Genomic DNA, 265,889 nt, shown 5'->3' with positions numbered 1-265,889 from the left:
TCGAAATTTTAAGGCAACCAGGTAACTGCTTTTTTAAGTTAAACCAACAATTCTGTGTAGGTGTGTTAAAAAAAAAAAAAAAAAAAAAAAAGAATATAATGTTAATTACTAGATCAAGGCTTTTTTTTTTTTGGTACCAATAGACAAACATTGAGAAAACATAAAATGCTACATTATGCCCCTTTAAATGTTGTTTGGTCCCTAACCTCAACATTTCTGTGCAAATTCAAGTCTTTGTGCATGAGACAAAAGGTGCTGGCCTTCAGACTAGTTCTTAATGTACAGACCAGGCCAGTGTAGCTTGATGGCTTTAAAGGGTTTTGGACACTTTAGCTGTCAGGAAATCAGTTGAACACCAGGCTGGCCATGTTTGAAGACCAGAAAACCACCCCTAGGCTGGTTTAAACTATTCTACACAGCAGCAAGCTATGGCAGAATGGTGTATTATGCCTCCTTTAAAATATATATTATTTCAAAGAGGGATGTCAAAAGCAGCAGATCAGAGAGATCCTCTTGAAAGGAACCCCTGGTCCTTGCTTCTCAGTGCCATCACAGCACTTTCCAGCAGTGACCATTTCCATTAGCAAGACAATGATGGTGAGATCTAACTCTCTTTCTCTCTCTTGAACTCTCTATGTATCCACTTAACACTCAAAAAGTGTGGGGAATAGAACTTGTGAAGGAGAAAATCAGGATCAAATCATCATGTGACACACATACACTCTTTTTTTAAGCTTTAAGTCCCTGGCCTGCTCAGGATTGCAACTGGTGTTTTGCATTCATGAAGCATAAGCAGCTACTGGAAAACGCCAAGGACTCCTGAAATTTCGAAGCAAAATCTTTTTTAAGAGAAGCAGCACAATTTATTTACCCTTTTGTGTGAGTGTGTAGATAAGTGTATGTCTTTCATAAAAGTTCTATCAAAAAAATAGTTTTTGTTATGTAAAATATGACCAATCCATGGAGGTCTATAATACAACTAGCATTCCCATCCATTCATCTCAATAGCAGTTGCCCTTCTAGCGCAGGACCCTGTGAGATTTGAAATCTGCCATCTTTGCTCAAAATGGGATAATGCAGCTGTGTTTTTATTTTTAATTGTGAATGACAGTGTACAGTATCAGTTTACTTGTTTTTTCCCCTGTTTTGATATTGTAGTTAGATGTCTCCAGATGGACATGCATTATTCAACAGGACTGCAATATGAACAGTGGACCAGCAGGTGGCTGCAGGAGGCGTGTGTGTATGTGGACCGCAGTCCCACGCAGCACATGCTTCTTTGAGCAGTTGCTCCATATGGGCAGATTCAAGATCAGTTTATCTCCTCAGGCCAGTAATGCACTTGGTGGAGGACAGAGCTGAGGGACTTTTCTGAGACCAGAAATCACTTGTGTCATGGGTATGAGTGTGTTTATATGTTGATGTAATAGAGATGTGCAGAATTTCTGTGAATGTGGAGGAGAGTTGGAAACTGAGAACCATTTTTTAAATTACCAGAGCTGAATATCAACCTAAGGCGTCAATTTGCAATAGTCTTTTCTTTCCTATTATGACATATCCGAGTGAAACAGCTTCTCAAACAAGAAAAAGTGTAGGGTGGAAGTTGATTTTGTACATTGGGAAATCCTTCCATCCAATATGAAAAGAATATCATAAAATAGGCTGCAACACTACTAAATGGACAGCGTGATCATAGTCCAATTCCCCCATTACTGACTCTTATGAGCTGTTTTCTGGTTACTTTTTGTGCATGAAACAGATACAAGCGCAGCAAGTGATTACACAATGAGTCTGGTTGTTTTCGCGAATCAGAAACATATAGAACAACCAACGTAGTCTGAATTACTCTTATGACCTGGCTCTCTTTAGTGAATCAAATAGAAACCAATGCAACAACTGCAGTCCGATTACGTGACAAATGATGTTTTTAATTAACAAAGTTCGGGAGGAGCACGTTCAAATGATCTACCCAGTTAGTACAATTGAAGGCCTATATATACAGTGTGTACGGAAAGTATTCAGACCCCCTTTAATTTTTCACTCTTTGTTATATTGCAGCCATTTGCTAAAATCATTTAATTCATTTTTTCCTCATTAATGTACACACAGCACCCCATATTGACAGAAAAACATTTTTGCAGATTTATTAAAAAAGAAAAACTGAAATATCACATGGTCCTAAGTATTCAGACCCTTTGCTCAGTATTTAGTATAGAAGCACCCTTTTGATCTAATACAGCCATGAGTCTTTTTGGGAAAGATGCAACAAGTTTTTCACACCTGGATTTGGGGATCCTCTGCCAATCCTCCTTGCAGATCCTCTCCAGTTCTGTCAGGTTGGATGGTAAACGTTGGTGGACAGCCATTTTTAGGTCTCTCCAGAGATGCTCAATTGGGTTTAAGTCAGGGCTCTGGCTGAGCCATTCAAGAACAGTCACAGAGTTGTTGTGAAGCCACTCCTTCGTTATTTTAGCTGTCTGCTTAGGGTCATTGTCTTGTTGGAAGGTAAACCTTCGGCCCAGTCTGAGGTCCTGAGCACTCTGGAGAAGGTTTACGTCCAGGATATCCCTGTACTTGGCTGCATTAATATTTCCCTCGATTGCAACCAGTCGTCCTGTCCGTGCAGCTGAAAAACACCCCCACAGCATGATGCTGCACCACCATGCTTCACTGTTGGGACTGTATTGGACAGGTGATGAGCAGTGCCTGGTTTTCTCCACACATACCGCTTAGAATTAAGGCCAAAAAGTTCTATCTTGGTCTCATCAGACCAGAGAATCTTATTTCTCACCATCTTGGCAAACTCCATGCGGGCTTTCATGTGTCTTCCACTGAGGAGAGGCTTCCGTCGGGCCACTCTGCCATAAAGCCCCGACTGGTGGAGGGCTGCAGTGATGGTTGACTTTCTACAACTTTCTCCCATCTCCCGACTGCATCTCTGGAGCTCAGCCACAGTGATCTTTGGGTTCTTCCTTACCTCTTTCACCAAAGCTCTTCTCCCCCGATAGCTCAGTTTGGCCAGACGGCCAGCTCTAGGAAGGGTTCTGGTCATCCCAAACATCTTCCATTTAAGGATTATGGAGGCCACTGTGCTCTTAGGGACCTTAAGTGCAGCAGAAATTTTTTGTAACCATGTCCAGATCTGTGCCTTGCCACAATTGTGTCTCTGAGCTCTTCAGGCAGTTCATTTGACCTCATGATTCTCATTTGCTCTGACATGCACTGTGAGCTGTAATGTCGTATATAGACGGTTGTGTGGCTTTCCTAATCAAGTCCAATCAGTATAATCAAACACAGCTGGACTCAAATGAAGGTGTAGAACCATCTCAAGGATGATCAGAAGAAATGGAAAGCACCCGAGTTAAATATATGAGTGTCACAGCAAAGGGTCTGAATACTTAGGACCATGTGATATTTCAGTTTTTCTTTTTTAATAAATCTGCAAAAATGTCAACAATTCTGTGTTTTTCTGTCAATATGGGGTGCTGTGTGCACATTAATGAGGAAAAATGAACTTAAAATGATTTTAGCAAATGGCTGCAATATAACAAAGAGTGAAAAATTTAAGGGGGTCTGAATACTTTCCGTACCCACTGTATAGCCTTTCGTTCCTCGAAAGTCTTTTCTGCATCCCTCCGCCACCCCTACTTTTTTTTTTAAAGAGTTGTTTTGTTGTTTGAATGATGAACTCACTCAATGAAAACAACAACTAAGGCTCTCTGTGTCCTGGATTGCAATCCAAGTTATGACAGTTGTTGCAATTGCTCATGTATCTTTGCAGCCAATTTTTGCTTGCATCAGAGAGAGCTGTTCAGCTGTCAAATCACAGTGCAGTGTCCTATTATCTGCCTGTAAATTCACAATAACCCACTGTTTCTAACCTCTCAATGTTTCTTGTTTCCTGCATGGGGTCCATTCACTGCATCTCAAAGGAGTACTACGGTAATATTTCCTCAACTTATTTCTGTGTATTTCAGCATGTCATTGTGTATCTGGAGCTCAAATGACTATGTTCTTCTTTGCAGCTGCAGAAGAGGCGTTGGCTGTAGGATATTAGAGCTGCAGAATTCCACGGAGAAATATCCAAACGTTCCGTGATCTCCTATTGTGATGGTTGGCTCAACTCGAGAGAGACGCCTTTCTTTTTTGCCAGATAAACATTCTCCACCATCACCATAAATTAATGAAGGTGCCATTACTAATGAAGACATTGAGTCTGTTTGGTCTGTGAACACTCTAAAGTCTGACATACTCTACATTGTTTTTGTTGCAGTCTGCACAATTGGGTGGAGACGGCTTCCAGCGTCCCTTTTTGGAGCTGAAAAATACGATACTTTCAAAATGAAGGGATGACTGCGATGGAAAAAGCAACAGAGGCTGCGGCACTGCAGGCTCACAGACTCACAGACCTTCAGACACAGCTTTCATCATTAAAGACCCATCAGAGCCCGTGAACGGCCCTTACCTCTGGATAAAACCCAAATAATAATCAATCAAAAGGCTGACCGGCCAAGACACACAAACACAAAGCCCCTGTTTTCCCACAGAGAGCAGAGAACTCATGCCTTGAAGGTATACAGCATGAAACCTCTATGAAAATGGCAAGTTTGTTTTACTTATTGCTCACGGGCCCTTTTTTTTTGACAGAAAGATATTTTAATTATATTGACTCTGTCTACCTTTCATCAACATTTCAGCCCTTTTTAGTCCAACTGTTGTGCACAGCAACACTTTTAATGAAAAGTTAATGAAAAGGTGACAGAATGTGAGACTGCTTGTGGCCAGATGGATGATATTAAGTCGTGAGGTGGGGGAGATGGAGGTCAATTACCCAATCCATTAAGACCTCCACCTGTTAGCTTCCACAAATAGACATCTAGACAACAAAAAGGCCACAGCTTAAGCTCTGTGCAATGAGGTAGGCGTATAGCATTTGATTTTGATTCACTCTACCCTTAACCAGGGCTGGAGAATTTACAATAAGTGAGCACACTGCACACTGTACAATATCCCACAATGCAGTGCACTAGACTTGACCTTCTAGTGTGATGTGAAATGTGAGTAATATTGGCCAGCATCCTTTCAAAACATTTTCTCTTATGCTGACCTGGGTTGCATTTATTTGATCACAAATACAACATTTTTACAATTTAAAATAGTTTTTTTTATTTTTAAATATCACGTGATCCTTCAAAAATAATTCTAATATGCTGATTTGGTTTGTTTAAGAAACATTTCCTGTTATCAGTGTTGAAAACAGTTGTGATGCTTAATATTTTTGTTTAAACCATGATGTTTTTCAGGATTCTTTGATAAATAGAAAGTTTAAAACAGCATTTATATGAAATAGATTTTCTTTTAAAGCTGCAGTCTGTAAGTTTTGCCTCTTTGTCGCCATCTCTGTTTGAAACCTGCAATTTCAGTTATTTGCAGCATCTGTAGTGCATTGACACAGCCCCTCAGCAAGGATGAATCTAATGTTTGCTGTCAGTCACCACACCGGTGTGGATACTGTACTTCAGAATCTAAGTCTTGGAAGTATGACCAAAATAAGAATTTTCACCAGAAAATGTCATCTGAACAAGTTAGTAACAGAAGATTTAAATTTCTGTAGCCACGCCATAGTACGAAGTCTTTTGCTTTTGACTATGGTTGAATCTCCAGTTGTCACTGATGATTGTCATTTGGACCTTTCTGGATTACAATCCACCATCAAAAGTATAAGTTTAATTATTGCAGCTGCTGTGAGAAAAGGCTATTAAAGAGTTAGTTCACCCAAAAATGAAAATTCTGTCATTTATTACTCACCCTCATGCCGTTCCACACCCTCATTAATCTTCGGAACACAAATTAAGATATTTTAGTTCAAATCCGATGGCTCCGTGAGGCCTTCATAGGGAGCAATCAATGTCACTTCCTCTGTCAAGATCCATAAAGGTACTAAAAACACATCTAAATCAGTTCATGTGAGTAAACCGACGAGAATATTTTTGATGCGCCAAAAAACTAAATAACGACTTATTTAGTGATGACCGATTTCAAAACACTGCTTCAGGAAGCATCGAAGCGTTATGAATCAGTGTATCGAATCATGAATCGGATCGCGGTTCAAACCCGCCAAACGGCTGAAGTCACGTGACTTCAGCGCTCCGAACTGCAGATTCAACACACAGATTCACTGTGATCCGATGCTTCCTGAAGCAGTGTTTTGAAATCGGCCATCACTAAATAAATCGTTATTTTGTGTTTTTGGCGCACCAAAAATATTCTTGTCGCTTTATAATATTAATATTAAACGGCTGTATGCACATAAACTGATTTAGATGTATTTTTAGTACCTGGATCTTGACAGAGGAAGTGACATTACTCCCTATGAAGGCCTCACGGAGCCATCGGATTTGAACTAAAATATCTTAATTTGTGTTCTGAAGATTAATGAAGGTCTTACAGGTGTGGAATGGCATGAGGGTGAGTAATAAATGACAGAATTTTCATTTTTGGGTGAACTAACCCTTTAATGATCTGCCACCTGCAATATCCTCACATGCCATATAGCCTACTAGCTGGGACTCCTTCTTCATGTAAACAGACGTGACGTAATGACGCAAAGACGAATGGCTGCATGCTCAAATTTCCCGCAGCAACCCACCATTATCATCTGGATTAGAAAACATTATTACAAGTTTACCATTGTGAATCGGGCTAAGATAAGGAGATAGTTTTGAACACTGGCTGGTTATGTACTTGCTCAAAAGTTGATTTTGGACAATTTTTAACCAAAAAAGTTACAGACTGTAGCTTTAACATTATAAATTTCTTTTTTTTTGCTGAATAAAAGTATTAATTTCTTTTCTTTTTTTAATCTTACTGACCCCAAACTTTTGGAAAAAAAAAAAAAAACTGCATTTTGCGAACAGGGGAGTGCAGTACTTTTGTGGGCGAACACAAAAAACACTGAAATTAAAGGGATACTCCACCGTTTTTTCATATTAAACTATGTTATTCCCTTAACTAAGACGAGTTGATACATACCTCTCTCGTCTCAGTGCGTGCACTAAATCCCTCTGTCTCGTGGCAAAACTTTGTTAGCACTTAGCTTAGCCCAGTTCATTCAATAGGTGCCAAGCAGAGAAGCTACCAAACACCTCCACGTTTTCCCTATTTAAATACAGTTACTCGAGTAGTGTAACTCGACCTAGGACGGTGACACAAAACAAAACGTTGCGCTTTTCTAAGCGTGTAAAATGGATAACTATATTGTATGGCGGAATACCATAGCAAGTGCTCGGGAGCACTTTGACTTGGCGCAGTAATATCTTCACTCATGAAAAGTCCTCTCACCGGCCCCTGCTCCCTCTCCTGTAAAAGTCACGTTGGTTATATTACTGCGCCAAGTCAAAGTTGCTATGGTATTCCGCCATACAATATAGTTATCATTTTACACGCTTAGAAAAGTGCAATGTTTTGTTTTGTGTCACCGTCCTAGGTCGAGTTACACTACTCGAGTAACTGTATTTAAATAGGGAAAACGTGGAGGTGTTTGGTAGCTTCTCTGCTTGGCACCTATTGAATGAACTGGGCTAAGCTAAGTGCTAACAAAGTTTTGGCACGAGACAGAGGGATTTAGTGCACGCACTGAGACGAGAGAGGTATGTATCAACTCGTCTTAGTTAAGGGAATAACATAGTTTAATATGAAAAAACAGTGGAGTATCCCTTTAACCCCGCCCCCTCTAATTTTTTTTATTTTTTATAACTATATCACTTTAGGCTGGGGCTCCATTGAGATATATAATTTCACAATTCTTTGAATGCCAAAACATAATTTGCTACAAGCCCTGCTACAATCACAAACGTCAATTGTCTTTTAAATTGTGGTGTTAATGTGACAGCAGCATTGTCACTAGCATACCACAATTTACAATGCTGTGCTTGTGGACTAGAAAAGTTACATCACATGACTTCCTGCTTAACTGTGCAGCACACGTTTATTTGGTTACCGGTAATGTGCAGTTCATTATAGAAGGAGGAACAAATATTCTATATAAGTATAAAATGCATGTATATCCTTTGCCTCAATAATGGCAGGATATAAAAGCAAGCCAAATGCATCCAGATGTTGATCATGGCTTCATCTTGGGATCCTCTTGTCTTTCTGCAGCTCTTGCAGTCTGGGGAGGAATTCCTGGCAAGACAAGACAGAAATCGAAACCTGCAGCTCAAAGAATCGAAGGTATGTCAGGAATTATAAATGGACTGTTAGGGGCTTGTGTGCATTGCAACAGTATTTAATATTCGATTTTCATGTTAATTTAGTACAATTAATTTAAAAAACTGATATTTGGACGAAATGTAATTTTAATATACTGTTTTTGACTTGACAACGTGCCTTAAACATGAAAAATAATAAAATATGTTCCACAGAAGAAAGTCTTACAGATTTGGAACAAAATGGTGGTGCATAAATGATGAACTATATTCTTTTTACTGACAGTTATTCAAAATAGTTTTTATATTTTATAATTATAATTATGTTCATTGATATGAAATAATCACTCACTACTAAAGCTACATTTTGTAATATCTATTCAATGCTTTATCATCTGCCACTATAATGTAATGTCTTTGAATCATCTTCATTTTCATAAATGCAATTAACGCATCATCTAATTAGATTAAATATGCACACAAACAACTCAATGTTTTGTGCTTTCTTGTGTAAAATGTGCAAATATAAAAAATATGTTTTTCTTTGTCTCTCTGATTGATGACCTCCAACCTCTTAAAGTATATACTCCGGAAATTATTGCAAGAAAAATATCAGGCTTCAAATATACATTTCTTTTTCATAAAGCCGATATACTGCATTGTTGTAGTGTAATCAAAATGAAAAATATGTTTACCTGGAACCTTTAAATTCTAACTTGTTTTGTGTTCACACAGTTGTGAGAGCATGTAAAGCTGTTTTTATTAGCTGAAAATACAGAGGAAGATAATCCCTCCAGACATACACAGCTCCCACTCGCACTATATCTGGCAGAAGCAGGCGCAGTGAACAGATAGTCCTCCCATCTAATGAAGGCAAGAGAGAAAAACAGACACCTTGAGTGTCCAGATGGGAGTCTAACATCTTTTTCATCAAGACATTCATTCAGTTAATTGTTAACCATCGAAAATGTCTCCACAACAGTCTGATTACCTCACACAGATGCTGGATATTTCTGGGGGGTTTAATAAGATCAAATCAAATTGCCCTTCTATGACTTTGAATAAAAGACTATTTCAGGTCATGGGTTGTTTAAAATGTTTTTAATGCGAGCATTTAGTGAAGTGCTTGAGCTAAATGCATCTTGTGGATGCTGTTGAAATGAGATCAAGTACTTCTGCTCTGAACTCCTGGGAAGTCCTGGGAAGACATTTTAGGGGGTAAATTTGCCCTCTTTCTGTACAAAATATCATATAAAACTGTCTATGCAGTTGCCAGAATTTCACAGTCAGAATTACAGTTTATATATGTATCATAAAACAACTTTCTTGAACTATAAATATCTATGTTTTAATGTTTTTCAAAATGTCATCTTTTGTGTTTTGCAGAAGAAAGAATACAGGTTTGGAACGACATGAGGGTGAGTAAATGATGACAGAATTTTTATTTTTGGGCGATTCACTTTAATGAACGCCTCATATATTAAAAATGACGGCACGTCCTACACATGATTTGTTCTATATTTAAACACCATTTGTCTTCTTGCATCAAATGGCACATTTTTATGTGGAGATTTTGAGCTCTTTGGCCCAAAGACAAAACATCAGTGCCACATTAATGGAGTCGACCATTAGCCTCCTAGTGGCAGGCCTGATAACATAGGAAATGATTGCAACAATATTAAGGTAAAAAATTAACCAGGGCTTGGGGCAAAAATGACACTGAGAGTGTTAAAATCCCCAAAAACAGATATGGGAGCAAAAATTCTCCCATGGTTTGATATATTTCTTGTAATGGGTTAAGCAACCATAGTGTCCATTTAAATGTATTGATTCAATTGAAGTGTTTGACACACTACCATTCAAAAGTCAGTAAGAGTTTTATTAAAGGAATTAATATGGTATACTTCTATTCAGCTTAAAGTGTTAGTTCACCCAAAAATGAATATTCTGTCTTTAATTAATCACCCTCATGTCGTTCCACACCCGTAAGACCTTCGTTCATCTTCAGAACACAAGATATTTTTGATAAAATCCATTGGCTCGTGAGGCCTCCACTGAGAGCAAGTTAACTTAGACTTTCAAACGCCCAGAAAAGGTACTAAAAACATATTTAAAGGGTTAGTTCACCCATAAATGAAAATTCTGTCATTTATTACTTACCCTCATGCCATTCCACACCAGTAAGACCTTCATTTATCTTCGGAACACAAATTAAGATATTTTAGTTGAAATCTGATGGCTCCGTGAGGCCTCCATAGGGAGCAATGGACATTTCCTCTCTTAAGATCTGTAAAGGTACTAAAAACATATTTAAACTGGTTCATGTGAGTACAGTGGTTCAATATTAATATTATAAAGCGATGAGAATATTTTTGGAGCGCCAAAAAACAAAACAAAATAACGACTTATTTAGTGATGGCCAATTTCAAAACAGTGCTTCATGAAGCTTCAGAGCACAGTGGAATCGGAGTGTCGAATCTGCTGTTCAGAGCGCCAAAGTCACGTGATTTCAGCCGTTGGCAGGGTGAGGGTGAGTAATGAATGACAGAATTTTCATTTTAAATTACTGAAATCATTTGATACATACAAACAAAAGATTTGTAAAGCTTTGAAGCTTCATGAAGCAGTGTTTTGAAATCGCCCTTCACTATTATATTGTTGAATAAAGTCGTTATTCTGGCGCACAAAAACTTTTCTCATCACTTCATAACATTAAGGTTGAACCACTGTAGTCACATGAACTGTTTTAAACACATTTTAGTACCTTTCTGGGCATTTGAAAGTCTTGCTCTCAATGGAGGCCTCACAAGCCATCAGATCAAAAATATGTGTTCCGAAGATGAACGAAGGTCTGGTCCGGTGTGGAACGACATGAGGGTGAGTAATTAATGACAGAATTTTTATTTTTGGCTGAACTAACCCTTTAAATTGATCAAAAGTGACAGTAAAGAAATGTATAATGTTACAAAAGATTTCTACTTTAAATAAATGCTGCTCTTTTCAACTAAAAAATAGATTTCTTTCAAAAACATTAATAAATCTTACTGACCACAACCCTAACCTAATCGGCAAGTCTATTTCTGACATTGGTTAATATGCAGGATGACATCATTGCAGAGTATCACCACAAATAAACCACAATAATGTTCTGGATTCATTGTCATACAAGCACAACGGATTTGGGAAACCTTTGATTACTTGCACTGTTTTGGCACACAATGAAATATTTCATGTCTATAACTCCGATTGGAGCTTTCTGAAGCTCTTCCAAATCCTTGATTTCATTTCCATTCTTTTCTCAGAAGCTCAATATATTGAAATAAACAAGAACCCATTTTTTTGCCATCCAAAATTATGCAAAAATCGCCCAAGCACAAAACTCCAGTGGAGCATCAACATTAAGAGCAACAGCCTCAAGCTATGTTCACTCCCTCTGCTGCCCATATGGCCATAGATCTGCTTGTTCATTTCTTAGCAAACTATCTTCCCTTCTGTGTTTTAGATGAATACTGATCCTGAGCTTTTCCTGAGGCCTTGTATGGCTTTGTATGTGATTTTGGACTCATACCTATTTTTAACTAGTCTTTATGTATTAGTTTCAGTGTGTTGCCTCATTTAAAGGTAACTTGAAGAAAATGGGGTGGCTTCTGAAAGTAGAGATTGTAATATTAAAATGTCACACCATAGTGTGTTGACTGCATTGTTATGAGAGACTTTTTGTTTATGTCTGTTATGATGCCAATAATACAGTAGATATGTTATGAGGAAGGAGACACTGACCTCTGGATTTGACTTTTTACTGACATTTTGAAACTATTTGGAATTCTCCTGTTATGTTTTTTGTTATTTAGCAGGCATTTCCTTCTATCGGAATGATTATTTAGTTTGTGCAATATGGTCAAAATAGCTTTTATTTGAACTCTTCATAGCAATAAATAAATATGATATTTAACGGTCTGAACCATACCTTCTAAGCTACTGAAAAGCCTATATTTCTTTTCACTCACAGTGTAGACTGAAAGAATCCATGCATGAGATATGGAGCAGCTGGAAAGAGAATTACGCAGAGTGGCCTATAGATGAAGAGTCACAGCAGATAATGCATTACTTTAAGAATCACAAGCAGCTGTTGCCAAATATAGAAACACATGAGAAAAGATAAGATGATCATATACAGTGGGTGTTTTCTCACTGCATGTTCATCAGGTTTCATAATTAAAATATGAAAACCATAGCCAGAAGCCTCCTTGGACTGTTTTTATTTTTTCATACTGTACTTGAATGTTGTGATGCTTAAATTTGATTTTTTTTTTTTTTCTGTATTGTGAATGAATCTGAAGTTCAAACTTGAGCAGCTGGGATTTGCCTGTTGTTTGGTAGTGATGGCAGGTTTTCCTGACACTGAATCTGTGTTTTTCAATCTTTTATAACAGTAGGGATAAGTGATTTTGTGGAAAGCCACAATGACAGTGTTTTCCCAAGAAATCACAGTGTACAGAGACAGCAAGATCAAAGTTTTGAATTAGAAAGTCAATGGGAGTGGTAGCTGTCGCCATCTAACTGACAACAAAATCGCATGGTACTCTTTGACCCCTCACGCACAGCAGAAGTTTCCTTTTTGGAGAACTGAATGTTTTTGGCTTTTATTAATTACTTTTAGGAAACTTGTATACAACCCGAATTCTGGAAAATAATTCTTTTTTAAAATTTGAATAAAATGAAAACTAAATGACTTTCAAATCACATGAGCCAATATTTTATTCACAATAGAATATAGAAAACATAAATATTTAAACTGAGAAATACAATTTTATGCACAAAATGAGCTCATTTCAAATTTGATTCCTGCTATAGGTCTCAAAATAGTTGGGATGGGGGTATGTTCACCATGGTGTAGCATCTCCTCTTCTTTTCAAAATAGTTTGAAGACGTCTGGGCATCAAGGTTATGAGTTTCTGGAGTTTTGGTCCCATTCTTGCCAGATATAGGTTTCCAGCTGCTGCAGAGTTTGTGGTTGTCTTTGACACATTTTGCATTTAATGTTGCTCTTCTAAAACCTTTATATACCTTTCAGCATTCATTGTGCCTTCTAAAACATGCAAGCTGCCCATACTGTATGCACTTATGCACCCCCATGCCATCAGAGATGCTGGCTTTTGAACTGAACACCGATAACATGCTGGAAGGTCGCTCTCCTCTTTAGTCCGGAGGACACGGCGTCCGTGATTTCGAACAAGAATGTAAAATTTGGACTCCTGTGTACATAGAACACTTTTCCACTTTGAAACAGTCCATTTTAAATGAGCCGTGGTCTACAGGACACAACGGTGCTTCTGGTTCACATATGACTTCCTTTTTGCATGATAGAGCTTTAGTTGGCATCTGCAGATGGCACGGCGGATTTTGTTTACTGACAGTGGTTTCTGGAAGTATTCCTGGGCCCATTTAGTAATGTCATTGACACAATCATACCAATAAGTGATGCAGTGTCGTCTGAGGACCCGAAGACCATGGGCATCCAATAAAGGTCTTCAGCCTTGTCCCTTACGCACAGAGATTTCTCCAGTTTCTCTGAATCTTTTGACGATGTTATGCACTGTAGATGGTGAGATTTGCAAAGCCTTTGCAATTTGATGTTGAGGAACATTGTTTTTAAAGTATTCCACAATCTTTTTACGCACTCTTTCACAGCTCTGCCCATCTTAACTTCTGAGAGACTCTGCCTGTCTAAGACATCCTTTTTATAGCTAATCTTGTTACAGACCTGATATCAATTAACTTAACTTAATTGTCCTCCCAGCTAAATCTTTTCAGAATTTCTTGCTTTTTCAGCCATTTGTTGCCCCCGTGCCAACTTTTTTGAGACCTGTAGCAGGCATCAAATTTGAAATTAGCTCATTTTGTGCATAAAATTGTAAAATTTTAAACTTTTATTTGATCTATGTTCTATGTTCTCGTGTGAGTAGAAAGTCTTTTAGTTTTCATTTTATTCAAATTTAAAAAAGTCCCAACTTTTCCAGAATTCAGGTTGTACATAGTTCAATCATGAAACACTTCAAAGCAGTTGAGTACTTTGGCCAATCGATATGTTTGTTCTATGTAACCTTTTTTTTTACCATCTAAAACTGATGTCATGAGAAATCGAGCAGGGAGTGCAGGGAAGTGAGTCCTTAAATAGGGAGTGCTGATGATCATGTCCAGGTGTAGGTAATCAGTGATGATGGGGAGATGACGAGGAAGTGAGTGCAGGTGTGGAAACAAGGAGGATCATGGGATATGGAGTCCAGGACAGAAGGGAACTGTGACAGTACCTCCCCCTCCCGATGGAACAACCGTGGAGTAGGGTGGGAACCCTGGAGACCTACATGTGGGTGAGGGAGGTGCAGGCAGGTACAGAGGCCTCCAGGGCAGATCTAGGACCTAATGGCGGGTCCGGAGCCTCGGGCGGGGTCAGGAGCCTTTGAAGGCCATGGCGGGTCAGGAGCCTTGGAAGGCCATGGCGAGTCAGGAGCCTTGGAAGGCCACGGCGGGTCAGGAGCCGTGGAAGGCCACGGCGGGTCTGGAGCCTTGGATGGCCATGGTGGGTCTGGAGCCTTGGACGGCCTTGGTGGTTCAGGAACCCCACCCATAAGTCCCCCAACCACGGGTATACCACCCCCCCCTCCCCCGCCCCCCACAAAAAAACAAACAAACATGTAAATCTTCAACCATATTTGAAAAACCCCTTAAAACTGTTTCCCACACTTTTATAGCCCTAACAAATAATTAGATCAAACTTGCCCTCAGGTCCAAAGCATGCTGGGTAACCAGCAGTGCCTCAATGCAATTAGGTTTTGGATCAGAAAAAAAGCACTACTGACAACACTTTGATTCATGGACAACAGACATTCCAACATGTCATCCGACATCATTGCCTCCCTGTTCTGGAGCAAAAGAGAAGCTGAATTCAAGTCTTATATGATTTATACATGCCACCTGGATCAGACCCCACATTTCGACATGCACATATCCAAAACAAAACAATTCACATGCTGAAAGCCCACAGGTAGAACATGAATATTTCATGAAATCAGGAGTTGATTAAGTAGGGGCCACAACATTCCTACTCAATGAACTATTCCTCACATGCACAAGTGGAATCTCTCCACACGCATTTGTTTGTGAACGAAAGACGTGACATTTGCCTCAGGCCTTCAGCCTGATGATCCTTCTGTGGCTTGCTAGTGTTAAAAACTACGCTTATTGTAATTATGAGTCTTAAACCACCTCCAACTGTCATTGCAACATAGCAAAAGAACGTGTTTAATAGCTGCTTACATGTAACGGAAGCTACAGGACTGCGGTGATAAGGTAACTTTATCAGGAGGAAATTAATGAGCTGCCATCTAGCCTAAAAGCAATGAACGAACATCAAGATTTGCTAAATCATTTAAGAATCTGCTCATATGGATACCATAGCTCAATGTAGCTACTTTTTGTCACTTAATTATTCAACCTCATTTGTCTTCGGTGAGTGAGCTGAGAGAAAAACACATATGCGCTGATGTTAAAAAACAAAGGTGAAGTAGTTTCTTTGTCAGATAAAATAAGAAACTCTTGCTTGTTGAAAAATTTCGCCCCAAACTAGCTGAAGGCAACAGTGTTTGCATTTTATATTTCAAGCACACTCCTGTCATTTGAGGTCAATGTTAGTGGGAATGTACTTATGAAGACGTCAAGACCCTGAAACACATTTTGTACCCTTGTGTAGTCACTGCTGTTATGGAGGAAACATCAGAAGCTTTTTGAAACATCTCTCCTGACATTTTGACCCTCAGCTTGTAATGCCATTAACTAAGTAGAGCAGGACGTGTAGTTTAATGAAGTTCCAGTGGTGAGTTGGACATGCTAGTTAACCAATTTTACCCCAGATAATTATGCACAGATGAGGTTCTAGACATGAAATGAAAATTCAGGTTCTTAATACACATTCCTGGAGTTGTATTTGTCTTTTTTCATCAAAATATACTGACTTTGTCTGCCTCCAACAATTTGTGGCTGATATCAAGGGCACAGGGTTTGGCTACTTGGTAGATGCTGTAATGGCATCTTCTGTGATCACTGACTACCAAATTTGGCAGTGTATTCTGATCTGAATAAGTACATTTCAAATATTTCATTAATATTTAATGTAAGTTTTCACATTTCTTTTTCTACTTTCAAGGACTTCTTCCAGCTGAGCCAGTGAGATGGGAATTCTTACAGATGTCTTTCTTCAGGAATTTTAGACCTACTCAAAAGCCATAAAGCCTTTATTTTTCAACACCTTCACTCTAGCCAAAAGTGAAATGTCTACAGACTGTTCAAGATCTAATCATTGGCCAGTGGCTAAAATTAAGTCCCACCCTACTGTTACAGTAGCTGGTTGTAAGCATACACACGACGAAGGAGATCAAGGAAAACAGCCTTTTAATAAATCTGCAGGCAAGGAAATCCACAAGCAGGAAACACAACCACACATAGTACGAACAATACCGGACAACACTGAACTGAAAACACAGGGCTTAAATACACAGACAAACTAGGTGGTGATGGAACACAGCTGGTGGTGATGATTGAAGGTGATCAGTAACTATGGAAACAAACTAGTGGTGGGAAATAGTACAGCACAAGTCCAAAACAGAGTGCACATGTAACACCTACATTTTTTTTTTTTCTGTTGAATATGCTATTTCATGTAGTACATAACATAACGGAATATATACAGTATATATATATATATATTTATATATAGTGTCAAGATGGTAACACTTTACAATAAGGTTCATTAGTTAAACATTAGTTAACGTATAAACTAACATGAACTAACCATGAGCAATACATTTGTTACTGTATTTACTAATCTTCATTAATGTTAATGAAAATACAGTTGTTCATTGTTTGTTCATATTAGTTCACAGTGCATTAACTGTTAACAAGATTTTAATAATGTATTAGTAAATGTTGAAATTAACATTAACAAAGATGAATAAATGCTGTATAAGTGCAGTTCATTATTAGTTCATGTTAACTAATGTACTGTAGTTAACTAATGTTAACTAATGAACCTTATTGTAAAATGTTACCGTCATGTCTTTACCATCATTTTCAATCAATGTAATCCTTATTACATAGATAGATCAAATATGGACAAACACAACTGTTGGGTTTAAATATTATATTAAAAATTTAAACCAGCGGTTGGGTTTGTCCATATTTGACCCAAATATGGATGGATGGATGGACTGACAGACAGACAGACCCTAAAATGCTCGGTTGTTTCAACCCATGCTTGGGTATGCACAAACCCATTTTATAAAAAGTTTAAACTAGCGGTTGGGTTTGTCCATATTTGACCCAAATATGGGATGGATGAATGGATGGACAGGCCAAGGCCACCTTATTGCTATGTAAATCAAATGTCAGACTGATTTTTCCTGTGCTTTCTGTTTTTTGAAAGACATCCAAGGCTTATTAGCTCATTTAATCAAATCATCATAATTGGCAAATAGGAGCCAGAAGATCAGAGGTCTGGCTGGAATCCGCTCAACCCCAAGAACATACTGTACGTTCAACTCTGCAGCCCAGTGTAGGCACAACAGATGAGTGTTCTAAATTTTTACTTCTTTCTTTAGGTCTCTTTCTCCCTCTTTCATCATGTTTTGTCAAGCTGTGCTGCCCACCCAGGTCTCTTCCACTAGTGTGTTGACAGATGCCTAGCAGGAACAAGAAACTGGCTTCAAACAATCTCAGAAGTAGGATAATAATGTACTTCTTGTTAGGCATGTATGAAGCTATTCAGTTATGCGGTATTGTTCAAATCACTCAACACACCAAATCAGACTACATTTCTATGTTTTAAATTATTGTGACATGTTTTGGTTTTGGCTTATTTGTTCAGAAAATGTTTAGTCTAAAACTTTTTGCCTCAAAAACATTTTTAGCCATTATTAGACGTTATCAATCTTACATTTATTGAGAATTACATACACACAAATCATGGAAGCGTCATGCAAGAAATTCTCTATTTTCCCCAAGTTAAATGTAAATGAGATACACATTATTCACCTGGGTTGCAATATATTGAATTTGGGTTTAAACAATTCATGAAATGGGAAAACTTTCCAAACTTTCCACGCTCACTAATGTGTGTGGTTTCACAGGATGTCAGAGCCTACGGAATATCTTCCACAGTTATAATCGGTGAAGCATGTGCATTAACAGAGTGGAAAAAATGTTATGCTTGTTTGAGCGGTTCCTGTCAATGTGTGTGCTTCAAACACAGGATATGTTTTTCTGTTATTTTTACCCATCCCCCCGTTGCTGTACATTGGGTTGCTTTTGTCAGGGCTATGGTTACCTGTCACATTGCTAAGAGAAGCACACCAAAACACAGTGCTCGGTACAGGAGTATGGCGCTGATGAAGATTCCAGAACCTCCTGCTACACCCACTTCCTTTCTCTCTCCCTTTCTATTTCTCTCTGGGCTTTCTCAAATTTTCCCACAATTTACAAGCCCTTTAACACCACTGCATCATAAAGATAACCCGCTTATTGGTAGGCCACACCAACATGTTCATCACTGCACTGGGTGGTCCCCTATATTATGGGACCTTTGGGTGACACTGTGTTTTTCCTGCAGGTTATCATTACAATAAGATAAAGTGCTGAATGAGAGATCATAATTTTAAGGGAGGTAATATAAAACTGAACATTTATCATAAGTGCACAATATTTCATCTCTCTGCATTGAGAACAGGGATTATAATCAAAGAATTAATCAAGGTCACCTTTATCCATTGGTTGTCTCCCTTATAATGTAGCCTACATATTAGGCTATATTAGATATAAAGTAGGATCCAAAAGTCTATATTAAAAATCTGGGATTAAACGTAGATATAAATTGAAAGTATTATTATTATTATTATTATTATTATTAGATGAGTTTCCATCATCATTTTGACCCACATAATAAACAAATGATTCAGTACGAGTCATTTGTTCAGGAGTCAGGCTGGTGTTTTTTATTCAATAAAAATAATCGACTTAAAAGAGTAATTTGTTTGTGAATCGGACTACACTAGTTACATAAGTTTTTGATTCACTATAAGGAACGGCCCAATAGTATCAGTTTTCATCATCTTTTTGACCAACATAATGAACAAATGACTCAGTACGAGTCATTTGTTCAGGAGTCAGACTGGTCGCGCTGTGATTTTGCTTCAATAAAAAAGATCGACTCAAAAGAGTCATTTGTTTTGTGAATCGAACTACACTAGTCACATACGTTTTTGATTCACTATAATGAACCGCCAAATAGCTATTTGTTCGCGAATCGAACCACATGTATGTTTTTAATTGAGTAAAAAGAACCGGCTCGTAAAAGTAATTTGTTCTTATCGTACTCCAGTGGCGTTTGTTTTCGCGTTCAGCCCGCGAAGACAACTCAACAGAAAAAAATATTATTTGCATTATTTTTCAGTAGCCTACACGGATATTTATTTTTCCACATTTAAAATAGACAGACAAACTCTTTAAAACAGAGGTAAAATTTGATTTGAGTTCTTTTATTTTGGCGCTAATGATTCAGCAGCGTGAAAAATGTACAGAAAATATGGGATAGGCCAAGTCTTTTTAGACTGTGTATCTTTGAAAGTTATACCAAAACATGATTTTTTTTAAACGTATCACAACTGTCATAGCAGAGACTGTGACCTTATTTGTAACCTTTATTGTAAACATACAAAAAAATGATTTTTATCACAGTGGCTGCAGAATTGATTTGAGAATACTATTTTATTCATTCTCTTCTCTTCCAGAGTTTTATGATCTGAAGAATAATTGCATAAATGGATTAATCCAGGCTCAGTGGTAGAGGTTTACAGCAGCCCTAATAGCAGTCCCAGATGCTCTCCTCCATGCTGAACAATTGGCTTTTATGCACACATAATACACAGGGGAACGGCCCACCAATTTCTGAGCAGCTGTAAACGGTGCTGAAAGGTATTTTATTTTTAAAATCAACCTAAAAGTCAAGGAAACAGCATGATTCACATTCATCTCATATGGACCAACTTCTAGTGCCATGTGACTCAGATTTACAGAAGCTTTTCATTTTCCAGGGGAACAAGTATGGTATGTATTGTATTTATATAAATTGGAACCCCCTCAGGGTCATGCTGTCTTTTCTTCCTTTTATCTCATCAAATCTTTGGCTGATAAATCTCTTCTTGAGATCAAACCAACACATCTCACTAGTACTCTTGTAAGAAAGTCAGTTCCACTGTATATCTTTTTTCTTTCTTTTAACCATTATATATATAAAAAAAAAAACTTAAACCAATTCTGAGTTCAGAATTATGTGACAACAAAAACTTTTTGATAAATGTCATTGCACTGAATGCCCCAATTAACTGGCTCACATTGGCTTTGTAGATGTTCATTAGTGCTTTGGATTCTTGCACATTTGCTTCAAGAATTAATCCTGCGTTAATGCGCATTTAACGGTGGACCTTTTTTGCTCCAGTTGAGCAAATCAAAACAGAGCATCTAAATGCATTTGAAAGCGTGTTAATTTCACTGTCTCATCCGCCTGCTAGAGGAGTGTAGTCTTGGAAAGAGAAGTATCAATTACAAGGATCAGAGTAAAACTCATTTATCTTTGCAGCAGACAGCCTGCACTGCTCTCCTAAAGCCTGGTCATTAGAGGGGCCTCATTTGAGCCCTGGGTCAGAATCCTGATCAGGTCAATGCCTGAGCAACATCATTTAGACCCATTAAAAGACAAAAACTCCACCACTGAAATTCCTACCAAGTGACAAATTTATGATACCCTGCAGATAAGAGACGTGGCTGTTTGAGTAAAACATTGAAGAAAATGCTTTGCTTGGCTTCGAACAGTGGAAATAATTGTTTTAAAAAGTGTTTTCCAGACTTCCTATGTCTTCCTATGTCCCCCAACCCCATCACTTGTTTTAAAAAATGTTTCCCACACTCTAAAAAATGCTGGGTTAAAAACAACCCAAGTCGGGTTGAAAATGGACAAACCCAGCAATCGGGTTGTTTTAACCCAGCAGTAGGGTTAAATGTTTGCCCAACCTGCTGGGTAGTTTTATTTAATTCAACTATTGTTTAAAAATGACTGTATTGCTTAATTAAAATTAACCCAAAGTATGTTGGAAATGAACATTTATTAATGTTCAATGAATAATTATTAAACAATAAACATTTATTAAATTGCTTATTAATAAATTTATATTGATAAACTATTAAACTATAAAATGTATATTAATAAAATATTAAAGCTTATTAATAAACATTCACCTTTCGTCTTTTATTGTTGCCTCTAATTGCATCTGGTTTTTAATTTCCCAACTACTTTGGGTTCATTTTAAGCTAGCCATATAGCAATTTTTAAACAATATTTGGTTCAAATCAAACTACCCAGCAGGTTGGGCAAACATTTAACCCAACCGCTGGGTTTGTCCATTTTCAACCCAACTTGGGTTGTTTTTAACCCAGCATTTTTTAGAGTGCAGACTTCCTATGTTCCCCTTCAGACCTGTTTTTTTTTTTTTTTTTTTTTTTTGTGCAAAATGTAAAACAAGTCTTATGTTAAATTCCAACAGTTTATGCAAGATTAGTTTTAGGAATTACAGTCGGGGTGTACGCCTCCAATATGCATATGCTAGCCCATGATCAATGCATTACACAAGGGCAGAACATCTGGATGTGCACAGCTGAATCATCAGACTAGGTAAGCAAGCAAGGAAAACAGTGAAAAATGGCAGATGGAGCAATAATAACTGACATGATCCATGATATCATGATTTTTTTAGTGATATTTGTAAATTGTCTTTCTGAATGTTTTGTTAGCATGTTGCTAATGTACTGTTAAATGTGGTTAAAGTTACCATCGTTTCTTACTGTATTCACGGAGACAAGAGCCATGCTATTTTCATTATTAAGCACTTACAGTCTGTATAATTCATAAACACAACTTCATTCTTTATAAATCTCACCAACAGTGTAGCATTAGCCATTAGCCACAGATCACAGCCTCAAATTCATTCAGAATCAAATGTAAACAATATAACAGTATACAATACTCACATAATCCGACGCATGCATGCAGCATGCATGACGAACACTTTGTAAAGATCCATTTTGAGGGTTATATTAGCTGTGTGAACTTTGTTTATGCACTGTTTAAGGCAAGCGCGAACTCCGGGGGCGGAGAGCGTGCAATTTAAAGGGACCGCAACCCTGAATCGGCGCATTTCTAATTATGCCCCAAAATAGGCAGTTAAAAAAATGAATTAAAAAAAAATCTATGGCGTATTTTGAGCTGAAACTTCAGACACATTTAGGGGACACCTTAGACTTATATTAGTTCTTGTAAAAAACATTCGATGGCACCTTTAAAATACATGAAATGTATTCAGGAAATCAGTGTTTTTTGTTAACAGGCTTTTCCATATAGAAAAATAATAGTTGCTTTGTTAAATGAATTGATTGAAATTGTTTTTGAACTAGTCAGGACATTAAGCTTGTAGGATGTCAGATGTATTTACTGTACCGCATTGTGTGTTGGCCCGTAAACACTTGAGATTGGAAATTTGGAGTCGTGTGTGCTGATTCCTTAAAACAGTTTTTTCTTCCTGCCTGAATTTTATGATTTCTTTGTTGAGACTCTAGAGAAACACATCTAGATCACAAAGTTCTCCTGAGGAATTTTTAATCAATGTGAATCGTTTTGATGATATCATGCAATCTGACAGATCTCATATGAGTGCACACGATAATACTTCTAAAGCCAACTGAGTGACCTGATGAGGAGACAACTAATGGGAGTGTTGAATAAATCATTGGAGGTTGCCAAGTTTGTGCTGTGGTTTCTTCTCAACTATTTCATTATTGCATTACTGTTCAGTTGCAAAAAGATCATCTCAACTTTGCTGTCAGTGTGAATGCACCACTGATCAAACACAGAATAGAGGATGTGCATGGTGAGGGAATAATGCATGGCAACATACATGTGTTAAGCAGTGTTAGGGTAACGTTACAAGTAATGTTATGTAATCAGATTACTTTTTTAAAGTAGTAAAGTAATGCATTACTTTTAAATTTACAACAAAATATTTAGTTACTTTTTAAAAATAATGCAAGTTAATTTGTTTTCCCAATTATTGACTGACACCTCTCCTGTCCTCCATTTTGAGAGAATAAAACCTCAGAATATTACGCAAACCATACGAATAAGCAAAAGTTACTTTAGTTTATTGCTGAAGTAAAAGTGTTGAACTTTCTTTTCCTGCGTCTTATTCTTCTGCAATCCAGAATAGCAGGAGAGCTGAAAGGTTTGTTTGAGCTGCGCCCTCTACTGTACAGATGTGAATTTGCTTCTGCCTATGGATTATTCATTTCAGTTTTGGTGTGAAAGGGCCAGTGCTGCCAATTGCTTTCAGCTGAAAGTAGCTAAAATTGGTCGCTAAATGATGTCATACTGGCGAATCCACTGATCTGTGTAAGCAATAAGGTATGAGAGGCTGTGCTGTATTGTGAATAAGTCACGGCTGAAGGGTGTTGTTAGGCATGACGTGAAACTTTTATAAATGGTTACCACACAATACAAATATTAAAGCCAAAAATATGCATCAATGCAACTTTCATGAAGTAAAGTTTCACTAAAAGCCTTCCTTCCGCCGGAAAAAATAGTCCCTGACCTTGAACAGCAACAGAGGTTACATTATTACACCATTAGATGGCAGCAAAGACTGTCTTTATGAGTGTGTCTATCAGTAGCGAAGACTTTTACATTGAAAAGAATGAATTGTTGTGAACATGGAACAAGACGCAACTGACAAATGCTTTGACTAGCGCTGTCAGTCATGGGAAAACCCCTTAATCGTTAAAAAGAACAAGATAATACATCGGACATTTAAACAGATTTTTCATTACGAGCATAGGGCTGACCTGAAGGTAATAAACTCGCTCAACCGATCTCTTTCTCACAATACTCGTCTACAGTAAGCTTCAATGAACAATTTCAATTCAGAACAGTTTACGTTGCTAAGAGTGGTTGCTAAGGGTGTTGTGTAGTGATACACAGAACCGTTGGGTGAAGCGGTCATAGTGTTTTATCATGAATAAAACACAGCTATTGACCAATCAGAATCAAGGACAGGAATTAACCGTTTTATAAATTAAAATAAATATAGATCAGTGGGCAAGTCACGGAATCTAGATAAGGTTTGTTCAAGAAGTTGCTAAATTTGTCGCTAGGCTCGTTAAATCTTGCTGCAAAAATTTGGCAAAATTGCATCTTTTTGAAAAAAATTAAAAAACAATCAAGCAAGCCCAACCTAGGTGAGAAGTAAGGCAAAAGTAACTTAACACTCCATAAAAAAGTAACTAATTGCATTATGTAACACAATAGTGTAATGCATTACTTTTAAAAGTAACTTTCCCCAACACTGGTTTTAAATGCTTTTTTAATGTAAATGAATCAAATTATCAGGCGGAAGACACAAACATGAGTGACGATGTAGGCACAAAGTCTTTGTTTGAACAAGGATGCCCCCTGCTCCTGAGAGGTACATGTAAGGTCCTTTAAAACAGCGTCGTAGACATAAGACAAGCTTGTCATGGTGTCGATTTCAAAAAGCCCAAAGCAGGCTTGGCTTTGAAGGGGGAAAACCTAAGTGCAAAGGCAACAATTTAACAAGTTAAACAAAACCAACTATGTAATGAAGAACTCTCCTGAGTTTGGTTTGTTTGTGGTGTAAGGAATTTCACACAAGTGTTTGGGAAACCCAGCTGAGAGTTACAGACATGCATAGAGCTGAATGTGTGTCTTTTATCTAAGATTAACTTTAGAGCTGCAGCCTGTATTTACTGTATTTAAGAATAATACTAAGATTTCCGGTCCCTACTCTTTACTTGGACATAGAATAAATATTTTTTTAAAATTACATAAGGTATAATGTTAAACTTTTCCAAATTTTTAATTATTTATTAATGTAAGTATGTAGGAATTTATTTGTGTTTACATTATTTATTTATTTATTTACTTGCTTAACCTTTTTGCATTTTGGGAGTCCATCATGTAAGGTACAGTTATATTCTATAAATACTATCATCTGATTAACCATGCGAACAGCAGGAATGTTTTTATGTAAGGTTGTACTGTATGAATGGGCTGCTTCAGAAAGTAGGCACCGTATGGAGGTCTCCAACTTTGTCCCTCCCATTTACAATTCTCAACGCACTCTAAGCTGCACTGTGTAGGCTTGAAAAGGCAAGTTAGTTGGCTGTAACTTCTAACCTATGGACGCACGCAAGAGCATGACTCCAGCAAGGTAAAACTTTTTTTTAAAACGCTTTTTATTTAGTAACGTCAGCAAAAGAGTGCTCCTCACGTGTATGATAAAAAAAATCGATGCTCTGAAAAATAACCAAAAACAAGTTTTATGTTCCAATAGCCGGTTTGTGAAGACTATCGACAACATTGGCAGCACATTGCTTTTACTGATTTTTTTAAATATTGTTTGTACCTTTTTTTTGCACATGAAAAGTTGAACTGAAATAGTTATTTTGCTTGAGCGCGCGCTTTAAGTGTCTGCATTTGTTACTGACAGCTCTTACCATATTTTACCATGGTAATCACAGATTACCAGAATATCAAATAGGTATTATTACTAAATAAAATAGGCTAATAATAGTTTAATATGGAATCTTCTTCATGTATATTTGAAAACATTCAGAATATTCCTGTCATTTCATTTATTTTCTTTTGATGAAAGTGTTGCGTCTAATTAACGTTACCGCATTTTTATTTGGGTTTTGGCCGAAACTGTGGTTACCATTGTAATTGTATAAGGAGGCACATGCACTCGTCTTTGTAGTTATTTTTTCAATTTAATTCGATTTACCTCATTTTTATATGCTTAAATTGATGCTTTAATGCTTAAAGTGCACGTATATCTAATAATTTAAATGAATAATTTTCGTTTTATTTCTTTTGACTGTTAAAGGGATAGCTCACGCAAAAATAACATTTCTGTCATCATGTATTTACCATCATGTTGTTCCAAACCTGAATGTTTCTGAATGTTTCTCCTGTAGAGCACAGAAGTTTTGAAGATTACAAGATACACTATAAAGATACCCACACGACTAATTCCTAATTTGTGTCAAAAACAGACCCCCCTTTTTTTTTTAAATCCAATGAGCTGTTAACCATAGCATTGCACTGACTCAGTGAGTTGACCTTGAGAACTGGATCAATCTGATTCTTGAACAAATCAAGTATAACAAATATACTTACATAAAGCTACCATATTCCTTTCACAACACTTAATATAGCCTGCTGTAGCGTACAGACCAATTTTATTGTTCTTTATGGTGAATTTGCATCATTTTAAAGTCTCATTCATTGACATTATAAAGAGTTTACCTTTTGTGTTCCGCATAAGAAAGAAAGTCAAACATTTTAAAACAACATCAGGCAGAGTAAATAAGGAAAGCATTAATTTTTGGATGAACTCTCTCTTTAACTCATACAGGTTGTATAATTAGACAGACCAGTTGTTTTAAATCAGATGGTAGACTAGACTTTGCAAATGGCATGTTGGCATGTTGGCATATAGCAGAGACAAATGTTTTGCCCAGACTTTAAGATATTAAGGTTAATCGTGTTTTTTGGAAACAATTAAAGCAGTTCCTTTCATCTGCCATGAAATCTAAACGTTCAGGGCCTCGGGACTCCAATGGTTTTCCAAAGTAAACAGAATGTGTTTCTCAGCTGCTGAAGAGAAAGCAATTCAAATGGCTTACAATGCTAGAAACAAGTCTTGTACTGCTGAAGTCTGCTGTAGTCATCGCTACTACAGAAAAACACAGCTTTGCTGAATTATTTTAAATCCCCTCTATGTTTAACCCACAAAACACCTCATCAACTACAAAAATGGCTTTGTGTCTGCACTGAATGCCTCAAATTGAGTCCTTTCAGTTGGCTTTGCCATTTGCAAATGAGAGTTCAGTATGACTACCTTCATTTTAGACCTGCATTAACTGAAGCAAATCACAGTTGTCCCATAAATGTCAAACAAATCAGAAAAAGCAATCAAAAATAATAGAGAAATTGTATGGTGTGGTGCAGCTTTTAAGATCCCATCAAATGGAAAATTATAAAATCTAATGTCGCTGAATACACCATTCGTGTGGCGGCCCTATAATGGTAATGAGCTTGAATGCTGGTGCTTCATGATTAAGGGGAAACTTGCTCATGAGATCAGGCTTGGACAACCCTGTGATTTTAAAATGTGGGATGGTCTTAGAAGGGTGAGCTCAACTGTGAAGCCAGATGTTGGCTTTTACACACTGACTTTAGGCTGTCTGGAAGAACTCCACAGGAAATTTTCAGAGTGCTTTCTAACTTGCATCTCTTTCTCTCTTTGTTCAAGGTTTCTCTGACTGCTTGCAGTTCACAAGAGGAGAGCTGAGTGTTAGGGCTCTGGAGAGGTTGGAGTGTACTGGAGACATTTATCAGCTGTTGACACATCAGGTACCAAGTCAAAATGGCCCGTGGCCTCTTGAACTTGGTGTTTTTGCTGAGTATAAGCGGCTGCCTTTGTCAAAGGGATTGCACTGGTGTGGATTGCCCTGAATTGCACAACTGCATCGAAGAAGTCTTGGACACCGGAGCCTGTTGCGCTACCTGCGTGCGAACGGGCTGCATGTGCGAGGGGTACCAGTATTACGACTGCATCAGCGCTGGCTTCAGAAATGGCAAGGTTCCAGAAGGCGAGTCGTACTTTGTGGACTTTGGGAGTACTGAATGCTCCTGTCCGCAAGGAGGTGGACGGATCAGCTGCCATTTTATTCCATGCCCTGAGATTCCGGCTAACTGCATAGAATTGTCGGAACCGGCGGACGGGTGCATTCAGTGCGAGCGAGTTGGATGCGTTCACTCGGAGCAGAAGTACGAGGCTGGACACACATTCCAGATTGACCCTTGCCAAGTATGCCACTGCCCAAATGGAGGCGGGAACCTAATGTGCTATCCAATTCCAAACTGTGACCCAAGGCGTGCTTCAAAACCCATGCTAACCACACCAACTGAGGAAAGTACACCAGAGAGACGCTACCGAGACCCTATAGAAAACATTTTTAACCGTCAAGGCTCTAGAAGTCCCTTGAACAAACAATTTCCCTTGCACAGTGATAGCAATCGTCCTTTTAAGCTGCGTATGAGAAATGTAGATGAGAAGGAAGAGGATGAAGAAGACTATGATTATCCACCCACTGATTCCTTAGCTCCATCTCTGCATGATTTTGCAGCTCCTACGGAGTCATCCATCATCTCGGTATCTCGTTCAGATAATTTTACCCCCCGCCAGGGTGTGCACAGGGGAGCCAAACAAGAGCTGAGAGAGATGTTTGGTATTCATAAGTTGACAACAGACAGGCCGCAGTTTCCTTTCTATAAGGACAGAACGGACAAAACGAGAGTCAGCGTTCATCACGACAAACCAAAAAATGAGCTATTCAGCCCTCTGAAATATAAAACAGACCGAGAGCATTTCATCCTTCCTGTGGAAACTACAAACAGAGTGGGATTCTCCACACACAAAGATACCACAGAGATCCAGAGCTTTAGTCTTTATAAAGACAACACCAATCAAGAGGGCCTAACAGATGATGAACAGCTCGAATTTCCTGCAGAAACTACTGATGGGGATACATACACCTCACAGGAAGACACCACATACAGCAAGACTGTTACTGACTCTCCAGTGACTATTGAGCAAACTATATCCCCGCTTTGGGAAACCACAACTTCATTGCAAGCAGCTTGGGACGGTGTATCAGATAGTCAAATTCATTCACTTCTCCCCAATACTGTGGAAACAGACAGCTCCAAACAAGATGAAGCCATCACAAGAGAGTCTAGTAAGGAAAAAGCAGCTGTATTGAATGAAACTACTAGCCTTGATGGTATTCAAGCAGCCTTTGGTAATCAGAATGAACATATCCTGAGCAGTCCAGATCCTGTAAAGCAAAGTGTGACCATCCCTACTGAAACAATACCAGAACATGGAAAATCAGAAGCAGAACGTGAAGAAGAACACAAAAGCCTTTCAGTGGACCACAGAAAACCTTCTATAAACCACAATCAACATCGTGTTGAACACATAAAACCCCTTGAGCACCCAAACCCTAGAGCAGAACATGTGCAAACCTTGGGAGAGCCCAACACAGAGCTTGAGAGGAAACATCAGTGGCAGTTGTTCTCTCCAGTTAAGTTCAGTCCAACCACCCCACCTTCAAACAAACAGTTCCACAGTGTGTATAACTCCAGAGAAGAGGAGGAAGAGGAAGACAACAACCTGAGAACTCATTCTAGGGTGGAGGAGGGTGAGTTAACAAGTAATAGCTTGTCATTTATTCGGTGTTTCAAGTGCTGAACTGTTTTGCTGAAGAGTTTTAGTGCATAATTAATGCTAATGTGATTTATAATTGACATTCACCTGGTACCATAAACTCTCGTTTTGAGTGCTTGGCAACTTGCCATAGACAACCACAGCTGTGTAAAGATGATGGTAATACATTGCCGGGGAATACACCGGGCTTTGTACCCCGTGGTACGACAAGACAAAACAAACGGGCCTCTCTTGAGATGTCTACGGTGACTTGTTTTCACAGATTACATGGCAGGTTACCAATTAAAGTATTTTTGGTATCACACAGCGCTTAGAAAAACTGTTTGCTGTCATGTTTGATTTCGACATGTAAATGGTAAGGACTCTCACTAGTCCTAGGAATAGTGAGCTGGAGCATAAATATTCAACTCAGGGGGGCCGTCTGGATCGCGAAGCCAAACACTGCACCCGCTGGGAACATCCTCCTCGCTCAGTCATCATATTCACTCACACACCACCTAACACCCTTGTGTCGTTTAGCACGCTCCAAGCTTCAATTAGCAAAAAACATTACTAGCTATAAACACACCATTGACTGGAAAATGGCTTGTGACTTTGAACCAAAAGGTGTTTATAGGTTTTGTCTGCATAATTCATCTTGACTTGTACAGGAATTGAAATATTTAATTGGGCCTTTGAATGAGGGACCAACGTAACTCAATACGTTCCCAGTGCCTACTTAATATCGCGTGACAAAATCACTGAATCAAGTTCAGATGGCAAGGCTAGACTATAATAGGTAAAAATTTTTTACTTTTATTAAAAGACTATATTGTACTATGGACTGTAAATCCCATAGAGTGTATGGGTGTATATGGATGACAAAACCTGACAAGAATGTCCAGGTCATATTTCACTGCAAAATTAAAAGGAAGAAATAGCCTAAAGTATATATATATATATATATATATATTAGTATTTAATTGTAAAGTATACATATTTTAATATTTAGTGACTTTAAATTATCATTTGGTGGTATTATAATAATGAGAACATGAACAGAATCGCCATTTAAATAAACTTAACATCTCGAAGCATTACAGTAATTTAGCTGAAAATGGGCTGAATTGTCATGAAAACAATGTCAGAATGCAAACAATCTTAATAATGGGCTTTATTTTCTTTAAGTAAAATAATTTATTTGAATTGATTTTGCTGTGAAATGTGACCTAGACATGTTTTTATGAGATTCACCCATATAGAGGTTTCAGTTTTGTTCCAGAGGTTTTGGATAATGGATCGTTCTGTTGCCAAATGTAAAACTCTTTGTTTGCATAACACTGATAGATGTAACCTTTTAAATAGCGTAGAATAACTCAATCCGTTATCATTTCTCATTGTTTAGTTACTGTTTGGCTGCCAAGATTAGACTGTTTCGTCTTGTATAGCTTTCATTGTTTAGGCACGGTCAGTATACAGCTTGTCTCTGTAAGATTAGTGAACGTCTATTTTTGTTGTGACCAAGACAAGACAAGATGCCCTAAAACAGTGCTGGTAAAGCTTACCCTCTCAGTCAAGTGGATTCCCTGATAATAGTAAAGAGTTAAATCTTAGGCTAGAAGGGTCAACCCAGATCATTGTGACAGAATACTTCAACCAAAAGGCAACATTGCACAATTAGTTAGATAAGGAGACGAATTAGTTATCTTGCAGGATTCCAGTTGGCCATTGCTCAAAATAAGCAGCTCTCACCGGATAGAAACACTTGGAGCTCTCAACAGTTTCCCTCTCTGCATTGCATGAGTATGATAATCAGGGAAAGTGGAGGCATACTGCACTGATAATATGTTTGGCAGAAAAGCGGTTTATCGTTTTGCACATACCGGCATTACCAACATGTGCATTGAATTTAAAGTCAAAGGTAGCAGCCTAGACTGTTTGTGTTGCAAGATGCATCTCACCCACCGATCATGAATGTCTGCAATGGAGATAAGCGTCGTGCTATGGGAAACTTGTTATTTGGAACCAAATGAGACATGTTTTTTTTTTTACCAAAAAAAGATGGAAAAATGATTTAGTCTCATTAAGCCTAGGCAAAATCCAGGGTACAGCTATATAGGAGTTTTTAAAGGACGAGTGAGTTAAACATGCATTTGAGGGCTCATGGACTATCTACCGTGAAGTTTTATTGATCGGTTTCTTCTTGAACCAAGGCAGTTATTAAAGGAGAGTATTTGATGTAATTCCTAGAATATGTGAACTGTTTTTATTTCGAAAGTCGGAGCGTCTGTGTTTTCTTGGTCTAAGATTGAGCTCTATTACACGCATAAAATGTGCATTGCATGAAATAGAATATTAGCAATCAAAATCATCAAAAGATGGATTTTTGGAGGAAATCAGAAATATGTGTCGAAATCAACCTACACTGCTCTCCTATTTGCTTGGTATGAAAAGGTGCTAGAGTGCTAATATGTCTGTATGTGCATGTGGTGTCTTGCTTTAGTGGGAATTTTAGCACTTTGTTGATATTCTCTTTTACGTCTGAATGTTTACTGCCAGCAGTAATGCAGTGATTTGTGATCCTGTCTTCCCCTCATTCAAATGCATCTAGGCTCTGTTCGCATTTAAGAATTAAAGAGACTCCGAGCCATACAGAGATAATGATAAAGACGGGGCTCTGGAGATTTATTTTTTACCCTTAAGGCTGACACTTACTGCAGGAAGTCGGGTCTACATTTAAGTTTGTACTGAGATTTGTTAGTTCCTGTAACACACTCTCATAAGGAAATGTCACTTTAGTGGCTTTTATCCTGCTCCACCAAAATATCACTCTTGATTTGCATTTGAAACATCACTATGGTACCATATTCAGTTTGTTTATGCTTTTTAGATTGTTACCCAAGGCTAAACATAATTTTCAATAGGATTTCAATGAGAATAGCATCTTGAATTCAAATTAAACACAAGGAACATATTTTCAGATGTTCACATATTTTCTCAAAATCCTATCTTTGAGTCTCAAGCCCTAAGTATAGTTCACTTTTTACGCATACGCGAGCGTTTGCATACAGTGCGCGTGACACGAATTTCGTCCTCAGAAGACTATGCGCGTACTGTAACCGCACATACTTTGTATGTGCAGGTCGCACATGCGCATTTAATTTTTTTTGCAGTAATTAGTTTATCCACAAGGCGGCAACCGTACCCTGGTGGCGTCAATTCACAAGGTAGTCAAAGAATGCATGAAACTACATTGAAGAAAGTATACCTAGGGCTTGACCTCTAACTTACCATCAGTTTATGCCCGAAGAAATCTGGTTTATGATTTGCTGAGTTCCATACTGATTTGGTCTTTTGAAGTGTCTAATAAAGTCAAGATGAATTTCTTTGCAAGAGATTTATAAATATAATTCACATGCACAATCTGCTAAAGTGGTGTGATGCCTCATATGGCAACACAATGTAACTCATCACCACTAATAATGTATTACTTTAGAATTCAAATTCCTGTTATTGGCTTTTAACAAATCAGGCCAGTTAATCTAAAAAGATGGATACTTCATTTTAATCATGTTGGCTGCTTTTTCCAAGAGCTGATGCCAGAAAGGTTTTGTGGAGAAACAGAGTATATGAGACGTCAATAGATTTGTTGATTTCTGAGATGAATGGCCTCTGTGTCCAAACCATATGGAATAGAACAAACATATCATTGTGGCTAATGTATGCTCTCAGCATACTTGAAAATATGAGTTTGTGCTAGGATAAATGGCAGTGATCCTCATAACCAGTGGATATGGTGTTAAAATGCATATTCATTTAATTCACATTCATTTATCACCCTCAAAGTCTGTATTCTGCCCAGTGAAAACCGCTTATGATTGGCTATACACTTATCCATGAATAAGATATCTATCTGTTTTGGGGTTTTTTTCTGTCCATAAAACTTGCAGATTCAGAATATATGAATTCACATTCGTGTTTTGCGGCAAAGTTTTTGAGTACAAGAATGCTCGGTAACACTTTACAATATGGTTCATTAGTTAACATTAGTAAACTACATTAGTTAACATGAACTAATAATGAACTGCACTTATACAGAATTTATTAATCTTTGTTAATGTTCATTTCAACATTTACTAATACATTATTAAAAGCTTGTTAACATTAGGTAATGCTCTGTGTACTAACATGAACAAAGAATGAACAACTGTATTCTCATTAACTAACACTAACGAAGATTAGTAAATACAGTAACAAATGTATTGCTCATTGTTAGTTCATGTTAGTTAATCCATTAACTAATGTTTAACAAATGAACCATATTTTAAAGTGTTACCGAATGCTCTCAAAGCAAAATAAGCAAATTACAATTTATTCATGATTTCTGAAGGATTGTGTGACAATGAAGGCTTGTATTGATGCTGATAAAAGCTTTGCCATAGCAGGAATAAATTGTAATTGTAAAATTTTAAATTGTAATAATATTGCACAGTATTGTAACACTATTACTGTTTTTACTGTATTTTTGACCATGGCTGCAATAAACGCAACCTTGGTGAGCATAAAAGACTTCTTTTGAAAACCTTGAAAAAAATCGACCCCAAACTTTTGCTTTCCACTGGGAAAGCATATCTTCCTTATATTTGAACATCTGCAATAGGTAACAATGCTCCTACCATGTTGCTGCTGAATACTGAGTAGGCCTTAATATTTAATTTATATGTTGATACGGGTGGTCATATGCTAATGTGACATCATGACAGTGATACATCATGAATGACCTATGGTTGCAGCTTAGTTTCCATGGAAAAACCATAGAAACTCATGATTTTATCATGCTTACAGCACAACTAGCTGAATGATTTGTGTCAGTGCTATACATCAAAGAAGCACACAAGGTCATATACTGGCAGTGTTGTCTGTCCAACGGGCTCTGATGGAGGAGAGCTTGGAGATTAAATGTCCAACAGAGACTCCAACAGCATCATTTGAAAGCCAAAAATCACACAAAAGAAATCACAAAGCGAGTCAGTGGATGTCAATCACAGGTTTAGTGCGATAACATTTCTCATTTGTGATAAATATTACAGGAGTGTCAGAGTCTGTTGTGGAGTAGGTTCCCCTCTACAGGTTTTTTGGTCTGTATACGAAAGATTGAACTGAATGCAAGCTTGCTTCTTGCTGGGGTGTTTTTGTTCATGTTGGGCAGGACTGGGAACAGATTGTCATGCCTGTTTCAGCTGAAAAATACAATTTGATCAAGGATGTGTTACGTCCCCTGACAGAGTCTGTGTTTTTGACTGTATCAGTACATGAGAAAGGGTTGCGTTGGGACATATGGATTTGAATGTGCACTTCCTCTGTTGTATGGATCTGTTTTATGTATTCACATGTAGTCTTCTGGGAGAATATACTGTTAAAAACATTAAAAAAAAAAAAGACATCATGACAGGTGAAGTTGGCTTTCCTTTGTTGAAAAGGGTTCATCTCTGTTTTTCAAAGCCAGTTGTTGTATTACGACACATGGTCAATATCAGGTGGTATTAGTGGGGAGGGGCATTCTCATTTTAGAGAGCATTTATTTGGAAAAAAAAACATTTGTGCACAAATAATATTTTGGGTTATTTTGCCAGAAGATAAAGACTGTAAATTTCAATTGCGTATACCATTCAAAGGTTTGGAGTCGGTAAGATTTCTCACCGTTTTTAAAAGAAGACTTTAATGCTCACCAAGGCTGCATATATTTTATACAGTAAAAACAGTAATGTTGTGAAATACTATTACAATTAATTCATTCCTGTGATGACAGCATTACTCCAGTCTTCAGTGTCACATGATCCTTCAGAAATCATTCTAATATGCTGATTTGGTACTGATGAAACATTTCTTATGATCAATGTTGAAAACACTTAATATTTTTGTGGAAACCGTGATGCACTTTTTTCAGGAATCTTTGATGAATAGAGTTCTAAAGAACGCATCTATTTGAAAAAGAACTCTTTTGTAACTTTATAAATGTCTTGACTGTTGCTTTTGATCAATTTCATGCATCCTTATTGAATAAAAGTATTAATTTAGTTTTAATAAAACTTGCTTTTGAATGGTTGTGTATATCTGCTAAACGTTAATTTTGTCAAGTACACAAATGCATATAGGCTCAATGCTACCAGACATTAACTAAACGCCACAAAACTCAATTTTAAACCATTGGAAAACTGTCTGGCATGCAGGAATCAGCCAATGACATTACAGCACATAGATTTTATCTCTCCAGAAAATTACAAGCTGCGTATTCTTTGTAATTGGCATGGATTTTCTATATCAGAATGGCATGAAATGAAGAAAACCGAACATTCAGGCCCTTTTGAGTTAGGAGAAATATGAGATGCCCTATTAAACTCTGTCCTTATGCCTAGCGTGACAGGATGATTTGAAGTCACCGTGAGAATACATCATTTCACAGAACGGTTGAAAAGGTCCAGTTATTGCCTCTCGGAGTCAGGCGAATGGGTGCTGCTCTCAGCAGAAGTGATTTCTCAATTCCTATAGGCCCATAGTGCTTCAGAAAACACTGCAATTACCGAGGACCTTCTCGTTTGAAGTCCACGTTCATGCACCAGCATAAGAAAACTGACCAATCGTTTTCTTATGCTTATTTAGCCTTTTCTATAGAAAATATAAGTAGGCCCGTGTGTTTGGGCTTTTGCCAGTGTGTCTTACTGTTTTACTGTCCTTGAGAAATTGCCCTTTATTCTCACTGCACCTCTGGTTCTTTTTGTTCCCCCTGAAATATGTGAGTTGGAGCTGTAATTCTCTATTCTGTGCTGACAGACAGTGTAGAAAAGCTGCCATGACTCTTCTGAAAGAAAAAATATTCAACAAAGTCTCTGAAGCAGGGCATTTAAAATACGAACCCCATATGAGATTTTAGGGGGGAGGGGGGGAGTGAATAATGCCATATTTTTCTGATGCCAATTTCACGCACATTCACACCAAAGTTTGACTTGTTGGTCAGTGCCGCCCTCACTTTACTGAGGTTTTTTTTAGCTTATCTGGGAATGCAGTTGAACAACCAGGAATGCTTGGGGCTTTCCTCCTTTTGTTTGTTTCTATTTTTTAAATTAGACCAGCATTATTTATTCCATTTCACTTTATGCCTGTATTGTTTGTAAAAAAAACAGGGCATCATGCGTATACAATGTAAAAATGAATTTTTCTTTATTTTGCAAATAAAGATTCAATGGAGCACATTTTACAAGAAAATACTATTTAAATTTTTCTTTGGTTCTTTGTAATGTTTTGTGTAATTTAGGGCTGGTTAGCCATTTTCAACTTAAAACAGAAAACATACACGACAACAGCATTTTGGGGGCATTCAAAAAATGCTAACTTTTGAAAACGATACCTTTATCGTTTTCGTGTACAAACTACAAAAACGCGAATTTGTGAAAATTGCATCGTGCACATGCGTATTATGGGCCTTATTTTAACAATCTAAGCACTTAGGGAGTGTCCGAATCCACTTTTGCTAGTTTAACAACGGGAAAAAATGGTTGGCGCACATGGCGCATGGTCTAAAATGGTTGTCCCTTTTAGGGCTGGGCGATATATTGCATGCGATTGTCACGCGCATTTCGTCAGTAAAGCCGGTTCCCTGATTACCGCTAAATCGCCATCACCTGCTTTCAAATGGAGCGGCATTTAATAGACAGAGCCGTAGATCACTGACAAGCCACACGATATCGCGTTCATATCGCAGATGAATCGCCTTCGATAATAAACGCGATATTGTGTAGCTTATCAGTAAACTACGGCTCTGTCTATTAAATGCCGCTCCATTTGAAAGCAGGTGATGGCGATTTAACGGCAATCAGGGAACCGGCTTTACTGACGAAATGCGCGTGACAATCGCATGCGATATATCGCCCAGCCCTAGTCCCTAATCATAATGAGCAATTGGTATGTTTTGGGCGTAACGTACAATCAGTGTCTCATCTCCCATTCCCTTTTAAAAGCCAGTTGCGCTCGCACCACGGCGGATTCGCTATTTACATTGCGGAATTTGCAAGTGGAAAAACTTAACGCTTCTCTAGTGAGGAAACAGATCTGCTCGTGCGCGAGCAGATCATCTAGGGGACAAACCAGATTCCACTAAAGCATTTTTATCTTTATGCACACAATAATAATCTTTTACATTGTAATCCTTTTATTTTTAATATTTGGCATGTTTGTGTGCTGTTGTGCGTTTGTGTACAAGCGTTGTGCTCTCGCCTATAGGTGCATGTTACTAACACACTCTTTAAATAACAAAAAAATAATAATAATTGCGCAATTGACTTTAGACTGGCAGTCTATTTCAGTTGCCTCAAAATAGCAACACGCCAATAACGTGCCTGAACACACCTCTTTTTCAGAACAGCACGCCAACTACTGGCCTGGCATGCATAATACAGCATTTTTAGCTTTTAACAAAATTTTTTGGTCATTTTAATGACATTGTTGTCTGTACTCAAAAAAAAACTTTTTTATGGAAAAACTTTTCTATTTTTAGTACACTGTGTAAACATAACCTTAGTAGCAATTTCTGAGTGGAAAGTTTCAACACCAATTTTTTTAGTGTATTAGTGAGTGAAAGGTCTGTTTTGGAAAATCACTCATCAAGTGCTTTAAATGCCATAAGAAATCAACGTAGGGAGTTGATTGTAATTTGAAGAGCAATTAAGATAAGGATCTCTCTCAACAATGTGGAACAATGCCGCTCTTAGCAAGGACTTATCTTCCACAATCAATAATCTAACAAAGGGTTTGTTTATTATATAAGAGTTCAGACAAAAGAGGTTGAGTATAAGCATGTTAGAAGTTGCTCACACAAGTCTGTCAGTCTGGCTGACCTTGATCTTTAGATCTCCTCTTACTTAGCTAGAAGTGCAGCTGCTGACTCAATAAGAAACAACATCTTGTTATTTATAATGTGCGTCACTAGTTCTTTAGCTAGTCTGCCCTATAAAATCAGAACACTCAAAAAGGGGGTTTCTAAAGTGATGCCATAGAACAGTGGATCCCAAACTATGTGTTCAGTATGCAATTTAAGGGGGCAAATATAGTCCCTTACTGGAAAAGGTGTGAATTCAGTGGGCAAGTGGAAGAGTGGTTCATAGTTCTGATATTATTTAGCCTGGTGATTTGTCCAGATCCAATCATTTTATTGGATGTTGCATTTGTGGCAGGTGCAGCACTGTGGCAGACAGTAATCATTCTCAGGAAATGAAGAGATTATTGGTTAAAGATTCTGATTATGACAGTAATGTAAATCCATCTGCTGAGTCATACCGATGGTGTTGATGACTGCTGTTATTATATGTGTATGTGCTTACTTTTTTATTTATACTTTGAATAATATAAATTATATCATATTTTATTTATTTTATTAAATAAATACATACTTTAATATATTGTATTATACATTATACATTGAAGAGGGACTTTGACCAATAAGACTTGGACAAGCAAAGCTCATAACACTATCAGCAGTTCAGTATTAGGGTTTTATATCTTGAATTTTGTTCATTCTTTAAATCGTTGAGTTTATTACTGGGCAGTGTGCAAAAAAAAAAAAAAAAAAAAAAACCTTTGTGTGATGTTAGCAATGATATCGGTTAGCAGAAAAGGAAATTACTTGACCTGGAATGCAAGTGCTGGAATGCAGGACTCCAGACTAATTCCTCTTTGTGCTACTTCATATTAACAGAAACGCACAATTCACTGACACATGCCGGCTACGCCTCAGCCTCTTTCCTGGATGTTCCTTTGTACGCAAAAGTGTGTTGACGTGTTCCTGAGAGTGATAGATTACCAGACGTGAACAACTTGACTGAGTACGGAAAACCGGATGGGGATGCAGGTCACTGCAAGAGATTAGACTCGTTAAACAAAGAGACTTTATGTTGAAAACAAAGCCTGGGAGTTCATTGTCCTGGGAAATGCATTATGCATCTAAAGGCTTTTTGTACAGTTATCAAAGGATGTCTTGAGTATTATGTCATTTACAAAAGAATGACAGGAGGAGAAGATGCTGAATGCAATAATGCTGATTGCTGTTTAACATAAGTTTACACATAGGAGTTAACATGAACAAAGGGCTGTCTAATGATGCTCATGTAATAAGTTAATGAAAATAATGAAGCCTACTTAAATGCTTTTGAATGCATAAAAAGTACTTGATTTAATTGATGAATTAGGTCGAATTATTTTAGTGGTAACGCTTACAGTCAGGGCTCATTTGTTTAGTTTACATGAACTAACTTTGAACAATATCTTTTTACATCTATTAACAATTGTTCATTGTTTGTCCATGTTAGTTAACAGTGCATATACACCGATCAGGCATAACATTATGACCACTGACAGGTGAAGTGAATAACACTGATTATCTCTTCATTACGGCACCGGTTAGTGGGTGGGATATATTAGGCAGCAAGTGAACATTTTGTCTTCAAGGTGGATGCGTTTGAAGCAGGAAAAATGGGCAAGCGTAAGGATTTGAGCAAGACTGACAAGGGCCAAATTGTGATGGCTAGACGACTGAGTCAGAGCATCTCCAAAACCGCAGCTCTTCCCAGTCTGCAGTGGTCAGTATCTATCAAAAGTGGTCCAAGGAAGGAAAAGTGGTCAAGACAATGGATTACTTTGTTTAATTTTTGAACTCAAGTTTATAAGTTCTTAAACTTCAAGTAATCCATTGTCTTGACTATTTGTGAGTTGAAACAAAGGTTATCTTCAAGTTGAGTTAACTTATGTTTAGTTGAGTTGACTCACAATTTGTAAGGCAACAGGTGAACTTTCATTTCTAAGTTTAACCAGCTGAAATATTACATATAATATTTAATAATTTAATATTATATAAGATGTTTTGAACAAATGTTTTCTGTTTAATTTTGCTTAGAGAGGAATTTAGATTGGGGATATTGCTTTTCATAGGCTAGAGTAATGAGAATAACAAGGAATTCATACTATTAAGAGTCAGAGAATGGTTTAAGATAAAGAATGGAGCGTCATTTGTCATTTCGAGTGTGCCAATTATTATAATGATGGAAGAGAAAGGGATGTTCGGAAGATATCATGGTATTGGTTTTACATTATGCCCATGTCTAATTTCCATGGCAAGCCATATTTTTTTTCTTCAACCTATTTGTGCATTGCTTTTTCCATTAGTTGATTTTGAAAAACAAAAAATGGAGACCACTCAACAGGGGTAATGTGAGAATAAGTCTACTAATTTAGAAGAAATCAATTTTCATTCATGAGCAGAGAGTGGCTCGGCATGCACGCTTAAAATTGAAAAGCTTCAGGCACTTGTTCAAAGCGCTGACTTCATAGATATTGTTTATTAAAAAACAACTTCAAGTATGCTGCACATTTAGAAGTACATGGGAAAATGTACATTTGGGACCCTGTGCTGAAATGCAGCCAGCAATGTCTAACGCCCTTCAAAGAGATGTACTTTGCGAGTTACTGGCCCTTTCAGTGTTTGGAAGTGTATTTGTCACAGTTAAAACTGACGTTGCAACAATGCTCAGATTTTAAATTGTGTCAGCTGTGAAGTGACATTTTGTCGTAGTCTAAGACTATGCAGTGAGGTTTTTAAATAATTTTAATAGCCATCATTCTTAGGAAGTCTAAGGAAGTCCTGCAGAATTTATATGCATCTCCTATCCCCCATTGGTTTGTTTATTAAATATATAATAGCAAATATATTTCACTTATTTTATCCCATTTAACCCTTATAGGGTCTTTGGGGTCTGCACAGACCCCAAACGACGTTTGCTCAAATAAAAAAAAAAAATGTCTCTTTGTCCAAATGACATGAAACTTTGTAAAGAAAAAAAAGTGATATCTTGTTTTTATGTTAGTGTAAAAAAAAGGGTCACACTCAGGGTCTTCGGGGTTTTGTTGACCCCAGGCAACAAAATAATTGTATTTTAAAAAACAAATGTAATTTAACTCTGTTTATTAATGTTTTTACTTCATATTTGTGCAGTTTTTGGAGGATTTGACATATCTTTTAAATTTATATAAATAAATATATATATTTTTATTATATATACAAAAACAGCTTATTATGTAAAATTCACTTTATAAAAGAACCACATTTCTAACTTTCATTCATGGGGATAACATGGATAATTTGACATGGTTTATTGTAAGATTTTTGCCCGTCTTTTGGAAAATGCAGTTTTAAAGGAAAAAAAAAAATCACTTTTACCAGTAGACGGCTGCAGGGCTCCACTATTTGCTATGTGCTATTTGAATGACTGAAAGACATCTTTTCACAAGTATTTTTCAGTTGGATTTATATCTAAATATTATGAAATCACAATTATGACAATAAAAGACAATAAAAATTACTTTTTGTCAAAGTTTAGCATTTTTTGTACTGAAAAAAATACGTTTTTCAAAAATGTTGATTTTGAGGATGAATTTTGTCCATGTAACAATATTGAAAAACTGATTTTTTTTCATTACAAAAAATACTAAACTTTGACAAAAAGCCTTTATTGTTATAATTGTGATTTCAGAATATTTAGATATGAATCCAACTGAAGAATACTTGTGAAAAGATGTCATTCAATCAGTCAAACAGCAAATAGTGGAGCTCTGCAGCCATCTACTGGTAAAAAAATGATAGTTTAGCATTTTCCAAAAGATGGGCAAAAATCTTACACTAAACCATGTCAAATTATCCATGGTATCCAAATGAATGAAATTTAGAAATGTGGGTCTTTTATAAAGTGAGTTTTACATAATAAGCTGTTTTTGTATAAAAACCTATTTAAAAAAATATTTTTTAATTTATTGATATAAATTTAAGAAATATGATAAATCCTCCAAAAACTGCACAAATATGGAGTGAAAACTTTAATAAACAGAATAAAATTACATATTTAAAAAAAAAAAAGTATTTTGTTACAAAATAGCATTTTGTTGCCTGGGGTCTGTGGAGACCCTGAAGACTCTGAGTGTACTTCCCAAACGAAGACCGCACAAGGTTTAAATTCATTCCACAAGACTTCCACTGATTTACCTCAAAAGCGTCTGCAGATTGCGTCTGGGTCTAGTTAGAAGTGTTTAGTTCCACAGTGTCTTGTTTAAAGTCCAAATAACAGGAAAAATGTCAATATTCTCAAAACATCATTATGCTGATGATGTACAGTTTTTGTTTGTATATGGAATATATCATAATGATGCATGCACAATGTTGATGTTTCTTCCGTATTTTGTCCTTTCTAACTACATTCATATTGAACTTCCTGATTCAAACTGGGAAGGAAAGATTCGATTTGTGCCGTTCGATAGAACAGTTTAAAACAAAACAGAATAAATATTTTGGTTGTTTAACATCTGTTTTTCTGTGCGGAATGAACAATGGATCTCTCATTGTCTGCTTTGGGAGTAAATAACCAACATCAAGAGCACTTCAACTTGGTTGCCCAGAAAGATCAGACAATTGCCGCTTTGAGGTCAAAATGTGACTTTATGACTAGTTAAAGGGGCATATGGTTAACTGAAGTTCAACTTATGACCTCAAGTTTGTCATCACAGATATGTCATTGAACGCCAGTGGGCCATGAACGCTTTTGAGAAGATTAGATCATTAGAGTGACTAAATCAGCAGTTTGTGGCTGATTATAGCATTTGTGTAACCCAACAGAGCTGTTCAGTCTTGACGTCAAATTGTAGGTCGACCTAGGCTAATTTACCATGAGTTCTCTTGGGAATCTTTCATGGATTATTTTAGAACAGCAGTTTTGAATTTATGAGTAACATAAGGTCTGTGGTTGACATTACTCAAGAGTCGCTGTTCAACAAATGTGAACAAAATGTAGAGCAAAACAAAGTCTTTTCAAATAATGTTAACCACAGTTAACTTTGTTTTACTTTATATTACATTAAATGTTGCAAAAAAGCTGCTATTCTGAAAAGCTAAATGGCTAAAAGGCTAAAAATGGCAACAACAAAAAAATATTTTCATCTGGATTTACAAACTGAGCCGCTCTAATTCATAAATGATGACTGAATAATCAGTACCTTTCATTAATTTTTGAGAATACAGACATTATTCTTTTTGTATTTTCTGGTTAGTTGTTACCAACCTACTGTTCACTGATTCGATCCAAGGCTTTCACAAATCTCCCTTGTCAGATGTTCTGTGACCATCTGTGAAAGAAAAGCCAAAATCTGTCGAGCTCAAAGAGGACCTGTTTTGAAGAGCGCTTTGTATTGCAACCATCTGCTTTACAGATGACCTAATGATGATCTAACAGAGCAACAGCCTTCATTTTAGCGCCCACCCCTTCATGTGAACATTTATCACAATGCGTTATCCATGGGATGTGTTACAGACCTCAACAACAGTGTGATCAATACTAAGAATTAACAGGCTCATACTTGAGGAAATACTTGAAGGAAACCCTTAGAAGGATGTTTCAATAAAGTCAAAGCCTAAACATTAGCTTTGTTTATCTTAATGCACAAGGCCTTCATGCGAAATAAGTCTGGGTTTAATGAAAGACTCGTGCTATATTTTCTGAGCTTAAAAAGTGCATTTATTTCACCAGTAGTTAGGAGCTGCATATTCCTAATAGTCGCTGCACTTGAGCAAAATGCAGAAACTCGTAGCCAATATGAATTATCGCTTGAGCTTTCCTGCTTTCATGGTATCATAAAAATGACATACACTGAATAACTTAGGAACACAACATGAATGCCCTTGTACAAATAAACAAACTCCAATACAATTCAAGGCTCAAAAAGGGGCATCACTCACATTTTATGGCTGTGAAAGTTAAACAGGAAAGCAAAGAATTTGTTTTTTTAGCTGATTGCTAAGCAACTGTTGTTTTGTCTCGGGGTCAGTTTTTGTGTTCTTTAATAGAGTACCGGTCACACTTTGTCTCTGGAGACACTTTGCTAATGAGTTTTTCCTCTGCTGTATTTAGAAGAATATATTTATAGATAAACCTTAAACCCTTTTTAACCATTACAGAATGTCCTACTAAATATTGTTGTATATAAACCAGGTGCGGCATGACAAGATTCCAGCTTCACACCGTTTTTTTGTTCACATTGATAGTGAAAATGCTTTATGACACATTGTACTCTCAATGCAAAGAAAACTAAGAACACATGGTGCTTCTTCATCCTTTTTCTGGTTTTGCTTGTATTACTTGAGGGATTTGTCATAGGATACTATCTCTCAACTTCCATAATCAATCTCTTCTCAGTCATGTTTGATATTTAAGAGCAGCGGGATAACCAAACAACCAACAGCATGGAAGAGATACCTTTTGTCCCCTTGTCGTTGGGCTTTGGAAATTGTGTTAGATTTTTTTAATAGTGACTTTTTTGTTGATGATGCCTTGTCTGACTTAATCAGAAAGAACAATGAGGATTTGAGATGTTTAATTAATTCCAGAACTTCTGCTGTTCACATGTACTGTAAGTAAAAGCCCAGGCAAAATGTGCAGACTTTTTTTGGGGGAATATAAAATTAAAATGGCAAAGCAGAGTTGAGAGTATTATGCAGTTATTGGCAGCTGCTAGCATAATCAAATTAGCCAAAATATTTAATAAACGAACACATGAGGGGTGTGACGAACTGTGAATGACAAATGCTCTTTTTTCTGCAGGCACAGATTTCACATTTGACTGAATTAGTATGTTTTAGTTGTTGCATGAAAGCCAATCAGACATTCCACTCTGTTTACTTCTATGTCTATCCACTGATTAGCTATAAATAGTTTAGGGGCCATATTGTTTCTGAGATATTTAGTACAGATGGAAGTTTATCACAAAGTTCAAAAAGTCACCTGGAACAGCTTGTGACCCCTGTCAAGCATTCCAGGAATCTTCGAGCGCTTCTGGCCTCATGGCACTGCTCAAGCGATTTTACAATCATATCTTCTCCAAGTAAATTCACAGATCATGTGTCTTTTTATAGAGGAGATGGGGCCTAGTTGTCAGTTTCAAAGTTAGTTTTTGTATAAACGCATACCTTAAAGCAGTGGGTCTCAACTGGAGGGTCAAGGCCTCAAAAAGGGTCACAGGTGTGTTCTGATTGGATAGTAGATAGTCTCGCGTAGCCAGACCTTCAGACTGACGGCAGAAGGTCTGGACTCTATAGCAGCTTTCATTGGCCAAGGACCGCCCAATAGGATGTTTGACTGACATGTAATGCAACCAATCACATTTTGTTTTGTTCCATGTCATGTTTAGGGGTGTGAAAACATTAATGACTGACGTGCATCTAATAAATTATTAATTCAAGAACGTTGTGCAAGTTTACCGCAACAATGGAGCAGTGAACTTCACATATTATTGAAAATCCACACAGTTGTAAACACGACGGCGTTCTTCTTCCACGAGGGGGTTTTGCGTCATGGCATTTGTTTCCAGGTGGACCATTAAAGAACGTGACACACAAGTCACCTGGACATCCTGTAGAATTCAACCAAATAGATGATGACTTTGAAAATCCTGAAGTGTTTCCAGTTAAGTGAGACATGGGTGTGACGTCTGAGGCTGAGACTATATTGTAGACAGCAGGGAAAGCTGACAATTTTGGTACTGGATTGGTCATCATTTGTCCAGTGTAAATTCTGAAGCAGAACCAGCTGAGAACCTCTGCCTTAAAGTATTGGCTACCAAAATAGATATTCAGAATTTTCACTGTTATTTGACACAACATGACATGTCCCTCTATATACATGTAACAATGGAACTTAACTTTACTGTAAAAAGTATTTTATTCTCCTTTTGCAGGCGAATGTTCGCTCCCGGATTGAACAACTCAATGGGAATCCATTTTTTCTATTTAAAGTATTGTTCGCACCAAACATTAGCACTGAATATTAGCGTTTGGTATGAAAGGGCCTTAAGACTCACACCTAAGCACCCTTTATTATTACCCTATTAGACTCTGATATAAAATTACCCTGGTCAGACTTATACTTAATGTTATCAAGTCCTCTCTACATTTTTATACTCTCTACACTCGTAGAAGTAATGGAATCCAATCATATAAAATTCATTTAGCTGTTTCACAGCATGTCTGAATAGAAAGGTCATATTTTCTGACTATATTTATATGGTTTTCATCCATCATTCCCACAAGCTGATTTTGTACAATTTGAATTTAATTCGGGCCTTCATTCACACTGAGGGATGAGTAATTCAAAATGTCAAGTGTTTGAAATGAGTCATCATTACTAAATTCTTGTTTCTTTGTATGACGATTTATTGAAAAGATCAGGCGGATATGCTCCACAAATTTGCTTTCAATAGCTGGCTTATCAAAATTGGTGCTTTTTAAAGTCAAATATTGGAAGGCTGAGTTAGTTTGTGCTAATGATGCCTATGATGATGCACAAACCATGACTGTGTCCCATCAACTCTTTCTCTGTTTCCCTCTATACAAAGGCTGCAGATTACATCTTTTATGCTTCTTTTTTTGGATCCGAGTTGGGCTTCGTGTCTGTCTCGCCTCTGGGGCTCTATCAATGCTCAGTTTCTTGTCTGCCTCTCTGCCCTTTTCTTGTCAGAAAAGCTTTCGCTGTAAACTCTCTATTCTTTTGTCTGGTTTATGTAAGATAAAACTGAAGTGTGAGATGGTTGTCCTCTCTGCGCTTTTACCTCCAGGATTGGTGGAGAGCTGTTGTGTGGCTGGGCAGAAATGGGCTGAGGAGAACCAGCACTGCGACCGTATGCCTGTCAAAACAGAAGACCTCAGCTCTGTGTGTGGGTAAGCTGGCTGACCATTTCAGATTTTTGGCTATGGTGCTCAGTACAACTTTGTTGAGCAATCAGTCAAGCAGTAAGCAGAGTGAGTGAGAATAATTCATACTAAGAGAGAAACTCTATGCAAATGAAATGTACAAGGCTGCGGCTGATTGGTCAGTTGCAACCAGTAGTATGGCATGTCTCTCTAAACCAGAGAATTTTGACCTTTTTGGTGCCATGGACCTCTAAATATGATGAGAATATAAATAAGGGACAGCCTTCCTTAAATATAAAATAAAACTAGATATTTTCATGTATAAATAGCCAATTTTTACAATAAAAAATGTAAATATTTTCTGTAAATATTTTATGTTTCTATAAAGTTGGCAATGCATTTTTTCTACCCACAAATTAAATGTATAAACCTGAAGAGAAACATAAATTGGCTGTCAATAGAATAAAAAAGAGATTAGTTGTGAATAATATAATATAATATAATATAATATAATATAATATAATATAATATAATATAATATAATATAATATAATATAATATAATATAATATAATATAATATAATATAATATAATATAACATAATATCATATAATATCATATAATATAACAGTTCAAAAGTTTGTCGTCTATAAGATTTTATGTTTTTGAAAGATGTCATTTATCTGATCAAAAATGCATTGAAAACATTAATTTTGTAAAATATTATAACAAATTATGAATTTTCAGTAGCCAGTCTTCAGTGTCTCATGATCCATCAAAAATCATTCTAATATGCTGATTTGGGGCTCAAGAAACAATCTTTTATGTAAAGGTATTTATTAAGAAATTACAGACCACAGATTTTGAACAGTAGTGCATTTCTTTTTTTTTTTTTCTTTTTTTTTACACTATTTTTCTGAAAATCTTTCCACGGGCCCCCTAGCACTCTTTTTGCTGTCCTCTGTGGGTCCTTAGACCCCAATTTGAAAACCTCTGCTCTAAGCAACAAGTAAATCTGATGAGAAAGGTGTTGACAGCCTTGATATTTAGCAATGTTAAATGTTTGGTTTATTTTCTGCTTTGTTGAAGTGTTGTCCAGAAGCAGTGCTGTTCAGGTGCTCTGAGAGAGAGCAGGTGTCAGGCTGGCATGAATGCAGCAAAGGCCGGACAGGCCTGTGAGGGAAACAGCCCACTCTGTGGAGAAGATTCCCAAATGGTAAGATCTTAAGTAGTGGCAAACAGACTAAAACATAATGACTGTTTTCCAACAGTCCACAAAAAGTCCATAAAAGTAGAAAAATACAAATGATGCATAATCTCTTTGGTATTCTGTATGTTTGGAAACAGTCATTATTTTGGCAATTCAAAATTATTTACTGAATACTCTCTAGTCATGTGAAAGGATGGAGATAACATGTGCTAATCAGGCCCAACATGACAAAAACAAACATTTAAGCAGCAATAAGCAGCAGGACAATTTTTTAATTGTTTGGTTTCTATTTTAAGCTGGGTAGCCCCACCCACAGTGAAATTCCCTTGGTCGTCATAATTATACTTCTGTTCAAAAGATTGGGGTCAGTAATAAAATAGGTCTTGTATGCTCACCAAGGCTGCATTTATTTGATCAAAATACAATAAAAACAGTGATATTGTGAAATATTAATACAATTTAAAATATATATGTTTTAATATATTTTTGTCATTTATTCCCATGATGGCGAAGCTGAATTTTCAGCAGTCTCACATGGTCTTCTGCGATTTGGTGCTCAAGAAACATTTCTAACATATTATCACTGTTGATAACAGCTGATCTGCTTAATATTTTTGTGGAAACTGATACATTTATTTCAGTAATCTTTGATGAATTGAAAGTTCAAACGAAATGCAGCATTTATTTGTAATAAATATCTTATGTAACAAATGTATTTTCTTTCATTTTTAATCAGTTTAATGGGTCTGTGCTGAATAAAAGTATTCATTTTAAAAAATAATCAGTTTTAGTAAAAATAAATGTGTTAAAATAAAATAAAATAAAATACACCTCCAAAATATTCTGATTGGCTGTGTTTGTGTAACATTACACACCATTTTTGCTTTCAGTGTGGAAATGACTTGATGCTAGACAAATTAATTGTTGCTCAACAGTCAAATCATGACTGGTTAGTCATGTAAAAAAAAAAACTTTTTCAATCTCTTTCTTTCTATTTCATTTAGGACTGCTGTAACTGCTGCGCGCTTGGTCTGCGTTTGCGAAACGAAGGTAAAGGTTGTCAAGCGCATCAGCACCTGAGCTACCCATGCGGACACGTCTTCCTCACGTGCTGCGAGGAGGGCGAGGAAGGTCTTGCTCCGCCCACGATCAAGAAAAAACAGAAACCTCAACCGACTGCTCTTCCTAAGAGAGGTGAAATTCGTTTACACAACCTGGAGTTTTGTTCTTACAGCAGAATTTACTCATGGTTGGCAATGTGTAACCTGTAGTGTATGGCTGATTTCCAGTGGCTGGGATCTGGGGTGAGTGAGAGTTCATATTTTATTTTGACGAACAGATCTAGACGGGCTGTCATGCCAAGAAAGCGTTGTGATGTAGACACACCATATGATGTGAAACCACATGAGAACCTGGAATGTATCAGTTTTGAGCTGCATTTTTTTAACACAATGTCCCAGTTATCTCTTCATCCCAGTGAGTTTTGAGTTTATGTCTTCACATTAACATCAGAGCCTCAGTCGTGATTTTGCTTGTTTGTTTTTGAAGCCTGGATCATATTTGGAAGCATCTGAAGTCTGGCTGTGTCTTGGCATTCAGTTTCACGTTCAAGTTCGTCACACTGCTGGCCGAGAGGTTGACATTGATGGATCAGAGGAAAGAAAGATGCCCAAAGCTGATTGGTCAGGTGTCACATTACCGTTCAGAATAACGCACAAAGATGCTGGCAAGCTGGGCTGAATCAGAAGCAGATGGCAGAGCAGGCTGTTGCCTCTCTGCCCGTGCCAGCAAACTTTCCTCTTGTCTCAAATGTTTCAGCTGACTAATTTCACTGATTTTGGCAGGATTTGCTTGAAAACATTGTTGTCTTTTTTGAAATATGCTATATGTTTACACTGGGATAAGACCTGATATTAGTTTAGAAATAGACTGTGTACACTCCAAAATGAATTTTTGCTGCTTTTTAAATTGAATTTATTAAATGAAGTAATGCAACACACTTCTTTTTGTCTTAACCTGATTTCACTGAGTGAAATCAATTTAAATTTGCAAAATGGATGTTTACTTAATCCTTTTGTATTTGGAATACATTTATAACATTCACTGGCGAAAAAATACAGAAATCCACATTGTCTGCCTTTGTGGTTAAAAGGATTAGTTCATTTCTGAATGAAAATGTCCTGATAATTTACACACTCCCATGTAATCCAAGATGTTTATGTCTTTCTTTCTTCAGTTGAAAAGAAATTAAGATATGTAAGGAAAACATTCTAGGATTTCTCCATATAGTGGACTTCAGTGGGGTTCACCAGGTTGAAGGTCCAAATTGCAGTTTTAAGGCTCCGGTATACTTCAAACGAAGTTCTTTTTAGTTGTTCGTTTAGGGGTAAAACGAAGTTCGAAATGCGTGACCAGCGATATACTGTAAATGAACATGTGACACCGCTGAGATCGACGTTTAGATGAATATTTAAATATGTGCTGTGCACTTTCTTCTCAGTAACAAAATAAACACAACAAAAATGAGAAAACGATAAGCATTTATTATAGAAAGCATAAGAAAAGCTGATCATAACAACATAGGTATGTTAGCACGAGCTCTGCAAATTAGCACTCCAGTCAAGTCACGTCTTCATATAGCACTTTATTCAACAGATTGCTTAAAATCAAACAGCTTTACAGTATCAAACATGAAAAACAGTGTTAGTGCCTCATTTTTTTTTACAAGCACAACACATTTTGTACCAAAAGCGGCTATCCAGTGTGTTCATGTTTTCACCCGCAGAGATCTTACCTTGACGAATTCAAATACACGAAATGAGTCAGAGATGCGCCCACGCGAGTGAAGGCGGAGCCTCAGTGCACACCTCCTATTGCTTTATCGTTACTGACCAATGGTAGTACGAAGGTGTTTTGCAGCTGGAGCAAACTTTTCCTGAAAGTTCGCTTTGGCAAGCCGTTTCGAACTTCCAAAAAGAACACAAAACGAACTTCGTTTTGGCCAGATTTTGTTCGAAATGGCGTATACCGGAGCCTTTAGTGCAGCTTCAAAGCGCTCTACTTGATCCCAAAGGAGGAATAAGGGTCTTATCTAGCGAAACGATGGGCCATTTTCTAAAAAAATTAAAATTCATATATTTTAACCCACAAATGCTCATCTTGCACTGCTCTGCGCATGATGTAATCACGTTACAAAGGTCACGTGTGACGTAGGTTAAAGTACAGATCTAGGCTGCGTCCGAAAACCTAAGTAGCTGTCTTGCTGCCTCGCTATCTTATAAGAGAATGACTTGTATGGCAGCGTTTGTGCATGAAGGTACCTCACGAAACTGATTTCGGACAGACTTCTGAGGAAGTGTAACAGTTTAATGATCTACAGCAATATAGCGCGAGCTTTGGTGAAAACTAAACAAATATTTAATTACTACAGTAGTAATTTCGATAGAAATGATATCAAAATTGAAATATGTTGATCAAAATCATACATTTATACACAAACTGAGCAGCAAACGCAACCTTCGGACGCCATCTTTATTTTTCTAGCTCAACTGTCACAGAATGGAAAGCACAGGATTGTGGGATATCAAAGGCAGCTAAGGATACATCTATGCTTCCTTCAAAAATCGATCTGAGGAAGGTATCTCATGAGAGAGGAAGTGAAGCTAACATTGGATTCGGACGTGCCTTGATGCCTTCTTACCTTGAAATGTGTCCTCGGAAGGCAGCATTTTTCAGTTTCGGACGCAGCCCTAGTGTCAACAAAGCGAACGTGCAAGATTAAACCAAACGCCCTTTACAAAGAAAAAAAAGTTAACACAGCGATATCGGATGATTTTGAAGTTGGAGGAGAAAAAGAGATTTTTTGCCCTACCGTGGTACCTCCGCCTACGTCATGCATGACCTTTCTAACGTGATAACGTCATGTGTGGCAGATTGCAGAGCATTTGTGGTTTAAAAATATATGAATTTTACATTTTTTTTTAGAAACTGATCGATCATTTCGCTAGATAAGACCCTCGTCTGGGATCGTGTAGAGCACTTTGAAGCTGCATTGAAACTGCAATTTGGACCTTCAACCCGTTGAACCCAGTTGAAGTCCACTATATAAAAGATCCTGGAATGTTTTCCTCAAAAACCATAATTTCTTTTCGACTGAAGAAAGAAAGACATGAACATCTTGGATGACATGGGGGTGAGTAAATTATCAGGAAATTTTAATTAAGAAGTGAACTAATCCTTTAATTTAGTACTCTACTAAATTAAAGTATTTTATATTTATTTTAAAAACATTTCATTTTTATTTCTTGTTAAATTACATGTAATATAAAAATATAAAACTATAACCTAAAACTGGTAAAATGCATTAAAATGTGTAATATAATTAAGTTGTAATTTTTTATAACTGTTTTGAAATAGACTTTATCGGCGAAAAATAAGCAATGAACGTTGTAAAGAATACATTGTGTGTTGGAAAATTAAATGCATTAAACCTGTTTGTGGCTTATAGCTGAATAAAAGTTTTTCAACACCTCACAACCTGGCTTTTGTTCTATCACCCTGAGAGCCGTAGTGCCATATCAGTACGTTCATTGCTCAACTAGCACTCCCGCAGTTATCAGCAAAACCCTAGTCATTCCTTTGAATGAGACATAAAACCCAGACTTTACCTCTTGCTATGTCTCAAATGGCACATTCCTTTGGCCCAATGCCTTGCTTCCCCTGAAGAGTCTACCTGATATCCTGAGGCAAGGTGAGATTAGCTATAGCCGTGTCAGTACATTAGGGCTGGTTTATTTCCTTTTCCTGGTGCACACACAGATGATGGAACGCTAAAATAGGTCCAATTAAATTGCCTCCATAGAGGTACCCACAGAGATGCCTTTTCTTTCTCTTTTTAAGGAGACTATTGCTAACTATGTAAGCCCTCTCGGTTGCATCAAAGGTTTAAGCAATACAAAAATGGTTGAGAGGTAATTATTTCCATGAGGGATGCTTTCTCAGGCCCCCTGCCACCTCACACCCGTAACGTGATTAATTATAGCGGAAATGTTTAATCTCTTTCTCCCTCCATTGCATTTACATTCAGTTAATGACTGTGAGAAATATTTACTTTACACCAGTGCGCTGTGTAAGGTGAAGCCGAGTCTGTTTATTATGTTTAGTCAGACATTAATTGCCAAGTCAGTCGAACGCCTTGCCAAATTGGTGTGTGATGTTGGAAAGCCTGTTCATTAACTCCATCAGTTGTGGTGCAGAATTCAGTGACTGTTGATTTGGGATTGACAGGAGGTGATTGGCAGATGGAGAACACAGAGGGCGTGGCAGGAACAGCTGGCAGTGGTGGATTGACAGATGTTGACTGGAGTGTTGCTTTAATATGTATTATGTTTACATACGAGTAGTCGTCATTGCCGTGTCGTTCTGGTTGACATCTGGTTTATCCTTGAGAAGCACTGTAATAAAAACATTCATTAGAGACACTAGTGAAATGTAGTATTGAAAAAGATCTTCAGTTGAGAAACAAAATCGACCAATCAGCATATTAGTAAAACAAAAATAGGCAAAAAATAAATTGAAATTCGTATGGTGTGATGTCCATATAATATTTGTAAAACCATTCTTACTGTAAATAACTTTTTATGTTTACACAGAAATTTGTTCTTTGTAATGTTTGTTTTATGAATAAGACACAATGTCTTGAATATACACCTACGTATATAGGATGTATTTTTTTGGGGACATTAAGTGAAAAATCTGAAGGTGATCCTTGGATTGTACTGAAAAAGGCTAAAATTCTTGATTATTGTTCATGTTTCTTTTTTATTTCTTAAAAAAAAGAGTGAAGCAGTTTCGTTAAAATATTGCTGTTTTTCAAAACAGCTTCTGCCTAATCACTTTCTCAAAAGTCAGTGTTAAAGCCATCATATGACAAACAACCCCCTATAAAACAGGAAATAATATCACAGAGAAGGCCCTTGTAGACCCTTATGAGTGTCAGGACATTTCAGATTGCATAAATGATAACTACTCAGGGCACTTTGAAGGGAAAACAATCATAGCATCTGTTGTTGTAGTGTCTTTCCAGACAGAAGTGCTCAAAAATAACTTCTTCAAAGGGCCCTTCAGATCAAATGCTTTCTCTGAGTCATAGCCAGTAAGTCTCTCAAAATAAGTCAATTTATGACATGGGAAGTTTAGTTTAGGTTCACATCAAGTGGTAGCATCCCAATAAAAATTGTACTTTTTATTTTGAAATGTTAAAAGTAATGATTGAGATGTGTACATGTGTTTATATTGTCATATTATGTTATATCATTAAATCATTTTGTTGAGAATTGCCAACACTTTCGCAAATATTAGAGATTATAACTGACTTACAAAAAGAAATAATGCTTCCATTTTGTCAGAAGGTTCATTGAACTATGAACTATTTTTTATTTTTTTTTAAAAAGCAGTCAATAATTAGTATGAGCACTCTGTAATCGCTCTAGTGGTTAATAAACAAAACTGCATGCATCTTGAGGAAGGGCTTTTCACACTGCGCTTAACACCGGGTTCTAAACACCGCTTTTAACCCCGGGTAAAGGAACGTTTCACACTTGTAATTTAGATGCAGGGTTAGCACTGCTTTTTACCCGGGGTTATGAAACGTGGTTTTAACTCCGCATTGCGGTGCCAAACTTGTACAGTGTGAAATGATGCGGTGTTAGAATGTTACAGCTAGAATGACCTACGGTAATACTGTATATAAAACTAGCTTCCTTAAAGGTTCCGTAGAACGTCTTTTTAAAAGATGTAATATAAGTCTAAGGTGTACCCTGAATGTGTCTGTGAAGTTTCAGCTCAAAATACCCCATATATGTTTTTTTTAATAAATTTTTTTAACTGCCTATTTTGGGGCATCATTAAATATTAGTCGATTTAGGCTGCGGCCCCTTTAAATGCTCACGCTCCCCGCCCACACACAGCTAATATAACCCTCAAAATGTATCTTTACAAGGGTTCGTCATGCAACATGTCTAATCGCATAAGTATGGTCAAAGTCCCTTTAAGACAAGTCATTTCACTCGGCGGCCATCTTTGAAACGCCTCTCGGGCATCCTGGGCATCATGCAATCTCTTTGAATGGGGAAACATCAAATTCTCCAAAACTGTTCGCCAACCGATTAAATTTCATATTTGAAATCTAACAACAACCGGCTCATAAATTTAGTTTCTAAACGCTTGAATCATGACAAAAAAACTATATTTTTCAGGCTGGATCAAGCAAATGGGCATGCGCAGACCTAAATGCACGTCTCTTCTGAGGCGCGCGTCTGACTGTTTCTACAGAAACCGGTGATTCTAACGGCCGCTGAAGTGACGCGATGACTTTACCAGTCTGCGATTGGCTCTTATTTAGAAGGCGGGACTTATTCCGCCATATTGCGCGTTACACTTTCTCCCATTCAAAACAATACGAGTGACACGTCTTGTGTTATTCCATAGTCTTTGGTATGGTATTTATTTGGATGTTTACATTTGATTCTGAATGAGTTTGATGGTGCTCTGTGGCTTACGGCTAATGCTACACTGTTGGAGAGATTTATAAAGAATGAAGTTGTGTTTATGAATTATACACTCTACAAGTGTTTAATAATGAAAATAACAACAGTCTTGTCTCCGTGAATACAGTAAGAAGTGATGGTAACTTTAAGCACATTTAACAGTACATTAGCAACATGCTAACAAAACATTTAGAAAGACAATTTTCAAATATCACTAAAAAATATCATGATATCATGAATCATGTCAGTTATTATTGCTCCATCTGCCATTTTTCGCTGTTGTTCTTGCTTGCTTACCTAGTCTGATGATTTAGCTGTGCACATCCAGATGTCCTGCCCTTGTCTAATGCTTGAACATGAGCTGGTATATGCAAATATTGGGGGCGTAAATATTAATGATCCCGACTGTTACGTAACAGTCGGTGTTATGTTGAGATTTGCCTGTTCTTCGGAGGTCTTTTAAACAAATGAGATTTATATAAGAAGGAGGAAACAATGGAGTTTGAGACTCACTGTATGTCATTTCCATGTACTGAACTCTTGTTATTCATCTATGCCAAGATAAATTCAATTTTTAATTCTAAGGCACCTTTAATACCCCTATACCTATTCAAATCCTATCAAAAACCCCTGTTTCTCTTAAAAAAATCATAAGAATTCTGGTCTGATCCCTATATTTTGTGCTCAATAACCCTTTTAATGTGATGTCTTGTACCCCTGTCTCCCTCAGCTTGTTCCTCATCATTTCTCTTTGTGTTTCATACCTACTACATCTCAAGACTATATGCTCTACTGACTCCTCTTCTTGACACCCTTCACACTGACCGGTTTTGGGCAGTCACGAAACAATGCGTATGATAACGGCAATGGAAAACGCGACAATTGGAGTGAAGAGACCGTCATTCTTACCTTTTACCTTCGAAAAGTTCACTTAGAAAAAAACTTGATATTACTGTCAGCAGTGTGTAATATAAGGATGCGCAATGCTAGAGCCTTAAACAGGTCACGTGCTGTGTTTGTCAAGTCAGTGACACTTTGGTGGTGAGGGCCCAACGGCTCATGTTATGATGCACTTGTTTTTGTCAAAGCATGTGGAGTGGACTTTTTTTTAATGACATTTGATATTCAGAATTGACTGATGTATTAGCTCTATGTTGTATTTTTGATCATATTTTGATGTAAAAGTCATCATTAGAGTGATTAGTGTTCTCTTCACTGAAGTTTCTTCCATTTCAGTGAGTATATAGAACTTTGGGTTGTGTTTAGGGGTATATTAGTAACTCTATATAACCTTTTCAGTTTGCTTAAACTGAAATGCAATTTAGACAAACTAAGAAAGCTTTACATCACTATTTTCTAATGTTAAGGCTCATTTAAACTTAAAATGCAAGCTATTTAACTTGGTTCTACACACAAAAAGATAAGTTTATTGAACTTATCAACTTATATTGCACTGATGTCAGTAATGTAAATAGAGTTACATACAAAAGATAGATCTAACTCTGTCTGACGACTTTAATCTTACTATCTCTCCCCTTCCTCAGTATCAGACAGTCAGTTTTCGAAGCAAGCGCTGTCGGTTGGGGATGTGGATCCTGCAGCTAATTCACTGGAGGATTTGGAGCATGATAACAGGTGCCAGAGATTTGCACTGCTCTGCGATCATACCTGCATCAACACTCACGACTCCTACCTGTGCGCCTGCCACCCTGGATACACACTCCTGCAGGATGCCCGCACCTGTGTGCCAGGTAGGATCAGCCCCTCTTTGGGTTCTGATGACTCAGTATAAAAAAACAACCTGTTAGATTTAGTTTTAGATTTGTATGTGTTAATCTTTTTAGATTAAGCAGGTGTAGTTCAATAAAAAATCCTATTTGGATATGCATAAAGGCTGTTGAGAACCAGCAGGGTTTATGTTATTCCTAGGCTTTCAGAGCAGAGATCTACTTATGTATACAACCTAGCATATGCAAGTCTCATCTTTATGCACTCAAAACACACACTATCAGCCCTGCATTAAATAGAGGAATTAATCTTAATTCCTGTTCAATATCCTGTCTGCACTGTGTGTGCATTACTTAGAACTGATTTGAATTCAAAATGACCTCAAATAACACAATGTGCACTGTGGCTTTGCATTTAGGTGCGTGCCTGTACATACAGCAATCTTGTGAGGGTTTTTATGATGAGTCAGTGAATTAAACATCCTGATATAATATTTTTCAAACCTTTGAACTCTAAGGAACCATATGAATAATATTCACAACAAGTTGGAGCATAGGAAAACAACACTGCATGTTATTTCAAAACTGGGATTTTTTTTAAACATACATTTTTGAACAACATCCTGCAGTTTTTTTATAAAATTAAGAACTGGGTCTGTCTAGCTACAAAATGACAAAAAAGCACCATAAAAGTGGTCTACATGAGTCATGCACTTATATACCAAGTCCATGAGATGAGTAAATGATGAGAGAGTTCATTTTGCGTGAACTATAGAGATAACTAGATAGCACAGTGATGGGACTATCTTTGCTTTGCCTGATTCACTGCAGTTTGTAATTATTTGTCCCGTTTCCTTGGTTATTCAGCCAAACCCTAACAACGCCACTGCATGATGGGATTATCATCATGTGTCAATATTGTTTTTGTGTCTCTGGTGACATGGAAGTGTTGATAGAGAGAGTGCTGTGCTGCTCCAGTTTGAAACTTGCCTCATACAGTATTTTCATGTTAGGAATGAACTAATGATAACACAAATAACTTCTATCCAGCTATCTTCAGCTGACTTTTGCAATGATGGGAATTCTGATGACAAGATATATGTTGTCACAAATCAAATAGCGCTTTCTATCTTTCTCATCTGGTCATGATTAATTGTAGGATAGACTTTTTTCCGGTAGTTCCTTTACCAAAAACACCATCTGACAGAATGCATAATGAAAAAGAATGACTCATCCCTCTGAGATTTCACTCTTTTCTCTCTCTTTCTGACAGAGAACCAAGAGGAAGACAACCGAGTAAGTGAGGAAGACAGGCTACTTACTGTAGCTCCAGCAAGACAAGAAACCACCACTCAAACCCTGGTCTTCCATAACCCATGTGCAGGTACTTATAGTATATACGGTACACATAACATATACAGTACAGTCCAAAAGTTTGGAACCACTAAGATTTTTTATGTTTTTAAAGAAGTTTCGTCTGCTCACCAAGGCTACATTTATTTAATTAAAAATACAGTAAAAACAGTAATATTGTGAAATATTATTACAATTTAAAATAACTGTTTTCTATTTGAATATATTTCACAAAGTAATTTATTCCTGTGATGGCAAAGCTGAATTTTCAGCATCATTACTCCAGTCTTCAGTGTCACATGATCCTTCAGAAATCATTCTAATATGCTGATCTGCTGCTCAAGAAACATTTAATGTGTACAATTGTACAAAATATTTGTGTACAATATTTTTTTTTCAGGATTATTTGATGAATAGAAAGTTCAAAAGAACAGTGTTTATCTGAAATCAAATCTTTTGTAACATTATAAATGTCTTTACTGCCACTTTTGATTGATTTAATGCATCCTTGCTGAATAAAAGTATTCATTTCTTTAATTTCTTTTCAAGAAAATAAAAATAAAAATTCTTACTGACCCCAAACTTTTGAACGGTAGTGTATAATGCTACAGAAGCTTTGTATTTCAGATAAATGCTGTTCTTTTGAACTTTCTATTCATCAAGGAATCCTGAAAAAAAAAAAGTACACAACTGTTTTCAACATTGAAAATAATCATAAATGTTTATTGAGCAGCAAATCAGCATATTAGAATGATTTCTGAAGGATCATGTGACACTGAAGACTGGAGTAATGATGCTGAAAATTCAGCTTTGATCACAGGAATAAATTACTTTGTCAAATATATTTAAATAGTACACAGTTATTTTAAATTGTAATAATATTTCACAATATTACTGTTTTTTACTGTATTAAATAAATGTAGCCTTGGTGAGCAGATGAAACTTATTTTAAAAACATTAAAAATCTTAGTGGTTCCAAACTTTTGGACTGTACTGTATAGATACTATAATGTATTTATGTCAGACTTTAGAGGCCTAAGAATGTTTATACATTTTTAATACAGATTAAGATTTTTTTTTCTTAGCTTAGTTTCATTCATGGTGAAAAATTGAAGATTTCAGAATCCTCAAGTTGTGATTTTTGATCAGTAGCCAGTCTATCAGTCACGTCTTAACATTCTTGGTTGTGTTGGTGTGTGCATAACATTGTTCTTTCAGTTGTCATAAGATTGTCAATGAAATATTCTGGCACCATGACAGAGAACTAAATTCCAGACCATGTAGCCTCACAGGTACTGTAAGGTCATTCTAATGCACTGCACAACATATGTTATCCTAATTGAAACTTGCTGAACAGAGGAGATAAAAAAATCCAGCAGGAAAGATAAGTCCATATGCCACAAGGTTTAATGTATATCTGGTTTGGGAATGATGGTAGATGAATAAGGACTTAAACATTTACTGGAATTCTGTGTCTTGTCTGGGGCACTGTCGTGTTTCTGGAGTATCAATCAGTACGGAAATGATCTGGATGTATCTGGACGACTCATTAAGTCATGCTGATTATAGTTTAATATTTAATGGTCCATACAACAGACCCATATTCAGCCTCATCCATGAGCACAACAGCTCCATTATAGCATTAATAAGAGTGGAATCATGGGAGGTGTCATCTTCACCTCCACAGCAGATGGAAAGCAATCTGATGGGATTCAGGCAGAAATCGTGTTTATGTATGAGCTAATGTGTTAAAGCTTTATTACCGTTACTGTGGTATGAAGCAGGGTGTGGCCTGGGAGCTGGTCGAGTCCCATGGAGGAGCTCCGGAGTCCTTTCGTTTTGTTGTTTTTGTTTATTTTATGATTAAAGTTACATTTAACCTTTGCCTGTTCCCACTTCCTTGTTCCCTAAACTTTGTTACAGTTACGTTTGATCACTTAAAATCACATTATATTATTTCATTCTAATGAAATAACCACAAATGCTGAATTCGTACTCATACAGGTCACTTTATTTAAAATGCATAATGTATTGGTGGCTCCATATGGAAGTAAAAACGGAAATAGTTGGTAACAGGGATATGACGTCATTGACAGGCAATGCATTGACATGGTCTTTACACTGGTTAAAATTGTGGATTTCTCTAGATTTAAGCATGGTTTAAAAACATTGGGATAAGTTCACAAATCAACAAAATATATAACGTTGTTCTAGTGGTTTTTGGATATTTTAATCCAAAAATCTTACATATTGTGCCTTTAAATATAAACAAAAGTTATTCTGTCAAGAGTAGTGAGTGATTTTCTCTTTGTCTTTTGTTGTTTGATTAACATTAGACACAGAAGACAACAGCAAATATATTAGGCTCCTGTCACTTTAAGACCAAATGTGTTAATCTGATATACTCACACACTTCCAGTTTTCACTGTTTACATAAGACGTAACCGACTGTGTTTACATGAATACTCCACACGATGGGCATTTTGACATAAATGTGTGTATTTAATCATTCAAGCACAACAGTAATAACAGTGATTCTTGCCATTGTAATTATAATGTAATGTATAAAAAGAAGTGTGATAGATGTATTAACTGAGTTTTACTACTGTCTGCAGGTAATGGGCCCTGCTCTCAGCAGTGCTCTGTGGTTAGAGGACTGGCCCAATGTTCCTGTTTCCCAGGATTCTCTCTGATGGCAGATGGACACACCTGTGAAGGTACACTAAATTGGTCTAAAACTACAAATACACACTCTCTTCTCAACACAGCTGTCACAAAACACTGATAAAACTGTCATACCACACTAACCAATCCCTTATTGGACTGAATCACCCATGTACAGTATAGCAGTTATACCCAAAGGATTATGACAACATCACATTCTTACCTGAGGATCTGCTTCCTTCAGCTTTACTGATCCACAACCAATTACTCTCCTTCAGCCCTGACTACAATAATAAACAGTGACCTCAGCCCTGGGTTCAACGGCTCTGCTGTCTCATAATACATCTTCCTGTCTGATCTGACACTTTTACCACATGTTTATTTACTGTAACTGATAGTGTTGCAGATGATATATTTCAAGGTCTTTCTATTCCATATCCTAAACTTGTCAGGGAGTGCACTAATAAAATTGCCATGCACAGCTGTTACTATAAACTTATCCAAAAACACAGTATTTTAAGTATTTAAGTCCCACCTTCTAAATAAGAGCCATTGCTGATTGGTAAAGTCCTCGTGTCACTGCAGCGGGCGTTAGACGCTCCGGTTCCTATAGAAACAGTCAGACGCACGCTTATAGAGAAGCGCACTTAGGACTGCGCGTGCACATTAGTTTGATCCAGCCTGAAAAAAAATCTATTTTTTGTCATGATTTGAGCATTTAGAAACAAAATTTATAAGAAAGTTGTTGTCAGATTTCATTGGTGATTTCAAATATGAAATTTAATCGAAAACTTGGCAAACAGCTTTGGAGAATTTGATGTTTCCCCATTCAAAGAGATAGGAGCTGCACTTGCATGCCCAAGAGGTGTTTCAAAGATGGCTGCAGAGTAAAATGACTTATCTTAAAGGGACTTTGGTTGATAAAAGTTGTAAACAAAATCATGGTTAAAACAAGAAAATATATATTTGCCAATGTGGTACATTAAGAGTATCACAATATCCTTTTTCTAGTCCAGTCACCTCTGTGCACTACATTTCCCATGACCCTCCCTGGTCACCACCTGCTCACAATTCACACCTGTTTACCATCAGCCTCATCAGTACTGCTATATAGAGGGTATCCATCGACGTCACTTTCCTGCCGGAACACGCTCCCTTGGCTAGATTGAGTGGTAAAAGAACCTGCTGCATGACTGGATTTAATAGGGGAAACTGCGAAAACGCGAGTAAAACATAGATTACACTAACGGTTGGGCTCGAAAGTGTTTCTTATGACATGTCAAAGAAACCTAATCCATGGATATTGACATGAAGCCAGGAATCGTGTTTTTCTGACACTTATATGTGCCTGATTTTGACGCCAGGGAAATACATAAAGCAAATCTGCCTGTGAATATTTTATATAACTACAATATAGGTAGGTTTAAATCCGAGTAATCACTTTTATCAATGTTATATATATATATATATATATATATATATATATATATATATATATATATATATATGTATATATTGTCATATTGTCCAGCCCTAAAACTAGTTTTTGTCAGTGTTTATTTAAAAACACCCAATTATGCAGAATATAAGATGGTAAATATTTAATTGATGATTTGTCAACACAGTTTATAACAATATAATATATATACGGTATGATTTTACCTCAAAATCCAGCATTTTGACACAAAATGATAACTGCAAATCCACGTTTCTCTGCCTGGAGTCCAGTTGTTTCTATGAATTGCAGCAATCCATTTGCTGCTTTTTTTTCTGTAGCTTTCGGCAGTCTTCAAATATATACCTCAGATTTTGTGTCAAAGCTATTTGTACAGTCAGTCGCAAAGCTCATTCCCATTTTGGATGCGTTTTGTGTTTTTCGCGGCTTTCGCGCTGAAAACCAATGCTGCCACTCGGTCTTTGTGCCACTCAGTGGACGTGACCGCAGCCGTAACGGTCGATGGTGATGTCACGTGCATACCCTCTATAAGCCTAAACCAAATGAAAAAAAAAAAAAAAGAGAAGAGAAGCAGGAAACTAATGAAAACATACTAAAAGTCTCAAGAACAAAAACAAACTGAACACAGTGGTGACAAAGAGAAATAATGTAAATATAAAATGGAATTCGTTAATTTAACATAATAAAACGCATAAATAAATACAATTTAGAAACATTCACTAAAATTCAAATGTTTCTTCTTTTTTACATCACACTTGGCGTTAGAAGCTCCGGTTCCTATAGAAACAGTCAGAGGCACGCTTGTAGAGAAACGCACTTAGGACTGCGCATGCACATTAGTTTGATCCAGCCTGAAAAAAATGCATTTTTGCCATGATTTGAGCATTTAGAAACCAAATCTATAAGACAGTTATTGTCAGATTTCATTGATGATTTCAAATATGTAGATACTATACTGAAAATAGTAGAACAATTTTTTTGAAGTGTATACATTTTTCCACAATTTAGCCATTTAAGACAAATATCTGGGATCGAACAAGATTTATTTTATCTTGCATCACCGTTTTGCATAATTCATGCTCACCAATGGCAAATTAATTACATTTTTGATAATCTTAGGCTCAAAGACTCATAATCAAAACACTCAAAGGACTTGGGTTCATGTTGTTCCATTTCAAATGCCAAAGAACATATTAAAACGTGATGTGGATGTTAAATGGCCAATTCTGTCAAACCTTTAGCTGTACCATACAGTTTGTCATAAATACTGTTGATGTTACACAGTCTGCCTTGGCCTTTACCCAAGATCTCACTGGGATCATATTCTACAATCTGACAAGCAACGGTCGTAAAGAACAGGAAAAAAATAGCCCAGTGTAAACCAGCTTTTTTAACTTCTACATCAAATGTAGAAGTGACAATCAGTCTTTCACATTCTCTGTTTTAGTTCAGCTTATGTATAATTTATTACCATGACATTCAATAACGATTAAAACTGTTTGTTTGACAGAAATGCAAATTGCCTACGGCACAACATGAATGTCAAATTTTACTTCATGTTCACCTTGATTCAGGAGACAGGAACCATAAATCAATGCAATTTTTGCATGTGAGGACAGTTTAAGGGAAGATATAATCGCAGTTGCTTCAGCTGAGAGGGCAGTTTTCACTGTTGAATTATCTCTGTACTTAAAGAGTTTATTTCACTCACTCTTTCTGTGTCTCTCCGTCAAAGCGTTCCCATATGCTGAATGCGGGTGGGCAGAGACCTTGATTTCGTTTTGGCAGAAACAAAATCAAGCTTGACTGGCTTTGCTGTGGAGCCAAGGACTTAAGTCACACTCTTCAGGAAACTGGATGGATTTTCTTTTAATGAAATGTTTTAGTATTAACTTTCATTCAATTTATGATTGACATTTACACTTCCAAACGCACGCTCAAAATACCAATACTGTGCATGTATATCCTCCCTGGAGTTTCTCTAGCATCTGTTTCTCTTCATAAGCTGTATTCACGTGGTAAACATTAAGTGTTATAGATTCATAAAGCCAGACATGCATGCGATTTCGCTACAAAGAAAACCCACTTCGAACAACAATAAAACGGCTGATTAGTTGAGAGCAAACCTCACTATTAGAAACAAAACCTGATCTGATCTCACACCTCGTAAAATGCTAGCACGACTTTAAGATGTTGGAGGTGGTGTGTATGTGTTACGTGTGTGTTTGCATCTCTGCGTGTGCCTTTTTTCTTCAACTAAAGTGTTATGTGTACCATAGATGTGAATGAGTGCGCGAACGGCAGACACAATTGCTCCCTGGACGAGGTGTGTGTGAACCGGGAGGGCTCCTACCAGTGTGTGCGGCTGAGTGAGATGTGCGATGAGGGCTTTATTCACAACCAGAATAGAGATTGTGTGGGTAAGAGGTTTCAACTGGTACCGTGGGACCGTTTCAGCTCATTGCACAGTGTTGGGGCATGTTGGCCCATCGCTTGCCCAGATAAACACTAACTAACACACAAGAAGGAAATGCTAAAGCTCATCGGCATGCTCTTATAACCAGCTCACATACATGTGGTTGCATAATGGGTATCGAGTTTGCTCAGACTTCTCACCAGAAGCTGTGGGCCCGTGTTGGATTTGTTTTGCCTTCCTCCAGACATAACCAAAACATAGAAGGCATTAGTGGTTAGCATACACAAATGTCTCAGTCTATTACAAAACAGTTCGTTTCTTGAGGTGGTTAATGGGCGTCTTGGATCGGCCTCTAAGCCAGAGCCAGGAGTGATGTGGAGTTGTTAGATGGAAAAGTGTAGCTTTGAAGATTATTGTTCATTTTTCACGTTTTTACAGGGTTTTTTTTATGGCTTTTTAGTTTTTCATCTAATATTTATATTTTATTTTATTTCAATTATTCAATATTAAATAGTTTTACAAACAAAAACAAAACTTACTAAGAAAACAAAGACAGGAAATGAGACAAAAAGGTGAACCCAAGCTTGCAACCATCTTGGACGGTCATCATCACCCTCTCATCTTAACCCTTATCGATCACAGCAGCACCACTGATGTAGACATAATGTTGACAGACCATAATCCTGATGCACTGCAGTCATATCCCTTTGCAACAGCACTAACCCACTCCCCTTTGCCTCCATTCTGCAGAAATACATTATTCATCCCATGCATATCCTCTATTGCATTTCAGAGCACCACATTTTGAAGGCAATCCACCATATTGTTATGATAAAGCAAGTTTTTATGAACAAGTGCCACTGCTCATGTATGTTGATGAGGCAGCATGTTGACACTTCAGTGCTGGATCTGCAGCAGAGTGCAAGAGGGTGTCAGAGCTGCTTTCTATGTGCCTTTTGGGCCAAATAATGTCCACTTGAATGCAGGAACCTTTAAAAAAAATAAAGAGAGAGAGACTGATCTCACTTCCTGGGAACTAAAGTGTGAACCTTAAAGGGCTAGTCCACTCAAAAATAAAAATTATGTCACCATTTACTCACGCTCGTGTCATTTCAATTAAAACCTGTATGACTTTACATAAAACAAGTTTTTGACTTTCCTTGTATGGACTAACACAAAAAATGCAAACACACACACACTTGTACAGTATATGTGGTTGACTCTCCATAGGCATAATGGTTTTTATACTGTATATTATTTATTCTTTATACTGTATGTTCTATCCCCCTACACTAACCCTACTCCTAAACCTACCCATCACAGAAAGCTTTTGCATTTTTTGGAATTTCAAAAAACACTGTTTAGTATGTTTCTTTAAGCCGCAGGAAGTGTCCTCATAAACCATGTAAACATTGGAATACCCATGTCATTATGCACATTTTTGTCCTCATAAACCATATTTTTGTGTCCATAAACCTCACAAACAAACACACACACACACACACATGCATACAGACACACAGACATTTCTCAAAATATTATGTTTTATCTTTGAAAAATCATACAGGTTTGGAACACTATGATGGTGAGTAAATAATGACAGGATTTTCATTTTAGGGACAGCTGGTGTGATTCATTTATCTCTTATGTACACTGTAAATGAAAGTGTTAAAAAGAATGAATGGAAAAAAAGCTACAGTAAAAACTTGTTAAACTGTAAGTTACTTCATTATATATGGTAAGGAAATAAATGGTTTAACATCGTATTTTAGGCAATATTACTGTAAAAAATGGTAAAATATGTTTTTAAGTAAAAAGTATAAATGACTATATAATTTACTCTTTAAATATATGAAAGTAATAATGAGCTACTTTCTTATTTTAATATTAAATATTTTAAGTAAAAATATGAGCACCTTATAATTTACTGTGAAAATCATTATTTAAATATCATATTTTTTTGTTAAATGATTTTTTTTTACAATGACTCCTTAGAAATGCCCAGGATGCCAAACTTGAGTTTGTTCTTGAGTTGTTTAAGGAGGTATAGCTATTTTTTGTGAGCCCTATCTCTTTTTTTTCTCTAACTTTTTTTTTACTCTCCCTATTTCTCTCAAAACAGCTCAATAGACTTTATTAGCCTATTTAACGCATATTCAAGGCCATGTATTTTCATCTTTTTTAAGTTGTTTTAGTCTTAAAATTTGCAATGTTAAGTATTTTGAAATTACGTCAACCTGAAGCACTTATAATATTTGTATAATTAGTAAATTTGTCTTTTCTTCCTTATAAATATATATATATATATTATATATATATATATATATATATATATATATATATATATATATATATATATATATATATATATATATATATATATATATATATAATAGCTGCCTCTGCATACTTATACATAGTAAAATCCACAGAGTTAAATCAATTCTGCTTAGAGTACTTATGGTCCCTCTCTAAATAGTGTTAAAATAACACTGAAGCAGAGTTAAAGTTAATGAGTTAATTAAGCATTTAATAAGGCTGTGACTGAAGTCACTTGTAGTTTTTGTGTTTTTTCTTATCTCTTCAGTGATTCTGCTTGTTAACAGCAGGTGTTCATCACTAATGCACAATCATCACTTAATTAATTGTTTAATTATCTCATTAACTTTAACTCTGCTTTAGTGTTATTTTAATACTATTTAGAGACGGACCATATGTACTCTGAGCAGAGTAGATTTAACTCTATATTTTGCTGTGTAGTATTATTGCGGACCGCTGCCTGAAAACAAGATTCACAAAGTGAGGTCATGACAACAACAAAGTCCTAAAACACTATATTTACCTAAAACACTAGTTTTTGCTTTTGGTATTCCCTTCTGGAAATGCAATTCTGTTATTATCCAATGCTTTGGCATCCAAAAAACTTTTTTTTTTTTTCAAACATTTAAATTCATTGTTCTGTCTATGTTATTGCCAGCTGTTGTGTGGAACAGATAAAGCACCATGTGCTCTTTTCTCTTCTGTCCTGATGTGGCCAGAAGCAAGCACAAACATTTCCACCCCGTGCCCTGAAATTATTTACCCTGGCAATAACATGAAAGATTGAATCCTTTTCTTGGGCCACAAATCAGCCATTGTCTAAGCTTCAAGTAATTATTTTCTCCTCTCTCTGGGTCGTACTCGCTTTCCAATCTTGTTTTTCAACGTGGTCCAGAGTTATTGCCTTTAATAAATCTGGCCAACCGAAGATCTTGACAGTTCACCACAGCACCAAAACCAAAGAAAGTAAAGTAAAATGCCTGATGTGTGCTTCGGTTTATAGAAACACACAGAGGGATCTGCTGGTCTCTGTTTTTTACACTGCTGTCTCACCTGCTTGCTTCTCCACCAGCTTCAGCTTCTCCATTCCAGGTTTTTGTGGATGTAATTCTCCATTAATATCTATGGCTCTGTGCAAAGATGTTATACTTTGGAGCCCAGCAAAATAATGCTGTGGTTTTGCTTTGCAGATGTGAATGAGTGTGTGACAAATACGCACACCTGCCAGGCAGATGAGCGCTGCGTGAACACCATAGGAGGGTTTGTGTGTGAGAGGCAGATCTCGTGTTCGAGCGGTTACCAGCTGAGGAGCGGAGTATGTGAAGGTGGGTTGGGGCTATAGTATCAACAAATGTTTACACACAACATAATTTTGGTTTTCCTAATTTAAAGATTACGGTAAGATGTTTGCAAAAAACATTTTACTAAGCTTTTACCAAATAATGAAATCAGATTTCAACAGAGCATCTGATAAAACAGATATTGGTCCCACTTTATATTAAGTGGCCTTTACCACTATGTACTTACATCAAAAAATAAGTACAATGTACTTATTGGGTTCGTATTGAATTGCAAAACACATTTGCAGCTATTGAGGTGTGGTACGGGTAAGGTTAGGGAAAGCTTTGGTGGTATGGGTAGGTTTAAGGGTGGGGGTAAGGTGTAAGGGATGGTTCAACAGTGTAATTATAAATGTAATTACAGAAATTAATTACAGATGTAATTACATGCAGGTGTTTTTAAAATATAAGTACAATGTAAAAACATGTATGTACACAATAAGTGCATTGTATCATATGATTAATTTAAATGTAAGTACATAGTAGTTAAGGCCACTTGGGTCCCAGATATTTTACTGTCACTCATGATCTATTTAAAGCATCCTATAGTATAGCTGAATAAAAAAAATCATATTGAACTCAAACTTTTGAATGTTAGTGTAATTATCATGTGATTTGAATCTCACAGGCCTGAAGTACACAGTAACCGTTCTTGGTTCATTTTGAGTCAGACATAACAAAAGTAACAACTTTTGTTTCTGAAAAAGAACTGGATCACTGTTGTTAACCCTACTTAGCAATGTTTGTTGAAGCAATGGTGTGAATTTGTCTGACCAATGATGACAAATGGAGGAGCGCTCTTGAAAGCTGTTTGAAAACAGTCATTATTTGTATATTTGGTGATGGTAGTGGCAGCCGTTCACATAGAACGCAGTTTCTGCATTCCACAACTTTCCTTTTTATTTCAATGTAAACATGCACTAGATGGACGTGTTTGACCATTGCATCTTTTGGAGCGTAGCGCGCATGATACGCGTTCTAAAAACGTGGCACTAAGTTAAAAGAAGTTAAATTAAAAAAAAAATACATCTCTTGACCATGCTTTTTTTTTTTTTTTTTTTAAGGATTAGTTCACCCAAAAATGAAAATTCTGTCATTACTCACCCTCCTGTCCTTCCAAGCCTGTATTTTCAAAAATCCAGACTTTCGTTCATCTTTGGAACACAAATGAACATTTTTTTTTTTTTTTTTGATGATTTCTGTCCCTCCTTAGACAACAACATTACCACTTTGACTGTTCAAAAAGTTCATAAAGACATTGTAAAACTAATCCATATGAATCGAGTGGTTTATTCCAAATTTTCTGAAGAGACTCGATTGCTTTATATGATTAACAGATTGAATGTAGGCTTTTTTTCCACATATAAACAATTATCAACTCACACATCAGTTATGGAAGCTCAATCAAGTTTGCTTGACTTGTGCGAGAAGCCAAGAAACAATGAGGTTCATTCTCGTGTGCTACGCAGCACGTTTGAGCTTCCAGAGGTTTGTTTTCGCGCGCCAGGCAGTTTCGGTTGAGCTTATTCTGTCTATGTTCGCTGATCAATGTTTATATGTGAATAAAAGCCTAAATTTAATCTATTCATAATATAAAGTAATCAAGTTTCTTTTAGACTAAACCACTCAATTCATATGAATTAGTTTCACAATCTCTTTATGAACTTTTTGAAGCGTCAGAGTTTCCATTGAGTAGCTGTCTATGAAGGGACAGAAAGCGCTCAGATTTCATCAAAAATATCTCCATTATGTTCTGAAGATGAATATAGATCTTACAGGTTTGGAGCAACATGAGGGTGAGTAATTAATGACAGAATTTTTATATTTTGGTGAACTAACCCTTTAACTGCAAAAATGCATTTGTGAATGGCCCCTTAGGCTTTAATTTCGCTAAAAGTTCTCAGAGAGCATTGTTTTAATAATTAAAATACATTGAGCATTATGTCTACATGAACTTTGCTTTTATGTGAGATCAAATCAGCAAAAAAATGGCAGCATTCCAACTCTTCCCCAGCTATCAGAGCTGCCCAGTGATGCATATGGACAGAATCAATAACAAACGGTCTTCCATCCTTGTCATAGTCCTCCAGCCATTATTCCACAGATCTCAGACCAGTGTCTTCATCTTCTAAACACCACCATCACCGCTGCAGAGAAAAACCAGAAACCATGCAAAAATCTGTGCAGTAAATTGTGAATTTTGCAGGCCTTCGCAGTTCGAAAGAGGCCACAGCTGATTGCCTCAGGCTCTCGCTTGCTAACATCTAAAGCATCCCGCACTCTGTTTTTACACAAAGCAGATGCTTAGACACATCTAACCATTGCCTTTGAACAGAGAAATCTTAGCAAGAGTCTCTGATTCTTGTCAGGACTTGGCCCAGTGCAATCTAATAAATGTGGAGGGATAATTATCATAAGTAGTAACGGAATAGCAATAGTGGATTTTAACTAATTGCAGGCTTTGGAAAGTTGAAAATTCATATTCTGTTACTACAGTGCAACTGCATGATTTGCAAAGACTACCCTAAACTTGAAATTAAGGGCTTACCAATTTCCGTGGGTTCCCAGGTAACAGGGAACATTCTCAGAACTTCTCTAATTTTCTGGCAAGGTTCTCTTGAAGTTATGAACAAACGTTCTTACATTAACATTCTTACTGTACGTTCTTACAGTAACATTAATAAAACATTCATTCAAAGATATCTGGTCTTTAAAGAGTTAGTTGACCCAAAAATGAAAATAATGTCATATATTACTCACCCTCATGTCGTTCTACACCCGTAAGTCCTTTGTTCATCTTCGGAATTCAAATTAAGATATTTTGGATGAAATCCGATGGCTTAGTGAGGCCTGCATAGACAGCAATGGTACTTCCTCTGTCAAAATCCATAAAGGCACTAAAAACATTTAAATCAGTTCATGTGAGTACAGTGGTTCTACCTTAATATTATAAAGCGACAAGAATAAATAATGGGTCTCATTCATGAAACATTCGTAAATATACAAGTAAATATGTGAGTGATTTGCGTGTAAAGAAACCTTCCCGAAAACTCTTCTCCTGATTCACAAATACTACGTAAACGTCAGAAGTGATAGTGAAATGTGTGTGTTAATGAATTCCAATCAGTCGTAAATGGAACGCGTGTGCACGCTCATTCTCAATTACCATAAATCCCGTTCGGATGTTAAACGCACTATTTACGCGTGGCTGGGAGCAGGTGTAGATTTCCTTCGTACCAACTAACATTTGGAAAATACGAACATTTTAATGAATCCGAAAATTTACTCCAGAACCACTTTACACACGATTTACACAAAAATTAGTTCTGCTCGTGTTTCATGAATGAGACGCAATGACTTTATAACAATATCTAGTGATGGCCGATTTCAAAACACTGCTTCATGAAGCTTCTTAGGTTTATGAATTGAATCAGTGGTTCGGAGAGCCAAAGTTTGGTGGTTTGATTCACGATCCGAATCACTGATTCGACACGAAAGATTCGTAACGTTCTGAAGCAGTGTTTTGAAATTGTCCATCACTAGATATTGTTAAAAAGTTCTTATTTAGGTTTTTTTGGTGCGCAAAAATATTCTCGCCGACATGGTGAGTAATAAATGACATTATTTTCATTTTTGGGTCAACTAACCCTTTAATAATATTTATAATGTATTGAATGTATTGCATTAAAAAAATGGTGTACTGTGAAATAATGTCAAGTAATATCTCTCTGTTCTTGGGATGCATGCAAAAATAACTTGCAACACAACAAATGTAGTCTGATTAACGAACAAATGACTCTTATGATTTGGTTCTTTTTAGTGATTCAAAAGCATACAGCATGACCAGTGCAGTTCGATTCATAAACAAATGACTCATTATGAGCCAGTTCTTCTAGTGAATCCAAAAAAAAACCAGCATGAGTCATGGTCAGTGCAGTTCGATTCATAAACAAATGACTCATTATGAGCCAGTTCTTCTAGTGAATCAAAAACAAACAGCATGAGTCATGGTCAGTACAGTTCGATTCATAAACAAATGACTCATTATGAGCCAGTTCTTCTAGTGAATCAAAAACAAACAGCATGAGTCATGGTCAGTGCAGTTCGATTCATAAACAAATGACTCATTATGAGCCAGTTCTTCTAGTGAATCAAAAACAAACAGCATGAGTCATGGTCAGTGCAGTTCGATTCATAAACAAATGACTCATTATGAGCCAGTTCTTCTAGTGAATCAAAAACAAACAGCATGAGTCATGGTCAGTGCAGTTCGATTCATAAACAAATGACTCATTATGAGCCAGTTCTTCTAGTGAATCAAAAACAAACAGCATGAGTCATGGTCAGTGCAGTTCGATTCATAAACAAATGACTCATTATGAGCCAGTTCTTCTAGTGAATCAAAAACAAACAGCATGAGTCATGGTCAGTGCAGTTCGATTCATAAACAAATGACTCATTATGAGCCAGTTCTTCTAGTGAATCAAAAACAAACAGCATGAGTCATGGTCAGTGCAGTTCGATTCATAAACAAATGACTCATTATGAGCCAGTTCTTCTAGTGAATCAAAAACAAACAGCATGAGTCATGGTCAGTGCAGTTCGATTCATAAACAAATGACTCATTATGAGCTGATTCATTTTTTATGAATTAAAACATCAGCACGACCATGGGTGCTTCTCAATACTTAATTGATGCTTCCTCGTTTCCTCGCTCCTTCGTCCTCTAGCCCATAACACAGAAACCAATCAAACTCAGCCATCTTAAAGGACATCTTAATTCGCTAATTGCACCATGAGGAATGAAGAGCCAGGAAGCTTCCTGAGCAGACATGAGCAAGGTGTATCCTTTCCTTGCATCCTAAGGGAATGGAGCCAAGATGCAGGGAAAGGAAACAAGGATTCACAAATAAGAAATGAGAAGCACCCCATGGTAATCTGATTCCCAAACAAATCACTTTTATGATTGTTTTAATGAATTTGAGTTCAAAAAGACAAGATACTGGTTTGAATCCTTTTCTGAACTGAATCCATCAGAGCGGATCAAAATCTGACACATTTACTGCTGTTTATCATTATTTTCAGTGATGCTGGTTTTAAGATGAAGGTGTGTGTCAGTATCATTAGCAGTTTGTGAAATACAAAATTGTTTGGTTTCTTCATTAATTGCATGCAAGTGTGGATGACTGTGGAGAAACTGGGGTTTGATTTTGTGAGATCAGCTGCCTTGAAGTGTGAGCATGCTTTCCCAGCCTGTTATTGAACCACAGTGCCACCTACTGTGAAGTTCTGACTTGTAATTGAGGACTGTTGTGATCTGTGTCCAAACCCATCTCCTCCATCAGATGTCTCAGATGACGCCCGTCTATTCATTATGCTTCTATGCTTGCCAAATTTAGTGAGATCTACAGATTTTCTTGAAGTTTTTAAGAGAGGTGACTTCATTTGTTTGGACCTTCTAACAGTATCAGTCTCAAAAGATAAACAAATCTATCAGTGCAGGAACCTGACTGGGTGGCGTCTAGCTGTCCGGTCCACCAGCCTGTTTTGACATCTGCTGCGCTCTTTCTCTTCTAGATATTGATGAGTGTGTTATGCGAACTCATGACTGTGGGATGGGCTTCCAGTGTCAGAACACTGATGGTTCGTTCACGTGTAACCCGAAGCAACGCTGCCTCACAGGCTTCACTCAGGACTCACATGGCAACTGCATTGGTAAGACAGAGCAGAGACACCTTTAGAGTCTCTTAGTGCCCCCTAATGGACAGATGCTTGAAGAATACCAAACTGTCACTGTTTGAGAATCTGAAAAAAATAACAAAAACAAATGACAATCCCATTAACTGAACACACTTTTGAAAAGTTGCTTTTTTGTTTAATTTGCCTTTGTTTTATCACTTTATCTCTCTCACTTTATTTTAGACATTGATGAATGCAGCAGTGTGAGAGAACCATGTACGACTGGCTTTAACTGCATAAATACTGTGGGCTCTTACACCTGTCAGCGCAAGATTATCATGTGCAGTCAGGGTTATCATTCCAGCCCTGATGGAGCACGATGTATTGGTGAGAACGCACACAAATATAGATGCCTATTATACCCTAAACCTAACCCTTTCAGAAACCTTTTAGTGTTTATAGATTTATATATTATTATAACATTAGACCTATTTAGATTAAAACATTGTTTTTTAAAAAATTTATTATTTCATTCAGCAAGGATTCATAAAATTGTTCAAAAGTGATGGTAAAAAGACATATTTATAATGTTACAAAATATTTATATTCATCAAAAAAAAATTACAGTATAACAGTTTCCACTAAAATATTAAGCAGCGCAACAAATCGGCATATTAGAATGATTTCTGAAGAATCATGTGAGTATTGGCTGCAATATTATATCACAATATTACTGTTTTTACTGTATTTTTGATCAAATAAATGCTGCCTTGGTATAAGAGTCTTCTTTCAAAAACATAAAAACTTACTGACCTCAAACTTATATATTTAATAAATATAAATTAGGGCTGTTCAAGATTAATCACGAATAATCGCATCCAAGTTCACGAAAAAAGTTTGTTTACACATAATATATGTGTGTGTACTATGCATATTTATTTTGTATTTATATACATATACACATAAACATGCATGTATATATTTAAAACATATTTACATGTATATGTTTATATATAATTTAAATTATATATAAATATTTATTGATTTTTATATTTTATATTTTTCTTAAATATATACATGTATATGTATGTGTTTATAAATACAAAATAAATATACACAGTACACATATATATTATGTAAACACAAACATTTATTTTGGATGCGATTAATCGTGATTAATTGTTGAACAGCCCTTATAAATATTTATATGATAAGTATTATGTATAGAATTTTTTTTTTCATTTATCCTTTTCCTTGTTGGGACTGTTAGGGTTGGTTCCCTTAAACATTTCTTACTGTTTGAAGTGTGGCTTGGCCAAAGCTAATTCCACTTTTAAAGAACATATCTCAAACTTACTGTGGCAGTACCGTGGTGTAATGGTATGAGATGGTAATATCATGATATTAATTCATTATTCATGCACCATTCAAGTACAGCGACCTAAAAATAAACCCACCAAAAACAAGGCATCACTGTGACTATGTTAGTAGCATACAGTAGTACTTTTTGTACATTTAGTTGTGTTGCCATTAACTGACTGGACTTGTAAAGTCTACATGAACAAATAAGACTGTTAAATGTGATCTGCAGATGTGGATGAATGTCAGACGGGCACCCACCGCTGTGGAGAGGGCCAAATCTGTCACAACCTGCCCGGCAGCTACCGCTGTGACTGCCAAACCGGCTACCAATACGACACCATTCGCCAGCTCTGTGTGGGTGTGTATCAACACATACAATGACACACACAACAAATACACAGCCAAAACACATCTTGTTCAGATTAGCAAGTGCTTGCTGAACAAAACTTCACTATGCAGTAACTCACCATGAAATCAGTCATATTGTAATAGAATATTGCAGTATTTATTATGAATGACTTATCCTTTGCACGTCATTATTTTAAAAAAATTCATGTGCCCTCAAAATATTTAATCAAAATAACTTCCCCTCCCTCTTGCAGTGACTTCTCTTCTCTGATAAGGTGTTTACTGGCGTGAGGGCAGGACAACCTGTCACCCACAGCAATAGCAAACCACAATGACCCAATCAAACACTGATGGACAAAATTAAGTCCCGTCCTACATTTTTTCTTGTTCGTGAAGCCACTCAGATATACGTCACAATACGGCATCAAACGCTAGTCAAGTTTCCCCCTTTTTTTCAAAGTATCTTAAACCACAGCTGCAAAATAAAGCACTTGAAAGATTTAAAAACAGTTTGGATACTGTGACTGAATTCCCCAAAGGATGTCATTTTCTCTGTGGTTAGCCAGACTAACAGCATGCATATAGATGAAGCTGACAGCAACTCGTGCTTCAGAGAGCGTGCAGATTATCCAAATCTTGTATCTCTTCTGCTCCTATAGCGGTGTGAAAGAGGACAGCAAGGCAAGGAGAACGAAGGATGGAGCAAAAGAAAGAGATGCTCCTCACACTACAGTATGTTTGTAAACTAATGCAGTTCTCTGCATCTTTTCTGCTGACAGATGTAAATGAGTGTTGGCGGTACCCGGGCCGCCTGTGCGCCCAGACCTGTGATAACACGCCGGGTTCCTACCAGTGCTCCTGTACCGCAGGCTTCTCCCTGGCCTTTGATGGCAAGAACTGCGAAGGTACATCCATTTGCACTAGCAGAATTGAACATGGATCAGTCTACCTACAAAAAATGTGTTGTGCTCTGACAGTAGGAATGTTCTCTCTTTCCAATTAAAGCGAGGCACAGAGAGAGTGAAAAACAAAAATAGCCGAGTAAGCTGTCAGCCAGAGTGTTTGCATTTATTCAAGGGTTATTTCAAGGACTTAGCCCGGGGAACTATTCATTAGTGACTTTTACTTTGGTTTTAAAAGGGACAATAGTGTTAAAATAAATAATACACTCCTTGTATCATTTTGCACAGTTAGGGCCAGATTTACTAACAGCTTGCACCAACTCAAACCCTCTTTTGGTGTTAAAAAGCTACTGTCAGGATTTACTAAAGACATGCAGTGAGAAATTAGTGATGAAATGGCTTGGAGACCTAATTGCATATGGATTTGTAGGGGGACAGTGTAGCTCAACCCAGCTCCAAAACACTTGCCTGGAAGTTTTTCTAGTAATCCTGAAGACCTTGATTAGCTGGTTTATGTGTGTTTTATTAGGATTGAAGCTAAACTGTGTTTATGAGTTTGATACCCTTGTCTTGGGCCTTGTCCAGTTTTCATTTGAAAGCGCGTCTTTTCCTCTCTGTTTTGGCCCTCACTGAGACAACGTGTTTGTCAGCGAAGATGGAGCTTTTTGAAACTGCTCTCCCAGGTGGATACATTTGAAAACGCTGTGAAAACGGAGGCATTCGAAAATGATGATGCATATTCAGTCACGTGACATATTGAGTTACTTTTTATGGAAAGTAATGAGTTACATGACTTTTGCGTTACTTTCTCGGCTGGACTTGCTTGTTTGTTTTTTAATAACAACAAAAAGGTTTTATTTTTGGCAACTGTAAAGGCCCTTTCACACCAAAAGTGAAATGAATAATTCTCAGGCTGAAGGAAATGCAAATTCACGCTTGTACAGTAGAGGGCGCAACACTCTTATATTTATCTAAAGTCATTAGTTTATTTTTTGCTTATTTGTATGGTTAAATTGTATCATCGAATGTCAGCAGCAAAGACATTGGTTAATAAAGTGAGATTAAATACTTAAAGTGTATTTGTTTAGTTTAATATATTAAATTATTGCAGGTTTGTGCAATATTATGAGATTGCATTTCGCAGTTTTTATTAATTTTGAGGAATACTGACAAGTTTTGCACAAGTTGAGTAAATTCCTTCTCACACTTAGTCTAGAACTAGAACTACAATAGCCATCATGTTTACACCACGCACAACGCCTCACCACTTACGATTTCTCTCAATATGGGGACAGGAGAGCTCTCAGTCAATAAATGGGAAAACAAAGTAACCTTTTGTTGTAAATTTAAAAGTAATGCTTTACTTTACTAGTTACTTGAAAAAAGAAGTCTGAAGTTACTTGTAATGTATTACCCCCAACACTACCCATAATATCGATGGATATACCGCCAGTTTATGCTATTTACTTTCATAGTGTTGCTAAAGATAAATGTTCCTTTGTAAAATATTACATTCCTGCAAAGATGACAGAAAATGTACTCGCGATTGCTGTCCTGTGGCAAATCATGATGACGATTACGTTTTAGATCATATGATTTTGTTAAATTATTAGATTGTGGCAGTACACTAATTTGCCCTATTTAAATCTGGCCTACATTGATTTAATACAATAATTTAATACATTTTTCAATGTAATTTACATAATTTAATTTGAAAACTGAAAAAGCCGAAAACTGAATATTAAATAAGTTTGATCATGTTCTCAAGCATGACTGGAGAATAATAGAACATATGACCATTTGTGTTTACATCAAAAATTAATTTGATTAGTGGCCTAGAAATAGTGCAGAATTATATTTTACATCTGCCTAAAATTATTTCCAGGTTTTAATTAGATTTTCAATGTGGTCTCAGATTTTTGGACTCTGCATATTTGCATTTATATGACACTGCCAATGTGCACAAGACTTTAATGATTTATGCAAATTTGTACACACAAACATCATTTTTAATTCAAAAACTTGTTTTCTGTGTTCTCTCATAGATGTTAATGAATGTGACAACAATCCATGCAGTCAGGAGTGTGCAAACATCTATGGCTCTTACCAGTGTTACTGCCGAATTGGCTACTACCTGAAAGAGGATGGGCACACATGTGAAGGTGAGGTGTCATCAATGCCCTCAAGGCAGGAAATGGATTAAAGTGCCTTATTATGCTATTTGAAAGGTTCTCCCATAGGCTTACATGCATCCAAGGTCAAAAACACTTTAATTAATATACATTGCAGTATCACCTCTTTCCTCACAGTGTCTGGAGCGGTTTGATCAAGGATCCCATCTCTCTTAACCCCTCCTTTCTTGTTATTGGTCTACCACTTACCATCCATTTCATGCCCATTAAGGGTTAAACACAAGGACGCAGTCACATTATACAGTATTTTGATTAAAGAGATGATGTGATGTTTTCCTCTGATGGGGATATCAGATCGATAATGTCTTGAATCTTTTAATAAGGATGGATTTTTTCCTCAGACCAACATAGCAATTAGTGTGTTCTTGGCACATTTTCTCAAACACAAATCTTCCTGGTTAATGGACAAATCTATCACACAGTGGTTTGTTGTGATGTTCTTTATAAACGGTTAGTTTTCTCACTAATAAAGATTCTTATTTGTTCTCTAGATATCGACGAGTGCTCACAGAGCATTGGAAACCTCTGTGCATTCCAGTGTGTGAATGTCCCAGGTAGCTACAAATGTGCCTGCCCTCCCCATGGTTACTCCATGTCACCTAATGGACGCATCTGTCAAGGTAACACTATTTACAGCGCATATATATATATATATATATATATATATATATATATATATATATATATATATATATAATGCACTGTGCTTTTATTTATTTATAATATACAGTAAAGTCCAAAAGTTTGGAACCACTAAGATTTTTAATGTTTTTAAAAGAAGTTTCGTCTGCTCACCAAGGCTACATTTATTTAATTAAAAATACAGTAAAAAAACAGTAATATTGTGAAATATTATTACAATTTAAAATAACTGTTTTCTATTTGAATATATTTCACAAAGTAATATATTCCTGTGATCAAAGCTGAATTTTCAGCATCATTACTCCAGTCTTCAGTGTCACATGATCCTTCAGAAATCATTCTAATATGCTGATCTGCTGCTCAAGAAACATTTAATGTGTACAATTGTACAAAATATTTGTGTACAATATTTTTTTTCAGGATTATTTGATGAATAGAAAGTTCAAAAGAACAGTGTTTATCTGAAATCTAATCTTTTGTAACATTATAAATGTCTTTACTGCCACTTTTGATTGATTTAATGCATCCTTGCTGAATAAAAGTATTAATTTCTTTAATTTCTTTTCAAAAAAATAAGAATTCTTACTGACCCCAAACTTTTGAACGGTAGTGTATAATGCTACAGAAGCTTTGCATTTCAGATAAATGCTGTTCTTTTGAACTTTCTATTCATCAAGGAATCCTGAAAAAAAGTACACAACTGTTTTCAATATTGAAAATAATCATAAATGTTCATTGAGCAGCAAATCCGCATATTACAATGATTTCTGAAGGATCATGTGACACTGAAGACTGGAGTAATGATGCTAAAAAAAATTCAGCTTTGCATCACAGGAATAAATTACTTTGTCAAATATATATAAATAGTACACAGTTATTTTAAATTGTAATAATATTTCACAAAATTACTGTTTTTTACTGTATTTTTAATTAAATAAATGTAGCCTTGGTGAGCAGACGAAACTTCTTTTAAAAACATTAAAAATCTTAGTGGTTCCAAACTTTTGGACTGTACTGTGTGTATATATATATATAGATATATATATATATATATATATATATATGCGTGTGTATATTTTTGTGTGTATGTATAATAAAAGCATTTTTGGATGAACAATCCCTTTAAACTCTGGTTCATATTCTACCCAACACCTTTCCAAAGCCAAATGGTACAAACTCAATTCCGAGCCTTAATTTCTCTAATTGGCACATTGAATTGCGAGCAGCTAACCTCAGGTTCAACAAACCGCTGCTCGGTGTCCTCCATCACTCTCCGAAAGATCATGAAATTGACGAAACTCCCTCAGGCTCTCAAGATAGGAAAGTCGATGAGAGGTGAAGATGAGCCTGTACATGCTCCCGGAGGTTAGCGCTAGCCTGCACCATACGAATTAGTCTGCGGATTGGAGCCGGTGAGCTGTAACGAGGACTTTGCTTTTGTAAAATGAGATGCATAATTAATTACTTCTGGAGGGGCCAAAATTGACTCCTAGCAGAATGAAGCCTGGCGTTTAGTCACCGCAGACATCATTCGCCCCTGACAACCCTGCTAGCATTGATTGGGACCGGGTACAATTTAATGCGTGCTGGCATTTAGATATTTATTTATGTAATAAAATCTTACCAAAGTCTAATAGTTTACTTTTGATGTAATGGAATGAAAGTTTTAAGCAGTCTCAGAGGCCTAAATTTTCGATCGGACATATATTTAGCTGTTGTCTTCCCTTTCGTTCTCAGATATTGATGAGTGTGCCATTGGATCGCACAATTGCTCTACTTCCCAGACCTGTTTCAACATCCAGGGAGGCTTCCGCTGCCTGTCATTTGCATGTCCAGACAACTACAGGAGAGTCTCGGACACGTAAGTATGGCCCGCTGATTTTCTTCCCAATCACATTTATCATGCAGATCACATATGGGCTTGACCTGCTACAGTGGCGGGACCCTGTCCAGCTTACCATAGTAATCAGAAGTTTTACACTGCTTAATGCAAGACGAATATAGCATCTGTCAGCATTTACTAAGAAATAAATTGCATAATGGTGAAACTAGAAATCATACAGATGCACATCATGCACGTATACTGGATCAGTACATTTGCACTGCTTAGAGCATAAGTACATTCATTGTAGCATCCTTGTGCCATCTGTACTGATGCTGGCACCTTACAGAGCATGGTCTCTGTGAAGCAAATGGAATGGAGCCAGATTGCTTTGATTAGGTAGTAGTTCAAACATGCACGTCTGGCCAGTGTCAGCAAGGATTCTGATTGGTGGGAACTCCCACTGCTCACCATCAGTCCTCTTGAGATTCACAGCAATATCAGAGATTAACAGCCCAGAGGAGTCAGCAGGGGCCAAAACACCTACGGTGAAACTGTACATATGGGTTGTGGTCATTTTAGGAGACGGTATCACTGTATTACTCTGTTGCTTTTGTATTTCGTGCTGAACAACATATTTAGTTAATCAGTGGAACAAGACAATCATGTTATAGGGTTTTTTAGGTTGTTTATCGGTTGTTTGATGGTTCTTATTGATCCAAATAAAAAAGCTTGCCACTAAGTGTCTATATGGGTCCTTCAAAGCAGGTTTTATCACTGGCCAGGTGAAAGTCGCAAATATGATCATTTAGAAAAGTAACAGCACGCCTCTCCACAATCATCCGCACAATTTGAGGTATCATTCAGCATTCAAGCTTTATTTATCACTTAGGGGGGGGTTCAGAGCTTAAAGGGATGATTAACTCAAAAATGAAAATTCTGTCACCATTTACGTACCCTTATATCCAATAATTTTCCTTGTTCTATAGTATGTTTTATTATGTTGCTCTTTTGTTTTTTTCGTTTCGATTTTTGTTTTGTTTTGTAGCAGTCACCTAGATTTGTTAACACTATTGTCATTCCAATGACTTTCTTCTAAACACAAAAGAAAATATTTTAAAGAATGTTTTACTGTTTTGTCCATACAATAAAACTCAATGAGGTTTACAAATTTAGGTCACTGTTACTACAAAACAAAACAACATTGGACCCCATTGACTTTCATTGTATGGACAGAGACATTCATATTTTTCAAAATATCATCTTTTGGGCCAGATTTACTAACAGCTTCCGCCAGCGCAAACCCTGTTTTGGTGTTAAAAACTACTGTCGGGATAAATTACTAAAGACACACAGTTTAATATTAGTGTTTTTGCAGCTGAGTTTCCGTTTCAGACGCAAAATTTATGGGAGGAGAGTATTTAAATGAATCGCGAATGCGATTTACTAATGTTTGAGCTAGTCAATTTACTGGTATTTGCGCCATTATTTAACACCCAAAAAAAGCATGTCTTAACCCATTTTGTGACATGACTGCAATTGTTGCTGCTTGGAGGAGACAGTTAGTGTGTGGTATAAGGGAGAATTATTAATTTCTTTGAAATGCCAGAGGAAGATGTTATCCAAACATTTCGTTTGCCAAATATGTATATAATATTTGCCAAATATTTGTCATATTACATGTAACAAGTTGCGCCTGTGTCGACCCACACCTGATGAGCATCAGCTCTGCTTATTTGGTAGAATGTGTTGGTCATTAAATGAATGATTTGATTGCGTCTGTGTTCTTTAATTTGCGCGTCAGCAGTAGATCACGCGTAAAAGTTGCGCATTTTGTGGATTTGCGCTCTCACGCTAATTTGCCCCGTTTAGTGAATCTGTCCCTTTATGTTCCACAAAAGAAAGTATAAGTCTACCAGGATTGGAACAACATGAGAATTTTCATTATTGGTTAAACTATCCCTTTAGAAGTGTCTGTTAATTTCATAGGTGCCATTTTAGATGTTTGACTTTAAAACACAACTCCGGCCAGGGTCTTTGCAGAACAAATTCTTGCACATTCAACAGACCAAAACTCTCTCCTCTCCCATGTTTGTAGACGCTGCGAGCGAGTGAGTTGCCCCAACTTCCAGCAGTGCCAGACTATGCCATTACGCATCACGTACTATCAGCTGAGCTTCCAGACCAACATCGTCATCCCAGCTCAGATCTTCCGCATCGGACCTTCGCCCGCCTACTCTGGCGACAACATCATCATCAGCATCCCTCGCGGAAACGAGGAAGGCTATTTCAGCACGCGGAAGCTCAACAGCTTCACGGGCGCCGTGTACCTGCACCGGCAGGTGCAGGAGACACGGGACTTCCTCATCGACGTGGAAATGAAGCTGCTGCGTCAAGGAACATTCACAACTTTCCTGGCCCGCATCTACGTGTTCATCACAGCAAACTCCATGTGATGTTAGCACTCGTCTAGTGACGCCTTTGATTTCGCATGGTGCTAAACTCAAGCTTCAAGCTTCTGCCTTGAAATTGTTTGTCATCTGGCAGATCTTTAGGCTTCTGTTTGCCTAACGGATTTTGCTCGGTGAGACTTTGATGGGACTCTCCCACTGGGATCCAACCGCTTTGAGTTGAGTGAGAACAAACAGGATGGAGTACAGAGACTGACAGAAACATTTGGCTTTTAAAAGTCCTAGTTTTTCCTCTTCAAAGTATTGAAAGTACTCTACACCGGATGCTATTTATACTGTACCAGTTTATCTTGATTGCCTGAAACTGCTTTTTATAGCACTTCATTACTTTTCTAACAACACAATGTTTCTCCTCGGGGGTTGGCAGAAAAGAGCTGAGGTAGAGTTACACATTTGTAATGGCTGTCACAATTCCTCTGCAGGCCATTCAAGTACTGTGCCATTTAAACGTCTAATAATTTCACAGCTCATTCCAAACAACTGATAACTGTATTTGAAAACGTATCCGTGATAATTCACTTGAGTTCCTCAGTTCAGAGCCCACCGTCCTGCGAAAGATAACATTGTGTTATCATGTCTGTAATCATTGTGTTAAACACTTGCAATTAAAAAGCTGTATGATTGTTATTATTATTTCAAATGTTTGTTTCAAACGCGCTCCCTTCATAGCTCTTGGTGCTAATATACCGTTTTGGAAACGTTTGACACTCCAAAGCAGCACTGAGAATGTTTCATTGTTATACATCATTTTGTATGTCTTTACTTTGTAATACTGGACCTATTTTAATGTATTACTGTCTTGAAAATTCATCTCAGGGTAAAAGCATAAAATCATCTCGATATACTCTCATGCACAGCTTTTCTGAAATTATAACCCCATTCTAGTCACTACAAAGAAACATATTCGGTATCAACATAATAGTGTTTCATACTCGTTCAGTTCATGGAACAACCAAATGCATCCGTATATTAATGCAGTATGTATTATCTGCCTTAGTGGATTCAATTCTTCAATAAAGCAACACCAATCCTTTTGTTAGTATATTAGTGATTACTTGAGATGTTTGTCAATTCTGTTTGCTTGTTTCATGAAAAGTTAGAGATTGCCTCCTAGTGGTGAAAAATGGAAGTAAAGGAAAGCTTGTGGCCTGAGGCTCCCTTTGCTTCCAGCATGTTACAGCAGCTATAAACCATCATCAGATTTTATGATTGCACAACTAATGAAGCATTTTATTGAACTATAAATTGCAACATGAAATCAAATCTGACCCTATTTATGTTTTTAATTCATGTTAATAAGAAAAAAAATGTTTGTAATCTTTAATCAAAGAGTAATAACTTGCTCTTCCTCAGAAAGGACCTTTCTTTTTGAGAATGTTAATCAAGAGCCATACTTAGCCATTGATCAATTCCCAATGGATGGAAGTCCCTTCTCACACATTTTCTTATTAAATATCCTGTTTCACTCAGAAATACTACACATTACAGAGGTAAAATGAGTTGCAAACAGCATTTAACATTCAGGAAATGGCCTAAAGACCAAAAACAACTCTGTATTATGTGTTGGCATTTATATTGAAAAGGTTGGCTGTTTTTGGCTTTTGGAACAGCCTGGCAGTCGAGGTGCTTTGCTCTTTACTCCTCTCATTGTACTTTCCATCACAATTCTCATCAGACCTCGGCGCTATCATTTTCTGTCGCACCCTGGAGGCCTCTCAACCCTGCCTTTCATTGTGTAGGTATCGGAAAAGGGCGTGCGTTGTTCAAAGCCGGCAGCATGGTCCTGTATGTAGTACATCCCTACAGATAACCTCTGGCTGCAAGTGGGATGAATGATACGATTCGTCAGCTCAACAGCACAGCATAAATCACACTTACTCTAGCCTGGTTTTTAAAAAAAACAAAAAGCACTGATTGTAGAAGTTAGTCAGGAAGTATTCATATAGTAATTGCTGTCGAGAGCATATTTATACTTTATATTTACCCACATGTCTAAATAACCTGTTAAAGGGTTAGTTCACTCAAAAATGAAAATTCTTTCACCATTTACTCACCTTCAAGTTGTTCCAAACCTGTATGAATTTCTTTCTTCTGCTGAACACAAAAGTATGGCCCCACTCACTTCTATAGTATGGGAATACTACAGTGCTAGAATGGATTCTGATGACAGAATTTTCATTTTTGGGTCAACTATCCCTTTAACTGTCACCCCCCTTTTCGAGCATAGATCTGACATTAAAAGGGTTAGTTCACCCAAAAACGAAAATTCTGTCAGCAATTACTCACCTTCATGTCGTTCCAAACCCGTAAGACATTCGTTCATCTTCGGGACACAAATTAAGATATTTTTGATGAAATCTGAGAGCTTTCTGCCCCTCTTTTAATGTTACTGTTCGTTTATAACTTTGAGAGAACCTTGCCAGAAGGTTAGCCAAAGTTCTAAGAACTTTCCCTGTTAGCTGGGCTAATGTATTACAATAAGATTCATATATCAATCTGACACTAATATGGCCATAGATGACTTATGGAGCAGTTGCAACAAGTTCCATTTGACGATGTTGCACGGGTGGCCCCTGTCCTCCCTGTCGACAGTCGAGGCTCAAACACTTCCGCCCATTGAGATGCCGTCCTACACACACTTAGGAGTGTGCTGCTTCTTACAGATTATCGTCTTCCCTCTTCATGCTTATCAGTGAGGCTAAATATACATTGTGTTTTTGGAAAGCAAGTGTTCAGCCCAAGGTGGGGAAGCCACTGAGAGGCACATTGGCTATTCTTTATATGATAAAGATGCTCACAGGAAGTTATGAACCTTGTGATAATATTCACACAAAGTCTTGATGATTCACCTATTCAGTGATTTTATTTTGGGCAGTAAAGTATTTAGAATTTTTTTTAAAGTACGAATTTACTAATATAGTTTAATATTTAGAATTAGCTTTTTTTTTCTTATTTTTCAGTTTTCATTTTAATTTTAGTTAAATATTATAAAAAATATTATGTGCGTTTGTTATTTTTCTTCGATTTTTGTTCTTTAATATTATTATTTAGGTTTAATTTATTTCTTTATTTCTATTTCTATTTTTGGTTTTTATTTACTTCCACTTAGTAATTTTAGTACTTCAACGTATTTCAGTTAGTTGTCAGTTGTCTATTTTTTTTTTTACTTTAAGGTTTTCATTCAAATTGTATATTTTATTTCATTTCAGCTTTATTTCAGTAATATTTTTATATAGTTTTAGTTACCATTAATAACTATTGTAAACCAAGTTAAATACAAATGCATTATGTAGAAGAGCTTTTCTTAAAACTAACATCACTTAATTAACTATTAATTAAACTTAATATTAAAAAAATAAATAAATTGTAAATGCTTAAAACAAATGGCCCCAATGTGATTTTTAGTGACTGTATGATGTGATTTTAGATACAAATGTCTTGTTTCATTCTCAAATGAATCAGAATTTTCAAACGACTATTGAGTGACTGAATCAATGACTCATTCATAAAGACGGCATATAGGCTAATTAAATTATTTCCCTAAATAAATGAATCAATGAATTCGAAATAGCATACTTCCAATAAATGTATTATTTCTGCATATATTTATATAAGAGTACATGTAAAGGACTAAAGTACATTGAAGGACTTTTATTTTGATACGGACTTGACACGCAACATTTGGACTGTGTAAGCGTGCCCCATTTTGATCGATTTTTTTTTTTAGCTCTTATGGTGTCTACATAAGTGTCACGAATAAAACGCTAATAGAAAAATCAGTTTAAGGAGTATTTTAACATCATTCCAGTGGGGTAGCACTACTTCAATTTCAGTCATCTTTTTAAACGAATCAGATGATTCATTGACTCATAAAGTCTCAAAGTCATTTGTCGCCACCTACTGGCATAACGATGCAAAAAAAGATTCACAAATCCGTGTTACTAATCCAAAGCACATTGTTATTAAATATAAATCCAATTTAAAAAAAAAAAAGAAAAAAGATTGACAGTCTTTCAAGAATGCATAAACACACACAAGTCGAATTATACAGTGAAAAGTCCCAGAGCTGCACAACATTATAAGAGTGAAACCTTGAATGCTTTGCTCCTCTGAAATTGTAGAAGCTCTGTCAGCTCCAAGAATTGGTATGATTATAATTTTGAAAAACGTACAGTGAAAACGAACGTCAAACCTCCCTGCCATTAAAAAAAACCTGTTACAAAGCACAACTGAGATCTGCAAGTGCTGTCGTGCCTGTGTCAAAAATGCAAGTTAATTACTGAAGTGGATCATTTACTGTGCTAGCTATTTAAATGCCCTCTCAGCAGCATCTGTTTTGATTCTTTGATGCCAATCATCTGAAATTTACATCTTTAATCTGCATGCTTTCAACTTCACAATTTAGTTCTTTTCACCCTTAAAGCATACTGTTCTCAATCCTTGCCTTCAATCAATTGAAACGAGTAAACCATCTGAGCTCAGTCAATAAGAACTTAAAGAGGTTGTAATTAAATGAAATTGAATTGCACTTACACAGAGGCAGTTTCTGTGTGAGAGTGTGTAGGAAGCTGGACCTCACCCTCTAATCCAAAACGGGTAGGCTATCTGAAAATAAAAGACGGGATCATTACCTGTCCGTGGTGAGCTGGGTCAAATCGAAGGCTTTCATCAGTGCCTGGTTACTCCAGATTGATAAGTGTTGTACTTCAAAAGCCTTGTACTTCAGCAGTTCCCCTCAGATGACCTTCCCATGGTCCTCAGGTCAGCATTAAAGCATGGTTCTTAATTGCTCTGGCCATTAGCATTAACATTGACAGGCTGTCTGACTGACTAACATCAGAACAAGGCGTCTTCTATCTGTTTATGTCCGCTTTCATCAATCAGTCTGCATGGCAGTGATGACAGAAACATGCAGAATATGATGGGATCCAACAAACAAAAATTGGACTTGTTATTACATGTTGTGAAATGTTTAGACAGATGTTTCTCATTTCATTTCTAAATGAATCAACATTTTTGAATGAATCAGTTGAGCCAATGAATCAATGACTCAATCATACAGACAGTGGCTGTGTCCGAAATCAAATACTCTCTTGAGTAAGTACATATTTTAAATAGGTAATTACTTCACGACTACTAAAAAAGAATGTTCTATATAGTATGAATATAATCTGGACGTACCAAATTTGCCATGTTGCCTTTATCACGTGACCTACCAGCGTCAGTTGTTTCACTGCCATTCGTAAATCCTCTCCAGTGGCCTCATGGGATATTAAAGTGTCCATCTGGGTACTTTTGCCTACTCTTTTATAGTACTGTGAATTCAGACTTTGGTGACATACTGTTTTTCACCTACTATATAGTAGGGAAGTATGCGATTTCGGATACAGCCAGTCAGTGTAAGTGAATGAGTGAATAAGTGAATGAATGGTTGAGTGAATGAATCAATGACTCGTTTATAAAGACATACATCACTTATCGCTAAATGTATCAGCATCTGAATAGGATAGTGCCATTTCTTTATAAGACATTTAATGAGAATTTTTCATTGCTGAAAGAATGTTTTTGAACGAATCGGTTTAGCGAATGATTCAATGACTCATCCACAGTCTCTTGTTTTCTTGTTCCTGAATGAATCAGTGTTTTGGACGAATAATTTGAGTGAATGTTTCACTGATTCAAGTGGTCATGCAGCAGGAGATGAAAGAGGGAGTTTCAGCTTTCGGCATAATCGTTAATGCTTCTATATCTCAAAAAAGCTTCCGGGGGAATTAAAAAACATCAAAATATGTCTAAAAAACACACACATATATATATACTGTTTAAATATACTGTTTGTATACACTTTGCATAGATATCTGAACCCATCGGTACAGCCATAATTAAAATGATTCAAACACATTTTTTCTTTATTTGAAGGAAAGTTTAAATAAGATGTCTTATACACTTATCTTGGATGTTGATTTTTCTAAATCCTCTGAGACAGAATTGTAATAATGCTCAGATCATAAAGAAAGAAGGATCTGTATGTTCAGTTAATTACTATCCTGTGGCTGGTGAAGGAATGTTCACTTGCACAACACACTTGCGTAACCTGTTTTAGTGTCAGCCCATCAAATACTATATGCTCACATTTTCCATTCCAGCATGAGCAAAAACAGTGGCTGTAATAAAATAACATCAGAGAGCACAGAGTTCAAACCTTTGACCTACTGTAGGGTGTCTATCTTCTAGGGTAAAAAAAATTGTATAAGATAAAGAGTCAAATTTTGGCTATCATTTTGGCAATTTTGTTCTCTATAGAGCTTTGTTATATTGTTTTGATGCTCCCAGTCTATGTTTAGCATAGCAACACCAGTAAACAGGGTTGCCAACTTTGGGACTTTGGCTGGAGTGAGACTTTGTAAAAATTTCAGTTTGCGCGTGTGCGCGGAGAAAATGTTTGGTAACCCTAATTTTAAAAATCAATGTCAGTCCATGTTTACTTAGTATCATTGGGGTGAAATAATTTATTTTATTTTTTGTCAGTTTTGTTACCTGACAGGGGCGGAGCCAGACATTGTAAACATTAGGGGCTTATTCCAAATCTATATTTGTCCAAAGACATTTCAATTTTCTATTAATAGCTTTAATGACATGAAAGGAGCTTTTGTTGTCGTATGAAAATGTACATTATTTGACACTGTAATTTGTAAAACTTTGTTGGATGTACCTCTGCTAGGGGGGTCCGGGGGTATGCCCCCCCCCGGAAGAACATTTTGTACATTTTAAGGTTAAACGTGCAAGGTTTTCAGCCAATCAACGATCAGAGAATACTGCAGTGAGAACGCTGTAGGGAGATGTAACAGCTGTGGGCCTTAAACTCCTCTCCTGTCATTAATACGCTGTGGTCTAGTCATCAACAGAAAGTAACGGATTGAGAGGGGAGAAGAATGGATTTTGGCGTGACATTTCTTGCGTGTGCGTGAGAGCGTGAGATTGATGCTGAAAGCGTGAGTGTCACGCCAGATGCGTGAGAGTTGGCAACCCTGCCAGTAAACCATATGCGTGAGAATAATCCATTTGTTTGTTATGTTTTTAATTAAACAGGGATAATCTGTTTTATCTTCCTCACAATGTTTTCATTTGTTACACAATATTTCTTTTAAGCATACCTTTGTTTTGCAATAATCCATAATAATTCATCTGAAATACAGCTACAGTAAAGTCATGTTGTGTCAGATACAAACAGTAAGTCAGGGCTCCCATTTGATTTTTATCTCTTTGTAATATGTATAATTACACCGATTTCAGTGGAGGTAGTGAAATATTATTCTTGGAGAGGGCAATAGTGGAGAAAAAAATCCCCCTAATTTACACAAGCCTATTTTCTTTTTCTTTCTGTTTAGAAAGACTGAATGGTATTCTGACTAGAAAAGCCTATTACACAATGAAAACAGTTTATCTGTTATCAAAATCATTAGCAGCGTGCCATAATAAATAACAAAGACACTTGCTCAAGACACTACAAGAAGAATATCCCAAAGATGAAATAAAAGAGCTGAGGAGTAGACTGTACATTAATACATGTTTTTGTAAGAGATGGCTACGCAAAAAAAAAAAAAAAAAAAAAAAAATTATATATATATATATATATATATATATATATATATATATATATATATATATATATATATATATATAGTATATATATATATATATATATATATAACAATAATAATAAATAATTCCTAAATAATATCAATTTTACATAATTCTAATAATACATTACAAAAAAAAAAAAACCTTAAATAGAATGGATAACATAATTTAGCCAAAATTAAGCTGTGATTCAGTGTGGGCTAGATAGTTAGTTTTCTGAAAACATGTTGGTTTGTAGTTACTGATATATTTCCTATAAATATTTATTCATTTTTTTCTTACAATAACTTATTACAGAGTTATAATATGAGAGTTAAAAGCCATAAACAATAAAATCGAGAACATTTTGGGGCCATTTACAACGTTTTCAACTAAAAAACACTTTTTATGCGTTTTGGCTGTTCATTTACATGACAACGGCGTTTTGATGGTCTGAAAACCCAAACCTTTGAAAACAGGTTTCAAAGTGTAAACTTTTGAAAACCGGCTCCCTGTAAACAACAAAAACGTGAATCTGTGAAAAGGATGACATCATGTACATTCGCATTACACGTTCAGTCTAAAGTGTTTAATCGGCATCTAATGGCCTGCCAGCAGAATATAGCTTTTTTAGTCATTTTCACAGATTCGTATGAATGGGGATAGTTCTGATAATGTAATCTTATCATGTAAATGAAATGTAAAAATTTTCTGTACACTCAAAAAAATAACTCTTTGAATGAACATAAAAAAATCATGGAAAGGATTTCCACATGATTAAGTTGCTTTATTTCAGCATTATGCAGTTCTGTTATTCCAATTTAATGTACTTACGTTGGGTCAACTTAATTTATTAAGGTTGATTCGACTTATTTACACAGCTTGACAAAACAACTGACTAAGGAAGAAATGGTTCCACATGATTGAGACAAGTAAAATCGAATAGAATCAACCATGTTAAATTAACTAGAATCAATTGTGTTCATTTAAAATAAAATAAAAATCAATAAATAAATAAACAAAAAAGTGTTTTCATATACATTGATTTTTACAATTCATTCTTCTTGTTTAATTTTGTGATTTACATAACTTTTGTGATGTTCTGTGTTAGAAATTGAGATGTGATACTGGATTCATCCTAAATTCAAATTGTTTTAACCAAAAACATTGTAAAGCCTAAATTGATCATAAGGCTATTGGTGGCAATGGTTTTACAATCAACACAGGTTTACAATGTCTTTGGGAAATGCAACCTAGAACACTACCACTGTGATTACTTTCTTATTAAAGTAATTTAAAAGTTTGTTAGCAGGTCCTCAACCCAAGCACAAGTGCAACAATTCACCACAATGGTAACCCTACAGCTATTAATTAACAGAAACGTTTAAATACCAACATAATAGAACAGTAAACATTAAAAAGTCTTTCCATTTTCTCATCTTCCTAAAAACTGCTTAAAATAACACTTTATTTCAACATTTACACTCCTAGTTCAGCCCCTTTGCAAAGCATGATGGGAAGTGAAAATCCTGTTTGATTGAGTCCTGGTTGGGTTTACTTGATTGAAACATGTTATTCCAATATGAAAACATCAAGTTAAGTGAAAGAGTTATCGTTTCAAATCAAATTAACATGAATCAATCACATTTAAAACAGAAACCTGATACAATGGTGTTGAATCAAAATAAATTGTTTAAATAAAGTGAACAGCATCAAAAATCATTTTTTTGAGTGTATGATAATTAATAAACTATAATAGATTGACCACTATTGAACTCAGTATTGTAACGCCAGAGCTCTGATTCAAGCCAAAGTCCCTTTCAAGGAAAGTCTTTTTAAATAGTCTGTGATACATGCTGGGTGTTTTGTACTCTTGTTCCCAGCATTCATTGCAGCATGACACTTTTGATTGTCACCTTTGTTGAGATTCATGTGCTGATTCTTGATGTCTTTGTGTATGGTGTTAGAGTAATTTTTTGCTTTGGTTTTATTCCATATAATTTCAGTGATAGTCGGTTTTGTTTGGTTGTGAAATCTCAGGCTACGTCTACATTAATCCAGAGACATTTCCAAAAGTTACTCATCCACACTGAAACGTCTAAAAACACTTAAATCACCTTACTGCGCATGTATGAAACACACTAAAAGCTCACGAGATGAGACGCTGTTCTCACTCACTGTTGCATCCAGTTCGCAATCAAAATCAGGTTCAAAACTCAACTGTCATATTTTGCCACGCAGACAGCAAATGTGAATAAATTCTGTCATATTTGCAGGAATGTAATATGAAGATTCTACAAAGAAGATTCAATATCTTAAGAAATCGCCATCTCAGTGTGGACGGAGCGCCAAAATGGGGAGAAAAAGATTTTTTTTTTTTTTCATTTTTCAAATAAAAATTTTAGTGTGGACAAGCCTCAGTCGGTATCATTTTACTATGAGATTTCAGTGATGGTCACTTTGTTCCTTTACGAGATCTCAAAAGCAGTCAGTTTCATTCCTTTATGAAATCTCAATGATGGTCGGTTTTGTTCCTTTGCGAGATCTCAATGATGGTCGGTTGGTTATGTTCCCTAACGAGATTTCAATGACGGTTGGTTATGTTCCTTTACGAGATTTCAGTGAAGGCCTGTTTTGTTCCATTATAGCACACGTATGTCTGCAAGACGTCTGTTAAAGATCACTTCATCTGGAAAGCATCTGCTGTTTACAAACATCTAATAGACGTCTTTAAGATGTCAGTTTTACATACATTCTAAATCATAAACATCTTAAAGACATCTTTTAAACGTCTATTTGACATCTGACAGGAAACGTCCTATAGACGTATTCCAGATGAGCAAACACCCTAAATAATACGTCTTCCAGACATAAACACACACATCAAATAGACGTCTCCGAGATGTATGTGTGCTTCAATGATGGTTTTGTTTCATTACGATATTTTAATGATGGTTGGTTTTCAGTGTCGGTTTTATTTGGTTACAAGATTTCAATGACAGTTTGTTTTTTCTGTTACAAGATTTCAATGATGATCAGCTTTGCTCCATTATGAGATTTCAATGGCAGTCAGTTTAGTTTTGTCACACGATTTCAGTGACAGTGTTGGCAGTGTTTTGTTACGAGATTTTAATAATGGTCGGTTTTGTTCCTTTAGAAGATCTCAATAGCAGTCAGTTTCGTTCCTTTACGAGATCTCAGTGGTTGATGGTTCTGTTTTTTTTATTTTAGCTTATTACAACTGTACTGGGGCATTAGGACCCACTCAGGCAACAGGTTGATCAGACCCACTAGCCTCTTTAACACCTCTTTTTACAGCAATCTCCCATCCAGATAGAGACCAAGCTCAATCCTGCTTAGCTTTAGTGAGTGTGCAGGTGAAAGCTTCAGATTAACTGCTGCAGGGGTTCACAATCATCTTTCCAACCATAGACCCTCTTACGTAGAAATATAAATCTGAACAATGGTGACATGCTTCATGCCGCAATACAGGTGCTGGTCATATAATTAGAATATCATCAGAAAGTTGATTTATTTCACTAATTCCATTCAAAAAGTGAAACTTGTATATTATATTCATTCATTACACACAGACTGATATATTTCAAATGTTTATTTCTTTTAATTTTGATGATTATAACTGACAACTAAGGAAACTCCCAGTACCTGTACATTCTATGTATTTGGTTATTTTTGGTCGGTTTTGCTGGGTTATGAGATTTCAATGACGGTCGGTTTAATTCGGTTATGAGATTTCAGTGATGGTTAGTTTTGTTCCTCTATGAGATTTCAATAACAGCTGTTTTTTCAATGACAGTCATGATTGAAACAATTCTAACTGTTGGTTTTGTTCAGTTACAAGATCTCAGTGATGGTTGGTTTTGTTTCTTTGTTCTTTTACGATATTTCAAAGACATTTGGTTTTGTTCTGTAGTGAGATTTCAATGACAGTCGGTTTTCAGTGTCTGTTTTGTTCCATTACTAGATGATGATCGCTTTTGTTCTTTGTGCTTTTACGAGAATACAAAAACATTTGATTTTGTTTTGTTATGAGGTTTCAATGACAGTCTGTTTTGTTTCACTATGAGATTACAACGATGACCGGTTTTTACAGGATCTCAGTTAGTTTTGTTTGATTATGAGATCTCAATGACAGTTGTTTTTTCAGTCAGTCCTCTTCTCACAGCTACCCAGTCTCTCATCTGGCTTAATCCTACTTAGCTTCAATGGATGTGCAGGTGAAAGTTTCAGATTGACTGCTGTAAACATTCTCAAGCATTTTTCCAACCGTGGACCCTCTATCTCAACAATGGTGACATGCTTCATGCCGCAATGCATTCTATAACAAACTATTATTAAGTTGAAATTAACTGCATTACATCTACATGATACAAAATAAAAGAAAAATAAAACAGATTAGACCACTAGATGATGACAACCTCTTCATCATCATGCCACAGTGCATGCTGGGAACAATAGTACAAAACTCCCAGCATGCATCACAGCATGAATACATTATGCAGCTGAATCGTCCTATTATTTTCTTTAATTCTAACTATATGCTTTTATTTTTTGCTGTGGTTTTTGTTCTGTCTTTTAGTAGCTTTTTGTGATGTCCAGAGTTGTTCTTGTCTGAATATTTTGTTGTCACCATTGTTGAGATTCTTACGCTGATTTCTCATATCTGTGTTTGTTATTGTAGATTATTGCTTTTTGCTCATCTTGTATCTGGTTTTTGCAATACAGTGCAACGTCATGTTTCAGTAAAACAGGGTTTGTAATTTAAATGTCTTAAGGGCAAAACACAATTATTACATTTCAAATGACATCAGTAATTCATGTTATTGTGTAATGATTATTATAAGAAAAACATATTATAAGAGTTAAGAGCCCAAGTAATGGAAACACCAATCACCATTATGGTGAAACAAACATAAACGTTAAACTTCTGTTAATTCTTAATAAGAACTTCAGTAGATGAATTACAGAATAAAGTCAGTCTGGTTAATAATATGTGAAGCTGTAATGCTGTTTGTGGAGTTGTTTAATCCTCCTCTGCTGAGATCTGGAGAGATCTGGGGCCTCATGAACATACACACAGAAAGCCTTTCTTTCAGGTGTGAAATCTATAAATCACAAATGATCTTGATCTTGCTCGCAGCTGAATGGTTTCAGTTCTCCATGTTGTAAACGATACTTAATTAATGTAATTTACATATAAAAGATCACCAGTCATCATCCAAATCCTTTAATTTAGAAGGATTGGCAAGCTGAAGAATAGCTTAGATTTTCAAAAACCTGCAGTACTCTGACAAGGAAAAGTGCATACGTTTGCTCAGACCCTGACGTGGTAAACAGGAGCGCTCCGCCCAAGTGCCATCATTCCACGCCACGTGTGCCCAGATCATGTGGGCTGGATTTGGGCCAGCACAAAGTTGCTATCTGGGAAGTGTCATTTGGAACTCATTTATAGAGTTATTTTTATTAAAAATATATGTTGATAATGATTAAATACTTCAGAATTTTAATTTTGGGGTGAACTATCCCTTTAAGTCAAGCCAAGCATGCATAAGCTCAAATGTTAAACTGCTCTTTTGACTAGATTCTGTCTGGATGTCTTACTGGAGGTCTGAATCTGAGATATCTTTCCACAAAAGACTTGGAATTAATCCAATTAGTTGCATCCCTGCCCTATGTTTCAAATCCATCTCGGCATCTTGGTGGTCCGCAGCAGTTTCTCACCTGACCGCGTCCCACAGGTCAGTGCATCAGTTCACAGAATATGGCTCAGAGATGAGGCTTCTGTGCGGCCTAATATAGCTTAATATTCTGCTGCTGCTGAAGGCTTGTCACTTAATCAGGCATTGGATGGGCTTTGATTCATCGATCAAACATTTATTATAGCTCTTTTTATCATCTCATCTTTTAATATATCTTTTGATGGATGGGTTACTTTGACTTTCATGCACACATACACTCTTATCCTTTCTATCATTTTTATTTATTTTCTTTGAATAAAGTATTATTATAATTGTTTTTCTCTGCAAACATATCTATTTATTTCAATGATTCCCATAAGTAAACAATGTAGATGACATTTAAATGTATATTTAAATAAATATATTATGTTTTAATTTTTCAGTAGGCACCATGAGAGAGGGAAAAAATAACAATAACAGGCGAACATTACTTTTATATTATTTAATATAAAGGACAAGAGCTTTATGGAATGCATCTCAAAATGTTTTCCGATAACAAATCATCTCAACAATTTTCCTTTCATATCTAATGTTTTTCTATGCACAGAGACTCCTGTGAATAATGATCATCTTTTTCCATGTTTGATGGATCTTCATTATACCCACATTCCATTCCCGTTCTCTCAACTATTCCATCTTTTATTAAGTGAGAAAAATAGTTTCTCTGAAAGCTCAATGCATCCTTGAGTGAGTGCATCGCTTATAATTACAGCACACAGAAGTATAATTGTATTTGGTCTGAAGAGTGGGGGTGAAATAATATTAAATTGTAGTTAAAGGTGCAAAAAAATATTTGCTCCATATTACTCTAATATGTCCTATTTTAAAAATTTATCAACTCAAAATAATTGAGTTCCCTCATTAGTGTCAAAGTACAACCAAATAATAATGATAGAGAGTGCTCATTGGTTTCAAATATCTCTTTTTAATGCAAGGATTTATAATATATATATATATATATATATATATATATATATATATATATATATATATATATATATATATATATATATATATAATCACTTTAGGAAATGAGTATCATTTAACTTCTTTGACATTAGAGAATTCATTGGACAAATAAAATAACATCTTTTGTCGGCTTCATTAATTGCAATATGCACAATTCATAATACAGTGAATTGTGTTTTTGGCTCAACTCTGAGAAAAACAAAACAAAACAGGTATTTGGAACCGATTTCTGTATCTGACGTATAGAAAGGCAAACAAAAGCTCTTCGGTTTTTACTTTTATAATATATGTGGTTTGATTGCTTTCTCTGTGCACTTAATATAGTTTTATTAATGAGCTTGTGCTAAGCATAATGCCCAAGAGGAACTAAGAAGGGCTTTTAAACTGCAAAAGTGATGCAAACAAAGGTTCAGCATGACTTCCTTTGATCCCTATTCAGTGAAATAATTGCAAGTATGAAGCATGAACGGTAAAGGTGCGTGTTCTTGGACGCTGTCCAAGCTAAATAAATTCAAGGGCTTATTTATATCATCACAGACTCATCCATTTAAATCTGTCACACAAATATTAATGTAAATAATGTGTCAGCACTCTTCTTTCAGTAATAAATGGTTTGTGCATTCAAATAGAGGCATGAAACAAAATTATACTGCAGTTTACAATTTTTATATCCATAATGTCAAGAAGAGAAGAGAAGTGTCTTACCGGCTTTGTTTAGAAGTCTTTATTTGTACTTGAGAGCCCTGAAATTGATTTGCTTTGTCTATGAGCATCCCTCACAATCAAATCCATGACAATCCCTAACAATCCTTAGTGATCTTTAATCTTAGTGATTTCTGATCCCTATGCAATTATTTATTAAATATTTTATTATTGTATCTGTAAGCATCCATGCATCATCATATCTGTATGTGAATCGGGCAGTGATTTATGAACAAACACATCCGTGGCAGAACTCAAACAGTGTCATGCTTGTTTGTTTTCTTCATGCTATAATGAAAATGTTTTCAACCATAACGTGTCAGTTTGATTGATGGGTGGGTGTATATTCATATGTCATGTGCCGGGCCCCATCTGTGCGATAAGATGCGTGTTTGTTAGCATGGGTAGAAACATTTGAGAAAGCAGAACCACAGCAGACTGCCGTATGACAGGAATGTTCCTGGTGACTTCATACTGTCTGATAATCACTCCTTGCTTGTTTGGTGTAAAATAAAATAAAATAAAATGAATCATTAAAAAATAATGTAGTATAAGACATTAAAAAAAAAAGTAACTATAATAACATCAGGATTAATAATAATTCATCTATAATAAAACAGTACATTCCTGGATAATAAAAGGATTCATTGTGTCTCCTGCACTTTTATATGAATACATGTAGATCACAGAGCTAATATAATCTTGGCCACTAGAGGGAGCTCCACCAATACCGAGAGCACTAAGAGAAGCTGGCAAAGCAAACTACATCCCTATGTGAACTTCAAATTTGAGATTCAAGATCACTGTATCACCTTAAATAAAAGCAGGTAAGGCAACTGGAATTACCAATCTATTATGATCATCATAATTCTGGTTCACTGCAGTTTCATGTACAGTAATAGTAATTCAAGTGGTTTTTCATATCGGGCCAATGTTAATGCTTACCATCACTGTCTTTTCTAACGTGTAAGCCTTTTTGCGCATGCGTGGAGCAGAAAGGGCGGCAATATTTCGCGGCGTGTTTCTTTAACTACGGGCAGTTTTTATCTTGTGGTCTTTTAGAAAATAAACTCTTTTAAAACACACTTTTCACACACTCACTAGTTTATTTTTTGTCCACTAACAAATGATATTCATAAATAACCCCCTTGAAATTCAAGTTTCCACCACATCTCAAATTATTGTGTGTTTACTATTATTCTGTGGAAAAAGTTATATTTTAAAGGTGCCCTTGATTCAAAAATGAATTTATCTCGGCATAGTTAAATAACAAGAGTTCAGTGCATGGAAATGACATACAGTCTCAAACTCCATTGTTTCCTCCTTCTTAAATAAATCTCATTTGTTTAAAAGACCTCCGAAGAACATAATGTTACGTAACAGTCGGGGTATACGCCCCAATATTTGCATATGCCAGCCCATGTTCCCAACATTATGAAAGGCATTAGACAAGGGCAGCCAGTATTAACGTCTGGATCTGTGCACAGCCGAATCAACAGACTAGGTAAGCAAGCAATAACAACAGCGAAAAATGGCAGATGGAGCAATAATAACTGACATGATTCATGATAACATGATATTTTTAGTGATATTTGTAAATTGTCTTTCTACATGTTTCGTTAGCATGTTGCTAATGTACTGTTAAATGTGGTTAAAGTTACCATCGTTTATTACTGTATTTGCGGAGACAAGAGCCATCGCTATTTCCATTTTTAAACACTTGCAGGCTGTATAATTCATAAACACAACTTCATTCTTTATAAATCTCTCCAACAGTGTAGCATTAGCCGTTAGCCATGGAGCACATCCTCAAATTCATTCAGAATCAAATGTAAACATCAAAATAAACACTGTACTTACGCGATTAGACATGCTGCATGACGAACACTTTGTAAAGATCCATTTTGAGGGTTTTATTAGCTGTGTGAACTTTTTTTTATGTTGTTTAAGGCAAGCGCGAGCTCCTTGGGCGTGGAGCATGAGCAATTAAAGGGCCAGCAGCCCTGAATCGGCTCATTTATAATGATGCCCCAAAATAGGCAGTTAAAAAAAATGAATTAAAAAAAATCTATGGGGTATTTTGAGCTGAAACTTCACAGACACATTCAGGGGACACCTTAGACTTTTATTACATCTTTTAAAAAAAAATTCTAGGGCAACTTTAAACATTTTTGGAATGAAGTTGCTGACTAATTTGTCTTGCTAAGGTGAATTTCATAGTTTAATCCAAAATTTAAAAATATAGACCTACTTTTATGTATATTTTGCATAATTTGGCAAAGAACAATTTTATTAATTTATATAATGCTATAATAATATCATGTTCACACAATAAATGCTGAAATGATTTACGTTTATTTCAGTATTTATAGAGATGATGATGATATAACAGCAAAACTTAGCTATATACAATTATATATGTTTGTTTTAACAAAATAACAAGTGTCAAAAGAAGAAACACTGACTGTAACATGCTCTGCCTTTTCTTGTAAATGTATGAGCAATGTTGTATGTGACGCTTGGGCTCATCCTTTTAGATCTCTGTGGAAAAGGTCGGAAGCTGGAGGACGTCCCCTGAGAGAAGTGGTTTTGTTATTTTCCGTAAATTGGGTTGTTCCCAGGAACTTGCGCTGATGGTGTTCCAAAGCAGGCCATGGAAAATACACCACCTGTTAGGAGTGGTGCCACTGAACGTGCCCAGGACGATGTCCAGGCACTGACCTGCCATGGACTATATTTGGATATCAGGGGCACTGCTGATGTCAAGAATGTTTCTCTTGTAAAAAAGACTATCACAAAAGTAACAATTTGTTTAAATTCTGTGCCACCGGATCTTATGTACACATATCATTTTCATCGGCTTCTTTAGTATACTGCAAATTTTAGATCACCACTGTGATTCATACTTTTAGGAAATCTGTTTATTGTACGTAAGTTTATTACGCAGAATCACACCACCTAAATGACTGGAGATGCAGTGTTCCAACTGCGCTGCTGTCTCACCTCAGAAAACACAGGGAATGTGGCTACATGAGACTGTGCCTTTTGCATTTGGTCCTTGCAACTGCACTTATGTCTTGTGCAATCTCTGGCATTGTGGAGTGTAAGGGCTGTGCACCCTCCCTATCGACCCGATCTGTTCGCCTTGAGGGCTCTGATAAGGGGAAGGGTGAGCACGTCTGATTCTCATCTCGCCCAGTCAATGGCCTACGCTGCCCGAGTACAAACACTTTCATTCATGCTCTCTTATCTCCACTTAAAGGCCTGAGATGTTTTGAGACACAGGGACTGTGTTCTTTGTTGGATGTGTGGGACAGTTTGGTTTTGCGTCTTTGAGTTATCGCTGTATTCAGTACTGATGTAATGTGTTGATGTAATTTGTCATCACACACTATATTATAAGAAAAATGTCAGGAGTGAAAATGTCACTACATATGAAAGGCAAGACGTGGCCTGCATTTGAACAAGCTTTTTAGTTTTTTCGTTTAGAAATTTCCTTGTTGAAATGTGTTGAATTGTATTAATTAGCGATGAGCTCTTGATTAACCCTTGTTGTCTTTGCGGTTCCCCAGAGGCTGGAGAAAAATTGCTCTTCCGTGATGTTTAGAGAAGCGGCAACCTGTGGATTAAGATGCAAGCCGACAGAATTCTGGCTTACGCAGTCTGTCAGTCCGCAAGCTCATTCATCCACGCCGGTCGTGCAAGATCCCATCACACCTTAGAGTTGCTTTTGTCAGGTAAGCAACACCAAGACAAGCAATTCTCTCCTGGGCATTTTTTGAAAAGGATGGCAAAGCTTCACTGATGCATTACAGTAGCGAGGCACTCATTCATGTTTTGGCATGTATATCAGCTGTGGAGATCAGAATAATGAAAATCATTTGCAAACTATTGGGATTTTTTTTTTTATATAATATTAAGATCTGTGTTTCTCACCAATTTCTTTCTTTTTTAAAGGCTCGAAATGTTTTAAAGATGAAATCTAGGTTTGCTACCAATCTGTGCTCTGTGTTTTGACATGTAATGTCAAAAGCATTCCTAACGTGCATAGTCGCATAAAAGCATAACACACATTACATTCTATGGGGCTTTATCTTATGTACTGTATTGTGTGTGTACGTGTTTAATTTATGTATGTGGCAATTAACTGGAGATCATCCAGAAAGCGGAGCATAAATTTTGCAAGTCACAGAAGAACATGTTTCATCATGATACTAAGCATCTAAAATTAAAAACTGAAAACAGACCCTCATGGTGATCCAAACATCTATGAGTTTCTTTCTACTGTGGAACATACTTTACAAGATCATTGGAGTCTAACAAAATGGGACCCCGTATGGACAAAAACACATTTTTCAAAATATCTTCTTTTTGGTTTGGAATAGCATGAGGGTGAGTGCATGATGATATTTTTAACCCTGTGAATAACCCTTGATTTTTTAAAGGTTGTGTCATCTTGAATTTTCCTTAATGATGATGACTAATGAAAGTGGTTTGGTGCAGTCTTTATTCAGCTTTGTGTGAAAACCCCTAAGACGTTTTTTTAAATACCCTGATTAGTGCCTTCATTTGCAGGTGATACATTAACGAGAGTTCACCAAACCACTACGGGAATTTCCATCAGCAAAACAGATACACTCGTCTGTGTTTTGCATTTTCAACCCATATTGTTTATTGTTCTGTGAAGGTTTTTGCGAAATGCTTGCCCAAGGCATGTTATGTGCTTTCAAGAAAACTTTTATGCCAACCAGACAGTTGACGGAAGCCTTTGACTTCCATAGTATTTTTTTTTTCCTACTATGGAATTCATTGGCTACCGTTTGATTACCGACATTCTTTAAAAGTGCCCTAGAATTAAATATTGAATTTATATTGGTATAGTTAACAAGAGTTCAGTACATGGAAAAGACATACACTGAGTTTCAAACTCCATTGTTTCCTCCTTCTTATATAAATCTCATTTGTTTAAAAGACCTCCGAAGAACAGGCGAATCTCAACATAACAACGACTGTTACGTAACAGTCGGGGTGTACGCCCCCAATATGCCAGCCCATGATCGGAGGCATTACACAAGGGCAGAACGTCTGGATGTGCACAGCTGAATCATCAGACTAGGTAAGCAAGCAAGATCAACAGCGAAAAATGGCAGATGGAGCAATAATAACTGATATGATTCATGATATCATGATATTTTTAGTGATATTTATGAATTGTCTTTCTAAATGTTTCGTTAGCATGTTGCTAATGTACTGTTAAATGTGGTTAAAGTTATCGTCGTTTATTACTGTATTCACGGAGACAAGAGAGCGTCACGATTTTCATTTTTAAACACTTGCAGTCTGTATAATGCATAAACACAACTTCATTCTTTATAAATCTCTCCAACAGTGTGTAATGTTAGCTTTAGCCACGCAGCATAGCCTCAAACTCATTCAGATTCAAATGTAAACATCCAAATAAATACAATACTCACATAATCCGACGTATGCATGCAGCATGCATGACGAACATCTTGTAAAGATCCATTTTGAGGGTTATATTAGCTGTGTGAACTGTTTTAATGCTGTTCAAAGCAAGCGCGAGCTCTGGGGCGGGCGAGCGGGAGATTTAAAGGGGCCGCAACCTTTATATTGGTGCATAGTTAATGATGCCCCAAAATAGGCAGTTAAAAAAAATGAATTAAAAAAATCTATAGGGTATTTTGAGCTGAAACTTCACAGACACATTCAGGGGACACCTTAGACTTATATTACATCTTTTAAAAAGAAGTTCTAGGGCACCTTTAAAATATCTTCTTTTGTGTTCAACTGAAGAGAGAAACTCTTACAGGTTTGGAACAACATGATGGTGAGTAAATGATGACAAAATTTTCATTTTTGGGTGAACCATCCCTTTAAAAGACTCTGCATACCTTCCATTAGACAGTACATAATGTTTACTTAACCAATTGTAATAATTGTGAGATCATAACACAGTTGTTTGCGAAGAGGATGCTGAACAACATGTTATATAATTATGAAAATGAGTACGACCCTGAAGGATTTAAGAGATTTCAAGCTGAAATACGTTCATGGCCTTGTCAGTCTCAAAGCATTTTAGTCCAATGCTCTGCTTACATAAACTAATTCACCAAGAAAGTTTGCTCCTGCCAAGCAGACAAATGTTCTTTGTAAAGTGAACCTGCCAGACATACATAAAATTGATTGCTGAGATAAATGTCTGGTAGAAGTTGTTATACAATTCTTGTTTTCTCTGAGATTGTTATTTGGCTAATTTCATTTATCTCTTTTTGTGCATGGCTTACTCAGATAGCACTGTATCTGTTTAAAGACGGTGTGGTTATCCAGTCATTCAGTCAAATCCTTACATGATTTTATTCAACATCACATTGAGATGCATTTTACACCCTGCACACAAACCATTGAGGGTGATCATTCAGCTTCTGTGAGCTCAAGTAACACAGCCAATTGCGAGCAAATTGTTTAATGAAACCTCAAAGATGTGAATGTATCGCAGTGTCACATGCTCATTGTGCACGGATCGGAATGTATTTTGAAAGGCTTTCACTCAGGCTAATGGTTCAGATTGGGTTTCTTTCTCTCTCCAATATAGGCCTGGCCCAGAAACCACTAATGGTTGCAGTTTAAACCTTAGACTACTCAGTTGCTGCCCACCTCGAAATGACTAAGTTGGCTGTGCCTGAAAGACAGCATTGTGTGTGTAAAAACTACCACTGTGACAGACAGCAGGACAGGCCTTCAGTGGACTTGCTTGAGGTAGTTTTGACTTCGAGATTGTGTATTAGTGTTTATTTTAAAGGGTTAGTTCACCCAAAAATGACATTTCTGTCATTAAGTACTCACCTTCATGTCGTTCCAAACCCATAAGACCTTTGTTTATCTTCATAACACAAATTATTTTTGATGAAATCTGAGAGGTTTTTTTAATTTCACATAGAAAGCAATGAAATTACCACATTCAAGACCCAGAAAAGTAGTAAAGACATCATTAAAATAGTCAATGTGACTACAGTGGTTTAACCTTAAAGGGTTGAAAATTCTGTCATTAATTACTCACCCTCATGTCGTTCCACACCCGTAAGACCTTCGTTCATCTTCGGAACACAAATTAAGATATTTTTGATAAAATACAATGGCTCAGTGAGGCCTGCATCACCAGCAATAACACTCCCTTTTTCAATGCCCAGAACGCTACTAAAAACTTAATTAAAATAGATCATTTGACTACGGTTGTTCAACCTTAATATTATAAAGCGACGAGAATAACAAAATGGCGACTTAATTACGCAATATCTAGTGATGGGTGAATTCAAAACACTGCTTCATGAAGATTTGCGAATTTTTTGTTTTGAATCAGTGGTTCAGAGTGCCAAAAATCACATGATTTGAGTAAAGGAGGCTTTGTTACGTCTTAAGTGTTTTGAAACTCCAATAGTTCACGTGACGCACAGCTTGATACGCGCTCTGAACCACTGAAGTCGTTATTTTTGTTCTATGGGTGATAAAAAACCTCTCAGATATTTTCAAAAATATCTTAATTTGTGTTCCGAAGATGAATGAAGGTCTTGTGGGTGTGGAACGACATGAGGGTGAGCAATTAATGACAGAAATTTTCTTTTTGGGTGAATTAACCCTTTAATGCAATGTTTATTATCAATCAAATTATTTTGTACACTTAGTGTCACAGCAAATTATAGCCTTTCCAATTTTATTTCTGCACTACTAAAGCAATAAAAAACAAGTATAATTAATTACTGAGTAATGAGAATGTTAAAATGTTTTCAGGGGCATTTGTTGCATATGTGTATGATAACTTAGCTCAGTTATCTTTTGCTCATGAAATATGGGTAAATCAAATCAGCACCTATGCAAGCACCATTAGTTTCTCTTAAAGCTGTTGCAGTAGCCAATACGATGTACTTCCTAATCTATGTAACCATTTATTACCGTTCCCTAGTCGGCGATCGTTCTGCAGCTCAATATGAAACTCTTGTTTTACCCTCCTCCTCCCCAGCTCCACCTGGAGAGATCTGTTAAGAGAGATCTTCTCTAATTTTCTTGCAACAGCTTGTTTCCTTATATACAGCTATGGAAAAAATTAAGAGACCACTTAACATTGATTTCTGAACTCTTAATTTTTTCCATAGCTGTATGTTATTGTAAATAAGCTGGACAAATCCTCATATTTGCTTAGCAGGAGCAGTGTAGCAGAAATTAGAGTCAGTACTATCAGTTTTATAAAATGTAATACTTGGTTGTTTTGTTATAAAAAAAACAAAAAAATATTTTATTAGCCTGTTATTTATACACATAATCTGAGGTATTTTTTCAGTATTCTTCTAAGAAATGCTGAATGTTTTGATTGGGGTCCATCTTGCCTCCCAGGATGTAACTCCTCAGTGTGTTTACTACGCGTGAAGCACTGTACCATCCACGTACTGCACAGCCAGTGTGTTCGAAATCAACATGAGGATCACTGAGCCAGCAGTTTCCATGGTATTTGTGCTTTTGAACCACAGCCAAAATATGGGAGATGAATATCAGCCAGGGATCATCAATCTTCTGAATTTTCCTCTCCAAAAACAGTGCTTTGTGCAGGGGAAAGTGGTTGCATACTTCACACTTTGACAAGGAATTCCACCAGTGTTTCATTGTAGTTGCATAGTCATCCAGCATTTCTAGGAATCCGTCTTATTTACTACCGAATATTTTCCATTAAAAATGTAAAAAGATACAGCTTTCTGCAATTTGGCAAGCTGTCCGATTATAAGTGTCCCCAAAAAGTATCTTGACACTTAATCCACATTTAAAAATGTATGAATATCATTGCATTAGATAACAACATATCAAACTAAAGCGCCATTTATTTTAATGAAAGATAGCACAAGCACACTTTAAAAGCAAAACATTCCCATTTTAGATGATAATGTAATAAATATACTATTCAAAATTAAAACTCCTTGACTTCATTTCCACTAAAATGACCTTGGGACCAGTTCGTTAAAAGTTCAGAAAGCTCAGAAAAATAATGTTCTGAGAAAAGCACATTTATTTGCAGATGCCACTTGATTTGATTAATAACATTCATACAATTTTAAGTGCCAAAATACTTTTTGGGACCATTGCATATAGTGACTCTAATGCTTCGAAACCAGACCAAAAAAAAAAAAAAATAGCAGTCCAAGTCTAAGTCAAGGTTATTGCGTTAGGGGTCATTGCAGAGTGGAATGATGGGGTGCCACCTGACCAGCCAACAAAGCCTGCCAATGCTTCCGTTCCATCAGATGTCTTTCGACACAGCCCTAAGACACTCCGCTTCTGCTCCCCTTGAAGAGAAGCTTGAGGATTTTTTCCTCTTTTAACCTGAGTGGCAGGCATCTGCGCTCTTCTGTTTACTAAATAAGCCACGGGAGCTCAAGTATTCATTTCATGTAATAGTCATCATAACATCAGGGAAAGATACTCTGTCTGGTGTGAGATGACTCATCTTTCACAGAGAGAAACTGAGAGCTAGTCAGTGCAGGTATAATTAGGGAGGTTTGAATGATGAAGGGATTTTGGGTAGAGCTAATAAAGCTTCAATTTTTTGATGTGACCTTTGATAATGAAATTACAAGTGCTAAATCAAAACATTCCAGGGAGCTGAACCTTACAGATCAGAAAACTCTCAGTGAATAAAAGGTCACGGACCTCCCTCAGCTTGCTGGATGGGTAACAAATCTACCTTCAGCATGATTTAGGTGTAGATATTTGAAAATGTAAAGAGTAGTTATCGATGCAGTCTTAACTGTACCACTCTAAATATTACCATTGTCTTTCTAGAATGTGGTCGGAAAATGTAGTTCTGTATATTCACAACAAATGACAACATTCTTGACTTTAGCATTTTAAGTTACAACTAGAATTAAGTTACAAGCAGAATATCAGAGACAAAATGTTGACCAACCGCTTTGCGCACACTTGCACTATTTACTCTCGAGTTCTTGGGCAGGTGGAAAAGTGAGTTCTTATTTACTTTGGCTCTGAGCTTATCAGCAGAGATGGGAACTGTGTTATGAAAGACATATTTGTGGGTGGCCTTTTGCATGTTTTGTGGTTAATGTGCTTGCAGACAACTTAAGCCTTTATGTTCAGCATACTGTGTCCATGTACAAAGAATAAATGTATTTCAAACATTTTCAGTGACGTGAGATAACATTTTATGATTGTTATCATTGTGAATATTCTGCACCATTGATGGGAAGTCTGATTCAACTCAGTGTATTCATTCAGATGCTTCTTTCAAACTGTTTCAGATTTTTTCTTAGTTTCACTCGCATGTGCGATTCAGTTCCTTGTGTATACTGTACTACCATTTAGGATAATGTTTGTGGTCTTTTTTGTTTCAGTTTTTTTTAAATAGTACTTTTATTCAGGAAGCATGCATTAGGTTGATCAAAAGTGATAGACATTTTCATTCTAATAGAAGATTTATATTTGAAATAAATGTTGTTCTTTAGAACTTTCTATTACTAAGCATGGTTTCACAAAAATATTAAGCAACACAACTATGTCACAACTATTTCATTCAGATTAATGATTGCATGAATAAATTACATTTTAAAAAATGTTCAAATGTAAAAAAGTTATTTTAAGTTGTAAGTTGTATTTCACAATATTACAGTTTTTACTGTATTTTAAATGTAGTCTTGGTGAGCATAAGAGATTTCTTTCAAAAACATTAATAAATCTAAAAGATCCCAAACATTTAAACAATATAATTATCATAAAGCAGACCTGATATCAACCTTATATCACTGATAATTGGAAATATACGTCTACTACTTTATAGCAAACTGACACATTTTACCAACAAAAAGTATATACCATTATACGGCCCAGTCAAAGAGCATTTTTTTTCCTCAAAAAAACAAAAAAAAACAAATCTCACTATAGCTATGTTTCCATCCACCTATTTTATGTGCATTTTGGGATATCGCATACAAAACTGATGGATGGAAATGCCAAGATGCACATAAATTCAAAAAATACGCATAAAAACTTTTGCGCTCATTTGAGTCTGATAAATTTTTTATCCAATAAGAAAACATGCGCATAAACTACGATGGAAACACATTTACTAAATAAATCCCTTGATGCGCATAAAAATGGATGGAAACATAGCCATTGAAGCTTTCATGAAATCCATCTCCCTGCAGACTGACTTTGCCTAAAATTTGTTCCCATCTCAAGGTCAATGCTCTGTGATTGTTTAAGTAAAACAGACTGCTTTGTAATTGATACAAAAATATCCTTCACTTTACGGAGCCTCTATAAAAGGGAATTAATTTGGGGATTAAGGAAACCGGAGAAGGGAAGAGAACTACCTCTGGTGAATGCTCTTTAACCCAGACTTTCAGCACCTGACTGGCTACAACAAAGGGTAATGGTGGTGATGACGGATGCTGCTGCTGTCTCTCTGTGTGGCGCACAGTCTGCGGCTGTTTTAGTGTCACGGTTCTCAGAGGCTCAGACTGGCTGCTACATTACCCCCAACTCTCAATCAAAGCCCACTGTCAGACCCCGGGCAAACACAGGAGTGCGTTTCATGTGTTTGTTGTGGTCTGAAAAATGAGTCGGTCATTCCAGTGGATACATAGAGTTATGATTACAGGCATCAGACTTGACTTTTCTGTGAGACACTTCAAATGACAAATTATATCTGAGTTTCATTCACGGGTTCATCAGACAGTAAAATTACACTCTAAAAAATGCTGGGTTAAAAACAACCCAAGTTGGGTTGAAAATGGACAAACCCAGCAATTGGGTTGTTTTAACCCAGCGGTTGGGTTAAGTGTTTGCCCAACCTGCTGGGTAGTTTTATTTAACTCAACTATTGTTTAAAAATGACTGTATTGCTTAATTAAAATTAACCCAAAGTATGTTGGAAATGAACATTTATTAATGTTCAATGAATAATTATTAAACAATAAACAGTTATTAAATTGCTTATTAATACATTTATCTTAATAAACTATTAAACTATTAAATTTATATTAATAAAATATTAAAGCTTATTAATAAACATTCACCTTTTGTCTTTTATTGTTGCCTCTAATTGCATCTTGTTTTTAATTTCCCAACTATTTTGGGTTCATTTTAAGCTAGCCATATAGCAATTTTTAAACAATATTTGGTTTAAATAAAACTACCCAGCAGGTTGGGCAAACATTTAACCCAACCGCTGGGTTTGTCCATTTTCAACCCAACTTGGGTTGTTTTTTACCCAGCATTTTTTAGAGTGTATAATTATTGTAAATCGTGAATGCATTAAATTAGAATTGCATTAAATTAGCATTTGAATTGATAGACACATCATCAATATTTCACATATTATACACTCCCCTCACGTAATTATTTACTAAATAAGAATTTAACTGCAATAATATTATTTAATAATTTTTTCATTTAAATCTATATTTAGTAAAAAACTAAGTAGAAATAAAAAATATTTATATAAAATATATAATACCTTCCGAAATCATTCTAATATTCTGATTTGGTGCTCAAGAAACATTTATTATTATTATTATTATTATTATTATTATTATCAATGTTGAAAACAGTTGTGCTGCCTAAATCTTTTTCAGAAAGCTGTGATAATTTTTTTTCAGGATTAATTGATTAATAGAAAGTTCAAAAGAAAAGCATTTGTTTACAATAGAAATCTTTTATAACTATAATATTTGTCTTTGTAACATTATAAATGTCTTTGCTGTCACATTTGATCAATTTTGCTGAATAAAAGTATTCATTTCTTTTTTCAAATTCTTACTGACCCCACACTTGTGAATGGTAATGTACATGAAATAATGTAAATTATAAAAAGTAAAAACAATATATTTAAAACAATTGACAATTAAGAGACAACATTATGAGGTAAAACATTCACAAAAAGAGAGTGTAAACATGAAAAGTTCTTTTGCGAGTAGAAGTTTAAACTTCTGTACAGAGCCGATTCCAAGCATTTGCTATTATAAAAGGCATTTTTCCCCTTTAAGATGGAATCTTCCTCGGGTTACAGCCTGTGCTGCAACACGTCTCGTCAGATAGGCACAACTTGCGGCCAATTACAGGAGGAAGCCGTGTCTTCTGCTGGGTGATTTACACCATGTGCCCCAACCAGGAAAAATGCAGAGTACTGCTCTGTTAAATCAACACCGCAGAGTATTGCGGCTCAGGTGATGAATGTTACGGCAATTTATTGAGCATTAAGACCAGTTTTTATGCCCACAGCATGCCACTGATACATCCGTTGATGGTAATGATGAGACTGTGGTAGGTGTTTGCAGGTGTAAACAAAGAGTTTTCCGTGCAGAGAGTAACTGTAAGAAATCAGGCCTGTCTGTGTGGCTGCAGGGTGAAAAACAAAGCGCAGTGGTGGTAGCCATCATCGACTGAGCAAAACTCTAAGCAGCTGGTGACAGATCTGTCGGGATGCATGACCACTTTACACCATGCAATGTGTGTGTATGCATGTGTGGGTCACACACACACAGTTTTTACTGGAGACTTCTGCACAATGCACCTGAGGAATTCCAACAGTGTCCAGTGGTAAAAAGCAGAAACACTCATTCCAAATAACATGCCTCTGGCACCGAAGTCATAAACACAAGTATTCAGTCTTGCTCTTGTCGGCTTTCAGAATTAGACTACCATTCATCACTATTTGATGTGTTAACGTAAGCTATGATGTGTTCTCTCCGCCCATGTTTGCAATTCATACCTCATTAATAAGCACAACATGTTATTTGATCATATGGAGGTGGGTCAGGATTCCTTTGGATCAGTATGTCAAATGGTCTTCAGTAGTGAGATCAAATAATGCCCATATTTAGAGTTAAGGGTTAGGAATGACTCTGAAGTGAAATAATTTGTTTTCACGTTAGCTCATCTCCAGGCTTCATTCCTATCCTCTGACCAATAAAGTGTACTCAGGTGCATTCTTTCATCTTGTGCAGAGGCAGAGAATGTAAAGGTGTTCAGATATCAAAAACGATTAGCCTTTCCATGCTTCACGTCAGGTTGGCTCCCAGGTAATGACGCGTTGTGTGATCATCTTTTGGAGATGTCTGACTGGAGACTAATTTGATGTGGCTGATGTGTGTTCACAATGCTTGCAAATATCCTTTGATGCATCTTGATTCAGCAGAGTGAATAAAAGAAATATGACTTCTGTAGCCTGACGTAAGGGATTTGGAACCAGTTTATGGTACATATTGGCCTGTTTATGCAATCGCATAGACCGTATTCCTTTATTGGCGACTTTGCTTGAAGTGTTTCACAGGCCTGCTTAAGGAGGAATGACTGCTGTTGTTATTTTGTTAAATTATACGATCATTTATTTGTAAGTTTTATAAATACTGTAGATAATATAATATATATATATATTATTTTTTTTTTGTATATACAATTTATTTAGAAAACATCCAGATTAACTATTGTAATTGTTCTAAAATATTATCAATACTTATTAATATTTATTTATTTATTTATTTATTTGAACATTTTTTACATGTTTTTTTGCAGCAGTGCTTTTATTAGTGAGCTGTTTTATCTAGCACAATTTGCAGAAAAGTCGTCTTTAAAGGGTTAGTTCACCCAAAAATGAAAATTCTGTCATTAATTACTCACCCTCATGTCGTTCCACACCCGTAAGACCTTTGTTCATCTTCGGAACACAAATTAAGATATTTTTGATAAGATCCAATGGCTCAGTGAGACCTGCATTGACAGCAAGAAAATTAACACTTTCAGTGCCCAGAAAGATACTAAAGACATATTTAAAACAGTTCATGTGACTATAGTGATTCAATCTCAATGTTACGAAGTGACGAAAATACTTTCTGTGTGCCAAAATAATGACTTTATTCAACAATTTCTAGTAATGGGTGATTTCAAAACACTACTTCATGAAGCTTCGAAGCTTAACGAATCTTTTGTTTCGAATCATTTGTTCGGAGCGTGTATCAAACTGCCAAAGTCACGTGAACCATTGGAATTTCGAAATGTTTTGAAACACTTATGACGTAACGAAGTCTCATTTACTGACATCACGTGACTTTAGCAGTTTGATACACGCTCCGAACCACTGATTCAATACAAAAGATTCATAACGCTTCAGAGATGCGAGGAACAAGGATTGTGTGTTCTGCAACGAGAGTGGTCTATAACTCCTCCCCGAACTCACCGCTGCTCTATATCTTGCTTTCTCATTGGCTGTCGGTCATCGCCGATGTAGTTTTCAGTCAGAACACTTTTCACACAGCAGGATTTTGAATCGCTGACAGGTCCAGATATTTAGCATGCCAGATATCTCACTGGCGTCGGCGACTCATCGGCGATTATCTCAGATCGCGTCTTTGCTCATTCATACTGCATGATTGTCACTCGCGTGAAAGAGCACCTATTTGCCTGTGATTTCGGGCATTTTTCGGTGATTTCTCAAAACCTGTCGGCGAGCCAAAACCAGGGCTAAAATCGTGCAGTCTGAACTCGGCTTTAATTTGTGTTCCGAAGATGAACGAAGGCCTGACGGGTGTGGATCGTCATGAGGGTGAGTAATTAATGACAGAATTTTCATTTTTGGGTGAACTATCCCTTTAAGTTCATAACAATCATATTAAAGTTATTGTATTCTGTTCCATTTATTTACATACCAACTGTTTTTAAAGAAGAACATGTCTTATGTCTTAATATTGTGTCTTGTGCACATTACTAAAAATATGTTGCTATATTATTAAAAATGTATAGTTGCACATCTCTACTTAATAGGCTAGTACCTGAATGTTAACTCATCATGATAACTTCTACAAACTAAGTAGAAATAGAAAAATAGGTCAGGATATTTGAAAGACAGTTGTTCACAGGGGGTTTTCCATTGATTAATCCACATGAAAGCTGAATGAAAGAGGCAGAAGTCACAGTTCATCACCCCAAGGCAAATCCAAAGCCTGAGTCAGAGCATGTTTGAGAAATGGCAGCCATCAAGTGAAATAGTTTCATACCGATAAACGTGATTGGTGGAAGTTTTCGACATCCAACCAAAACTACATGTACCTAAGTCTGGTGTAAAGATTGAGGGGACTTTTTTTTAAATTCCCAGTCTACAATCATGTAACTGATTAATCCATTCCGGATCATGATTTCCCAACTGCAGCTTCAGAGATAAGTCTCTTCATATAGCACAAGGGCAGAACAATCTCTCACCTTGATTAAAAGCTTCATGTAAAAACATATTAGGCGGTGGAAGTATGACCGCCTGAGGGTGGAAAGGTAGAATTCACTGTTTGCTTTGTGAAGAAAAAGAGAAGGAGAGGGAGAGGTAATGGAAAGTTCAGTAGCAGGTGAGACTCACCTGAGAAAGCGAGTGACCTGTAGGCCTGTCTGACTCTGACTGCAATCGGGGCTGGGGAAGGGAATCTGTTGACAGACACTCAGATATCCCAGGCACTATGGAAAAGATAAAGGCAACATTGTTGTACGGAAGGGGCTGGTCTTAATCTGGGTGAGCTGAAGATCAGTATCATAGCTAGTGGGAGTATTAGTACTTGGTGTTGGCCGTACAGTGCTAGAGAAAGGAAAATCCCTTTGGTGTGTGAGAGATGGAAAAATGTGGCTGTTTTTTTTCCTCAGGAACGTTTTTGTAATCATGTCCGATTATGAGGACACTGCTGTTTTACACATATCTATGTTCACACTGCACACAAATCCAATTTGGTTTTCATATCGGAACTTTAAAAGGGTCTGTAATGTCATTTTGCCAGTGATAAACCTGATCCTTTTGTGTAGTCAGTATCTGGTGTATCATCTTCGGTTGCTTTAGCAATGATGTAAGTGTCAGTATGATGACATGAGAGAATGGAAAACTGGAAATTTTACTTCCGCTCATGTCTATCATGACATCTTGGTGTGGTGATAAACTCACAAGGGGCATAAAAGAATATAAGCAACATGAGATTATGTGCTGTGGCCAAAACACAGACTCTTTGACTGTACATAGTAAGTGTAACATAATTTGCAATATAATGAATATCGTGCACAATATTGTGCAATATTTTGAACTTTGTATATTCGTTGCTTCCCAAACATTGATCAAAAACTTGAAAACCGATCCGACCATTTATACTGAGATGTATCCCTGCCTGTCTGAACAAGGTGCAAAAGACTGATGAGCAGCCAGTTAATCAGTTCTCTTTAAGACGTGATGCTGACTAAGCCAACATGCCCATCTAAAAATACCTTAAAATTTCATACTGCTTTTCCCCAACATATAATTATATACCTGTAGATACACTTTGACTTAGCACTAAGAATAATTGCTAAATTCAGGATGTAAATGGGTAGATGACCATCTGATAAGAGTGTATTAATGAACATGGTCTAGCAGTGCATCCCTAAGGCCAGGGAATATAGACATAATCCATCCGTCAGGTGATAGTAATCTGGGTTCAAAGAGACACAGACTGCCCTGTCATTAGGTAAGAGGTTGTGATCTATAATTAAAGAAATTAAATCAATTAAAATCTCTCTGAAAAGATGGAAAGTTGATGGTGTAATGGCATGTTGATGTGAGATTAGTCACAAGGACCTGTGTGAAGAAGACATGGTAATTGGAAGATATGCACACATACGCACACAAACACAAAGATGGGCAGAGCCAATGTGGACAGCGTGCTGAAAATGAATGACATAAACCAGGTGTTGAACTTCCTGAATATAGATATTAAGCAGGCCTGTCAAACACTGTCATTCCCCCTCTCATTACACTCAAATACCTGCCGCCCTCACACATTCAAAAACATTCACTATCTTGCAAACTGCTTCTCTCATTACAGACAAATTTAAATGGCAATCGCATTGTTTAACGTCTGTAATTTAGTGTATTTCCGACATTCAGTATGTAGGAACTTGAATTGCTTTGAAATTTGCAGTAAATATATTTTCCCCCTTCATGTGGTCTTAGTTTAGACAAAAAGAGTATATTTTGACAATATTTATATATGTTGCTAAGACAAGAACACTACTAATGGTCCAAGTTAGGATGATGGATTTGTCCCGCACAGTTTGTACTATGAAAATGACTGCTACCTCAAGACACCTTAGTGCCCACATAACCACACCCTGAAAAGAACCACAACACCCTACCATCATTGCGGTAACATCTGCATGGTTGATGTTTTATTCAAAAAATGTAAATATCTAGTTTACCCATCTATTATTTTCTGTACTTTCTTGACTTCTCTTTTTCTATGGAAGCTTGGGGTTTTCAACCCTATAACCCCTCATCCTGACTTTCTGCCAACCCAGGTACTCCCAATTTCTGAAATCTAGATTTTTTTAGGGTGCGTTCACACTTGTAATTCAGTTCACTTCAGGTTCTTTTGATCTGGACCAAAAAAGAAAATGATACATTTAAGGCCCCGATATGCTTCAAACGAAATCGAAGAACAAATTGATGTGAAGTCATTTCAAACAAAATCAGGCCAAAACAAAGTTCATTTTGTGTTCTTTTTGGAAGTTCGAAAAGGCTTGCCAAAGCAAACTTTCAGGAAAAGTTCGCTTCAGCTGCAAAACACCTTCATGCCACCATTGGTCCGTGAAGGTAACGTAATAGGAGGCTCCAACTTCATTCGCGTGGAAGTCTTCTCTGACTCATTTGGTCTGTAGAGTTCGTTGAGGTAAGATCTCCATGGGTGAAAACATGAACACACAGGATAGCTGCTTTATAGTACAAAATGAAGTTGTGCTTCTGATGACATGAGGCACTGACACTGTTTGATACTGTAAAGCTGCTTACTTTTAAGCAATATATTGAATAAACATCTATTCTATATGCTATATAAATAAACGTGACGTGACTAGAGATCTAATTTGCAGAGTTCGTGCTAACATACCCATGTTGTTATGATCAGACGTTTTTTTTATGCTTTCTGTAAAAAATGCTTGCAGTTTTCTCATTTTTGTTGTTTATTTTGTTACTGAATAGAAAGTGTTCAGCACATAGGCTATTTACATATTCATCTAACCGTCGCTCTCAGCAGTGTGGGCGGCGTCAGATTCGATTACAGTATATCGCTGCTCACGCATTTCAAACTTCGTTTTACCCCTAAACGAAGAACGAAAAAGAACTTCGCTTGAAGTATATCGGAGCCTTTAGTCCTGGTTTGCTTAGCGTTCACACTGTCAACCTAAAGATACAAGAAAAAAGAAAAAAAGGCACACATACAGATGAAGATCTGCTGCAAGGAGATGGCGGCTCTCACGCCTGTACTGAATTGTAATGGCAATATAGTAGCTATGAATAGAAGAACCAAGTATCCTTGAGCATTCTGTCCTTTTTAGGGTTGTATCTTGTGACATGAGATCCTGCTTGTGGTTTGTTTAGATGTATTTGGTCCATGTTGTGTTCATATTTCAGTCTAACCACACCAGAGTTTGTTTGAAAGCAGGCCAAGATCCCCTGAAAATGTGGGTCGTGGTCCGTTTGTTTAGGGTGCGTTCACACTTGTCACGTTTGGTTCGATTAAAACGAACCCTGGTGCGATTGCTTGGTTAGTGCAGTTCATTTGAACATATGTGAACGCTGCCATCCGAACCCTGGTGCGCACCAAACAAGTGGACCGAGACCGCTGAGAAGATGGGTCTTGGTCCGCTTCCAAACGGACTCTGGTGCGGTTCGAATGATATATGAACGCAACACGGACCAAAGACATGTAACCGAACCAAAAACAGGAAGACGAGACCCTAAAAAGGACAGAATCCTCATGCATGTTGGTTTTTCTTGTCATAGTCGCGAGTTTGCTCATCACAGGCATCAGACGCGCGTCTCCACGCAGCAGATCATTTGTGTGTGTGACGGATGGATTCCCGCCGCTGTTTTTACTACTTTACACATTTTATAAGCTCTTCACGAGTTCCCAGCTGGCCAAAATACCATCACATGCAAGCTACACACACACAACGAGCGCATTTACCTCAGCAAACAGCATTGTTTTGGATGTTCGGTAAGTTCCGTCTTAAAAAAATAGGCAATATGTCATAAAATCCGACCAGTCACGTTGTGAATGTATCCCTTTGCCTTTAGGTTCGGTATCTTTTGGTTCGGTGATAAAATTGCCAGTCTGAACGCTAACCGGACCAGGACTAAATGTTTTTTTTTCCTTCTTTGGTCCGGACCAAATGAACCAAACGAACCGAACTACAAGTGTGAACGCACCCTTAGTGTGCACCAGGGTTTAGATAGTAGCATTCACACATATTCAAATAAACCACTCTAACAGAACAAACTCACTTATTTTAATCAAACCAAACCTGCCAAGTATGAACACACCCTTACTTTTCACTGAAACATTAACATTGTATGTATGTTGTGCTTATCAGGTCAAATTAATGTTCATTCAAATTCATCTCCACAGACCCCAGTTAAAACCCTGGAATTAGGTGATCACGTTTTACTCTTGAATCCATTTTGCATAATTTCACCTGCTTCTTTCATGAAGCTCTCATTCAGCATGATCAGAGGCTTCAGAAAGTGACAGTTCTTTCATCACACCCTGCAGGAAATGAATGCCGTCTTGCTTCTAACAGCTGTGTGATGAGCTACTGATCCAACGTAGTGCTTACCCGCCATCGTGATGGGTTTAGACTGCTCAGTAATTTTCCTGTTGTCTGGCCCCATCACGCTCGTGAAGACATAATTAGCCTCACACTGAGGTTACCTGCAGTTTCCACTGAGAAAACCACAAGCTTGAAGTTTCTCCCCTCGGCTCAATATTTGTGGTCGAGGTACTTGTTTGCTGGACTCGCTTGTCTCTTCAAATTCCCTTGAATTCCCCCAAATTCCCATCCCACTCTGATTTTAAGCTACCAAATATGTATGAGAAAACAGAGCATGATGTGGCCTGGGCAGATATGGAAATCAAAGGAACCCTGCTGGGGTTTTCCTTCACCAGAATCCATTTCACCCTTCATGAGTGGAAAGCCAGAGATGCTGTCAAGAATGATCTTTGATCACAACCTTTGATATTGGAGGACCGTGTACAATACAGGTATGTATTTTCTAATATTCATGGGTGGTACTTCACTGTTCACGGCACTCTTACATCTGATAAATGGTCTGAAATGTGTGACTTGTGTCAGTGCAAACGCTTGACTTATCTGTGATGAGGGTGGAAAATAAAATTACGTGACTATTTATACGCAGCCAACAAAATCCTGGTGGAAAATGGAGAGACTAAATATTTTTCTTCAAGGTGTGTTAAGCTAACATCACAACAACACCTAACCTCCCATTTTCCCCCATGCCTTTTTTCAAAGGGCACATCTAGACATAATTGTTCATTCCATGACTTCACACGTCTTTTTTAGCAGTACATAAATATGTTTTGATTAAGACCTTTGATATTTAATGAGATCACACACCTACCGAGAAATTTAGTTGGGTGATTGATCAGCTCTGCCTTAATAATAACATTAAAAAATGACATATTAAAACTCCATGCGCCAGCAAGTTTGCAATAGCCTTAGGTACCTCATAAAATATATACAGCCAGACCAAAAGTGTGAATCATCCAATCACATAGATAATTCACACTTGATGCGGAAACCACACATTGTCACCGAACCCAGACACCCAAATATAAAATGTCTAGCTGCAGTAGTAGGTAGAGTGTAGCTCTCAGGTATCCAGTTTTCAGGCTTTTACCTCTGTTGTTGATGGACAAACCGTACCTGCTGGGAAGTTCAAGCTAGTGCCATTAGTCTTTCAGCATTAAGGAGTATGGCTTCAGAGCAGCCTAGCTGAATGCTACTCCTGTAGTGCTTCTTGTTGACTGCCATGCTTAATTAAGATATCCTTGTCTGTTAGCAAACATTCCATTGTCTGAGGAATCTTTCTCTCACTCTTTACAACACTATCGACATCCATGCAACCCCTCGATGTTATCTCCGACCATAGATCTGGGTGACTAATTAGTGCACGGGATGAAAAGAATAGATTATATTGATGTCTTTTCAGGCCTGCTGGCACCTCTTGGGCTTCAAGCTTTCCGCATCTAACACAAAATGTCGAAACTACCTGAAGAGCAAGCTCAAGTCACATATATGTCCACAAGGCACAAATATTTCCACTGTCAGCGCAAACATATGTCAACCATCAGACCAATATAACTGTAGTCTGCTCACAAATGTCTGCCATTTACCTTGATAAAGAATTGCCCTGAGGTGAGAACGCTTTTCCTTGTAAACTTCAGTAGCATTTCAAAGTTTTAAAAGCCAAAGAGTTATACTGGAGATTTTCAGATGCCAAAGTATTGGAAATGCTAGGAAATGCAGTAAAACGGAAAGTTTAGAGAAGAAAAAAACATATAAAACATACAAAATATTTGATGTAAACATATGACAGAATATATTTTAATGCCTCACAGAGGGGTAAAAATGCCCAGAGGGCAAGTAGTGATTAGCAGTTAAGGAAATTAAAATTGAAACATTTAAAAAAGTTTTTAAAACATGGATATAGTAATGTGTGCTGGTGTTTGACTGTGCCTTTACTTTTACCATTACCTGACTTTAACCTACCTTTATCTTTATAAACATAATATTATGTTTATGTAGTGTTGAATAACCTTTCATGCACACTCCAAAGGGATGTAATTGCCCCTCTGAGGAGTATAGTTGTGTTGCAGCGCTCGGCAGTGTGTGTGCAGAGCAAGCAGGTGACAGCGGAGTGATGACAGGTGTATACACAGCTGAGACAGGTGAGAGCTGGACACTGTACCAGGCGGAAAGCTTTGATTTGGATTCAGTAAACAGCGACCACAGACCACCAAGTCGAAAACAAAGACTTCAAAGTCCTGTTATTGTGTTGTAAACTCAAACTTGTCTTGTGGTGATGTGACAGAACACTTTACTAGATATACTAGAACTTTTTATTTATTAAGAACTCCTAAAAAAATGGATCACGGTTTCCACTAAAATATTAAGCAACACAACCAATTTCAAGATATGATATGATAATAAGAAGAAATTCAGCTTTGCCATCAAGGAATAAATTACTTTTTGTATTTTTGATCAAATAAATGCAGCCTTGTTCAGCATAAGTGACTCTTTTTTTTTTTTTTTTCAAAATAATAAAAAAATCTTACCTACACAGCAAAATCCCCAGAGTCCCCAGAGTACATATGGTCCCTCTCTAAGTAGTGTTAAAATAACACTGAAGCAGAGTTAAAGTAATGAGATAATTAAGCAGTTAATAAGGCTGTGACTTAAGTCACTTTTAGTTCTTGTGTTTTTTCTTATTTCTCCAATGATTCTGCTTGTTAACAGCAGGTGTTCATCACTAATGCAAAATCATTACTTAATTAAATGCTTAATTATCTCATTAAATTTAACTCTGCTTCAGAGTTAAAGTAATGAGATAATTAAGCAGTTAATAAGGCTGTGACTTAAGTCACTTGTAGTTCTTGTGTTTTTTCTTATTTCTTCAGTGATTCTGCTTGTTAACAGCAGGTGTTCATCACTAATGCACAATCATTACTTAATTAAATGCTTAATTATCTCATTAAATTTAACTCTGCTTCAGTGTTATTTTAACACTATTTAGAGAGGGACCATATGTACTCTGAGCAGAGTTTATTTAACTCTGGGGATTTTGCTGTGTACCCCATGTTTTGACCTGTAAAATGGCAAATTATTGAAAATATTAGATTCCCAGGTTTGTATAAATGCAACATTTTCATGAACTTCTAGTTGATAAAAAAAAACACATTAATATCAGCTGATAAATTTGAAAGAGTTTAAATGAAACAAAAAAGACATCATGGGGGAAACCATAAAGACCGAGAATGACATGACACTGAAAATACTGTATCTTTCAGATGGTTTCATGGTCTATTTTACTTTTGCTCTTCCTAAGAAGATTAGTTCAGCATGACCAAAAGCAAATTCAAACAAGCCATCAAATTGGTTCTGTCAATCTGTAGGAAGTGACTGGGAAGCTGTACAATAGTAACTAGAGAAAGCATAATAAATTTGGAAGCATGTCTGAGTGTCTGCCAAAACCCGTAATTGTATCAGCAGAGGCATGAGATCATTAGTTAATGTGCACTTCTGAGTTACAGATGTGAATGTTCAGTAGTTGAATCGGTCAGTCATGTTCCACGTGTGCTCCCTGTGGAAAGGAAACACTTTCTCTACTATGAAAGGGATGCACGTTACATGTACTTTCTGGTGTTTTATTTTAATAAATTGCTCGGTGATTTATGCCTTTTTAAATACTAGTGCTTAAAAAGTAACATTATTTGCATGCTAAATGAGGCTAGCAAAAAAAAAGTTGTTTAACTAGATTATATATTTTAAACATTCATTCTCTCTTTATTAGTAAAGCTCATAGTGAGAATATAAATATCCATCAATGATATTTAATTACAGATTATCATCACTTTATGTTTGGCTCTGAGAAATTTTCTGACATGCTGACAAGTTTAAGAGCACCTTAATTCAGAAATAGTCCACGGACCAACTTTACATGACCCTTTATTTTGTTTTGTCAGGTGCGTGCCAAATAACAATTAAGGGCGCATACCCTCTGAAGGACACTATATCTGTCAGCACTGCCGACGGAGGCATGGCATGTACATTAATTATCATGTTTACGCCTCCATAGATCTTCCTATATGGCGCGTATTAAACTTTAGCTGATATCTTTTGATGTCCCAACATGTCTTTCAGTTCCTGTCTTGATTGCCTGCCTGACAGCATGCTTCCACCTGTTTAAAACAGCAGCAGCAACAAAACCTCTGTTTTCTTAACACATCAAAAGTGAATTCATAATTTGTTTATAGCTGTTCAGATTGTTTGAAATTCACACATCATAAGTGAATTCATAAGTTATTTATAACTCTTCATATTGTATGAAGTTAAGCTCTCATGGTTACGCATTCATTTCCTTAGGAAAAGCATTATGAAGTGACAAAGATGAAGTCGCCTGCAGATGGCACTCTTGTCCCTGGACCTTTCGAGTTTCATAAGGATCTCGGGGACATGGGAAAGCAGATCATTAGGACATTAAGACATTTAGAAGTGACAGCCTAATTTTCTAACTGGCGCAGAAAAATGGGTGCACTGATGTTGATCTGTTACACTTGAAATGTTCCTTTGCTCTCCACATCCAAGATAATGCTTGACTGACTTCCTCACAATCAAATCATTGGCAGAACTAGGAAATCATTCTCAAAGTAAGAACAGTGGTTTAAGTTTAAGCTAATATTGATTCTAATAATTAGTTTCTCCTATATTTCTACATGTATCTGCCTTAACATTCACTCTGGCTTACTTTCTTTCTTTTATCTAGGTCAGATTAGACCACAGGAAGATCTGGGGAGAGGCAACACAAAGTGTTCACCAAGTACGATTGACTAAAACAGCTTAACTTTGAGAGAAAACACACCCTCTTTTGCCCTGTAAAAAAACAAAAAAAACACCATGAATGATAGAACACGCTGTCTGCCAATTACAATTAGTTTATTCACAAAGTTCTAATGATATTTAGAACATTTAGGTCAGAATGTGAACTGTGATGAAGAGCTCGGGTAAGTGAGAAGGGTTGGATAAATAGAATCAACTTCATTATAGATTCTGCACTGACAACGAGTCTTTAGACAACAGGTCACCATCGCTGGCCGCCTGCCATTGGGAATGATGGGAGTCTGACAGACACAGCAAGCTTTTGCTGTTTGGCTGCAAACACGATTCTTCTCTCTTTCTCCCACTCTCTCTCTCACGTACGGACACACTCTCTCACTCTCACACGCCTCCTCTCACCCGTCTCAGTGTCAGGATTCAGGGGGAACTCTGCTGCTTTGACCTAATCCGCTTTTCCGCCCAGCTGTGAGGGAAAGTCACCTTTTGATTTGATCACATTTGAATGCAGAGAGGGCCGGAAAGAGGTGACTGTGTGGCACTCCTGGAGATGCTTGACGCAGGCCTGAATGGGAGCTCTTGTAGTTAGGGACAAAAATGTGACAGGCAGCTTTATCACGGTTACCAAGACTGACCGTCTGAAAATTATTGCCTCCTTTAAGCTGGGATGCATGCATTTAAAGGGGCCTAACCCAACAGAAACGCACACGGATAGACATTCATGGATAGACACTGCTCTGCTGTTCAGCATCTTGAAGGTGTTGGGACTTGGGGCCTCGTTTATAAAATGCTGCGTAGTAACGGTCCTACATTTGATCTTGCAATAATTTCTCAACTATGCGTAGGTGTGATTCATAGAATGAATGCACACCCAGAAAACACATCTCTTTCAGATGTGAAATCGCAAATGATCTTGAACTTGCGTGCAGCTGAATGGTTTTAGTTCTCCACGTTGTTAACGACGCCTCACTAATGTCATTTACATTTAAAAGATCACCAGTCATCATCCAAATCCTTTAATTTAGAATGGCGAGCTGCAAGAATAGCTTAGATTTCCAAAAACCTGCAGTAATCTGACAAGGAAAAGTGCATACATCTGCTCAGACCCTGTCGTGGCGCTAAGCACTTTTCCACGTCAAAGACCGTTTTTATAAATATGAGCGTTCACGTTGGATTTATGCGTACACACACTCTAAGATCAAATCTGTGCGTATGCACGCTTTATAAATGAGGCCCCATGGTGTCTCATATTAGGTGTGCTTTAATGTTGCTTTTGGGAAGATAATGAACTCAAAATGGCCAGTGACAAATTTTAGTAAGGCTTCAAGTTGATTATGTCAGTGTTTTGGAGTGGATCACTCATCCCATAGGACAACAGACCAATTATTTTCTAATTATGAAATAGTTCAGGAAATGTGTTCATAAACACGAACTTCTGCTTAAAATCATGTGTGAGATTAAATTGCAAATTTAATATCCATAAACATAGTCACATATTGTTTCATAAACATACATACAAACAATAAAGGGTAGCTGCACAATAGTTACCAAGCAAAGCATTGCTTAATTTGGAAATATGTTGATTCGTCTGCCAAAAGGCGTAATTGTATCAGCAGAGTGATGAGATCATGAGTTCATTTACACTTTGTTGAGTTGCAGATGTGAACGTTCAGTAGTTGAATTGGTCAGACAAATAACACCATGTCCCTTTTGGAACACACATTGTGGTCTTGGAGACAGACTTTTTCTGTTATTAAAAGGGTGCAGTGTACCATATTACATGTACTTTCTCTGTTTTTGTCTGAATTCTGGTGCTTGTCATTTGCTAGTACTAAAGCTGTCAAGTTCCTTTTTGTTGTTATACACCAGAATATTGCAACATCGGTTCTTCCAGATTAAATTTACAAAAATGTTAAAACCAACCAACAAAAATGTCACATATTTGTTATTTTAAAATTAATCATTTGCTCTTAAAGGTACAATTTGTAAAATTTTTGCAGTAAAATATCCAAAAACCACTAGGCTAGTGTTATTTTGTCCAGCTGATTACTAACAATATCTCTAATGTTTTCAACTACTTGTAAATCATGAGAAAATTCCCATTCTAAACAGTAACACGGGGCAGTGCAGTCGCCTGTCAATGACGCAGTTACCTTTGTTACCGCCTTTACTGACGTAGAAACCACATGACAACAGTGCCGTGGACAAATGCGGAAGTAGAGTCTAGCGTCCAGCAAACCACTAGCTTGCTTCAAGCAGTTCCTTATTTACTTCTTGCACGTTTTATGGTGGATTGTGTTACTTATTTATGGAACATAATTACTGTTTACCATCTGCCGCTGGTTCTGTCGTCAAGGACAGCTCCAGTAAACTCATGACCGTAAAAGCGGAAGCGGCGCCGGCGACTGTGTCATAATAAAAGTCCCGCTGCTCGTGAGGCGTGTGTTGATCGATCGCTCCAGCTCCTCGTTCAACTCCCGCAACACTCAGTCCTGCTCTGCTTCATACTACAGTAACGTTAATAATCACATCCACGAACATGAGTTCTTCCAGACTCCAATCCCTATTCTTTTGCACCGTCCGTTGAGATGGAGACCACATGTCCCAAGTTTCCACTCTAAAACTTTACGTCATCAAACTACGCCTTTGTTTTGAATAGGCTTCTAGCGACCTCTAGCGGAAAAAAATATCACAAATTGTACCTTTAAATATTATTTCAAAATAACTTCCACTCAACTGGAATATTGAGAAATGTTCAAAATCTCTTTGTACAGTGGAGGTTTGTAAAGTTTTCAATAGAGTAACTATGGTGGTTAAGTTCTTTAAAGATGAGGTTTTTCATTTTACATTGACTCGTCATAATGTTTGTGATATGAACAATTGTATTCCATAACCGGTTGTCACAGCACTTTATATGGTAAAAATAAATCATCAGACAGTATTCAAAACAAAAGTCAGTGCTGGTGACTTGCAGAATTAAAAGTTGTTTAAAACCACATCATATTTTAGGGCAGTCCTACTGCCATCAACACCCTTAGCATCTTTTGGTAGTTGGGATGATAAATGGCTTTAATAAGTCTGTAGCTTCAGGATACACTACAGGAAAATGAAAGTAAAACAGCTTATGTGTGTCCATGTTTTGGAGATATGTACAAATAGTGTTTTTAATCATGCATAGACTAGCCCAAAGTCTTAGTGACAGACATACAGAGGAAAGCATTATTTCTCATAATTATTTGGTTGTGCCACTGAAGTCATGTTCTTAAAACAGCAGCAGCAGGTGTTTCATAAACCCACTCAGGGTTTGACATTAACACCCGCCAACCCACTAAATGTGGGTTGATTTCAGCATTGGTGTGTAATTGCCACTTTTGGTTTATTTTATATAAAATATGCATATATATACTATAATATACATTTTTCAATTGCCTTTTAAAAAGTGTAGTGTTGTCAGAAATGTTGTTTTTTTCATACATATTGATACTGAAATATCTGAAACACTTCCAATACTCATTTTCCACAGAATAGATAGATGATACCAGCTGCGCTTATTCACTCTCTCATCTCTCCGACAGCGAGTTGACACACAAACCCGCCTCCCCTCACTCACTCTTTTCATTTGCTCTAGATGAATATTGTTGGTGTTACAAGGCTTGAATTTCGCCATGCGATTGCGTGTAATTGTACTCATTCTCTCTAAGTGCTCGCACATACAGCCGCTTCTCAGTACTAAATTGAGTTCTTTTTCATTGCTTATTGCACTTAAAAAGTCAAATACACACAAAATAATGTCAAAATGCCGTCTTGGCGAGTACTCATGTAAACACTGTCAGTTATGTTTTAAGTGAACATAAACAGTTGAGAAAGAAAACGCATGTGTATAAGGTATAATGGATCAGTGTGTCAGATCTTTAAGTGACAGCAGCCTAATATGCCTGCTGCCAAATTATGAGATAAATATGGCAGTTTTCCCCATGGTATTGATGTCAACATTTTGGCCTGTGAAAATGCTGAGAGGCTAACTTTGGAAAACTACTAGCCACAGTGGCTGGTGAGCAAACAAGTTATTGTCGAGCCCTGAACCCACTTTATGTTTGACCATTTTCCACACTCTTTCTGATACTTACTGTACTTTTAAAGGTGCCCTAGAACGTCTTTTTAAAAGATGTAATATAAGTCTAAGGTGTCCCCTGAATGTGTCTGTGAAGTTTCAGCTCAAAATACCCCATAGATTTTTTTAATTCATTTTTTAACTGCCTATTTTGGGGCATAATTAACTATGCACCGATTCAGGCTGCGGTCCCTTTAATTCTCGTGCTCTATATATAACCCTCAAAATGGATCTTTACAAAGTTTTCATCATGCATACATCGATTCCTGTGAGTACTGTATTTATTTTACATTGATTCTGAATGAGTTTGAGGCTGTGCTCCGTGGCTAAAGCAACATTACACACTGTTGGAGAGATTTATAAAGAATGAAGTTGTGTTTATAATTATACAGACTGCAAGTGTATAATAATGAAAATAGCGATGGCTCTTGTCTCCGTGAATACAGTAAGAAATTATGGTAACTTTAACCACATTTAACAGTACATTAGCAACATGCTAACGAAACATTTAGAAAGACAATTTACAAATATCACTAAAAATATCATGAAATCATGTTATCATGTCAGTTATTATCGCTCCATCTGCCATTTTCCGCTGTTGTTCTTGCTTGCTTACCTAGTCTGATGATTCAGCTGTGCACAGATCCAGACGTTCTGCCCTTGTCTAATGGCTTGAACATGGGCTGGCATATGCAAATATTGGGGGCGTACACCCCGACTGTTACGTAACAGTCGGTGTTATGTTGAGATTCGCCTGTTCTTCGGAGGTCTTTTAAACAAATGAGATTTATATAAGAAGGAGGAAACAATGGAGTTTGAAACTCATTTCCATGTACTGAACTCTTGTTATTCAACTATGCCGAGGTAAATTCAATATTTAATTCTAGGGCACCTTTAAGACTTCTCTATGTTCATTACTTCTGCTGTGATTAGCCTTTTAGCAAGGGAATTGTAATATTGTAATTTGTTCATGATAAAAAAAAAAAAAAGTATAAATATATAACTATTCTTATTCTAATTTTGTAATAATAATAATATTTAAAATAATTATAAGAATAATTTACTCACTGCTAGTATCAACCTCTAGATCCCCCAAAAAAGTTCTTCTCTCACCTTACAAACAGGGTCACTCTGAATAGCTAACAGTTTTGTAGCCGTTCCTCCAGTAACTGGAGATCAATGTTCCTGAGGAGCTGCGAATTATTGTGGGTTTTGATCGCACAAGTATCGGCTGACAGTGCCATGCCACGTTTTATTTCAAAGAGCTCGCTGTGACAATGGCTTCTGGTAATAATAGTATATGTTTCCCCTCCTGGAGAGGCTGTGAATGCTATCTCCCCACACCATCTCATTCCATCTAAGCCTCACACAAACCGCTGACATATCACACAAATACCTCCTTTATTAGCTGGCAGTGATTGTTTGCTGAATGGGAGAGTGGCCCCCAGGACCCTAGCAGACATTCCAGCACAGTGTTACACTTACATGACATAAGATGAAGGTATATCTCTGTGGAACAGGTCTGTACTGGCTGCTGCTGAGTTCTCTTGCTAGGATGTGGTCTGAGCAGAGATGCTCACTACAACCAGGAGGGAAAAACTGCTGGATATCCTTCTCTTCACTCTACTTACATTTTTTATCAGATTCCACTCTATATGTTAAGATTAGCATAACAGTCAATGTAACAGGACGAACTAATGTATTTTTGTAGCGTTGATACAGCCATATTTGGTTCCACTTGATGCTCTTTGTCAGAAATGATGTGTAGAATTTGGTGCAGGAAGAGTTATTTAATTAACATCTCTCCTTGTGTCTTCTTCTGACATCAGCACAGGCTGCCCAGCTGTGTTTTTCTGGAGAGAGAAGGACATGTACACAGTCTCCTCTGACCCAGCGCTGAACTGTGGAGACAGCCAGTGGAGCTTCATGAAGCTTCTTTACTCAACTAACCTGAGCATGCAGAACTGACAAGGAAAATTGTAACATTATATGGGGCGATCACACGGAACCCATTCTCGAATTCATCAACAGCAGAATGGAGCAGAATACAGGCACGTCTCGGGATAATTTTTCGAATTTGACAGCATCTTAAAAATGCAGCATTTATGGTATGAGATGCTGAAAAAAAAAAAGGAAGACGTGACGCAGCAGCCAAGACGTGCCTTACATAGAGAAAAAATAACAAATAGCAAAGCACAATGCATGAACTTTCCCAGTAACCAGCAAAAGTTAAATGCATCAACAAAAACTGTTTCTATATTATTTTTATCTTGTATGTAGTTATATTGTACTATTTGAAGCACGAATAAAAATCCAGGCCTCCTCCAAGTGGAGATTTGACTGTTCCAGCAAGTGGTCAATTCAAAGGTTTCAGTCCAAATATCAACTTTCCATTCTTGAAGAAGCTTCAAGCTGTCCAAACAATGATAGTGGGGGACAGCAACAAGCAACATGAGGCAACCCTGGGAAAGGGGAATGCGCCACTTGGAATAGGGGTAGAGGGAAATAGTCTTATTTTCCTTTGCCTCAGAAATATGAACTTGCTTCCCACATCTGTTTGCTTAAACTTGCGCCATTGCCAGGTGCACAGATCTACCAGGCCAGGGCCATCATGATGACTTCATGCGGTACACATATCTTTTTAAGAAATCCATTAAGACTGATCAAGATTATGAGGTGGAATTACTTTTGGGCAGTATTTTTTATCATTTTCACAAAACTTTCATGGCCTCTAGAATATTTAGTTGTATGAACATCTGTACGTGCAATATATCAAAAAATAAAGCAATATTTTAAACATTTTTTTTTCAAAGACTACATCATGTACAGAGTTAGGCATACTGTATAGTGCATGAAAACAATTGTGTTTGCTTTTAGTTAAGCAAACAAATCTGGTTCAAAAAAGGTTCAAATCAGCTACTTGATTTTGGGCTAAAATCTGCCCGTTCATTGTGTCAGAGCATTTCAAGCTATCTCTAGTCTACACAGTTGTGCTTGTGCAACCTGAGTAACTGTAATTGTATTATAGCACTTCAAAACTGGGTCTGATCCCTTACACTCTCTTTCTTGTTGTGCCAAAGCTGTCAGAATATCAGACACACAGACAAGTTGAAAGGTCATTGCCAAGTGTGTCACCTATGCCAGAAATTCAGCTTGCCAGTATTGTTATTTCTTAAAAGAGCCGCTCATTTACCCGATATCCACCAAACTATGTTGGAGACCTCGCGCTATACGTTACATACATATATGCTGTCTGTATTCTCGTGTGTGGCTGCGATAGTTTGAGCGTAAAACGTTGCCACTCCTTGACTCTCTTGGCATGCAGTTGAGCCAAACTCTTTTCCCTGAAGAATCTGCATCTTGTTGCTTGTTCAAACTTGTTTTCTGGAAGGAGCTTCAGTGAAACAGTACTCAGCTGGTGTTGCCAGTTGAAATTACTAAGCCACGTAGTCAGAGTCATTATGCTATTCACCTCGCTTTGCAGTGTCATAAAGGTGACCTCGTATTGAACTGGTAGATGGAAGGCAGTGGATTTTTTCACTGATCCAGAATCCTATTTGACAATCAATAAATGATCCAAGTGTCCTACATAAAATGGCAGCTTACTTGGAAAAAATGAAGAAGAAAAAAATTCTTCCACTAATGGAAAGAACATCCAAACAGTTTGAAGAGTCACAGAAGTATTATGCAACGTTGGAATTTGTCATGTGTACTTGTTCTTGTTTCTCAGTAGACATGCATGATGAGACACATTTCAAGCCAGTCTGAGTTGATGATGCGTTAAGTTCTCAATAAGCCTCGCTCCAAGGTTTTCTTTGTCTTAGTGAGCAAACACTGCAATCATAAGCATCTTAAGGGATTAAAGGTAGAGACGTTCTTTTGGAAAACATCATTAGTGAATTGTCATTCATAAATTGTATAACTTAAGTTGGAAAGTAATACAATGCAAAATATTGAGACCCTGTAGTCCCCAAAGTCTAGTATAACCAGGGTCATTACTGTACTATGAAATATGACTAGTCGGAGTTCAGACATATTGAACAGGTAAGCCCCAGAGCCAGGTAGGTCACATAACTCAAAGAGGAAAACATTGCTCATGTTTCCTGAGCGCTCTTAAATCTCTGGGGTGTGGTGGTGCTGGGGAGTGGGGGGTGAACCAAAAAGAGGGCAGCAAAAGTCCCTTGAAGCCCTCTGGGCCCAGAAAGTCTTGGCTTGCTGTACTTATCATACAGGACTCAGTCTGGTGCCTTTGGCGTTGAAATCAAACACTTGGCCTTGAACTGCGGTGAACTGTGGGTAATTCTTAAATTGCAATTATTGCATGAATTTGTTGAGGGTTAATTAGGCTTTTTGCTTTGGGGCTTAAAATGATGGTCTTTAGGTATATATTTTCTGTCATGACTACTGGTTGGAAAACTTGAATGAATCATAAATGTACTGTTTGGAATAAGCAAAGGAATGTTAGTCTGTAATGGGAACTTTTTGAAAGCAATGTACCTTACAAGCAAACATCCACAAAAACCTGAAGTACAGTAGTGAAGGTATGAATGTGAATAATGAAGTGCCTTTGTCACTGTATACCTTCTGCGGCTGACTCAATTGTTTTAATTTAAGTGATGCAGAGTTTATCTGTCATCAGAAGGTTCAAAATACAGGCTTGCCACGGTTTGCTCTGTCACTGCAGTGCTAATGTTTTTATTTCTTCTTTCAAGGAGACCATCAGAGATGATCGACTACATTCCTTTCACTAACTGCGCTCTTGTAGAGGTGATGAAAAATAACGAATTAATAATTCTAATGCCGTGATGGCATATTTGACCAGTAACGCAAAGCTGTCATCCTAAACTATTTCATGCTTCATTTTTCAGTATGAATTCCACATTCTTTTTCTCACACGTGCATTCAGAGACACTAGCAATAATATTGGAATACTTATTTAGACTTATTAAAGGGTTAGTTAAAATGAACATTCTGTCATTACTCACTCTCATGTCGTTCCACACCCGTAAGACCTTCGTTCATCTTCGGAACACAAATGAAGATATTTATGATAAAATCCATTGGCTCAGTGAGTGAGTGACAGCAAGTTAATTTACACTTTCAAATGCCCAAAAAAGTACTGAAGTTATATTTAAAACAGTTCATGTGATTACAGTGGTTCAACCTTAATGTTATGAAGAGATGAGAAGACTTTTTGTGTGCAACAAAAAACAAAATAACGACTTTATTCAACAACATCTAGTGATGGGTGATTTCAAAACACTGTTTCATGAAGCTTCGAAGCTTTACAAATCTTTTGTTCTTCAGTAGTTCGGAGCGCCAAAGTCACGTTATTTAGGTGAACGAGGCTTTGTTTTGGCAGTTTGATACGCGCTCCGAAAAACTGATTCGAAACAAATGATTTGTAAATCTTTGAAGCTTCATGAAGCAGTGTTTTGAAATCGCCCTTCACTGGTGTATAAAAAGTATTTTTGTCACTTCATAACATTAAAGGTGCCCTAGAATTTCTTTTTAAAAGATGTAATATAAGTCTAAGGTGTCCCTTGAATGTGTCTGTGAAGTTTCAGCTCAAAATACCCCATAGATTTTTTTTAATTCATTTTTTTAACTGCCTATTTTGGGGCATCATTAACTATGCACCGATATATAGGTTGCGGCCCCTTTAATTCTTGTGTTCCCCCACCCCCGGAGCTCGTGCTTACCTTGAACAGCATAAACACAGTTTACACAGCTAATATAACCCTCAAAATGGATCTTTACAAAATGTTCGTCATGAATACTGCATGCATACATTGGATCATGTGAGTATAGTATTTATTTGGATGTTTACATTTGATTCTGAACGAATTTGAGGCTATGCTGCATGGCTAAAGCTAACATTACACACTGTTGGAGAGATTTATAAAGAATGAAGTTGTGTTTATGAATTATACAGACTGCAAGTGTTTAAAAATGAAAATAGCGATGGCTCTCTTGTCTCTGTGAATACAGTAATAAATGATGGTAACTTTAACCACATTTAACAGTACATTCACAACATGCTAACAAAACATTTAGAAAGAGACAATTTACAAATATCACTAAAAATATCATGTTATCATGAATCATGTCAGTTATTATTGCTCCATCTGCCATTTTTCGCTGTTGTTCTTGCTTGCTTACCTAGTCTGATGATTCAGCTGTGCACATCCAGACATTCTGCCCTTGCCAAATGGCTTGATCATGGGCTGGCATATGCAAATATTGGGGGCGTACATATTAATGATCCCAACTGTTACGTAACAGTCGGTGTCATGTTGAGATTCGCCTTCAGAGGTCTTTTAAACAAATGAGATTTATATAAGAAGGAGGAAACAATGGAGTTTGAAACTCAGTGTATGTCTTTTCCATGTACTGAACTCTTGTTATTCAACTATGCCAACATAAATTCAATATTTAATTCTAGGGCACCTTTAAGGTTGAACCACTGTAGTCACATGAACTGTTTTAAATATAAGTTTAGTACCTTTCTGGGCATGAATGAATGTGTAAATTAACTTGCTGTCAATGCAGGCCTCACTGAGCCATCGGATTTTATAAAAAAATATAAAAATTTGTGTTCCGAAGATGAACGAAGGTCTTACGGGTGTGGAACGACATGAGGGTGAGTAATTAATGACAGAATTTTCATTATAGGGGTGAACTAACCCTATGTTTACGCCACAACTAGTCTGACTTTGATAATAATCTACTTGATTCTTATCTCAAATCTCATTTCCAAATATTAAAAAAGGAAAACATCACAACCTCCCATTTATCTAATAATTTCATATACCACAAGTAGCAATAAAATACTTTCAGATCATACAAGCGTGTAGATTAAAGCGATTCACAGAAACCCTAATAAAAGTAACCAACATCCTCCTCTGTTTAGAACTTGAGGCACGGAAAGAGCAAATGTACACTTATCCCTGTGCTTTAGGCCACGGACATGGCTGCTTTACCGCCATAATCCTGCTATTATTTCTGTTCCTTTCTCTGAAAATTACAGTTTTCACCGCATTAAGTTGGAACTGCTCCCGTGCTGATGTATTCACAGCCTTTCCATTTGTTTGGCCTCCAGTGCTCAGGTTGTCTTTGACTGGAATCATTAACACATTCTTTACACATCTAAAGGGATGAAGCGAAGAAGCACACTTCAGTCTTTTAATGTACAAACACCTACCTCCACCTGGGCTGTGTGCTTTAAATATCCCTCCAATATTGTTCCTCTATATTCCACAAATTGGGTTGAGTTACAAGCTGGCACAGGTCTGGGAAGACATTATACATGGAGTGTAATTTTAGACACATGCCACACATGATGAGGAGAGGCCAGCAGGGAGGGAGATCTGTAATTAAGAACAGTTTGATGGCATTTCCTATGGCAACATGAGAGATCAGCTTCATTGTAAAGCCTCGCGGGACCTCCTGTGTCGTACGCTACAACTGTCAGCAACAAAACTCCCAAACATTGGAATGTGTCTTAAGTGAAAGTCCAAATCCCCTCTACCACCCAGCCCAACCCAACCTCCAAATAAACACAAACCAACACGCACACACGCAATAAAGAGATTATGTTCTTTTTAAGAACTTGTAATTTTGATGCTAGAATATGGTTGGGCACATTCACAGGTTTGGCAATTCCTCAACACCTTTTCTCTTCAGATTTAGTACCCCTCTTAAAAGAAATAGTTCGCACAAAAAAAAAAAAAATTCCCTAAAAGCATCGTTAGCCAAAATATGGTCGCAAGTTCTAACGTTACCAACATAGTTCAAAGAATTGGTGTTTTGCTAAACCATAGTTCCAAGGAACATTCGTGAACAGCATTAGAAAGTTGTGTAGGAGCTACAGCTCTCGACCTGTGGTTAGAAGCATAGTTTCTTGTTAGTATGATGTGGACTTAAATAGATCATGCTTTTGAGCAAAATAAGCAAGCTAACATGCTGTGCAATCTATATATATATATATATATATATATATATATATATATATATATATATATATATATATATATATACAAATTTCATTCTATGTCTTTTAGTTTGTTAAGACAATTAAAGCGCCATTTTGGAAGAGTGTGCATGTCGTTCCTCCCTTTAGTACCACAGGGAAACCACGGAGTGAAGCTGCTCTTGAATCAAACATCTGGAAAAGAAACAAAATAATGGAGAACAAAAATAGCAAAGTAGTTCTTAGATGCCATGTCTAATTTTATATATATATATATATATATATATATATATATATATATATATATATATATATATATATATATATATATATATATATATATATATATATATATATATATATATATATATATATATATATATATATATACATACACACACACTAGTCAGTCCTGTGGCATAATACACTTTTTCTTTTTTCCATGATCACAAGCTCAACTATAAGCTTCTGTTATTATACCAAACATCTCAACATGTTGTTGTTCTGCATGCTCATGTTGTCCATGGAGGTGAGATATACAGATTGTAGCCATTTTTGACTTGTGACATGTAAATAGAATGCATACAAAGGACCATGATACTCCAGCACACACATGTATATAAAGTCATATTATGTGTGAGGAGCTTGATCTTGATCTTGAACTACATGTTTGCAGTTCTCTTTTCTAAGGAAGACAGCAGTAAGACTGCTAATCCTTTTTCAAAATACTGAGTTCCCTTTGTCCCTCAGGCTCCGATACAAGACATAATTTGAGTAGACTTTTCTATATGCTCTTTTGTCAAGCTCTTCTTGAGATGAAAGGCTATATGACACCTTAATACTGTTTTTTTTTTTTTTTTTTTTTCTAATTACTATAGAAATGTATGGTTGTGCACCTGTTGAGCAACCATATGTTTCCTATTCTCAGTTTTGTGGTGTGCACAAAGAGAAGAATCCTAATGCATAGTGTCAGATCTGTGATAACAACATCAACAGGATTAGCGTCACTGTAGGATTAGTTGTTTGGTCAAGCATTATATACCAGAAGGCCACGTAAGACATTAATGCTGATAGAAATTAAGATGATTTTTATGATTTTGATTAAACGTAATTCTAAAATGCACGATTTTGACGTAATCGCATTGCATGATTTGCTTCTCAGGCGCAGCTTACCATTCACTGAAGACGAGTGTGAATTCCAGCACGACGTGCGTGTTAAGATATAAGTAGCTAAATATTGAATATTTGACAACTGTTTTGTGATGGATATGTTTAACAGCCCACAGTACACTCTAAAAAATGCTGGGATGAAAATGGACAAACCCAGCGGTTGGGTTAAATGTTTGCCCAACCTGCTGGGTAGTTTTATTTAAACCAACTATTGTTTAAAAATTGCTATATGGCTAGCTTAAAATGAACCCAAAGTAGTTGGGAAATTAAAAACCAGATGCAATTAGAGGCAACAATAAAAGACAAAAGGTGAATGTTTATTAATAAGCTTTAATATTTTATTAATATAAATTTAATAGTTTATTAATATAAATGTATTAATAATCAAATTTTATAAATGTTTATTGTTTAATAATTATTCATTGAACATTAATAAATGTTCATTTCCAACATACTTCAGGTTAATTTTAATTAAGCAATGCAGTAATTTTTAAACAATAGTTGAATTAAATAAAACTACCCAGCAGGTTGGGCAAACATTTAACCCTACCGCTGGGTTAAAACAACCCGATTGCTGGGTTTGTCCATTTTCAACCCAACTCAGGTTGTTTTTAACCCAGCATTACAAGAGTGTAACGTACAGTGATGCAAACCACTCAACCTTTTCATGGAATTTCTCCATTTTGAATTGAAAATATGCTATCATTTAGGCTAAATGATTGAATTATTTCATCAATGATTTCAGGCAGTTTATTCCACTTAAACAGGTGTTTGTAATGCGCTACAGGGTTGAACTCTTGGCACTCAAACAGTCATAAATGAAAGGATGCCACTGGCAAATTACATGTGTGCCAGTGGAACATTTAGTGTGCCCTCTGAGAACAATTAACAAAGTTTGTTTTCTGATTTATGTTTGATATCTGAGGTTCTTTGAAAGTTCATCCTCAACAATACCTGTGTGCTTGTGCTGTTACATTTTTTAAAGAAAGGTTCTAGCTCCCTGCATGACTTAAGTATTTTATTAGTTTAGGGGGAGTTTTCAGACTTGTTCCATCTTGTGAAAAGTGGGCAGTCATTTATTTAGGACCAGTAAAGGAATGACACTCACCTACTTAGTAACCTACACTGAATTAAAAGCTCATCTCACCCAAACGTACAATCAGTGACCTCAATGAAGTGAACAACGTTTCTCACTTATCTAAAATGGTTTAAAGATTGGATAGCACAACGGTCATCATGACATTTAAAGTTGATTTAGTTACCAGGGCCAGGAAATTTCTTGAGGACACTGCCAGTCTTCTGTGGCCTGGTCCCGGCAAAGCTCCAGCAGTAGCTTCACATAGATGAGCTGGCAGCTATAAATCAAAGGCTTCTGTTGAATTCCAGGTGTGCACAGGTGCGCCCACAGTGGCCCGTAAAGCGCACGTTAGCTGGGGAAGGCTCGGTTCACAACCGTCACACTGCTAGACAGGCGTTGACGTTAAACGATGAATGGTTTGGCAGTGAAAGCGCAGTTTATAGGAAAACATTGCGGGAATCTTAATTAGCCTTTCAATGATAGCCTTTTGGCATTAACAGTTGCTGGCAGACAGCATGATATTAAACCCAAGAACAGCAGTCAAAGCGAGGGTGAGATGCATAGGCAGTGTTCTGCCATCATGCCGAACACCTGGCTGGCAGTTTAAGTTAACTTACACTTTCTTTGCAATGCACCCTTACAGGTGGCTAACACGCTCAACTGCAGCATAGAAGTGATGCTGGAAGGTAATATTTTGATCCCTGCACATCTGAAATTAAGCAGCTTTGATAATATAATGGGGGGGGGGGGGCACATTGGCATGATGACAAGAAAAAGCAACTCCGAGACGAACATTTTCACAGAGAGTTTCTGTTAACTAAATGGCTTCATTGTGAAGGGAAAGTGAAGGCGTAATGAACGGAGGCTACTAGATGTGGAATTTGTCTCCCCTTAATTGTTCTTCTAACACTTCTTGTCTCCTCCGTCTACAAGTGTTAAGCTCTCCAACGTCATGCTATTCAGAATGTGGAAAAGAATCAGGAGCCTGAGCCAAAGAGAGTAACATCCAAAAGGTTTTTCAAAACCACACAATATTGTGATTCAGCTCATGGTGACTGGGTGTCGATGTTACTTTAACCAAGGCTGTTTGGCCAGCTGCCTTTTCACGCTGCTGCCTATTGATGAGTTTTCATCCGATTCTCAAAGGAGCATTTTGTGGCGATTATTCAAGGGGTGATACTAAGATCTTTTCTAACTTTTGGATTGAAATTCCTCTTGACATCATCCTTCACAATGGTAAAGCCTCTCTTTTTGCCATCCCCTTTGCCTTTAGAGGGAACAAAATAAATAGCATCCAAAAGTTAGCTGGATTTTGCATAGTTAACATTTCGCTAATGGGCAGGCCTGCTTCTCAGGGAGACTGGACAGCATTTTTGGGGGCCACAATGGTGTTGTTGTGGTGACGGCGCTGGGAAGTGAATGAAGCAGATGTCAGAGTAATCCATCACCCCTCTTCCTCGACCCCCCCCCTTCCCTTCTCTATCTGCCCATTGCTGAGACACCCTCTTCACTGCTACTCATCAATTAAAGCCCTACACCAGCCCTACCATTAACATGCAAGTACTTTCGTTAGCTTCCTCCCTGCCCTGCGGTCATCCATGTAGTAAAAACTGTCAAAACCAGTAGTCAACCATAACTTAACAGCAATGGATGTTTTGCCACTTGTTACCACTTTACTAATTTGAGAGACTGTCAAGCGAGTGATGACTCTGTTTTCATAAGATGTAAATGCGGGCAATGTGATGATTCAAAATAGCAGACCATTTAGTTTGTCAGGTTTAGAAAATCTATTTAAATTTATCCCATAAAATACATAAAAATATGCCTTTTGAAGAAAACAAAAACTGGTGCAAGCCAAGGAAACATTTATTAACACTGTTCAAAACATAATGCACAACATTGTTTATCATTTATGATGACACAATCATGAAGTACAATCAATTTGGCAAAACATCTGTTCAAATCACTGATTTTGTAAAATAACTGCATCAAGGCCGTCCTGTTTTTAGACTCTTGCGCCATGCTCAAATTCAGATGTTCTTTGGTAAAAACCCTCAGTCATGAATTTTTCCTCAGTACCAGAGAGTTTTGTCCCAGGATTATTTCACTATAGTTTCCCTTACTGATCCCACATCCAGGACCTTTGTCATGAAAATGCTACTTGAATATTTGAAAACCAGTATGATCGTCTTGTGATATGCAAAAACACCACTATGAGTGATACTTCATTGAGATGTACTTTACATAAATTGATCAAGCTCAAGCTGGTACCATGACACAATCACACCGTTTCTAGCTTATCTCTCTAATTTCTGTCCATCTAAAAAGGACATTGGTAGTGGGTTTTTCCTTTACACAAAAATAAATAAAATACTCATATAAAAATAATCTCTTACAAAATATATGTCAACACAGGGACAATCTGTCTGAACAACCACATTTGCTCACAACACACAAAATACTACTAGTATTAACTACCGTTGCAGAACAGAACAAAACTAGCAGCAAAAAGTGTTATATTACCTATAATATATAACATTAATAGAATTGGTTATCTGATCTCAACATTCCACATCAGTAGCAGGCGGGGCATCTGTATTGAGGCCGTTCCATTCCTAAGTGAATTAAGTACTGATTCTCTTTCTCTGCCAACAGAGCAAATATTAGCCAAAAGCGAGGGGTGCTTGTGGCCTCATTAGCATAAAGCTTTGTGTCAATTGAGGTCATAAAGTTTAAGTCTAAGTGGGTAGAATTTAGTTCCCATGTAAATACGCTTATTTTGAATGGGCTATTCCAATTTGGATCTGTGGAGCAATGTTAAAAAAGTATGACACTACTTGTTTATTCACTTTGGAAGGAATGAGCCTTCAAACATGATGCACAAATCCAGTGTGTATTTGTACATAGGAATATATGTGCAAGGGTTAACACTGAAGGAGAGGGGAAAATGGAAGCACAAAGACTCACAATGATACATTAAAGACAGTAGAGTCTCTGCTTTCAGAGACTAGTAATTACACCTAGAGTGCAGCGCACTTGTTTTTGTATCGTGCATCGTCGTTTCATCCCTAAGCTAAAGCACATGATATACAGTGTAAAAGTTGGTCAGTTTTTTTTTCTATGCAAAACACACAACATCAAAACAGGAGAAGAGCTAAATCTAAGCTAGTAAACACAATGAAAAAAAATCAGTAGTTTCCTTATTAAATAAATTAACATTAGCCATTTTCTCTAAATTAAAAGTTAAATATCATCGTTGTGTCCATGTACAGTTTTTAATGTTGTAAGATTTGTAATGTCAGTCCCTCAGACCAAAACGTTCCTCAGATATGCCTTCCGTACTATCTACGGAGCAGAACACCCTCAATCACACCCCACATCTTTCTCACGGTCCACAGATCAAGCCTTTGCCGGCTACTTCGCTCTGTTGCTCAGTACTGGAACAGAAAGGTGTCTACTGGTACCAACACGAAGCCTTCAGCAGAGCTCTGGAGCAACGCTGCATGCATTGCATGCAATTACTCCGTCTAGACTCCACCAAACCCACGTTTTCCAGTGCAAATGGCTCTTTCCTCTCAACACCTGGAATCCATAGCAGTGGTCGTCCAGTTGCGACACTTGCAGACCCTCTACCACACAAGCCACAGGTGTGCATCAATACCCCAGCAATAAATATTTCACTTGCACGTGTACACTTCTGTCCGTTCACTACAGGTGTTGCACTTGACGTAGCAACACCAAAGAAACTTGCAGTTGCACTGCCACACACGCGAGTACTGGTGGGTGTTATATCCTCGGCCGCAGCACATGAGGTCGCAGCCATTGGCTTGCTGCGCAGTCTTGTTGCAGATCCTGCCCTGGGTTCCCATGCTACCCGTCACAGGATCTGCCTCACAATAGTTGGGCGACTTCTCAATGTACACCAAATCCGTCTCCATGGGCTTCCGGTACGAGTAAGGCTTTTTAACCTTCAGAAAGGTAGGTCTCTTGTTCCGACTGGCTCGGACAGGTTCCACATGCACGGCATGGTTATACTTCTCCTTGAGGATGTAACCCAGCTGCCGAAACTTTGGGAGAGTGGTCCAGCAAGTCTTGGTGGTGCAGGATCCAGATACACCATGACATTTACACTCTAAACGCATGTTCTTTTCCAAGATCTAAGGTGGGAGGAAAAATAAACAAGTCAATACCTTTGGGATTATTTCGGCACCTAGGTTCCTTTTAGGTGACAAATTCGAAGTGTTCAATCATCCGTTACAAAAGATAGAATTACTGATGCTAAGTGGAGAATGTATGAGGAAGGAAAAGATCTTATTTATGAAAAGGTATGTGGTAGTTTTGGTCATAAACCAGTGTTTAAACATTTTGCATATATCCACATCATCTCATAGAAGGCATATTCCAGCAAACCACAATCTGTAGAGACAATATACAATAGAGTAGGGATTAGTAAAATCACCCTCCATAGCATACAGTCGGGTATTTAAAGCACATTTCTGGGAACAGGTTGAGACAAAGGTTTTGTTTCTTTTCTTTTTTTTAACATTCCGATTTGAAGAATGCAAGGATTGTTAAACTTGCAGTGCTAGACTACCTCATTCCTCTCTGTTCTGTAGAAAGGGCCTGCAAAACACAGCTTGTGTTCACAGGCTCTCTGACTACTTGTAGGAAGCTGTTTCATTTGTGTACACAACACACGCCACAAATTGTTGCAAGGGGCAAACTATCAGAGGTTGTCTGTAGGAGTCTCTTGTCTTGTATAAGCAATAGAGCGGAATCTGCACAGGATATGATATAAACACTGACTGAACGATGATCGCAGAGTTCCTACAACAATCAGCCTGTGTGTAGTGTACACAGATAAAGCTCAGGAATCAGGTTTCAGGTGCCTGTGTGCTTCCCCTTGTTATACGTACACACGTCAAGCCCCACAGGTAAAAACACAACATTTTGAGCAGCAGCGTGACCGAGATAGGCTGAGATCTTTTCCTGACCTGTAGTTATTTTTCATGTAAACAAACGCTAAATATTAATGCATTGCACTGCAGCAAAAAAATTGCACAGAAAAAAAAAGAAGCAGCATAAGTTAGCTCAGAATAGATGAATGAATGAGCAAACGTAAGCAGAACTCAGTGAAGCAGAGTGCCTGTTTAGATATGAAAGATATCCAAGAGGTCTGATTGGCATCAGTGGATTGCCTGTTCGAGGCGGCGTAATCTTTGGTGTGGTCGGTTAATGTGTCTTTTCTCTCCTTTTCTTTCCCTTCCTTTCACTCTTTTTCACTTTTACTGTGGGTGGGAGAGGCTTTACCTTGCTTTTTAATTATTTTTTTCTCTCTCTCAGACTTTCTGGAGTCTTTTTGGCAATTGTCTGCAATCTAGGATGCATATCAGGCTTAGTGTGCTCATGCTCCTGATTCCTGATAAACAGCAAGTCTCCGGAAAAGTTTACAAAGGAAAGATCCATGTGTTTTAGGAGAGTCCACACCCCTTGCGTTTTCACTGAGGCACTGCATTGCAATCCATTAACCAATCCAAATAATGGGTGTGGCATGTTGATGCCACAACCCTACTTTCATTGAGAACTGCTCAATGAAAAGTAGAAATTTGCATCTGAGCTCACAATGAATTTGTGAATTGACAAGCACTGGACTGAATATACTTGCTATAAAGAGAGCCTTGGTGCATGCGAGGCAACAGATACCAGAACATATTTTTATGATAAAACAGGTTACTGGTCAGGCTTAGGGGTTTAAAGCCCCAAAAGAAGCTCTGTCCAGAGTGCTGAAACATCACACTCTCCAGATTGGCACTGAATGATGAAAAGCTTATGAAGGTCAGTCAAACTGCCTGGGCATTCTGGGTATGCGTTTTGAAGTTATATTTTCAATTGCGCACCAAATCTTTTTGACTTCCGTGAGTGTAAAATAAAATCCCACAGTTTCTTGAATGTCTTACCACCTTAACCTCTCTAGGGAATCAAATCTCCTTTACGATTTCTGAATCACTTAAAAAGGCACAATTAGAGTTGAATTAGGTCATGTGCGTGCCAAAACTAAAGTTGCATTGCTATTCCTAGCTATTGCTAATCTACAACCCACTCCTAATCAGAGCAAATTCAAGTAAAAGAGCCTAGTAGGACTTACAAGAATGTAAACCAAACAATGTTTTTATGCATGTCTTACACATACCTTGCGTCCCACTTCGTTGTTATGGAGGTTCATGAGTGTCCTGGCGTTCTGCTTGATCTCCCGTGCGTCGACGAACACCTTTGAGAAGCTCAGACCGTAGCGAATATCAGCCGAGCATCCTCCCCACTTCCAGCCTTCCTCTTGGTTGTAGAAGCCCTGCTTCTCCTTGTCACAGCCACAGCCGCTCAGCGTGCCTTGCGTGCAGGCCGCCGTGATGGCATGGGCGACCCCGGCAGCGATGATGGCGTAAGTGAAGGCTGCCTCTTTACTGCCTGGAACCAAAAGAACATTCTATGTCAAAATTGCTGACAAGAAGATCCAGTTATAGGCAGTTTTAAACCCCCCTACATACCTGACATATCTTGACACTCAAAGCAATAATGAAATGTGTTAGTTGAGTCAAGTGAAGTTCATTTATCATACACACTTCACATTGATTAACAGAATGGCCTCGGGAAGATGGTGTGGGAAAAGTGTGGTAGGCTTATAAAAAATGATCTAGAGTCCAACATGGGCAAAACAAACACGGATCACATACCTGTGATTACTCAACACGCAAATAATTGTCCTTCAGTTGTCATAGAGAGGAAACAGAAAGACAAATAACTGTTTGCACACAGATGAGCAAAGGAAGGAACAGTCCATCTCTTTAATAAGCACAAATGACAAGGGTTTATTTCAGAGACAATAGAATGGTAGAGATAGAGGGTATGTGTTTAGACTCTAGCCTGGCCACTGTCCCAGCTTCCGTCAGAACGAGGGATCCACCCTGTGGAGATGAACTCCTCAGGCATGCAGTGCCTCCCTGGCCAGAGCACTGCTATAATTGATTGCCACTGTTAAACAGGGCACTTCCAGGTTAAATTTATATGGACAAAGATAGGTCTGAAAATCCTGCGAAGAGTTATTTCAAGGACTTTTTTGGTAAGGTGACAGCAAGCCAAGAACTTTTAAGTGAACTCTTAACCAAATTCTAGTTGTTCAAAAATGGACACTTCCACCATTCCTTTTTCTTCTTTCTCGTTATTATTATTATTTTGATATTTTCTTTGGCAGTGTTTTAATGCTGCCAACAATGCACTGGAATACATTTGAAAGTCGCTTCAGATAAAAGTGTTCACAAATATAAAAGTAAAAAGCTACATGGAAAAAAAATTAAGATGCATTCACTGTTGCTCACTTATGTTAACATTCCCGGAAATGTACATATCCTTTTCTGGATTAATGAGTCATGATGTATTGACAGTCCTAAGAATCATTTACACACCTGGAACCAAAGAAACACTTAAAAAGTTAACCTCTTTAGGCCTCGTAAAGAGTGATGTCATGAGTTATTGCAATTAATATCTTTGCTATCTTTTGATCATTTCATGGCAAGAAGTGAACAAAAAAACAAAAACAAAACACAAATATGTCAGACTGTTAACAGACCGGCTCAGCAATTCAGGAATTTTCACCTTCAAGCGATCAAGAAACTTCAGTGGTTTCCTGAAACTCACTAACATTGGTATGTGTTGACCTGCTGATGATAAACATCTTGGAACTCTGCCCATGCAATTTAACAAAGGCCAGTTTGGGGCATCAATTATGTGGAGATTTTTATGAGTTGTTTGGGCTTGTCGCCAGGGGAGAAGGGATGTATCCTGAGGAAAGGAAAAAGAAGACTGTATTGACGCGAAATCTTAAAATTCTCATCAATACTAGAGTAGAATGCTCCTTGTCTTTGTATATCACTCGAGCTATGTTTACTCAAATCAAGATATTCTGAACACAAACACAGCTGATAAGACACCCATAAAACATGAGTGTTATGACATGAGTGTCATTTATTTTTGAGAGAAATCTGAATCAGGGGCATCGCATGATTCTGTGCGAGACGTCTCTTGCCAAAACTGTAAATGCAAGAGGTTAATTTATAAACCTCATACAATGTACTTGTCTGGACTTGAGGCATTAATGCTGTTGGAGGAAAACTATTTTTGAGCATACCAGAGGGTGGTTAAGTCAGAGAAGATTTAGGAGGGTTGCGCTCAAGCAACATAAAGTAACACGAGCACAAAGATGGTACGCCTTTCGCATATCTGTCCGACTGCTGATTTCCAGCAAGCTATATATCAATCGCAACTTCATTCATATATACGATAAAAAGGTGAACGGGTCCAGCGGTACTGGAGAAGGCAAAATGTGCACCTAAAAGAGGAATCTATGGCCGTGTGTGCCAAATGTGGACCTTGGTACCAGGCCCTGAAAGTTATTGCACATTACTCAATTTTTTTTTTTTTTTTTTTTTTTTTTTGGGAGTACGCAAGCCCCTCCCCAAACGATTAACTACTCTTTTCATCTTCTAGCTTCTGCTACTATGAGCATGACTGGTCATACACCCACTGAAACCAATCATATTTGAACGGTTGTCCATTATATTTAATCCTCCCTATACTGACCGTAAACAAAAAGAGTCTGGGTAAATAAAGCGGTTGGGCCGTTTCAGAAATGGAGACCACGGTTTGTCACTCTAGGTCAGCGTCAGCTCTGAAGTGCTTAGATGAGAGGGCACACAACACAAGACCTAAAGCAGCTGTCCAAGCAGACAGCATTAAATAATATAATCAGCACCCACAACAAATCCAGGCTGCCATTCAAGTGTAAACGGCTCAGTGTGTGCAGCTCCACCAGAATGAGATGGAAAGAGACGAAAACCCCTTTTTTTTTTTTTCTGGAGGCGCTTGTCTTTGATGCAAAGGGATAAAATACAGCTTCACCTTCAGCGATAGATACAAGTCTCTACAGATCTAAGCTTTTCCCCTGGGCCTCAACCACACCATCGCAACACTGACTGGATCCTAAGAGCGTGCAGCAAAAGGAAAGAGGAGAAATTATATTAAATATTATCTAGAAATATTTCCGATATTTGAGCATTGAAATTCCCTTCAGCCATCTTCCACAGAAAAAAGCATGCAATAATGCAAACGAGGTTTTGAAACTAAAGCAAAGTCCTTCACGCCACCATTCATCAAAGTGTCGTAGGCTCAATAGCACTGAAGGACCCCTTAACAGGCCGAAGTTTGCCTTAGGAAAATGGATAACATTATCCCCAAGTGAAAAACTCGCTTAATTACTTTTGCTTTGTCTCTCTAAGGTGACATATTGTTACATTTCTTCACAATACTGTACTTTCTTTTGGTCCTACCATTCAACCACTGTAACTTATACCCGTGGTAAAGTGAAAACCCTGACTGCCAAATCATTCAAATCTACAGATAAGACAGGACGACTAGAAAAAGAATTCTTTTGAGAGGGTGGACTGTTGAGAGGGCTATAAATCCAGCCGCGTTGGCACTTGCTCCATGAATGCAGCTGAAACCTACCTGACATTGTGAGACACTAAATGTTAGCCTGACATCCAATGACAAATCATTTCAAATGAGATGTCAAAGTGACAGAAACAGGACACAACATAGTGTCATTCCAAGTCTATCCAAAATCTGTCTCTTTTTATGAAGAAAACATATATTTGTAATAATATTAAACAAAGTTAAGAGTGTTCTAGCAGATGTATAAGAGTGAACTCTGATTTCACCATTAAATATCACAAAGACTGACAATGTTTCAGCAAAACTAAAAGGTTTCCTCATCCACACGTTTAACCTAAAAACAGCTTTATTTGGGCTTTGATGCTCTTAAAAGGGCTTAAAATAAAGTGAATTGGTCAAATAACATTCTTTGTGCTTTTCGTTTTTGCCTGCAATAGGATTCCGCTAGTTTAAAAATATCACTTTTGAATACTGTAAAAATATAAATGTAATAATTTGGTAACATACCCACTTTCAACTCTTTTCCAAAGACAGTTCTTTCCCCGAGGGCCGAGCAGTTCCACCTTCCATTTTTGAATTGAAACTGACACTCATTGATTCCCATTTGTGCTCCTTCTCCAATGACAATGATAGCGTCAGGCCGGCTTTGACAGATAGTCCTTTGACGAGGGGCCAAACCAGGAATTTTGTTACAGATAATACTTGCTCCCAACGCAACCACGGAGGAAAAGCCCCTGTAAAGTTTAGAAATAAGGGTTTATATTTATACAGAAAAATATTAGGAATCATCGGCCATGACTAAAAGATAATTCACAGTATACAGTACATGGATGGTAACAAAACTGAGCACTAAAGCACTTTGGGAGACAGTTAAACCATCATAGCATCATTAAATATTGTTCTGTAGGAAAAAGAAAAGATAATTTCATGGGACACAGGCCTATGTGAGACAATGACATATGTTCGAGATGATAAAAAGTAGAAATCTTTTTTAAAATCTAGTTCTAAAACATCTTAAAAATGTCATCTTTTTACTCAAAAATCAAGCAGTATATCCATCAAGTAAAATTACATTCTTAACACCTTGAAAACAACTTTTATTTAAAAAAAATAGGCCTATTTGTCAAAAAATAGTCATATATATATATATATATATATATATATATATATATATATATATATGAAGTTTTCATAGAGTTACACTATTGGACATGAACAAAAACATTCACAAAAATATAATTTAATGATCTTAATAAAACAAGGGTGTTCTAAAGGGGTCCTCTGTGTTCATTTTTCTTAACGTTTGGTTAGGCCACACTGACTTGACAAACATTTTTTTTTTTTTTTTAAATAAGTGAATTTAAAAAATGTTCATCATATAACTATTTTTGTAAGAATTTAAAAAATACGGACAATAAAAGTCACTGAGATATTGCAGATACATATAACAAAAAAAGTTCCACTGTTCATGTTTCTTTGACTATATATATATTCAAACAACTTTATCAAATGCAAGTGTCATGGCAGTAAACAGACAATGTGCTCGCAATAATGAAATTCTCATCAATATTATATGGATTATATTTGCATAAATGTGGCAGGTTAAAACAGGTAAACAAATTCCATTTCACCCTACTTACCCAATCTTCAAATATATAATCCCCAAACAGAGGAAAATGTGAAAAATCCAGCGGCGTGTTTTCCTGCTCATGTTCAGCCTGTACTTTGTTAATAGACTGTGAAGTGATAGTAGTCTCCTAACCGGTGGACAAGAGGTTTTATCACAAGCAAAGCAAGTCCTTGGAGGGATGCAAAACTCCGAGAGAACTTGACGTGAACACCTGAGCTGATATCCTTCGGGACGCGTTGAGTTGAATGTTATTCTGCATATGTACGACTTCTGAATCACTTTTACGCGTCTCGATTTACTAGAACAGACTACCCGCTCTTACATTCACAGCACCCTTTCCAGCAGATCCTTTATCTGTTAAATCTATCAGGATGTGTACTGAAGGAAATTAAACTTTCCGATATTCCTTTTACACGTCTGTGCGCTCCTGAAGCAGAGTAGCAGGTTGATAACGCGACTAATGACTTCAAAACACACCGCAAACACGCGCGTTCAACCAAACTACACAAGTAGTATGCATTGAAGTAGGCTAGAGTACGTATTGAGGTAAAAATCTGATTTGAGATACGACAACCCAGTAATCAACGACAGATGTGTCACCTGGATTTATATATATCGCGCTATAATACCATAATAACCAATCTGAGTAAGAAATGAATATTCTCTATGCGCTTCTTGGCGAAGATCATATCGCAGTAACTCCAGCTTCTTAAACAGAGCTTTTATCTATTTTCCTGCACCCGTTTGCTCCTCCCATGAGAAAAGAAAACTTGTTCGACTTTAGATTTCCCCCTCACCCACCTCAAGCCTTAATTGTGAGGTGAGAGATGTTCATCTATCCACTTTCCAAAAAAAAAAAAAAAAATCAAAAAAAAAAAAAAAAAAAAAAAAATTCAAAGAGTCCTCCGCGTGACCAAGAACAGTACAACAAATATTAAATAATGAAACAAACTTTTAAACTAGTTTAATCTTGTGATCTTTAATGAAAGGTTAATTCATTCCGATTCAATTAATAACAATAGATACAATGTATATTAAGTGTTCCAAGAAAAGGGTCCCTAATTCTGAAAATGTGTGTAAGGCTTGCCTTTCCACATCAACAAATCCAGTTATTACGATCATAATCTCTTTAAAATAAAGAACAAATCAATAAATTAGAAGTGTCTCTTTATCAAATTGTCTTATTGTGTTTGGTTTCCCTGTTGTAAAAACCAGCATATGCTGGTAAGGTATGTTTTGAAGCTGGTATGCTGGTTTGAGCTGGTCCTAAACTGGTCCAGGACCAACATGGACCAGCATGAACCAGCATACCGGCTTCAAAACATACCTTAACCAACATAGGCTACGCAGGTTTTTTTCAGCAGGGTTGCCAGACACGATCTGAAAGTCAACCCTGTTAACATGATTTGATAGGAAACAAAAACAACTGATTTGATATTGAAAACTGGAAATTTGTAGATGTTCATCATTAAATTCTCTTTCAATAGCACGAGGTTAGTAGGCTAGTGAGTACCTAAATGAACTGTCGACCCTGTTACGCAATGCAGTATCCCAATATATAAACAAGTTTCGCTTGAGAAAGTCGTGTAATTTATAAATACATCAAGAGTTTGTCTGACAAATGAAAAAAAAGGCACGCATTTTGTGGAATGAACCAGAAAAATACAAATCAAAGTGCTTGATTATTTGTGCAAATGATTTTTGTCTATTTTATTTTAACATCGACACAATTAACATTCCTTGTAAATTACTAGATTTATTAAATCCATGGAGCGTTGATGTTTGAGCAACAAACTTTTAAAAGTCCAAATATGACGCACACACATATCAGACCCATTATTAAGCAGTTCATTATTTGACAAATTATCTGCTACTGGTACGTTTTCCAAAGTTTCCTCGTGAAAAGATGATCTCGAGCTCAAACGACGATTAAAATATTGCTAGTTGCTAAGCAACCATCCATCCCAAAATGCGATTACAGATCCTTCATGCAGACTTTGGTAAATGTATACCATATGAATATAAATTATAGTGGCATAATAACAGGCAACAGAAGCAATAGAAATCCAGCATATGCTGGATTACAAATTAAAGACCCTCTAACTCTGAAGCCGGGGCAGATCATTCGGGACATACAGCATCTATCATCCTGTTAGATTCAGCCATGTTTTCAAAGATATATATATAGATAATACAAGAGCGCCATCTCCAGGATGAATGCATAATGCTGCGGCGACAATAATAACCTCTTATAATATATCAAACAGTTTCTATTAATCCACGATTGTCTTCCACTCTTAACTTGGAAATATTTTTCTTTGTCTGTTAAAAATAGGCATTACATAAATATCAGTTTTAATCAATGACAAACACTGATCAATTTGCAAATACTTTTATTGCATTGGTAAAACATTACATTAGAAACAAGAAAAATGCTTTTATTAAAGAAACAAAACACTACGTCACATTTTCTAACATAATTAGATGTTATTTTGGTGTATTTCTGCCCCTCAGGGAAGGCAATAGATTGTATAGTTATCTTCTACACAGGATAAAATCACTACCCTACAACTATACAATCTACTACCTCACACTGCACAAGCATTTCCATCTAATTAACGCAACACAATGAATACCACTACACACAAATTATCATTTTAACAATAAAACAAAATGTTTATATTTCAGCTAGCCAACCAACACATACCGTGACAATGCTATCATTGACATTAATCATCAGGAAATGTAGGATGAAACTCCGTAGGTAGCTCCGTTTTCACTTTGAGAAAGACAGTAGGCTGTATAGTTATCTCCCAGTGTGGGTGTGACCCTAAAACTATACAACCTACTACCTCATCCCACGGTGCACATATCGCCTTCTTTCCACCTGGAAATGAAGTAATGCAACTGGATAGTGACACAACTAATCTGATGTTTTCCCCAAGTCCTTTTTTGCCCGCCATGTTAGGATTCTCGTCTCGGCATCTACCATATTTCCATTTTCATTCTGTGGACGGGAAAAAGGTTAGTGAATTAAGGCTCATCAATCTGCTGACAAAATAAACCGACTGTTCAAAACTCAAAATAGTCGCTGCTTTCATTGCACAACATTATAAGTTACTGTGAATAAACGCATTATGAAAAAAAGACCCCGATCGGGCATCTGTAGGACTACAAAATGCTCCCTCGAACTGCATCAGACACCACGGGTAATGCAGCAAAATGGAGGGGCTGGCCAAGTTACTGGCACCCTCTCGGCACCGGGAAGCCATGTTGACATTGTGTGTGACTTGGCTACGTACGAACATCTCAGTCAAGATTAAATGCCGCCACATTCAGACTTGGGCCCAGTTTGGCTCTGGGATAGATGTCGTCAGTAACAGCAGGCAAGCAAGAGGGAACCAAAGCACTCAAAGCCTTGTCTTGTTTTCAGCCATCTTGTTGGTAGCTCATTCTAAATACAATTTCGTGTTTCAGAACTATTTTTCATAAAGCAATGCATTGAGTTTATAAAATGTGCTAACTATGATAAACAAGCACATACCACATGTGAACAGTAACTGTAATAATAATAATAATAATAAAATATTACAGTCACAAAAATAATGAACCATTTCCTTAAGGATGTCATTTTGGCAATGACTGCAGATCTTTTCGTTCTGATTTGTTACCCAATTGAGTGATTTGTTCACAAACTGGACAAAATATTGCATTCTATGATCATTTTCGCATACAGTCAAAGAGGACAGCTCGATACCAATATTCTAACTTTCTTTTTATAATATTGTGTATATTATACCATGGTGCTGCAGATTCAGCTGCAGTGCAGTACAACTCCTGAATGCATGAAACACTGATATAATGACAACTTGACATTAAGCAGTTTGTACTGCAATGAGAGAAAAATGGATGAAGATTATTCAGACAGGAAACAGGATTTTTCTTCCCCCCAAAACAGTGTTGAAGTAAAAAGACAGTGGCATTCAGAGGATGTGGCTGGGAAACCATTAAATTTGCCCACTTGGCATTTGGCAACATAAGCCTAACTTACATTCTGGCAGTTCTGCATGGTTTTCAATAATGCTGCATATTCATTTTTTAAAGGACACAGTTCTGAGCTCACCAGTGAATGTGGTACTAGTTCTTGAAGTGGTCCAGAAATTTTAAATCTGTCATCATTTACTTGCCTTAATCTCAGCTTTCATTTTGTCATTCATTCTTTATTTAAAAAGGTGCAATATGTAATATTCGCTAGAGGTCACTAGAGGCCTATTCAAAACAAAGGCCCAAGAGCGTGGAAACTTGGGACATGTGGTCTTCACATCACAGCTGGTGGAAAACAATTGGGATAGGACTCGGGAAGAAATCATGTTCATGGATGCGATTATTAACGTTACTGTAGTATTAAGCAGAGCAGGACCGAGTGTTGTGGGAGCTGAACGAGGCCGTTGGAGCGATTGCACACGGTCGCCAGCGCTGCTTCCGCTTTTCCGGTCAAGCGTATGAGGTAATGTAGCTCTGTTTATCATATTAGATACATCTGAGAGTGTTGACAATGATGTTATAACGTTACTCTGAGCGTTCGCTCGGCGGCCGCTGTGAGACACTTGTTTGAGACACACTGCAGTAAGCTACATCGATTTTAGAATATCATATTAAATGCTGGATGCTTGTGTTGATAAATGGCATGCAATTAATTTTAAAACGTATTGTCTGATGGAGAAAATGCTATATTACTGTTACTAAAAATAAAGCTGCATCTGATTATGCTATGTTAGCTACTTCACAAAATAGTGTTTTTCTCTGAGGCATGGTAAAGCATGGTACTCGCAAAAATTAAAATTAGATTTAAACAATAAGACTAAACATGTTGAGCTATATAATAATAATTAATTTTCTGTCTACAAATATATCAAAACAGTTGTTCCCTTGTCTATTAAAACATGTAAATATTAAAGCGTCTTTGGTGTTTCCATGGTTTCTACAAAATAAAATGGAAACCAAGGGAAACGCGGGTATGACGCAATTGACAGGCAATTGCAATTTTCTCACGATTTACAAATAACATTGTTAACATTTGGGATATTGTAAGTACTCAAGTGAACAAAATATATAACACTGGCCAAATGGTTTTTGGATATTTTACTGCAAAATTCTTACATATTGCACCTTTAACCAGGTTCAAAAACTCATTGAGACTTTTAAAAGAGTGACCTGGCCAAGAAAGCAGCAACAATAACAAACATACAAAAATACAAGTCAAGACAGAAAAATACAAATCAAGGATCACAACAACAAATGTAAAATAAATCAATATGAATTGAACGGTTTAGTCCAAATTTTAAGTCGCTTTATATAATGAACACATTAGTTTAGACTTTTATTCACATATAACCATTGATCAGCGAACATAGTACAGTTGAGCTTGTTTTTCTTGACATGAGAGAACAAATCTCATTGGTTCTTGCAGAGGCTCAAATGTACTATGTGACATGAGAATGAACCTCACTGGTTCTTTAGCGTCAAGCAAGCATGACTGAGCTTCTGTTTACCATATCTGATGTGTGCAGTGATGAATGTTTATATGTGATTAAAAGCCTAAATTAAATCAGCATATAAAGCAATCATTTCTCTTCCAATAATTTGGATTAATTCGCTTGATTTAAAGGTACAATTTGTGATATTTTTTCCCGCTAGAGGTCACTAGAAGCCTACTCAAAACAAAGGCGTAGTTTGATGACGCCAGGTTTTAGAGCGGAAACTTGGGACGTGGTCTCCATCTCAACGGACGGTGCAAAAGAATAGGGATTGGAGTCTGGAAGAACTCATGTTCGTGGATGCGATAATTTATGTTACTGTAGTATGAAGCAGAGCAGGACCGAGTGTTGCGGGAGCTGAACGAGCGGGACTTTTATTATGACAGTCGCCGGCGTTACTTCCGCTTTTCCGGTCATGAGTTTACGGGAGCTGTCCTTGTCGACAGAACCAGCGGCAGATGGTAAACAGTAATTATGTTCCATAAATAATTAACACAATCCACCATAAAACGTGCAAGAAGTAAATAAGGAACTGCTTGAAGCAAGCTAGTGGTTTGCTGGACACTAGACTCTACTTCCGCATTTGTCCACAGCACTGTTGGTTTCTACGTCAGCAAAGGCGGTAACAAAGGTAACTGACGTCATTGACAGGCGACTGCACTGCCCCGTGTTACTGTTTAGAATGGGAATTTTCTCATGATTTACAAGTAGTTGAAAACATTAGAGATATTGTTTGTAATCAGCTGGACAAAATAACACTAGCCTAGTGGTTTTTGGATATTTTACTGCAAAGATTTTACATATTGTACCTTTAATGGATCAGTTTTACAATCTCTATGAACTTTTTGCAGCTTCAAAGTGGTAGTTGCACGATCTGTCAATGGAGGGACAGAAATCTCTCAGATTTCATTAAAATAATTTGTGTTTTGAAGATGAACAAAAGTCTTACGGGTTTGGAAAGACATAAGAGCGAGTAATTGATGACAATGTTAATTTTTGTGTGAACAAACCCTTTATCTCCACTTGGCAAAAGTAATAATGAATTATTCAAGAAAACAGAATTTGATATATATTTTACATACAAATACATACACTCTATGAAACTTGAATTTGTAGCCGAAATGTCACTGTTGCACAAGCTGCCTGTCAAATTGCTTTAGAAATCACACCTCACGTCTTGCACCAAGTCTGTACGTAACAGACACAACCTGATTTAGTACTGAACAAGTCCAGATATCTTTAACTTTAAATAAAATACGTAGATTGCTGGACAGTGAGATTCCTCATCCACATTTGGCATGTAACGTGTTAGAATTAAGAGACTCTTCTGCGCTGCCAACACGTTAACGTTATTTTACACAGAGACAATTCGAAGACTTCAATTATTTTCTATTATAATGGTGGACTCTTTAGTCTCATAGTTTGTCCTCTCAAACTCTTTGTATGTTGCTCAAATTTCCCTCGCTTGATTCATAAAAAATGGCGGTCTACAGTGGCTAGCCTGCTAATATATCTACCCACCAAATTAACGACCCCTGGAACAAGTAGAAACTCCACGGCATTTCTGACATACACGACATTATAAAATTCTTCAGAGCACCGCATGTGAAATACATCAGCTCTATTCAAAAAGCATGCTAGGGTAAGTGTCCCTCACAGACTAGCAAGCAAGCTAGTTTACACATCGCTCTTAAATAATGTAGGAAGCAATGGAAACTTCTTGTAAAGTTTATCGGAGGTAAGAAGAAATACAAATACCCGCGATAAAACCGACACGGTTTCCTTGGTAACAAGAGAGGACTGTTTTTACATACAAACGCTCTGTCATACCTTCAGTGTGTCCTCAATGGAAGCTGAAGGCTAGTTGGCTAATAGCGATGAACACCCGCGGTCAGCGACTGTGCTGAAACTCCAGGACCCGGATGAACGCGTAGATGACTGACGGAGGAGACCTCCTTCTCAGCTCGCGCACTCCGGTTTATGAGGGAGTTTCTGATAGATTTTTTTTTTAAATACTTTTTTTTTAATGTTAAGACATACATTGATTTTGTTTTACATACATATATTTTTTTAATATTTACATAAAATGTAAAATATTATTTGTTTATTTATCGAACTCAACGCATGATTGCCTCTGCATTTAGCCCTTTAGCCTCAGTGGCTACTGCAACTTCCGGTGCATCGCAGCGTATGAGAAAATTAAGCACAAAATTAAACAACAAAGCAATACTGACACGATCCAATTTCATACTAAATGTATTTAAATATTCTGGAACTCATTACTAACATGTTATGTTTTAATATAATATACTAAATATTTACCAGAAACATAAATGTAATATACCATATTATAAGATAATTAGTTGTGTTCGACAGTTACTACCACATAAGAATAGAATAGAATAGAATAGAATAGAATAGAATAGAATAGAATAGAATAGAATAGAATAGACAGATAAGCACTTGGCGTGCATCCACTGATGCCCAAAACCCATTCGTTGGCAATTTTTTTAATGTGAAGTTGCTGGATTTACCAACCACCAGGTGGGGCTGTTGATCTGCATTTTCAAAGTCTTGCTTGAACCACGAAGCTTTCCATCATGAGTAAATCACTCTTTTTTTAACACTAATAATATCTATTACTCATCAGCTGGATTAAAAAACACTCACCATTGATTTAAACAATCAGCAACACACTGAATCGCATTAAACAGTTTAAATAAAATAGTAAATTAAACCTTAGGCCTATATTTATAATATCGTTCCTTTTTGAAAGCAAACAGCATTGAAAGCTGAGCTAAGATCCAGGAAAACTTTTATACATATAGATAAATGCAAGGCTGTAGCACACTATTTTATACAACCATTCAAATTAATGTCAAAGTATACACTTCAATAAAATAAAACAGGCCATTCCGTGTCAACCAGAGGTCCAAGACAAAAAAAAAAAAAGAAAAAAAAAAGATTTTGATCTTTTTTTCTGCTGAAATACATAAATGAAGAAGGAGGCCAAAATATTAAATGTAAAAATTACTAATAGACCAATCTCTGTGTAAAAATAAAATAATGATGCTGGCATCTTTTTAAAGTCATTCTTTTTTCAACCCTTGTAAATTGGCTCCAAATCTCAGGTGGAAATTGTCATTTTGACCCCCCTCTACAAAATAGTGGATTACTCAGTAAATATACATCTGTGACATTTAATATTTTGGCTTTCATCATACTTATGTTTGTCTTTCTTTAGACAAAAAAAAAAAAAAAAAAAGGACTAAGTAAAAAGGTCTAAGTAAGTCTGCTGCACATGAGTTGTCTGAGAGAAAGTTCCACAACTTATAAGACCAAGACTATTCATCCATGTTTAGGTATAAACAGCATATTGGAGTTAAATGAACATGTTGGCACATACTTAGTAATTAGACTGATAAGGTAGTATGTAGAATCAATAATGTATACACATTTATATCTATAAGAGGATCTTAAAGTATTCTGAACATATTTTAAGTAGAGGCTTTACACCTAGTACTGTCGTGAGTGACCTACGTGCTATAGCAAATGCTTTAGTTTTAGTAGATGCTACAGTACGTACATCATCTCTGAAGACAAAGTGTTCTCAGCACAAACCTAAATTCAGATTTATCTTCATGTTTGGCATACCTTTCAATTAGAAAATAAAGCACCATTTATCACACTGTGCTGGATTTATGCATGGAAAATTACTTTCTGACCTAGCAGAACATGAGGCAGGGAAAAGGGCGCTCTTTTACGCAACTTGAGTTTGTTTGATGCACTTCTGGCAATAATTACAGCTGCAGGGCAGCTCCAGAGCAGCCTGAATGAAAAGATCCAGACACACAAGACAAGACAGAGTCTTATAAAAAGCATTCTGTATTTCAAACATGCCAAGTACTTCTAAAGCGTCATGTGTTATCTTGCCTTATTCAAAAGCTGGCATTGGTTACAAAGCAACACTTCAAAAACTTCAGTAGGAAACAAAACTATTAGAATTTTTATTTGCTGCATTAGCTGACCCAGACAACACCCGGTGTAATTGTAGTGGTGAGGGTTTCTTTCCTGACTAATGATTCAGAACACATAAAAATGAACGATTTATTTAATAGCGCAATAAAGAAGCTAAATGGAGGCAAAGTTGAATTAGTATGTTAATAAGACACTGTGCCAAAGATAACATTGAGATCTTTATTTTATAGACTTGAATGAAAATGTAATAAATAAAAAATATATAGTTCTTAGGTAAAATCCACAATAATCTGCCTTTAGGAATCAGACAAGAATTATCGGACTTACAATTCTTCCACATGAATGAATAAACATGTATTCTGCTGGCTACATGATATTTACTTAAAAAAGTACAAGTAACAAGACAATGATAGCATTTTAGATGACAAATGAGGTCAGTTTTAACACCACAGTGTTATCTAGTACTAAAACACCACATGACAAACACATTAGTACATATTCCTTTTGATTTTTTTTTTGTTCTAAGTTCATTAAAAGAAGCAGCATAGTTATAAATAATGCCACTAAAAGTTAAAGAGCATCCTGCAAAAGCCTGTCTACAGGGCAGTATTTTTCAAAAGTGTGATCAAGGCCATGCTGCGCCATTCATAATATAAACTGTTGCACTATGAATGAAAGCATTCAGTTGTCCTCTATTGTACCTTAAAAACAAACCTTTAAAATTGCAAAGGCAAAAATCAGCAAAATCTGGCAATTTGCTTCATTTAATAAAAGTATTAAAGACTGTGTCATAAAATGAGACATGTTGCACAGTGATATTATTTTGGTTTAGTCAATAATGAGGAACATCTAACATCTATCTATTCAAACAGTATGATATGACAAAACACATTTTCATGAGAATTCTCAGTTCGTTAGAGCCAAACAAAAATGTAAAAATAAATACATGACATACTTATTAATAAATAGTTCCCTCAGTTAGCTAATAAATATTGTGTACCAAAAAATAAACTATTAAGGAACAAAATTAGAAAAATAGCCTAACAAAACCTTGTGGCACATACATTTATGGCAGTAATTATTGTTCTCTCACAAATAAAATATGTTAAAATACATTATTTGAATGAGTAATCATGGCAAGGACACCACTGAAAACAGAAAGAAAAAAAAAACACTAAACCTGTTTGTTTGTGCCTGTGTTTGTTTCTTTTTTGTTCAAAATTACAGTGCAGACTCCAGATTTCAGTTTCCACATCCAGTGTCTCACCATCTTGATCAGGGTAAGCTGGTACAGTGGCAGGTCAGCTCAAGCTCTTCCATTGCTTTTGTCCTCATATCATTGAGGACGGGAATCATGACATCTTTCAGAGTCTTATAGATTAACTGCCCATGCTCTGAATCTGAGGAAATCTGGATTAGACAAAGATTAGATTCACATAATTAGAATAAACAAATCTAAAAAGTTCCACAAAAACACATTTTCACTTCAATTCCACCAGTAGTCTGTTGTGAAGTTATTTCGTGGCCATGACTTACCCAAGTAAATGCTTTGATTGTGCGTTCAAAAAAGGCATTCTCAACCTCCTCTGGTATTTTAAGCAAATGAGCAGCGCAATCAAGAATACACAGAAGAGTTTGTTTTTGTCCCTAAATAACAAAGACAAACAGATGTTTTAGAGTACACATAATCCATTTAGACAGTGAAAAAACAATCACATTTGTAATGAAATATGCTCTAAAGCACTGGTTCCCAATCAGGGGACTGGATCCCACTAGGGGGCCTCTGCAAACCTCCCAATAAGTCTTAAAATAATTAAAATTTAGTTATATTTAAACTAGGGGTATGGTTCTCACTTTGGGTGTGAGAGGTCCCAGGTTCAAATCCCGGACGAGCCCCCATTAATGTCACGACCCTTCTTTGGCTATTTAAGGTCTAGGGAGTAAGAAGGGGGACATTAGGACAGTCGTAACTATTGTAACCATTAAAACACTGGGAAAAGGTGAATAAGAGAAGCTGTGAGAACATCTTGGAAACTGTGAGAACGTCTTAAAGTTGCAATGAACACACATCGGATTATCAAAAAGAAAAAAAAGGAACTTGGTTCTGTGCATTGGCTGTTGATTGGATTTTGAGATGTGGGCATTGCATTCAAAAGTGGAGGCAGTTGAATGTGAATTTGCAGAGGTGGGGTTTAACCAAAGTCCCTTTCAAGGAAAGTCTGTTTACTTGGCAGACATATTTGCAACCCCTTAGGGCAGCTATTTAGGGCATCCAAGACAAAGTCCTATCTGTTTGAATGGGGGAATCGTGAAATCTCAAATTTCACAATTAAATAACATAATTCAAATCAGCAACAAAATCTGACATGAACTGTCCCATAAATGTTGTTACTTATGCTCAATTAACGTTAAAAAAGCTTATTTTTCAGGCTAGATGAGCCAATGTGCATGTGCAGTCCTAAGCCTGAGTCTCAGGGTTTCTATGGGAACCGGATCCTCTAACTGCAGCTGCAGTGACGCAATGACTTTATCAATCAGCGATTGGCTCTTTTACTTAGAAGGCGAGATGTATTCCGCCATATTGTGCATTGCAGTTTCTCCCATTCATCACTAACAGCAGTGAACCGTCTTTATATATCTACAGTCTTTGGGTTTAACTAAGTGGACTAAATGATTGGAGGTCTGTCGTTTTCACTGGAAGGTCCAGTTATGATATTTCGGTTAAACATTACGAAGTCGAAACATTAAAAAAAAAAGGAAACATGCATGGATGAATGGTTCACAATGAGATCTATAACATTAATTTACAAAATAGATAGGGTGAATTTTCATTTCATGATGAATTGAATTAAACTGCTAAAAAACATTAAAAATTAAGATGTATAACCATGTTTTTGAGTTTTTTATAACAACAAATGTACATCTGAGGTACATATCAGGAGGGGGCTTACGAATATTGTCTCGGACAAAGCAGGGGGCTTGGAGTCAAAAAGGTTGAGAAACACTGCTCTAAAGACATCTTTCCATGTAGCTTGGTACCTTGTCGAGTGAATTAAGAGCATCTTGGGGATTGAATCGGTTTCCAGCCAAAGTCTCCACATCCTCTTTTGTGATGATTGGCTCCTTTAGTTGCTCTAGCCAAGACCACATGAGTGTGGAGAGCACAACAGGATCTCTTTCGGTGCACAATCTCTCCCATGCACCTTCACGGGAGTTCAACTCTGTCTGAGGGGCAACGGCAAGTGCGAAAATGACTGAAAGTTACTGAATTGCATTATAGAATGACAGGATATGGATTTAAAGTTCTGAGAATCAATTCATCCAAAAATCTATGGAATAAAACAAAGCCCCTACCTGCCACGTTGAGACTGTGCTCCTGAGTTCCTCTCCATCAATGTCCATCGTGAGAGCTTTGGCCACAAACAGATGACGAGTCTCAGGTGAGAGTTCACTTTGAAGTGTTAAAATAGGAACATCTGTGAATTGTTGTGTGACATCAGAGGTTGTGTTTTCATTAGGGCTGAGGTGACTTTTGCCGCCTTGACGCGTCAAAAACACACTGTTGTCACTGGTCCTCCCTAGAAAGCCGTAAGACATGCTGCGCTTTGCCTCCTTCAGAGGTACCCGTTTTACGGAGACAGGAGAGCAGGAAACATTGCCTTCAACATTTTTGGATTGTACCAGGGAGCTACAGGAACCAGTTAAAGAGCCATGTTTGGGACTGTTGTTGACTTCAGATGTCAACAGGGATGGCAGAAGGTCAGGGGTTTGTGTGTCTAATCTGCTCTGCGACGAATAAAGTTCGGTAAAATTTAACCCAGATTTGCTGCCAAGAGCATTCTGGGGACTTTGTAATAACTGTACCCTTGGGTCCAGTTTGTGCAAGGCTGAGTCGCTATAGCTAAGACATTTTCTCAAGATGAGCTGAGACTTGTAGGTATTGTCTACCGTCGGCCATCTCCAAAGAACATCAAACTCCTGGTCGCTACAGAGTGGCCGGTCATGAGGTGGATCACTCTGTGTTCCTTTAAGAAGCAAGCCGGGTTGGTCAGGAGAGCGAGGTGAGGATATGGGAATCCCTTTCCCCCTCATCTCCTTCCCTAACTGCTGAAGGGCTTGCAGCGAGACCGTCTTCTCCACTTCCTCCGTGAGGTCTGGGATGTCCAACACCTCTTCTTCCACCGTTTTCCGGTTCTCTGCTATGTCCAGTAGTAGCCTGCAGACCAGGTGTATGATCTTTGGCATGTTCTTCATGTGTCGTGCTTCATAGCCGTGCAGCAGGTGCCGCTGTCGAGTCAGGTACTGAGACAACGTCACTGCGTGAGCTTTGGGCTCGGCACACGAGAATACACTCCGCAGTGGCACAAGGAACTGGGCGAACTCTCTCACACATAACAGTTGGCCACGAGTCTGGATGGAATTTGGACGTTTAGCTCTAACAAACAAAATGGCTTGATCTGCGCTCATCCGGGATGTGAATACTAAGAAGCACGCTATTAAGACACCTATGAGAAGACGAATGTGAATGAAGGGTAGTTAAGAATCAAATAATCAGTAAAATGGAAAACTACTAAATAATTATATTATATTAAATTATCGCTGTAAATATTCAAGAAAATCAAGAAACTGACCTGTTCTGCCAAGTCCAGCATGGCAGTGGACAGCAATTTTACCCTCTTGCATGGCAAATGACATCACCTTCACCATGTCAAGAATAGTAGTCAAGGATGCCACGCCATAGTCCTTCCAGCCAAAGTTGTAAAAATAAACTGGAAAAAGTTAAATGCAATTCTCATAAGATGAAACAAACTCGTGCAATTCAAGAAATTCAGTCCAGACCGAAAACATTTTTTATTATTTACTTTTAGCACAAAATGAATTTCTGGACTGGACTTTCATGGACTGAATTGCTTCAGTCACTTTTATGTCCCAGAGGTTGGTTTTTAGTAAAAGTAACATTTCAAGATATCTTTTCCCCCCTATTTTTTAAATAGCTTTATTTATAGATTGTTTACCCTTGACTAGAAAACTCTGACTTCTATAATAAACTATGTATATTCATCATACAATATGAATTAATAAATGTTAATGGGTTAGTTCACCCAAAAATGAAAATTATGTCATTTACTCACCCTCATGTCATTCTACACCCGTAAGTCCTTCGTTCATCTTCGGAACACAATTAAGATTTTTGATTAAAAAATAGGCCTCCATTGACAGCAAGTTATTTTACACTTTCAAACGCCCAGAAAGATACTAAAGATTTTCGAATCAGTGGTTCGGAACGTGTATCAATTTCGAAACATTTATGATGTAACAAAGCCTCATTTACTGAATCACATGACTTTCATGCTCCGAACCACTGATTCGAAAACAAAAGATTCATAAAGCAGTGTTTTGAAATCAGCAATCACTAGCTATTGTTGAATACAGTTGTTATTTTGTTTTTTTGGCGCACAAAAAGTATACTAGTCACTTCATAACATTAAGGTTGAACCACTGTAGTCATATGAACTGTTTTAAATATAACTTTAGGACATTTCTGGGCATTGAAAGTGTAAATGATCTTGCTGTGAATGCAGGCCTCACTGAGGCATCGGATTTTATCAAAAATATCTTAATTTGTGTTCCGAAGATGAATGAAGTAATTAATGACAGAATTTTCATTTTTGGGTGAACTAACCCTTTAAATCTTGACAATCAAAGAGTGAAATAAATTAAAATTGATCTCAATCAAGTTCAACATTTGTGCAAAATTTTAAAATGTGGCACAGTTGTGGTGTCATTTTCACCACACTGAACAATTATAAAAATGTTCAATGTAAAAAATAAAATGTTTTTTTTTTAAGTTAGTGTATTTGTTGACCAAAAAAACAACCAAGTTATAAAGAAAAAAATGTAACTAAAATATTATATTTTACATAAGAAGCATAAAATGTTAGCTATTTTATTTTTAAAATATTAAAAATGTAATCTTCATCAGTGTCATTTCCATCCTAGAATGCTATAACAAAACAAAAGTATAAAACATTATCTGTGATGTGGTGGAAATGGCACTGTGGTGGGATTTTTCATGAAAGATCAAGGGCCCTATAATACACCCGGTGCAATGTGACGCAAGGCGCAGCGCAAGTGTGTTTGCTAGTTTGCGTCCGGCGCCGTTCGCGTTTTCCCGTTCAGCGCCACGTCCTTAAATTAGTAAATGCATTTGCGCCAGTTAATGCGCCCATGGGCGTGCTGGTCTAAAAAAGAGGTGTGTTCCGGCGCATTGCTATATTAAGGAGCTGAAAATAGACTGCTCCATAGACCAACTCAAACCTGGTCTAAACTCTAAAGTCAATGTCGCAATATTTTTTTGTTAGAGCGCGTTGGTAGAAACTGCGCCTCTGGGCGCATCCACAGTGCGCGTTGACTTTGCTTATTACACACAGGGATGCGCATCACACAAACATGCCAAATATTAAAAACAACAGGATTACAGGGTAAAAGAATATTATTGTGTAGGCTACATAAATATAAAAATGTAATGATGAATAGTCATTGCGTGTATTAGAATTAGGCTACCTATTTTCAATTCAGCCTATTACTACTTTTAATGATGAACGAAATTGGCTAATTAATTGAAAAATCGTGCCAATACACACACATATATATTAACTGACTCATCGCCAACAAATTCCGCCATGTAAATAGCAATCCGCCACGGCGCGAGCGCATCTTGCTCTTAAAGGGAATGGGAGATGACACTCTGATTGGTTTATTGAACGTTACGCCCATTACTCATTAAAAGAATAGGGACAACCCATTTCAAAAAATGCGCCCGGCGCAGGGACTGTTTTTCCGTCGTTAAAATAGCAAAAGTGGATTTGGACACGCCCTGAGTGCACCTGCGCCATGCGCTTTACACTTTGCGTTTAGATCGTTAAAATAGGGCCCCAAATGTCCAGGGGGCCAAAATACCCCATAGTTGAAGAAACAATATTTTGTCTATGTCTATGTAAAACAAACATAAATTATCTAACACATGGAGGACCTCTCATCAGTGCTGACTCTTCCTAAATTTGAGAGAGGTTTTGTGCATGTTTGGACATGCTGTGCACTGTGGAAAATTGTGCCTTACATAGTTTCCCAGAAGGGGCTGTCTATAAGCACAGCAGCACTCTCAGGAGAGCTCGTTAAGGGCTGCCAATCCCTCTAAGCCTCAATACCTGAATGGAAGCTGAACAACTGCATGATCACCACGTTTAGAAAGCAAACATTGCTTAAAAGGTTCTTTAGCTTGTCAAACACATTGACAATTTAATGTGATAATACTGAGGATTTATATTGATTCCCCTGACTACTGATGGAGGAATAGGTGTATGTTTGTGTGCATGTGTGAGCTACTCACTCCCTGCCTCCATGAAAACCTCAGGGCGATAGGTGAAACTGCTCTCTGGCTCCAGAGTGCTGCCACAACTGGCGTGCTCCCCTGGACGCTGCAGGTTGATTACCGTCTTTAAGCCACACCTAGAAGGAATTAAGATTAAGCATCAGCAAAGTCATCCCTGGTGCATCTTGGGAATCACTTACTGGTAGCTTGCTGCTGAGTTCAACATACATATGAAACTGTTCGATGATGTTGAATTTTTCCATGATTTCAGTTGAAGGTCGTGCCATGGCTAACAGGTTATCAGTTATCCTGTGAACAGAGTAATTTGATATCAACAAAATATCTCACTGAATAACATTAATACAAATATTACAAAAAACTCAAAGGCTGTACTCATGGGGGGAAAAAAGAAAAATAAAATGTCCAAGATGGACAAGTAGTTTTACAGAGCCCCTCAGAGCAGGGACCTAGTGGTGGAAAAAGATGAGGTGGGAGGAAAAATAATAAGTCAACCCTTTTGTACTCTCTTGCCAATATTTTGCGCTCCCCAAACAATCACTCAGAAAACGCGTTCCCCTCAGAAACTTTGCGTTCGCTTAGAAAACCTTCACGTTCTCTCTCAAAAACCTTCGGGAGAACGCAAAAGCATAGCCAAATCATTTTTCCTCCTATCTCATTTTTTTTCTTCACCATGTCCCTTTAGGAGGTTCGTATAGTTTGAATAAAATAAAATAAAATAAAATAAAATAAAATAAAATAAAATAAAATAAAATAAAATAAAATAAAATAAAATAAAATAAAATAAAATAAAATAAAATAAAATATTTTTTATTAATTTATTTATTATTCAGAGGCAGAAGTGCAACATGCAGCAAAACGTTTTAGGGACCAAAGCACTGCATTATTGGCCTCTGTATACTAAACTGATGTGACCTTTTTTGCCTATATCTTGATGTGTGTGGATGTTCATTTTTCATTCTTCGATCTTTGAGCTGTTTTTTATGGAAGAGGATTAGGGCCAAGCAATAATAAAAAAATAAAACCATCTTGAGATTAAACTCATTAAATTACGAGAAAAAAACTTGTTGATAAGATAAGATAAGATAAGATAAGATAAGATAAGATAAGATAAGATAAGATAAGATAAGATAAGATAAGATAAGATAAGATAAGATAAGATAAGATAAGATAAGATAAGATGGACTGGCCATCTGTCGAATATAGACAGTTATGAGAATGGCTGGGGAAAAAAGCTCCAACTTAACCCTAACATTTTTGTTGCCTTCAACTAACAGTGTTTTTCATTGTGTAGGACTACCACAATGAATGGATGTGGACTCTGCTAAATATTTAATATGTTCACTTCAAACAACACACATTTACTCCATTTCTTCTGACAAGAGAGCAAGAAGACAGCTTACCAGGAGGAGTACAGTCCTTTGATGGCTTGCTCTTTGTCGCTCCAGCGAGAAGGGTTTTCGTATTTGCATGCTCGACCACCACATGCCATGGAGCACTGCATATGTCCTGGGATGACATGCCTCAAAGTCTCGCCCACCTTGGTGTACTTTGCAGTCGGTACTCTGACATTTACTGAAGAGACAGATAAAGAAAAATTAGGATTCAGAATTTAGAATGTAGCTTTAACTGAAATGTATGTAGCTTTAGCTTTAATTGAAAAATTACATCCACAGCCTGTGATGTCAATCTGCGCCTCAGACATGCTAAGTGCCACAATAACCCTCTGTGAAGAGGAAGTCAGAACTTCCACAGCTGAGCTACGCCTCTTCCTTAGGATCTTCAGCAAGATCTCTGAAGCAGAGTGCCGACGCATCTTTCAAAAACCCATGAAGATCTTGTCTACCAGGGAAGAGCAAGTCCGTCTCTGCATGTCTCTTGTCTAACGCACCGACGACACTACATTTAGCACAGCGTGAACAAACTAAGCGTTGACCCCAGAGCAGTGAATCATCGCTAAACAATCACCTAGCTGCACAAAAGGTGCATAAGAGACCAATACAATCCAACCGGTTTAGTTGCACTTCAAGGGGATCTCCATGGTGACCAAGTCCGAAGTCAGTGGGAGGCTGTGCAGAAGCTTGTGTGTTTTGTCTCAGGTGGATGAGAAACAGGATGATGTGTTTTATGGAAATGATAAAGACAGCTCTGGTTGTGTAACCGTGCATGCATTTCAACAAAATGGGGCTGAAATTACACCTTTTCAACTAATGCATTCCATCTGCAGCAGTGAATACAAAGACTTTATGTAACTCAGAGCACAAAAACGGAATACTACATAAAAGAAAAGTAGTTTCATCATACGTCAGTCTCCTCTGCATTTGAAAAGGCTTATGAAATAATGGAAATGAGTTTGAAGTTCTTGTTAGCATGGCCATTAGAGTGCCCTTTCTCACCTAAACCACTTGAATTCAGAAAGATTAAAAGGAGATGCATTATCTCTGTATTTAAAGGAGTCCATCAAGATTGAATGAGTCATGAAAAATAAGACTTTATGATGTCTGCACCAGTCTATATATGTTAATGTAGCCATTTTGTTACCCGTTACTACCCTTCATGGCAAAAAAAATATTTTTGTACTCTGCCATTCAAAGGTTTGGGGTCGGTACATTTTTAATGTATTTGAAAAAAGTCTCTTATACTCACAAAGGCTGTATTTATTTGATCAAAAATGCAGTAAAAACTGTTAAAATTATTGTTAAAAGCTAAAATAACTGTTTCTATTATAATATATTTTAAAATGTAATTTATTTTTGTGATGACAAAGCTGAATTTTCAGCATCATTACTCCAGTCTTCATTGTCACATGATCCTTCAGAAATTATTCAGATTAATATGCTGATTTGATGCTCAAGAATCTTTATCAATAAATCATTAACATTATCTTGTCAAAAACAGTTGTGCCACTTAATATTTTCGTGGAAAACATGACATTTTTTCAGGATTCTTTATTGAACTTTATTGAAAGTAAAAAAATAAATTAAAAAAAAAGCATTTATTTGAAATAAAAATCTTTTGTAACACTATAAATGTCTTTACTATCACTTTTGAATCATTTAATGTGACCTTGCTAAATAAAAATATTAATTTCTTTAAAATATATATATTCTTGAACAGTATAACCAAAACAATTAATCCACAAAAATTACAATTTCAATGGTGCATTATAATATAATACAGTATAAACAAGATCTAGTGCTCTTATTTTTGATGTCTTAAAATAAAATAGAATAAATTTAAATGAAAATCCCATTTATTGTACATGCTGTATATAACTAAAATGTTATTGTACTTAATTACAATGCAAATATTTTCCTTATGATCTGTTTTTTTTCCTTATGATCAGTAATAATACATTCTTGAATAACATGTAAAAATTATATTATAATATACATCAAACTTTTCTTTCTGTAACAAATATAAACAAAAGACTTAAACATTTTTGTTTGTTCAGTTCTTGCATATCAGAATCACATCTTATTTGTTTTCAATTAAAAACTGCGCATTAATCGTTTAAAATATCTCCCAGTCACAGGTACAGAAAATAGCAGTAATACCTGGCTCCATGTCAGTGTTGAACTCTCTGCTGTTAGCTGAACTGCCGGTGGTGTAGGGCAGGTCACTCAACAAACTGACGCCTGCTGCCATGGCAGACACTGAAAGGTGGGAGCAAACATGGTGTCAAAGCCTCAGACACAAAACAATGGCAGAGTAAAGACACAACATAAATGAGGAAGTTGTAAGGCTGGTTGCCTGGGAGTTTTCCCTCCTGGGAGGAAATTTTACAAAGTGTGATGTTGTGTCACACGCTGGATCGATCTAGTGTCACTGCAAGTGGCATATATAATGAGCAAGGAATTTACAAGCTCTTCTATAGGAACAGAGTGTCAAATAAATAACTTTATACATTTAAAGAAGCCCTTGACTCTTGAGGAAACAAATAAACCCTGTTGTTGTTTTGACATTCAGACTAATCAAATCATTACGATTTTCACAGGAATCAACCTTGTAAATTATTGGGAGGTCTACAGATTTCCAATCTCTTGTTGATGTGTATATATTGTGAGGGATTTTTCACCTATACTATACTAGCATGAAGCTATGGAAACTTCATTGTGTCAGTTTAACCCTACAGTGACCACTGCATATCATGTGTCTGACGGCTGACTACTCACATTACCATTGTGTCTGTAATAGCCATTACTTTAATCACAGGTAAGAGTTGCAATGACTGTAACTATCCTGCTCAAAAACAAGCCATTACTACCGGATTTTCATATTACCACATTTTAATATTTTGCATGCTAAATTATTTTGGTTTGACAAAGGCAAAATACTGTTATTGTAAAAAAAAAAAAAGGGTTACAGGGTTAACTCAGTGCTTTCAAACTACATTTCTGACTTTTTTTCAGTTAAAATTTGGTTTAAATGCATAAAAATATACCATATTACCTCTCCTGTGCATATACTCACTTTAGCTTTTCAAAAAACATTAGTTATTTGTAAAATATCATGTGGTGCGACCGTCCGTCCGGTCTTTGAAATTACTCTAAATTTATTCAAATTAATTTTCTGCACTATTTGGCATGATTTCCAAGTGTTTTGTAATCCTGTACAAAACTGCAAAGCATTTGTATTTATATTTCCATCATAATATACAAACAAACTTTGTCCGATGATGTCCATTTTATGAAAAATCATGTAGTGCGACCATCAAAAAATGACCACTTTGGGACTTTCATGTTAAAACTGATTCAAAAACATGAAGTTGCATCATATACCAATTTGTGAAGGACCCATGGAAGCAGCGAACGGTCTTGAATTTGGAAAAAATTTACCTTTTTAACAGGTATGTAGTTCCCACATTTGGATATCATGTATGACCCCCCCAAAAAAAACAATGAATATTGAGTTATTTCTGCAAATATATACTTTTGCTACAAATCTCATAGTGACCTTTTGTGGGAAGCTAGCTTGTTTTGTTTAGGTGGCCAATTTTGTGCCTGTAATTTTGACTGAGTTTGAAAATATCATATGGTGCGACCAAATATCATGTGGTGCGACCACTGCTTTGTGTTTTGTCCTAGATTGGCAGTTTTTGTGCTTTTATATTCAATTGATGATTCATACATAAAATACTTTATTTTAGTATCATTTGGAATAGATTTGTATGCAATTTGGGTCATTTTATAAAAAATATTTCAAACATTTTATGTTTGTATTATACAATATGAGAAAAATGTAAAACAAAATTGTTTAGAGCATGCAATTTCAGTTTGGTAATTATGCATTTATTAGTCATTTATTTATAACTATTTCAATCTATTTTACAAGATGCCATTGCCAAGAAAAAAAAGGCTGGCCATAAAACCGCTGGCATGTTAATTCTGACCCTGCAGCAAGAATGGAGTTACACCTTCCTAGGAGAAGAGTGAAATGTTATTAATTTAAAATATCTGTTTACTATGTGACTAAAGAGAATAGTAATCTGAAATTTATTCCTGTGATCAAAGCTGAATTTTCAGCGTCATTACTCCAGTCTTCAGAAATCATTCTAATATGCTGATATGCTGCTCAAAAAACATTTCTGACTATTATCTATGTTGTGGAAACTGTGATATATATTATTTGCTAGGACTCTTTGATGAATAGAACAAAAAGCAGTTCAAAACAACAGCATTTATTTGAAAGAGAATCTTTTGTAAAATTATAAATGTCTTTACTGTCACTTTTGATTAGTTTAAGCCTAATATGTCTTTGATGAATTAAAGAATTAATTAATTTCAACTTCAATGAAAGTCAACTTAAATGAAATGGCGCACTTATGTTTTTTAATATATATTTTTTTTATATATATAAAATTTGTGTTCATGAAAATTCTGTGAAATTTTAATAAAATCTGGTTTAAATCTATTTTTTTGTATAAAATCTCTTTAAATAGATTTTTAATGAAATTTAAGGCCTTCATGTCATTTGGAGCGACCACTCATCATGTGGTGCGACCAATAATAACAATAACTGGATTAAAATAAAAATAAAATAGCTAATTTCTGTGACTGAAATATGAATCAGATAAAAGATTAAAAAAAAACACTAAAATCACTTAATTTAAAATTTTAATATGAATTTATGTGTACACAACATTCTTAATGTTTGAACAATTGCAATAGATATTATTTTTTGTATTTTAAAATTGGCCTGTCGAAAATCCTAATACGTCATTGACCCATATATACCCATATATGAGACCTTCAAATGATCTTGTCTTCAGTGATTTTTGTCTTAACAAACGTTTCTCTCAGGTTTATTCATCTTTAAGAATAATCGAAAGTGGGGAACAATAGTGCAGCTTTAAGTAATGAAGTACTGCCTATTTGCGTTGGGTTTGTGTAACGATCTTTGGCACATTCAGGATGATGTTAGCAGACATTGGATACACCATGATTAATTCACAGCGTAAAATGAGAAGACACATGACAGTAGAGTGGCATTGCATTGACTCATTTGCATTGTAACGTACGCTTCTCCTTACACACTGATCCGACAGAGACAAAGTGAAACCCCACTTGAGCCGTCCAAAAACTCAACCTGACACTAGTCAATCAGTGTGTGCTATTCATCTGATTAGGAATGGATTTTTCCTAATCCGATCAACACATGATAGAAAAGACAGAGACTTATCTCATGTGCTTGTCTTGAGTATTATATTTTAATATAGATTTGGAGATCATCTTGGTTCTTAAATTCATTCCTTATAATGTATTTTAATAATTAATATGCTTGCAAACAATTTTCCAGCTGTAACCCTTACAAAAGCAGTTGGAGTCTGAGCTTGAGTGAATCCTTGAACGCTGCCCACTGAATTAAATCAAAGGGCGGCGATCACTTTCATCTAAACTTTGAACTGATTTTTCAAAGCATTTTCAAAACAGAGTTACCAAAGGAGTGCACACATACTTTATATCAGATTAGTGTTATTACTAAATTTGCACAATGAGTTTATGTAAATGCATTCATTCTTAACCAGACTGGTTTCTGTTAACTTAATACAGCTACTATTTTGATGACTGCATTGATAAAATTAGAATTGTTTATGTAATAAACCATAAAATAATCATTTAGAGTTAAAGACTGTGTTACTTTGGAAATGTAATAGGTTAGATTACAAGTTACCCTATTTAAAATGTAATAAGTAGTGTAACTTTTTTCAATTACTTTAATAAAGTAATGTAACGGATTACATTTGATTACTTTACTAAATTTCAAACTAAAGTTTTCAACTGTTAATCATTTTCAAACATTTAAACCAGGCAGGGTTACAGTAGTACAGATTTCTGGATGAAATTATTTGTAAATTTCCAGCAATGGAACACATTTTTATCACTCGCCATGGTGGCAACTCTCAGACATGTTGTAGCCTAAAATTTTCAGGGGCAATGTTGATTGATGTAATTGGCAGACGTGATGCTCTGCAAAGTCAAACAAGAGAGCCAATTAAAAGCATCAGAATGACATTGCTTTACTAAACAGCCTTTAAATGGCAAGAGGCATCACACACATCAAAAACAGGCAAAGCCCCATTTGTAATAGTTAACATTTTCTTAAATAACTGTAATTTAATTACACATTTTTTCTCAGTAACAGATTAGTTACATTTATTTTGTAATTAAATTATGTAGCGCCGTTTCACGTAACTAGTTACTCCCCAACATTGATTGTGACATTAAATTGTATCAGCTCTAGTCACTACACCATAGCCTACTTTCAGCATACTGTAAAAAAAAAAACAGCTTAAATGTCATAGTCTAAGTGGATGTGTTTAGTTAAGGTTACTTTGCTTTTCAGATATGACCACAGAGCTTGAGTATAAGTCTCAGCCAATCATAGCAATCACTGAACCATTTAGAGAAATCATGATGTTGTTGCTGGCTCAATGTCTGACCCTTCACATGCCCTCTTTTTTTTTTTTTTTTTTTAGAAACCACCAAGTGCATGTCACTAAATTTACTTCAGCTACTGCAACTATCTATGCAGAGATCTATTATGGGAAACATTTGTTGAGGAGTCAAGTTTATTTACATCCACGTAAGACATCCAAACTAAACTGCACCATGAATTCCGGCCCAAGTTCAAGAGGAGAAACTTGTTTTTGTTATGTAATCTTTGTACTGCATCCCTGATTACTGAGCAATCAGCAAAGTACACTTTAAACACAACATCTGAAAATAAATACATATAATAAATTATTATTATTAATTATATGTTGTGCAAAGTGTATAAGAATGCAATGTTGCTTTGGTAAATAACGAAATAAAAGAATTAAATACATAGCCAACATACAAATAAAACACTAAATTAACACATGCAACCAATGAGCTTGGACAGACACTACAGTAAAAACACATGAGAGTACATGAAAACAATATAAGACCAAATCTGTCTCTCTTCTGCACACTGGACAATAAAGTCATCCTCTACATTGTTATTAAAAGAAAACTTAAAATCTATAACAGCATGCTTTCAAAAAAAAAAAAAAAAAAAAAAAAAAAACTGAACATAAGATAATAACACAAATTTCCAGATTCTCATCTGTGTGAACTTTCTGCTTTCGTCCCAGAAATTAAAGTCGAACATTAATTATTGGCAATAACATGCATTACAGCTCACAAAAAGCACAATGCAGCTTGTTTTCTCTTTTGCTCTGTACATCTAGCGTTGCTGTATGAGGATTATTATACAGTTATATGCTCTGTATCAGTGAAAACCGACACAAAATCGCACAATAACAAGAGTTTAGATCACTAAATGAACTAACAGACTGTATGGTTAATCTCTTGCGGTGCTTCTCTCAGCTAGCTAACCTTTAATGCTATTGCGCTAAAAGCAAAGGCTAACATTAGGGCTCGTGTGACCTATTGGTACATACCTCGTCCCTGGAACCGGATTTTGTTAGCTCAGACCATTGTTTCCACTGGGGTCATTGTGAAATACAAACGCATGAATCAACTATACACAGTGTCGAGTGCATTTGTATCAGTTTCGCTGCTCAAAGGGATGTTACATTGTAACAGGTTGGAGGAAACGGATAAGGCTTGGCATTGGTCGATCCGTGGTCATGTGATCAAATGAGGGCTATAAAGTAGGGATGAAGGGCGGCGAGCGCATGTGAGGAAATGGGACAAACACTCGAAGAACAGCACATTTGGACCCTGGCTGATTTTCATGTAAAGTGTTATTGACTTTTCTTAAGGGTGTACTTGATCTACTTGAACTAATGAACTGAAGTACTTATAAAAAGGTATCACTGCCATTTATGAAATCAAAAACAAGGAAGTCACGCAAGCAAACATTAGGCTATAAAACTCCCATTTTATTTTAACAAAGACGTCTACAATATAATATACAATAATTTCCAAATGCATCTATTTAGCATTTTTCTCATTTAATATCGTTACTATAAATTAAAAGAACAAATTGTGTACAAATTTTAACTGGGAAAAAAAAAACACGAGAATGTTTTAGTATTTGTTAATAGTTGCTTTAATGTCACCCGAGCTTATTTGGAAGATTACAGTTACATTTATGTTGTAATTAAATTACGTAACGCCGTTACATGTAACTAGTTAAGTTAGGACCATGACCATGTTATCCCACATGATTTGAGAATGATCCAAAGATCATCTTGTGCCTCAATGCAAACAAGAACGTCTGACCGCTTGTAAAAGGAGTTCACATGCACGATTCCACAAATTTGTTTATAGAATGGTGGCCATGTTTAAAACATTTTTAAAATTCTACAATGTTATGGGCTTTTTCAAGTTTAAATTAAACTAGGAATACCAGATTTTCAGTGTAAACATTTGAACTGCATATGCATATAATATAATACAAGGCATGCCTGATCAATTTAGATGCATGTTTATGATGCTCTAGAGTGGCCATGGGCGTCTTGTAAGAAGCTTGTTGGCGCACGTGGTTAAGCACATAATAGATTAACACAATAAGCCTTTTGCTGAAGTGGTCCAACTTCCCACAATACTACATATAGCTACTAAACCCACTCGATGCAATCTGGCATTCATATGATGTCGCCTAGTGGTTGAAATACAGAAGTGCTCCGACCAGAAGTGCTCGTTCATGCTTTAGACTTAATATGTGGAATATTATTTTAAGTGAGAGGGGGCTGAACGAGTGTGATTCTTTCTTTCTTTCTTTCTCTTTCTTTCTTTCTTTCTTTCTTTCTTTCTTTCTTTCTTTCTTTCTTTCTTTCTTTCTTTCTTTCTTTCTTTCTTTCTTTCTTTCTTTCTTTCTTTCTTTCTTTCTTTCTTTCGAAATATGCAATATTTAAGAAATAATAATAATTATACACTAAAAGTAGCCTAACTAATACTAATAGGATAAATTACTGTATATATATCCAGTTATATTTGTGTCATAAAGTCACAAGATTTATAAAAGTAATATAATTACGCATGGACGAAGAAAAACAGAGTATATGATGATGACGCATGCTTCTAGCTTTGGCATGACGAAAATCGACGCTCTATACGATTATTAACAGAGTGGAGAAGGAAGAAACATCCTTTCTGTTTAAATACTGTAAACATGAGGAACAATTTAGTGGTTTATTCTGCCCGATGGAGTGACAGCGCTTCACCACTGACCAGTGTCACATTTTACAATGTAATATGTTGAAATATTTATGAAATGTTCAATATGAAGCAGAATGCTATGAATACAGAAAATAAACAAAAGCAATTTCCTTGAGTCTGATGCGTAATAATAATATTGTATAATGTCTATTATATTGAATACATATTCTATAGAGTACAAACAGTATTTGGAAACACTTTACTGTCATTGTTACAAATGTTACATGTAGTTACTATAGTAATAACAGTAAATTATGCATAGTTACATGCAACTAACCCTAAACCAAACCCTAATCTTACCCATATAGTTACTTAATATTAATCAGAACTTAAATGTATAATTACACTGTAACAAAGACACCTTAAAATAAAGTGTAACCCAGTATTTTTATTGTTACACTGGGAGTGTTTTCAGAAGAAAATTTGCAACTTGTCCTCTATATTCAAATTAATTTAACTGAATTTCCTGACGATGGTGAATAACCTATGTATGATTCGTCATTGTAACAGGAATGGCATTGTTTTATTCATCAAAATGATAACACGAGGGCAAAAGCAACGTTTTCTGTTTTTCTATTAGCTACAACATCACAAGTAAAAGGAAAAACTGTGTGCCAAGTATGCAATTTAAAAGGCGAGTTAGTGTTTATTTGAACAACATATTTTATATATGATTTTGGAGCCCAAACCTTTACAATATTTTTCTGTTCCTCCAATTCTCGAGGACGCAGTTTCTTCGGTTGGTTATATCTATTAATAACCATCGGAATTTAAAGATCTGATATTAAAAAGGCGATGTTGTGTCATTTTTTATGATAAGCTCAAATATCCTTATTTCGAGAGGACCTATTCCGTTTTATTTTTCGCAAGACTTTCGTTTATTTTGTTACAACAAGGTTAAGTTTAACATCATTTAATTGTATAACCTATTTGTTTATTACGCTGATAAGACACCAACGTTGGTGAAAGATATGTGACTAATCTGATATATGGGTCAAGAATAAAGATGTTCGAGATTATAAAAAGCAGAAATCTTGTAAAAAAAAAAAAACAAATAAAAATAATAAAAACATGTATACCTATACGTAAAAGAACTATAAGACTCGGGAATGGAAATAAATCATAGAAGAATTCATTTTTGTATGAATTTCTTTTTCATGTATTTTGGATAAAGTAATAGACCCTGCCAAATGAAACTTATTCAAATGATCGAAGACATTTAAAAAGTAGTCACACGACAAGTTCAATGTTTTGACTATGTGTTTTCCCTTTATTTACAGTGAGTGCCCAAGCATGCTGAGGAGGAGGAGGTGTGGCATTGTGCTAGACCTCCTTAAACTCAGATGTCTATGTTCCTGATTCAGAGCTCGGTTGGTGCGCTAAGAACAGAAACAGGCTGCCCTCACTGGGCGGATCAGACTTCTCACTCCAGCTGCGTGGACGGGACCACACATTTCGGAACTCCCCGAAAGAAAAGAAATCAATTTCGCTCGTATTTTGAGCATTCAAAGAGCGTGAATCAGTCAAAGTCTTCTCCGCGTATTTCAAAAGCGCACCACAAACGCGAGGATGTTTTTTTTAGATGATCGGCGCATCTAAAAATCTGAATGGACGTTTGTGCATCGGTGCTTCACAAGGACATCTGAATCCTCAATGTGACCTCAAGGTTTCTACAGGCTACCAGGAGGTTCGGAGAACATCTGCTACATTTAAACTATAATAATGCAACATCCTTTGGAGATTGGGGCGCACTACTACCCCCCGGATGTCCATCCAGACCAAAGGTCTCACAGGTACAGGAGTTTCATGATTGAAGAGATTCTTACAGACCATCCGGATCACAAGGTACCAAGTCCCACCGGAGACCTTTTAAAGTTTGGAGTACATGCCCTTTTGTCAGCCAGACCATACCACAACCACTTAGGTAAGAACCGTGACCTTTCAGTCAGACAATATTTTAAGATCCGGCGTGGGCAATCATTTAATATTAACCTTCTCTTAATACAGGGCATTCAAATTGCAGAACCTCTCTATTTGCCTACTCGGAGAGAAAAGACTTCATATTGTCTCTGCAGACCAATACAAAGCAAATCAGATATTTCAGACCGAATTATATGCAACGCAGTGGACCGAGCAGTTCAGGCCCAGTGCATGCAATGCGCGCTTTCTTTTTTGTTGAAAAACTCTTACTAACCACTGAAGAAGAAAAAAAAAAAAAAATCACTAAAATAGAACGTTTTTTTATTTATTTGCCACCTTAAACAGTGAAGTAAAATAAAAGTGGTGCCAAAGTTATAACATGCATTGATAAATTCACTGCACTTTGAATTTAATTACACAAATTGAGTAGAAACGACAAAGGTTACTGAGACAAATTAAATGGTTGGAAATAAAGATGTTTTTGTAATAAAAACATTTTTACAGTGATGCAACATGCAGCTAATTTCGAGGTTGACGCTGAAATATTCATAAGACTGTCAATTTTTAAAAGATTCCATCCCTTATGGCTGGAAAGATTTAAGCAGAAATTAACTCATTTAAATAAATATTTGTCTGTTTTGAAGCCTTTGAAACTGTTAATCAAGATTTCTACATAAATATCCTTATGAATTCAAAAGCGTACAGTTCAATTATCAGCTAAATCGATCAGGGAAAAATATAGCCTATATATAATGTCATTTATATAGACTGTATTATTTTATAGACATAGGCTATAAATCTGCACACAATATCCACTTTCACCTTTATGTATCCATCCAAACTTGACATGAAAATGCCAGAAAGTTTTAGTTCAGACCAAATGGTCATGGCTAACACATTTGTTTTATTTCCAGTCCTTAAAGCAGACCAGACCAGTATCCTGAAGTTTCCAGTTTCTCCTCTGTCCTGCTCACTCGGGGCGCCGCTGGGCTCTGCGCTTCTGTCCGGAGCTGCGGGACTGCAGGTGGGCTCTTCATCCCACCATCTCCCGCTGGACCTCCATCTTCGGGGTAAACTCGATCCTGGAGGTGATGCCGTGAGCAAGACTAAGAAAGGAAGGAGAAGTAGGACTGTGTTTACCGAACTACAGCTGATGGGCTTGGAAAAACGATTTGAGAAACAAAAATATCTCTCAACTCCTGACAGGTAAACACGCTTTAAATGCCAATTATTTTACGTATTTAAAACAAGGTCAATATTTTCCCACAACTGTATTAATTTTGTTGCGTACATGCAAAGCACATTTGGTCTGAGAAGTTGCTTAGTCGTCATCTCTTTTACAGAATAGACCTGGCAGAGTCTTTAGGCCTGAGTCAGCTTCAAGTCAAAACATGGTATCAAAACAGAAGAATGAAATGGAAAAAAATCGTAAGTTCTAATAATAGCTCTACAAATTATGTCATACCTGTGGAAATTTAAGCTGATGTGTATCGTTGTTGCTTTGAAGGTGTTGCAAGGAGGAGGACTAGAATCTCCAACCAAACCCAAGGGCCGTCCAAAAAAGAACTCCATCCCCAGCAGTGAGCAGCTGTCCGAGCAGGAGAGGACGCGAGAAGCGGACCGCTTATCCGACGGCGGAGCTTCTTCACTTTCTGATGCAAACCAAGAGGAATAAACGAGAACATCCCGATCCGTGCGAATACGTTTGTCTCCAGGACGCAGTCGGGCCTATAATCGGGCTCTTTGGATCATTGCGCACCGATGCCTTTATGATGGCACTTACAGAGACCTAACCACTTGGCCTGATTTTATACTATGTTTTGTCTGTTTGTTTGATTACGCCAACTTTTGCGGGCCTCGTAAAGTCATAGTGAACTTTTTTCCAGGGACCGGAACGGTGGTTAGTAGTGAATGGCCTTTCTCTCAGCATTGAAGGCTGTCATGGACTTTTTTTAAATCAGCATATATTGTGCTTTTTATGCTTTTCATTGGTATTTCAAAAATATTCAAAAAAATTAAAATGACAATTTTCCGAAGACAGTTTGACGTTGTGGCAATGTGACGTTCTTTCTTAAATATGGAACCACAAAAGATGGCAGCATGAAAGTCAATAATAACAAAAACAACAACAATAATAATAAATGTAAAAATCCTCGTTGCTGTTTTTCGTTTCATGTTGTGTCAAATTCTTCCTCCATATCTCTGAGGCACATCGAATGCGGGCTGTGTAATTTTATGCGGAATTGTTTACGGCCTAACTGAGCGCCATCACACCGCGCATTAAACTTCTTTTGGCGTGTTTACGCAGTAAAAGTAAATATGTGGTAACACAATATTTTCGAAGTGAGGTTATTTATTTTCACAGAAAGATCCTTTTAATCAAAGACACTGGCTGTGGTGCCAAGAAGAAGTGTCTGAAGTAAGCGATTTGCAGTGTGATGAATGTGTAGGCCTGTTCATTTTGAACCACAGTATTTGCAAAATGCTAAAATGATCTTATTCTGCTGATAACTTTGGAATTTGTCTATTCCACTCGAATCTCTTAAAGTAACACATTTTTTTTTACCGCCCAGGACCTTGATCTTGAAATAACCAGTAACACTTTTGTAATTAATTTTACTAATAAAATCAAAACCTAATGTTGACTAGCTGCAAAACTAAAGACATGAAATGATTGATAATTTGGGAAACTGTAGTCGGGTCTAACAAAACTCTCAGATTAAAGTCTTGAAGATTCAATTAAATATTTTATTATAAATACATTTTTATTTAAAAAACAAAACAATACATTTTTGTACCCAAAGAAATACGGAATAATATTATATATATAGGCTAATATTATTATATATATAGGCTATTTTGTCCAAAAGAGGGGCGGGGGGTGAAGTGATGCATTAGCAAGTAAAATACATAAGGTTGTTATTTGTTTCTCTGTCAGTAGTCTAAAATATATAGCCTAAACCATAAACTATACGATACATTTCTGTCGTTTTTATTCTAGAGGACACATATTTTTTATCAAAAACACACTCATCTCGTTATTTTAACATATCATTGCTGAAAGTAACGGGACAATGAACAAAAAACAGTTTGCTGAATTTCAGCATTTGATCAGTTTCATAATATATTTGGCTGAAAAATAAATTTGAGATGTAGTATTTTTAACAAGTCCATGTTCAATTTAATACACAAAGAAAAACACCAAGGACTATTTCTTTACACTTTTTTTAAACACCAAACTATATACCAAATATAATAGTTTAGTCTGAGGACGAAAGTGGAAAAAAATGACTGATACCCTGCCTGGAATAGAATATATAGCCTACTGTACCTTGTGCTTTGGTACAATTTATTTCACATGTTCCTTGTTTCATTTTACCAGTGAGAACTCCAGACAAGGCTATTAATTACAAATCATACATTAATGAAGTTATAATGATGCGCTGCAGTGCAAAAATTGTCTTGGTTAATTTGATCATTGGTTCGGTATAAATTCTGGAGACTGGAGTTTTAGTACCAGGACAGGATCATCATTCAAGAACACACATAAAACAACGATATTCATCAATAGCTCATATGTGGTTGCGCACAATAACAGGGTAAAAACATTAATTAAGCAGTTTTAGCCGCGTGCATGGCATGGGTTCATTTCACGCCGCAACCCAACCCAAAGTCACTATCCGCCTCTTCCGAAAAATCCTGTTTAAATTATATAGCCTATTTATTTTTAACCAAATATAACAGTATATGACAACGATATTATTTTAGGCATCTTCGAACACATTTTTAATGTGGCTACAGAATATTTACGTTTAGCGTATAATCAGTTGTTGTCAATTAAGATAAGGAACAATTATAATAGGCCTAAGTGTCAAAACGTGCGTCTAACTTTTAAAGTATCAAAGAAGGCTATAGTTTGCTACAACTTATTTATGACTCCATTCAGCACACACGCGTTTGCACTTGCTGCTGCGCCTGGAATTTCACTAATAAATCTAATTTCCTACAACATGTTTAACTGTATTTAAGTGCAAAATGAAATAACTTCTATTTGAAAGCCATATAGAAAAAGTTACATAAATTATGTACATAGTTACAGATATCAGATAACATGGTCACACTTTCTTCTCTGAGAGAGATTTATGAGGGTAGTAGATATGAGAAACCAGTTTTAGAATTGAGTTTTTTTTTTGTAAAATACACTTTCTAATTAAATAAATGGGGCTTTATTAAACATTAGATATTTTAAGTGTTTAGTTGTAGGCTTTATTGTAGTCATCTTACGTGAGGTCGTCCGGTGTTTTAGATGGAGTAATGTCTGTTCGCCTTGAAGCACATCGTGACTGGAGCTGTCAGATCCAAATGTGCTGAATTAAGGCCAAAACCCCTCCAGCGAGTGTGTCACCCAACATCAAAATACTGCCAAACACAGAAATTACATGTTATTTTATCTAAGCGATGAAAGTTATTAAACCTTACTGAGCACAGTAACAAAAATAAGTGTGCTATAGTATGACACGGGTAATGAAAATGTTATTTTAATATTTGTTGTGGTGCAAAAACAAAATCTAATTTTTGGAAATAAAGCAAAAAGATTAAAAACTATCATCAACTTTATGAAAACACTTTTTTTTTTTTAAATCAGATTTTTTTTATTGGTATTGATCAATACTGCTGCATTGATATATATATATTATATATATATATATAATGTATGAGAAACCAGTTTTAGAATTGGTGGTTTTTTTTTTAACATTTATACTCACACACACAATGTCTGCCATGGTACAGATTTAAATCGATACTGGTTTAATTTGGACCTGCTTTAGGAGGAAGAAGAGGATGATAATGATGATGATGAGGATGAGGAAGAGTGGAAGGTTCTCTTTTCACATTCCCTTTGTAAGGGTAACTTTATTTCTTTATTGAACAGTGATAATTATTGCACATCAAATATTTCTCATGAAATTGTATCTCTCTGTCTCTATAAGAGAAAGTTTAAGTTGCAGACTAATAAAATACAACTAACTAGAAATACGCCGGACATCTGAAGTGACTTTTCATTACTCAACTCAACCTTGATCAAATACAAAATTACATATCACCAAATATTATCACATAAAGCAGCATTCTAACATATGGAGGTCTTTCCATACAATACAATTATTTCCTTTTGGTGTTTAACTGGATTACATTGAAACAAAAGCTGTTGACTGAATCATCAGAGTGAATTTCTGCAAGTGACGCAGAAGACACTGTAACTTAGTGTTACAGACTGATGACAGACAGATAAAACAAATTTATTAGACCACATCTTATTTACACACGCAAAGCATGTAAAGAGACTAAAATGTCATGAAAACACAAATAAAAAATAACTAAGGTGGAGCGAGGTCTTTAGGATACATAACCACAGGATTATCATTTTAGTTTCAGAAGACACTAACCACTGCTAAGTGCACAATGACAACGATACAAGTTTTAGGAAATAAACCCTGCACAATCCCGTACAGCTCTTCCTTCCTAATGGGACATTTAATGTTATTTGCAGTCTTTCCAGGGTCATTAGCGTGGATTTCATCTGAACAAAAGAGATGGGTTTACAATGCAGGTGCTGAAATTTTGCTCCAAAGTATTTAGCTTGAGAGCTTGTGGAAAATAAATGCAGACATTGTCCTCTGGATTGAAGGGAATCCATTGTGGATGAAGTCATGGGCAGGAATGCCTAATGCACTCAAGTGAACAAAACCTCATCCCAGAAACAGACTTTCAGCCTGGACTTCATAAACTCCAAGTCTCTTCAATCAAGATCAAGATTTTAAAATGATCCCTCAAAGCCGAAAATATATTTCGCTCCATTGTGCGATCAGACAACCTCTTTTGGGGAGATCAAAATGCTTGAAAACACAAAATCCCCAACTCTCCATCAGCATGCATTATCTTTACTAGCGTTTTTGTTTTAAATGACTAACTGAGTATGCATATCTGAAGGCCCCAAACTCCCTATGTCTCGGTTAAACAGTTTAATCATTCGTCAGCATTCACCCATGTCATACTCGGGTCCTGTTGCAATCATTATGCATATTAAGAACAGGTGCACACGCACTTCTAGCAACAGCATGAAAGGCAACCAGTGATGACCGTGGCAACTTTCATTACCTGTAATCATGTGTTGTGAAGGGTAGCGTGTTTACGGGCTGCGCGATGCCAACTCCAGACGTTCAGCACACGGCTAAATGCTCCACATGTCTTTTCTTTCCTGTCTGGACCTCGTGAAGGCCGAGCGTTGGACGGCAATGACTTCCGACATAAATTACAATCAGCAGGAAGAGTCAGCTATGAGGAATCTGGTGATTTGGAACTTCCATGTGAGATGCAATTTAATCATTAAGTGGACTGTTGGGGTGGCATGTTCGTGTGCTGATGCAAGAAGCGAACTAAGATGAGTGGGGGTGGAGTGGTAGAGCCCAAATTTCTGAGATGGGTGTTTGTGGAGTCAAAAGGTGCGCACTTAAACAGAACTCAATTTAGGGGCCCACAGTTGAGCATCTGCCCAGCCACACACAGGAGAATTCTTCACGATTAAAGCCTCTCTGATTAATCTAACTTATGTGCCAAAACTGCACATGCTGCGTATGATCCCAATTACGCTGAAACTCGATTCAGCATGGAGTACCTCTACGGTTGCCCAGCTTCCCCCGTGTTTTCATAGGACTGTGTTTGACAGCATGCTATAATGTCACACTGTTCAAATTTTAAGTGATAACGTCAAATGTGTCAACGTACTTTGAACTACATCTACATTTATTTTATTGTAATGAAATGTTCACCTAAAAATTAAAAATTTCCTTCTTCTGTGGAAAACACACACGCACACACAAAATAAAAGATATTATGAAAAACGCTTTAGCTGTGTTTGTCTACATAATGAAAGTAGGGACCCAATTATTCCTTACAACTTGAACATGATCACTTTGTATGATGAACAGATCAAAATTTAAGCCTTTTTGCATGAAGTTTATGTCGCCGTATTAAGAGGCAGTCGCAATACATTTGTCATTTCATTGACTTCTGTTCATACAAATGGAAATGTGGGAGTCAGGAAACGCAAGCTCATGCGACTTTCTCTACATTGCAAAATTCAAATTTGTGAGCTTTGACCTGAAAATTTGTATTACATGAAAACATATGACTAATATAAGAAAGATACAAAATGGTGTGACAACTTGGGTAAATTAAAACTTTAAAGGGTTAGTTCACCCCAAAATAAAAATTCTGTCATTAATTACTCACCCTCATTTCGTTCCAAACCTGTAAGACCTTCATTCATCTTCGGAACACAAATTAAGATATTTTTGATCCCTCATAGACAGCAACACAATTACCACTTTCAAGGCACAGAAAGGTACTAAAGACATCGTTAAAATAATCCATGTGACTACAGTGGTTCAACCTTAATTTTATGAAGCAAAGAGAAAACTTTTGTGCGGGGGAAAAAAAAAAAATTTATTCAACAATTTCTTCTCTTCAGCGTGTGATGCTGATGCAGGAGTCGGCTAACACGGAAGCGCTGCACTGTGTTTACAATGTGAAAAGCTTTGGAGACTGACACGGAAGAGAAGAAATTGTTGAATAAAGTCGTTATTTTGGTTTGGTTTTTGCGCACAAAAAGTATTCTCTTTGCTTCATAAAATTAAGGTTGAACCACTGTAGTCACATGGACTATTTTAACAATGTCTTTAGTACCTTTCTGTGCCTTGAAAGTGGTAATTGCATTGCTGTCTATAGAAATCAGAAAGCTCTTGGATTTCATCAAAAATATCTTAATTTGTGTTCCGAAGAGGAACAAAGGTCTTACATGTTTGGAATGACATGAAGTAATGACAGAATTTAATTTTTGAGTGAATTAACCCTTTAAGCTGCAGGTTTGCAGAATTGCAGGAAAGTGGAGTAAATGGTATATTTTACATTTTGTATTTATTTTTATTATTATTATGTTGAATATATGTCATAATTTCCTGACTAATGTAGTGTACAAAAAATTTGTTCAAAGTATTTGTATCAAAGACTGCAGAATAACACAAGACGTGTCACTCGTATTGTTTTGAATGGGAGAAAGTGTAACGCGCAATATGACGGACTAAGTCCCGCCTTCTAAAGCCAAGAGCCAATCGCCGACTGGTAAAGTCATTGCGTCACTTCAGTGGCCGTTAGAATCACCGGTTTCTATAGAAACAGTCAGATGCGCGCCTCCGAAGAAACGCGCATTTAGTTCTGCGCATGCGCATTAGCTTGATCCAGCCTGAAAAAGATTTAGTTTTTATTTAGTAGTAGTTATATTAATAGTAGTTTTTTTGTCATGATTCGAGCGTTTAGAAACTAAATTTATGAGTCGGTTGTTGTTAGATTTCATTGGTGATTTCAAATATCAAATTTAATCGTAAGGTTGACGAACAGTTTTGGAGAATCTGATGTTTCCCCATTCAAAGAGATAGGAGCTGTATGATGCCCAGGATGCCCGAGAGGCGTTTCAAAGATGGCTGCCGAGTGAAATGACTTGTCTTAAAGGGACTTTGTTTGTATGCATGAGTTGATTAATGTTTTGATTTGATTTGAAGATTCATGTTAGTTTTATTTCCTTTTTGGACTTTTTGGGGTTCCATTGACTTCCAAAATTTGGACAAAAACAGCTAAAACATTCTTCAAAATATCTTCTTTTGTGTTTTACAAAATAAAAAAGCCATATGAAATCAGAATGACATGAGTGTGAGTAAATTACATCAGAAGTTTAATTTTGGCTAAACTACCTGAATGAATGAATGAATGAGGTATTTATATAGCGCATTTCCTATGTACGAATATACACCCAAAGAGCTTATCTATTTAAGATATACGATGCGTCCAAAATCACATACTGAGTAGGTACTACATCAGTTGCGTCGCTTCACCTCCATTCATAAATCCCCTCCTATGGCCTCATGGGATAGTAAAGTGTCCATCGAATGCGCATTTTGGAATCTCACCAAAAGTAGTACGTCATCTGGGTACTTTTCACCAACTGTTTTTCGAATACTACGTATTCAGACATACTACTCTGTTGGTGTACTGTTTTTCGCATACTATATAGTAGAGAAGTATTCGATTTCAGACCCAGCAATTGAGTTCAGGCATTCTCTGGGAATCGATCCCATGACTTTGACGTTGCTAGCGCTATGCTTTACTGTTTGAACTACTAGAAATACTAAGGATGCTATTGTTGCTGTTGGTTGTAGCCATGGCAATGTGCACCATGCTCACTGGCTGCATGCTAAAACACAAAAGTCCTATTCATTGAAAACGCATTGTGAAACATTTGCAAAATGTCTAAATAAATGCCTATTGCTACGCCACATTTATCAAAGCACATACTAAAAGACCATTTCTGAAGAACAGCGAGGCGATGACATTTTTACGAGAGAGGAAAATTCAAATATAGAGTGTATATGGTTTAAGGGTCTCTATGCCTCATTACTATACATGCACATTATGACCTATTCATTGGCTTGAACGCTGTGAGCTCCTGGGCGGCGCTGTTCAGATCTCACTTGCCGAGCTCAGCAAGCGAGGTGTGAATAAGGTCTCCACTGTTTCTGTGTTCTTACATGACCACGCCAGCGAGAGGGCACTTTCTCAGAGCCCAGCTTTAAAGTAAACACAATTTGTATGTGTCTCAAAGCTTAACAGCCATAGTTTGTAATTCCTAATGACCGAAATGTGCACGCTACTCCGCGTAATGCTAAAAAGCAGGCGTTATTGCGTCATTGTACAAACAGTACCAAAACACGTGTTGTCTTCGCCTCCGCTTTCGATCGGTTATTGTGCGAGTCACATATTATGCCGTCATTTTCATCTTGACCTATTCCGTCCACCGCAGCAGTTTCCCTGCAGTAAGTCAACAGAAAATATGTTTTGACATAGCATGAGTGAGGAGGAATCATTCTGGAAAATGAAAAAAGAGGGAGATCTAAAATTCATTAAAGGAAAAAGTAGTTCATTTCCCAGTCTTAATGAAACCCTATCAAAAGTAATACTTCTCCATGTAAGTGCTGAGACTTTCCTAAAGTGCAGCAAATGACTTCTCAAAGACATCAGACTAATGGGAGAAGGCATTAGAGCACATAAACAAGGACATCATTCCAGCTGTTCGGCTGCCAATTTGATGTTCCTTTTTTAGCCGTGACCCCCTTCCTGCCATTCCCAACCCTTCCATTTATCCTATGAGCACAGTTTGCAGGAAATGTCAACCCCCTGTGATTGATTTGAGATGGGCGATTCCCTGACTTCATGGTAGTATAAAGCAAGACAGCTGTTGGAAGAAATCAAATTCCAGCAGGAGCTGGAAAGACTTATTTTTTCCATCTCTTTAACTGAGCTATTGGCTCTGACCAGACGAGTAAATAAAAAACACGGCCGCAATGTGGCAGGAGGTGACCGAAGCGCTCATTATATAGCAATTATTGCACAAAAAATCTTTCCTCTCAAAATCCAACTTGAAAGTCAATCCCACTTTTTAAAGACTTTTCAGAAGACATGACAAGCAGTGAGGATATGCTTTTCTCTGGACCCACTTGTCTAGATTTTCTGTAACAAGTTCAAGACGTGCACACGGCATATAGCAGAAGGATCTGACCCAGTGTTCTTGTTTATGCCTTTCAGGGGGATCCTTGAATGCTGTTATTTTACACTCAGGCTTCAGGAACATCTTATACTATGGGGTGTTTTGAAGTAATGCATTTTATGTATTCTAAATCAACATTTCTAAGATTTTTCTTCCCAAAAGACTCAAACGGGAGGCTGTTATACAACCTTTTACATTCAAAACGGGAAAAAAACTGTTTATTTGACTGTCTATAATAGAAATTTGATTACATCAACTGAAATGACATCAATCTTTGATCTAAGACTGACTAAGAAATACATTGTACAAACATTTGCTTTTGTTTTCTCATTTCTCATTTGGAAGCTGGTCTGTAAAGACCATAGCTATGGATGTTGACTTTGCAGTCCGGACATTACACAGCTGGTCAATGACACTTCTGATCTGTTATAAACAGATAATTATCAAATTACATAATTTTGGCTGGTCAATCACACTTGAGTCCCTCAGTTGTCCCCAGTGTGAAAAGGTGGATCTGAGAATCATACAGTCACTGCTGGAAAGGGTTCAAATACGCAAAAGATGCTGGAAAACTGAAGAATCTGCAGGACCTGGAGGATTTTTCTGAAGAACAGAGCTCAGTTTAACTGCTCAGGACAAACAAGGCACTCATGAACAACCATCACAAAACAAAAAAATGGTCATTGATCATCCAGGTAACCACACAGTATTAAGAATCAAGGGTTCACAAACTTTTGAGCAGGTCGTTTTCAGCTATTTTTTTTTTTTTTTTTTTGTCTTGTGGACCATATGTGAACATTTTTTATGTAAAATATCTTACTCAGGACAGTACTAAATAAAAAATAATGCATATTGTATGATCTCTCTTATTTTGTTAAAATTATTCACATTTTCACAGATTCTGCAAGGGGTTCACACAAGCTTTCAAGCAGCACTATATATTTCTATGGGGTTTTATAATTAGGTTTTTCAATTTATGAGTAAAATAAAGCCTGTGGTAAACATAACTTGGCAAACTGTAAACTGCATAAACTGTCTTATCAAGTATTCAAAAATTTGCGTTTTCAGTATGGATGTGTATAATTTGCATTATAGAACAAAACATACTCGTTTGTTTTACTCATAAATTGAAAATCCCATTCTAAAACCCTATGAAAATCTTTAGGGAACCAGGGGCGAATTAGTCTTCCGGGTTTTGAAGTTACTTTTGCGTTACTTTTTCCGACATATTTAATTATTGCAGGTTTGCTTAATATTCTGAGTTTGCATTTCACCGTTTTATTCATTTTGAGGAATGCTGAATCTGTTTTTGTGCAAGTGAGATGAGTAAATGAATGCTAGAACTACAATAACCATCATGTTTACACAGCACATACAACACCTCTGCACTTACTCCTAATTTCTCTCAGCATGGGAACAGGAGAGGTACCAGTCAATGAATAGGAAAACAAAGTAACTTGCATTACGTATTTGAAAAAGTAACAGATATTTTTGTTGCATTATTTGTCACTTGGAAAAAGTAATCTGATTACGTAACTTGCATTACTTGTAATGCGTCAGCCCCAACACTGCGTCTTATCAATCAAAAAGGTAATGGTTTGATACAACCATTTTGTTTCCAGTCAGTCATATTAAAAAAAACAATGTGCCCTTCTTTCCGGATGTTGCATAAACCCAGCCAAACAGAAAGAAACTGGTGAGTCAACACTTATTGTATGCAGCATGCATCATACGGTCAGTGAGCAGACTGGACATTCATGGGAATGCGGTCTGAAGCTGAGACTAAGTGGAGTGTAACTGCTACAAGCTATATTAAGACTTTTTAAATCAATCAATCAATCACAGTCATATAATGACAGATGGACTCTGTACAAACACTCAAAACAATACAGTTTCACATAAGAGCCTCCAAACCAGGCTGCTCAGCATGCAGCAATGAATGGTCTGCACCACACTTCTTTTCACTTTCATCAATTTATAGCCCGAATATATTACTTATGATTTATGTCTTTGCCTGCCTTTAAAGGTCTGGATCTCATAATATATATTACTTAGCTTGCCCTGTTCCTGGTTTCTCAAACCACATAAACATTTTGCAGTAAGAAATGGTCATTGAGCAAAGTGTTATTTGAGTTTTTAGCATTCTAAATAAAGTACTCAGGGACGACGGGCAGCTGAATCAGTACATGCTGTGGGTCAGTATGTAACTCTGTGGTTGCGGTCGGCAGAACGGCAGTCATTAAGAGGTTGAAATAATGTAATATTGTTTCTCCCTGTTCTGCAGTTTCTTTTCAGAGATGTTATCGCACGTCTTTGAATGACTTCAGGACTTCCGGTCATTTTCGTTTAGTCAATGCTACGTAATCGTAATGGTCTGGAAAATAGTAGCAAGCCAGTCTCACTCTGTTGTTTTTTGTCACTGTTTATGTTTTAAGATGATGGATAGTTTAAGTTGGGAATAGAAAGTCTTTAACATTGTAATCACTCCTTTTTTTTCTCTGCAATACGTGTACACAACAATCAGGGGATAAAAATGTGGGTTACAAGTCCATTGTGTTAGACATAGGAAAGTATTATAATTTTTTTTTTTTTTTTTTTTGGATCCAGATGGGCTGCATTTGTACAGAATACAATGGGGACATTGCATCATTGACCAAATTGGATTTTACTTGCATCAGAGATAAATTTAGTCTATACTGAATATATTTTAAAATGTCATTTATTCATGTGATGGCAATGCTGAATTTGCTGCATCATTACTCCAGTCTTCAGTGTCACATGATCCTTCAGAAATCACTCTAATATGCTTATACTATCATTGTTGAAAACAGTTGTGCTGCTTCATATTTTTGTGTAAAAGCATACATTTTTTCAGGATTCTTTCATGAATAGAATCTTTTGTAATATTATAAATGTTTTTACTGTCACTTTTGATCAATTTAATGTGTTTTGTCACTGTTTTAAGATGAAAGATGTTTTGAATAGAAAGTCTTTAACACTGCAATCAGTCTTTTTTTTCCCTGGAATATGTGAACACAACAATCAGGGGGGAAAAAAATGGTCCATTGTGCTAGACGTGGGAATGAAATATATAGAAATACAATATACAAAGGACACAGCATCATTGAACAAATTGGATTTCCCTAGCATCAGTGCATGTTAGTCTTTAATGCGACTGAAATACCAAAAAAAAAAAAAAAAACTCTTCTTATTACAGCCTGATTAGCAAAAAGTAGACTTGCAGTATATATGCTAATCATAATGTAGTCAATCCTTCTTATTGAGTCACATTCAAACAGCTGTGAGATCTGGCTAATGTTAGCCAAGCCAACAGCTGACTAATTCTGTGAAATAAAATAACGTTCAAATTAATTTATATAATTTGCAAAGGCGTATTAATGTTTATGGAATTATCAGTGCAGCCAAATATTACCGACTGAAACTGCTAATGGCTAACGAAACCCTTTTTCTTTCTCTCTCTCTTACACACACACACACACACACGTTCAGTTGTGACTGATGAATATTACTCCATCAAGCAGAATGAAACAACGCCAAGCGACCGAACCAATCAATCTGTCGGTTAGAATGATCAAGATTGTTTATATGACGCTGCAATGGACAAATACAGCCAGTAAGACACAGTTTACACCCATAAACAGCTGTTTTGCATCAGGTACGTGGTTTAGTCGGCCGTTAAGGGCGTCTTAAATGACCCCAATCAAGGAATGACAGAATATTTGCCAAAAAAAAAGCCGCTTTTGGTTATTGAAACCTCAATTTTTAACTCCTACGTTTTCCGTGAAACTTTACAGTGCACGCCGTGTTTTGCAGGAAGGATGAATGAGAGCGATTCCAAGGAAAATACCAAACAAGCTTTCAAGTGTGAGTCAAAAATGGAAAAAAGTTGTAGAGACAGCAAAGGCGATTTTTTAAAGCCCACCCAGTCCATACTCTTACATTCATCCTTTTAGGACTCATTCAGTGATGGCTAATTGGGTATTAATGTGCCAAAAAAATCTAAACGAAATAACACAGGATTTGCCAAGAAAATCTAAGAGGAACACGTCTCGAGATTCAGCATGGAGAGCCGCACTGGAGCTGGCAAGAGATTTATGACATGTTAACGCGGTCGACGACAAGGCAGTCCGCGCCAAGGCATCCCGCCGCGTGTGCATTAAGGAGCCGGGTCTCTTAAACATGCTGATCAAAATATTAATGCTAAGAGTAAACACAGGCTCTTTATCTGACAGTGATTTACATTACAAAGACCTTAATCCAAGAGCAAGCCAGTGCTTCCCTCATTAGCTGCAACCTTTACCTCACACTTCTCTGCAACGTTCACAGGTGGATGCACTACTCTGGGTGACTGTTGTGTTTATGTTATCTTTTCATAAGCTCCGCAAGAAATTTGTCAAACTGCATCATTGTTTAACTATGTGCCAGTCAAACGCAGGCGTGCCAGATGGTTGCCTCTCCCCCAACCTTGCCCTTGGCGGTTTCAGTCATACCGAATTTCAAGAGTGAAGTCGGGTCCACTGACTTGCTTTTTCACACACTTTTTTCATTTGCTTCTGCCAGGGTCTGCACATGGAAAGGTGTAACGGCATTCACCGAAGCTGACAGGACGACTAATCTAAAATGGACAGATGGAAAAAAGCTCTCAAGTAGATGCACATAAGTTATGACTGTTAAAAAAGCATAATTGCTGAATTGTTTAACATAGCATTTTCTCATAGGGGTCCAGAGTTATGGAAACTGTTAATGACATATTGTACTGAAACTGAGACCATGGAAAAGTCAGACAAATTTGTCACCATTTCATTATGAAACATGGAGGACCTACCGCAGATGCATGTACTTTCTGAAGGGTTTCACTAAAAGGTGTTACAGGGTTAGTTCACCCAAAAATTAAAATTCTGTCATTTATTACTCACCCTCATGTCGTTCCACACCCGTAAGACCTTCATTAATCTTCGGAACTCAAATTAAGATATTCTGATGAAATCCGGTGGCTCAGCGAGGCCTCCATAGACAGCAATGCCATTGAAAATCTCAAGATTCATAAAGGTACTAAAAATATATTTGAAACATTCATCTGAGTACAGTTCTACTGTAATTTTATAAAGCAACGAGAATACTTTTTGTGCGCAAAAAACAAACAAAAAAACACAAAATAACGACTTTTCAACAATATATAGTGATGGGCCGATTTCAAAACACTGCTTCGGAGCTTTACGAATCGAATCAGGGATTCGATGCGCCAAAGTCACTTGATTTCAGCAGTTTAGCCGTTTGATAGGAGATTCAAATCACTGAGTCGATTTGTAAAGCTCCAAAGCAGTTTTTTTAAATCAGCCCATCACTATTGTTGAAAAGTCGTTATTTTGTTTTTTTGGCGCACAAAAAATATTCTTGTCGCTTTATAATATTAAGGTCGAACCACTGAACTCACATGAACTGATTTAAATATGTTATTAGTACCTTTATGGATCTTGAGATTTTCAATGGCATTGCTGTCTAGGCCTCACTGAGCCATCAGATTTCTATAAAATATCATAATTTGTGTTCCGAAGATGAACGAAGGTCTTACGGGTGTGGAACGACATAAGGGTGATTAATAAATGACATTATTTTCATTTTTGTGTGAACTAAACCCTTTAACTTAATGCAGCTAAGAAGAAATTCAGAGTATAAACTCTAAAAATTAATTCAGGGGACCATAAATAAATGCATGGTTGCAAGTTAAAATTTCTAATGTTTTAAATAAACCTTTTAACCTATTATTTTGTAGAGTTCTGTTGACATAATAATGTTGATCATTACATCAACTTAATATTTTTCTGTAATTTAAACTCAAATTTCTGCGTTAACTGCCTTTTTTTAAAAATTGGGCTGTAGTAACTTAATGAAATTGTCTTGATAACTTCGGAAGTTAGGCAGTGGATTTCTTGTTCCCAGCATGCGTTGCATAGGACTGGATAAGGAGAATAAATGTTGAAATTAAGTGTTAATTTATTTGTTTTTAGTGAAGGGAAAGACTTGTTAGTGTTTAATGCTGTTATGTTTGACATTTAAAAGTTTCTGTATTGTTGAAGTTTTTGTGGTTACCATTGTGCTGAAGAGAAGATAAATGAGGGTAAACACTACACTGACTCTGTAAGCAATGACTGTGCTAATGCCAGTGACAATATCTTACTTTTTTCATTAAATATATATGTTAAATTAGTTATGTCGGCATGTGCTACAATAGCTGTTGATTTGAAATGAAATACATAAGATTAATAGGTTCCAGGGCTACAACTCTGGTAGGAACGACTTAATTTTTTTGAGTAAACTTAAAAAGTTCCTCTAACTCACTATAGCTTGTTGGTTGAACATAAATTTACTCAAAGTTGAAAAAAAAATGTTATACAAAATGTTGCATTAATTCATTTTTGTTGAGCCAACCCATTACTTTTTAGAGTGTAGACGTTATTGTTTAGTAGGGTTTGTAGGAATAAAAGAGGGAAACTGACATAAAAACTCTGCACCTGGAATGGATGCACTTTTACAGAGAGGCGTTTTTCCAGATGAGGGTAGAAGTCAAGAATGTGTTAATGTGTTTAAGACAATCAACTAAAGATTAAGCCTAATAGCAATTGCAGATCTTTGTTTTGACAAGTGGAAAAAAGCAGCCAAAATACTATTTAGCAGATGAGTATTTTTTTACTAGATGGTGGATGAGCTTTGAATCAATTTAGCTAGCTAATGTTTGATTCTTTTTTTCCCCTTCTTTTTTGAGTGGGTCTTTCACCTTGTGCTAGTCAAAATGTTACAAATGAGGTCTTCGCTGATCCATTTTCAGGGTGTGTTGGCCACGAACACGGGCCGTGGCTGGATGTCATGAGTGAAGGTCCAGATGGTCCTATCAGTGTCTCTGCTTCAAATCTAAACAGGTTGACATTTTGCAGGTGCTGGAAAACACTGGGATCAAGCGCAACTTCCTCCACGGTTTATAAAAGGAGACAAAGGTCAAGGCCTCCCAACACTACGTCTGATCAGTCCCATCATTCTCTGTAAGTTCTCTGAGCACGGCATGATACTAAGGACCCGATGCTTGATAATGTGCAGTTGCGGTGAGAGACTGTGATTGATCATTGACTTGAAAGGACTTTTGTATATAATTCCACTCCTCACTTCAACATGGCTGGGTGTTTTTCTTTTCTTTTTTTTCCCTTAAGAGAAGGCAGTGCCTTGCAGCAAGAAAAAAAGAGAATAATCAGTACAAAAACAAACCAAAAAGAGAGAAATATAACAGAATTAAAAAAAAAAAACAAATATTAATGTATAAAAACAACTATTATGACATATGAGATTAAACAGTGTGAGTAAAGTCACATGAGAGGAGACAGTGTCTTGAAAGTCCATAAGATAAAGACTCTTTTGCTCACCAAGGCTGCATTTATTTGATCAAAAATACAGTATAAACAGTAATATTCTGAAATATTATTACAATTTAAAATAAATGTTTTCAATTTGAATATATTTTAAAATGTAATTTATTCCTGTGATGGTAAAGCTGAATTTACTCCAGTTTTCAGTGTCACATGATCCTTCCGAAATCATTCTAATATGCTGATTTGGTGCTCAACAAACATTTTTTTTTTTTTTTTTTTAATTTTTATTAATGATGAAAACTGTTATGCTGCTTAATATTTTTGGGGAAACTGTGTTTTTCAGGATTATTTAATGAACAGAATGTTCTTTTAAAAAGCTTTTATTTCAAACAGTTTTCTCTCTCAGTTTTGATGAAAAGTTATATATATATATATATATATTAATTATATAGGTTGCTTGCTGATAAGTCTCTAATCCAGTAATCTTTACATCAAATGGAACCGGACCATGAATTTACCTGAACTAAAAGAAACCCAAATACAGAGAAGGGCCTTTGCCTCTTCACTTCTAAAGTCCCCCATCCAGCCCTGATGCAGCCCCTCCTTTCAAAGGTACAGAGGTGAAGTAACAGCAATTGCATGCGCTGGAGTGCTGAAAGGCTCAACCTCTGCGCCCTTCTTCTGTCACGCTGAAATTAATAACCGTTGATTTGTATTTAATGCTCAATTTCCTCTCTATTATTACAGGCAGTGTAGCGATGGGCTTGGTTTGAGACAGAGTTCACATGACAGCCTTTCTCTTTTTCCTCTCCCTCTCTCTTTTTCTCCCACTCTCGCTCTTTTTCTGCAGAATGCCAAATGGCTTGCACAAATGTTGCACGCATGTCAAACAACATCTCATTACGGAGTTACTTTTGGGGCTGTTAGTGCGTGCATGGAAAAATGGGAGAGTGTGTTTTGGGTTTAGTGTTCAAACTTTAAAACAGGAATGAAATATGTCCCTTACACTGCTCAAAATATACTTATGACGTTGGGTTGAGAGAAGTGTGAATATTTTGGATGATATCTTAGGCTTTGCGCCCACAGTGAAGGGGAAGTCGTGGGCATTGTGTCTCAGGTCAACAAAACAAAGAGAATCATTACAAGAGTCATTACAAATGCTGACTGAAATACAAAGCGACATTGTTTTATGGAGATAAATGCCCTAATTTTTCTTCGGATGTTCTCAGAGTTAATGTTTATTCAAATTGGGTGAAACATCACACCTCAAACTATTAAAGGGTCATTCAAGTTTTGTTCTGCATCATATACTTTAGTTGGATTTTTATGGTGTCATTTGTCAAACTTCGTACCTTTCAGTAACACATTTGTCAAAATTTATCAAAGTCAAACTGAAAAAAAAAAAAAATTCCAAACACATGAAGTTTCACTACTCGCTCTAAAGAAAATAGGGAGAAATGACACATTGTTTAATCAGGCGTAACATATTAAAGTGGTGTTGACTGTGATACAGTATTAAAAAAAGCACTGACAATTTGGAAATCCCCAGATGTCTTCTTTTAGTCTTTACAAAGATTCAAATTGATTTTATTTTATTTTTTTGTAATTGTAAACTACAATTGAATGTCTTGCATAAATCAACTTTGATTATTGTCTTGTCATACTAATGGTTTAATAGATAGCATTCATAAGATTATTCACAAGTTCATTTTATTCTCTGAGTAATCAATGACTCAGGGATTTATAAGACAAGCAGAGCATGAGAAACCAGTCATGATTTGTAGTCAATATTTTAAACTGGGTTAAGGGTTAAGTGATGAGCTGCCATCATTTGCCATTGTTAAGACATGTAACCTGTGGTTGCTTCTACAGTGGATTGAACTTTTGCATTCCCTTGAGAAACTTTGCATCGCTCACAAAACTTTTGTGTTCTTTGCTAGCGAAAGCAAAGTTTCTCAGGGGAATGCAAACATTTTGCAAGATCTATGAATAAATCTATGACTGGGTTTGGACAGTAGCTACTTGCTTTTTAGGCAAAACGATGAATAATGCAATCTGAAGCTGGTATTGCATCATCATTGCATGATATAAATTGCATCATGTTATTCCAAGAATCATGGATGATGGAATCATAATGTGAGTTTAGTTCCAACCATGCTCCAACACACATACGTGTAGTTTTCAAATAAGCCTGAAGTACTTGATGAGCTGGATCAGGTGTGTTTAATACATGTTGAAGAATGGATTAAATATTGTGCAATTTACATATGAGAGAGATGATGGAAAAAAACACACACAGAGCAGCAGCTTTCATTTTTGCTCTGATAGCCTCAATATTACGCCGAACGCTGTGAGTGCATGTTAGAAATCAGGAATTGTGAGAGAACATTGTGCTTGGTACATTTTTCAAGACCAAATGTCCTTCAAAACAAACTTGGGTCTTCAGCTGATAAAGTTTAAATCCTGTGTGGCTAGTTCATAATAAATTTGATGTATATAACCCTTTTGTGGCTTATTAAAGTGTTACATAAAAAGGACAACTGACAGGTACTGTCCACACAATATAGAAGTAAAATATAAAAATGTAAACATCTTGGAAGCAGTAGCCAATCAGGTGTTTTAGTTGTCATATTTGAATTCAGCACATCAAATGCATAATAAATAGCACATTTTATCTCTGAAGCATATGACTTCTAAAAAATTTTAGACCAGTGCAATAATTATTATTGTTTTAGAGTAAATTGTCAGATTTACTAATGTTTAATTTTTAATAATGCTTAATTATGCATTAATTTATAAATTTTTTTGTAATGTAAAAAATATTTACATGGTGTATTTCCACTGTATGTCATTTCCATTGGAGATTTAAAGGTGCCCTAGAATCAAAATTTGAATTTACCTCGGCATAGTTAAATAACAAGAGTTCAGTACATTATATAAATCTCATTTGTTTAAAAGACTTCCGGAAAATGTCAACATAACACCAACTGTTACTTAACAGTCGGGATCATTATGCATGACCCCAATATTTGCATATATGCCAGCCCATGTTCAAGGCATTAGACAAGGAAAGGCATTATTAACGTCTGGATCTGTGCACAGACAAGGTAAGCCAGCAAGAACATCAGCGAAAAATGGCAGATGGAGCGATGATCCATGATAGCATGATATTTTTAGTGATATTTGTAAATTGTCTTTCTAAATGTTTCATTAGCATGTTGCTAATGTACTGTTAAATGTGGTTAAAGTTACCATCGTTTCTTACTGTATTCAGGGACAAGAGCCGTCACTATTTTCATTTTTAAACACTTGCAGTCTGTATAATTCATAAACACAACTTCATTCTTTATAAATCTCTCCAACAGTGTAGCATTAGCCTTTAGCCACGGAGCACAGCCTCAAACTCATTCAGAATCAAACGTAAACATCAAACTTTACTTTACTCACATAATTCGAAGCATGCATACAGCTTGCATGACGAACATCTTGTAAAGATCCATTTGAGGGTTATATTAGCTGTGTGAACTTTGTAAATGCACTGTAATATAGTCGAGAGCTCGTGTGGCAGGGAGCAGGTGAATTAAAGGGGCGGCGCACTGCCAAAATCAGTGTATAGTTAATGATGCCCCAAAATAGGCAGTTAAAAAAATTAATTAAAAAAAATCTATGGGGTATTTTGAGCTGAAACTTCACAGACACATTCAGGAGACACCTTAGACTTATATTACTTCTTGTGAAAAAACATTCTTGGGCACCTTTAAACTAAATGAGCCACACCATGTCAAAAAAAAAAAAAAAAAAAAAAACCTGACTCTGTTACTTGCTGTTTAAACACATATCTTCACACTTACATCACACCCTAAATTTCAAGCTATTGTAAGTAATTCATGAGTGTGAAAAGACAAACTTTACGCCCCAGTCATCTTTTTGTAGCACACTGCAAGCACTGATAAACATTATGAATAGCATGAACTGAAGTGGCAAATGATATTAGAGTTGCCATTCATAGGCATCAGTGTCTGATGCTTTCCTTTCTCTCAGCCTCCAAAACCCATATGCCCTCTTCCTCAACTCCTGCCCTGACTTTAACAGCATAATTAAATTCTCCCAACTGCACTGCCTTTCTTTTTATTCCCTGTACCTGTTAACACCTGACACATTACGGCAATTCCCAACTGTCACTATTATTCTCTCATCTTGTAACCTGGCTGTTTCAATTACGCCACAAACAAATGGTTTGTTTGTCTTTCATTAACATCAGATCAGTCATCTAGCCATGGTTTGCCCATAAACCGAGGCACTAAAGCATGTTCCATCTTATCCTTTCCTGTTTGAGGAAATTTCTCTGTGGCATTCCAGAGTGACAGGCCCTGGGACGCAGATTGGGACTTTTCATTATTCCTCTTGTCAGGTTCCCCACCTGTGGCAGTCACAACACATTCTATCCTCCCTCCATCTCCCTGACAAAACGCTCCCTCTTGTTTTGACAGATGATCCTCAAAACAGCTGCTGCGAGCGAACGAGTTAACATCAGCGAGGAAGAAAAACAGACAAGCAAAAGCCATCTCATAAAGACTGTTGAAAAACTGACTGGCACAGTTATAGCATAATCCATTAAGAGCTCCAAAACAAAAGGTGATGCAAGTCAGTTTGTCAACGAGTGTCTAAATGGCTTGTGGTGAACAGTGATGTAATTGTATAAGCTGGAGAGTACGTGTGAGTGATAGACCTATGCCTTGACTTGTAGTTCTGGAAAAGCAGCTTGGATTGAGAAATACATAATTTATTGCATACAAAAACAAAAAATAATGAAAATCTGTGCAAACACTATGGTAATGCTACCATCTGTTCATTTTTGATTAATGCAAATGTGTGTGTGTGTGTGTGTGTGTGTTTAATTGAAGTACCAAATTGCTAAAACTAAAACTGGAATAAAATGGAAATCAATGGAAGCTAAATATTAAAAAAGAGAAATACTATAAAAAAATGACAAAAGCAAATAACAAAATTACTAAAACCTCACCTAAAAATAAAATTAAATCTGAAAACACAAAAATAAAATAAAAATGCTGTAATAGCATACAAACAATGCTATAACAACACTGCAGTCAAGCTAGCCAGTTAAAAAAGAAGACATTTGGGGATGGATATTTTTTAAAATATACAACAAAATCAAATGATTTTTGCAAATCAATAGCTACTGGCACAAAACAATAGGGCAAAATAAGGGTGAAAGGGATACATTTACAGTAAATACACTCAAATGAACAAAAATAAAAAATCAAAACACTGCAATAAAGCATTTGTTCATTTAAATGTTTACTATTTCTGATTTAAATGACTCTCCGAATGAACTCATTCCCAAAGCTACAAATGAAAGAGAAAGTGGACATTTTAGGAGAGCTTGTGATTATTGCCTCAGTTTGCTCCAGTTGCAAAACTATGCATGCAATACAATAACAAAAAAAAAAAAAAAAAAAAAAAACAGCAATGCAGCAGACTTATGCTACAGTTTTGGAAAGAGTAGCAAGTTACTGGAAAAACTATGCTATTTTAAAAAGAGTTGAGCTATTGTTTCATTACTGAAAATAAATAGTGTAGTTAGAAGCATCGCTACTTTTAGTTAGTTACTCCCCGACGTCGGCGGTGTGTGCATTGTGAACTGTATGATGACTCTAATTGCAGGGATATTGCAATTGTACAAGACATCTGGAGAGGGCATTATGCAACAAAGCTGCTTCCTGCCCAAGAGTACAGGAGCTTTTCTAAATTGAAGCATATACTTGACAGGATATCATGCGGCAAATGACAGTACTTTCCTAAATGATGTGTTCCATTACATAGTGATGGGGCTAAACGCCTCTTGGCATATAAGAGTGTCGTGTGAGAGTTATTTTAAAAACTGCACTAATAGCTGTTCTTGCCTTTGATAGCTGTTGGGCAAATGCCAGTGTCATTTCAAGTCTCTTGAGTTTCTCAAATTTGATGATTGGTTTCCTTTTACACAACCTAAGTCATAACCTGCATGTGTCAGATTAAGGTTAACCAGGAAATGGAATAAAAATTACAAAAAGGTTTTTGGTAAAGCTGCACTCAGTAATTATCTCCTCCTTGCATCATTTATGAAGAAATTGTTAGTATATTTGAAAAACATTCTGAAATGATAGATGTACACTAAAATGAGATGATAAGTATGTACTGTATTAATAATACTGTTTTACTGGCCAAATAAAAGCTAGCCTACTACTGAGGCTACTTTTATTTCACATGAGGTGGGTGGCCTCATGGGGGCAGCCATTTTGAAATCACAAGACCAGGCAAATACTAAATGCATTTTGATACATTTCTTTAAAAAGTGCATAACTGAAACTGTTAGCTTTAGCACGATACTGTATACACGTCGCTGCGTCAGCAGCCTAAAATGATTATCAGATCGACTACTGTAACATAAACAAAGCATTACTGACTGCACCTTTAAATATCATAAAATAAGTATGCTAAATGCACAGCTTTAAACAGATCCAATAACATTTCACTGTATTTCAGCTGGTCTGTCAAATCTAAGAATCTCTTAAGTCCTTAAGGCTCTGAAGAGCCACTTCATGTTTGTTTAGCCGCACAGACACAATGTCGAGATTCATAGGGGCTCATAAAGAGGGTGAACTGCAGAGCCATGGAGAGCAACTTTTGAAGGTCATCAGTCACACGCAAAACGTACCAAGCACAAAAATAAGTAATCCAAGCCAAAAGCGACTCTGCAATCAAAGCATGCCAACTATCGCCATCTAATTTGCGCAAAATACAAACCATGGGCATGTTTTAGGGGTGTTTTCAGTTGAGACGAGCCTGATGAATCTATCAAAACAAATGCAACCACTCCTTCATTAGTTGAGGTCTCTGGCATAGTGTTGTTTGAGCAGAGTGGTTACTAGGGTACATTGAGCTTTGTTGCTTGAGTGACGTGACCTTTTGTTGGCCCTCTCTCACAGAGGATACAGTGATTAAGTAATCACCTGTGTACACAACCTTTCCTCACCTTTCCTTCCAGGCACTCTGTCAGAGCTGAAGGGATGACACAGCCTGCTTTCACACACCCCCTCGGCCTTCTCCATAGGAAACGGATTAACACCACCGACGATTGCTGATGGCAAAAATGTCTTTAGTGCTTTCAGGCAGAGTGCAAGACTGATCATTTCACAATCGTGCGTGCAGGAAATGGTGAAGAGTTAAGCTTTTAATGCACCCCGGTACATCATTCCGATTAAAATAAATGCCTTACTGTACTTTAGTGCTGCACTGTTTGTCTTGTGTGCAATGGGTAATGAAATATCCACATTTAAGTAAATTACATGTATTTAGCTGTTTTGTGTGTGTTTAGAAGGCTAGACATAAGGAAATATCAGATTTATGATTGGCCCTAAAATATGTAAAAATTATTAATTTACACTAACTGTCAAAACTAGACCAACTACCTTTTTTTATTATTACTATTTCCCACATTTTAGAATTATAAAGTCATCAAAACTATGAAATATCTCAAAAGAAGGTATGTGAAGTATGTAGCAAACCACATTTTAGCAGTTTTAAGGCTTCCTAGACACTTTTTGGAGGTTTTTCCTTCACTTTCTAGTCCAATTTATCTTCAAAAGTTTGGGGTGAGTACGATTTTTAATGTTTTTGAAAAAAAAAGTCCCTTATGTTCATCAAGGCATTTAGTGGATAAAAAAAATCTTTTTTTTTTCTATTTGAATTATTATTTTTTTAAGTATTTTTTGTGATGATAAATCTGAATTTTCAGCATCATTACTCCAGTCGTCAGTGTCACATGATCCTTCAGAAATCATTCTAATATGCTGATTGGTGCTCAAAAAACACTTATTTTTTATAATGTTTCCCAGTATTTTTCTGGGGACAATGATACATTTTTGATTCTTTGATAACAAAGAAGATTCAAAAGAACAGTATTTATTTGAAATACAAATCTTATACATTATAAAAGTCTTTTATAAAAGTATAAAAGTCTTTTGTATAAAAGTATTTTATAAAATAAATACTCTTACTGACCTCAAACTTTTAAACAGAAGTGTGTATATATATATTATACACAAAAGTCATTTCATACATTTTAGCTAGAAACAATTCTCTCTTTCTCATTTTTTGTTTTGTTTTTGGTGACCATTTTAGTCACAAAAAGGCATTATTTTTGTGACCAAAATCCACAGAACATACTGTACATCACGTTAGAAAAAGGAATACTTTCCTTTGGGAAAAAAAAAATGGTACTGAGGACATATTTTCCAATTATTAGGTAATTTACTGTGCCCAGCTTATTTTTTTACTCCATGTCCATTTGGCAGTAAAAACAGTCATTAGGCCAACAGTAACTGACGTGTCCTTGTCAAGGTTACAAACATTATTTGAACTGCGGTGTCTAGGGAGGTCATTACAGTCATGCTCATTTAATTGTGGGCTTTGTATGTCACTTTTTGCACACTGTAAATCCAACATTACCAGCTTACTCAAACTCGCTCTATTACGTCGAATTTAAAACCATTTAAGTCAGTTTTTCAATATGCCACGTGCAATTAGACCATTCGACAGATCCAACTGTGTGACTGGCTTCGTCTACCGTTCGTGTCACGGGCCATTTTTTTTACGATTATCCCAAAAATAAAGCAAAACGTAGGTCTAATAAAAGTCCATCTGTAACTCCTGTGTGTTGGACCGAGACTCTTTTAATTTCAACAAGCGCTTTGATGGATGCTGGTTTGAATTTCTTTAACACAGGAAATTAGCTTTCGTTGTCGTTGCATCAGTTGAAAAGTCACTATTGTGTTGTCTCCAGCCCAAAAGAAAACATTATCACAGTGCGCTTGCTGGTTCACCTTTACAGCACCTCTAACTGCTACCTCACCACCTCCCAACGAGCTGCCAAACTAATACAAAGAGCGCAGCGGTTCGACAGGTCTGCCTCTGTAGCCTGATACGGCACAGGCTTGTCCGAGCTCTCCCAATTGATTCAGTGGCACGCTCCTTGTTTAAAAAAGAGCGAGACGTTGGGGGGGTAAGAAGACTTTTAGTTCATTCATTAATCACAGAAGTAAACAGCCCATCCAGTGACACCTGGTGAGGTTAATGCTCGGGACCCTGGAGTAATCACCACCTCCCCCACGCACTGACTCACTGAGCCACTCACATGAAAGCTTGTGATTATAGAGGAAATGGGAATTAGCAGAAACATTTCGGAAAGGCAGTCTCCAGTCCGTTTGGTAGCGAAGGATGGATCGGCGGGAAAAACGGAGAGGCTGTGGGCTGATTGGAGCCTTCCCTTGAGGGAGCCGAGCGGGGAGAGGCAGGGGGCCAAAGGTCGAGCCTACACCAAATTAGTAGTGTCTGTTATTCGAAACCAAAATAAAGCAGGAGCAGAAGTAAGCGATTTCCCCCCCTCCGATGCTGGAGTGCTTTCTGGGCTCTTTCTTGAAAATTACCGAGAGGCCACATCGCAATTAGTGGTTTGTTTCTTTTAGACTGAAATATGGCCATAATTCATAGCTTTCAAATCATTTCATTGGAAAGATGTATTGGCTAGTCGGACTGAAGAAGTAATTGTAACACATGATATGGCAATTTGTTACCCAGGCAGCAAGTACACAAGGTATTTGCATAGCGTTGCATTAAACGTGGGAGAGCATATAATTCGTTTCCAGTATGGCGTGTAACAGAAAACTGACTGCGAAAGTTATTACACCTCTTTCATTAAAGAAGTATGAGGCACTAAACTTTGCTATACAGCTTGGCTTGTAATGGCTCCAGTTAGTGTCTCAAGTGTCAAAATATGCTTGAGCGTACAGTACATTTCCAGGTTTTTTCCTGTACCTAACACAACGTGACTGCCGGCCAGCTGAAAGCCAAGGTCGCTCGATATTTTGCTCGAATATACAAACACGATCCGCTGTTTAGAGCCCGTTTAGGACATCGACCATGAAAAATTACTCTCATGTGCGACTGATAAATGTTCAAATGAACGCCATGCCATAGGGCTTTGTTTAACTGAGATTTTAAGGGCTAATCCATTTGACATGAATCATTAAGTTCTCTATGCAATAATTACAGTGTCCACATAAGGTTCCAAAAGTGTGTTTCGATTCATAACAGCCTTGTCTTTCCCAGAATGTTGCCTTCATGAGCTTTTGCCAATGAGAAACCAGAGCATCAGCTTTCCAAATCATGAATAAGAATTCCTGCTCCAACGCTGCCTGTTGCTCATTACGGATTGTAGTATAACTTGGGTATCAAATACAGAGCATGTTTCCATCTCTATTACATAATGACCTTTACTTTTAGAGCAATCAATCCATTAGTAAACAATTTAAAATTTTTTGCAAATGCAGAGATGTAACAAAAGATGTGCTTGTTTCAGGTCAGTTAAAAATGACGCCATTAAACTCTACAGCAATGGTCACTCTAGAAGTAGTATATTATCCTTTCCATGTTGTTCTCATTTCTTAAAACCTAAAACACAGAAGTGTATTCATCATATAAATAAATATCTTTACATTAAACATTTAAATTAAGTTTAAAATATTTTTTTATTTTACCTGTATATTGTATTAGAGCTTCCGCTAAGAAAAAAAAAAGGCTATTTCAATGTACAAAACAATCGGTCTAGCAAACAATGCAACAATATTACAGTAGTTTTTGTACTGAAATCCTCTGTGTCTGTATGAAACAAGAGGGCGCCAGTACACGGTGTGATATGAAAGATATGAATGTTGATTAAATTGTTAATCAATGGTATATGCTGTTGTTAAAACCATCAGTCCACATTATTTCAACTTATTTTTAAACAATCATGCTTAACAGTGAAAGTCCTGGTGAAAAAACTATATTACCCATGATTCTGTAGAGAAATCTCCACCAATGATAGATTTACAACAAGCAAATTGCAGAAAAAGTACTTTAAAGGGTTAGTTCACACAAAAATGAAAATTCTGTCATTATTACTCACCTGCTTTGTTCATCTTCAAAACACAAATTAAGATATTTCTGATGAAATCCGAGAGCTCTCGGACCCCTCCATAGACAGCAATATAATTACCACTTTCAAGGCCCAGAAAGGTAGCAAAGACATCGTTAAAATTGTCTCGTATTTCATCAAAAATATCTTAATTTGTGTTCCGAAGATGAACAAAGGTATTACGGATTTGGAATGACATGAGGGTGAGTAATTAATGACAGAATTTTCATTTTTGGGTGAACTAACCCGCCTACTCACCTAAAGCATATACACATCTTTAAGTTACATTTTCATATTTCTCAATCTTTTTGCTCATTAAAAACATTTAATGTAATTTTATCAGACTTTCAAATACTTTTTTGCTTCCAAACAAAGTTTATAATGTTGCGATTCACCTCGAAATTGGATGGTTTAGTTCATGGTTTATAACTCGCAAACAAAGACCTTTTTAAAATGCCTATGGGAAAAATACTTTCGGAAATAAGGCTGCTGAAAAAGTGGGAGGGCACTTATGCACTCGATTAAAAAATATCAGGCCGCTGGATGGCGCGATTGACCAATCAGAATCGAGTATTCCAGAGAGCCTTGTAAGCAATGAAATCGTCTGTAAGATTTGGCAGCGTTGCCTAACTGCACATCTGCCTGGCTACATCGCGAGCAGTGATAAATAGCAAACTACACTTAACGTCCTCAATAGAGGTTCACTGAGGGTTTTTTATGTGAAAGTTTACAAGTGCTCGGCAATAAATGAAGCCGCAGGAGCACTTTAAATGACAGAAGAAGTGGATTTAAACATCTGCTCTGCAATACAGATTCCTGAATGCGGAGGAATGAGGGCTGCTCGCTCATCCAACACAGTCATTTTGGCATAGCTCGATCTGGCCTAGTCAATGAAGACTACACATTCATAAGAGTTACATTACAGGAATTACATTAGCGGCGTGTCATAGAAACTAATTTACACTTTAAAACTGCACTGTGTCTGGCAGCTGCATGCAAGATGTTTGGAGAAGGAATATTTTGCCAAGAGCTCCTGGCAAAAATGACTGTACTCCGGAATCATTTAAAAAATATTAAATGGCACATAGAAAATATATGCTGTAAATAAACCTGAGGGTTGCTGTGAATGAATACAGGTCAGTTAGGACATAATGAACAGAATCTGAAATTATTTAACAATAAAACATTAAAAAATGGTTCTGGGGTAACACTTTACACTTAAGTTGAATTTGCTGTATAAGTACTGTTCATTGTTAGTTTCTTAAACCCAGTTATATTTACTAATGTTCACGAATTAAACCTTGCTGTAACGTGTTACCATTCGATTTGTGACAGTTAGTTATTTAAACAATGTTTTGTTGAAAGAAATCTGATTCTGCTTGATTAAAGCTAGAAAAACAAAAATTATGTCTAACATTTTAGGGCTGTCAATAAGTTGAAATAATCAGTCACGATTAATCATTTTTGTCAGATTCTTTTTAACCAAAAAAAAACTGAATAGAATGAGTGAGTTTAGTCAGTTTTTGTGGATCTGAGTTGCATGACCTGTGGGTGATATTTCATACTTGTTTAGCTTTGATGATAATTAAATTCCACCACACCAAGACTGCAAATGACTCTTGTTAAACGTCCCATCTGGATTGAATTTATAAATAAATCAGCCGTTGGGCCTTTTTCAGAGAATGTTTCTGTAATATCGTCCCCTGAACTGTCAAAACTTTTCATTAGAGAAGCTCATAAAGCTACTCGGTGAGCCTGTTTTCACCCACAGTATTGACTGTTTTAATCAAAAGTGAATAATTGTAATGCGATAATATGGAAAAGTGATACTATAACATGAGTCAAATGGAAATAAAGCGAATAATACAAAAAAAGTTTAGGAATCACTGTTGTAGAGCGATAGAACCACAAACAACAAGTACAATGTTGCTTTGCCCATCCTAAAAGAACAATAAAACAGCTCTTAAAAGGTGTTGAGATGAAGAAGTGCAGGTACCATGATAAGTTATGCACTAAAAACAAAGCCAAATATATTTCAGTCCAAATCTCCTCTGTCATTCGCTGCGCAGTAATTTTCCACAGCATTGTTAATCTAAATTCATGGTCATTGTTTATTTCATTCCATAACATGGAACAGATTTCATAACAGGTGATTTATTTCATCTAAGAAGTATGCTCTTTTCTACTGGCTTGATGGGAATGTTACTGAGGTATATTTGCTTTATCCACTTGGGGAAAAATATTTGAACCAAGAATGTAATTTTGCTTGACTCTTTGTCCTTCGGAGGCCGTAACCTCTCCTTGTCCTCCAGTATTTCTCTCGATTCAAGAAAATCACTGATGGCACCGCTACTCGCAGATGAGGTTAAAACAGTTAGCCAGCTATCTGCCTGGCTCATTGAAGAAAGCATACTAACCTTGTACGCTGAATTAGCAAAGGGTTTCTGCATCGATAATCATCAATCTTCCATGGCAGCGGGTGCCTTCGGTGCAGGTCAGAGGCTGCCATGTGCAATCAAGAATGAGCTGGAAGTCTTCGGGGTGCTTGGAGAGACTCTTACCAATCCCAGATGAGAGCTTTACTTTGTCTCGAATTAGCTCATGAGTGTGTTTCCAGCGCACGGCACGCACCTGCAGACACAAAAGATAAACCACGAGAGCGTTTCAAAGCTTTAGCATGAAATAGAGCAGAACTCGTCAGAAAGCAACTATTTTTTCACAAAGCCTTTTTCAAACACATTTTCTCAACACCTTGAAGGTGACACAATGCTTAATCACCAGCACTACTGACATGCTCTTATCTAAACTCTGAAGTAAAGATAAAATACAAGCCATTGAGCTTCAAAAAGCTGCACAGGGAGTTAATTATATAGAAAGTATGTAATGTAACTAATGAGGTGGATAAAACTGTAAAAACAATATTGCACCTCACCTTTTGAAAAACTAAGCTGCTTATCTAAGCAAAGAAAGATACTAGGGGAAAAAAACAGAGATCTTGACCGTAATTGGTCTAAAAATGCTATAGAAAGCTTGTAGAAACTTCAGTCATGGTAAATTAAGCATTCTGACAATCACAAAAGACTTCATGTCTTGACTTTAAACATCTGCATTCTCACATGTTTAAAAAGATAAGTCAGAACATGTTAGACGTTAAGAGCAAATGAACAACAAAAAAAATAAACTAATTATGATGTTGTCATACCTTTAGCACAGCAGATAATGTGTCGTTGTCTAGACCTAATTGGTTATTTTCTTTTGATGTAATGTTATCAATGTAGTGTGCCGGTAAGCCTTGATTTGATTTTGTTTTGGCAGTTAAACGCGTTCCAGACCACATCATGTTGACCTGATGGAACGGTTGCTTTTTCCACCTAATTTTTCAATTATTATTTATTAATAATAAAAAGATTTAGTTTAATATTTGTATTTTAAATTATTCTACATTCTGGGTTAAAAACAACCCATGTGGACAAAATGGACAAACCCAGCGGTTGGGTTAAATGTTTGCCCAACGTGCTGGGCAGTTTTATTTAACTCAACTACTGTTTAAATTAAATTACTATATGGCTGCTTTAAACTGAAACCAAAATCAGACACATAATTACAACAATAATAATCAAAAGATGAACATTTATTAATAAGCAATTTATTAAATGTTTAATGTTTAATTATTGTTCATTAAACTTATTAACAAATGTTAATTTATTAAACAAATCAATAAAAGTTCATTTCCAATGTATTTTCGGTTCAATTTAAGCCAGCAATACAGCAATTTTTAAACAATAGTTGGGTTAAATAAAACTACTCAGCAGGTTGGACAAACATTTAACCCAACCGCTGGGTTTGTCCAACCCAACTTGTGTTGTGTTTAACCCAGCATTTTTTAGAGTGTAGCTACTATTATTATTTTTAGTTCATAATTTTTAAAGAAAATTCCAAACAAGGAAATAATTAAACACTGCTGTCCAAATAGTATAAAAAAATAAAATAAAAATTCACAAGCATTTCCAACTGTTTGTTCTCCTTTGTGTTTTATCACCCACTTTTTTAGTATCACTGAAGTGACCAGCAGAAGTGAATAGTTTAAAAGACACCTCTGTTGGGTTCTGTTTCTACACGTCAAGACCAACAGAAATTGATCTGTGACCCCCTAACCTCAATAACATTGTACAATAAAGTCATTTTGGTAGGAAATATGTAACTGAAATGCAATTAGATCCTTATACATCATCTCCAGAGTAGGTTTATCTAAGGGGAGGACAGGGCTTTTGAAACTGCACTCTTGCTGTGGAAATGTCTTCCAAGGGCTGACACCGTGCAGTCAAATGAAGAAAGATGGTGCTTGTGTGGAGCAAATGGCCCATGACCAAGCTTAAACACCAACTGTGGCATAAAACGAGTTGATAAATGTATCATAAATCTCTCCGACAGAAAATCCAATGATGTTTCATTCATATTTCACACTTTTTTCATCTCAAACACCAAATAGCCGGTTGTTAGCCGACCTGCGCGCCAATTAAAGTAGTTATTGAAAGTGTTTACAAAAGCCTTTGTGTGCAGCGGTTCCTTCGGAAAGAGTAATTACTCCAGTTCAAGTGTGATCTGGAAAGCATTTGATTAACAAGCTCGATCCCATCCGCTGGAATGAGAGTTACCTTCTGATGCCATGTTCTCCTTGTCGTTCAAAAGCCTTTCTATGGCGTAGAGCATGGGGTAACCCGAAGGGAATGAAACACAAACATGCAATTAGAGGGGCAGCGAAGGAATGAACAACACAGAATAAAACAACCCACATTAAAAAAAAAAAAAGAAGAAAAGATTGGAGTATGTAGCAATGCCAGAGGTTATGGTTTTCCCAGGCAATGCATCTTGCTATTTTGATAAATCGTCGACATTGATTTTCGGTGGAGAAGTTTTTGTTGTGGTTTCTTACACGGTTTTATCAGGACTACTATGGATTGTACTGAATTAATCAATGAGATCAGAGCACTTATGATGCCAACGAAAAGGAAAACGCTTCATTATCACGTGAGGTTGAGCTACTCATAAAAGTCCAATCACATTCACAGAAACTTAAAGTGAGTCACAGAATACAGACATGCCAAGTTGGACTTTCTTAGTGGGTGGTCTTCCCTCTGCTTGATGTGGAAACTGAATTAGCACAGAGCCAATTTCGCCCTCGATCTGGAAACATTTTCTACCTTCCAGAACGCGCTTAATATAGAGACGTAATAAAACACCTTCGGCCTCTGGCGTGTTGTTTTACCAAATAACATCTAACTGGCCATTACTCCCCATTAAGGCTAATGGTTAGACTAATTATGATAATTCCATAAAAGGTGCTGTGTTTAGCCCAAACTGTGGACGAACATTAACTTAATGACTACGGCTGACCTCTCTCAAATGCTGCTGGGGTGCATGTCTCTGATAGGCTATTAGTCACTAGCATTTTGCATTATCCTGTTTATGTAAAAGCCCCCAAAGAGCTATACAGTCATACTCGTCTAGAGGGTTATCAGATCGTTGCCAATATCTGTTTCAAAATACAAATGAGGTGGATTTGCTCTCTGAGCCACAGATCTAGCAATTTCAAGTGATGCTTGAAGAAAAAAAGAAAGGAATATTTACCATGTGTCAACTTGTGTCATTGTAAATGGCAGACTAAATAGGTGTTAGATAAGACGTTCCAACCTACCTCTTTCACTGGATTATGGCGGAAATCCCCTCCACACCCTCTGAGTGGAACCAATACTGGAATGTCAAACACTGAGACAGCCTAGTCATGGATACCTACATTTGAATTTGACTTGTCTTTCCAAAGAGAAAACCGTCAGATTCCGCAGGGTATGTTTTGTCTTATTGCCGAGGCAATGGACACACCGCAGCTCATGAAAGAATGCATTAGGGCCGCTTAAATATTTTTCTTCGCCACTTTCCTTGCGAATTCTTTGAGATCCTTTCAGCAATCAGGAAGATTTCCGTAAAAATGTTGTCATTCTGCCTTGGCTAAACGCTGGAGTCGTGGCACTCTGCGGTATTCTGTTTTCATAAGAGCAGCGGTATCGGCTGTTAAAAGTCAGGGCACAGTATTAATTGTATATACGAGCCGCTGGCAGGCATGCATTGCTGCTGATTAACACTGGGTCTGGAACCAAAGCTGTTGTCCCAGGTGCGCTGTGTTTAGAAAGGGACTGTATCCAAAATGAAATACTTTGCAGAGGAAGTCCATCACAGCCCGTGCGCTGGTGAGCCAGACCACATTTAACCACTTTTGGTGCGCCTCCGCTTCCTCAATTGCATTGTTAAAAGAAGATTTTTGTGAGAATGATCTAGGCCAAGAAAAGATTTAGCCAGATATTCAACGAGGGGTTTTCCTGCCCTGATACAATCTTATTCTACAGGCCAGCACATTCAGAATGGTTTTAAGAATATATAAGGATTTAAGGTTAGTTAGTTTCAGTCCTCTAGTCTGATGTGATTAGTACAACATGGGACGCTTTACTGTTTGCATCACTTCACTTTCCTCTGTTTGCAGCAGTCCAGAGCGATGTGAAAGCGGTGCGATTTCAATGGCTGCGTCCGACAGCTGAAAACGTTGCCTTCGGAGGATGCATTCCAAGGCAGGAAGGCATCAAGGCATGTCCGAATCCAACGTTAGCTTCACTTCCGGTCTTCTGAGATACCGTCATCTGATTGATTTTTGAAGGCAGCATAGATGTATCCTTCACTGCCTTTGATATCCAACAATCCTGTGCATTCCATTCCATGAAAGTTAAGCTAAAAAATAAAGTTGGCATCTGAAAGTTGTGGTTGGTGGTCAGTTTTGGTGTAAATGTACGTCTTTGACTAAGGTTTTCCACTTTTGATGTTACTACTAGCGAGAAATTATTATTATAGCAAAGTCCATTTCAAGGAAAGTCTGTTTACTCGGCGGCCATATTTGCAACGCCTCAAAGCAGCTATTTCGACCAAGTCCTATCTATTTGAATGGGGGAATCCTGAAATCTCAAAATCTGCTTGCAATTAAATAACATATTTCAAATCAGCAACAAAATCTGCCATGAACTTTCCCATAAATGTTGTTTCTTATGCTAAAATAGTATTAAAAAAAGTTTATTTTTCAAGCTAGACGAGCCGTAAAAAAAAAAATCAAACCACTCTTGCACCGCGGTTCATCCCAAATCTGACGATGCATCTATAATATGGTTTGTTGAAAATAACATGCAAAACAGAGAGATGGATTCGGCTAATGTATGTTTCAGTCGATGGATATGCATTCTGGATTCCCAATACGTTACAACAGTGATGATCAAAAGAACAAGTCACTCGTTGTAAACAAATGTTCAATGATGTGCCGAATGCTCTATGAGCAGTCATTTACGCCGTCATCACCCGGGTGGTAATAGGTGAGACCTGAACAGCTCACGTTGCTATCTGTGTTTAAACTAAACTCATCTAAACCTTGCCAATTTAAACATTCATCCATAAGACGCAAAAGAAAACTTGCGCACGCTGTGAAGAGATTTGTGTCTGTACTGATCTGAAGCGCAAACATGGAGAGCCGTGTCACAGCGCGCAAAATCTCCTGAACGGACAAATTCACACAAAAATTATATCAACATAGCAAGTATCCTAACAAACATAATAGGTTATGTTTTAAGAGAAAAACGAGACAGATAACGCATGTGTGTCAGTATCAGTGTACTGGATCTTTGAATTGTGTCTTAAAGGGACAGCAATATTCTTGCTCTCTGTATTTTTAATGTTAATCAAACGACAAAAGACGAAGAAATCACTCTTGACTGAATAGATTTTGTAACTTTAATAATGTTTCAACTTTATTTAATTATTCAAAAAAAGTTTATATTAAGTGTTATTTTATATTTGATTACTTTATTCAATTTCTGTACCTGAAAGCTACTGTTAGAGCTGAAAAACCTGTAAAGCATTGTTTATTTTATTTGTATCTTAGCTCTCATGTATTTATTTGTGCTGTTTCTTAAAGTTTGATTATTTGTTTTTATTTTATTTATCTTTATTTGACAATTGTCCTATTTTTTTACTGAACAAAGCACATACCGAACTGTACCAAAACCGTGACACTAAAACTGTGATACAAACCGAACCGTGAGAAATCTGAACCGTCCCACCCCTAGTTGAAACACTGTAGTCACATGAACTGTTTTAAATGTGTCTTTAGTAGCTTTCTGGGCATTAAAAGTGTTAATTGTCTTGCTGGCAATGCAGGCCTCACTGAGCCATCGGATTTTATGAAAAATATCTTAATTTGTGTTCCGAAGATGAACGAAGGTCTTACGGGTGTGGAAATTAATGACAGAATTTTCATTTTTGGTTGAACTAGCCCTTTGTTGCTTCTCATGTAAATTTATCTTTTTTTTTTGTTTGTTTTTTAAAAATCTTAAAAGACTTGCAAAGCTTGATGCTTTGGCTTCCTTTATAACCATTTTCATTTTCAGAGAAAAAAAAATTAACTGGCCAAAATTTCTCTAATGCGTACTGAATGTTAACGGATTTAAATATTGTTTAAAAGCAATATCTCACTCTTAATCATGCTGAAGTAATATTCAATACCAGCACAAATGCTTGTGTGAAATTGCTTTATTATACATCTCAGCATGGCTCTTTGGTTAATTAAAGGATACATAAAACTTTTAACGCAGTTGGCGACCAACCAGGAACACTAACATAATAAGCATTATTGCTAATGACTGTCTAAGAATTGGGGGCCACGCCACCGTTCGGTTGCACCATGTGCCGTCTTTGTCTTCAACAGAGCTGCCAGGATCATGGTAAATGGTGTTGATTAGAGCAACACTGGTACTCTGAGCCAAAGCAGCTGCTTTGATTCTGACTGATTGCTGGACGTAGGGAATTAAATAAAGAATTCACTTGTCAGGGATTGTTTGGCTGACTACATGTGTACTACATTATTACTTTTTTTTTAAGCTTCACATCATATGCTTACGAATGTCTAAAGTAATTCTGGCTGTCCATTTCCAACGTGTGGGAGTCCTGATGTCGCTTACTTTCTTGATAAGGCATTATACATTATACTTTGCTGGAGACCACGAAGCAAGATTATCTGACAGCTGTCTAGTTGGTTTGGGAAAAGTTTCTATGGAAAATAATAACAATAATAATAGTAAAAAATGCAGACTTGCACATTTAAACTGACAATTATAAATTTTTTGAGAGCATAGGACCATGACAACCACACCCTGCAGTCAATGAATTTACATGCTTATATCTGACTTCATTAGTCCATAGAGGAGGGCATCTGCAGCTCTTTACAATCAAATGGACTGTATATTCAGTGTTAGGTTGCTTGATGAAGTGGCAGGGAGTTCTGGCTGTCAGTCTAGGAACTGCAACACATTATTACTTCAGCAGTACCGCACATAGAGTAATTAATGTCCATACATGCTCCTGTTTCCTCCCGTCTCCTGGCCCCACGCTCCACTGTTGAAACATGAATGACTCTCTAAGGGGTCACAGAGCGTGTTTTTACAAACTACCCTTCCTCTCTTGGCACAGTTTAATTTACATGTCATCTGCAGAGATGGACACCACCGACACTATGAATGTCCATTTATGTAAAATTGTCTTGATGAGATTACGTGACGATTACATTTGGAACAAAAAGATTATACAAGAGAAAATCGGGCATAGTGCAGGGATTATGTGTGTGCATGTATGTTCTTATGCATGCACACAAAAGAGTAAAATAAACAGGTATATTAAGTGTATTGTTTTTTACTTCTCTTCATAATGATAAACCAAGAAAAATTTTAAATTATGTCAAATATCTTTGACATAATAGCAGTGATTGCAATGTTTAACTTAATTAAGTCAGATAAAATTAAGATGGAAGTACACAAAAAACAATATCACACCTGTACAATTGTAATTGAAACTGCTCTGAAAAAAAACGCCTATAATATGAATTAATATTTTGTGTTCATATTGTTAATCAATACAAAACACATCCTCAAATGGAAGTCATATCAGACTTTAAAGCTAAGATTAATAGTGACATCAGACTATATAAAGTACATATTTTAAAGGGGTGGTTCAATGGTTTTTGTCTAGGCTTGATTGTGTTTAACATATCTTAATGCTTCGTTTTTTTGAAAATTTTTCATATATTTTAGCTTTATTCTACTCCTCAGTTTCCACTGTCATATGAACGGCTTGTTTGACTTCCTGCTTCTATGAAGCCACTCCCTCCGAAATACGCAATGATCTCAGATTGGTTAGCGGGCCCAGTGTAATTAGTGTAAACCTGAAATAGATGCTTAAAGTGAAATGCTATTTTATTTTTATAAATTTAATATTAATAGCAACTCTGGGTTGCTCTCAGTGCATTCTGAATATGTCATTTTTAGCAGATCATACACTGAATAAACATTTCTGATGGCCTAAAGCAGGGATGGACAACTCCGGTCCTGGAGGGCCAGTGTCCAGCAGAGTTTAGCTCCAACCCTAATCAAACACACCTGGACCAGGTAATCAAGGTCTTTAGGATTAGTCGAAAGTTATAGGCAAGTGAGTTTTTATCAGGAATGGAGATAAACTCTGCAGGACACTGGCCCTCCAGGACCGGAGTTGTCCATCCCTGGCCTAAAGGAAGCCATCACATTCATAAAAACAGGACCATTAGTGAATTTATGTAATACTGCTAATAAATCAAGCCCCAAAACAATACAAAACCATGTGTAATTTCTGAAGGAGAGAAGATTGCTTAAAATTCTGCATGATTTATAGTAAATAAAACTGATGACACTAAAACTGAAAATGACATCCCTACTGCTCACAACAGATATATATATATATTTTTTTAAATATCCACATTTCAATATTCACGAATTGTCACTGAAAGCGTAATTTTGTAAAGAGGTACAGGACTGAATTTGACATTGTACATTCATTCGACGAATGTGCGACAATATATTATAGAAAGTCTATACAATAAACTGTATACCCAGCTAATAAAAATATGTTCTAAAAACATTTTGCTAACATTCCTATTAAGTTATAAAAACGTTATTTCTGAATGTTCTCTGAACGTTCAAAACGTCCCGTTTTTTAAAAGGTTTTAAAAATGTTATTTATGCGGACATTACAGGAACATTCCATTTTATCATATACTGCAAACATTACAGGAATGTTATTTGAGAATGTTCTCTGAAGTAGTAAAACATGCAAGACGAATGTCCAACTAAACTGTTTCAGAACATTCCATGAACAATGTATAAATTACATTTTTGAGAACATTATTAAAGACCAAATAACTTTAAACATACATTCTATTAACATTACTGGAATAACGTTTGTTCAGAACTTTGAGAACTTTGTCTGAACGTCCAAAGTTCTAAGAACGTTTCATTTTAGCTAGCTAGGTACTGCACTGAAGATTCCAGTTACGGCCTACAATTGTAAGGAAAGATCTTCTGTACGCGTTCTCTACACTATAGTGAAAACACAAAGGATGAGTCAGTGTCAACGACCATGATAATAGAGCAGAGTGAAGCTTTTCCTGAAGGGTCAGAGTAGACTGAGGTTTTAGATTATGTGTGTGTTGGAAGAAAAAGGGTGCCATGTGCAGTAACCTGAGCATAGATGTGTATTGCATGTGTGTGTGTGCGTGTGTACGCTTGGGGGAAGGAGCACATCTGAGAGCAATCCCCTCATGTGACAAAATGCAGACATAACAGTCTGCATCGACACTTGTTACCAGCACATAAACACTTGCCTTAGAGAGAGTGGGTCGAGAGAGGGCCTGCAGCAGCTGAATGGGGCTAGAGCAGATCTGCTATTTATCAAACCCTAATTAACTGTTAATTTGCCAACCTTTAGGTTCAAGCATGTGACCAATTTATCACACCCAACAAACAGACTCTCCAGCTCTCCCAAGGGGTGGTCGACAAGACAGTCAGCGCTAACGCCCCCTTGATCCAAGCCCATTAAGTCTTCCTATATAAAATAAGAGATTAAGAATGCTGAGAGTTTAAAAGCCACAAACACCATCACAAAAAAATTGAATTATAGACCAAATAAATAATAAAGGATGCTGGCTGGATTCTTAGATTTGACACAAATTTAAAGCAGAAAATATGCCTTGATCAGATCAAGTAAAAATACTTCTATGTATATCAATGAACATTCTCCCCAAAAGTGCTAATTGTCTCTAAAAATTTGTATTTGTCTGGTATTTTCTTCAGTGGAACACAAATTTATTTATTTTTTAAAGCTGTTACATAGCTCTTGCCATGTAACATTTCATTAAAATGAGCTGTCCACCAAGAAATAAGTTTATACTATTGTAGTGTATACAATAAAATTTTTTTTTTGTTTTGAGTTAGGAACAGAGAGAAATTTGAGTCATTATTCATGATAGTTAATGATATTCAATATATGAATATTTCCTTCCACCAAAGCTTGCATCTAGAATTAAAAAAATATATATATATATATATATATATATATATATATATATATATATATATATATATATATATATATATATATATATATATATATATATATATATATATATATATATATATATATATATATATTTATTTAAAAAGGGGGCAAACAGCGTAAGTTTTTTGCATATGTGATAACCAAATGAGACAAATCCATTCTCTAGATGTATGCGGGTTAGACGCGAGGATGTGTAAATAATGACAGCAGTTTCTTTTGACGGTGAATGATTCCTTTAAGTATTTCTTTGTCTTGTTTCCAGACGCTATGAATTATATGCTGTCTGAACATTAAAACGTTTAATTCGCATATGATTGTTTACGACAAAGATGACTGACAGCAAAATATGCCAGTCCTGAGCTATAGAACACATTCACCAATGTGCCTGTTAAATTATTGGCATAAATAAACATTAAAACATTATTGTTAGCGTAACCAATGAATGGATGTGGCTTTGCAGCAGTGTTGCCAACTTTTAGGATCAATTTATCACACCCAACAAATGCACTCGCCGCCTTTCCCTAAGGACAGTGGAGGTGACTACTCATGTGTTTGAATGAGTTAAAGAAGACATCACAAGCCGTACACAAGCATATGGAGCTCTTTATAACACACTGGTGAAAGCAGCTGTCAATGGAAAGGTGGAAGTGCACGCAAAAAAACATCTTTGTTGAGAGATGTGTTATTCTATCCTTGTGTTTGAGTGGGTCGTGTCTATTAAGGCGGACATCACTAACACCTCAAAGACAAATCACGCTATTAGCATGTCACATCGAGCGGAATCGCAGATGAAAAGCACTGATGGGAATTAATCTGTGACGAGCCTTGAATGAAATGAAAGAGTTTTCATCAAGCAGTGTTTGTGCACATAAACCATTCTGGCAAGGCTAATGAGGGAGAACTTGAACAGTGGATTGCTCTAAATGTGATGTGAAGACAAAAGAAAGTTTGTTTGGATTTTATGTTCCAGCACATTTTACAGATCTAATCAAATAGTAGGGGTAATATGTCACCCCCTCCCATTTAATTTTCCAATTGATGTTACTATACCTGTATACATTTTAGCACATTTATTGAAGCAAAGCTATGCTTTTCTTAATTTTGACATTTCATTTGAACATCAGCAGTTAAACATGGAAACGGACCGATCTTTTCTGTTTGGATAACAGATAATATATCAATCTATATATTATCCAAATGTAAATTAATTTATTTTTAATGGAACAGGCAAAAATACCCCCCTCAGAAATGGGGCAAACATTAATAATAATAATAATAATAATAATAATAATAATAATAAACAATGGAAGAATTATTTAATACTCTCCTTAATAAACTTAAATTTCAACCATGTTTATTTTTCATCATTACTGAATAGAATTTAATCTGAATTATAGTCATCGTTGCTTTTTCATCATATCCCTTGTTTAAAAAAAGTTCAGTTATTATTGTTTATGCAATCTGAGTGAACCAAACTGATGCAAAGTTTTGAACAGAATATTTGATTTGGGAGATTTAAATTTTATTTATTTAAGTCTGGTAGAAGTTAATGAAATAGATGCTGAAATTAATTTTTTTTTACTATTAATTTGTTTTTGTTTTTTACTACAAATCACCTAAACAGCACCTTGCAACATGTTTCAACCAGTACATGTTTACATCTTAATCAATTAAAAAAATATCCATAAAATGCGATTTAGATTTGCCTGAAGTTGTTGGCCATGTTGGGGGAGGGTGTGACTACAGATAAAGAAATAATAAATGCATAGTCCCACAGCAATTAGGATCACTCAAGCATACAGCTAGAAGCTCAATGCCAAATTGGGTAATTCTGCTGCAATTGCACTTCCTAGAGCAATTATCATAGGCACTTTTGAGAAATGACAGAATGTTTACAAACAGTCAAGGCTTAGTTTGTGGGGTACATCAGCATTCTGTGTACACACACACTCAATCTTACCAGAGGATGTAAGATTGTTGGGTTTGGCAATTTAAGTAAAGTATGACATGTTAGAAGCCAAAATGATGTGACTTTTTTCTTGCATGTGTCCAACAGACTACATAAAAACGGGACTCGTGTTATTAAGCCAGCGACAACTGCCCTGTGTAAGTGAACTTGACTGCAGTCGTCCTAGACAGCAATTAACAGAAAACCTGTAAACACAAATATGCTACTGACCGCTCGTTCTCGGTGTGCCTCGCATACGTTGGGATTAAAGGCGAGTATTTAAGGTTGATGAAATACTGCTGCAGTGTGTTCCCTGGGCAGCTGCGTTTCCCCCAGGCTGCTCTCGGTCAGTCTAATGCGCTCTGATGGTCCCACTAGAGTATTTCCTTACACACTCGCCCGGCCGGCCAGCTCTTGATCAGAAGCAGAGCTCTCTGTGGCCATTCATCCACCCCCCAGCCCGGCACACGTGCGTCCGTGTGTGGGGCTCAGCGTGTGAGAGCTTTAGCGTAATGACATCCCGCTGAGAAGAAACCTGCGGCTGAAGCGGATCACCGCTTGCAATCAAGCGCTCGAGACCGTGTCATTGCTCTGCACTGAATGTTTTATAATTCTCCTCAACTTTCGCTGAGACAGCTTTGTTCGCTCAAAACAGAGTGCAGTTCCATTTGGTGCCACTAGTAGTGGCGTTGATTCGCTAAAATTAGCTGGGTATTGACAATTTTCACAATTCGATTCGATTACTATTCACGTTTTCGATTCGATTACGATTTTGATTCGATTCGATATCGATTATTTTGGATGTAGTATTTCAGTTACAGTACGTATGACAAATTTTCTAGAGGAAAAAAATCTCAACTTATGCTGTAAACTACACATGTAAGTCGTTACTATTATAATAATATTGAAGGTTAAATTAACTTGTTTATATACAAACACTTAAATTACACTCAATGATGTTTTTATTATAAATAAAGTTTAGAATTACATAATCATATTTCTACTCCAATTCGTGTTTTTTGAAATATAAACAAATCGCGGCTGTCATAAATGTCATTTATTCAAACATGCATTAAATATTGAAGAACTTAAAAATGATAATGATTATGTAACGGTGCATAGCTATATTTATCAGAATGCTGCTTTCTAGAGTTCACTTTTCTAGCTGACTAATGAGTTTATGGTCACTGAATATGTTTTTCAGAGGTAAATGCGACGTTACGTGACATTGTTTACAAGCTGTTTTATTGACGTCTTTCTGAGGTTGAAACACTGATTGAGCTATTACACGAGGCATGATATGGATTTCAGAAAGTTGTACTTTATATTTTAACATACCTTTAGATGTTTAGTCGTGTTTATTTTTTGCGCTGTAACTGGTATTAAAGCGGAGGAGAGGATGTTCACATGCACTCGTGCTGTCGCTTCTCTTTAACTAAAAGCGATCTGTCACGTCACATTAAACAGCACCAAAACTGTTTTTATTTTTTTTTCATAATAAGATGGACGTCATTTGAAATCTGAGACTTTGCTTCATATCAAAAGTAACAAAGCACAAAGATTTTTGCGATTTATTGGATGGGAGGTGCGTTACATGTTCTGTTCTTTCATCAACTGAAAACAGACTAGATCAATCTATTCTTGGGATTTAAGAATCGATATCGGTTCGTAAAAATGAGAATCGATTAAAATCGAGAAATCAATATTTTTTACCCAGTCCTAAAAATTACCAACTACGGAAGAGGATTAGGGCCAAGCAATAATAAAAAAATAAAACCATCTTGAGATTAAAGTTTTTAAATTTCGAGAAAAAAGTCGAAATAAAATGTTGAGAATAAACTTGTTAAATTACGAGAAAAAGGTTGAGATAAAATGTTGAGGATAAAGTCATTAAATTACGAGAAAAAAGTCGTTAAATTATGAGAACAAATTCGTTAAATTACTAATTTGTTCTCATAATTTAACGACTTTTTTCTTGTAATTAATGTTTCCATGAAGAACCTTTATGTTAAAGGTTCTTCATGGAATCATTAATTATGAGAAAAAAGTAGTTAAATTAATTTAACGTGGAACCATGGAGCCTTTCCATTGCACAAAAGGTTCTTTTGGGGAAAAAGATTATTAAAATGTTCTTCACATTAAGAAAAAATTCTTTTAATGGTTCTTTTAGGAACATTGTATAAGCCCCTGAGTATGGAAGCCCGTTTCCGCCACTAAATTAAAAAAATAAAAACAGTAATTGCGATAATCTCAGAATCTTTTTTTCTCACAATTGCAAGTTATAAAGTCAGAATTGCGAGATATAAACTCACAATTGTGAGAAAAAACGTCAGAATTCTGAGATATAAACTCACAATTGCATGATATAAAGTCACAATTCTGACTTTTTTTCTCGCAATTGCGAGTTTATATCTCAGAACTGTGACTTTATATTCTGAGATAAAAAGTCACAATTACTGTTTTTATTTTTTTATTTAATGGCGGAAACGGGCTTCCATACCGGAGTGCAAGATGAGTCATCAATATTTTTGATCTGTAAATTTTGCCAGCATTATACACTATAACTAACAGACATGGTCTAAATGCCAAAAAGGAGGAAACTTTACAGAAACCAGAGCCAGTCTGATGATTTTTCAAATGAATGTGTGAACACATAAGATACACCTTATCATAGATATCTGTGTTTTTCGTAAACGCACGACTTAAATAGTTTGACACACCATTGGACATTCAACCAGAGCAGAAGGCCTATTGTCACGTCAAAAGCTAAAAATTTAAATGCTTTGTGCCAGATGCAGGAAAAACACTATTCAATCAATGCACTTTAATTAGACAGATTCTGGTTTCCTCTACAGTCTGGAACACACACTTTGAAACCAAAGAAACCGAACAAAAACATGCTTTCCAGGTAGAAAAACATGGCACTGACTTTCCCCTCTTTGTCTTCCTGACACCCCACCCACTCGCACACAAACACGTATACACGCACACTAATGGTTGTGTGCTCTGCGAGGTGTTGTGTTATGAACCAGACCACTGGGCTGTGTGAGCGTACAGAGGTTCTGGGTTCTAGTCTGGACATTGTGCAGGCTCTAGACCGGGCGCTATTATCACAGCTGCAAGTTTGCCAGGGAAATTTGTCTGTAATTCACCTGAATTAGAATCACTCAGGCGGCTTGCACTAGTTCCTCTCAGAACACAGCCTAATGGTTTGTTTATTTTAAAGGTTTTGCTTCTAGCAAATCATTCCTTATCTGTCATTGCCTTATTGTCCCACTGGGTCACCCAAAGGAAGAGAGAAGCAAAATGGGTGGGGTGAGAGATGGAGAGATAAGCAGATACGTACCTGTTGCGCCATTTATTACTGAATATATCAACTCGAAAACTCAAATACACCTTAAATGGTCAGAATATGATAAACGTCCTTTAACGAAAGTAATAGCTTTAAATATTTTTATGTTCCCCTTGTAAGAGCATTATAGCATTTCCATAAACAATTCTAAACAATGCAGTTAAACACAGTGGGCATATACATAAGACACAATGATTTAGTGATAACAGTGGGTTACAAAATTGTATCTTTTGAAAGTGACTCGTCTATATAACAGCATAGCAAATGGTCCTTGACATCATAATTGTTGGAAGTAATGGCCTCTGCAGATGTCTGTCAACCCACTCTCTAGTGTAAAATGGTAAGGTATTCGAGTGGAGTGGCTGTTTTGTTCTCTACCAATGTTCCTAAGAGCCATGACCACGCGAAAAGAGCCGAAAGACCACTCCAAATCTGTCTGTCACAGCCGGCTGCTTCTGTGTCCTATCTGCTACCACTTACTCAAACATGCAACAAATTTGCTTTTAATTGCAGGGATTCTGCTCTGCTTGTAAATAGTTTTGCTTTGACAGTTCATTTATTTTGTGTGATTGCTGCCATCTATTTATAGTTTTAATTCAGGGGGAATGCATTGCATATGAATTCCTTGTGTCATATGTGCCCTGCTCAAAGACAAAAATGCATGAATTATTATTGCCTGGTGGGAAAGTGTTTATTTATTCATAGACCCCAAAATTGTTCTTCATCCACGCTTGGCAAAGCAGATGGCATTTCCTAAGGACTCCATGGGTCTAACAAACGAACTGGTGGGAGCATAATTACTGCAAACCCAGACTCTCTTTCAGAACTTTGGGTTTTATTAAATCCCAATTCAATATTTAAAAACATTAACATTTCTTTTTTTTTATTTATTTTTGAGTTTGAATTATAAAAATATAATTTTATAAACAATAAAAACATTTGTATACATTCAGGATATATAGTTGTTGATTAAATATAATAACTAATCAACTATACAGTATGGCTTATATAGGCCTATTTGATTTTAAACAAAAAGTCTAAACAGTGCTATCTAAATTTTATAAATGTAAATTTTGGGCAAGTTGTCTTTAAAAGATGTAGCACATTTTATACAAACTATTAGGTCTGGTGAGCAAAACGTTTTTTTTTTTTTTTTGTTTTTTTTTCTCCGTGTTAGCCTATCTTTTAAATGTTTGCTGCTGCAATTCATGAATTGTTTTGAAGTTTTGCTGAAAAGTTCAAGATTTGAATAGCAAATTAGCTATAAGTGTCAAGCTACTGAGGGAATCTTTTTTTCGTGGGCAACAACAACGGAAGGAATGTGTTTATACAGAAACTTTTCAAAAATAAACCTACCTTGGTGAATATTTACTGGAGTGAGAAGTGTGACCTAGCCACAGTCGCGGTAACAGCAGCATGTTTACTCGGCACTAGAGGGCAGATGTTCAGCGGATCTACAGGTGTTGTTGTCATCGAGTGTTTGGCCACCGCGGACGGTAATTAGCGGCTCAGCCCTTCACGCTGAGCGCGATAACATCAGCGGTTGAAGATGCGCCCTTATCCATCTTCCCGCCATCAGCGGTCACGGTCCATTTCCGCTGCACAAACGCTCGCGGATGTTTTCCTGATTAAAGCGGCAGATAGAGCGAGTGTGGGCGGGATGAGCGGAGTCAAGTGCAGCCTGTCACTGATGATGCGGGGTAAGTGTTGAAATATTTACCCTGCAAAACAGAATGGATTTGTATTCAGGAATATATTCACGAGATACAAAGGGAATTAGCCGTTCTGGTTTACCAAGACCAAATGCTTTAGTTAAAAAATGCTGACAGTATCATATCCAAAGGTTTTCCCCTCAAGACGATGTATTAAAATGAAGAGAAGTGTTTAAATGCCTGTACATTACCTTAAAGTGCTTTCTAACGTTACCCAAACTATGATATTTCCATATTTATCCTAATCAAATGAATTATTATCGAAATAGCCTACCTAAACGATGTAAATTATTGTAAAGTACAAGAATGTTGTTAAAGTTTAGCTACAAGAATGGATTGTAAAAGCATTTTAAATCTAATAGCCAATAAAATTGCTTTGTTCAAAATTTTATTCCATTCCCCATCACCACAACTACCATTTCATTTTTAAACTTTAAATTCAGAATGGCACATATAGGGCACATTTCAATTCAAAACAGCAAACGCAGCTGGAATAAATGTAGAATACATTAAACAGTCTAAAAAGCCTTTTGTTATATGCTATTATATATTAAACAAGAATCTGTTTATTCAAAGTACACCAGTTCTGTCATTTAACATCCATTAACATGATCACAAATCAAACCCATAATCCATTTGTGAATTTTTACATTCATTTTACTGCACATTTATATGCCCTATCTCAATATCAGTTTAATTTCAAAGTGATTAATGTGAATAATGTGTTGCTTATTTATAATTATGACTGAATCACAGTGTACTGGACTGAAGAAATGTTTTAAATACACTCTTTATTTCATTCTCAACCACAGAATTAGCCCTTTACAGAGATAGTTCACCCAAAAATGAAAATTCTGTCATCATTTACTCACCCTCAAGTTGTTCCAAACCTGTATACATTTTTTTGTTCTGTTAAACACAAAGGAAGATATTTTGAAGAATGTTTGTAACCGGGTCGCTTTGGGGCACCATTAACTTCCATAGTAGGAAAAAAAATAAAAAATACTATGGAAGTCAATGGTGAACTGTTCAGTTTCTCACATTCTTCAAAATATAATCCTTTGTGTTTAACAGAACAAAGACATGTATACAGGTTTGGAACAACTTGAGGGTGAGTAAATAATGACAGAATTTTTATTTTGGGTGAACTATCCCTTTAAAGGGCTAATTTTGTGTTTGAGAATGAAATAAAGAGTGTATTTAAAACTTTTCTTCAGTACAGTACACTGTGATTCAGTCATAATTATAAATAAGCAACACATTATTCACATTAATCACTTTGAAATTAAACTGACATTGAGATAGGGCATCTAAATGTGCAGTAAAATGAACGTAAAAGCTCACAAATGGATTATGGGTTTGATTTGTGATCATGTTAAATGACAGAACTGAACTATCCCTTTAAGAAGCACCTTCATTTTCTGTTTTGTTTTTTTTTATACATGCATATTCACATAAATATGACTTCTTAAACATCAACCAATCTGCAAGTCACTCCAAATCAAGCTGTTCAAATACAGATACAAATAGACACACTTTGGAGGACCACCAGGATATACCTCTGTTGAATCTTTAACCAAATACACTGAACCAAATCTGTTAGCAAAGAACGAGAGGTGTGATAATGTTGGCTTTGTATTACTATGTGAAAGCACCTGAGCCAGACACAAGAGGCTAAACCAGCTGCTGTTTCCGCTAGCTCTCCAATTTTGTTTAAAGAAAAAACTCAACAATTATTTACACTTCAGAAAGCCAAAGGTCAGGCAACAGAGTTTGGAGAATAAGCACCTTGCATCTGCTTCATGCTCCAAGGTGGAGAATGTGACATGAGTGATTTTTGCCATACACCCTTTTGGTGTTAAATGAGATCTGACCTGGGCAAGGGTTCACTATTAGCTGCAAAATCAGATATGCAAGTGAATGCGTGCACACACAGAGCTTCTTCCAGAGCTTGTTTGTTTGGATTAGCAAAATTTTCATATTCTATACTAATATAAAATGTTGTCATCCAGCATTCTAAACAGCATTGATAAGTAAAAATCAGATCTCTCAAACTGAATCAAATTCCAGATGCCTGTCTTCTTGTAAGAACTTCAAAACTCATCTGAAACAGAACGGCTGTCAGAGCTCTGATAATTATTTAGATCTGCCGCATACTTGTGGTAAGCAGGCTGAAACGCTCCCTTTTAAACGCTCCACTTTAAACTGACCAAAATTGAGCGAAGAATAATCCCTGTCAGTTGTAGTGGTCTGCCTCACATCAGCCTGGAAAAGCTTTAATACGAATGTGCCACATTCATTTCTGTAACATAAACGAACTCGATTCATTCTCCCATAGCTCGAAAGCACAACTTAGCCGAATTTAACTGAGGCATTACAGCCGGCGGGCATGTGACCACATAATTTCTCCCCAAAATGCCCCACACTTCCTCTCTGTGTTATCATTATGCCTCTCAATGAGACACTTGAAAGCCTCTGCCGTTCTGAGGCCGAAGCGCTGAACTCTGGAGCTGTTCGCACTGATTGGGCTTTTTCCAAATGGGGCCATGGTCTATATCAGGCCCGTTTGACGACATAACAAGCCTGTTAATATTCGAAGGAAATGCTGGGGGTCACAGAGCTCGCAGCCATCTGACCTTCAGGGTTCAGAGGGCAGAGAACCGAGGGGTGGCACATGGCAGAAAGAGAGTCCTAATGATTTAGATATCTGTTACACACTCAGCAGAAAGCCAATCTCCTCTTATTAACCGTCTGCCCTGAGAGAGTCGAGCGTCTGTCCGCTAAATAATAAACCGACTTTGTGGCCAATTTTAAAGTGCATTTGAATCGGCATCACCAAAATGACGGATAATGAAAGACAGTTGACCACCATCGGTGTGTGGTATGATGACGATTCATATTCTTTCCCTTTAAAGGCCTATAGTTGGTATACAGTAGGTGGTGGAGGGAATGTCAAATATTATGGAAGATTATAGAGTCTTTTGGACACGTTTGTTTATTTGCCTTGCGCTCAAAGCACTCTTGCACTTCAGAGTCAAGGAGGGTGCTCAGCCTTTGTGGCTTCTGACAATGAAGTGAGCTTTTGCTAAAGTTCGGCTGAAAACGGCCCAGCTTACTTGCCGAGGCATGGAGCGGTGCTCAATTTCATCTAAATAATTTTGTACACATGAGCCTTACAAAACCGTGTCCTTGGAAAACACTTTCAAAAGCAATTTCCGTGTTGTACTACTGCATGTAAACAGAGTAATTGTATTTGGGAAACTCCCTGTGCCAGCTGAATGCAATCCTTGGTCAAGGTTTTTTTCATTTTCTTCTTTTTTGCTGGGACAGAATTGGATTACAGTTTTAATTCCATGTATGATTATGATATCGAAAATGATAAGCAGAATATGTGTGTTATTAGATCTTGGGACAGATGGTGGAGTATCATTCATTGCATCGAAAATATAAACATGATACTATGGCTTTTTTGTGGAAATGTACTAAATACTAAATACTAGTTTTTTAAATTAACTTGTGGGTCAAACCGTTGTTATTTGGGGACACTCACTCTACTCTTAAGTTACAGCCCAAGTGCTTCCTTATGGTCATTGGGGTTGCTTACATAGAAAATGGCTGGTTTCATATGTATGGTAAAAGACCAGATGTTTGCATTTGCGAGCCTCAACCCTAAATTTGTTGCATCTGGCGCTGAGCTTCTCTGTTTATGCCGAACTGAAAGGTTGCGATTATAGATGTTTATTCACGTCACAAGGATTTGATCACACTACAGTGTGAAACACTTCACAACTGCTCATGTGAATGGGGGTCACGGAGAGTTTAAAGACCTGATGGGAAAAGCTTATTGGCTAATGGAGGCATAGATATGCCCATTCATACAGTGCTGGCATTAAGTCTACAACATTTTTAACTTGTCCCAAGTATCTTTTGCAGGTGGAATATTCCACTTCTTGTGACCCACTTATTTAATCAGCTCTGGTACCCACACTTATGACCTCATAGCTAGTCCAACAGCTTTAAACCATCTCAGTATGTCAGCTCATTTAGTTTTAACCTATTTGTCATCAGTGGTTATTGTACAGCAGGGGTCTTCAACCTTTTTCAGGCCAAGGCTTCTCATCCACTTGTTAAATACAGAGATTGAACAGGGTCCACCTGTAACATATTGCATAAAACTGAGTATTGCAATTTAACCCTGACCTATAAAAACAGGCAATTAGTTCAATATTAATTTAGATACTTTATAATGTTAAGCATTTTTCCCCTTCACATACACTACTAGAGCTGCACGATTATGGATAAATTGAAAATGGAGATTACGATTCTCCCACAATTCTGAAGACAACTAAACAAAATAACATGTAATTTACTAGGTTCTGACAAAATATTAATTGCTGCCTTCACACTTTTTAAAAATGTTTAAATAATTTGAATTATTTTAAAAAAAAAAATGGTTTGAATGAATGATTCAATGACAAATACATTTTTTTTAACAGTCACTGTTCACTCTAAAAAATGCTGGGTTAAATATGGACAAACCCAGGGATTGAGTTGTTTTCACCCAGCCCTTTTTTTCGTTCAACCAAATTTGGGATTTATTTTTTTGCCAGCAATATAGTAATATAGTAAAAGGCATGTTTTTTATCACCCCGCAAATAGGGGCAAATTTGTGGGGTATTTTAAGCTGAAACTTGACCATACCAGAGACTTCTATTACATCATGTGAAAGAGGGCATAATAGGTGCCTTTTAACCCAACCTGCTGGGTTTGTCCATATTTGACCCAACTTAGGTTGTTTTTAACCCAGCATTTTCTAGAGTGTGGATAGAATCATTATTTGAAGTGTCAAGTTACTTTCAAAAGGTTATGTGCTCTATTTTGATCTCTAGAAGACATCTGTGTTTATATGCAAACTATAAACTTTTTTTCTCAGTACTTCTTTGATATTTTGAATATTTGCAACACATAAATAATGATACTGTGGTTGAAAAGACTGTAGGTAAAGCTGTTTTATATCTAAACATGATACTGCTTTCTCTGGGTCATCGGCAGGGCGAACAGATTTGAATGTTCCAGTATGATTTTGTCAAATTTAATAGGCACAGGCAAGTCATTGTCATTTAGGAATGAGATTGCGTGGGAGTTTGAATCGAGATCGCAATCTTTTAACGATTAATCATGCAGCTTACAATACCGTTCAAAGGTCTGAGGTTGGAAAGATTTTTTTAAATAAGTCACTTATGCTCATCAAGGCTGCATTTATTTGATCAAAAATACATTAAAAACAGTAATATAGTGAAATATTACAATTTAAATAACTGTTTATTTTAATATATTAAAAAAATATTTTATTCCTTTGACAAAGCTGAATTTTCAGCATCATTCCAGTATTCAGTGTCACATGATCCTTCAGAAATCATTCTAATATTCTGATTTGGTGCTCAAGAAACTTTTTTAGTAATATTAGTGTAATACAGTCATAAAACTTTACAATAAGGTTCCATTAGTTAACATGAACATACATACTTGCATACTTCTAAATCATTTATTAATATTAGTGAATTTTCATTTAAACATTCACTAATACTCTATTTAAATCCAAAGTTGTATCTTTTTTATTTAACAAAACATTTAAGACTGTAGCTTCCATGAACCAACAATGAATGACAGCAATGATTTTTTATGAACATTAACATAGATAAATAAACACTGTAACAAATGTATTGCTCATTGTTAGTTAATATAAGTTAATGCATTACCAAATGTTAACGAATAGGACCTCACTGTAAAGCATTACTAAAACAGTTGTTCTGATTTAATTATTGTGGAAACCATAATACTTCAATTATTTGAAATAGAAATCTTTTGTAACATTTTAAATGTCTTTACTGTCAAAAATAGAAAAGAAAGAAGAAAAAAATTCTTGATGACCAAACCTTTGAATGGAATATAGACACATGCACATAAAACAGAAAGTCCCTGAAGGATTTCTTCAGGGGCATCACTGGGACCTTGCTCCCCTCTGCAAAAATCTTCTTGAACCAGACCCAACAGTGAGGCTGAAGACCACCAATAATCCACAGCGATGCCTGCATCACTGTTAGGCCACACAAAGACATGACTAACTCAAACATTCCAATGCAATTAAAGCATCTTCTGCATGGCACGTTTCACTGAACCACTAGGGGCTTGTTAATAAGACCGCAGGGCTTTTACCGAAATCACAGTGAGAGGCGGGCGGTCCGTTCACATCTGTGACCGCTACACCGCATATGATCACCATGAGATAAGCTCAAATATGACACTCCGCAGATCCACCTGGACTCCCCCGACACTGCAATTATGAAACCACTTGCCCTCCTAGAGACACCTATAATTAATTCCTAATGGACTCAGAAATGATTTTAAGCCTTGTGACAGTGCTGTAAAACAGAGCTAAAGGGAAAAGGCCAAATAAAAATGGACAAAAAGAATGTCTTCTAAACATCACCAATTCTGTAGATATCATCCTAAAAAAGCATAAAAACATATAAATAAAATGGCATCATCAAATTATTGCTTGATTACATCACCTGTAGTGTTTCATCAGAACAGTTATTGTTTTCAAGTAACGAATAAAGAAACGCATTATTTTTAAAATTACAACAAAAATTTGTATTTTTCAAATAAGTAATGCAAGTTACTTTGTTTTCCCATTTATTGACTTAACATCATTGACATTTGCCAAAAAAAAAAAAAAAAAAAAATTGTAATTAAAAAAACAGCCCAGGTGAGAAACGGTAATGGGAAAGTAACAACACATTACTTTCCAGAAAAAAAGCAACTAACACAATTAGTTACTTTTTTTAGGAGGTATCACAATATTGTTACATTACTTTAAACAAAAGAATTTTAAAGTCACAATCCATATCCATTCTTTTCCTCAATGTAGCCAACATGCCTGTTTTTTCTCTAGGATATATTTTTGGAGAGGAGAATGTCCTGCATTGCTTTAGTCATCTGAGGTTCACAAGCTAAACAATAACACACTCTAAAGACATCGGGCAGATGTCCCTGTTGGATGAAGAGTACATTTTAAATGTAAGTATTGTCTTACTCATATCTGCAGATCTATCTAACCGTACATTTGGAAATACTATCCGTCAGAAGTTTGGACACGGTTAATTCATGTGTCCAACGATTTTAAAAAACTTTTTTCCAAAAATAATTGAAATTAATTTTGTAGAAATAAAATACAAATTGTACACCCAAAAATGTTTTTAAAGTACAGTTTTATTTATTTTATTGCTGCATTTTTATTTATTTAGTTGGAACAGATATTGAAGGGAAAATGCTTTTCATGAATTTACTGCTATTATAAAATGTGGATAATAAAAAAGTAGGTGCGTCCAGACTTTGACTGTTATTGTAAGTTTTAAATAATTAAAATACATGGTAAATAAATCACTCAACTTTTGTGAAATAGGCAGTGTATTAATAGATTGGTTTAAACATAGCATTAAAAAATATTTGGCCACATAACCCATGAATGGAGATGTTAGGGTTCTCTTTAGGGTTAATGTCCTATTTTATTATATTCCATTGTTTTTTGAATGCTATATTTGATTAAAGGGCTTAACCACCCATCTTCTTCCAAATCAGTCATACTCCATCTTTCTGAAATGGCACTGTTTTTTCTGATGTTAACTAACTGCTAAAACAATGTTTGCTAAACACTGCTGTGCAGAGACAAACAAACTGGTGGCAGGAACAAGTTAGGCCTGATATACGAGCCTCTTCTGCAATTCCTCTCAGAGATAAACATCATTAATACGCTACAAAGTACTTAGGCGGGACATTGGGTGCTACTTTGCTTAGGGTGGGGGGGGGGTTCGGTTTACCGTGAGGCAATGAGCTGTGGCGTTCTCTTCGCCGTGTGGGATACGTGGCAGATGTCGATGACAAAATCCGCATTTTCATGTTGAGAGTGGAGCCCTGCCACATACTCCAACAATAACAAATTCCAACTCAAATATGGTTTTACCCTAAATTATTTGAAATGCATGTCATGCCGTTAAGATTTATGTGGGATCGTGCGTAACGTTAAAGACCAAAGGGAAGAAATTGAGGAAAAAGTAAACATAAAAAATGAGAAATTGGTTGAAGCCACATTTTTACAGTAATTGTTTGCTTATGGACAATTGTTTTTGAACTATAAGCTAAGATTTCCTCTACAAATTAGTTTAAAAAAAAGACCCATCGATGGCAGACCTGCTTTTTGTTTATACAGCAGCTATTGTGATGCACATTCTAGAGCATAAACTTTATTTTGATCTGTAAAACTCCTAACTAGTGTTATAAGTGGAGCAGATGTACCTGTCAACCCTTTCCTCTGAGAAGCAAGCAACAGATGCATTTTCTGGGATTTCTATCTCCACCTGGTGGCTCTCTGCATGTTCACCTCCAATCCTCGTAAATCAGGTCAAGAGTGGAGACGCTGAAAACGAGTCCTTGCTCTTAAAAACTATTGGAAGCCACTAGGAAGTAAAGAAAAAACACAAAGATAATTTACACAGAGCAACGATATCATGAAGTGCAATACTATTCTACACACGTCCCCTTACACATACGCACATACGTTTCAAATAACGCTCAGAGTATATTTGAACTATACGACATAGTCCGGCAACACGAATAGAGTATTAACAGTGTTGACCTTGGCTTGGTTTGTGATAATGATTTGGCCGGAGCCGCCGGCTGGACTTGCTGGTGTTTTGGCTTTAGCTGTGTATTAAAGAAGAAAAGCAAAAACTGCAGCTTGACTCCCAGTGGACAATGTGGTTCTAAATGGGGGGATTGTGTGCGAGTCGAGAGTTTCTCCAGGGCATCAGACCTGAATGGTACAGTAGCATGAGCCCATTTAAAAGTAATTACCACAGCATGTTCCAGGGAACGTGTGTAGCCCTGCCATTCCGTATGAATGGTGGAAGAACATGTTACCAAAACTGACTTTTGTGTGCCGTTAAGGCATGGGAACAGATTTCATATACATAATGAGCAACTCATTGCATTAAGAAAAACAAATTATGCGTGGGACAATAAAGCCTAATACAAAAGGTTAAATATTAACAGCATGAAAAAAGCATTTCTACAAACACATGACATAAATGTTAATACAAAACACATCTTTGTGAGTCAGAAAACAGAGTGCACTACTACAAAAGTATCATTCACTGCAATGAAACAGTGGATGCATTTAATTGTTTGAACATATAAAAATAAACCACAACAAAGCAACACACATTTTGTACAAATAAAAACCTGAAATAGTTCCATTGTTTTGATTCGGAAAGGTGGATACAAGATTTACATTGGTAACTAAAACACTGCAATTTATGAGCACAGTAAACCTGGTTAAGAATGTACATACTCTATTACCAAAATAAAACTCATGGCATGATGGTATGGATCTTTAAAATAGCTGCTTAATAATAATAACAATAATAATAATGTAACATTTCGTATTGATGAGCAGTTGCACTTGATTTGATGACAAATTTTGCTAAGACAAAAAAAGAAACTATTGCCCAATGTTAATGATAGAAGTGTCCTAAGGGGCTCACAGACTGATAAAAGATTTAAAACAAAACCTCTTAAGAATTATACAAGTATAAAAGGCTACAAACATTAATAAATTACATCACTGACACAGAAAACACTTCACAAGGTGCTAGTAAAATAACTTTAAAATCCATCAGGGGTATTTTAGCTCAGGCTGGTCGTAGAAACATTGTTGATTTTTTTTTTTCTTATCCCCCATCATAAATGAATCATAATACACATGGTTTTCTGCATGTAAGGCCATATGAGAATAAATGTTACACTGTGTATTTTGTTCTCCAGGCAACACCTTTTGTCTAATGTAACAGAATGAAATGAAAACAAAACAATGGTTAAAAAAAAAAAAAGTACAGCTATTGTGTATCTAACAAAAAAAATGAAAAAACGTAATGACTATTTCTATATCTTTATATATATTTTTTGTTTGTAATTAGCAAAAACTAGTAAAAATGTATAATGAAGTATTAAGGAAAAAAGGATACAAAAAGTAGTCATTTAAAAAGCTATATACAGGCTACATTCTACATACTGTACTGTGAAGCAATATAAATGCATATTTCTTTCTAGGGTAATTGGTGCTGCCTGTGAAACAAACAGAAGAGAGAAAGTATCCCCATGTAGTGAAATGTCATGGATGAGGCTTATCATCAGTGCTAGAGATCCTATTTATGTAGTGTTTCGTTACTTTTGGCAAGTGTTTTGTAATGAAAAATGGAACCGTAATAAGAGCTACATTGTAAAACAGGATGACATAAAACTGATTGTAGTATCAATTTCTAAAAACAACAAAAAATATAGATATAAATAAAAAAGTAAAAGATGTGCTAACAATTCAGTAAAAGTTTAATTGTGACATTGTATGTCATGTGATACAATTGCAAGAACAAGGGGAAAATAAGATATTTCAATCATGTAATTAAGTAGAAATATGGTTTGTTATCGATATGCATGTTTGATTTTTGTTTCCCCACAAAAACAATTTTTTCCTATATTTGTTTAAAAAAAAAAAGTTAATAAGGATAAAGTAAAGCTATAGTTGTCATTTTATAGTAGCTATTGAGACAACATTACTAACAATACGAGTTCATATTTGTGCTTCACTGATGTTTTGTAAGTGCCTTCTGGCTTTTCTCAAGCTACCTATAACTTGTACAATTATATTAGGTCAATAAATATTATCTGTGATAGTGCTTAGCAAACAGAAAAGTACTTTTTCAGTTGTCCCATGTAGGTAATGCGTATAAAATGCTTTTTTGCTTAAGGAAAGTAAATTCCAAATGGGGGATTTTAAAATCACCCAGGCAGTTGTTGTGAAAATTATCTCTTTAGTAATACTTGTAAAAATGAAAAAGAAAAAGAATAGATAATGATAAGCCACATCCAAAAAGCAGTAATGAACTTCTTGTTTGCAACCTTCCACCAACCCTTCCCCCCCGAAACAATGCATGCAACTGGAATACATGCAAGGGATACTTTCTTTGTCTTGGAATGACTGCTATGTACTGTATCTTATAATATATTAGCAACCCCTGATAAACTGATAGCCGTAGTAAAACAAGACAAATTCTTCTTACAAAATATTAATAGCAGGTATTCTGTACATTTTTAATATCTGAAAGTTATAAAGTAAAAGAAGAGGCAAAAACCTATCTGAGCTATGTTCTTCTTAGAAATTGAAAACTTGTGGGATCCTGTTTGCGTTCCCGTCCATTTCAGTCCTTGCTGCTCTCATCCCGGCTCATCGAGGGAGGGAGGGATCAGTCCACAGGTCCATAAACATCAGGAGAAAGTCTAAGTCATCCATTGTCCACGCTACAGCAGGAGCTTGCCGTTACGATGAATCTTTAAGATTTTTCCAAGTCTCTGTTTGGCTGTTGCCATTCCTTTCTTTAGCCGCTTGGCTGTGGGCGAGACAAAGCAAAATGGTTAGCATATGCAACAACAACATCACAACTCTATGATCACCCACTTTCGCATCAATACTTTATTAAGCCACAGCTGTGTCAATAAATTTTTAATGGTGCAGAAATTGCAACTCTCATATTGGCCCGTGCAACATAAACAAACCTTTAAACTTGAATTAATACTCATCACAGAAGATCCTATTTATGTTTTGGCCAAAATCACCTTTGGCGTCCGTCGAGTTCCCACGTTCGACTTTTGCTGGCGGGACAGATGAGGTGATCTGAGATGATGACGATGATGAAGGCCGCCTCTGGCTAAGGAAGACTCCGGGGGCCATGGGTTGCGAGCTGCCGGCGGTTTTGCCCGTTCCAGTGCTGTACTCGTGGTCGGCCAGGTTGGTCTCGGAGTCTGGGGTGGGTTCTGGAGAGCTGCTGTCCTGAGAGAGTTTGTGAGGCTCCTCTACAGCCATGGGCTTCTTTTTGGTACTCTTTTTCTTCTTCTTGATTTTTTGCTCCTCCTGTAGTAAGAACTAGTTAGTAGGGTAATTTAACTAAATCAGTCTTACAGATGTTTCTATGAAAATGGAAGCTATTAGAGAGGATTCAGAACTTCTTTTACTTTAATGACACTCGAGCTGCATGAACTCCACAAGTTTGGGAAAAACCTGATGATCATGTTCTCCAGTATGATTTGAAAATGATTCAAAGTGCATATTGTTCTTTAAGACACAAAGGAGTTCACGTAGTCAATGCCACAAATTTGCGACCTTAAATAGCGCAGGACCAAAATAGTTCTGCATTTTGCAACAAAACCCTTCTAATCTTTCAAAATCCTTTCAAAGTTGTTTAAATGGAATTTTAAATTCCAAGATGTTTATGTGGTTTCAGACGTTTGAACCCCACTGTAAATGAATGGCATGATGCACTGTAATGATTGCAAATGAGACGTTCACAAAATTTTTATTAAGTAAATTGTTTTACTCTGCATTTACATGGGCTTACACTTTTTGGGGGAAATTTTTTGATAAAATTCGATTAGGTTTGCTGTGCTTGTTTGTAGGGCTACACAATTTGGCCAGAATTTTGTGATTATCAATGTGATTATAAAAATTATAATCTATAATTTAAAAAAAAAAATGTGTATTATTAGTACTAAAAAAATATTAAACAAAAATTCTAAATAATACTATTGTAATATTTTACTGTTTTTATATATAAATAAATATATAAATAAATAAATATATATATATTTATTTATATATATATATATATATATATATATATATATATATATATATATACACAATATATTTATATATATAATATTTATATAAATATATATAATATATATAATATTTATATAAATATATTTATTTATATATATATATATACAATGTCACTTATATTGTGAGATACTTTCACAACCCACTAGTGAGGATATTTGACTGGTTCTCACTAGCTTAAAAGGCTTATAAATCAACCAAAAGACGTTTTTATTTAAATCTAGTGTTTTGCACATGTTTCTGTGATGGTAGGTTTAGGAGTAGGGGTTGGGTTAGGTGATATTTTCTATCATTGACCTGATATAAAATCATTGGAAATCTATGCAATGTTCTCACTAAGAATAATAATAATAATAACTAAATAATACTATTGTAATATTTTACTGTTTTTATATATATATATATAAAATACACACACACACACATTTCTATTATAGTACAACTGTAACAAATGTTAAACCAATTGAGGTATCATTTTGGCAGAAAACCGCAGCTGCTCTTTTGTTGACAATAGCCAGTTTATAAGCACTTCTCATTATGTTTGGGAAGATGGCTGGTGCATGTTATGTTCCCCAGTGGACATTATTAGTGACCCAAACTCAGAGCAGATGCAGAGATGAGTTTGTGTGAAGCAACATTTACTGTGATCCAAGCCACTCTGAGCTACTAAAAACACAGAACCATAAGCCGTACCATAAATAAATAAATAAAACAGTGCAGCGTTTCACTCTGAAACATGCAGCGCATCTATTTATTTAATTAATTTTGCAGACTTTTGGACTTGATAATCACACTAAGCCAAGCCAATTAATATAATTTTCCATTGACCAAGCTTTTTGCCTTTAATTTCTGCAAATGCAGAATTTTTGCAAATGCAGACAATCACAAAATTGCTTAAAACTGGCTGATTAAATAACCCATCCGATGTGACTGCTTTTCACAATTTCTTAATATCAGTTAATGTTTTTAAATTGATAACATTTGGGTGTTGCGTTGAATGAACCGCTTCATTATGAGCATAAAGCGTTAACCTGATGAGACAATTTAGCTGCCGCAGCTGCCAGTCCTGTCTCTATGGACGCCACACGTGCCCCCTCCCGAGCTGGTCTCTCCTGTCGTGGTACAGTAGGCCCAACTCGTGCTGCAACAGTATGAATATAATCCTATGTGATTACATTTACATTTTAGTCAGATTCCCACCTGAAATTGTAGACTTCGTACTACCTGTTGGACTATACGGAGTGTCATCTGTATTTTTCCTTTTTTTCGATCTCGATTTGAAAATGGGGTTGTCCTCCTCAGATTCCAGAGATGGATAAACTGGAAAAACAGAAAAGTACAAGATTAAAAAAGGCAAAAGTTACATGCTCCATATGTATGGTCTAAAGTCATTAAAGAAAGCAATGTAAATATGTCGAAGCACATTACTTTTAAACACATAGCTTGTACATGAGAAACCACCCTATTTTTGCACTCCATAAACTACAGTGCTAAGTATTTTCTCATTGGACAGGATGTTAGCGTGACACAGATGCATGGCAGCTGTTCCTTGCCCTGCCTCGGCCTGCATGCACCTAGCTTCTTTGAACTCCACCACTCAGGAACACGCAATTTCCAACAATTAAATTATCAAGAAAAAGAAAAGAGATGTTTACAGAAAGGAGGAATGCTCGTGTGCTTGATAAAACGCTCTCTTAGTGTGAGTCCGAACGGGAATGTGCGTGCTAGTAATGACTAATTAGGGTATCAGATCAAAAAGCATTTAAAACAACAGTTTAAAACTCATGCTAATGGATTATTAACAGGCTTCTAATGGCCTTGCTGTTCTTGGAAGGGGTTCACAAAAGCTATAAAAAGGGACCACTCAAAAGGAGGGCTTGAAAAGTTCTAGCTGAGAGTAAACACGCCTGTCACTTTGCCGTGAATGAGAACCCTTAAGTCAAAATCAAAATCTAATCAGAACGTTGATAGAGCAGATTTACACTGTTTTGCTTTGCTCTAAGGACACCTGGGCAATTCCAAGTCATCATGAAACATCCTTGACAAATTGTCTCGCAGGAACTAATTGGTCTTGATAATAGTGCAAACAAGCTATCCAAGATGAAGGTACGAGAGAACTACAATCTGTTCTCCAAATGGCTTCTTAAAGGGATAGTTCACCCAAAAATTAAAGCTCAACATTTACTCACCCTCATTTCATTCAAACTAGGGCTGCACAAAATTTAAAATTATCAAAATATCGCACATGTACATTTTGTGATATGCATTTTACAATGGCTTGTGGTAACTGAATGATTACTTTCTTTACGAAAAGTCAAATTTGAGGTCGACACAGATAGCAGAAAATAGACTGGACACATGACTGTGACAGCGTGCAATCCCAAATTCAGTTCATTGTAACAGTAAACTGGATCCGTGCATTCGTTCTTAAAGTGACAGGAGACTAATATACCTGCTGCCGTCTGTGTCATTAATGTTAATCAAACAAAAGACAAAGAAAAAAAACTCACTGCTTTTGACTGAATTACTTTTGTAGCTTTAATAAGAATCAGTGTATATTTATTCATACACTAAAGACTAAGCAGTTTTATTTTTTTCATTATATAATTAAAGCATTATCGTATCGCATATCGCATTATTTCATGGGTTATCGCATATCACATTTTTCTTCTTTTGTGTTCCCCAGAAGATTTAACTTCTTTTTTTGGGTGAGCTATCACTTTAAGCACAGTAAAAGAATCAGTTTGAAGAACTTACCATAATCAGAATCCTTAAAGCATGCATCCAGGTGGTCCTGGTCATCATCGAACATGTCCGAACTGTCCACGCTGCTGCTCTTTTGCGTCTTTTTGGGCAAGCGTTTGGCTGGTCGCTTGCCGTTCCCCCCTGCTCCGGCCGCGCCGCTCGGCTTCTTGCTGGCTGAGCTGCTGTGCGAGTTGTTCTTAGCTTGGCTATTGCTCCAGGACGGTTGCAGACAAGAGTCTGAGGACTGCAGGTTAGCCATGGACAACATGCCCTGGATGGCCTCCTGTGTGCTGGGGGATGCAGGTGGCTGACTGTAAGTCCATCAATGAGAAATACACAACACACACGTACATTACTCCAAGTGTCAGTGGGAATGAGAAGCGATTCGAATTTTAGGAAGTGAGTCGGGTGATGGGGAGCAACGAGGATGGAAATGGACACTTAAAGGTGAAGTGTGTAATTTCTGCACTTGTGTGTTTCCCAGATTAAGAGTCCTAAACAGATGCCACTGGTCAGGTTAAAGATGGTCGATATGTTTCCAAGCTGCACATTTTATTTATACTGAAATTCTGAATATCTTGAAAAGCATTTTGCAAATAAAGCAGTATTTCAAGGCCAAATTATTCAGACACATGACTTTTTTTTTTTTTTTTTTATACACAGCTATCAATTTACTATTAAGTAAATGTGTTTCCATTATAGCTAATTCTCATGTCTACTTGCTGAACTTGCTTTAAAAAATGCATGGAAATATGTCAGTTTTTAGGCGCATTACATTTTTATTTGCATATACGTATACCCCCCCCCAAAAAAAAAAGTTGAATTAACTAAAAAAATTAATAAAATCAAATATTAATATTAGTTAAATATTATAAAATTAGAAATGCTGTAAAAAAAAAAAAAACAAAAAAAAAAAACTAAAACTAAAACAAACAAATTTAAATGAAAGCCAAATAGAGATATATATAAAAAAAACTGTTGATAAATACTAAAACAGTGTAAAATAATTATAAAACAACAGTGGCGATATCCCAAAATCTGCATTAAAATAAGATGGAATCTCACTGATGTCACTTTTCAGAGACATACAAATAGATTACTTATAGTTGATTGTGCATATCAATAATAGTAAATAAAAAAATACTATACAATATTGAAATATTTTACTTATCACAGTAAAATATTAATATCGAAAACATTACACACATCACCTTTAAGCCACCATAAAAATGGTTGATGTCAATCATGGCCAAAGAGCTTTTCCGCTGCAGCTGATGTGACATTGTTATGTGGATTTCTAAGGCAAATCTAAGGCATATTTAATGAACCGAACATGTAAAGCTAATGGGTGGGCCTTGCAAACTAACATGAAAATCCTAGTTAAGATTCAATCCAAGATGTCTTTTCAAAAGGCTAACCAAAAGTTACCTGCATAAACTATAACGTCTCTACTTTCATTCATACTGAACCTTCATTCAACCAAAACTGAAAGAACAAGCCAGAACTTACCTGTTCTGTCTTATAATCACATCTGCTCATTCAATAAACCACCAATCTGCACATCTCACTCTTGCTTTTCTAACTTACCTGTCACTAAACATTCATTCCCCATAAAAAAAGGTTAATTTCCTCATCATATAAATCTCTTTATATAGATCTTTTCATGTCAGAAGAAGATTCTACCATGTGAACTAATACTATTGTGTCCACATCTGCTTTCAAGCTTGAAGTAACTAGCAGAAAAATACAGATTTAGCTTTGCAGATTACCACCTATTAAGTGATTAACCAGTGAGGTGGAACAATGAGTCAAGAGCTTGTTTAATGTGGTCACAACTGACTGGAGGCATTTCCTCCCCACAATCCTGCAGTCATATGTCAGGTTTAAAAGCACAAAAAAATAATTTGAGAAATTAACATATTTTAGCCATGTTTTCCCTCTCATTTTGTGTTTGAGCTGATTTGCAGCTTTCAGCGCAGTGGAAATAGACCATCAAAAATGTGCCCAAAACAGCAAACAGTAAAATGAAGAGGAATGGCCTAAAGCTTTTGCTGTATTTGACAAATTAATAGTGCAGAGGGATTAAACAAATAATGCCAGCACATGTAAACTGCTTATAAAGAACCGTGCAAACTATTACTTTAGCCATTGTTCGACAGATGAAGAAACGCCTGTGCTCGATGTGTTTACAGTATGAAGTTTAAGAACTAACAGTTAAGCTAGAAATATGATGTGTTTTATTTCTTTAAGGGTCAGGAACATGCTTCATCATATAAACTGTATGTTCCCTTTGGCCCTCTGCCAAAGACAAAACATATCCATAATACATAATCTGCCACATTAGCGTGTGTGATGTATAAAACATACCACATGAATCATGAAAATGAATGAACTAGTGATGTGCACAACTGACCAGTCGATGGATTGTCTAAACAACTAGTTGCTTAAGGAAGCCTTGTATAATTACACTAGTTTAGGGTCATGTACACCAGATATGATTTTTCACATAAGACACATTTCTTGTGTTCAAAAACAGATGGACAGAGCAAAAGAGTATGGAACAGAATGTGAGGTCTCAAGCCATGTATTTTTAAACTATTTTAACTTGAAACAAACACAGTAAGATGCCGCACAAGGGCCAAAGATGTCCATCTGTATGTATATACCCATTTAAAACATTTTAAAAATATAAAAGCAGCAAAAATGAAAATTCTGTCGTCTTACGCTTATGTTGTTCCAAACCTACATGAGTTTCTTTCTTCTGTCGACCTAAAAAAAAAAAGATATTTTGAAGAATTTCGGTAACCTTACCAGACAGTTGACAGTAGCCATTGACTACCATAGAGGGAAAAAAAATACTATGGAAAGTTACTGTCAACTGTCTGGTTATCACCATTCTTCAAAACATCTTTATTTGTGTTCAACAGACAAAAAACTCATACAGGTTTGGAACAACATAAGGGCGACTAAATTATGACATTTTTGGGTGAACTATCCCTTTAAATAGGATAAATGACATATTCAAATCAGCAAAAATATAGAATAAATATCTAAGACCTTTATTTCTCAAAACTATCAAAGAGTACACAAAAATAACAGGCTATGGATTATATTAGGAAATTTAATAATGCTGCTTTAGGGGGGATGAATTTCTCGGAAAAGGTTTACCATGCTGATAGCATGCCAAAGTATATGATGTTAAAATTCTTTCAGAAAAGTTGCATCTCAAAGTTGCAAAAACTCCAATAAAGGTAAATAAATACCCTATTCAAGCCTTATTAATAAATTAGGCTAACCCATGCCTTTAAGACACAAGTATACGGACAACAATGTGCATACCTGTTGTTACTGTAGTCAATGCCGCCCACTTGTTTGCTGGCCTGTAGGAGATCCAGAATCCCAGCTGAACTGCCCCCTTTCTTCTTGGAGACCTTGGAGTTACGACCTTTGACCTCTGTCTTGGCCTCCGTGTCTATGTGGAGTGATTCTTCATCTGATGAATCTTGATTCTAAAATAACAATGGAAAAAACACTATTTGACATTAAGTAAATAATTTAAATGTATCAAAACATTCACAAGAAGCTGAACGTTTTTGCATCTGCAATATTCATTCTTTATAATGATCCAGGATATCTCTTGGGTTTTTTATTGGTATATCCTGTAGCCTTTTGTAACTTCTCACATAGTTCGCCTGTGGGACTCTGCCATGATTAACTTTCTCGCTCTCATTTGATTCAGTCCACAGCTATTTCCTTCATCAGTTTTGAGGTGATATTTGGCTTCGTCTTGCAGCTCGCTCTCTTTGATTTGTGCCGTATGTTGGTTTAAGTCGGAACATTATGGGTGAATTATCGCAAGCCGAGAACATCAGCGCTGCGATGTTTTAAATGCATCCAGAAGGAATTAATCAGCTACTTCATGAAATAAATATTGGAGATTTGAATTTTATCCTAATTTCTTCCTGTTTACTGTCAATCAGCCTTTTAATGTTATTACCATTGTCTGATTAAAGAGAAATATTATGGATGTCCTGTTACACTGGACCAGCCCTACAAATGGAGTTGATGCTTACCTTCATGTCCGACGGTTGTAGCTTTGGCTTTTTCGATGGCTGAATGGGCTCTTTGATGTTTGATAAAACTGTAAATACATGTCAGATGTTCAAGATTATTCTCACATAGCATGAAATGAAAGATTTATTGTTAATCAGTTAAAAGAACTAGTGTATCTAATACAGACAGGCCCACATGGAATCAGCGGCCACAGATTTCCACATAATCTGAATGCCTGTCACTCACAATTTTCTACATATGTGCCACCCAGGGACCAAAATTAACAAATACAACTATATCCAATTAAAAAAAAACGATTCAATTTAATGTATGGAGGCCAGTAGCTTTATTAGGAAATGCAACTGCAACTTGCCCCTGGAAATTTACTATCAGAAGTTTATCTAAGATTTGATGTGGTGACACATGTGAAATATTCCTTTTGTCTGTATATCTGTAACACAATGACCTGAGTTGTTTGCTACTAATTCAAGAAAAAAATAATAAAAAAGCTAAACAATTCCACTGTTATTAGGACAAACTATTAATTCATTTAAAATGATTCAAATAATAATGAAAAACAGTTTCATGGTCCATAAGAAATATTTATGACCAGTAAAATTTTACTAATTTCACTTATCATTGGCAGATATTGCCAAATGTTTATTTCAGACCCTACCCCTTGTGTGTTCTTATTGGTATTCCCATATACTAATAAGACTGTAGTTTAAATCATTATTGTCATTTAAAATCAGTGTAATAAATGTAACAGAAGTCTGCAGATTCCATCTGGGCCTGAAGTCTATAATCATTTTTACTCTTAAAATTATGTTTTATTTAATCAGAAAATCACCCTGGCCCAGATCGCATATCATGAAGCCTTACAGGAAAAGTCTCTCTTGACTGCGTTCTTTTTCCTCCTGATTGGGAATTCGTCGATCTTAAGCTCCCCCTCATCAGAAACGTACTCATACTCGTCTCTCACAGGCTTGGGCTTTTCTTCCTTGATGTTCTGTATTGAGCCAAAAACACTCGAATTGGTCTGGGTTTTGAGCATCTTTGATCTAAGAAAAAAAAGACGAAAAGAACATTAGTTAGATTGTCAGAAGAGACGATACAGGCATAGAATTTCTCAAAATTAGGGCTGTCGATCAAATTAAAATATTTATTACTGCACTTACCCCAGCAACTTCTTATTCGACAATGAAAATGCAAATTTATTGTCTTTATGGCTGAGTAGACCTTTGTCAAATTTGTGCTCTTCTTCCATTTTCAATAACGAATCAGGTTTGCTGTTCTGCAAGATGAAAAGAAACACCAAACAATCATCAGTGCTTTGAAACTCTTCCCGTCTCATGCACTTCATGGGTCTTCGCTGTCAGCCACGTCCACTGTGATCAGACGTCAAAGACTGAAGCCATTGCGGCTGATGACCTTGAAGACTATCTAGCAGAGAGACTCCTCTCCATCTGCAAATGTTTGGCAAGCAGCAAAGGAGCACTCGGATCAGGAGACTTGGAGCAACTACAAACATTCCTGGGCTGTCTGGCATTGAATTTTCCTCCTTGAACGAAAGCCCTGTAATGCCTTCCGTTCACCAGAATTAAGCTTTTCCTACAAAAGCCATCCCATGTTATCCAACAATAACGCCACAACATGCTCATTTTGATAGTAGAAATGAAGGCATATGTAAATACTTAGCTGGCATGTCTAGGATATGACATAGTATTAGGTAAACTTTGAGGCTGGGTAAAGGGTTCTGCTGCTTTGATGAACCCAGAACAGAGAGAGTGACTGAGCCGCAGAGTTATTTCTGCTGATTGCTTTGATCTAAAACGTGTAAATCACTTCTGGATGATCCCAAAGCCCAATGTGCTACTTTTCAACTTGTCGGGGTTTGATTTCATTTGCATGGTTTTTCAAAGCCTCTCTCTAGGCACTGATCTATGTTGCAACGGAGGAAATCATTACGTTTGCATTACACAACGTTATTCATTACAATTGTGTCCTTACATTGTAAACCTAACAAACGTACCTTATATTTCCATTTGGCCTCCGTCTTGTTCTTATTATGCTCTCGAATCATCTCAAACTTTGCAACGTCTTTCGGTTTACTCGTCTCTTTCTCCAAAATACTCATCCCAGTCTTTAACAGCTGTGTAATGCGAGAGACAATAAAATGTGTTTATTTTAAATGGATAAAAGTGCATACTGACAGTTGACAGAGCAGGGTGATATATTTACAGTATATTCACAAATGCAGTATCATTATATATCGTTTATGTTCAGTTCATTTTAATAGATTCAAAACTCATTTAGAAATGTTCCTGGAAGTCTAAAAATGCTTTAGTAAAAAATATACACTACCGTTTAAATGTCTGGGGTCAGTAAGATTTTATTTTTTGAAAGAAATGAATGCATTTATTCAGCAAGGATGCATTAAATGCTGCTCTTTTTAACAATCTACTATATTCATCAAACTTCTATTCATCAAATAATCCTGAAAAAAAAGATTACGGTTTCCATTCCATTAAACTATTAAGCAGATCAACTGTTTTCAACATTGATAATAATAAGAAATGTTTCTTTAGCAGTAAATCAGCATATTAGAATGATTTCTGAAGGATCATGTGACACTGAAGACTGTAGTAATGCTGCTGAAAATTCAGCTTTTTGTATCACAGGAATAAATTACATTTTAAAATATATTAAAATAGAAAACAGTTATTTTAAAGTATTTTGATAAAATTAAATGCAGCCTAACATAGGAGTTCAAAATCATAAAATAAAATTGTACCGATCCCAAACTTTTAAACAGTGGTTTATGTAGGAAAATATTGCTATTTATGTGCATATAAATGACAACGCTAATTTTTGATACTATTTTTTTTTCCCCCACTGCATTTTACTTCTTGCATTACATATTTTGATGGATTTTGTTACTATTTTTTGCCTTGAATATTTTCTTATGGATGTTTGGTTGAAATTATAAATCCACCCTTACAGGGATAGTTCACTCAAAAATGAAAATTCTGTCATCATTTACTCACCCTCAAATTGTTCCAAACCTGTATAAATTTCTTTGTTCTGTTGAACCCAAAGGAAGATTTTTATTTTTGGGTGAACTATCCCTTTAAGTAATTTTACACACATTATAATATATATTGAATATTATAAGGCTGATAAAACTTTACCTTTTTGGGCTGATCCATCTTGTTCAGTATGTCCTTTGCATGGGATTCAAGAGCTGCCAGACTCGAGGGCTTTTTCTCAGGTAAAATACCTTCTTTTGCTTTCTTCCCTTTCTTTTTGCCACCTTCTTTTATTTTGGGTTCCTTCGGTGGTTTGGGTACCTTGGGCATTTTGGGCGGTTTGGGTGGCTTTGTGGCTTTCTTCCTAGCTGGCTTATCTCGTGGCGGGGAGGAGATGTGTGCAGGGGACGTGGGCTCTTCTGGTTCTGATAGAGCAGATGGGGGTTCCTCGGCTGGGGGCTTTGAGTTGCTGGGTTCGCTCTTTATGGCTTTTGTTGCATTCTGAGACAAGAACACAGTGGAGAGGTTGTCAGCCATTACCGATTCTGACAATAACTGATTGAACATGTACAAAAACATTCTACATAATAAAAATCAAGATCATATCTGAATAAATGAGAGTAAAGACATCCAACAAAAGTCTCTAACGACTTCGCAGTGTCTCACCTCTGAAATCCGAATCTCTTTGGCAAGGTCTTTAATGAGCTGTGCTGGCTTCATGTTTTCTGGAAGCTCGTCCTCATGCTCTAAAAGAGCCTTTGGGAAAAGACAAAAGACGAGAGTTACGGTCAACTTACATCATTGAAACTACAGGATATCGAAAATGTCCAACTGAATATGTACCTGTTTTTTAGTCCACGATCTGAATGCTCCATTGACAATTTTGGCACCGTGTACCAAGTAAGGAGGTGGCTGCTTGTTTGCCTTATGTAAACCTGCAAAATGTTTAGGAAATTTTGCATCAGAGTCCATTATTCCCATCTGGATCCAAACACTCAACTAGTGCCGTATTACAAACATAAGTTCCTCTCTAGTAAGGGCTGTTTTCTAAATAGGCAAATTGATGAAAGGTCCAACTTTCCTTAAATCATTAGCAGCAATGGCTAAGACTGTGGTCGCCCTGTCAGAAATGCTCAGAGCATGAAACTCACTGAAAGAAGGTGGGGGAGCACATTACACCAGAAATAAAAATGGACTACATTTTCAACCTGACCCATTACTGTTCAATAACAAAGGCTATTCATATATCAAACTGATTACTTCAATCCAGAGGGGCCTAAAAACATGTTCATGTGCAGTCATAGGCATTTTTTGGAGCGCCAGCTTCAACATTGATTACATTGGACTGGATACACAGCCACTACAGGAAATATATTCCACACTGCATTTAAATGAATAACATGAACATAAAGTGAAAGCTGAAACAGTGAAACGAGACGGGGAGCAATAGAGCTGGCGGTGGCCCAGTCGGCCTGCTGGGCCGGGGGCCAAGGTCTTTTTTTTCCACTACCTGAAGTCACACACAAGATTTGAACCCTTTAAAAGATGACCTTGAAAGCTGATTCCCCCATCTGAACATCAGATAGCTTGGAGACCAACTGCGGTCCTTTTTGCAATGTGCGCGCTACAGCAATCTGGCAAAATTAAGTAACGTGACGGGGGAAAATGGTGGAAATATAAACACGCAGTCCAAGGCCAGATGAGGGGAGTTTAAACACCAGGTTGTAATGGAGCAAGTGATTCTGCCTTTTGAAGCTAATCATCTGTGAACTCCACGATGCACCGATCTAATGACTGCAATAATACGCCGGGTATCCAGACCCTCCTCATCTGCTCAGCAGGCCCCTTCCAGGATCACGCACAAAGCGAGCGAGGAGGAAGCCATTTGAGTCTACCTTACAACATTAGATCTTTTTATTTCCAGTCCCAAAGTTCACTATTACGGATAAATCTTGTGGTGTGCAGGATGGAGAGGCAATTTTTGAAAGCAAAACCTTTGAAGCCACTTCAGGGGAGTCACACAGGGGAATTTTTCTGCGATTGAATTTGATTTAAGTGATGATTTAAATCTGCAATAACTTGAATGGTTGCAGTGAAATTGACCCTTGCTCTTTTTTACTTGTGAGTTTTGTGAAACCACAATACCTACAAACAAGCCAAATGAAAACATACTTTTTTTAACTGATTATTTTTATTAATTGCTCACCTTTAAACCGCTCCAGGTAGTATTTTCCCACATACCAACATGCCGTTTCGAAGTTTGGAAAAGGAGTGAGGCTGGCAACTTTGAGTCTTTTTTCCACCTCATATGCTCTGAGTGGAGAAGCAAAGGGAGGATTACTTAAAAGTGTGCCTTGAGAGGAAATCATGGTCTCACAGATGTGAGAAATGCACTTCAGAAGGCAAAAGCATATGCTCTTGACTTCCCCTCTTTCTTTTCATTGCTTCAGAGGCTTGTTAGTGCCAAGAATAGAACAGAGAAGGTTTGACGCTTGAATGCTTCAATTGCATCACCATCCTCCAGTTGTCATTGCATGGCAAACTGCATGTAATAACATTTAAAATGGCAACAGCCAAAGACATTAGGCCTATAATCCTACATAATAGTCATACAGTATGCACCAAACCCTCTGTACTTAATGTGTGTGTGTGTGTGTGTGTATTATATTTTTATTTTTTTTTTTTTTTTTGAATAGCATACTTTAGTAAACTACAGTTCTGTTCCAAAATCGAAATAAATTGCTAAATTGCTAATCAAACGATGCATAAAACGCATCAAAATACATGGCGTACACAAACATTTTTAATCATAAATAACTATATTTTACGGATACGTTTGAGCACTGACTGAATTATATTTATAATCAAAAAACATTTTTCTAACTTTGTGCACCATTTTGGATGGATTTTTATCACTAAGATCATCACACTGCATTATGGGAACCTATAAAATTGAACATACAAAGCTTGTCTTACAGGGAAAAAAAGTAGATCACTGACCTCATTTGCATCTCTACGCTCAGACTGTGAACAAAATGCCCGGAGAAGGCTAAGCAGTCCACAGGAGTCAGTATTGCATTAATCCATCCTGTCATTAAATAAAAACAAAGAAATATTAGAGCTTAGAGCTTCATTTTTTATTTAATAACTGGCACCCTGATGTCTCACCTGATGGAATGAAAAGAGTTTGCCCTTGTTTAAGTGTGCACTTGTAACACTTGTCCACTTGGTCAGCAAAAAACATCTCGCTGTGGTTGGAAGAGGACCTCCAGCGCTCATACAGAGAAAGGTTGGCAGAGGTGGGCTTGATCAGAAAAAAGATTTTCTCTCCCTATACAATACACAGGTCAAATATACAGTTCAACATCCACTGTACAACAATATATGACCACAGAATACAGTGACTGGTCAATCAGAATCAAGAATTCTAGAGAACCGTGTAAAAAAATATCTTATGTGTTGAATAATTTGTTCTTATGTATTAAATTGACCAGTTCTTTGTTGATTGCTATATAAATTTGTTACTAATGAACAAATGACTAAGTTTGTTTTACTTTACACCATATCAATAATTATTTAATTTTTAAATCAATAAATAATATATTTAAAAAGGACATAAAATAAAAACTATGGTAGGCTTTAAGAATAAAAAAACGCATTCATGAATTTAAAGTGCTTTTTATCATAATAATAAGGAGCATTGAGCTTACCTTAAGTACATGATACCACACAGAGGCACCTCCACACTCAATGTGGAAGTCTGTGTAGCTGTCTTTCACACAGATAAGACAGTATTTGGACACTTTGGGCTTCCCCAACAATGCATCGTCAGGCCAGTAGTTGTCCACCCAGGATAACTTCCGAACTATCTGCGGACTTTCAACAATATTGGCCATTCTAGAGAAATAAGGGGAAGAATGGTAAATGTTCTCCAAACTCCAATAAATATGTTTCTAATGACACACGAATAAAAAAACACCCATATTATTATATTGACGTACGAATTTTATGCAAATAATGTTTTTTAAAAAAAAAATAGTGTTTATGCTTGATTATGCTGTATATTGTGAAAAAATTAAAGCACTTTTTTCATTATTACTTAAAAAAGCTATTTTAATTTGATAAAAAGGAGTGTGCTTTAGTGTATTAGGTTTTGCTGTATCAAAATAGATTCTAAAACTGTGAAGTTTTTTTTTTCATATGCTTTTTTCATAGCCCTTTGCAATTTTTTTATAAGACTGCTTACCTCGTGTCTGAAAACTCCAGGTTGATCACATTTAATACTTTCTTTCTGTTTGTGCTGTAGTAAAAATCAACAAACTCTTTTAACTTCATCTTGCTGTCTGTTTGTTTGGTTACATCAACAACATCCACAAGAACATCAGGCCCTTTGAATGAAAAAAGTAGACAATTAGAACAACATACAATCCCGAGAAGGAACGCATAATTTACTTCCATTCTGATCGTCAAAATTGAGGAACACTTGGTTTTATTATACTTCCACTATCAGCAACTGCATTAATATTAATAGATTCTAATCAACAACATACATGACCTAAATTCACTTACCAACATAGTTTTCCACGTCACTGACGTAGAATGTGGGTGCAGGCATGGCCATCCCCAGCCCATCTTTCTTCTGGATGAGAATTGGCTCGTTGAATCCATTCTCCTCAAGGTAGTCCAATGTCAACTGACTTCCAGACAGCTTGACCACCACATCTTCTGAACTGCAGTGGAAAATACACCGTAAGAATGTTACCTACAGTCAACCACACAATCTCTTCAAGACATCATACTGGAATCTCTTTCACATGTCTGGTGGAAAAGTTCAAAGCATGAGCAAAGCTGATCATGGAGCGCCATCTTCTGGACACTGAATAAACTGAAAGGCTTGGACATTATCATGAGCATTATCATTTTTAAATTCTTCACACCTGGACTGGGATGATCTTCACAAAGGTGCATAAATACGTGTACTCTACCTGGGGAATGTCCTGCTGCGCAACTCTTTTATGAACACCTGACTGCCGTTTTGAACCGGTCTGACGTCTCCGCTTTGCCCCGTGTCATGCTTATTCCAGCTCTTTTTCTTTTTCACTGTTAAAATTATAAACAGATTAAACCAACCAAATTAAATTCAGACATAGTGACCATAATTCTCTTTACTCTTTCTCGTTGCTGCCAGTTACTTAATACAGAAAAAAACAAAAACTTTTGTAAACTGCAGAAGAAAAAGCATAAATGTATGAGTGTGCACAGAAGATTTTAACATCAACATGATGATTTGGTTTGTAACTACAATGTAGTTCTGTGTCATTTTTAATTACATTATTTCTTATGAATATTATATGGTATTTCGTTAATGGTAATGGGACAAGGCTATTTCAGTTGTAAAGAGATTATCACTTATCTAAAACTTGTTTTCATTCATTATTGGGTTGGACTGATAAAAAAAAAAAATGTAAAGTAAACTTCGCAATTAATTAGAGAAATGGCAAGTAACACATTGAATTAAACATGACATTTTATAGTAGAAAGACTGAAATAGTATTTTCTTGTAAAACACTAATAATCTTTGTTTTATTTAAAACTTTGAAAAAATAAGTTTTAGTGCATATTATGTACCAGGTTTTTGATGGTAGTGTCAATGTTTGTACAAAAATATGATACCAAAAATTATGAAATTGAATAATTAATTTAATTTAATATTTTTTTTTAAATGTCATACTTATTTAAACACACAAAATACAGTAATGAAACTCAGTAAAACAGTCAAATTCTGAAATATTGTTACAATTTAAAATAGAAGTTTAATAAGTGTTTTAAAGTGTAATTTATTCCTGCGATGCAAACCTGAATTTTCAGCATTACTCAAGTTTTCAGTGTCACATGATCCTTCAGAAATCATTCTAAAATGTGACCCTGGACCACAAAACATAAGGGTCATAAGGGGTCAATTTTTTGAATTTGAGATTTATACATCATCTGAAAGCTGAATAAATAAGCTTTCCATTGATGTATGGTATAAGGATAGGACGATACACAACTATTTGACAGTCTGAGGGTGCAAAAAAATCTAAATATTGAGAAAATCACCCAAGTCCTTAGCAATGCATATCCACTCACAAAAATACATTTTTGATATATTTACGGTAGGAAATTTACAAAATATCTTCATGGAACCTGATCTTTACTTAATGTCCTAATGATTTTTGGCATAAAAGAAACATCGATAATTTTGACCCATACAATGTATTGTTGACTATTGGTACAAAGTACCTGTGAGACTTATGACTGGTTTTATGGTCCAGGGTTACATATGCTGATTTGGTGCTTAAGAAATACAGTTGTGGTGCTTAATATTTTTTGGAAACTTTAAAAAAATAAAAATAAATAAATAAAAATCCAGGAATCTTTGATGAATGGAAAGTAAAAAAAAAAAAAATCTATTAATTGCATCTTTACTAATTAAAGTATTACTTTATTATCTTACTGACCCCAACTTTTAAATGGTAGTTTATATATACAATGCATTACTGTATATGTCAAATACTACATACTACTGATATAATATAAAACAAGACAATTTAGTATAACTCTAATTCAACTCCAATTCATTCTCAGTATGAAGGAAATATACTCACAGGTGGATTTGCCGTGGGTCTTTTCACAGTTAGGACAGTGATAGATGTCAATATCTGGTGCTTCATCTTCATCCACTCCCACACAGCTGTAAAAAACAAATAATATACATTTATTTATTTCTATATCTCCATTGCAATTTTATTAAAATAGCACAGCAGCTATCAACATTGAGTTACAGCAATAAAACCTGGTTAATCTCAGTTCTATAAAACAAATTTGCAATATACAGTGCATATATAATTATTCAAAGATCTTGTTCAAATTGAATTATTCTCCACTGACAACCATTTAAAACCATGTTTTCTAATAAAATATTCTGAATGAGAATGTTAACAGATGGCTTTATCTAAATATAGACTTTCTTGGTGTGGACAAATCTTTGTCAGCTTATCACATCTGGTCGCTGATATTTTCTTGACAATGGCAGCCCCTAAGTGGTTAGACAGCTTTGTTTCGCAGTCTCAGGCCACATGTCCTGAGGTATCAGAGGCCCCTGGCAGTCCAGGGAACCGACCCGGTCCATAATCCAGTCCTGCATGGTGCATTTTTGACGATGCACAGTGTTCAGCCTAAGCCAAATATGGCGTGTAGTCTGATGGCCAACAAGCTCAACCTCCTTCCAGCTGGCTTTAGAGTCTACCACATGACTTTTGGCAAAACTACAGCAGAGATGTCATGTGACATTAATAGTGGCTTTCTCTTTACCACTGTCCCATAAAGCTGTTGAAGTGTTGTTGTATCACAGTTTGTAACTCCTTCAGAGTTGTCAGTGGTCACTTAGTGACACAGAAGTGATCTCAGTTTTATTTATGCGTCTTTTAAACCCAATTAAGTGCACTAGCATGTCCTATTAAACAGAATTAAGTTTTTTTTTTTTTTTATATTTCTGATTTTATAATTATTTCATATCTCTTTTTACTTTGACGTTAGGAGTCTGATCAGTGGCAACAAGACATATGAAATCCACTGAGATTCAAGGCTATAAATTAACCAAACATGACAACCCACCAAGAAGCTAAATACTCTTTATAGGCAATGTATGCATTTTTGTCACCCCATCTGCAGTGCAAATGTTCTTCCTATACTAATATAACCCTGATGTATCTATAACACATTCCAGCCATTAGGAGGAGCTGTCCACGGGTCATGAGGAAATATTGAATTGGGAGTGTCCATTATGGGCTCTCCTCCAGCGTGGTATAACTATTATGTGCAGCCTTATGAATATCACACATGCTGTCCACTCAGATGGTGGGTGGTGTCAGCACCCTTGAATCACAGCAAAAGTGAAAGTAGCCAAGTCTCACTGAGCCTCAGGACAACAAAGAGTGCATGTGGGTGTGAAGGGTCAAACCGCCCACTCGTGCATCAGGATTAGCAGTGAAATACACACTTCCATGTTCTTCGCCTCTCCTTTGCTAATCCTTATCATGAGTATCTGTATGCTGCCATAAAGGGGCCAATCCCTTGTCGATTTAAAGGAGCAGTTTACACATAAAATTAATATTGTGCAGTTAATAATTCATCATGTCATTCCAAACCCATCTGCCATTTTTACTTTCAAAGTACACAAAAGGAGTATACATGATCCCAAAAAATAAAATAAAAAAACACCAAAAACTCTATAAAGCAGAATGTATGTGCTTTATTTATATATATATATTTTTATCTCCTTTTGTGTTCCATAGGGTGAAAATTTATTTAATGTACCGATGTAACATGTTTTTGATGTGTACTAGTCTCAATGTTGGTACAAAAATATGACCAAAAATTATGAAATTAAATCATTAAACTTAAAAGAAAGTAAATACAATACAGTAAAAACAGTAATACTGTTTTCAATCTGAATATATTTTAAAATAATGATTTATTCCTATGATGCAAAACCGAATTTACCACTTTTACTTTTATAAAAAAACAAACAAAAAAGAGCTTTTGAAGAATGTTCATGCAACAACAATTTATAGACACCACAGTGGTCAAAATCCATAAAACTATTTAAAAAACACGTATATCCTATATTACTTGGAAAAGAGTGTGAAATATTATTTTTTGTTCCACAGAGAAAAATGGCATTTAGGTTTGAACAACATGAAGGCGAGTAAACAACAACAGATTTCTCATTATTGTGTAAACTGTTCCTTTAAGACAGAATACACACTGCTTGTCTCTCTGTGAAATTACATTCGGAACAACATGTCTTGTTGTGCTGGCACAATAGACCCTAAATCGTCAAACGACCGCCTGGCTGCAACGGATCTGCAGCAGCGCGCATGATGATAATGTTTATTTACGGGGCCATTTTGTATGTTAAGTGTTGACAGTCCAAGGAGAACGCCTCAAAATCCCTTTCTGGAAATAGTCACATCTAAGAAAGCATCTTCTTAAAAGCACCAACGACACCTTAAGTACCTTAATGCAGTCATTGTATTCTATTTTGTGTCTTACAAGAAAGTAACATGATCAGTGACAAATAGTCTTTAAATACTGCTTGAGTCACACCGGTCAAAGGCAGAAATAAGTGAAAAAAAAATGTCATTAACAAGAAAAGAAAAAAAAAAGGAACTGAAAGAAACTACGACTGGATTTTCACTCTGAGACAATGTAATTACACACTGTCATGATAGACTAAATCAACAAATACAACAACAACAACAACAAAGCATGAAGGAATGTACCTAACATTATGGCAGCTCAAAATAATTCTTCCTGTAAAATCATCCTTGAGACAGGTGTAATCAGAGTATTATTATAACTTATTTAATAAGCCTGTGCAATATGCCAAAGCTGCTCTGTCACAGACTAGCCATTATTGTTAATGGGACAAATCACATTTAGGATCTGATGCGCCACTTGTAGCTGGCATCCTGCCCTGTGAAAGGAGAATGATGTCATTCATTACCACCTGATGAGTCGACTCGAGAGCACACGCCCACAACCACAAACAGCGGCATGCGGTCAGGAGGTGTGTTGCAGACGGCAGTGTTAAAAAACGTATTCGTTTCTGTTCACCAGCCAGTATGTATGAAGAAATCATTATATCAACATGTTTACCCTTGATGGAAATGTATGCTGGTCATAGAGGCACCTTTAGGAACGGATTAAACATTTATAAAACAAATATAAATAGTACGGCTGTTAATGTAGGATGATTAATTCAAGCAACTAAAGGAAGATGTAATAATAGTGTGGAAGTGGAACTTAGTAATATCTTTGGTAGTGATGCTAATCAAAAAAATGACTTAAAAGTAGCCTTGTGGATAAAAATTCCAACAGCATGATTTTAGTTTAGAGCCCGTAGCTGCTAAGGGGTGAAGCTGAGGTAAAAAGCGAGGTTACCGAGTTCACGTGTCCTCGAACAGGCCGTGTAACCTACAGTGTTCCCACACTTTTTGACCTACACATTTCTATGAATTAAATTTTCTGTTAGCTTTTCAGTCATTTGTGACAAGGATCTGACTAAAAAGCAAGTTTGCTCTACACACAAGCAATATGAAATAAAGTGCAGAGCAAACTAGAAAAATGTGTATTCACTATATTAATTCCCATGACTTTTAGAGGCCTGGATAACAAGTTTTTCCATGATCTTGGGAACCCTGATCCTAAAGTTACTTATGGAGAGTTCTTCCTACAAATGAGTCACTTAGGCTAATATTTTTGAACCGTCGGTTCTTTTGATAAAAAATCTTATCAGTAGCTGTCTGAAAGCATCATCAAATTTAATTTAATTTAACCAAAATATTTCATAAACAAACATGCAAAGGGTGGGGGGTGCGTATAACTGAATGGCAGAAACAATCTGCTGAGCTTTCTGTGCATGTCTATCTAGCACTGATAAACATCAGTGTGCATTTTGTAAGACAAAATATATCAATGAGCAATTTAAATCTGTCATGGTTAATTGCAGCAGACAAAATTGTAATATTGATTTTTATATATTCATATACAGTCAAACCAAAAATTATTCAGACATTTTTTATTTGATTTTTACTAGTGTTTGCAGGACACTATCGCTCGTTTAAGTGAGGATAGCAAAATAAAGTAAACTGTGACATATTATACATAAAAATTCTTCATAAAGTGGACTACCAGTAAAATTTGGAACCAAAAATGATTCCAAAACTTTGATCTGACCATGTTTTTCTTAAGTGACATCTGACATAATTAAGATTATTATTTTCTGACACAGTTTAACTCTGAGATCTTGTCATTTTTATTCCCACTATGGTGAATAAACTGTATTAATGAATGAAACGTTCAAGGCGTCTTAATATATATTAGTTTGACTGTATATATTTATCTTTTTGTTTCTGTGCTCTATTTATAAGCGGTTAAATTTAAGATGCATGGAAGAAACTATTATAACCCGTGTTTAGTTGGCTAAATAACTGCAACAGATAACATTATTTATTCTGAAGGTGTGTTTTAGAACTAGCAAGCATAAAAAAGAAGAACTACCAAACTATAGATGATGTCAAATCAAATATTGTTTTAGATGATCAGATGATGCACACACATTTTGTAGTGTATAGCAACTGTCAGTTAGCAACATTGTATTTGAACTCAAAGTAAGAATGAAAATATTTTTCTGATAAGTTAACGCTGACATAAACAGCTTATTAAAGAATTATAGGCGTGTACACACACTTTAAAAACCATTTCTCCCTTCATCTGATCTCACAGAAAATCAGTCGCCCTACCCTCTCGGTATAGAGGTCACAGACGTTTAAAATCACTGAGGGCGGTAAAATCTCATTCACTCCAACAGAAACAAACACTTCAGCCAATTCCTTATACATCTGAATGTGCAGTTAACCGCATATTCAGCCCGAAAACGAGAACGAGACCTGATTCTATTTACAACGCGTAGTGTGTGTTAAACCGTCACTCTCTTTAGATCGTTAAACGATAACAGTCGTCCTGTAGCTGCTTATCGTATTCTTGACTGCATGAATTGAACGTTTGAACTGTAACAATCACTGGGCTCATTAAAGGGTTAAAATTAAACGCGCGTAAATGTTTCAGTCAGTGAACTGGAACGCTTGTTCTTTGTTTACATTTACAAAATAGAATTTTAAACCTTTTCTCGCTTAAGTTTCGCTCACGCTAAGGAAACAAAATGATTAGCGGAGGGAATTAAAGATGAAATCGAATAATAACAGACTACACATCGAGTCCCATTATCGGATCGAGTTAAACTCGTTTGCTACGACTACACGCTGCTGTCAGTGATGCTTCACAGCACATAAACGGCGAATAAATCTGAACTTACTGGTTTTGATAGTCTATGATAATGGCTAGATGTCACATTTGTATGTTAAAATGTACAGAGCAGCTCTGAATCTGCAATGTCTGGCTCATATGCAGCCTATTTTTCTTCCAGCAGACACCAGAAAGGACAAGGGCAGTTTTCAGACATTTCAAAGCCCGTTAAAGCACTGATATAGGAGCAAATCTGGACGAATAGGGCGCATAAAGGACCGTAAAAAGGTCTAAAAGAAAAGCCATTTGTGTTCGCAGACACCCACGGCTCACTACTACGACAACGTCCAGTCTGAGACGCAACCAAAGCGTGCGATGCACGCAGATCGAGCTCACATCGTAGAAAATACATCGAAATGGCTTTACGATTAAGCAAATCTTTTTGTACCGTTCACAAAAATGTGTCAACCGAGCCAGCTAAATATAACTCCGCCTTCTTCTTCAAGCGGCCCTCGCTCTTCAGAGCAATACAAAATGTGCGCACGGGAGCAAAACGCTTCCATCCAAATCCACACTTTAATAGTTGAACGAAATATTGTGGTTACCTGCCGTGAAACCAGTCTTTGCAGGCGTCGCATTCGATCATAAACTGGGTTACGTCGTAAGGTAATCTGCAGATGCAATACACGGGTACAGTCGCCATGTTAGATCAATTCACAACAACAGCCGGAGAGATGGATGGGGGCAGCAGGAACCTCCCGTAACACAAACTACAGCGATATGAAGAGCCGCGGAGCCGCTCCTACGTCCATTCGAACGTTTCCCAGATCCGATGTTACAATGTTACGATGTTAAAATGTTTCCCGCGCTGCATTGACGTGTGCATGCCCCCTGGTGACTATACGAGCGCCGAGACTTTCATAAAGCCCAAGAAAATGCATCCTTTCATTGTAATATTGTTACGTCAGTCTGCAAGACGGGAAAAATCGCCTCGGTCATGCTGGTCCAGATGAATGGAGCTCATTAAACGCTGCGGCTGCTTCTCAGGGTTTCCCGGGACGATAGAAAGACGAAAATCCACCGCCAGGGATCTCCAGCCAACCGTCGAACCAGCTGCAGCAGAGTCTGTGATACGTTAATAAGGTCTCATGCAGTTATGGCATAGACGTGAGAGGATTAAAAGAACAGAGGGTTACTTTAAATTTTGACAAGGTTATTATTTTCGACTATAGATAGATAAATGGCACAGTGCAAACTAAAAGCGAGTGAGGAAAATTACGAGTTAAGTTGTGAAACGTAGTTTTTTTTTTTTTAATAACGAAAAAGTGACAGGGAATTGTGCAAATATATAATTAATGTATGTATATAATTTTCCTATATATTATATGTGAAATTAATGCAAATTTAATACAATTTTTAAATAAAAGCTAAAGTGAGACAAGGAATAAATTATGATCATAATATATAATGTGTGTGTATATAAAAACTGTATGCAAACAGCACTATATAGAGAGAGTGCTACTTGCATACAAAGTTATTATATGTATATGTGTATTTATATATATATATATATATATATATATATATATATATATATATATATATATATATATACATATACATATATATACATATATATACATATACATATATATACATACACACACACATACATAGCCAAATATATAGCAGCGATATATCCTGTTTACTCACCATGGAATTGTTTCTGCTATATACTGGCACTCTTTTAAAAAAAATCAAAAAACAAAACAATATCTACCAAGCCATATGGCCTATGAAGACAAAATGGGAATCTGAGGAGACTCATGACAAATTAATCAAATGTCCTAAGAATATTCAAACATTTTGCTCAGGTACACTCAGAGCATGGTCGCAATGACAATGATGCAAGTTTTGTCTTAATACACAGAAGTGTTAGTAAAATACATAATTGAAAAAGAAAAGAAAAGAAAAAAAAAAAATCAGAAAATTGATGTCATTCTATTTTGACCAGTGACTATAATTGTATAAGCAAAATATTTTTTCTCTCTGACCAGTAGGTCCTGTCCCAAACTGCTCCAGTGAAAATTCAGGGAAGATCAAATTAATGTTCTAGGATAAGATTGAAAAAATATATTTAATAATAATAATATATACCAGAAAATTGAGTTGGGTGAAAATGAAAACCAAATTGAGTCAGTCACATTTCACTCAAGTTCAGTTACAACTGGAAAGGTAAGTGCACATTTGACCTCTTGGTGGTGCTAGATGGTCTGAGATTTAGCCACCAGTAGTGTTCAGACTTTCTGCCAATCATTGTGCTAAATGTCACATCTTTTTATGGTTCTCAAGTCTGCCAAAGCCACAAAAAGAGGAAGATGAAACTAACAGTTAAAAAAGTGCTTGTCACATAGAATGCAAAAAATAGGCCATTAACAAATATTTAGCAAAATATTTATATATTCTAGAAAACGTTCTCAATTTATAGAACATTGCTGTTTTCAAAAAGTAACAA

The 265,889-nt window shown here is 36.5% G+C and overlaps 5 protein-coding genes across 12 annotated transcripts; 2 read left to right on the top strand and 3 right to left on the bottom strand.

Moving 5' to 3' along the window:
• The first annotated feature begins 17,683 nt into the window (after positions 1-17,683).
• Positions 17,684-85,909, top strand: fbln2 (fibulin 2). 3 transcript variants are annotated; one of them, XM_067388047.1, is made up of 19 exons: positions 17,684-17,790; positions 17,861-17,980; positions 27,692-29,645; positions 47,345-47,447; positions 48,510-48,636; positions 49,635-49,824; positions 57,722-57,928; positions 59,178-59,288; positions 61,873-61,974; positions 65,657-65,797; positions 69,303-69,437; positions 75,030-75,167; positions 75,375-75,518; positions 76,723-76,851; positions 77,621-77,746; positions 79,789-79,905; positions 80,427-80,555; positions 82,315-82,438; positions 84,498-85,909. In XM_067388047.1, exons 3-19 carry the CDS (start codon positions 27,806-27,808, stop codon positions 84,853-84,855), a joined length of 4,221 nt encoding a protein of 1,406 aa, XP_067244148.1. In that variant the 5' UTR covers positions 17,684-17,790; positions 17,861-17,980; positions 27,692-27,805; the 3' UTR covers positions 84,856-85,909. The 3 variants fall into 3 exon arrangements, with proteins under 3 accessions (XP_067244148.1, XP_067244147.1, XP_067244149.1); XM_067388046.1 differs by lacking the exons at positions 17,684-17,790; positions 17,861-17,980 and adding an exon at positions 25,457-25,585; XM_067388048.1 differs by lacking the exons at positions 17,684-17,790; positions 17,861-17,980; positions 65,657-65,797 and adding an exon at positions 25,457-25,585.
• Positions 85,910-141,585: 55,676 nt separating this feature from the next.
• wnt7aa (wingless-type MMTV integration site family, member 7Aa) lies at positions 141,586-158,251 on the bottom strand. 2 transcript variants are annotated; one of them, XM_067388045.1, is made up of 4 exons: positions 158,229-158,251; positions 149,739-149,965; positions 145,921-146,192; positions 141,586-143,887 (listed from the first exon to the last, which is right to left on the bottom strand). In XM_067388045.1, the coding sequence occupies exons 2-4, from the start codon at positions 149,833-149,835 to the stop codon at positions 143,408-143,410; spliced, it is 849 nt and encodes a 282-aa protein (XP_067244146.1). In that variant the 5' UTR covers positions 149,836-149,965; positions 158,229-158,251; the 3' UTR covers positions 141,586-143,407. The 2 variants fall into 2 exon arrangements, with proteins under 2 accessions (XP_067244146.1, XP_067244145.1); XM_067388044.1 differs by lacking the exon at positions 158,229-158,251 and adding an exon at positions 150,872-152,118.
• Positions 158,252-160,613: 2,362 nt separating this feature from the next.
• On the bottom strand, positions 160,614-228,818 carry ptpdc1a (protein tyrosine phosphatase domain containing 1a). 4 transcript variants are annotated; one of them, XM_067388042.1, is made up of 12 exons: positions 228,555-228,818; positions 214,047-214,085; positions 211,809-212,022; positions 171,324-171,422; positions 169,170-169,341; positions 167,977-168,057; positions 167,767-167,885; positions 165,008-165,145; positions 163,731-164,881; positions 163,416-163,601; positions 161,913-162,023; positions 160,614-161,786 (listed from the first exon to the last, which is right to left on the bottom strand). In XM_067388042.1, the coding sequence occupies exons 4-12, from the start codon at positions 171,412-171,414 to the stop codon at positions 161,652-161,654; spliced, it is 2,184 nt and encodes a 727-aa protein (XP_067244143.1). In that variant the 5' UTR covers positions 171,415-171,422; positions 211,809-212,022; positions 214,047-214,085; positions 228,555-228,818; the 3' UTR covers positions 160,614-161,651. The 4 variants fall into 4 exon arrangements, 3 of the variants coding, with proteins under 3 accessions (XP_067244143.1, XP_067244142.1, XP_067244140.1); XM_067388041.1 differs by lacking the exon at positions 214,047-214,085; XR_010895333.1 differs by lacking the exons at positions 211,809-212,022; positions 214,047-214,085; positions 228,555-228,818 and adding exons at positions 162,231-162,309; positions 176,693-176,837 and having other exon boundaries at positions 161,649-161,786.
• Positions 176,930-182,424, top strand: barx1 (BARX homeobox 1). Its single transcript, XM_067388043.1, has 5 exons — positions 176,930-176,990; positions 179,699-180,342; positions 181,253-181,544; positions 181,682-181,766; positions 181,846-182,424. Exons 2-5 carry the CDS (start codon positions 180,141-180,143, stop codon positions 182,011-182,013), a joined length of 747 nt encoding a protein of 248 aa, XP_067244144.1. The 5' UTR covers positions 176,930-176,990; positions 179,699-180,140; the 3' UTR covers positions 182,014-182,424.
• Positions 228,819-238,090: 9,272 nt separating the features above from the next.
• phf2 (PHD finger protein 2) lies at positions 238,091-264,488 on the bottom strand. Of its 2 annotated transcripts, none has more exons than XM_067388037.1 (22): positions 263,980-264,488; positions 258,172-258,257; positions 256,510-256,624; positions 256,094-256,254; positions 255,771-255,912; positions 255,235-255,421; positions 254,693-254,855; positions 254,525-254,612; positions 253,731-253,837; positions 252,368-252,459; positions 252,191-252,280; positions 251,687-252,025; positions 250,528-250,647; positions 249,674-249,789; positions 249,378-249,556; positions 248,516-248,583; positions 247,782-247,951; positions 244,455-244,753; positions 242,922-243,017; positions 242,729-242,838; positions 240,638-240,932; positions 238,091-240,411 (listed from the first exon to the last, which is right to left on the bottom strand). In XM_067388037.1, exons 1-22 carry the CDS (start codon positions 264,075-264,077, stop codon positions 240,323-240,325), a joined length of 3,210 nt encoding a protein of 1,069 aa, XP_067244138.1. In that variant the 5' UTR covers positions 264,078-264,488; the 3' UTR covers positions 238,091-240,322. The 2 variants fall into 2 exon arrangements, with proteins under 2 accessions (XP_067244138.1, XP_067244139.1); XM_067388038.1 differs by having other exon boundaries at positions 244,455-244,732.
• Positions 264,489-265,889: the final 1,401 nt, after the last annotated feature.

Source organism: Chanodichthys erythropterus, chromosome 6 (genome assembly GCF_024489055.1).
Source record: "Chanodichthys erythropterus isolate Z2021 chromosome 6, ASM2448905v1, whole genome shotgun sequence".
In the NCBI taxonomy this organism is placed as follows: Eukaryota; Metazoa; Chordata; class Actinopteri; order Cypriniformes; family Xenocyprididae; genus Chanodichthys; species Chanodichthys erythropterus.
Note: the sequence above shows the minus strand (reverse complement) of the source record. Positions and strands in the feature narration are given on the sequence as shown.

Coding starts and splice junctions, on each gene's coding strand:
- fbln2 (XM_067388047.1), top strand. CDS start 27,806: ATGGCCCGTGGCCTCTTGAACTTGGTGTTTTTGCTGAGTATAAGCGGC. Junction 57,929..59,177: donor TGCCCGCACCTGTGTGCCAG/GTAGGATCAGCC, acceptor TCTTTCTGACAG/AGAACCAAGAGGAAGACAAC. Junction 82,439..84,497: donor TACAGGAGAGTCTCGGACAC/GTAAGTATGGCC, acceptor CCATGTTTGTAG/ACGCTGCGAGCGAGTGAGTT.
- wnt7aa (XM_067388044.1), bottom strand. CDS start 150,942: ATGAGCAGGAAAACACGCCGCTGGATTTTTCACATTTTCCTCTGTTTG. Junction 146,193..149,738: donor TGGAAAAGAGTTGAAAGTGG/GTATGTTACCAA, acceptor TTTTGGTTCCAG/GCAGTAAAGAGGCAGCCTTC. Junction 143,888..145,920: donor ACAACGAAGTGGGACGCAAG/GTATGTGTAAGA, acceptor CTCCCACCTTAG/ATCTTGGAAAAGAACATGCG.
- ptpdc1a (XM_067388042.1), bottom strand. CDS start 171,414: ATGGCAGCAGGCGTCAGTTTGTTGAGTGACCTGCCCTACACCACCGGC. Junction 167,886..167,976: donor ATCATCGAACAGTTTCATAT/GTATGTTGAACT, acceptor AATTCCTTCTAG/GTGTGGCTTAAAGACGGTAA. Junction 164,882..165,007: donor TGCTGGACTTGGCAGAACAG/GTCAGTTTCTTG, acceptor GTCTTCTCATAG/GTGTCTTAATAGCGTGCTTC.
- barx1 (XM_067388043.1), top strand. CDS start 180,141: ATGCAACATCCTTTGGAGATTGGGGCGCACTACTACCCCCCGGATGTC. Junction 180,343..181,252: donor ACCATACCACAACCACTTAG/GTAAGAACCGTG, acceptor TTTTATTTCCAG/TCCTTAAAGCAGACCAGACC. Junction 181,767..181,845: donor GAATGAAATGGAAAAAAATC/GTAAGTTCTAAT, acceptor GTTGCTTTGAAG/GTGTTGCAAGGAGGAGGACT.
- phf2 (XM_067388037.1), bottom strand. CDS start 264,077: ATGGCGACTGTACCCGTGTATTGCATCTGCAGATTACCTTACGACGTA. Junction 256,625..258,171: donor GACCCACGGCAAATCCACCT/GTGAGTATATTT, acceptor TAATTTTAACAG/TGAAAAAGAAAAAGAGCTGG. Junction 252,026..252,190: donor AAGAGATTCGGATTTCAGAG/GTGAGACACTGC, acceptor TTCTTGTCTCAG/AATGCAACAAAAGCCATAAA.